The 221,943-nt window shown below is 48.0% G+C and overlaps 12 protein-coding genes, 1 long non-coding RNA gene and 3 other non-coding genes across 45 annotated transcripts in view; 9 read left to right on the top strand and 7 right to left on the bottom strand.

Moving 5' to 3' along the window:
• The first annotated feature begins 8,865 nt into the window (after positions 1–8,865).
• ARPC1B (actin related protein 2/3 complex subunit 1B) lies at positions 8,866–30,124 on the top strand. 2 transcript variants are annotated; one of them, XM_064376427.1, is made up of 10 exons: positions 8,866–8,921; positions 19,875–19,951; positions 21,428–21,532; positions 22,472–22,694; positions 24,970–25,077; positions 26,467–26,673; positions 26,751–26,826; positions 28,147–28,352; positions 29,370–29,460; positions 29,790–30,124. In XM_064376427.1, the coding sequence occupies exons 2-10, from the start codon at positions 19,888–19,890 to the stop codon at positions 29,826–29,828; spliced, it is 1,119 nt and encodes a 372-aa protein (XP_064232497.1). In that variant the 5' UTR covers positions 8,866–8,921; positions 19,875–19,887; the 3' UTR covers positions 29,829–30,124. The 2 variants fall into 2 exon arrangements, with proteins under 2 accessions (XP_064232497.1, XP_064232496.1); XM_064376426.1 differs by lacking the exon at positions 8,866–8,921 and adding an exon at positions 19,341–19,438.
• Positions 30,125–31,256: 1,132 nt separating this feature from the next.
• On the bottom strand, positions 31,257–45,012 carry PDAP1 (PDGFA associated protein 1). Its single transcript, XM_012455519.2, has 6 exons — positions 44,929–45,012; positions 40,928–41,019; positions 39,498–39,605; positions 36,031–36,152; positions 33,746–33,897; positions 31,257–31,960 (listed from the first exon to the last, which is right to left on the bottom strand). The coding sequence occupies exons 1-6, from the start codon at positions 44,939–44,941 to the stop codon at positions 31,902–31,904; spliced, it is 546 nt and encodes a 181-aa protein (XP_012310942.1). The 5' UTR covers positions 44,942–45,012; the 3' UTR covers positions 31,257–31,901.
• A 175-nt stretch (positions 45,013–45,187) lies between these two features.
• Positions 45,188–55,333, top strand: BUD31 (BUD31 homolog). 2 transcript variants are annotated; one of them, XM_012455522.2, is made up of 6 exons: positions 45,188–45,391; positions 46,413–46,546; positions 47,574–47,696; positions 52,895–53,017; positions 53,839–54,005; positions 55,108–55,333. In XM_012455522.2, the coding sequence occupies exons 3-6, from the start codon at positions 47,603–47,605 to the stop codon at positions 55,156–55,158; spliced, it is 435 nt and encodes a 144-aa protein (XP_012310945.1). In that variant the 5' UTR covers positions 45,188–45,391; positions 46,413–46,546; positions 47,574–47,602; the 3' UTR covers positions 55,159–55,333. The 2 variants fall into 2 exon arrangements, with proteins under 2 accessions (XP_012310945.1, XP_012310944.1); XM_012455521.2 differs by lacking the exon at positions 45,188–45,391 and adding an exon at positions 45,403–45,609.
• LOC135275142 (small nucleolar RNA U13) lies at positions 51,337–51,440 on the bottom strand. The gene has a single exon (XR_010342856.1). It is a non-coding gene; the product is annotated as a small nucleolar RNA U13 (small nucleolar RNA).
• Positions 54,846–73,505, bottom strand: PTCD1 (pentatricopeptide repeat domain 1). 7 transcript variants are annotated; one of them, XM_012455511.2, is made up of 9 exons: positions 73,413–73,493; positions 72,152–72,299; positions 69,138–69,656; positions 67,581–67,721; positions 63,865–64,083; positions 63,353–63,454; positions 61,332–62,156; positions 60,274–60,456; positions 54,846–55,832 (listed from the first exon to the last, which is right to left on the bottom strand). In XM_012455511.2, the coding sequence occupies exons 3-9, from the start codon at positions 69,588–69,590 to the stop codon at positions 55,698–55,700; spliced, it is 2,058 nt and encodes a 685-aa protein (XP_012310934.2). In that variant the 5' UTR covers positions 69,591–69,656; positions 72,152–72,299; positions 73,413–73,493; the 3' UTR covers positions 54,846–55,697. The 7 variants fall into 7 exon arrangements, with proteins under 7 accessions (XP_012310934.2, XP_012310933.2, XP_012310937.2 ...); XM_012455510.2 differs by lacking the exon at positions 72,152–72,299 and having other exon boundaries at positions 73,288–73,505; XM_012455514.2 differs by lacking the exon at positions 72,152–72,299 and having other exon boundaries at positions 69,138–69,616; positions 73,288–73,505.
• Positions 73,506–73,784: 279 nt separating this feature from the next.
• On the top strand, positions 73,785–88,975 carry CPSF4 (cleavage and polyadenylation specific factor 4). 3 transcript variants are annotated; one of them, XM_012455518.2, is made up of 8 exons: positions 73,785–73,935; positions 76,420–76,470; positions 79,673–79,825; positions 81,756–81,851; positions 82,206–82,299; positions 83,531–83,603; positions 85,199–85,294; positions 88,010–88,975. In XM_012455518.2, exons 1-8 carry the CDS (start codon positions 73,833–73,835, stop codon positions 88,076–88,078), a joined length of 735 nt encoding a protein of 244 aa, XP_012310941.1. In that variant the 5' UTR covers positions 73,785–73,832; the 3' UTR covers positions 88,079–88,975. The 3 variants fall into 3 exon arrangements, with proteins under 3 accessions (XP_012310941.1, XP_012310940.1, XP_064232495.1); XM_012455517.2 differs by having other exon boundaries at positions 85,124–85,294; XM_064376425.1 differs by lacking the exon at positions 88,010–88,975 and having other exon boundaries at positions 83,991–85,214.
• Positions 88,976–89,734: 759 nt separating this feature from the next.
• On the bottom strand, positions 89,735–98,869 carry ATP5MF (ATP synthase membrane subunit f). Its single transcript, XM_021671671.2, has 4 exons — positions 98,800–98,869; positions 91,933–92,040; positions 90,691–90,807; positions 89,735–89,900 (listed from the first exon to the last, which is right to left on the bottom strand). The coding sequence occupies exons 1-4, from the start codon at positions 98,810–98,812 to the stop codon at positions 89,872–89,874; spliced, it is 267 nt and encodes an 88-aa protein (XP_021527346.1). The 5' UTR covers positions 98,813–98,869; the 3' UTR covers positions 89,735–89,871.
• A 2,097-nt stretch (positions 98,870–100,966) lies between these two features.
• TRNAW-CCA (transfer RNA tryptophan (anticodon CCA)) lies at positions 100,967–101,038 on the top strand. The gene has a single exon. It is a non-coding gene; the product is annotated as a tRNA-Trp (tRNA).
• A 2,395-nt stretch (positions 101,039–103,433) lies between these two features.
• ZNF789 (zinc finger protein 789) lies at positions 103,434–118,745 on the top strand. Of its 7 annotated transcripts, none has more exons than XM_012455524.2 (5): positions 103,434–103,627; positions 108,025–108,102; positions 110,968–111,094; positions 115,340–115,453; positions 117,628–118,745. In XM_012455524.2, exons 1-5 carry the CDS (start codon positions 103,577–103,579, stop codon positions 118,638–118,640), a joined length of 1,383 nt encoding a protein of 460 aa, XP_012310947.1. In that variant the 5' UTR covers positions 103,434–103,576; the 3' UTR covers positions 118,641–118,745. The 7 variants fall into 7 exon arrangements, with proteins under 7 accessions (XP_012310947.1, XP_012310948.1, XP_012310949.1 ...); XM_064376423.1 differs by lacking the exon at positions 103,434–103,627 and adding an exon at positions 103,636–104,318; XM_064376422.1 differs by lacking the exon at positions 103,434–103,627 and adding an exon at positions 104,509–104,700 and having other exon boundaries at positions 106,355–108,102.
• On the top strand, positions 116,694–116,801 carry LOC135275126 (U6 spliceosomal RNA). The gene has a single exon (XR_010342843.1). It is a non-coding gene; the product is annotated as a U6 spliceosomal RNA (small nuclear RNA).
• Positions 118,746–124,002: 5,257 nt separating the features above from the next.
• ZNF394 (zinc finger protein 394) lies at positions 124,003–134,246 on the bottom strand. 2 transcript variants are annotated; one of them, XM_012455528.3, is made up of 3 exons: positions 133,601–134,246; positions 128,022–128,148; positions 124,003–125,392 (listed from the first exon to the last, which is right to left on the bottom strand). In XM_012455528.3, exons 1-3 carry the CDS (start codon positions 134,054–134,056, stop codon positions 124,290–124,292), a joined length of 1,686 nt encoding a protein of 561 aa, XP_012310951.2. In that variant the 5' UTR covers positions 134,057–134,246; the 3' UTR covers positions 124,003–124,289. The 2 variants fall into 2 exon arrangements, with proteins under 2 accessions (XP_012310951.2, XP_021527344.1); XM_021671669.2 differs by lacking the exon at positions 128,022–128,148.
• Positions 134,247–137,171: 2,925 nt separating this feature from the next.
• Positions 137,172–139,807, bottom strand: LOC110568432 (uncharacterized). 2 transcript variants are annotated; one of them, XR_010342795.1, is made up of 4 exons: positions 139,585–139,807; positions 139,352–139,483; positions 139,154–139,246; positions 137,172–137,295 (listed from the first exon to the last, which is right to left on the bottom strand). It is a non-coding gene; the product is annotated as an uncharacterized LOC110568432 (long non-coding RNA). The 2 variants fall into 2 exon arrangements; XR_002478715.2 differs by having other exon boundaries at positions 139,352–139,807.
• A 752-nt stretch (positions 139,808–140,559) lies between these two features.
• On the top strand, positions 140,560–167,960 carry ZKSCAN5 (zinc finger with KRAB and SCAN domains 5). Of its 5 annotated transcripts, none has more exons than XM_012455530.3 (6): positions 140,560–141,824; positions 146,959–147,097; positions 154,871–154,953; positions 155,214–155,346; positions 161,264–161,869; positions 166,185–167,960. In XM_012455530.3, exons 1-6 carry the CDS (start codon positions 141,411–141,413, stop codon positions 167,324–167,326), a joined length of 2,517 nt encoding a protein of 838 aa, XP_012310953.1. In that variant the 5' UTR covers positions 140,560–141,410; the 3' UTR covers positions 167,327–167,960. The 5 variants fall into 5 exon arrangements, with proteins under 5 accessions (XP_012310953.1, XP_012310952.1, XP_012310954.1 ...); XM_012455529.2 differs by having other exon boundaries at positions 155,211–155,346; XM_064376418.1 differs by having other exon boundaries at positions 141,746–141,824; positions 141,944–147,097; positions 155,211–155,346.
• Positions 167,961–178,126: 10,166 nt separating this feature from the next.
• On the bottom strand, positions 178,127–180,286 carry FAM200A (family with sequence similarity 200 member A). The gene is given in 2 exon segments (XM_021671668.2): positions 178,127–179,619; positions 179,621–180,286. Coding segments are annotated over 2 exon segments (1,719 nt in total). The 5' UTR covers positions 180,235–180,286; the 3' UTR covers positions 178,127–178,514.
• A 7,484-nt stretch (positions 180,287–187,770) lies between these two features.
• On the top strand, positions 187,771–206,046 carry ZNF655 (zinc finger protein 655). Of its 8 annotated transcripts, none has more exons than XM_012455533.3 (6): positions 187,823–187,916; positions 189,673–189,835; positions 191,304–191,389; positions 191,769–191,895; positions 201,882–201,986; positions 202,459–206,046. In XM_012455533.3, the coding sequence occupies exons 2-6, from the start codon at positions 189,700–189,702 to the stop codon at positions 203,796–203,798; spliced, it is 1,794 nt and encodes a 597-aa protein (XP_012310956.1). In that variant the 5' UTR covers positions 187,823–187,916; positions 189,673–189,699; the 3' UTR covers positions 203,799–206,046. The 8 variants fall into 8 exon arrangements, with proteins under 8 accessions (XP_012310962.1, XP_012310965.1, XP_012310956.1 ...); XM_012455534.2 differs by lacking the exon at positions 187,823–187,916 and adding an exon at positions 187,961–188,139; XM_012455539.3 differs by lacking the exons at positions 201,882–201,986; positions 202,459–206,046 and adding an exon at positions 193,274–194,110 and having other exon boundaries at positions 187,771–187,916.
• A 14,323-nt stretch (positions 206,047–220,369) lies between these two features.
• The window catches only part of TMEM225B (transmembrane protein 225B), an 11,175-nt gene continuing 9,601 nt past the window's right edge, over positions 220,370–221,943 (top strand). Inside the window, 1 exon segment of the mRNA XM_064376344.1 lies at positions 220,370–220,459. Coding sequence (XP_064232414.1) covers positions 220,370–220,459 — 90 coding nt within the window.

Raw genomic sequence — 221,943 nt, 5'->3', positions numbered from 1 at the left:
GTAGTGTACACAGTGCATTGGCAAGGCTCTATGAGGGTAGACAAAAGCCGACCATAAAACAGGAATTAACTAAAGATTTTTAGCCAGGCTTAGTGGCTCATGCCTGTAATCCCCACACTTTGGGAGGCTGAGGCAGGCAAACCACAAGGTCAGGAGTTCAAGACCAACCTGGCCAACACTGAAACCCCATCTAACAAAAATATAAAAATTAGCAGAGCGTATTGGCACACGTCTGTAATCCCAGCTACTCGGGAGGCTGAGGCAGGAGAATCGCTTGAACCCAGGAGATGGAGGTTGCAGTGAGCTGAGATCACACCACTGCACTCCAGCCTGGGTGACAGATCAAGACCCTGTCTCAGAAAAAAAAAAAGATTTATCTTTTAGCGTCATCACATGGTTTGGCCAGCAAGCCCAGAGATTTTTAGAGAAACAATTTACTCCATGAAAGAAACAAAAAGAAAACAAAATCGGCCAGGCGTGGTGGCTCACACCTGTAATTTCAGCACTTTGGGAGGCCAAGATGTCAGATCACTTGAGGTGAGGGGTTCAAGACCGGCTTGACCAACATGGTGAAACCCCATCTCTTAAAAATGCAAAATTAGCTGGGCATGGTGGCATGTGCCTGTAATCCCAGCTACTCAAGAGACAAAAGCATGAGAATCGCTTGAACCTGGGAGGCAGAGGTTGCAGTGAGCTGAGTTCACACCACTGCACTCCAGCCTGGGAGACAGAGCAAGACACTGTCTCCAGAAAAACACACACAAAAAAAATTGACTTCCTTTGCCTCTAAGAACTTAACCACAGAGTTATTTTGCTGGTTTTTTTCTTTTTTAAATGAAAACATTTTGAAATTATAATAGAAACAGGATCTCCCTATGTCACCCAGGCTGGTCTCGAATTTGATTCAAGCAATTCTCCCGCCTCAGCCTCCCAAAGTGCTGGGATCACAGATGTGAGCCACCATACCTGGCCTATTTTTCCTCTTTCATTGTTTTTCAGATGGATCCTCTAGGTCTATCAACCAGGCTGGAGTGTAGTGGCACAATTTCGGCTCACTGCAACCTCCGCTTTTCCAGGTTTAAGCAATTCTTGTACCTCAGCCTCTGAGTAGCTGGGATTACAGATGTACACCACCACGCCTGGATAATTTATTTTGCTATTGTTTAACACAGGTCATTTCTCATCTGGGGAGAAAGGCCTGCTCCAGTCTCCGCAGCCAGAAGCCCTCAGTGCTTTATTTCAGTACTGGGGTCTTTGAGTTTGTGATGCTTTGTCCTCCTTTCACTCTACCTTTGAGACTCAGACCAGGCCTCTGTAAACAGTGACTACAGTCTGGGGTGCTCTGAGAGGGTTCTTCAGGAAAGGTATGTGAGCCACGCCCTGAATGCCATACTTTAGCTAACTGTGCCGGCACCAAGAAAAGCACTTGGAAGCCCTTAACTACCCCTCATAACAATTCTGTAGGGTTGGAACTGTTACTAGCACATTTTTCAGATGACAAAAATCCAGAGAGGGGAATGACCAGTCTCTCCAAAGCCCTGGTAATAACCACTAAGCATGTGTTCCCCACTGGGCAAGGGAAATGCCTTAGTGACAGCCACTTTCAGCTCACCGACATTCAGGGGCAGGACCATGTCACTGGAACTGATGAGAACATATTGAAGACTGGGTGCAGTGGCTCACCCCTGTAATCCCAGCACTGTGGGAGGCCAAGGTGGGTGGATCACATTAGGTCAGGAGTTCAAGACCAGCCTGGCCAACATGGGGAAACCCCTTCTCTACTAAAAATACAAAAATCAGCCAGGCATTGGTGGCATGTGCCTGTAATCCCAGCGACTCAAGAGGCTGAAGCATCAGAATTGCTTGAACCAGAGAGGCACAGGTTGCAGTGAGCCAAGATCACGCCACTGCACTCCAGCCTGGGCAACAGAGTGAGTCTCATCTCAAAAAAAAAAAAGAGCAAGAAGGTATTTGATGACAATACCTTGTAGGTTTCACTGTAGACCTCAGTTTCTCAAACTGACACATCAGGCCACGTGGCTTGGAAGGGGGCTGTGCAGCAGGAGTGCAGCCCCATCAGAAGCCTGGGACGGGATGTGGAATGCTGAGCAAGCGTTATGGGGGCCTGAGCTGTGGGGGACATATGCCCTGAGGGCCTTTAGCTACCTTACCAGATATGTGGCCTTAGGGCTTTGGCCTCAAGGTTTTCTCCTCTTCCCTCCTGCTGTCAGGTAGGATGGACCCTTTGATCCTAGGGAAAGTGACCCAGGGTTCACATTCTGCAGTGGACCAGTGGGACAAAGGGGAGATTATACTGGATACTGGGAGCTCTTAGAAAAGGTCCCCACCCCTCTTCCATCTCCTGTCTCCCTGGTCTGCCTTGGCCCACCCACTGCTTGTCTGCAGTCAACTTGGCTGCCATTTTGTGACCAGGAGGCAGTAAAACCAGTGCTTGAACCCGGGAGGCAGAGGTTTGAGTAAGCCAAGTTTGTGCCACTGCACTTCAACCAGACTTCATCTCAAAAAAAACAAAAAAAAAAAGCTGGGCACAATGGCTCATGCCTATAATCGCAGCACTTTGGGAGGCTAAGGGTGGGCAAATTGGCTGAGTCCAGGACTTCAAGACCAGCCTGGCCAACATGGTAAAACCCGTCTCTACTAAAAATACAAAAATATTAGCCGAGTGTAGTGGTGTGTGCCTGCAATCCCAGCTACTCAGGAGGCTTGAACCAGGGAGGTGTAGGTTGCAATGAGCCAAGATGGCACCACTGCACTCCAGCCTGGGCAAGAGAGGGAGACTGACTCAAAAAAAAAAAAAAAAAAAAAAAGGCGAGGGAGCAAGGAGGAGAAAGCCAGCAAGAACCTAGGAGACTGCATCGGCTCTGGCCTGCCTCCCCGGCATCAGCCAGCCCTAGAGAGTCACGGCCTGGGTTTGTGGCTGCATTTCTTGGAAACACAATAAGGCAATAAAGGAAGGGGGAGTGTGTAACATCTTCATCCCAGGGCCCTGCACAAAGCCAATTCCAGGAAGAAACAGAAAGCTCTCCAAGTTGTTCTGGGAGCTCCAGATGAAATCCTCCCATCCCCAAGTTCCCTAACCCAAGGAGTTTCTCTACATTGGGCTTAGAAAACTTTCTCCCCCAAGGGAGCCATTTCAAAGAATGCCATCCATCACTTTCCAGTATGAAGTCTGCTTTCTCCCATGCACTGGGTCTTCCCTCCACGACTGTAGGCCTGTGGGATGAGTGTGTTAAAACATGTGCCCTGAATGAAGAGACCCACACAAACAGGCTTTGTGTGAGCAATGTGGCTGTTTATTCACCTGGGTTCTGGCAGGCTGAGTCCAAAAAGAGAGTCAGCGGAGGGCAGTGGGATAGGAATTGGTTTTATAGGTTTGGGGTAAGCAGTGGAAAGTTACAGAAGTTACAGTTTAGGGCGGTTTTTGCAAGCTGGGAGGGGGTTGTAGGGCCTGGAGTCACGAGGTTGACCAAGGTTGGTTACAAAGTCCAATTGCCTTATCAATTGAGGTGGCAATAAGGAACAATAGAAAAATGTCTCTAGTTAATTAGGCACGCAGAGGCTGGTCATTTCTTCTCCTTTTGTGGTTTTCCAGTTACTTCAGATTTTCTAGTTCCAGGAAGCCATCCAGAGGTGTAGGTGCAGGTCACAGGAGTTGCCATGGCTCAACCTAGGGTATGGCCTGTGGTGCAGCCAGTTCAAAGAACCTTGCATTGTGGGCAGGTGGGTGGGCACTGCTTGTCAGCTTCACTTTACAGATGTGGAAACTAAGGCATGGTTACACTACAGGTTAAATGGCAGCAACAGAACTGAACTCAATTTTCTTTTTTTTTTTGAGTTGGACTCTTGCTCTGTCATGCAGGCTGGAATGCAGCCCGGTCCAGTGATCTCAGCTCACTGCAACATCTACCTCCTGGTTTCAAGTGATTCTCCTGCCTCAGACGCCAGAGTAGCTGGGATTACAGGTGTGCACTACCACGCTCAGCTAATTTTTTTTTTTTTTGAGATAGAGTCTCGCTCTGTCGTCAGGCTGGAGTGCAGTGGTGCGATCTTGGCTCACTGCAACCTCCACCTCCCGGATTCAAACAATTCTCCTGCCTCAGCCTCCCAAGTAGCTGGGACTACAGGCACACACCACCGTACCCAGCTAATTTTTTTTTTTTTTTTTTTAGTAGAGATGGGATTTCACCATGTTGGCCAGGATGTTCTCTATCTCCTGACCTCATGATCCACCCGCCTTGGCCTCCCAAAGTGCTGGGATTACAGGTGTGAGCCACCGTGCCCGGCCTTTTTTTTTTTTTTTTAATTACTATTATTAAATTTTTTTTCAAGACGGGGTTTCACTATGTTGGTCAGGCTGGTCTTGAACTCCCAACCTCAGGTGATCTGCCCGCCTTGGCCTCCAAAGTGCTTGGATTACAGGTGTGAGCCACCAAGCCCGGCCACCCGGCCTTTTTTTTGTATTTTTAGTAGGGACGGTGTTTCGACAAAGTTGGCCAGGCTGGTCTCAAACTCCTGACCTCAAGTTATCCGCCTGCCTCAGCCTCTCAATGTGCTAGGATTACAAGCATGAGCCACTGCACCCAGCTTTTTTTTTTTTTTTTTTTTTTGAGACAGAGTCTTGCTCTGTAATCAGCTCACTGTAACCTTTACCTCCTGTGTTCAAGCAATTCTCCTGCCTCAGCCTCCCAAGTAGCTGGGACTACAGGCGCATGCCACCACACTTGACTAATTTTTGTGTATATTTGTTTGTTTGTTTTTTAAATTAGAGACAGGTTTTCACTATGTTGGCCAGGCTGGTCTTGAACTCCTGACCTTATGTGATCAGCCTGCTTTGGCCTCCCAAATTGCTGGGAATACAGGCGTGAGCCACTGTGCCCAGCCTGGACTCAGTTTTCTAACACCAGTTGATTATTCATGTAACAGATGTGTGTTGAGTAACTTATGCACCGGGCTCTGTCATGGGCCCAGGGGAGAGCAGAGAGAACAATACTGCTACGGCTGCTGTTCTCATGGGCTTCTAGAGCCTTTACATCAACTCAGGTGACCTTAGTTGCATTTTCAGTTAGGAAAAAGGAGTCTCAAGGTATGCATATTTGTTAGCATGCTTTGATGACTGGCAGCAGAAAAACTCAAAGCAGCCTAAAAATAGAGGCCGCGCGCTGTAGCTCACGCCTATAATCTCAGCACTTTGGGAGGCTGAGGCAGGAGGATTGCTTGAGTCCAGGAGTTCGAGACCAGCCTGGGCCACATAGAGAAAGCCCCGTCCATACAAAATTTTAAAAATTAGCTCAATGTGGTGGTGCACGTCTGTGGTCCCTCCCAGCTATGAGAGAGGCTGAGGTGGGAGAATCACTTGAGGCCAGGAGTTTGATACCAATATGGGCAATGTAACAAAAATGCTGTCCCAGTAATTTTTTTTTTTGTGAGAGGGAGTCTCGTTCTGTTGCCCAGGCTGGAGTGCAGTGGTGCGATCTTGGCTCATTGCAACCTCTGCCTCCTAGGTTTTAGTGATTCTCCTGCCTCAGCCTCTTGAGTAGCTCAGATTACAGGTGCGCACCACCATACCTGGCTAATTTTTTATTTGAGTAGAGACAGGATTTCACCATGTTGGTCAGGCTGGTCTCAAACTCCTGACCTCAAATAATCTACCTGCCTTGGCATCTCAAAGTGTTAGGATTACAGGCATGAGCCACCGAACCCAACCTATAAAAATTTAAATCAGCCAGGCATGGTGGTACACACCTGTAGTCCCAAGCACTTGAGAGGCTAAGGTGAGAGGATTGCTTCAGCCCAGGAGTTGGAGGCTGCAGTGACCTGTGATGGTGTCACTGCACTCCAGCCTGGGCAACAGAGCCAGACCCTGTCTCTAAAACATATTAATGAATTAATTAAGCGGATAACTTGGCTCACATATCTGAATCTTTGGTGGCAGGTTGGGCTCAGGCTGGCCAGTCAGAGGGGACCAGAGCCCCAGTCACTCCTCTGGCCTTCTCTCTGCTCTGCATTCTCCCTGCCTCAGCTTCCCTTGCTGCTGTTCCACTTCCCGTGTTTTACTTCTGAGTCCAGATTCCTGCAGCTCACCCAGAGGGGGCTTCAAGCGCTGGATTATCAGCTGGGCTTTGCTTTGATTGGTCATCTTAGGTCAGAAGTCCAGGACAGGGAACACTGTGAGCTGATTTAGACCACTCAGGGCCACTTGGGGTCATTCCCTGGGCATCTACAAAGCGGTGGAGTAGGACGGAAGCCAGGGAAGCAGCAACAGGGTCACCTCAGTCACCCTACACTTGTCCCTGTGGGAAGAGTGCTGCTGATACAGACCCCTTGAAGTTTTTTATCTGCTTGAACTAAATCCACCGCCTGAATTTGGTGGCTGCCAACATCCCTGAGCAAATCTGCAGGAGCAGCAAGATTGGGGGGCTCACAAAATTCAAGCACTTCCTGTGTGCACATTGTGTGACCGGCTCCACACACTTGGACACATTTAATCCTCCCAGCCACCCCAGGGGGTCGAACTCAGTGGAAAAGAGAGTGGCAACTAAAGGTACCTCCAATGGGGAGGGGGTTGGGCAAAGCCACCTGAGATCCTCAGCCACATCCCGCAGGACAAACCAATGTCAGCAGGTGAAGACAGGGCGGGAAAAGTGCTCCAGGCAGAAGGAACAGCATGTGTGAAAGCCTCTAAGCCTGATGGGGTGGCAATCTGGCCTGGGACCTCCTGAGATCCAGGAAGACCTTGCACAAATACTAAGGAGAGGGGTCTGAAGGAGGCGAGAGGAGAGAAGGTTTTGTTTGTTTTTGAGAGTCTCGCTCAGGCTGGAGTGTAGTGGCCCCATCTTGGCTCACTGCAGCCTCCGCCCCCCGGGTTCAAGCAATTCTCATATATCAGCCTCACAAGTAGCTGGCATTACAGCAGCTCACCATCATGCCTGGCTATTTTTCTTTTTTTCCTTTTTTTTTTTTTGAGATGGAGTTTTGCTTCTGTTACCCAGGCTGGAGTGCAGGGGCGAGATCTCAGCTCTGCAACCTCCGCCTCCAGGGTTCAAGTGATTCTCCTGTCTCAGCCTCCTGAGTAGCTGGGACTACAGGCTGCCGCCACCACACCCAGCTTTTTTTTTTAAAGTGATTTCTGTGCTAGCAAAAAAAAAAAAAAGAAAAGAAAAAAAGAAAGAAAAGAAAGAAAGAAAGAAAAAAAGAGACAGTCTGGCTCTGTCACCAGGCTGGAGTGCAGTAGTGTGATCTCGGCTCACTGCAACCTCTGCCTCCCTGTTTAAAGCGAGTCTCCTGCCTCAGCCTTCTAGGTAGTTGGGACTATAGGCGCACACCACTGCGCCCAGGTAATTTTTGTATTTTTAGTAGAAACAGGGTTTCAATATGTTGGCCAGGATGGTCTCGATCTCCTAACCTCGTGATATGCCCACCTCAGCCTCCCAAAGTGCAGGGATTACAGACGTGAGCCACTGTGACCAGCCTATTTTTTTTTTTTTTTTTAGTAGAGACAAGGTTTCACCATTTGGCCGGGATAGTTTTGAACTCCTGACCTCGGGATCTGCCTGCCTTGGCTTCCCAAAGTGCTGGGATTACAGGTGTGAACTACCAAGGCCTAATTTTTGTATTTTTTGGTAGAGATGGCGTTTCACCATATTGGCCAGGCTGGTCTGGAACTCCTGACCTCATGATCCACCCACCATGGCCTCCCAAAGTGCTGGGATTACAGGGGTGAGCCACTGTGCCCTGCCAAGGGAAGGTTTTCATCCTAGTCTTTTCCATCTGCCTGGCCGCCTGGCCACATCTCCACTGAAGAGGCAGAGGGTCAGGATGGGAAGACTCCAGGGACCACCTGGCCCAAGACCTGCAATCAGATGGCTGCAAGGCTAACTGGGTAACTTAAAGAAGTGAAGCCGACTGCGGTGGAACACAAGGGAAAAGGCCGGGCGCAGTGGCTCAAGCCTGTAATCACAGCACTTTGGGAAGCTGAGGTGGGTGGATCACGAGGTCAGGAGTTCCAGACTGGCCTGGCCAACATGGTGAAACCCCCGTCTCTACTAAAAAAACAAAAAAAAGCCGGGCGTGGTGGCGGATGCCTATAATCCCAGCTACTTAGGAGGCTGAGGCAGGAGAATCGCTTGAACCCAGGAGGCGGAAGTTGTAGCCAGCCGACATCGTGCCACTGCACTCCAGCCTGGTGACAGAGCGAGAATCCGTCTCAAAAGAAGAAAAGAAACAGAAGGGAAGTAAGTCAGCTGGCCGGCTAGCGTCAGCAGGGGCAGCCAGTGTCACCCATGGCCGGGGCAGCACCCGGGTTTTGTGGCGAGGACATGAAGGGCCGAGGAGGCGGGGCCCGGCTGCTCTGGCCACGCCACGCCCGCCCAGGGACTGCACAATTGGCGCCCCGCGGGCGTCAGCGCGAAGGGGGCTCCTCGCAGTCTGGGGACCGGACTGCAGGGCTCGCCAGCTGCTCGGTCACCTGCGGGCAGAGCCCGCAGTCCCCGCCGTCCGGACTCAGAGGACGCGACTCCCATATCCCGCGCCCAGCAGCCACCGGGGGCCGTGCGCCCGGCACGGGCTCGCAGATCCCGCCCAGCGGCGGCTCAGGCGGCGCACCTCGCTCCCAGCCTCAGTTTCCCCATTGATAAAGCGTTGACGGGTGGTTGTGGACGGCTTCTGCGGACAGAACCTTGGGTTCCGACGTCCGCGCGGGTCCTGGCAGCCCCCACGCCCAGAAGGGAGGGCGGGACCTGGATCTCGCGACCGCTGCCCCTGGTTCCCGCCCCCGGGCCCTACGGGGCTGAGGTCGGGAGGCCCCGCCCCCCGCCCACGAGGAAGTGGCTGCGGCTGCCGCGCGGGGCCCAGAGCCGGTTCGGCGCGTCGACTGCCCAGAGTCCGCGGCCGGGGCGCGGGAGGTGAGGGCCGCGGGGGCGCACGGAGGAGGGGGCCGGGGCTGCCGTCCGGAGGTGGGGGGACGCGTTGATGTGGGGCGCCGCCTGGGAGTGAGAGGGACGGGAGGGGCGAGAGGGGGGTGCAAGGAGAGGGCGCGGTGGGCGCCTGGAAGTGAGGGGGACGTACTGATGTGGGGCGCCGCCCAGTAGGGGTGCGGGAGTGAGTGGGGGCGCACGGAGAGAAGGGGGCGCGGGGAGGAGGGCCTCGCGGGGAGGAAAAAGAGCCCTGGGAGCAGGGGCGCGCAGGGGTGACCCCAGGGCCGGGCGGGGATAACACGGGCTCCCCGCTCACCGGGCGCCCTCGGGGCGTCTCCAGTCCCCGGCCCCAGCCAGAGCGTCCGTTCTGTGCCTTCCATTCCGGCTCCCGGCCCTCATCCCCTGCCTTGCCCCGAGGTCGGTCGGTGTCGCCCCGTTACTTCGGGACGGCGGGGGGCCCCACCCCCAGTCACTTCCCCTCCATCCCCGGAGCCTTCCGGGTTGCAGCCGCCGGGAAATGAGCTGGCGCCTTCGGGTGCCCCGCCTCTGCCCTCCTGGCCGCTCCTGTTGCCCCCACCCACCTCACCCGGGCCAGGTCCGAGGGGTCCCATACGGGGCGGGCCTAGCCGGTGGGATCCCGGAACGCACCCCTCTGAGCTGCCGGGCTCCTCGGCCGAGGTGGATCCGAGCGGCCCCTCCCTTTCCGGAGGCACAGGGAGAGCAGCCAGGCCGCCCTCGGCCGGGCTGCACCCGCAGGCAGTGAAGGGATCAGGAGCTCAAGCCCTGGGGAATCAGACCTCCCCTTTCCTCCTCTGCCAGTGCAGCCCAGGGGCTGCCACCACCCATACCGGCAGGGCGTGGTTGCTTACACCGGAAATCTCATCATTTTGGGGAGGCCCAGGCGGGAGGATCACTTGAGGCCAGGAGTTGGAGGCCAGCCTGGCCAACATGGTGAAAATCCGTCTCTACTAAAAATACAAAAGTTAGCTAGGTATGTGGCACATACCTGTGATCCCAGCTACTCTGGAGGCTGAGGTAGAAGAATCCCTTGAACCCGGGAGGTGGAGGTTGCCGTGAGCTGAGACTGCACCACTGCACTGCAGCCTGGACAAAAGAGCGAGACTCTGTCTCTAAATAAATAAAAAAATCTTACGGACCTACGTAAGAGTGCCAGCTTCTCCCTTCACTGGCCAATGATTTTGGTAAGCCACGCAACCCCTGCCAGCCTCAACTTTCCTAATCTGGAAAATGGGAACCTTAAGGATTGTGACTCTGAAAGGCAATACTACCAGACACTTGGCAGTGTGTCAGGTACTGACAGTATGAATGTGCACTTGCTGCCATTATAAGGCCTGCTCACCATGATCATAGTGTCCTCCCAGCTGAACCCAACTTCCTGGCCTCCAAGATTTGGGGCCAGAGTCCCAAGCTGTGTCATTTAGTAGGAGCCAGGTGACTTTGAGCAAATCATTGCTTTTTTCTGAGCCTGGGTTTCCTTCTGTACAAACTGAAGGTAGAAAGCAAACAAACAAAAAATGTCTCGGGCTTGCTTCAGAGGGTAAAAGAGAGAATCGTGAAAGTTCTGGGTAAAATCAAGGCACTGACAAATGCCAGCAAAGTTAATTTCTTACATATGTCTTTACACAATCCATTGAGAGGTCTTTTTCTTTTTTTCTGGAGTCAGGGTCTCACTCTGTCGTCCAGGCTGCAGTGCCGTGGCTTGATGATAGCTCACTGCAGCCTCAAACTCCTGGGCTCAAGGGATCCTCCTGAGTAGCTGGGATTACAGGCATGTGCGTCCATGCCAAGCTAATTTTTTTTTTTTTTTTTGAGACGGAGTTTCGCTCTTGTTACCCAGGCTGGAGTGCAATGGCGCGATCTCGGCTCACCGCAACCTCCGCCTCCTGGGTTCAGGCAATTCTCCTGCCTCAGCCTCCTGTGTAGCTGGGATTACAGGCATGGGCCACCATGCCCAGCTAATTTTTTTTATTTTTAGTAGAGACGGGGTTTCACCATGTTGACCAGGATGGTCTCGATCTCTTGACCTCATGATCCACTCGCCTCGGCCTCCCAAAGTGCTGGGATTACAGGCGTGAGCCACCGCGCCTGGCGCCAAGCTAATTTTTAAATGTTTAGTAGAGATGAGGTTTTGCTATGTTGTCCAGGCTGGCTCAAACTCCTAGCCTTAAGCAGTCTTCCTGCCTTGGCCTCCCAAATTGCTGGGGTTACAGGCATGAGCCTTCACGTCTGATTTGATAAGTCATTTTTTTGTTTTTGTTTTTGTTTTTTTGAGATGGTGGAGTTTCACTCTTGTTGCCCAGTCTGGAGTGCAGTGGCGTAATCTCAACTCACTGCAACCACTGCCTCTGGAGTTCAAGTGATTCTCCTGCCTCAGTCTCCCAAGTAGCTGGAATTATAGGCACCCACCACCATGCCCAGCTAATTTTTGTATTTTTAGTAGAGAGGGGGTTTTGCCATATTGATCAGGCTGGTCTTGAACTCCTGACCTCAGGTGATCCACCTGCCTCGGCCTCCCAATGTGCTGGGATTACAGGCATGAGCCACGCACCCAGCGGTGGATAGGTCTTTTCTAGTATTAATAATTACATAACATCCGAACATGTTAATGTTGCAATTTACTCTTTCCATATTGTCACCTGGGTTTTTCCACAGTGTCACCATTATACAGAAGCCTATTATGAACATGTTTGTTTTATTTTTTGAGATGAGGTTTCACTCTGTCAGTCACCCAGGCTGGGAGTGCAGGGATGAGATCTCAGCTCACTGCAACCCCCGCCTTCCCAGCTCAAGCAATCCTCCAGCCTCAAGCCCCTCAGATAGCCAGAACTACAGGCGTGCAGAACCATGCCCGGCTAATTTTTTTTTTTCTTTTTGGTAGTTTTTGTAGACATAGGGTTTTGCCATGTTTCCCAGGCTGGTTTCAGAACTCCTGGACTCAAGCGATCCACCCACCTTGGCCTCCCAAAATGCTGGGATTACAGATGTGAGCCATGGCACCCAGCCCATGTTTGCTTTTAAAAAAGAAAAATGGGCCCGGCTCAGTGGCTCATGCCTGTAATCCCAGCACTTTGAGAGGCCACGGCGGGTGGATCACGAGGTCAGGAGTTCAAGACCAGCCTGGCCAATATGGTGAAACCCTGTTTCTACTAAAAAATACAAAAGTTAACCAAAAGTTAACCGTTCGTGATGGTGTGTGCCTGTAGTTCCAAGTACTTGGGAGGCTGAGGCAGGAGAATTGCTTGAAGCTGGGAGGTGGAGCTTGCACTGAGCCAAGATTGCTCCACGACACTGCAGCCTGGGCAACAGAGTGAGACTCTGTCTCCAAAAAAAAAAAAAAAAAGTGTTGCTGTTTTCTTAGTAACAAAATGGATGTATGTGACCAAAGAATGCTAATTTTCAAGTTCCTGTTAATTCTGTTCTATTAATATTTATTTGTTCCCACTCACTTGTTGAATTGAGTGCCCTTCAGAAGAATTAATCCAATTAGCAACAAATAACAGTTTCTTAACAGCTCTACCAGCATTGAATTTTATGTGTTTTTGGTTTTTGTTTTCCTTGGATGACTCTAACTGGTGCTTTAATGGTGTCTTGGGATTGTTTGCATGTGTGTTTCTGACTTGATTTGTGTGGTTGGTAAGACTTCAGGAGCAGAGTAGGGGAGGGAAGGATAGGGTAGCAAGGGCTCCCACACAGCACAGGAAGTTCAGTAACCACTTAGCACCATGCAAATTAGCCTGCTGGCTGCTCTATCCAAGAACTGCCTGAGCTGGGTGGGGACTTCCTGGAGCACTTGTAGAGCTGAGATCTTTGCTCTAGGCCGCTCCTGCTTAGTTTAGCTTCAGATACAGCCAAACCTCTGGATTCAGAGAAAACTGCTGAAGCCAGGCAAGAAAGGTCCCGCAGCCTGTGCCTGGTCCGGCACCAGCCTGTTCTGGATAAAGATGGGGAGAAAGCATTGGCCGAGGGCACCCAGCCAGTATGAAGAGAGCTAGAATGTAAACCCAGCACAGTAAGGAAGAGACCATCAAGGCCCAGGACCCAGAGGAGCCCCCCGCCCATTCGCCCAATGCTGGGCAGCCTGAGACTTTCTTTGCCTGGCTTGTTTGGGAGGTCAGCTGTATCTTAACAACTTTGTTTTTTTTGTTTGTTTGTTTTGTTTTTTGAGTCAGAGTTTTGCTCTTATTGCCTAGGCTGAAGTGCAATGGTGTGACCTCTGCTCACTGCAGCCTCTGCCTCCCAGGTTCAAGCAATTCTCGAGTCTCAGCCTCCCGAGTAGCTGGGATTACAGGCACCCGCCACTGCGCCTGGTTAATTTTTGTATTTTTAGTAGAGATGGGGTTTCACCATGTTGGCCAGGCTGGTCTTGAACTCCTGACCTCGGGTAATCCACCCTCCTTGGCCTCCCAAAGTTCTGGGATTACAGACGTGAGCCACTGCGCCCGGCCTAGACACCTCTCAAGACAGATATTTAAAAAAAGGATGTGATTCATTCAACCACATTCAAGAAATACTTACATAGTGCCTACCATGTGCCTTTGCTGGATGGAAACCCACACCTCTCCTTGGGGACCCAAGCCCCTTTCCAGCCCCCTGCAGGGAATTCTGAAGGAGACTTACTGCTTTTAGGGAGTTGAACTGCATACTGCTCTCCCCCTCCCCAACCCTGCCTTCTTGTCAGGGAAGTGCTCCTGCTCCAGGCTGGTAGGAGGCTTGGAGCCAGCCTAGGGAGTCTGTTAGGGGATTGACCCCCACTCCCCGAGCCTCACTCTGATTCTGGGGTGTGGGGACACTGGAATTGGTTCCTGGTCCCAAAGCCATCACAGGGTCCCCTCCTCTTTTTTTTTTCTTTTTTTTTTTTAAACTGAGTCTCGCTGTGTCGCCAGCCTGGAGTGTAGTGGTGCGATCTTGGCTTACTGCAGCCTCGACCTCCCCGGTTCAAGCAATTCTGCCTCAGCCTCCCAAGTAGCTGGGATTACAGGCATGAGCCACCATGCCCAGCCTTTTTAAAAATTATTATTATTGTTGTTGTTGAGATGGAGTCTCACTCCCTTACCCAGGCTGGAGTGCAGTGGCACAATCTCGGCTCACTGCAACCTCTACCACCCGGGCTCAGGCAATTCTCATGCCTCAGCCTCCCGAGTAGCTGGAATTACAGTCACGCACACCTGCTAATTTTTTAATATTTTTTTATTAGAGATGGGTTTTTGCCACGTTGGCCAGTCTGATCTGAAACTCCTGACCTCAAGTGATCCACCCGCCTTGGCCTCGCAAAGTGCTGAGATTATAGGCGTGAGCCACTGTGCCCGGCCATCCCTCTTCTCTCTTGTTCCTCAGCATCAAACAGGCCCACGGTGCTGGCTCACAGGGCCACAGTGGCAGTAGGTGGGTGTCCCGGATTCCTCCCCCAGGAGCCATCACTGAGACCCGATGCTGGTGACACTTGTGGGCTCTCATAGTTTTCTCCTGGGATGGCCATAGCAGGGTAGTTGGCAGGCGGCGGGTGGGCATACCCTGGCCCACACAGGTTTGGTTGGTGAGAGGTTTTCCTGGGAATGATTAAGTCAGAGTTTCCCTGGCTAGGATCCCTGAGGCAGGGATTGGCTGAGAGAAGCCAATCCCTTTTTGGTCTCCCACTTCCTTATTGGTGAGATGTAGGGGTTGAGGAGTTATCACAGAGGCACTTTGGGTTTCAGCTACTTTGCAGAAGTTACGGAAAAGGGGAAATGAATCTTCCTCTCTCTCACCCTCTTCAACCCTCTTCCTTGCCCCATTTAAGGGGTTGGTTGAGCGAACTGGGAAGTATTTCTGCTAATTCATGCTAAAGTGTGATTGGCTGATAGGTGTGGTCTGAACTTCCCTCCTCTGCCAGTCACTAGTATACCACTGTGGCCATCTTTTCTAACCCCTTGAGTATGTTTGGGTCCTAGAAACAGTGGTCAGGGCTCTTCCAAGTCCTCTCGGTTGCCCTTGCCCACTGGCACACGTGGGGGCTGCTGTCTTCAGTAGAGCCAGCCACTCCGTCTTCACAGCCACGGCAGAGATGTGGTTGGGCACACAGCAAGTGTGTGACCGCTGATGCTGGGATGTCAGGGTCTGTGCATCAGCCCAGGGTTCTGAGTCTGGGCTCCCCTACCCTCATCTCTGGAGGTTCCTTCCATCAGGGCCTCCTGAGGCCGAAAGGGAGGGAGAAGTTGGCCTCAACTGGAGTCCTGGGGCCAACCACAGGCTGGCTGGGGTTTGGAAGTGGGCTTCTGGACTTAACCCTGCCCCTGCCCTGCTGGTGACCTTGGACCATGGGGGTTGTGGGGGTGCCGATGAGCACTGTGAATCAGTCACAGGCCTTGAGCTTCTCTCTGCACAGGGTTGGCATCGAATGTGGGCAGTGATGCTCCAGCCCAGGAACAGGAAGCACTCAGGGAAACCCCCATCAGTCCTGCTGATATGGCTGAGGGTGCCGAGGTGGCTTCCTGGGCCCTCACCTTACACAAAGAGGCCTTATAAGGAGAGAGAGACTGCAGAGGCAGCCCCAGGGGGTGCTGGGCGCTTGTTCTGGGTAAGGCTGCTCATGCATGCAAAGTGTGCTTGTGGGCACAGTGAGCTTGCAGTGTGCAAGGCTGAGCATGCAGGGGTGCAGTGCATGCGTGTGCAAGGCTGAGCATGCAGCATGCAGGGGTGCAGTGTGCATGTGTGTGTAAGGCTGAGTATGCATGTGTGCAGGATGCAGTGTGCATGTGTGTGTGCAAGGCTAAGCAGGCAGGGGTGCAGTTTGTGTGCAAGGCTGAGCATGCATGTGTGCAGGGATGCAGTGTGCATGTGTGTGTGCAAGGCTAAGCAGGCAGGGGTGCAGTGTGTGTGCAAGGCTGAGCATGCAGGGGTGCAGTGTGTTTGTGTGAGGCTGAACACGCATGTGGATGTGGGCAGGATGGTCACGTGTGCAAGGCTAAACATGCACTTAAAGTGTGGGGGGGTGCAGTGTGCCTGTGTGTGAGGTGATGTGCATGTGTGTGTGCACGGCTGAACATGCATGCAAAGTGTGCTTGTGTAAGGCTGAACACACATGTGTTTGTGTGTGTAGCCTGACCCTGGGCTGCATGTGTCCACTTTTAGCAAATGCTGACTGGGGACCCACTGGAGCCCTGTTCTAAATATGGGGAAACATGAGATGCATGCACACTTGTGTACATGTGTGTGTGTCCTGTGCTGCCCCGGGACTCTTCCAGGATATCCTGCTATAAATGAAAGCAAGCAGTTTGCATCTGGAGTGAGCAGGAGGTGGGCGGGGCCTTCCTGGCAGGGAGTGCAGGGGATTTGTGATGCCACCTCAGGCAGGGTGGTCACTAAGCCCTTAAGGGTTAAACTGCAGCCTCCAGGCAAAGGTCATTCTGCCCTTCCCTCCTTACTGGGCCCAAATGCAGTGCGGGGTGGGCCAGCCCCAGGGCAGGGCAGTGACGGGGCAGCCACCTGCCTCCTGGGCATTCAGGGTTCCCGGTCCTGGTTGGCCCCCAGCCCAGGCCCTGGGACCCAACACAAAATGGCTAGTCTGGTGAGGGAGGCAGCCATGTTATCTAATGGCTGTCACTGGTGATTCTGGGCAGGTGGCCTCAGCTGCCACATCTGTCATCTGGAGCTGACCTGGAGCGTCGTATCCCTCCCCAAGTGCAGCCAGGCCTCCCTGAAGGTCCGGGGCTGGAAGGCAAGAATGTATACAAAGCACCTGGCCAGGTGTGGTGGCGCGCGCCTGTAATCTCAGCTACTTGGGAGGCTGAGGCAGGAGAATTGCTTGAACCCAGGAGGCAGAGGTTGCAGTGAGCCAGGATCCAACCACTGCACTCCAGCCTGGGCAACAGAGTGAGACTCTGTCTCAAAAAAAAAAAAAAATAGGTTAGGAATGAATGTGTGTGAAAAAACAACTTAAAAATAATAAAGCTGGGTGTGGTGGCTCACGCCTATAATCCCAGCACTTTGGGAGGCTGAGGCGGGCAGATCACAAGGTCAGGAGATCGAGACCATCCTGGCTAACATGGTGAAACTCCATCTCTACTAAAAATATAACAAAATTAGCTGGGCGTGATGTTGCATGCCTGTAGTCCCAGCTACTCGGGAGGCTGAGGCAGGAGAATTGCTTGAACCTGGGAGGCAGAGATTGCAGTGAGCTAAGATCGCGCTACTGCACTACAGCCTGGGCAACAGTGTGAGACTCTGTCTCAAAATAATAATAATAATAAATAATTTCATGGGGCTCGGTGGCTCATGCGTGTAATCCCAGCACTTTGGGAGACTGAGGCAGGCAGATCACCTGAGATCAGGAATTCAAGACCCGCCTGACCAACATGGAGAAACCCCATCTCTACTAAAAATACAAAGTTAGCCAGGCATGGTGGAGCATGCCTGTAATCCCAGCTACTCCGGAGGCTGAGGCAGGAGAATTGCTTGAACCTGGGAGGCAGAGGTTGTGGTGAGCTGAGATTTTGCCATTACAGTGCAGACTGGGCAACAAGAGCGAAGTTCCATCTCAAATAAATTAATACTTTTATTAAATAGGGCTGGGTACAGTGGCTCATGCCTGTAACTCTGGCGCTTTGGGAGGCCGAGGCAGGAGGATTGCTCGAGGCCAGAAGTTCGAGACCAGCATGGGCAATGAAGTAAGACCTCTGTTGGTCACTGATGGAAATGAAAAATTTGTTCAGCTGCTATTTCTTGAGCCTCTACTATGTGCTAAGCATTTAAGCAGTGGAAATAGAAATGAAAACAAGATAGAACAAAAACATCCGTCTTCTGTTCCAGCAGGGGAGGAAGGCAATGGGCCAGATAAATGAGTTCATGTCTGATGGTGACTGTCTGCTGAGCAAATTTAATCAGGAATAGGGAATTAGGAAGTGCTAGACCATAGGAGGTGCTGCAGTTTCCAATGGAGGGGGTCAGGAAGGACTTCCCAAAAGGTGACATTTGGGCACAGACTGGAGTGGCAGCACCCGGGCGAGAGCCGTATGTGCCGGTGTCTGGGGGAAAAGTGTCACGAGCTGAGGGAACAGCCAGCACAGAAGCCCAAGGTAGGAGTGTGCCCATGTGCCCCGGGATCAGCCTGTGGTCGGCTGGGGAGGCCAGCTCCTCACAGGGTGCGTCAGGGCGGGTATATCACATCCATCACAGGATAAGAGCAGTCACCTTGTGGGTGCCTCCTCCTGGACGCCAGGTGTGGTGTGTCCTCTGATTCTAGCTCTCAGCACCTCTGCTGAGAGGCAGGATTCCTGTTCCCATTTTACAGATGAGGAAACTGAGGTTCAAAGAGGGCAGGTGATGTGTCCAGGGGCATGTGGCTGGACAAGCAGTGCCGCTGGGCTCCTCCACTCGAAGGTCCCTGTGATGCTGGGAAACTGAATCACAGAGACAGGAAGAGATGGGTTTGAGGAACTGGGCTGAGACTAGGATCTCACCCACCTCAGACCTGGTGAGGTCCTTTGACACTCAGTGGCAGATGGAGGAGGCTGGGGACAGGCTGGCGGGAGCTGAGCTGGGGTTAGTGGAAGGATGAGTCGCTGCTTTCTACCAGGGTTCCCCTTTAGTGCTGGGGCTAGTCTGGGGGGCTGCAGTCAGTCTTCCTCCTTCCGGCCAAGTGCAGTGGCTTACACCCATAATCCCAAATACTTGGCAGGTGAGGAGGGAAGATCTCTTGAGCCTAGGAGCTTGAGACCAGCCTGGACAACATCGTGAGACCTGCCCTCTACAAAAACAATTAAAAATTAGTTGGGTACAGTGGCACATGTCTGTAATCTCAGCTGCTCAGGAAGCTGAGGTGAGAGGATCGCTTGAGCCCAGGAGTTCATGGCTATAGTGAGCCATGATCACACCACTGCATTCCAGCCTGAGCGACAGAGAAAGCCTCTGTCTCAAGAAAAAAAAAAAACTCCCTCCTTCAGTTCCCCCAAGGCTGGGTCACCCTGGGAGCTCCCCAAGACCTGTCACCCAGGCCTAGCCTAGCCCTGTGCCTCCTCCTAGCCCTGGGTACAGCCAGTGGGTGTCTGCATGGAGAATGGGAGCTGTCTGTTAAATGTCTGCCTCTGCCTTACCCATGAGCACCTGCAGACCGGCCACCTCCCCTCTGCCCGTCTGAGCAGTATTGGGGAACACCAGGGCTCTGGGCACAGCAGGGCCAAACTGCTGGACACCATTCTAGGTGGTTTATGGGATTACTTCATTTCTTTTTTTTTTTTCCTGAGACGGAGTCTCGCTCTGTCACCCAGGCTGGAGTGCAGTGGTGCAATTTTGTCTCACTACAGCCTCCACCTTCTGGGTTGAAGTGATTCTCCTGCCTCAGCCTCCCGAGTAGCTGGGATTACAGGCAGACACCACCACACCTGGCTAATTTTTATTTTTTTGCATTTTTAGTGGAGACGAAGTTTCACCATGTTGGCCGGTCTAGTCTTGAACTCCTGGCCTCAGGCGATCCGCCTGCCTTGGCCTCCCAAAGTGCTGGAATTACAGGCGTGAGCCACCGCACCCGGCCTGGATGACTTCATTTTATCTTCATACCATCCTTAATGGGGCAGGGGAAGTGTGTGTGTGTGTGTGTGGGGGGGGGTCCATCCTATGAGGAAACTGAGGCACAGATGACAAGTGTCTGGCGCAGCGCTTAGCATCCCACCCCACCCCAGGGAGCATCTCCCCTGTAGCACTATCTCCCCCACCCTGTCTCTGGAGCCTCAGAAACATCCTGTGAAAGCTGCCATTTTATAAGGAGGGAAACTGAGGAGCCAGGGCTGGGCCCTGCTGCTCCTCTCTGCAAACTGCTGCCCCTCTAGACTGAGGGTCCTTCCTGGTAAGGTGCAAGGCCCATGAGGGTAATCTGGGGCCTGGTATCTGGGTGAGGTTCGGGGCAAGCTCAGGGCTGGCATGGATACTCTCTTCCTCTCTCGGGCACAGGAGCCAAACCACCATGGCCTACCACAGCTTCCTAGTGGAGCCCATCAGCTGCCACGCCTGGAACAAGGACCGTACCCGTGAGTGCTTGCAGGGGGCCGGCGGGTGGCTGCTTCCACCTCCTGGGACGGGGACCAGCCAGGAGCACACATGGGGATGGATGCTGGAGCAGCCAGGCCCCCACACCACATGCAGCTGTCCCCAGGCCTCACCCCTGGCTTCCTGGGTGTTTAAGGAGGGAATGGGCCAGGTGCAGTGGCTCACGCCTGTAATCCCAGCACTTTGGGAGGCCAAGGTGGGTGGATCACTTGACATCAGCTCAAGACCAGCCTGGCCAACATGGCAAAGCCCGGTCTCTACTAAAAATACAAAAATTAGCTGGGTGTGGTGGCAGGCGCCTGTAATTTCAGTTACTTGGGAGGCTGAGGCAGGAGAATCTCTTGAACCCGGGAGGCAGAGGTTGCAGTGAGCTGAGATCACGCCACCGCACTCCAGCCTGGGCAACAGAGTGAGACTCTGTCTCAAAAAAAAAAAAAAAAAAAAAAAGACCAGGCACAGTGGCTCATGCCTGTAATCCCAATATTTTGGGAGGCCGAGACGGACGGATCACCTGAGGTCAGGAGTTCAAGATCAGCCTGACCAACACAGAGAAACTCCGTCTCTACTAAAAATACAAAATTAGCCAGGCATGGTGGCGCATGCCTGTAATCCCAGCTACTTGGGAGGCTGAGACAGGAGAATCACTTGAACCGGGGAGGCGGGGGTTGCAGTGAGTTGAGATCAAGCCATTGCACTCCAGCCTGTTCAACCAGAGCAAAACTCCATCTCAAAAAAAGAAAAAAGGCCGGGCGCGGTGGCTCACGCCTGTAATTCCAGCACTTTGGGAGGCCGAGGCGGGTGGATCACGAGGTCAACAGATCGAGACCATCCTGGTCAACATGGTGAAACCCCGTCTCTACTAAAAATACAAAAAATTAGCTGGGCATGGTGGCACGTGCCTGTAATCCCAGCTACTCAGGAGGCTGAGGCAGGAGAATTGCCCGAACCCAGGAGGCGGAGGTTGCGGTGAGCCGAGATCGTGCCATTGCACTCCAGCCTGGGTAACAAGAGCGAAACTCCGTCTCAAAAAAAAAAAGAAAAAAGAAAAGAAAAAGTGGTCAGGAAAAGCCTTTCTGAGGAGATGACATTTGCACAGAGACCCAGAGGAGGAGAGGGAGGGAACCGTGCCCTAGCTGAGGAGGGGCCGGCATGTGCAGAGTCCCTGAGGTGTCAGCAGGAGCAGTGAGGGGACCCTGGCTGGACCCGGGAGCAGCGGCTGGCCAGAGCAATAGGGTAGGGAGAGGTCCCAGGGGTCATTGCTGGAGCTAAGAGACAGCCAGTCCCAGGAATAGAGAGGGTGGCCTGGCAAGGCCTGAGGGACTTCAGGGGGCCCTTCCAAGGCAGAGGAGGAGAGCCCAAGTCATGAAGGGTGAGGCATTGTTGCCCGGGTGGACTGCTCCTAGCAGAGGGCAGTCATGGAGAGGGTACTCCTCAATTTCCCTCCATCTCCCCTGTAGAGATCGCCATCTGCCCCAACAACCATGAGGTGCACATCTACGAGAAGAGTGGTGCCAAATGGACCAAGGTGCATGAGCTCAAGGAGCACAATGGGCAGGTGACGGGTATGTCAGGGTGGCTGGGACTACCCTCCCAAAAGGAGGAGGTGGGGTGGGGGGTGCAAGGCAGGGTGTGGCCACTCATTGAGGGATATCTACCCACTCACTAGAAAACCCTGTCAAACTGGCTTCAGTTTTAAGGGGACTATGTTGGCTCATGTTACCAAGAAACTCAGAGGGTTGCAGGCTTCAGGAGAGGCTTGATCCAGCAGCTTCATGTGACTAAGAACCAGTCTTTTCTGCCTCCTGGTTTTGTCCTCCAGCATGCTTTCTGATTGGAGGGCTCTAACACTGCCTCATAAGCTCTAGGAATGCCCCCTGGTGTCACTCTAAATAAGCACTGGATCTCAGTAAAAAGTACTTTTGGGGCCGGGTGTGGTGACTCATGCCTGTCATCTCAGCACTTTGGGAGGCTGAGGTGAGTGAATCGCTTGAAGCCAGGAGTTCAAGACCAGCCTGGCCAACATGGCAAAACCCAATCTTTACTGAAAAATGCAAAAATCAGCCTGGCGTGGGTTTAGTCCAGGATACTTGGGAAGCTAAGGCAGGAGTATCGTTTGAACCCAGGAGGTAGAGGTTGAAATGAGCCAAGATTGCACGACTGCACTCTAGCCTGGGCAACAGAGTGAGACTGTGTCTCAAAAAAGAAAGAAAGAAAGAAAGAATGCTAGGTGGTGCCGGCCTGTAGTCCCAGCTACTCAGGAGGCTGAGACATGAGGATCACTTAAACCCAGGAGGCAGAGGTTGCAGTGAGCCAAGATCATGCCACTGTACTCTAGGCTGGGTGACAGAGCAAGACTCCATTTAAAAAAAAATAAAAGTGCCTGCTGGGCAGATACAGCTTCCATCTGGATTGTGGCCTTTCAGCCTTTTCTACATGGCCACCGTAGAGCCACCTCTGCCTGAGTGCCTTCAGCCTCGTGTGTCCCCTCCGTCCCCTCACAGGCATCGACTGGGCTCCTGAGAGTAACCGAATTGTGACCTGTGGCACAGACCGCAACGCCTACGTGTGGACACTGAAGGGCCGCACGTGGAAGCCCACGCTGGTCATCCTGCGGATCAACCGGGCCGCCCGCTGCGTGCGCTGGGCCCCCAACGAGAACAAGTTCGCTGTGGGCAGCGGCTCCCGTGTCATCTCCATCTGTTATTTTGAGCAGGAGAATGACTGGTGGGTACCTGGACGGGGCCAGAGTGGACTGGAAGGGACGAGGGGGAGGACTAAAGTGTCCCCGGAAAGCACCACATGAGATGTCAGGACCCCTGTTCCTATGACCCTGGGGGAGTCCATCCTCTCCTCTCGGCCTCATTCATGAGGCAAGCGCCTCTCTGTAGTGCCCAGATGTTTTCACTGCCAACTGCTTGGGATAATGACATTGACCACCGGAAACACCTCCAGGGGTACCTCGCTAAGCCCTGCACACATAGCAGCCCTGACCTCCCTGCAGCTCCATGGACTGGGCATCTCTCACTGTTCTCACTTTACAGATTAGCAAAGTAAGGCCCTGCTGCAAAGTCACTTTCTCAAGGCACCACTCACAAGCTCGCGGCCACATCTTGGCCTTTTTTTTTTGAGTCTCTCGCTTGAGCCAGGCTCGAATACAGTGGTGCAATCTCAGCTCACTGCAACCTCCACCTGCTGGGATCAAGTGATTCTCCTGCCTCAGCCTCTCGAGTAGCTGGGATTACAGGCACCCACCACCACGCCCAGCTAATTTTTGTATTTTTAGTAAATGCGGGGTTTCACCATGTTGGCTAGGCTGGTCTGGAACTCCTGTCCTTAGGTGATCTGCCACCTCAACCTCTCAGAGTGCTGGGATTATAGTCGTGAGCCACTGCACCCAGCCATTCTTTTCTATTTTTTTGAGATGGGGTCTCATTTTGTCACCCACGCTGGAGGGTAGTGGTAGAATCACAGCTCACTGCAGCCTGAAACTATTAGGTTCAAGTGATCCTCCCACCTCAGCCTTCTGAGCAGCTGGGTCTACAGGTACACACCATCACGCCCAGCTAATTTTTGTACTTTTCGTAGAGATGGGGTTTCACCATGTTGGCCAGGATGGGTCTCAATCTTTTAACCTTGCAATCCGCTCGCCTTGGCCTCCCAAAGTGCCGAGATTACAGGCATGAGCCACAGCACCTGGATATATATATATATATATATATATATATATTTTTTTTTTTTTTTTTTTTCCTTTTTCTTTTTTGATAAGATGTTTCACTCACTGGCCAGGCTGGAGTGCAATGGTTTGATCTCAGCTCACTGCAACCTCTGCCTCCCAGGTTCAGGCAATTATCCTGCCTTCAGGATTACAGGCATGTGCCACCATGCCTAGCTAATTTTGTGTTTTTTAGTAGAGACGGGATTTCTCCATGTTGGTCAGGCTCGTCTTGAACTCCCGACCTCAGGTGATCTGCTTTCTTCCGCCTCCCCAAGTGCTGGGATTACAGGCAAGAGCCACTGTGCCGGCCATATATATATTTTTGAGACAAGGTCTTGCCCTGTCGCCCAGGCTGGAGTGCAGTGTTGCGATCATAGCTCACTGCAGTCTCAGCCTTCTGAGTTCAAGTGATCCTCCCACTTCAGCCTCCTGAGTTGCTGAGATTACAGGCCCAGCTCATTTTTTTCATTTATTTTATAGAGACATGGTCTTGTCATGTTGTCCGGGCTGGTCTTGAACTCCTGGCCTCAAGCAATCCTTCCACCTCAGCCTCCCAAAGTGCTGACTCTACAAGCCTGAGCCATGGTGGCCGGTCCACGTCTTCTTTACTTATTTTTTTGAGACAAAGTCTCTCTCTGTCACTAGGCTGGAGTGCAATGGTGCCATCTCGGCTCACTGCAACCTGCGCCTCCTGCGTTCAAGTCATTCCCCTGCCTCAACCTCCCGAGTAGCTGGGACTACAGGTGCTCGCCACCATGCCCAGTTAATTTTTGTATTTTTGGTAGAGTTGGGGTTTCACCATGTTGGGCAGGATGGTCTGGATCTCCTGACCTCGTGATCCGCCTGCCTCGGCCTCCCAGAGTGCTGGGATTACAGGTGTGAGTCACCGCGCCTGGCCATGTCTTAGTCCTTAGTCTTCTCCCCTGCATGGCTGAGGGCAGAGGCCAGGCAGGAGCGTCTAAAAGACCCAAATTTGAATCCCACCATGGCCAGTTAGCAGCTGTGTGACCTCTGGTGGTGGCATTACTTTGCTGAGCCTGCCCAGAGGGTGACTGTGTGGCTTACACGATAGAGGGCACAGAGTTCCCACTCCAGAAGCAACCCAGCACATCCCTGCTGCCCCATGGCCCTGGCAGTGTCGTGGGCTGGGAATAGCCAGTCGCCTCCCTCCTGGGTCTTCGGTGGGCTGCAGGGAACGGTGAGTGCCTGGAGTCCCTGGTGCTGAGGTCCATGAGTCCCACCTGCCTGTCCCTCTCTCCCTGTCTGCCTGACCGCCGTGCCCAGGTGGGTTTGCAAGCACATCAAGAAGCCCATCCGCTCCACCGTCCTCAGCCTGGACTGGCACCCCAACAATGTGCTGCTGGCTGCCGGCTCCTGCGACTTCAAGTGCCGGTGAGACAGGGCACCATGGGGGAGGGCGGGGCTGATATCTGCTGACTGCCGAAATCACAGCAGGGATTGGAGGGTTGGGGGACCCCCACCTGAAAGTTCTACACCTCACCTTCTAGACCTCCTCCAGAGCTGCTACCAGTGGATGACCTGGGCATCAGCTGAAGGTTCTAGTCCCTGGGGAACCCTTCATGTCTCAGCAGGACGTGCCCCCGCCCACCTGTTTTATTTTTTTGAGATAGGGACTTGCTCCATTGCCCAGACTGGAATGCAGTGGTGCAGTCATAGCTCACTGCAGCCTCCAAATCCTGGGCTCAAGTGATCCTCTTGCCTCTCATGCTCAGCTAGATGGGCTTTTTTTTTTCTTTTGAGACAGAGTCTCGCTCATTAGCCCAGGCTGGAGTGTGGTGGTGCCATTTCTACTCACTGCAGGCTTTGTCTCCTGAGTTCAAGTGGTTCTCCTGCCTCGGCCTCCTGAATAGCTGGGACTACAGGCACATATTACCACGCCTGGCTGATTTTTGTATTTTTAGTACAGATGGGGTTTCACCATGTTGGCCAGGCTGGTCTCGAACTCCTGACCTTGGGTGATCTGCCCACTTCGGCCTCACAAAGTGCTGGGATTATAGACTTGAGCCACCACCCCCGACTCACAGGATCTTGCTATGTTGGCCAGGGTGGTCTTGAACTTCGGCCCTTGCCACCACTTAATGCCAGAAAAGTTCTTCCCAGGGCCTTCTCTCCTGACTCATGAGAACTCCCTACCCCTACAGTTTCCTGACTTCAGTCTGAAGGAAAATGAGTTGGTGTGCTTATTTATACCAAGGTATAAATGACTGAAGCTGAAACAAACCCTGCTTCATTGTTTTAAGGCCTGCAACAGAGAGTCTCCAGCTGCCATTCACTGTTTTTATTTTTTTTGAGACAAGGTCTTGCTCTGTCACCCAGGCTGGAGTACAGTGGGGCAATCACAGCTCACTGCAGCCTCGACCTCCTGTCTCAAGCAATCCTCCCACCTCAACTTTCAAAGTAGCTATAGGCACAACCACTATGCCTGGGTAGGTGTTTTTATTCTTAGTAGCAGTGGGGTCTCACTATGTTGCCCAGGTTGGTTTTGAACTCTGGGCCTCAAGAAATCCTCCCACCTTAGCCTCCTAACAGTGTTGGGATTACAGGCATGAGCCACTGCGCCCAGCCACCTGTTAACCCTTTAAAAATGTTTTTTTTTAAATTTTGAGTCAGTCTCTGTGGCCCAAACTGGAATGCAGTAGTATAATCACAGCTCACTACAGCCTTGACCTCCTGGGTTCAAGCAATCCTCCCGCCTCAGCCTCCTGGGTAGCTGAGACTACAGGTGCGCACCACTTTACCCTTTTTTGCCTCTCCTGGTAGGATCTTTTCAGCCTACATCAAGGAGGTGGAAGAGCGGCCGGCACCCACCCCATGGGGCTCTAAGATGCCCTTTGGGGAGCTGATGTTTGAGTCCAGCAGTAGCTGCGGCTGGGTACATGGCGTCTGCTTCTCAGCCAGCGGGAGCCGCGTGGCCTGGGTGAGCCATGACAGCACCTTGTGCCTGGCTGATGCCGAGAAGAAGATGGCGTGAGTAGAGGCCATCCCTGGGGAGGAGGTGAGTGCAGAGGAGTGGGACAGCGTGGCTGACAGCTCTCTCCCCTCAGTGTTGCAACGCTGGCCTCTGAAACACTGCCGCTGCTGGCGCTGACCTTTATCACAGACAACAGCCTGGTGGCAGCGGTAAGGAATGGGGAGAGGAGGGAAGGGGAGAGGGTGTGGTCAGAACAGGCTTCCCAAAGAGCACAGGGACTCTCACTCATCTCTTCCCTCCTTTAACCTCCAGTAACCAAAAGTCCCTGGCTGCAGTTGCTTAACAGAGTAAAGATTTGGCCAGGTGCGATGGCTCATGCTTAAAATCCCAGCACTTTGGGAGGTTAAGGTGGAAGTGTCACTTGAGGCCAGGAGTTTGAGACCAGCCTGGACAACAGTGAGACCCTTGTCTCTACAAAAAGTTAAGAAATTAGCTGGGTGTGGTGGTGCACCTGTAATCTCATAATCCCAGTTACTTAGGAGACTGAGGCAGGTGAATCACTTGAGCCTGGGAGGTTGAGGCTTCTGAAGTGAGCTATGTTCATGCCACTGCACTTCAGCCTGGGCAACAGAGAATCTGTCTCAAAAAAAAAAAAAAAATACAGGCTTGGTGGCTCATGCCTGGAGGCTGAGGAGGGCAGATCACTTGAGGTCAGGAGTTCAAGACCAGCCTGGCCAACATAGCAAAACCCTATCTCTACTAAAAATACAAAAATTAGCCAGGCATGGTGGCGGACACCTGTAACCCCAGCCAGCTATTGGGGAGGCTAAGGCAGGAGAACTGCCTGAACCCGGAGGCAGGGGTTGTAGTGAGCCAAGATCCTGCCACTGCACTCCAGCCTGGGCCACAGAGTGAGATTCCATCCCTCTCCCCGCCAAAAAAAAAAGAGATTTACTTCTTGCTCACATTTTATGTCCAGTGTGGGTGTTGTGAGGGGCTCTGATGGAGGCTGTCCCCAGCATGCTGCCCCAGATGTCGTGAGGCAGCTGGAACCTGTGGAATCATGCCCTGGGTCCTAACATTTCTGCCCATATTTATTAGCTGGTGCAATGGCAAGGCCACGCCTAATGCAAAGGGCAGGAGTTCGGGGCATGCAGTTCCTCCAGGTGTCCGGGAAGGGCGCTGCTCTCCCTCCCCTCTGCCCACATCTATTAAGTCCCTTTTCACCCCTCGGCAAACATATGGGGGTGCCAGGGGCAGGTTAGGCCTGATTTTTGCCTTAAAGACCAACCAGCTGCAGGGGTCTCCCTTAGAGCAGGTGTAACTGGCCAGGCCGGACAGAAGGCGCCTGGGTCCCCAGGAGTCCTAACGCTGGCCTTGCTGAGGGAGGGGGGCAGCCCGCAGCATCGCCCCCGGTGTTGATACACCTGCCATTCGGGCCTCCCGAGCCGCCAGACGTCCTCTTGGCCTCCCCTCCGGCCTCGGTTTTCCCTCGGCGGCGCGCCAATGGCACCCCCGCCCCCCCGCAGGGCCACGACTGCTTCCCGGTGCTGTTCACCTACGACGCCGCTGCGGGGACGCTGAGCTTTGGCGGGCGGCTGGACGTGCCCAAGCAGAGCTCGCAGCGCGGCCTGACGGCCCGCGAGCGCTTCCAGAACCTTGACAAGAAGGCGAACTCCGAGGGCGGCACGGCCGCGGGCTCGGGCCTGGACTCGCTGCACAAGAATAGCGTCAGGTGAGGGCGGGGGTGGAGCCTTGATTCGCCCAGAAGCAGCGTGGCCCCGAGGGTGGGCGTGGCTTCTCGCTGCTGCGGGGGGGGTAGGCGTGGAGTGAGGGGCGGGGCCGAGAACCGCATAGGGTGGGAGCCGATAGATGGGGCGTGGTGGGCCTGGGGTAGGGCGTGGCCTCGCGGCAGAGGAAGTTGTCTGTTGTGGGCGGGGACCGTTTTCATCTAACCCTAGCAGCTCTGGGGCTATAGGACCCAGGAGGGACGCAGTGGGACCCGACGCAGTGGGGGTCGACCTCTTTGGGTTGAACAAAAATAGCATCCGATAGGGGCCAAGCAGCCTCGCTCTGCATTTCTGGGACATGGCTGGGTGGGATCTGTAGTAGGGCTGGCCAGCCAGTGACGGGGGTGGGGCAGTGGGCTTCCTGGACAGGGTCACAGCTGTGACGGATCTATTGCTAGAACCCAGTGAGGTGGGTGTGGAGCTGAGGGTCTCCTGCAGCCTTCCAAGGCTCTAGGGTGGGCGGGGGTGGGAAAGAGGCTCTCCAAAGCACAAAAGCTGCCAGTCACATGTGTCCACCCCGCAGCAAATCAGAGGGAGCTGTATGTCAAGACTTTGGCCAAGCCCTTCAGCCTGTAAACCCTCCTCTGGCCGCCATATCAGATGGCTTCCTCAGATGAAACACTTTTGCCTGGCTGTTAGCCCCTGGGTGCTCCCACCCCCATCTCCTTTTTTGTCCTGTCCAGCTGTGTTGCTGGCACTGTACACTCCGTAGACACACGTCCTTCCTGCCTCCCAGGACTTTTGAATGTCCTGTCCCATTTGCCTGCACCTCGCACACCACTGCTCGTCTCCAAAGCAGAGCTGACTCCTAAGCCCACTGCCCAGACTGTCCCTGGCTGGCACACCTCTTGGCACTTGTCACTGGAGCCTGCTCCCCTAGAAGTCTGGGAGCTCCTGGTGGACAGGGTGGGCCTCAGCCTGGTGCACAGGTTGGATTCATAAGCTCCTCTTCCTCTTTGCAGCCAAATCTCGGTGCTCAGCGGGGGCAAGGCCAAGTGCTCACAGTTCTGCACCACTGGCATGGATGGTGGCATGAGTATCTGGGATGTGAAGGTGAGGCTTCCCCCTCCTGGCTTCCCGCCATGCCCCAGCTCAACTCTTTCCCCCCATCCCACCTCCCTGGAGATGACCCCCAACCTTCATTCCTGCAGAGAAGGCACTGCACGGGGATGAGGGGTGGGGGTGGCCTCTTTACATCTGGGCCTTGGTGCTCACTGGGGCACCCATCTTCAGGGCCGAGATTCAAACCTATGTCTAACAGACCAAAAGTCCAGGTTCTCTGCCCTCTGCTGTGCTGGGGCTGATGGGTGATCAGGTCCCTGGGGGTGGGGCGTGCCTGTAGGACAGTTGAGAACCAGCCTGTCCCTTCTGCCGCCCTGCAGAGCTTGGAGTCAGCCTTGAAGGACCTCAAGATCAAATGACCTGTGCGGAATGTCTTCATCCCAGCTGCTGGGGAAGCGGGGCGAGGGGTCAGGGAGGCTACTGGTTGCTTTGCTGAATGTTTCTGGGGTACTGGTATGAGTTCCCACAGGGGCTGCTCCCTCAAAAAGGGAGGGGACAGATGGGGAGCTTTTCTATTCAAGGAATATGTGCCTTTTTCTTAAAGAAATGCTTTCATTTATTGGAAAAAAAAAAATTCCCCCAAAGCACTATGCTGGTCATGAACTGCTTCAAAATGTGGAGATAATAAAATGCAACTGTGTCAAAAAACAAAAAAGCAATTGTGGACCTCATTGACTAACCTGCCTCAGAGCCACAGGGGCCTCAGGGACCTTGCCACGGCCCCCACCTTCTTGCACCTTCCTCCTCCTCATTTTCACAGCTATACACTTGAACCTGGGCAGCAGCTACAAGATTTCCAGGGCAGAGGAGGTGGCTTTGGTAATACCCTTGAGGTGATTCCTGCTCCTTGGGGGTCAACATTGAAGGTTTTCTTCAGCAGGCCAAAGGCTTGGAGGTCAGGGCGAGGCAGATACTGGCAGCTGTGGCATCCCCCCAGGGCTCCTGGTGCTGTCGACTCCAACACGGTCAAGCACACAAGTGTGGTGGGGGTTGCTGGGAGAGGCTCTATACTAAATTATTTTGGCTCTGAGACAGGGTAGTCATAAGGTAGGTGTCTTGTGACATGTTCTGGAAGGAGGAGGTCCGTGGGAATGGCTGGCCTGAGGCCATGTTTAGCGAAGTTCCCTCTGTGTGCCTAAGACAGTCCTCCTCTTGCTCTACCTTAGGGTGGGGGGCTGTCCAAAATCAGAAGTAGTAGCCCTACTCCTACCTGGCACCCAGTTACATCATCAATAGAGCCCCTGGCCTCTTGGGACCATGCACAAAAAATACTGCTGTTCACAGGGTACAGGGGCAGACAGGTCCTATGGGGTCACCTTTCACTGGCCTGAATCCACAGGCAGGCCACTCCTAAACCTCAGTTTCCCCACTATCAGTCCCTGTCACAGAGGATTGAGGGAAGTGCTGCCAGTGCTGGGTACTTGAGTGTCTTCCTCTGGTACAGAACTCCTGAGGCTGTTACCCCCAGAGGACACCTGCAGGCCAGGCCGGGATCCTGGTGCTGCTTCAGCCTGCTGTGGCCTGGAAGGGTCTCTGGCTGCTGAGGCCCAAGATCCCGACTTCGCTAAAGGAGGGCAGGGGGCAGGCTGTAGCATGTAAGGTCTCTCCCAGCCCTGATCCTGGGGTCCAGTCCCCGCACCGTGCTCAGTGCTGCCTGACAGATGTCATGCCCCAGGTAGGTACATGCCTGAACCTTGCCAGGTGCATGTGCCTTAGCATGACACCGTACCCTACTGGGTAAAAATGGCTTGGGCACAGGAGCCAAAGGATGGATTACAAAACAAAGATTACGATAATGTCAAGTTTAATCTGCCAAATATACAAGTTGAATTTGTGGAGCGTGTTTTGCCTGGGTGCTGCACAGTAAACAGAGGTTTCTTGAAATGATCAATGGTTAGGGTTAAAAATGGGCACTGGCCCTGGCCAGGTGGGTAGGAACTGGGTGGGAAGGGCAGACAGGACACACAAGCCATGACCCTTAAGGACCCAGGGGCACAGGCTCCCAGATGATAGCCCCTCTTTGAAAGAGCACCCAGGCAACACAGTCCGGGGCTGGTTGTAGCAAACTCATCAGCAGCTGCCTCCTGGCATGACCACCCCCTTCCGTGCTATCTACCAGACAAAGGAAAGCTCTTCATACCCCATCTCCCAGGCACCCCCCAGCAAGGGCTCTGAATTCTAAAAACAGCGAAAACATTCAAATGGTTACATACGAAATGCTGTCCTGCATCTTTCTGTCTCAAAGATAGCAGCTTGCCCCTCCCCCAGCCCCCCCATCTCCCCAAACGATTGCTGTGCCAAGATGAAGAGGAGGCCCCAGGCCGTGGGGGACTCCTGGCCTTGAGGGGCTGTTGCAGCGGCGCCAGGGCACAGGGTAGGTGAGACACAGCAGAGGTCCTGGCAGCGTGGCCCAGGTCCCTGGCATCTCGCATTTACTTATTCAGGGAGAGAGACTGCATTCTTTTTCCTGACAATGTGGCATCATCTTTTGCTGAGGGGTGGGAGGAGAAGGGCAGGGGTTAGAACAAAGCAACACCCCACTCTCAACACATGCGCCAGAAACCCTAGACCTTTAAGGTCTGAAAGACCACAGAAAACATTCTGAGCAACAAATAAGGGACCCAGGAAGGGCCGAGGCGCAGGAGAGGATTTCTGCTGCAGCTATGGCCCTGGGCCCCAGACATTCCTGACATGTTTCAGTGGCCAGGAGCACCTTATGCAACGCTGTCCCTCCACAAAGCCCCACCAACACATACTCTAGGGGGCAAATGGAAAATTCTCACCCCACCTCCCAGAACCCTGTAATTCTTTTTTTTTTTTGAGACGGAGTCTTGCGCTGTCACTTGGGCTGGAGTGCAGTGGCGTGATCTTGGCAGCATGATCTCAGCTCACTGCAGCCTCTACCTCCCAGTTCAAATGATTCTCCTGTCTCAGCCACCCAAGTAGCTGGGATTACAGGCTACTGTAATGAGGACCACAATGAGAAACAGGCACTCACTACCACACCCAGCTAATTTTTTTATTTTTAGTAGAGACGGCGTTTCACCATGTTGGCCAGGCTGGTCTCGAATATCTAACCTTTTGATTCACCCGCCTCGGCCTCCCAAAGTGCTGGGATTACAGGTGTGAGCCACCAAGCCCGCCTAGAACCCTGTAATTCTAACCTCCATCCATGGGTTCTGAAGTCTAAGATCTAAACATTCTGGCCAGGCATGATAGCTCACACCTGTAATCCCAGCACTTTGGGAGGCTGAGACGGGCGGATCACCTGAGGTTGAGAGTTGGAGACCTGCCTGACCAACATGGGGAAACCCTGTCTCTACTAAAAATACAAAATTAGCCAGCAATGGTGGTGCACACCTGTAGTCCCAGATACTGGGGAGACTGAGGCAGGAGAATCGCTTGAACCCAGGAGGCAGAGGTTGCAGTGAACCGAGATCATGCCACTGCACTCCAGCCTGGGCATTAAGAGCGAGACTCCATCTAAAAAAAAAAAAAAAATTCTAAACATTCCAACAGTTACATGTGAAGTCCTTTCCTGCTGGGAGTTTGTGAAGCAGGGTTGAATGGGAAGTTGGGATCACTGGATTTCTGGTGCAGGTGACAATGTCCCTGAGCAATTGCTTTCCCCTTTCCAGGCCCGCTTCCTCATGGTCTGGGGAGGCAGGACAGATGGGCATGTTGGGGCTCTCACAGACCCCTGGGAGATGGAAGGTTGCAAGTCAAATGCTCCTAGAAACTGGACCAACTCCCATAGCCACGCTGGCCTAGAGGAACCTCCACCACCTCTGGCCTGCCTGGAGGGAGGGCACAGGAAGAGGGATGCCTGGGCTGGATGTCACGTCGGTCTGCACTACTGTGTATCCAGCTCGCCCTCCCAAGCCCTGCAGATGGAGAGCGGTGACCTCAGGCAGCTCTTCCGGGTTCCCAAGGCACCGGAGACTTTGGTGGGACCTGTGAGTCTCAGGCAAGGTCTGTACTAGGGGTGTGGTTTCCTGTGACCTCCCGCTGTTGGAAGTAGTAACTATCTATTTATTGTGGATGGTGCTCTGCTGAGATTTCAACCCACATCTTACTCCATGATGCTGCTGGACTCTCCCGGTCCCCCAGGAAGTGGCGGGCACACAGAGGGTAGGCCTCTCCTGAGTGACCTCCTAGGCAGCAGTCACTCCTCACCTCATCATCACCTCACGGACAGGGACACAAGTTCAGGGCTTGGTGGCTGGCCCAGGACCAGAGTTGGGGAATGTCCCTGCATGCGCAACCTGGCCCTTACCTTTCCTTTCCTCCTCCTTCTTCCTGGCAGCTTCCTCCCGCTGTTTCCGGATGATGGCCAGCCGGGCCAGGTCTGCCTTGGCTTGCTCTGTCTTCCCAGCCAAGTGCATTTTCATGTAACGCTCTTTTGCCTTCTGCTTCTCAATCTCTTCTCTGTGTGGATAAAATGGTGTCACAGGGATGTCTTTCCCACTTTTTGCCAAAATGGACGGGAGACAGAATAAAGGCCAAGAATTCGGCCTAGGGCCAAGGTGGAAGGGGTGCTCTGGTTGTGAGTCCTTCACTCCATGAACCCCCTGCTTGATAGATGTTCACCCAGAAAGTGAGCAGGAGGAAGAGGCCCTGGGAGGAAACATCTGTGACCTCCAGAAAGCCTCAGCAGGAGAGGGGATAATGTCCGGCTACAGCAGGGAGGGGAGGATGCCTGAGGGATTCATGATAAGGCTCTGGTGGCTACAGAAAAAAGGGGAGTGTGTTCCAGAGAAGATGACCAGGAGGATTAAAGCACTGGGGCCCACATACTACAAGGAATGAAGGGCCGGGCGCAGTGGCTCAGGCCTGTAATCCCAGCACTCTGGGAGGCCGAAACAGGAGGCTCACTTGAGGCTAGAAGTTTGGAGACCTGCCTGGGCAATAGAGCAAGACTCTATCTGTACAAAAGAGAAAATTTAAAAATTAGTTGGGTATGGTGGCACATATCTGTAGTCCCAGCTACTTGGGAGGCTGAGGCATGAGGACTGCTTGAGCCCTTGTTTCAAGGCTGCAGTGAGCTCTGACTGCACCACTGTACTCCAGCTTGGGTGACAGTGAAATCCTATCTCTAAAAAATACAAATAAAAAAGAAAAGGAATGAAGAAGTGGAGGAAGCAGCCACAGGGCATAGGATGAGGACCACAGTGAGAAACAGACACTCCCAGTCTCAGGTCAACACCACATGGCCCATTCTTACAGCAGCTCAGATGTGCACGGTGCTGTCTCACAAGGGGGCAGCACCTATCAGTAGGGGTGTGGGAGTAATTGCTGGGCTCCCATGGGACAGAGGTGTCAGTAATGAACCCCTAGCTAAGAGTCAGTGGTGAGGGTCAACAAGACATTCGCTACAGAGATGAGGAGATAACACCTGGTGACCTGCAGATCCCAGCCCAAAGGCTCTGCAGGGCCCTTCAGTTTAAGCGAAGTGCCAGGTTTCTGATGTGCCACACTCAGAAGCCTCTATGCCGAGCCTCAGGAATGATGACCGAGGCAGCCCAAAGGCTCTGCAGGGCCCTTCAGTTTAAGCAAAGTGCCAGGTTTCTGATGTGCCACACTCAAAAGCCTCTATGCTGAGCCTCAGGAATGATGACCGAGGCAGCCCAAAGGCTCTGCAGGGCCCTTCAGTTTAAGCAAAGTGCCAGGCAGGGCACCTCTGCAACCCCAAAGGGCAGAGGGAGCAACAGGAGCCCTTTTACTGGAAACCCAGAAAGGGCACAGCCTTATTGAAGACTGCACAGCTGCCAAGTGGCAGAATACCCAGGTTGCTGGGTTTCTGAAGTCAACGGAGAGGAAACTACTGAAGGGGAACAGAAGGGTCTTTAGCAGCTGTAGTCACACCCAAGCTCACCGCCATCCCCTTGAGGGTTTCATAGACACACCCCTCAGCCATCATCCTAAATGTCCAGTCAGGAGAGAAACCAGCAGGCTTCCACCTCTTGTAAGGCCCTTGAGGTCACCTGGTCACCGCCAAAAGTCAGGACACTAGTCAAGGACTGATCCTGTGCCAGGCACTATTTGATCTTGATCCTCATACAACTCTTGAGGAAGGTATTTGCAGCTTCATTTTCACACAGGATTTGTAGAGACCCAGGGCAGCCGGCTGAGCCAGGCATAACCTCCCTGTGCTGGGCTGGACTGCCTCTGGCCGGCACATGCTCATCGTCCCCTTCCAGTCCCCATGGCCATGACACTAAGAATGGACGCAGGTCAGGAATGGTCAGACCAGTGGGGTAAGGGAGGTCTCCTCAGGGTGTGGTGCTCTGGAGAGGGCAATGGAGGGCAACCCTCTGTATCCTGGGCCATTACCTCAAGTGCAATGCTCAGGTCTGAGCCTGTGGTCCTAAACCCTGGTATCTTGTATCAATTGGTGAAAACAAATTCTGTGTGGATTTTTTAAGGCTACTGGAGGGCCTTTGCGGAATGAGACAGAAATCAACATAGCCACAGCCCCCAGCCAACTGGGGACCTCCGCATCCCACAGGCCAACTGCTATCCTGTGTTCCCTGGGTCACCAGGCCCAGCAAGTGATGTTACCGTTCTCTCCTCGAAAGCTCCTTTGGCCCGTCCAGATCCAGTTGTGTGACCTTTTTGGTTGTCTGTGCCACTCGGTTGGGGTTCTCGATGTCAATGAGCCCTTCAACGCCTTTGCGCTTTTGCTAGAACAGGGCGAGAAGATGGTTGTTGGAATTCAGGTCCTGTGGAGCTCCTGAGGGCCACTCCCACCATCTCTCAACAGCCCATCTGGATGGGGACAAACTCCTACTCCACCCCTAGCCCACACGGTGCTCAGCCCAAGTCTCACAGTGGGGACAGCTCTCGGGAGCATCTGCACCAGCCTGGGAAGAGCCCACAGAACGGCTGCTCAGGGTCCAATAACTTGCCCAAGGTCAACCAGAAAGTAGGTGGTAGATGAGAGGTGCACCCTACACCAGCTCGCAAGCACTCACACAGCACTACTCCCCCACTTCAAGCTCAGCTTCCAAAAGCAGTTTTCCATGGAATCCCATGCCTGATTCTTCCTGCAAGAAGCGCGGGGCTGGAATCCTCACGCAGGGTGGGCCAAGTACATGTTGTCACGACCAATTCCAGTTCCCACCCACCTCAGCTGATGGACTGGACGTGTAACTCGAGAATGAGCCACTGAATCAGACTCTACAGGTTTGGGGAACTGGCCCAAGAACCTGCAACCTGCACCTTCCATCACCCCTGGGGAAGTTCCAGAAGCAAGGCGTGTGTTCTCAATGCAGCAGGTTTGTTTAAAGTTTCAGACCCTGTCAATTCCATCAATTCTCCTTCAGGGAGTAGGGAGACAGCTCCACTCCACAGAGCTCCCTCCAAACTCCTACACCCAAACTAGCTACAGTTACTCTTCCACTCGGACGCCTGGCACTGCAAACTTAACACGTCTAAGAACTCGAGATTCACCCTTACCTAACCGGACCCTCGATGCAATCCTAAGCATATCCTTGATTCCTCCTTCCTTCAGCAACCCCCAAATATGGCTTAAATCTGTCCACTCTTCTCCACTGCCATTGTCACCACCCTAGGGCAAACCACGATTTCTGACCTGAACACTACTCTTACTCTAAACACCCTATCATTCACTCTCCACAGAGAAGCTAAAATAACCTTTTAAAAGCATAGCCGGGCCGGGCGCGGTGGCTCATGCCTGTAATCCCAGCACTTTGGGAGGCCGAGGCAGGCGGATCATGAGGTCAAGAGATCGAGACCACCCTGGTCAACATGGTGAAACCTGTCTCTACTATAAATATACAAAACATAGCTGGGCATGGTGGCGTGTGCCTGTAGTCCCAGCTACTTGGGAGGCTGAGGAAGGAGAATTGCTTGAACCCGGGAGGCAAAAGTTGCAGTGAGCTGAGATTGCACCACTGCACTCCAGCCTGGAGCCTGGTGACAGCTAGACTCTGTCTCAAAAAAAAAAAAAAAAAAAAAAAAGAAAAGAAAAAAACCCACAAATAAATAAAAGCCTATCTGAGCCAGACGTAGTGGCTCAATCCTGTGGTCCCAGCACTTTGGGAGGCTGAGCACTTTTTTGATTCTTTGGATCACCTGAGGCCAGGAGTTTGGGACCAGCCTGGCCAACACAGTGAAACCCCATCACTACTAAAATATAAAAAATTAGCTGGGGGTGGTGGCAGGCTCCTGTAATCCCAGCTACTTGGGAGGCTGAGGGTAAGAATCACTTGAACAAAGGAGGAGGAGTTTGCAGTAAGCTGAGATCTCGCCATTACACTTCAGTCTGGGCCACAAGAGCGAAACTCCATCTCAAAAAAAAAAAAAAAAAAAAAAAAAAAAAGGGCCGGGCATGGTGGCTCACACCTGTAATCCCAGCATTTTGGAGGCTGAAGCGGGCAGATCACAAGGTCAGGAGATTGAGACCATCCTGGCCAACATAATAATACAAAAATTAGCGGCCGGGCGCGGTGGCTCAAGCCTGTAATCCCAGCACTTTGGGAGGCCGAGGCGGGTGGATCACGAGGTCAAGAGATCGAGACCATCCTGGTCAACATAGTGAAACCCCGTCTCTACTAATACAAAAAATTAGCTGGGCATGGTGGCGCGTGCCTGTAATCCCAGCTACTCAGGAGGCTGAGGCAGGAGAATTGCCTGAACCCAGGAGGCGGAGGTTGCGGTGAGCCGAGATCGCGCCATTGCACTCCAGCCTGGGTATCAAGAGCGAAACTCCGTCTCAAAAAAAAAAAAAAAAAAAAAAAAAATTAGCTGGGCGTGGTGGCAGGCACCTGTAATCCTAGCTACTCGGGAGGCTGAGGCAAGAGAATCACTTGAACCCAGGAGGCAGAGATTGCAGTGGGCCAAGATCATGCCACTGCACTCCGGCCTGGTGATACAGTAAGACTCTATCTCAAAAATAAAATAAAATAAAACCATATCTGGTCATGTCTCTCTCTCACTTCAAGGCCTTCCCCAGCTGCCACTACCAACCATAAAGAAACCCCACACCAGGCATGGTGGCTCATCCTGCAATCTCAACACCTCGGGAGGCTAAAGTGGGAAGATTACTTGAGCCTAGGAGTTTGAGACCAGCCTGGGCAATATAATGAAACCCTCGTCTCTCAAAAAAATTTTAAAATTAGCTGAGTGTGATGGCATGTGCCTTTGGTCTCAGCTACCTGGGAGGCTGAGGCTGCAGTGAGCCATGAGTGCTTCACTGCACTCCAGCCTGGGTGACAGAGTAAGACCCTGTCTCAAAAGAAAGGGAAAAAGATAAGAAACCTCAACCCCTTCAACAGCTACACAGGAGATGCCCTTGCCAATCTCTCCTCCTGCATCTGGTCCACTCAGTCACAGCTACACTGGCCCCTTTCTGGTCCTTGAACATGCCAAGCTTATTCCCACCCCAGGATCTTTGCACTTGCTAATCTGTTTCTCAATTGCTCTGCACGCCAATTTTCACATAGTTGGCTGTGCTTTGTTTTTCAGATCTCAGTGTATAAGTTGCCTCATCACCACAACACTTTCCCAAGTCCCCTCAATCATAGTCTGTTTTGTTAGTAACACTTCTCACTACTTGGAAGAATCACTTGAACCCAGGAGGCGGAGGTTGCAGTGAGCTGAGATTATGCCACTGCACTCCAGCCTGGCGACAGAGCGAGACTATGTCTTAAAAAAAAACACAAAAATTAGCCAGGCGTGTAATCCCAGCTACTTGGGAGGCTGAGGCAGGAGAATCGCTGAAACCCGGGAGGCAGAGGCTGCAGTGAGCTGAGCTTGAGATCACGCTACTACACTCCAGCCTGGGTGACAGAGCAAGACTCTGTCTCAAAAAGAAAAAAAAAAAAAAGAAACGATACTGTCTATTTACTTCTTTATTGTCTGTATCTCCCTGTTGGAGTGTAAACCCTCAAGAACAAGGACGTCATCTGCATCTACTGTTGGGACTGGTACTAAACGGTCACTCAATCAATATTTGTTTGTTGAATAAATGAGACCAGGTCCCAGGCCCTCAAAAGACTCAGTACCTGGTAGTCATCTTCTTCATCCTCACTATCATCTGAGTCTAGAGATTTCTTCTCCTTTTTGGGGTCACCTGCAGCCCCATCTCCACCTTCTTTTTGCTCCTCTTCTTCCTGTTTCAGAAATGGACAACCTGCAGAATCAAAAATGCAAAACAAATCCCCAAGACTGTGACCCCATCACCCCCAGGCTGTGGACCTTGAGAAATCAAGCCTCTGGAAGGCTGGAACCAAGGATGACAAGGGTCCTACTGCAACCCTGGCCCCCAGGGAGTGGGACCTGGACCAGATACAGGCAGCCTATGCACTTGGCACCACAGCTTGGAGGCCATTCCCATAGCCCAGCAAGCCCCTCACACAGCCAGAGGGCCCTGCCCCCCTTCCTAACCCAGCCACATCAGCAGCCAGGGTGAGAAGCTTGTCTCCTGGCATCAGAAGGGCTCGGCCACCATGCTGAAAATCATCATGCTGGGATTCCCAGGTGAGTCCTCCCCACTCTCCACTCCCACTCCATGGCAGGCCAGCCGCCCTGACCCACCCATGCATTTGACCTCCTGCACCAGCTTCCCAGAACACCACCTCAGAAGGCCGCTTCCCACCACCTTTTTTGCCTTCCCACCAACAAAATCCCTTACAGAAACCTCACGTCCTTCACCTCTTGGCACTTGCCCACACATTCTCCAGGTCCTGCTCAGCTGCCAGCTCCTCCAGGGACCCCTCCCAGAGACCCCAGCTAGATGTGGCCTTTCCATTCTTGAGGCTCCTGGGGCATGTCACAGCTGTGCACCCATCTGGTCCTGACTGCTCCCTTAGGCCCTTGAGCCAGTCATTGATCTAATGATGTGGTAGGGATGAAGATGCCGATAATGAGGAGAATGTATTCTATTTCCTAACAGTGGCCTGGACAATGTACTGTGAGAGCAGAGGAGGGGAAACTACTCAATCAGCTCTGGCTGGAGGTGAGGCACGAGTCACAGAGGAGGGGAGGCTAAACAACGTCTCCAGGGATGGAGAGCACGCTGCTGCTGCTGCTGCGGGTGTGGGAAGGCAGGGCACAAGCCATGTGCAGTCTGGCAAATCGTCCTGTGTGGCTGCAGCAGACAAGGAGGGGTGCTGGGAGCTCGAGCTGTGGATGGACAGGGCCTGCGGGAGGGAGAGCCTCCAGAAAGCAGGTGCACAAGACCAAGAACAGAGCCCTAGTAAGGCGGCTGCTGCAGAGTGACCACAGTTCTTTCTAACCGATCCACTCAGAGGATACACATGTTCCAACTGTCAATGGTTGTTCTGAGACTCACACCTGGGGCTCACTGCCCTCCCAATGCCCACGTGCTAGCCTATCCCTGAGAATGGGTAGTCCTTGCCTGGCCTCTCTGTGAGCCTAAGAGGCAGAGTGCCACCCCGGGCCACTGGCGTGGCCTGGACAGGCATGTACTCACCCTGGCCTTCTGCTTCTCAGCCTGGAGCTGTGCGTCGATCTCCTCAGGGCTTGTATACTGCCTCGCCCGGCCTTTGTGGCCTCCCTTTCTCCCTGCAGAGACCAGCAGTTTAGAAGATGAGGGGAAGGCAGCTGCCTTGACTGTTCTGACCCCCAGAGGGCTGTGTCCTGCTTGAAATGCTCTTATCAGAGGCCACAGAGACCTCATCTACCCCTCACCCAGCACCACCCAAACCCGACACCTCCTCCACCCTCACGTGTTCAAAGGCACACAGGAAGCAACTCATGACCATGTGACGCATCACCGAACTGTGCACTAAATGAAGGCTCCTGCACAGAAGACTGGTGGGGAGGAGGACATGGTGGACGGTGCACGGCAGTGACTGGCTACATCCCCTAGTCCCTTAGAATCCAAGCACAGCGGACTCGGATGCAACCACAAAAACATGTACCACTTACACCACTGCTGTCACTATAAGGGCTTTTCATGCAATGTTCTGTCACAGCCAGGGGCACATTTGATCCTCAGAACAAACCTATGGTACAGGAGTGATTGCTGGTCCCATTTTATAGACCAGGAGACTTAGACCAAAGCAGAGTGCTGAACTCCACGTTTAGAGTCCGATTCCCAGGTTCTATCCTTACTGGCTTGGTGACTATGGGCAGGTATTTAACCTCTCAGTCTCAGTTTCATCTCATCTGTGTCCCTACCTCACAGGGTTGTCACAAAGATAATTAGTCAATATACAGAAAGTGGCTGGAATAGTGCCTGGTATTGAATAAGCACTACAAAAATATTCACTAATGGCCGGGCGCAGTGGCTCACGCCTGTAATCCCAGCACTTTGGGAGGCTGAGATGGACAGATCACTTGAGGTCAGGAGTTCAAGGCCAGCCTGGTCAACATGGTGAAACCCTGTCTCTACTAAAAATACAAAAATTAGCTGGGCATGGTGGCACATGCCTGGAATCCTAGCTACTGGGGAGGCTGAGGCAGGAGAACTGCTTGAACCTGGGAGGCAGAGGTTGCAGTGAGCCAAGATGACGCCACTACACTCCAGCCTGGACCATAGAGTGAGATTCTGTCTCAAAAAAATACAAAAAATCCCTGATTTCCAAAGTCTGTTTCTGTAAGCAGAGAATCTAGACTTACTTTTCCTTCTAATATAGTGGTATTTGGTGGGGGACAAAAAAACCCACCACTGAGCACATAAGCAATTTACTGCAGATATCAGAAATACAATAAAATACCTCGTGTTCATCTTAGTAGTAGGGCAAAATGAATACTTAAGGGAAAAAAAATACCTACAGGCAAAAACTTTGTGCTTAGACTAAAAAATGACTGACAAAGTACAGCTGAAAACAAACCTAACTACATAGTCTAAAAATTAAAAATGTGACTAGCAATTAAAGTATCAGTTTTTTTTTTTTTGGAGACGGAGTTTTGCTCTTGTTACCCAGGCTGGAGTGCAATGGCGCGATCTCGGCTCACCGCAACCTCCGCCTCCTGGGTTCAGGCAATTCTCCTGCCTCAGCCTCCTGAGTAGCCAGGATTACAGGCACGCGCCACCATGCCCAGCTAATTTTTTTGTATTTTTAGTAGAGACGGGGTTTCACCATGTTGACTAGGATAGTCTCGATCTCTTGACCTCGTGATCCACCCGCCTTGGCCTCCCAAAGTGCTGGGATTACAGGCGTGAGCCACCGCGCCCGGCCTAAAGTATCAGTTTTATAGTCTGACCCTCTCCAGATGGGACACTAGACTGACCGTTGCTAAAGCCATCAGCCAGTTTTAGAGCAGGGTGGCACCCCCCTCTGCTGGTCCCCGAGTATCCAGGGATGGCTATGGCCCCACCTCCACATAGTATCTCTCCTGGAAAGTGAGGCCCACCTGATTTTCAGAGTCTGTTTCTGTGAGCAGAGAATCTGTAATCAGCCAGCGTTGATTCGCACTCCAGAGGCAGTAGCAGAGAGACTGGCCTTCTCTGATTTCTTACAGCAGCTGCAGAGCCATAATTGGACTGCTACAGACCACACCACCCATTTTTAATGACTACCTAGGTTCCCAGGGGTGTTTAAGTCTATGCTTATTAAAGTCCATTGTGAGAGAGCAAGCGTGCCATGAAAAAAACCAATACCCTTTCTTGCTCTCTTAATACATCAGGCAACAGTAACAACTCAAAGTTGGTTACTACAGGCTCTCCTCTCATGTACTTGGCTATGGGACCCTGACCTTAGCTTGGTCCACAGTAACTTTTATAATAGGCTCTTCAAGACTTGAAAAAATTCTTTGTAGTTAACCTAATGGAAATCAGAGTTAATCACTTTCTCTTGGGTTTGATACTTTTAACACCTTCATGTTTTTCTGTGGTTTTCAAATTAACCCAAGAACACATAAACCTTTTCTGCCCAAAAAAGCTTTTCACAAGCCCAAAGACCATTTAACTATGAATTTATATATAAGGTTTTCTTTTTTTTTTTTTTTTAGACGGAATCTCTCCCCTGTTGCCCAGGCTGGAATGCAGTGGTGCAATCTCGGCTCACTGCAACCTCTGCCTCCCGGGTCCAAGCGATTCTCCTGCCTCAGTGCCCCGAGTAGCTGGGCCTACAGGTGCCCGCCACGATGGCAGGCTAATTTTTGTATTTTTCAGTAGAGATAGGATTTCACCGTGTTAGCCAGGATGGTCTTGATCTCCTGACCTCATGATCTGCCTGCATCGGCCTCCCAAAGTGCTAGGATTACAGGCGTGAGCCACCGCGCCGGGCCCACATTTAAGCTTTTCTAATTGTAACCTCGATCTGGTTACTTTGCCCAAAGTATCCATTAAGTAAAATTTTGGAAGGAGGATGGCTCATTCAGCAACCTCCTTTTACAGATGAAGGGACCTGGGGAACAATAGCAGAGAGGCTTTTCCGGCCACAGAACAAATCAGTAGAGAGCTAGGTTTAAACACATTTTGTTCTGTAATGCCCAATTATCTCCGGAGTCAGGAAGCGATTTAGGTTTGAAAACGCTCCAGGCAGATGTTTCTATGGGCCGAGTGCATTAACCAACATAACACATGAGCTACCAATACAAATATATTTGTTCTGTGCCAGGAGGTACCCAGGCACTTTGTGAGCGCAATCATTTTACCACCCCATCTCCAATTCACCAAGCTGAGGATTAGTCCGGTGTTTCAGATGAGGAAGAGATTAACTTGTCCAGGGCCACAGAATTAGACAGTGACATAGCTAGCATTCAAATTGAGGACTATCGGTTTTAAAGGGGGAAAGAGGATAGCGGACCGGCTACAATGGACTGGGCAGTCATGGACCTTCCTAGAAGGCCAAGAGCTGGCAAAGCCTTAAAAATAGGAATAGTTAATGCTTACTGGGCACTTTTAACGACTGCCTGGCACTGTACTGCGCACTCCACTTGGATTACGTAGTTGAAGCCTCCCAACAGTACTATGAGGTAGGTACAATCCCCCATTGGCAAATGAGAAAACGGAGACGTGGGGTGACTAGCTGAAACGAACACACCAAGCCGCTACCGAACAGGAGAGTCGAAGCCAGGTCTGCAAGGCTCATGGCACTGCCTTAAGTATCCGTAGGCAGGCTTGGCTGAACGGAAGCCAAAAAGGACCCACGTTTTACGCGAGAGGCAGGCGGGCCCGGCACAAGCGAGGGACGCGGTGACTTAGTCCCCAGCCAGGCTAAAAGTGGGATAAATTGCAGAACCCCTAGGCCCGGAGAAGCGCATCCTGGATCCGGCTTTTCACGCCGGCGAGGACCCACAGCTTCCGAAACTCCTCAGATCACTGAGGGAGTGGCTCTTGGCCACCACAGTCCTCAGTTTCCCCATCGGGACAACTGGGTGTCGAGGCCCAGCCCTGACTCAGCCGGTGCGGACAACCTCCCTCTGTGCCGTTCTCAGAGACGCCCATGGGCTGAGGGGATAGCGGGAGCCGGACCTAGGCCGCCCCTCGAGGCCTGCGGGCCACGCGTGCCCGCCCCTCACCTCCTTTAGGCATCGCGGCTCCTGCGGCTGCGGCGGCGGCGGCGCCTCGAACTGACACCGGAACCGGAAATACCTTGGGCTCGACTTCTTCCGCCCGGCCCAGTCCCCGCTGCGGCCGCCGCCGCAGTCGCCGCAAGGACCCGGACCTCAGGGAGGCCACTGCACGGAGCTGGACTGTCTCGCGCGCCGCCTTAGTCCAGGCTCGCCCGCGCGCTGCCGGGCAACAGCACCGCCATTCTCTCTGTTCGGGAAGACGCGTGGCCCTGCTGGCCGCCCACCGGAAGTGAGGGTGAAGGGCACCAGCAGCTCTGGAATTCTATATAGGCATTAGTGAGGGCATCTAAGATGACGCAATCTCCGCGCGGGGTGGGCGGGGCTCCGCGAGGACCTCATGCCAAAGAAGTTGCCTGAGGAGCGGAAGCCGTCAATCGAGTAGCGGCGACGCAGGGCGGAGAAGTTTCCGGTAGGTGTTTTTCCTCGGTTCTCGATTACCTTGGCAACAGCTGAGGCGGGAGACATGTGGTGTGCACCGTCCTGGAGGGCGATCTGAGTGGCTGGACTGGGATCGTTCGGGCTTTGAACCGGAGTGAGCTACCGAGAGGAGGCGGCGCCCCGTTCCTTCTTCCGAGGGGCTGGTAGATTTGGGGGTTTTCTTCTAGGCTTCTCACGCCGTTTTCTCTGGTAGGAGCGTCTTCTGTTTTTGTTTTTCTAAGCTGGGTTTAGATGCTGTCCTTTTTATGAGCTTTCCCCACAACCCTGCTTTAACTCTTCCCTTTCCTCTTCATCGCCTCCTTCCCCGAGCGCCCCAGTCTCTGTTACACCTCTCGGTACATGTTTCTTAGCGATCTGATTACCTCCTACCTTCTCTTTCTCCTCGATCTGGTTACCGCCTACCATTCCTCCTCCGGAGGCCTCTTCTGACTCCCAGGCTGTATCAGGGCCCTTGAATTTCTCCTGGGTCATAGAAAAGCAGTTATTCTCTTGTCACAGGCTATGCGCCTTGGGGTCAAGACCAGAATTCACCTGTTTCTAGCTTCAGCATAGGGGAGACCAGTGCGAAGACCACAGATTTGGGAGTCAGGAGCTCTCCAGAGTCAGACTTTGCAAATTCTCAACTGTGTGACCCTGATTCTACCTCTTAGAGTTTGATTCCTCATCTGTATAGTTTTAGAGAGTGCATGAGAGGAGGCTGTGGCGGGGATGGTCTTTGTAAAGTGTCCGATACCTTACAGAAGGTATCTCTGTATTGAATTAAAGAGAAATGACTGAATTAAAGAGAAATGAATCTGTTATGCTGAAAAGTAAATAATTAACCCGAGTTCTCTCTGTCAGCAAGGAAACGCTATGTGGTTAGAAAAACATTTTGCTATTTGAATTTGAAGCGGTCTCTTTTATAGGCATTACCTGACTTGTCTTTATGTAGTATGTTGTTTGGTGTGAAAGAGACCTTGGCAATCAGCGAATCCACTGCTCTCATATTACAGATGAAATCAAGGACCAAAGAGGGAAAGTGACCTCAAAGTCACAGAATAATTTGTTAAAGCTAGACAAGAATCCAAGCCTGCAACTGCAGAGACCAGAGATCTTTCAGCTATACTCTTGGGAAGTACAGCTTAAGGTACTTTGATTTTACAACCGTCTTTCCCTTTGTACTTTATTTTTTGTTTTGTTTTGTTTATTATTGAGACACAGTCTCTGTCACTGAGGCTGGAGTGTAGTAGTGTGAACATGGCTCACTGCAGCCTCAACCGCCAGGGCTGAAGTGATTCTCTTGCCTCAGCTTTCCCTGTAGCTCAGACCACAGGCATCTACTGCCATGCTCAGTTTATTAATTTTTTTAGAATTTTATTTTAAAGACAGGGTTTCACCATGTTAGTCAGGCTGGTCTTGAACTCCCGACCTCAGGTGATCCGCCCATCTTGGCCTCCAAAATGCTTGGATTACAGGCGTGAGCCACTACGCCTGGTCTTTTTTATTTTTTGTATAGAGACAGGGTCTCACCACATTGCTCAGGCTGATCTCAAATTCCTGGACTCAAGCGATCCTCCCACCTTGACCTCTCAAAGTGCTGGCCAAGACCAGAATTACAGGCATGAGCCACCGTGCCTGGCCTTCCATCTTTGGCTTTATAAATACTCACCTCCTGACCCCCGAAGTCACAGCCCTCCTTATACTCTATTGTAATTACTTTTTTTTCTCTTGTCTGTCTCCTTGCTAAAATGTCACCTTCTAAGGGGCAGAGGCTGTGTTGTAACTGTTTGTGTTCCCAACATCCAATATAGGGCCAAGCTCGTAGTTGATGTTAGCTAATGACAGCAGCAAATGTCTCTTAGGCACACATTATACACCAGGCATGATAACATACAATTATAATGAAGTCTTCACAATGACCACATAAGGTGGCTTCCATTATCCTCATTTTACAGATATAGAAACAGAGACTTAGGAAGGTTAAGTACCTTCCTGAAGATCACAGGGGGTAAGTAGCAGAGCCAGGATGTGAACAAAGCCAGTACTAAGCCCTGTCCCATAGCTATGACCCTATGCTGCCTCGAGGAAGTCAACCTGGACCAAACTAATGGCTGGCAAAGGTCTTTGGGGATTCAAGACTCAGAAACTAATTCATTTAAATTTCCCCCCACCAGATCTTTTCAAATTATCCTGTAAAGGGAAAATGCCTAAAGTCAAAAGAAGCCGTAAAGCACCCCCAGATGGCTGGGAGTTGATTGAGCCAACACTAGATGAATTAGATCAAAAGATGAGAGAAGGTGAGTGGGGAAGTTCCTGTCTGGGTGGGCTGGGTCCAAGGGTCACAGGCTTAGATGCCTCCAGGGGACAGGCATAAATGAAAATAGAAGAAGAGGCTGGTCTACTAACACTGACATGTTGTGTTTGCTTTTGAACTCATGGAAATACTGTAAGTGCCTGAAAATAAGATGACATTAATGAAAAGATCCTCAAAAAGGTTTTTTTTTTTTGTTTGTTTGTTTGTTTTGCCAACTTGAATATAAGAGGTTAGGAAGTATAGATCAAATAGTCTACCTATAGTTATTTCCTATTTTGTTTAGATGTATATTTAAAATTATACAAAATATATTTACTTGGAAGTGCTATTCCTTTTCAGTTTCATCGATTAGTCTTTGCTTCATCTGTTTTCTGTCACTTCCCTGTAAATGGCATGTGAACCCTCACTTTGTGAATCTGTGTCCTATGCTGTCTTTGGAAATTTTGTCTGAAGCCACAAGCATCTGTTGGCCTTATATGATCACAGTGTGATCACTTACCAAGTTACATTTTTTTTTTTTTTTAATGAGACAGGAATCTTGCTCTGTCGTCTAGGCTGGAGTGCACTGTCGTGGTCTTGGCTCACTGCAACCTCTGCTTCCCAGGTTCAAGTGATTCTTCTTCCTCCCGAGTAGCTGGGATTACAGGCGTGCACCACCACACCCGGCTAATTTTTGTATTTTTAGTAGAGATGGGGTTTCACCATGTTGGCCAGGCTGGTCACGAACTCCTGACCTCAGGTGATCCACCTGCCTTGGACTTGAAATGCTTGCTCACAACTAATCATTGTTATTCTGAGGCCATACCTCCAGCAGCAATTACTAATTTAAATCAATGTTAATTTACTTTGTCTTTTTTTCTTTTTCTTTTTTTGTAAGACAGAGTCTCACTCTGTCACCCAGGCTGGAGTGCAATGATGTGGTCTTGGCTCACTGCAACCTCCACCTCCTGGGTTCAAGTGATTCTCCTGCCTCAGCCTCCCAAATAGCTGGAATTATAGGCATGTGCTACCACGCCCGGCTAATTTTTGTATTTTTAGTAGACATGGAGTTTCTCGATGTTGGCCAGGCTGGTCTCAAACTCCTAGATTCAAGTGATCTACCGCCTTGGACTCCCAAAGTGCTGGTATTACAGTTGTAAGCCACTATGCCTGACTGAAGTTACTTTTTTTTTTTTTTGAGATGGAATTTCGCTCTTGTTTCTCAGCTTGGAGTACAATGGCATGGTCTTGTCTCACTGCAACCTCCGCCTCCTGCGTTCAAGCAGTTCTCCTGCCTCAGCCTCTCTAGTAGCTGGGAGGACAGGCACGTGCCACCATGCCCAGCAAATTTTTGTATTTTTAGTAGAGATGAGGTTTCACCGTGTTAGCCAGGATGTTCTCGATCTCTTGACCTCATGATCCGCCCACCTCCGCCTCCCAAAGTGCTGGGCCAACTGCACCCGGCCAACTTTACCCCTTTTTAAAAGAACTTGGTGGGCTTGGTGGCTCTCGCCTGTAATCCCAGCACTTTGGGAGGCCAAGGCAGTTGGATCTCTTGTGGTCGGTAGTTCAAGACCAGTCTGACCAACATGGTGAAACCCCGTCTCTACTGAAAATACAAAATTAGCCGGGCATGGTGTCGTATGACTGTAATCCCAACAACTCGGAAGGCTGAGTCAGGAGAATTCCTTGAACCCAGGAGACAGAGGTTGTGGTGAGCCAGGATATTGCCATTGTGCTCCAGCCTGGGCAACAAGAGCGAAACTTTGTCTCAAACAAAAAAAATCAGGTAACTTCTATTAAATACTCAGAACTTGCTTCGCTATTTAGATTTGGATCACCTATTGCAATAATCATAGTCTTGGGCTAAGAGATTTCTTCCGCAGGTAGCTCTTTATCAAAATAAAGGAAATGGGAGAGTGCTGGAATAGAAGAGATTTTACGAGTCCTTGAAAGCAAATTAACTTTGTCTTCTAAAGGGTGACTTTTGAGGAGAGGAGGAACCCAGCTTTGTGTTTAGATACTCTTTACCTCTAGAAAGAGGTATTCTTTGTTCTGTTTTTGTCTTTGTTTTCGTTTTGAGACAAGGTCTCATTTTGTTATTGAGGTTGGAGTGCAGTGTTTCAATCACAGCTCAGTGAAGCCTCCACATCCCAGGCTCAGGTAATCCTCCCACCTCAGCCTCCTGAGCAGCTGGGACTACAGGCATGCACTACCAGTCTTGGCTAATTTTTTGTGGAGATGGGGTGTGTTAGTCCGTTTCCATGCATCTGATAGACATACCCGAGACTGGGAAGTTTACAGAAGAAAGAGATTTAATGGACTTACAATTCCACGTGGCTGGAGAGGCCTCACAATCATGATTGAGGGCAAGGAGGAGCAAGGCACATCTTACATGTGCACCTGCTGAGTCTTTACTACCTGCTTTTCTGCTTGGATCACAGCATTCTGTTTGTTGAGCTGAATTGTAAATCCTGGTAATAAAATGACATAAAAGCTGGAAACATGGAGGTAGTCTTCTTGACCATTCCTCACCCTTCTGTTTTTCCCTACAAAGTGAGGAGGTCATAGACAAAGATGAACTTGTGACTGCTTAGAGAGAATTGCTTGCAGAGAGTATGAGCGCCACCTGATAGGCCCGTGTTGAAACAGTTAGCTGTCTCCTGCGGCCACTTCGCTGAGAACCTGCAGACTGGTCTAGTTTATTTGACTTTTCCTCAGCCCTAAAGGACTTTGGCTGGGAGATGAAAAGAGGTGCCTTAAAGATGATTAGCATGCCCATCTGTGGGCCTAGAATTATCTTGAGAAACTATTATGCTGTAAAAATAGATCTGAAAGCATAGGGACCAAGGTTGTCTTGTGTTTTGTTTTGTTTTGTTTTGTTTTGTGACAGGATCTCACTCTGTTGTCCAGGCTAGAGTGCAGTGGCACAGTCTCAGCTCACTGTAACCTCCGCTTCCCAGGTTCAAGCGCTTCTCGTGCCTCAGCCTCCTGAGTAACTGGGATTACAGGCGTGTGCCACCACACCAAGATAATTTTCGTATTTTTAGTAGAGACAGGGTTTCGCCATGTTGGCCAGGCTGGTCTTAAACTCCTGACCTCAAGTGATCTGCCCGCCTCGGCCTACCAAAGTGCTAGGATTAGAGGCGTGAGCCACTGCACCCGGCCAGGACCAGCCTTTTAATAGAGAACAGCAGTTACCATTAATTTTTTTTTTTTTTTTTTTTAGAAAATCTCACTCTGTCACTTAGGCTGGAGTGCAGTGGCACAATCTCGGTTTACTGTAACCTCCAGCTCCCGGGTTTAACCAGTTCTGCCTCAGACTCCCAAGTAGCTGGGATTACAGGTGTGCGTCACCACGCCCGGCTAATTTTTTTTGTTTTTTAAATTTTTGTATCTTTCATAGAGACAGGACAGGGTTTCACCATATTGACTACACTGGTCTTGAACTCCTGACCTTGTGATCCACTCGCCTCAGCCTCCCAAAGTGCTGGGATTATAGGCGTGAACCACTGCACCTGGCCCACTAAATGATTTTTTTTTTTTTGGTTATTCTTTTTTTTTTCTTTGGCTTTGGCATCCTGGTAGATTTTGTTTGTTTGTTTGTTTTCTAATTCTGTAATTTAAAAGACTTTTTTTTTTTATGTCACACTGGTAACGTGCCACTGTTGTTACAATGTTCGAGACTGGCACATCTCACACATGGATGTAAACACCCAATCATCACACTCATGAATTACAAAAGGATCCAAAAATATCATTTAAAACAATTATGTTTAAATTACTTAGCTTATAACAGCTTTATTGAGATATTAATCATATACTATAAAAGTTATCCTGTTAAATTATCCAATTAAGGAGTTTTTAGTGTAGTCACAAAGTTGTAGGACCACTGCCATAGTTTTGTGTTTCAAGGTTCATCTGTGTTATAGAACATATCAGTACTTACTTCATTCCCCCCGCGTTTTGTTTGTTTGTTTGTTTGTTTTTTGAGACAGAGTCTTGCTTTGTTGCCCAGGCTGGAGTGCAGTGGCACGATCTCGGCTCACTGCAACCTCCACCTCTGGGTTCAAATGATTCTCCCACCTCAGCCTCCCAAGTAGGTGAGATTACAGGCATGCGCCACCGTGCCTTGCTAATTCTTTTGTATTTTTAGTAGAGACGGGGTTTCACCATGTTGACCAGGCTGGTCTTGAACTCCTGACCTGAAGTGAGTTGCCCATCTCAGCCTCCCAAAGTGCTGGGATTACAGGTGTGAGCCACCATGCCTGGCCCTTCATTCCTTTTTATGGCTGAACAATATTCTATTATAAGGTTAGACCACATTTTTGTTCATCTGTTCATCAATTGGTGAACATTTGGGTTCTCTACTTTAGCTTCTAGGAACCTTCATGTACCAGTTTGTGTGTGCATGTGTTTTTAGTTCTCTTTGGTATGTAGCTAGGAGTGGAATTGCTGCTGGATAATGTGATAATTATGTTTAACTTCTTTTTTGAGACAGAGCCTTTCTCTGTCACTTAGGCTAGAGTGCAGTGTCATGATCTCAATCTCAGCTCACTGCCACCTCCACCTCCTGGGTTCAGGCAATTCTCCTGCCTCAGTCTCTCGAGTCTCTGGGATTACTTACAGACCCCACCACCACATCTGGCTAATTTTTGTATTTTTAGTAGAGATGGGGTTTCACCATGTTGACCAGGCTGGTCTCGAACTCCTGACCTCAAATGATCTGCCCACCTCAGCCTTTCAAAGTGTTGAGATTACAGGCATGAGCCAGCCCTGTTTCACCTTTTTTTTTTTTTTTTTTGAGACAGAGTTTCTCTCTGTTGCCTAGGCTGGAGTTCAATGGCCTGATACTGGCTCACTGCAACCTCTGCCTCCCGGGTTCAAACAATTCTCTTGCCTCAGCCTCCCGAGTAGCTAGGATTACAGGCGTGAGCCACCACACCCAGCCTGTTTAACTTTGTGAGGAGCTACTTAACTGTTTTCTGCAGTGGTGCCACCATTTTACATTCCCACCAGGAATGTATGAGAGTTCCAATTTCTCCATATCCTTGCCAACCCTTGTTACTGTGCCATAATTTTGATTATAGCCATCCTAGTGAGTGTGAAGTGGTATTTATTCATTAGCACTAGTTATTTACAAAAGGAAAATCCTGTGCAGACCAAGCTGTTCCCCTAAACACATACTTTGTTTCTCCCCAGCTGAAACAGAACCTCATGAGGGAAAGAGGAAAGTGGAATCTCTGTGGCCCATCTTCAGGATCCACCACCAGAAAACCCGCTATATCTTTGACCTCTTTTACAAGCGGAAAGCTATCAGCAGAGGTAATTAGTCAATTCTGTCTTGGCCTTACAAATTTGAGTCCCTTTGGAGTTACTGAAGTAATCACAATCCTTATTCTCACAACCTGTGCAAGTCATGATTTTTCTTACTACTAAAAATTTGGGAGAGTCAATGTTGGCTGGATTTTTTTGGTTTTGGTTATGGGTTTTTTTTTGAGACAGAGTCTCACTCTGTCGCCCAGGCTGAAAAGCAGAGGCACGATCTCGGCTCACTGCAACTGCCTCCCGGGTTCAAGAGATTTTCCTGTCTCAGCCTCCCATGTAGCTGGTATTGCAGGTACATGCCACCACACCCAGCTAATTTTTTTTTCTTTTTTGAGAAGGAGTCTCTCTCTGTTGCCAGGCCTGAAGTGCAGTGACATGATCTCTGCTCACTGCAACCTCTGCCTCCTGGGTTCAAACGATTCTCCTGCCTCAGCCTCCCGAGTAGCTGGGATTACAGGCATGTGTCACGACGCCCAGCTAATTTTTGTATTTTTAGTAGAAACGGGGTTTCACCATGTTGGCCCAGATGGCCTCGATCTCTTTACCTCGTGGTCCGCCCGCCTCAGCCTCCCAAAGTGTTGGGATTACAGCTGTGAGCCACTGCGCCTGGCCTTGTATTTTTAGTAGAGACAGCCTTTTGCCATGTTGGCCAGGCTGGCCTGGAACTCCTGACATCAGGTGATCCACCCACCACAGCCTCTCAAAGTGCTGGGATTACAGGAGTGAGCCACCGCACCCAGTGAATGCTCTTTTTGATCCTGGGGTGGGAAGGTTTGTTAGACCGTGGCCTGAAGCTCCTTCCCCATCTTTTTTGACAGAACTCTATGAATATTGTATTAAAGAAGGCTATGCAGACAAAAACCTCATCGCAAAATGGAAAAAGCAAGGATATGAGAACTTGTGCTGCCTGCGGTGCATTCAGACACGGGACACCAACTTTGGGACAAACTGCATCTGCCGCGTACCCAAAAGCAAGCTGGAAGTGGTAATGTCTGATGCTCTCGCTTGATGTTATTTTCAGCTCAAAATTCTGCCCTAGTCAACTCCAAGGGATCTTACGTTATTTGGTTGGACTGGAATGTCATTTTGTTCCTGGATGTTCTGCTGGCTCTCCCTCCCAGGAGTGGGTCCCTCTGTTCAGCAATCTGTGAGAGGCAGCGTGTGGCCATGACTGTGTTAGGTCTGGGGCCAATCTCAACTCCACTTTTGGGCAAATTACTGAACCCCTTTCCTCACTTAGGAAAATGGTGGCAAGGAGCCCTACTCCTGAGGTGGTGGCAGGGTGACATCAGGGAGAGGTGGCCACTCAGTGGGAGTTCCTGTCCCTTTCCCTCAGTCCTTACAGTGATACTTTCATGTTGCCATCACTGGCTTTTTTTTTTAACCCGAGATGGAATCTTGCTCTGTCAACCAGGCTGGAACACAGTGGCGTGATCTCAGCTCACTACAACCTCCGCCTCCTGTGTTCAAGCAATTCTCCTGCCTCAGCCTCCCTAGTAGCTGGGATTACAGGTGTGCGTCACCACACCTAGCTAATTTTTGTATTTTTAGTAGAGACGGGGTTTTACCATGTTGGTTGGGCTGGTCTCCAACTCTTGACCTCATGATCCGCCTACCTCAGCCTCCCAAAGTGCTGGGATTACAGGCATCAGCTACTAGGGGGCAGAAGGGTGTGATTCAAGTGCATAGCCTCCTGCCCTTTCCCTCACCAGTGTGTCCCAGCCCAGAGGCCGCCCTGAAGTCCCCAAGCAGTAGCAGAGCCACCTCTGCTCATGCAGGGTCTGTCACACTCACTTAGCAAAATAACGAGACTCATTCACGCCGATTGCTTTTTCTTGACTGGCAAATGTGTATTGGATTTGCATAATGTATTACAAATACACATACAGATGTAACCTCAGTGTCAACAGTAGCTGTTTGCACCTTCATGAGGGAGCCAAATTTCCCCTGTCCAGAGCTGTCAGGAAGGGTTTCTGAGGTGTGTCCCTATATAGACTGTTGGCAGGTCCTCCATGGGAGGGTTGGTGCAAGCACGCAGGGGCGAGCGTGGCGCCCAGGCATCATCTCACTGTCCTCCTCCGTTGCAGGGCCGCATCATCGAGTGCACACACTGCGGCTGCCGTGGCTGCTCTGGCTGAGGCTGGCGCTCTCCACCCTGGACTCTGGACTTCACGGGTTCCTGCCTGTGGCGCCACCCGCTTCCTGGGAGCAGCGAGCAGTGCCCCAGGCCTGAGTTGGAGCATGGTCTCTACAGGGAAGACTTCGCTGTCCATCAGCTGTGATTTTTAAAAATAAAACCTTTAATCCTCTCGGGCCCCACGTCTGTTCTTTCAGAGCATTGGCCTGGAGGCAGCACCAGGCCCCAGGGACCAGATGCCCCAGCTCCGTGCTGGCCCCCTTGTGGTGTGCGAGGTGACACGTGAAGGCGGCTGGAACTGCCATGGACCTGCTGGCCGGGAGTGCAGGTACCTTGGGCCCAGTGTGTGTTCTCACACCGACACCTGTGACACACTACAGCTGTTCTTCAGGGCCTGACTCATCCCCTAGGCGGGAGGTGACACCAGCTCACTTGTCTTGGGGCTCCCACAGAGCACTGAGGGCCAAGCACGTTGATCCAACCATGCCCCCATCACCTGCCCCCAAGGCCTCTGTCCACATCAGCCTCACTGCTGGTGTCCTAGTCCTCCTGGGGCTTGGTCCGAAACTTCTGCCAAGGGTGTGGGGTTTCCTCTGCAGGCATCACTTTCAGCCACTGCTTGTAATAGGCTCGGAAGCCGTCAATCTTCTCCAGGTAGGTGTTCTTCCCTTTGTACTGGAATTAGAAAAGTGAGGCTAGAATCACTGCCTGTTACCTACAGCTAATCCCAAACCTCAGCAGCTGGCTCAGGCCTCAGGGAAGCTGGTCGCTGCCATTTTCCCTTCCAGGTGGCTGCAGGGAACAGAACAGAAAAGCTGTGAACATGCCCTATGGAAGCAGCTTACTGCAGAGAAACAGGTCCCAGCTGGGTACCCCAGGGCAGGCCCAGACTCCCATCTGCCTGACAGCATTCTCCCAAATATGCACCACTGTGCTCCTCCATCCGTGCTTGCCACCCCAGGCCCCCAGGTCCCACCAGCTCTGCCTCTACAGCCTGCTGAGCCCCACCCCCTCCTGTCATCTCAACACTGCCGCGATGGGCTCCACAGAGAGGTGGGAAGAAATGATGCACCAGGCAGAAACTGAGCTGGAATATACCAAAACAGCCAAAAACGACTATCTGACATAACAGCTACTACCACACAATGATAAAAGGTGTGACTCAAAAGACTGGACAATTCTAAACCTGAAGGGGCCGAATACAGCCTGAAAGCACAGAAAGCAAAACTAGACAGAATCACGAATATAAACAAGTCCACCATCATCAGGGAATATGAGTACAGATGCTCCTGAGAGCAGGGTTCTGCTCCTATAAACCCATCATAAATCAAAAATCAATCTATTGGCTGGGCATGGTGGCTCATGCCTGTAATCCTAGTGCTTTGGGAAGCCAAGGCAGGTGGATCACATGAAATCAGGAGTTCCAGACCAGCTTGGGCAATACAGTGAATCCCTATCTAAAAGATCAGCTGGGCCAGGCGCAGTGGCTCACACCTGTAATCCCAGCACTGTGGGAGGCAGAGGCAGGCAGATCACCTGATGTCGAGAGTTCAAGACTAGCCTGATCAACATGGAGAAACTACCATCTCTGCTAAAAATACAAAAAATTAGCCAGACGTGGTAGTGCATACCTGTAATCCAAACTACTTGGGAGGCTGAGGCAGGAGAATCCCTTGAACCCGGGAGGCAGAGGTTGCAGTGAGCCAAGATGGCACCATTGCACTCCAGCCTGGGCAACAGGAGCGAAACTCCATCTCAAAAAAAAAAAAAGGTTAGCTGGATATGGTGGTGCATGCCTTTAGTCTGAAGTCCTCAGGTGGCTAAGGTGAGAGGATTGCTTAAGTCTGGGAGGTCAAGGCTACAGTGAGCCATCATGGTGCCACTGCACTCTGCCCTGGTCAACAAAGTGATCCCTGGACTTTAAAAAAAAAAAAAACAAGGGACGGCCGGGCACGGTGGCTCACGCCTGTAATCCCAACATTTTGGGAGGCCGAGGTGGGTGGATCACAAGATCAAGACCAGCCTGGCCAATAGGGTGAAACCCCATCTCTACTAAAAACACAAAAATCAGCCAGGCATGGTGGCAGGCACCTATAATCCCAGCTACTTGGGAGGCTGAGGCAGAAGAATTGCTTAAAGCCAGAAGGCAAAGGTTACAGTGAGCCAAGATCGTGCCACTGCACTCCAGCCTGGGTGAAGAGTGAAACTCCATTTAAAAAAAAACAACAAGAAATGTGGCCGAGTGGTGGCTTACACCTGTAGTCCTGGTGTTCCTGCTGGAGGCAGGGAGGGTTTCGGAGGCCGAGGAGGGTGGATCACAAGGTCAAGAGTTCAAGACTAGCCTGGCCAAAATGGTTAAGCCCCGTCTCTACTTAAAAAAAAAATACAAAAATCAGCCAGGCACGGTGGCAGGCGCCTGTAATCCCAGCTATTTGGGAGGCTGTGGCAGGAGAATTGCTTGAACTCAGGTGGCAGAGGTTGCAGTTAGCCAAGATCATACCACTGCACTCCAGCCTGGGGGACAGAGTTCGACTCCATCTCAAAAAAAAAAAAAGGAAAATGCATCTATTGCTGGCAACACAGCAGAGGGTCCATTTTTTCTGAGACGGAGTCTTGCTGTGTCGCCAGGCTGGAGTGCAGTGACACAATCTCAGCTCACTGCAGTCTCCGCCTCCCAAATTAAAGCGATTGTCCCGAGTAGCTGAGACTACAAGCACGCACTACTACACCCAGCTAATTTTTGTATTTTTAGATTTTTAGTAGAGATGGGTTTCACTATTTTGGCCAGGATGGTCTCAATCTCTTGACCTTGTGATCCGCCCACCTCAGCAGGCTTTATAATTATGCAAAAGTGATATGCATTCAGTAGAAACTGTAACCTCACTGTTAGTCAATTCTTACAGGGTTACATCCTGATAAAACCATTGCAAAGTTGAAAAATCCTAAGTCAAACCATCTTTAAGTCAGGGCCGTCTGTCTGTGACTTGAATACAGTATGCTTTAGGCCCATGATAGTCTTGTGACTGCTGAGTTGAACCTACGACGACCCCTAGTGAGCCCTACACTAGAATGATGAGACAATCCTCTAAGGTACGCACATGTAATCAACAAAAACCAGTACCCAGAACATATAAAAAACCCTGGAATCAGTGAGAAAAGACTCAAAACCAATAGTTCAAAGCAAAGACGCACAGTTCAAAGACACCCAGCTATGTCTTCAGTCGCCAGGCACAATCTCCACTGCTGCCCCACCCATTTGTAGGAAGCCCTCAAAATGGCATTCAGGTGTGACACTTGCATGGTGTTCCTGACCCCGCACCCTCTGGCTGTGTGTGTCCCTGCATATTTACTTATCACCACCCCATTTGGGTTTTGCTCCAAGCCACAGTGGCTCTGGATGCTCCAGAGGTGCTCAGCACAGAGTGTGACTTGATGGACCCAAAAGCCAAACCCCCAGAGCCTGATACCCTCAGAATAGCAGGGAGAGGCTGTGGCCGTGACAAAGCCGATTCCAATACTCTGCCCTGCTCCTGCTGATACAGGAGTCAGGCAGATAGTAAGGGCAAGAGTCCCTGGTGAAATTTTCCTTTTAATAAAAAGCAACCCCCAAACCATTTCTTTCTGAACAAAGAGCAGCCTGAAAAATTAAGCTGCAGACATAGATAAGCAAGCTGGAAGTTTGCATCGGGGATGCTGGCAGCTGTACCAATAGAAAAGGACTACCTGGGAGTCATGTATGTTCAACATGGAGGCCCCATCTTCCCTTTTGTTGTCACATGTACAGTAAAGAACCAGGCAACATGGCACTGGCCAGGTAGAGAACCTATCTGCATAATAAAAGATTAGGGAGGGATGGCCAGCAGGTGGATCACAAGGTCAAGAGATCGAGACCATCCTGGTCAACATGGTGAAACCCCATCTCCACTAAAAATACAAAAAAAAAATTAGCTGGACATGGTGGCGCGTGCCTGTAATCCCAGCTACTCAGGAGGCTGAGGCAGGAGAATTGCCTGAACCCAGGAGGCAGAGGTTGCAGTGAGCCGAGATCGTGCCATTGCACTCCAGCCTGGGTAACAAGAGTGAACTCCATCTCAAAAAAAAAAAAAAAAACAAAAAAACTTCCAATCTTAACCTCTGTTTTTTTTGAGACTGAGTCTTCATCTGTCACCCAGGCTGGAGTGCAGCGGCTCAATCTCAGCTCACTGCAACTTCTGCCTCCTGGGTTCAAGCGATTCTTGTGCCTCCATAGCAGCTGGAATTACAGGCACCCACCATCACGCCCAGCTAATTTTCCTATTTTTAGTAGAGATGGGGTTTTGCCTTGTTGGCCAGGCTGGTTTCGAATTCCTGACCTCAGGTGATCCACCCACCTTGGTCTCTCAATGTGCTGCAACTACAGGTATGAGACAACGTGCCTAGCCTTAACCTCACTATGTGTCCACAGCCTTGATTTCCTTGGCATGAGGCAACGCATCTTGGATATTTACCCCAGACGATGATGCCACTTCACTGCCTGCCCAGTCCCTGAACAAGCAACAACCTATACAGAGCCCCCAGCAAGGTGCAGGTGCTGGGGATCCAGGCAGGCACGGCAGACAGCCTCTGCCTCCAGAAGCCTGTGAAACAGGGAAGGCCAGGGCCACCTGTGAGCACATGCTCCAAGACTGTGGGACACGGCATAAAGGAACAGAGCGGGAAGCGGTGGGGAGGGAAGACTTTCACCCCAGGTGGGACAGGCAGCCAGCTGGGCATCTCTGAGGGCCACTTAAGCCAAGACCTATAGGAGAAGGAGCCCGTCACATGAAAGTGGGTGGTACCTGAGGCAGCAGGAACACCAATGGCCTGAGGCAGGCAAGAGGCTGGTGGCCTCTGGGAACTGACAAAAAGCCAGTGAGACAGACAGAGGCAGCAAAGGCAAGGCTGGCCTGAGACATGAGATAAGCCATGCAGATGGGGACTCACAGGCTGTGGTCTACAGACTTAGGGACTTCTAAGGGAAGCTGCTGGACAGTTTCAGGCATGGGAACACAATCCCAAGCGCCAGAACTGGGGTGGGTGGTGGTGTGGGATGGCAATGGTGAAGGAGCTGATGCACTTCTGAGCTTGGGACACACACCCGGTCAAAGGTGGGAGGGTACTGGGCTGCAAACTCCAGCTGGCGGATGACCACTTCGTTCACCGGGACACTGTTCTGCCTCATGTCCTTCAAGATGTTGATGAGATAGGTGTAGTCCAGCTTCTGGATGGCCGCATTGATGAGGGCGCTGTAGATGTGAGTGTTGGGGGTCACCTGGCACTTCTAGAACACATGGACATCATAGCATCAGCAAGATGATGGCAGCCATTGGGATCCAGCAGCTCCCACCCTCTATCAATCAGGCTAGCTCCCAGGACCAGCGGCCAGGGCCAGCAAGGCAAACCTGGCAGCAACGATCGGCTGAACATCCCTTTCCACCAGGAAAGCCCAGCCCAGCCCCTCCCCTCTGCCCTGAAGAAGCTGTGGAAAAGGATGCCCGTGCTGCTCTCAGGCACCAACTGACTCAGGCAGAAAATGATGCAGGAGACACCACCTCCTCACTCCCCGGTGTGAGTTTCCTGGTGACACACAGTCACCGGAAGATGGGGGTCAGCCTAGAAAAGCAGCAAGCCTTGGCTGGGTGAGTCCGGTAGGGTCTGGGAAAACAGCAAGAGGATGATGGACCCCAACAACCCAGGAAGCAGCTTCTGCTACGGTCAGATGAAATGTATGCAGCACTTCCAGTAGGGGCTGGGTGGGAGGCACAGGAGATCTCAAGAGCTTTGAAAACTGCCCTCGGCCCCTTAGGAATTCTTCCCCCTAGGAATCCCTGCCATTCCTCCAGAGTGTTCGGGCCGAGACCAGTCCCCACCCCTCAGTGTCACCCCACGGCCACCTTCTTCCAGATAGGAATGCCCGTGGCTCTCTACGCCCATCCCTGAAGCACTCACCGAGATCTGCTTCCCCAAAATGGGACTGAAGACTATTCTACATTGGAAACTCATCGACCCACTCTCCTTGCCCCAATGCACAGCTCGTCATGTCCAGGCAGGGGGCCTGGGGGACTCTGGGAACCCCTACTCCCCCTGATTTTCCTCCTGAGCCACAGAGTGCTCCTTAGCACCATGGGCATCCTGCCCAGGCCCAGGTCCACTCACCTTCATGTCTGTGAGGAGCTGCAGACCGTCCCTTGGCCTGTGACACCCGATAGCCAGGTTGCAGAACGTCTGCAGGTTGGGGATGAGGCCCTTCTTTGCCAGGACCGGTAACAGCGCCTTAGCCCCATCCAGGTCTCCCAGCTTGCTCTTCTTTCTCACCAGCGTGTTGAAGAACGTCAGGTCAGCCTCCACCTGGTGCACATCCGGGAGGGCCAGCACCAAGGACTCCATGGGACTTCCAGGCTCCACCACCTCGGCCAGTAGTGTGAGGGTCCTGATGTCGGGCTGCTGCCCATGCTCTGCCATCTTGCTCAGGAAGCCCTCCAAGCCCCCCATCAAGGCTAGCCGGTCAGCTGGGCTGGTCACTGTCCCAAATGAGACCACAGTGGTGGGGACAGCCCCGGGGGTCAGGAGGTTGACTTCCAGCTCCACAGGAGGTGGCTTCAGGGCCACTGGGATGAGGGCCTCTGTGTGGCTGGGATCTGTCTCGGTTTCCACCTCTGGCTGGGCCTTGCTGGGCACTCTGGCTTCCTGAGGCTCTGGAGGCCCAAGTGCCTGAGAAGGTTCCAGAAACAGCTGCCTCTCCAGGGCCTCCACATGCAGCATGGTTGACATGCGGTTGCCTGCCTTGACCTGGGATGTCCTCCTTGGTCGCTGCCTGCCCACCGGGGGCTGAAGCAGGGTCACCTCCTCCCTGGGCTTCAGAAGCAGCTCTGAGGCCACCTGGGGGTCCCCAAGGCCACAATCCCGAGCTGCCACCAACAGCAGGTTGTAGATGTCCCGATTTGGCTGTAGCCCCAAACTCAGCATCAGCTGCCACACCTGCTAGGGGAGAGACAAACGTCAGCTCAGTGCTCCTGTTCTGCAGCCAGGCGCAGGGCTCACACCTGGAATCCCAGGGCCTTGAGAGTTTTAGATGGGAGGATCCCTTGAGGTCAGGAGTTCCAGACAAGACCCTGCAACATAGCAAGACACTGCATCAAAACAAACAGGCCTCAATTCTAAATCTTCTGGGGAAAAATTAAAAAAAAAAAAGAAAGAAAAGAAAAAACAAACAGGCCAGGCGTGGTGGTTCACACCTGTAATCCCACCACTTTGGGAAGCTAAGGTGAGCAGATTGCTTGAGGTCAAGAGTTCAAGACCAGCCCGCCCAACATGGTGAAACCGCATCTCTACTAAAAATACAAAAATTATTGGGTGTGGTAGTGCATGCACATAGTCCCAGCTACTCAGGAGGCTAAAGTGAGAGACACTTAACCCGGAGGTTGAGGTTGCAGTGAGCCGAGATCACACCACAGCACTGCAGCTTGGGTGACAGAGCAAGACTTTGACAAAACAATTTTTTAAAATTTTAAAAAATAAAAATAAATAAAAAGCTTTCTAACCAGGAGCTGTGGTTCACGTCTACAATCCCAGCACTTTGGGAGGCCCACGCAGTCGGATCACATGAGGCCAAGGGCTCAAGACAAGCCTGGTCAACATGGTAAAACCCCATCTCTACTAAAAATACAAAATTAGCTGGGCATGGTGGCACACACCTGTAATCCCAGTTACTTGGGAGGCTGAGGCAGGACAATCCTCTGAACCTGTGAGGTAGAGGTTGCAGTAAGCCGAGATTGCGCCACTGCACTCCAGCCTGGGCGACAGTGAGACTGTCTCAAAATGAATGAATGAATGAGTGACTCCTGGGTTGCACCTGCAGAGGTGCTAGCGGGGCTGTGGGGTGATTGAACAAGTCCCCAGGTGAATGTGTGGCAGTCTTTCAGGGATGATGAGTTTAGAGGGTCTGAGTCGACTGCAAATCAGAGTGTGAGAGGTGGGGGCTGCCCTCATTCCACCTCTAAAAGCCTCCTCTCCCTGCCATCTGTAGACGGAGGCTGCAGTGGCTGCTGGGTTTTCCCAAAAGAGCACAGATATAAAAATACCCAGCACAGGGGCCATCATGGGTGTTCACAGGATCACCATTTTACACCCCTGGCGCAGGGGAAGCGGGGCAGGAAGGTGGGGTAGGAGGGACATACCTGGAGGGTGTACCGGAAGCCCGTCTTCTTGTCTTGGATGCAGCCCATAAGCAGAAAACTGAAGGTCTCTTCTGTGACCACGTGCCCTTTGTGGATGATTTCCTGGGGGAGGGAACAAAGAGGTCCCATTGAGAACCTGCAGCAGGCTGGGCATCATGGCTCATGTCTGTAATCCTAGCACTTTGGGAGGCCAAGGCAGGAGTTTGAGACCAGCCAAAGCAACAAGGCAAAACCCTGTCTCTACACTCAGATCAAGGACACCTCCTCCAGGAAGCCTTTCCTCGAGTGCACAAAGCAGGACACAGCACACAGTGGCACACACACCCTCCAGTCAGCCTGAGGCCCCTAAGGGCAGGGTTTAATTGGATCCATCTGTGAACCCCAGTGCCCAACACGGGCTGTCTAACCCTCCCTGAGCCTTCCTGCATGAGGAGAGATAGACGCCACAGTCCCGCCCCTGCCACATGGGACCAGCCCCACAACAGGGAGCAGGAAAGCAGGGGAAGTCTTACCTTGAACACATCGAGGCACATCCTAAGGTCTGCACACTTGGCAGCCATCTTCAGCAGCGCATGGTACGTTTTCAAGTTGAGCTGGAAGTTTCTGGTTTGGAGCTGCTGCCGGAGCTTCAGGGCGCTCTGCAGAGCCGAGTCCTTCCAGGGAGACTCAGCACAGACGTTGAACAGGGCCGTGTAGGTGGCATCTGAGGGCTCCAGGCCCCGCTTTTTCATCTGTGGAGATGGAAGAAGCTCTCAGTGGTAGCCCGGGATCAGCTGTATACACAGGTGAGCAGCCGCCCCAGAGGGGGCTGAGGCTGGAGAGGACCCCATTACAGCATCCACCAGGCCGAGCTCTAAGGCAGAGCCATGGTTCACATCAGAGCCCAGCTCTTCAAACACAGATACACTCAAGGGACTCTGAAAACTGAGCCCACACCCATAGATGGACCAAACAGAAGCCATCCTGCCCTGGGTACATGTCAGCCCACTCCAGGCCTCAGGTGCTAGCAGCAGGGTCTTCCCGATGTCCCCACCCTGTCAAGGAGAAAGGGCCTGTAGTGCTAACTACCTGAGGGGTCCTGGGTACCACTTCCTCATGAAAATGGGGATGACACCATCACCTTGAAAATGGGGATGCTTGTGGCAAGTGGAGGGTGTGCTGCCATGCTCTAGGGGTGGCCCCGAACCAGTGGAACGATGCACATTGTCAGGGCCATCCGATCTGCTGAGTCACACACCCGGAGGTAGATGACACTCAGCTTATCAAGTCTCCAGGGGACTGAGGCAGGTGCTCAAGGTTGACAATCCCTAGTGAAGCCCAGCACTCTCTACTGCCCAGAGAAGGGCCATCTGGCAGACGGCAGGCAACAGGCAGCTCAGTGGCAGAAAGAACCATGCTAGAGCCAGGGCATTTGGGGCTCAAATCCCAGCCCCAGTGCTTTCAAGTGGGGAGGCCTTGGACATGTCCCTTCCTCACTCTGTGCCTCCCTCACTCTGTGCCTCAGTTTCCTTATCTGAAAAGCAAAGATGGCAGTCCCTACACTGAGGATGATGTAGGCTCTGCATGTATTGCTGCACTCCACAGAGGTGCACTGACCACTTGCTACCTGCCTGGCACCAGCCCTGAAGTTAGCAGAGCGGACACAGCCTGTCCTTACTGAGCTTACACTCGATAAAGGAGACACACTGCAGATGAGTCACTAAAAACAGTAACAAGACTGGGTGCAGTGGCTCGTGCCCACAATCCCAGGACTTTGGGAGGCCGAGATGGGAAAATCACCTGAGGTCAGTTCAACAACAGCCTGGCCAACATGTCTTCTACAGAAAAATTAGTCGGAGGTGGTGGTGGGTGCCTTTAATCCCAGCTACTCGGGAGGCTGAGGCAGGAGAATCGCTTGAACCTGGGAGGCGGAGGTTGCAGTGAGCAGAGATCATGCCACTGCACTCCAGCCTGGTTTCACTGCAACCTCTGCTTCCTGGGTTCAAGTGATTCTCCTATCTCAGCCTCCTCACAAGTATAGCTGGGATTGCAGGAGCATACCACCATGCCCAGCTAATTTTTGCATTTTTAGTAGAGACAGGTTTAACCATGTGGGTCAGAATGGTCTTGATCTCTCGACCTCGTGTTCTGCCTTCCTTGGTCTCTCAAAGTGCTGGGATTACAGGCATGAGCCACCACACTGGGCCAAAAATAATAATTTTTTAAAAAGGATGTAATGGTAATTTATCATCTGTCACTGCAAGTTCTTCCCCTTGCTTCCAACTAGAGACCATGGGAGTATGTCTCAAATAACAAGAAGCCTAGGGTTCCCAGGAGCCCTGTTTCTGGCTGCAGAAGAGGTGTCTCTCCTGCAGAGTCTACAGGACTAACTAAATAAAGGAAATAGCTTCCTGGCTCTGAGAATAACAAATATAACACACCTAAGAGGTGAGTGGATGTAAAGTAAAGCCACTTCCAGGAGGAGTGAGAGCCCTTTGCAAAGTGCCAGCTCTGGAAGAAGGGTGCACGTGTGTGCACACTGTGGGAGAGAAGGACTGGATGTAACTGCAAAAAAAAAAAAGGCTAGGTGCGGTGGTTCATGCCTATAATCCCAGCACTTTGGGAGGCCAAGATGGGTGGATCACTTGAGGTCAGGAGTTCAAGAACGCTATCTCTACTAAAAATACAAAAAACTGGGCCAGGCGTGGTGGCTTGCCCTGAAGGCTGAGGTATGAGAATCACTTGAGCCCAGAAGGCGGTGATTGCAGTGAGCCAAGATTGTACCGCTGCACTCCAGCCTGGGCGACAAAGTGAGAGTCTGTCTCAAAAAAAGGAAAAAAAAAAAAAAAAAAAGGAGCAGGAGCAGGTGCGGTGGCTGTGGCCTGTAATCCCAGTACTTTGGGAGGCTGAGTTGGGTGGCCAGGGGTTAGAGGCCAGCCTAGACAACACAGCACAATCCTACCTCTATAAAAATTTTTAAAATTAGCCCGATAAGGTGCTACACACCTGTAGTTACAGCTACTGGCAAGGCTGAGGCAGGAAGAACTCTTGAGCCCAGGAGTAGGAGGCTGCAGTGAGCTATGATTGCACTCTAGCCTAGGCAACAGAGTGAAACTCCGTCCTTTTTTTTTTTTTTTTTTTTTTGAGAGAAAGTCTTGCTCTGTTGCCCAGGCTGGCATGCAGTGGCTCAATGTTGGCTCACCACAACCTCTGCCTCTTAGGTTCAAGTGATTCTCCTGCCTCAGCCTCCTGAGTAGCGGGGACTACAGGTGTGTGCCACCACACATGGCTAATTTTTGTATATTTTCTTTCTTTTTTTTCCTAGAGTCTTGAAAAAATGGCTGGAGTACAATGGTGCAATCTCAGCTCACTGCAACCTCCGCCTCCCGGGTTCAAGCAATTCTCCTGTAACAGCCTCCCGAGTAGCTGGGATTACAGGTGCCTGCCACTGCATCCAGCTAATTTTTGTATTTTTAGTAGAGGTGGGGTTTCGTCATGTTGGCCAGGCTGGTCTTGAACTCCTGACCTCAGGTGATCCACTCACCTCGGCCTCCCAAAGTGCTGGGATTACAGGCGTGAGCCACCACACCCTGCCTAATTTTTGTATTTTTAGTAGATAGAGACGGGGTTTCACCATGTTGGCAAGGCTGGGTCTCAAACTCCTAACCTCAAGTGATCCGCTCATCTCAGTCTCCCAAAGTGCTGAGATTACAACCTTGAGCCACTGCCATCTCTTTTTTTTTTTTTTGAGACAGGGTCTCGCTCTTTCCCTCAGGCTGGAGTGCAGTGGTGTGATCTCGGCTCACTGCAACCTCTGCCTCCCGGGTTCAAGTGATTCTCCTGCCTCAGCCTCCTGAGTAGCTGTGATTACAGGCACACACCCCCACACCTGGCTAATTTTTGTATTTTTAGTAGAGATGGGGTTTCAGCATGTTGGTCAGCTGATCTCGAATTCCTGACCTCCTGTGATGAGTCTGCCTTGGCCTCCCAAAGTGCTGGGATTACAGACTTGAGTCACTGTGCCCAGCTGAGACCTCATCTCTTAAGAAAAAAGAAAGGAAACATAGGGACCACCGCAGTCCAGGCAGGTGCTGAAGGGCTTTCCATGTCATCTCATGTATCACCCACAATCACCACCATTTTAAGGAGATGACTCTGAGGCCAGGGAGGTGAAGTCACCTGCCTAGCGTAAAGCACTAGCGAGTGGCACACCACGAATCTGCCCCTGCTGCCCTGCAACCACAGGCACCTCGTTGTAGAGCTTGAAGGCCTTCTTCAGGTAGCCGGCCCGCCCGCAGCCCCCGATCAGCACCGTGTAGTTGCTCTCCATTGGCTGCAATCGCTCCTCCTTTAGCATCTGCCTCTCGAATAGGTCCAGGGCTGCGACCAGCTGCAGGGGAAGAGGCAACAGGACAGGGGCTCAGGACTGCCCCAGAGACCCTCGGCAGAGAGAGGGAGGCTGAAGCTGAGGGACCCTCCTGAGACAGTGCAGGACGGTGGCCCTGGGTGACTGCAAACTCCCTAGGCCCCCGGTTATCTTTGCCCTATCCTGACCCTCACATCATTCCCCTGGTAAAGCCTCATTTCATTCCTTTATTCCTTAATTATTTTCATCTGTTGATTCAGACAATAATTACTGAGTGCCTCAATGAGCCAGGCAAGGTCTATCCACTGCAGATACAGCTGGGAACAAGTGGGAGCTCCTTCTTGGAGCTCATGTTCTGGAGTGGAAAGACAGACACAAGGCCGGGCATGGTGGTTCATGCCTGTAATCCCAGCACTTTGGGAGGCCAAGGTGGGCAGATGACAAGATCAGGAGTTCAAGACCAGCCTGGCCAACATGGCGAAACACCGTCTCTATTAAAAATACAAAAATTAGTCAGGCATGTTGGCACATGCCTATAATCCCTGCTACTTGGGAGGCTGAGGCAGGAGAACTGCTTAAACCTGGGAGGCAGAGGTTACACTGAGCCGAGATTGAGCCACTGCACTCCAGCCTGGGTGACACAGCAAGACTCCATCTCAAATAAACAAAAAAAAGACAGACATGAAATAGGATAATTAAGAAAGACATACAGTATGTCAAGTGGTGACAGGTGCTACAAACAAAACTGAAGCAGGGGCCAGGCAAAGTGGCTCGTGCCTGTAATCCCAGCACTATGGGAGGCCAAGGTGGGCAGATCATCTGAGTTCAGGAGTTCAAGACCATCCTGGCCAACATGGCGAAACTCCATCTCTACTAAAAATACAAAAATCAGCCAGGCGTGGTGGCACATGCCTGTAATCGCAGCTACTCAGGAGGCTGAGGCGGGAGAACTGCTTGAATTCCCTAGGGGGCAGAGGCTGCAGTGAGCCAAGACTGCACCACTGCACTCCAGCCTGGGCGACAGAGTCAGACCCTGTCTTAAAAAAAAAAAAAACTAAAGTAGGGAGTGCCAGAAGGATGTGGAGTCCCAGAAGGATGTGGAGGATTCACTTTTCTTTTCTTTCTTTTTTTCTGAGACAGTCTTTTCTGTTACTCAGGCTGGAGTGCAGTGGTAAGATAAGCTCAGTGCAACCTCCATCTCTACAATAAAAATACAATAAAATAAAACAAAACTGCAGCAAAGGATGGAGAAGGGCAGGGATACTTACAACCATGAGGCTGGCAGTTCAGCAGGGTAGGTGAAGGCAAAGAGCGGAGGTCCACAGACCGGGCCTGTGCAGCCCAATACTTAGAGGCTGAGAAGGTCGGGTGACCCCTTGCAAAACACTGAGCTGCCAGAGGAAAGAAGCTAGGAGCCTCAGAACCCAAAGCGCCCCTCACCTTCCCTTCCTTGATCAGGCGTTTGCACTGCAAGAAGTACCAGTATGGGGTGTTTCTCCGGCCTCGCCATAGTTTGGGCTCTTGTTCCCTTTGCTCATCTTCCTCATTGCTCTGTTCCCTGAGCCGCAGGTTATGGAACTGGGCTGTCGATTTGCGGAATAGTTTCCGGGAGGAGTATTTGTCAGAAAGGGTTCCAAAACTCTCCTCCTCCTCTTCGTCTTCCTCCTGAGTGGCCGTGGGGTTGGAGTGGCTTGGGTCAGAGCCCAGACTGCCTGTGTTCTCCTGGCCAAGGGGCAGCTGACAGGAGGGGCTGCTGAAGGCCGCCCACACTGGCTGCATCAGCCCCTTCCTGCCTCCTGCCCACCTGGCCCTACAGGGGTCCAGGTGTTGCAGGATAAACAGTCCCATGGGGCGAGCCCTGGAGAACAATCGAGTGAGTCTCATGAGGTGCATTTCTGGCTTTCTTGTCCCTCCAGGGCCTGGTATATATCAGGAAAATTAAGAGAGTCAACTCAGTTCCTAATTACAAAAAGCAGAAAGAGAGAAGTGGTTAGAAGTATGGGCCCAGGCTGGGAATGGTGGCTCACACCTGTAATCCCAGCACTGTGGGAGGCCAAGGCCGGTGTATCACTTGAGGTTGGGAGTTTGAGACCAGCCTGGACAATATGGTGAAACCCCATCTCTACTACAAATACAAAAATTAGCCAGGCGTGGTGGTGAGGGCTGGTAATCCCAGCCACTAGGGAGGCTGAGGCGGGAGAATCACTTGAACCTGGGAAGACGGAGCTTGCAATGAGCTGTGACTGCACCACCACACTCCAGCCTGAGGAACAGAGTGAGACTCCATGTCAAAAAAAAAATAACAGGTTGGGTGCGGTGGCTCATACCTGTACTCCCAGCACTTTGGGAGGCCAAGGCCAGTGTTAGCACTTGAGGTCAAGAGTTTGAGACCAGCCTGGCCAACACGGTGAAACCCTGTCTCTACTAAAAATACAGAGAAATTAGCTGGGTGTGGTGCTGTGCATATGTAATCCCAGCTATTCAGGAGACTGAGGTAGGATAATCACTTGAACCCAGGAGACAGAGCTTGCAGTGAGCTGATATAGCACCACTGCACTCCAGCCTGAGTGACACATCAAGACTGTCTCAGAAAAAGAAAAATTAATAATAACAAATAAAATAAGAAGTGTGGGCCCGGAGGTTAGAAAGCCTAGGTTCAGGTCAGGCATAGCTCACTGCAGCCTCTCCCTCCTGGGCTCAAGCGATCCTCCCATTCCAGCCTGCCGAGTAGCTAGGACTACAGATGCATGCCACCATGCCTGGCTAATATTATTTTTTGGCAGAGACAGGGTCTCACTATGTGCCCAGGCTGGTCTTGAACTCCTGGACTCAAGCAATCCTCCTACCTTGACCTCCCAAAGCACTGGAATTATAGGAATAAGCCACCATGCGCAGCCTCAAATATTTTAAGGTGTGGTTATATTAGAAGGTTGCCATTGGAAAGGTCTCTAAAGTGATGGCAGATTGAGCAGATTAAAAACTAGGCTCAGCAGGCCAGGATCGGTGGCTCACACCTATATCCCAGCACTTTGGGAGGCCAAGGTGGGTGGATCATTTGAGGTCAGGAGTTCAAGACCAGCTTGACATGGTGAACTCCATCTCTATTAAAAATACAAAAATTAGCTGGGTGTGGCAGTTTGCACCTGTAATCCTAGCTACTCATGAGGCTGAGGCAGGAGAATCACTTGAATGTGGGAGCCAGAGGTTGCAGAGCCAGAGGTTGCAGTGAGCTGAGATTGGGCCACTGTACTCCAGCCTGGGTGACAGTGTGAGACTCTGTGTGAAAAAAAAAACAAAAAAAACTAGTCCTGGCAGGGAGCTGTGGGTGACATCTGTAATCCCAGCACTTTGGGAGGCCGAGGCGGGCAGATCACCTGAGGTCAGGAGTTCAAGACCAGCCTGACCAACATGGAGAAACCCCGTGTCTACTAAAAATACAAAATTAACCGGGCATGGTGGCACGGGCCTGTAATCCCAGCTACTTTCGAGGCTGAGGCAGGAGAATCACTTGAACCCGGGAGGCGGAGGTTGTGGTGCGAGATCACCATTGCACTCCAGCTTAGGCAACAAGAGCAAAACTCCATCTCAAAAAAAACAAAAAAACCTAGGCCCAGCAAGGGGAGGGACTTGCTGGGGTCCTACAGCAGTGCAGTGAATGATAACCAGCTTAAGCAGGGCTGGCTTTGAACTCAGGTCCATGTAACCTATGGAAAGACTCTCCTGACCAGCATCTTCATGAAACTAGTGCAGGGGGGGCCTTTATCATTCTGTTTCTGGCAAGCCCTGCCACTCCTTCTTACAAGCATGGTGTTTATATAATTTTTTCTTTTTATTGGAATGAGGTCTTCACGTTGCCCAGGCTGGAATGAAATGGCACAATCATAGCTCACTGCAACTTCCAACTCCTGGGCTCAAATGATCCTTCCACCTCAGTCTCCCAATTGACTGGAACTACTGGCGCACACTACAATGCCTCTTATTTTTTGTAGAGAGGGAGTTTCCTTATGTTGCCAGACTGGTCTAGTACTCCTGGCCTCAAGCAATCCTCCAGCCTGGGCCTCCCAACATGCTGGGATTGCAGGCATAAGCCTCCATGCCCTACCTTACGTGCTTTAAGTGCAATACACAGAATTACAAAACAGTAATGATATTGAAATAGATATCCAAATGCTTTAAAAACAAATTTCTGCTATACTAGTATAGATGCTTCTTTTCAATGCATTAAATAACAAGACCCTATCATAACTTCAAAGCAGTAATGAATATGACAGCTTAAGATAACACCTGGTAGATGCCGCACAAACTGGTTTTTTTGAGTCTCACTCTGATGCTCTTGCCTCAGCCTCCTGAGTAGCTGGGATTACAGGGGTGCACCACCATGCCCGGCTAATTTTTATATTTTTAGTAAAGACAGGGTTTCACCATGTTGGCCAGGCTGGTCTCAAACTCCTCACCTCAAGTGATCTGCCAGCCTGGGCCTCCCAAAGTGCTGTGGTTACAGGTGTGAGCCACCACGCCCGGTCTTGCACAAACTCTTCTCTGGAACTATCATTTACACTTCCTCTCACTTGAAATTGGACATAGTTTCAGGCACTGCGAAGGCTGCTCCAGCAATAGGAAAAACAAATGCTAAATTTCACATAGAGAAAATAACGGTGTCGTTTTGTTCCTACACAAGTTCATTACCCAACCCTGGTTAAAAATCCGTGAATTAAGCTGTACAATGGCTCATGCCTATAGTCCCAGCACTTTGGGAGGCCCAGGCAGGAGGATTGCTTGGGGCTCGGGGCCAGGGATTCGAGACCAGCCTGGGCAGCATAGCAAGACCCCCAACCCCCCCACCACAAAAATTAAAAATAAAATTCACCTAGAAGGGAATGTGGGGGCCCACTTTTGGGGTACATGTTCCACCTCCCTTTCCTCTTGTACATAAAACCCCGACTTTCCCTTCCTCAACAAAGGCTTGAAGCGCAAAAAAAATTAAAATTAAAAATTAAAATTAAATTCAAATAATTAGCCAGACGGGCTCAGTAGTTCAAGTCTGTAATCTCAGCACTTTGGGAGGCTAAAGTGGGTGGATCACCTGAAGTCGAGAGTTTGAGACCAGCCTGACCAACACGGAGAAACTCTGTCTTTACTAAAAGTACAAAATTAGTCAGGCGTGGTGGCAGGTGCCTGTAATCCCAGCTACTCGGGGAGGCTGAGGCAGGAGAATCGCTTGAAACTCGGGAGGCGGAGGTTGCGGTGAGCCGAAATTGCATCATTTCACTCCAGCCTGGGCAATAAGAGCGAAACTCCGACTCAAAAAAAAAAAAAAAAAAAAAAAAAAAAAAAATTAGCCAAGCGAGGTGGTGCAGCGTCTGTAGTCCCAGCTACTCCGGAGGCTGAGGTGGGAGAATCGCTTGAGCCTGAGAAGTTGAAGCTGCAGTGAGCTATAATCGCACCACTGTACTCCAGCCTGGGCCACAGAGCGAGAAAAGAAAAAATCCTGAATTAGAGACACGTTGCGGCCGTCCTTCCTCGGAGACCCGCTCTTCCTCAGACGCCCATCTGGACCCTCAGGCAAACGCCGAACCCTCTCCACACGGACCTTTGCAGCCTCAGTTTCCTTCCTCTGACACCCCTGGCTCCAATCCTGGCTCGGACACTTCCTGCCCCTCTGGTGTGTCTCTGCCCAGGTCCCGGGGCTCCTGCGAGGATCACACAGGAACTCACTTGAAGTGTCCAGAGCAGTGCACTCCGCCGGTGCGCCCGCGTCGCGCCCTGCCCGATCCTCGCAGCGCACCCAAGTCTCCCTCCGGTCACCAGCTCCCCGGGTGCGCAGGCGCAGTCCGCGTCGCCGACTCACGCGTGTGTTTTCGGGTTTCCGGCGGAGCGAGGCCGGCGTTCGGCTGGCGGCTAGCCGGGACTAGTGGAGCGGTGGGACTCCGCGCTCGATTGGCCGGCCCTGGACAGGCGCTTGGGCCGGCGCGGGCTCCGGGCGCTCCCGGCATCCCTCAGGTGGCGGCGGCGGCGGCGGCGAGGTGAAGGAGGAGCGTGTGCGGCGGGGCCGGCGGCTGGGCCGGCGGCGGGTAGAGGCGAGAGGGCGGCAGGAGACTTAGGGGGAACCGGGCCGGTGGGGCCGCCGCCGCCACCATGCAGGAAATCATCGCCAGCGTGGACCACATCAAGTTCGACTTGGAGATCGCGGTGGAGCAGCAGCTCGGGGCGCAGCCTCTGCCCTTCCCCGGCATGGACAGTGAGTGCGGGGCCCAGGCGGGAGGGCGAGAGCGACTCGGACCCGGGACTCCTTCGCCTCGGTCTTGAGACGTTCCCCCCCCACACCGCCTCCTCTGGATCCTGGACCCCTCCCCTTTGGTCCCGGGACTCCTCCCACTAGGTCTTGAGAGTTCCTCCCACCTCCTCCGGGTCCTGGGACCCTCCCCTTTAGTCCCTCCTCTGTGGTCCCGGGACTCTTCCCACTCTATCCTGAGACCTCCTCTTCTGGATCCCGGGACTCTCACCCTTGGTTTTAGGACTCCTGAATCCCAGGCCCCCATTTCCACCGTCTGGGGACCCCTTTCCCCCTCACTTGGACTCAGGAGTTCACTGCCTCGGATTTGTCCTCATGCGGCGGCGGTTCAAAGGTAATCTGTAGGAGGGCAGGAATTTGTTCGCTTAATTCTTGAATAAAGGTGGGTTATCCAGGATTGGAACTTTCCCTCAGCCCTCTCCCAAATACAGGAGAGTACTAGGGTATCCCACTCCCTACTTCCCGCCCCCCCCGCCCAACGCTGAGTGTCTCTTCTTGCTTTCTTTATAACTGAGGCGTTGGAGGAGGCCTGCTGAGGGAAGGACCACCTCTCTTTAGGAGACCCCAACTAGACTCTCAAACTCCCCTCTAGGACTCATTCTCCTGGGAGCGCATCCCTAATTTGGGGCCTGTCTCCACATTTTTCTGGACCTCAACTCAAGTTATTTATCACACCCAGCAGCTGTATGGACTCTTGGCCTGAATGAACTTCCTTCACTCCTTCCCTTCTTGTGGTGACCCCTGGCTCCCCACCCACTACTCAGTGGAATATCTCATACTTTAGAAGAAACTAGTCGTTTTCTTTGTGTCTTTTTTTTTTTTTTTTTCGAGACAGAGTCTCGCTTTTGTCGCCAGGCTGTAGTGCCGTGGCGCGATCTCGGCTCACTGCAACCTCCGCCTCCCGGGTTCAAGCAATTCTCCTGCCTCAGCCGCCCGAGTAGCTGGGACTACAGGCACGCGCCACCATGCCCAGCTAATTTTTGTATTTTTTTAGTAGAGACGGGGTTTCACCATCTTGGCCAGGATGGGCTCGATCTCTTGACTTCGTGATCCGCCCGCCTCGGCCTTCCAAAGTGCTAGGATTACAGGCGTGAGCCACCGCGCCCGGCCTTCTTTCCTATCTGGACATACTTGAAATCTAATGCTATAACCTTAAAGTTTGGGGGCTGGTGGAAGTCATTGAGTTCAATCCACAGATGGGGAAACTAAGACCCAGGTGGGGTAGGGGAAGGGACTTGCTGACGACCACCACTCAATGGATGGCAGACCTGGGGTCTCCTACAGAGAGGTGGTCCTCCTCGGCAAGCTCCAGTGTTCTGTGCTGTTGCCCACAACTACCAGTGGGGTCTCCCACTTCTCCCAGCAGCCTCCCTCTCCTCAGGCAGCCATGCCTTGTCATGCACATGTGACTTCTAAGTCTGTCCTTTCATGTGGTTTTTTTCTTTTTGTTTGTTTGCTTTTGAGATAGGGGCTCCCTCTCTAAATGTAAGTGCCTTGGTGGCGCAATCATGGCTCAGTGCAGCCTCGACTTCCCAGGCTCCAGCAATCCTCCCACCTCAGCCTGCCAAGTAGCTGGGACCACAGGCGTGCACCACCATGCCTGACAGATTTTTTGTGTGTGTATTTTTTGATAGAGACACTGTTTCGCCATGTTTCCCGTGGTTGGTCTTGGACTCCTGAGCTCAAGCAATCCTTTCACCTCGGCCTTCAAAAGTACCGGGATAACAGGCATGAGCCACCACACCTGGCCTAAATATATTTTTTTTTCGCTGCCTGTCCCACAGATTTACATGGTGACACTTCTGTACAAGATAATTTCACTGGGCAGGGCGTGGTGGCTCACCCCTGTAATCCCAGCACTCTGGGAGGCCGAGGCGAGCGGATCACCTGAGGTCAGGAGTTCGAGACCAGTTCGAAACATGGTGAAACCCCATCTCTACCAAAAATACAAAAATTAGCTGGACATGGTGGTGGGCGCCTATAATCCCAGCCACTTGGGAGGCTGAGGCAGGAGAATTGTTTGAACCCAGGAGGTAGAGGTTGCAGTAAGGCAAGATTGCGCTATTGCAGTCCAGCCCAGGCAACAAGAGTGAAACCCCATCTCAAAAAAAAAACAAAACTATTTCTGTGATACTGTACTCCAGGCTTCCTTTCCCCACCCACTCTTAACTCCTTGAAAGGATCTTGTATACAGGAGGCTCTCAAAGCACTGGGTAATGACTGCTCTCAATGTATGTGTCTCATTTCAGGACATGACTAATATAAGCAGCTTCCTCCTTGGTTGGACTTTGCATGTTTTTGCTACTTTATTTCCTGTACCCTGAACCCTTGGTGGGTCAGAGGTCAGAAGGGTTCCCTCCCACTGTCTTCAGACATAATAGCAATTGTACCTCTTTGTTTGATTCTTCTCCTTTTTTCTCCATTCTACAGAGTCCGGGGCTGCTGTCTGTGAATTCTTTTTAAAAGCTGCCTGCGGCAAAGGTGAGAGACTCCAGGCTCCCTGATGTGCCTCCTGAGGTGCCCTCCCACCTCCTTGTCCCCAGCGGACTTAGATGCCGCCAGGTCTCTGGCTCACATTCCTTTCTATAGACTAATGATGACTGTAGATAAAACTCCGGTTTGGACAGGCTAGGAACCTGATGGGATGTTCCACCTGAAACCTAAAACACAGGACTGATCCTGGCTCTCAGGCTGCCTTATCACTTCACATTCCCTGGGGCTACAAGCTGGCCTGTGACATGGAGAGAAGCCTCAGTGCAGCACTGAGACAGACATTCAGGAACTTTCTCCAGCTCACAGAGTTAATAGTGGCAGAGCCCAATGTCTGCACCCAGGCCTTTCTGATTCCACAGTCTCATGGTTTTCTGTGGCCTCCCATCAAAGCACCCCATGATAACCCATCTTATGGGGTCTTGTTCTCGCTAACTAGCCTCCGACACAGACTACACAAGCCGGTTTCTTCACTATTCCATCAGAAATATCACTAGGAGCCAGGCCTGGTGGCTCACACCTGTAATCCCAACACTTTTGGAGGCCAAGGTAGGTGGATCACCTGAGGTCGGGAATTCGACACCAACCTGGCCAACATGGTGAAACCCATCTCTAGTAAAAGTACAAAAACTAGTTGGGTGTGGTGACGCACGTCTGTAATCCCAGCTACTCCGGAGGCTGAGGCAGGAGAATCACTTGAACCCAGGAGGCGGAGGTGGCAGTGAGCCGAGATTGCACCACTGCACTCCAGCCTGGGCGACAGAGTGAGACTCCATCTCAAAAAAAAAAAAAAAAAAAAAAAGTATCACTAGGCACGATCTTAACATTCCACAGTCTGGGCATTTTTCTTGCTGTAGGAAAATTTATGTAGGAAACTTAAATATTAATCAGAAGCTTGAAAAGGGGGAGCAGAGAATCAGAGCAAAGGGCTGCTTTTTTGGGTTTTTTGTTTTTGAGACAGAGTTTCACTCCTGTTGCCCAGGCTGGAGTGCAATGGCATCATCTCGGCTCACCTCAACCTCTACCTCCTGGGTTCAAGCCATTCTCCTGCCCCAGCCTCCTGAGTAGCTGGGATTACAGGCATGCGCTACCACGCCCAGCTAATTTAGTAGAGACGGGGTTTCACCATGTTAATCAGGCTGGTCTCAAACTCCTGACTTCAGGTGATCCACCCGCGTAGGCCTCCCAAAGTGCTGGGATTACAGGCATGAGCCACCTCGCCCTGCCCAAAGGGCTGGTTTTAATGAATGGTTTTTGTGAGTTTTGCTTCTATAATGTAGTCATTTACCACTGAGGTAGTAGAGTTTCTGGCAGATCAACCAGGTCAACCTCACACTGTCCAGTCAGAACGTCATTACCTTTACTGGGCTCCTGGTCTTATTCCCATGTCTTTGCTCAGTAATTCTGCCTTTCTGACCAGCCACCTTCTGTTAGCACAGCCATCCCCAACACAGGGATATCTCTGTTGACTACATGTGGCAATTCAAATTTAAATTAAGTCAAATCACAGTTAAAACTTAAACTCCTCAGACATACTAGTCATGTTTCAAGTGCTCAATAGTCACATTAGGCTGGCAGCTGCTATACTGGACAGCAGAAGTGTAGAACGGCCTCACTCTGGTTGGACCTCCACGACGGTCCTGCCAGGCCACTTGTTAGAAGTCCCACACATTCCCAGAGGCTGGCTCTGTCCCATCAGGTCCTGCCACAGACACCTCCCTCAATGTGTACACATCACATTTCCTCAATTCTGATATTGATCTTTCTGTTTTTTGAGATGGAGTCTTGCTTTGTTGTCCAGGCTGGAATGCAATGATCTCAGCTTACTACAACTTCTGCCTTCTGGGTTCAAGTAATTCTCCTGCCTAAGCCTCCTAAGTAGCTGGGATTACAGGTGCACACCAGCACACCTGGCTAATTTTTGTATTTTTAGTAGAGACGGGGTTTCACCATGTTGGCCAGGCTGGTCTCGAACTCCTGACTTCCCACCTTGACCTCCCAGAGTGCTGGGATTACAGGAATGAGCCATCATGCCTGGCTCCCCAGCTAATTTTTTTAATTTTTAGTTTTTTTTCCTTTTTTGTGTGTAAAGACAAGGTTTCACTGTCATGCCCAGGCTGATCTTGAACTTCCAGCTCAAGTGATTCTCCTGTCTTGGCCTCCCAAAGTGCTGGGATTATAGGTATGAGCTACTGCACCCAGCCAAGTTCATCTTTCTTAATTCTTGGCAGCCAAATGGGTACTTTTCACTGGAGATGGAGCCCACCTAGAGTCCGTCTTCTTTATGCTTTAGGATTTCCAAGACCTGTTTTTCTTTCACTGTCTCTCTCAGGATTTCATGTCTGTGTACCACTGGAACTATTATTTAATCAAATTAAGAAATAGTGTCACCCAGACTGGAGTGCAGTGGCGTGATCTCAGCTCACTGCATCTTCTCTTTCCTGGGTTCAAGCGATTCTTCTGCCTCAGCCTCCTGAGTAGCTGGGACTACAGGTGCGAGCCACCATTCCTGGCTAATTTTTGTATTTTTAGTAGAAACAGGGTTTTATTATATTGGCCAGGCCGATCTCAAACTCCTGACCTCATGTTCCACCCTCCTCAGCCTCCCAACGTCTTCCCACTTTTTACGCCTCCATCTTACAGTAATATCTGTGAGACCAGGAATTACTATTAAAATGTGAAATGGGCCAGGCGTGGTGGCTCATGCCTGTAATCTCAGCACTTTGGGAGGCCAAGGTGGGCATATCACGAGGTCAGGCGTTCGAGACCAGCCTGGCCAACATAGTGAAACCCTGTCTCTACTAAAAATACAAAAAATTAGCTGAGCGTGGTGGCAGGCACCTGTAATCCCAGCTACTCGGGAGGCTGAGGCAGGAGAATTGCTTGAACCCAGAAGGTGGAGGTTGCAGTGAGCTGCGATTGCACCATTGCACTTCAGCCCAGGTGACGATTCAAGACTACAAATCAGAATGAATTAATGAATGAATGAATGATAAAGTAAAATGTAAAGTGTCTGTCAGCATACTACCTAAAATCATGTTGCCTTCTGTGAGGGTGACCTCTGCCCCCTTCAGGTGATGCCTTCAGGTGGCTTTGGAAGTTAGGAGGTGAAGGTGCCTCAGCTTCTCCAGGCCCTGTTCCCCGGGTTCAGGGTGGCCTCTCTCCTGACACCCTGTCCCCATCTTCCTGGCAGGAGGCATGTGTCCATTTCGCCACATCAGCGGCGAGAAGACAGTTGTGTGCAAACACTGGCTGCGAGGCCTATGCAAGAAGGGGGACCAGTGTGAGTTCCTGCATGAGTATGACATGACCAAGATGCCCGAGTGCTACTTCTACTCCAAATTTGGTAAGGCACCTGGAACCCTGGACAAGGCACAAAGAGATCTGCTGGCTGCTCAGTGCCCCTATGGTCACTGCCTGCTTTTCCCATCTTTCCAGCCTCAGAGGAGAAACTCGGACAGAGCCTGCCAGCCTCAGCCAGCTTTTAGGGGGACAGCATGGCTATTCTCTGCTCATCTTTTTTTTTTTTTTAAAGACACAGGGTCTTACTGTGTTTCCCAGACTGGTCTTGAACTCCTGGGCTCAAATGATCCACCTGCCTTGGCCTCTGAAAGTGCTGGGATTATAGGCGTGAGCCACCGTGCCCAGCCCTGTGCATCCCTTTAGAGTGCTTCAGGGTTTGGAGCACTTCCGAGCACGCTGGGACTTGAAGCTAATGAAGGTGACCAGGAAGCAGTGAGTTGTGCACCTGGCTGCATTATGTCCATGGTTGATTTCTGTCCACGTCCACTTTCTCCCTGAAACCCACTTCTCCCTCCAGCGTGGGCACTGCCTCTCAGGTCTGAGCTGGTTCCTTATCTCTGGGGCCATAATCCTGGTGACATCTCAGCCATCCTAAACAGCCCTTCAGAACAGCAGCCCCAGATGTATCTTCTGGTAGTAACGGGCTTGCCTTGAGCCCTGCTTAAAGAATCCGTGACCTCGGCTGTCCTGAGCAGCCTGTGTGGAGAAGCAGGGGACTGAGTGGAGTTGGTGGGGCTGGCACAGAGCCTGGCAGAGATGTTGTGCTCCCTGCTGGAATGCATCCCCAGATTCCCTGCTCGGGTCTGCACTTCGATGTTTCCCAGGAAGCAGCTCTGTGGGTCGGCATGAGGCTGGCCCTGGTCCTGTGCAGGGAACCAGGCAGGAGGCTGGAATCCTGCAGTGAGCCCAGGAGTGCAGGGTATGTTTTGTGCTTTCAAAGCACTGCTGTTGGAGGAGATGTTAATTATTTCAGCATCTCAACAGGCATGGCCTGCTGGCTTGTTAAAGAGAGCTGTGGCTTGTTTTGTGGAGGGGGCATAAGCTGAGAAGAAATAGGACCCACTCTGTCATTGTCCTATGTAGCACATTCCCCCCGACCCCTTGCCCATACTAGCACTGGGATGGGGCAGTAGCCTCCCATCTGGCCCCAGAGGCAGCAGCTGGCTCTCCTGGGCAGGCTCTCAAGGCACCGCTGTACAAGTGGCCTAGGGGTCGCTCCTTCCTTGCTGACAGCCCTGGTGCAGGATGCACTGTCTGTAGCTTCTGTCACCTGCACCACAGACATTAGGTTTAGGGCTCTCTTACCTAATGTAAGGGGGAGGGACAAAGGGGAAGAGGTCCTTGCCCTGTGAAGCCTTCACTCTTAGGGTCCAGGGAAAAAAGTAGCCGATGAGCCAGTGAAACAAACAGAGAAGAGAATTGCTTCTGACAAGTGCTCTGAAGGAAAGAAACCGTGATCAGAAGATGAGGGGATTCCTGAGCTGGGAGTGGAAGGTTGAGAAGGGGCTGGTTCTGGTGCAGGGGGACCCGTGTGGCTGGGGGTGGCAGAGGCTGAGCCTGCGGAGGGGCTTGGGGAAGGAGTTTGCATTTCCTCTGGATTCTGAGCACAGTTGTTAACGTGGATTGGAGGTGGTGAGCCTGGAGGTGGCGGCTACCCAGGAAGGTGCTTCTCAGTGCTGGTGGTCCCTGGGGCCCACTGCTTCAGAGAGGGGCAGGTCCACAAGTGCCTCCCCCTACCCTTGTCCCAGCTCTTAGATGTGAAGAGCAAATCAGAGTGGAAATTCCTGGTCTCAGTGGGTGCATTTCTATCACAGCCCTGGTGTACAGAAAGCTGCGGCTCTGAGACACGCTGCCCTGGCTCTCAGGGCTCATCAGGCCAAAACTGGACACCAGAACCTCTTTTCCTTGGATGAAGCCAAGGTGGGCCTGGCCCTGGCTCTCCCAGGTGGCCTCACATCCAGGTTTCCCTGCAGGGGAGTGCAGCAACAAGGAGTGCCCCTTCCTACACATCGACCCCGAGTCCAAGATCAAGGACTGCCCTTGGTACGACCGCGGCTTCTGCAAGCACGGTAGGTGCCAGGGTGGGCTGGGCCTCTGGCAAGAAGCCAGTCCTCCATTTTCTGCCCACACACTATGGAGGCTGCCAGCTAGCCTACCTGGCACATCTCCCCCTACCTGTCTCAGCAAAACCTGACATTCTGTAGCTAGTGAGGCTTTCTCACACCCCTCATCTCCCTTGAATCTCCCAAGCATGCTGGGTGGGTGGTGGTCCACCTGCATTTTTCATAAGTAGACCAGTGTTGAGAGGTGAAGTCCCTGTCCACTGTCTTCCATGAATGGGGGACAGCCAGCATTTTAAGCCATGCTCCAGCTCTCTAACTGGTAGAGGGGACATCTGAGTAACCAGACGTTTGGCTCTGTAGGTCCCCTGTGCAGGCATCGGCACACACGGAGAGTCATCTGTGTGAATTACCTCGTGGGATTCTGCCCGGAGGGCCCCTCATGTAAATTCATGCAGTGAGTAGCCAGCCACTCTGCCCTCTACCCACGCTTCTGGCCCAGGCCCCGCTGACCTCTGTATCTTCCCTGGGCCAACTGGGCTTTGGTCACTGGGTGATGTCATTACCAGGACCAAGGGTGGGGGCAGGAGATGGGGAAGGTATCCCTGCTATGGCCACCAATGCTCCCTGAGCCCAGAGGTGGCTCTGCCTGGACCAGCAGCTGGCCTTTCTTGGGTAATCTAATGGAAGCTGTGGGACAGAGACACACGTGTAGCCTTGCATATCATTTAGGGAATTGAGAGACTTCCAGTTAGGAACCTGTGCCCTAAAGGAAGGAAAGTAGAATTTCAGGGCTTTCTATGTGGAGGTTCAGGAAATCCTGAGCTTGGGGTATCACGTAGAATAAGTAGTCATGCAACAGTGAGGGTGGGAGAGAATGCACCCATTTCACACAGGAGCACACTGAGGCTCAGGGCTGGGTCCCTGGTCAGGGGCACATGGTGGCAGGTGGTGGCATGTGGTTAAAGGCAAGTCTGTGAGCCTCCGAGGACGGGTTTTAATTCTTGCTCCATGGGGTTAGCACCCCTCTTGCGGGTCCATTATCTTGTCGCTGGAGCCCAGTGCCCATCTATCACTTTGGTTGTGGACCTGGGCTTCTGCCTGGGGTGGCACTGGGGCTGCAGGAAAGCCTCCCCTCCCCCTGGCTGCCACACCCACACTGCTCAACCTGCAGCAGGATAACAGTCTCCGGGCCTGTGAGGACGCTGGTCCCTGCTTCTCACTGCAGGGAAGTGGCAGGTGCTGTCACTGGGTCTCACTCCCTGGATGAGAGTGCAGGCACCTGCAGGTGGTCCAGGGATTCCTACTTGTGGGGCGGACCGTCACCAAGTGATGGGAGGAGGGGCTGTCACCGGAGTAAGACCCAGAGGGGAAGGGGGCACGTACCAGCACAGCCTTGTCATTTCCAAGCAGCACTGGCAGTGAGTCTCCCAGCTTGGTATGGGCAGAGCTAGGTTTGAGCCCAAGCAAGCTAGTTCTGTTCTCTCTGCCACTCGGGCGGCCTCCCAGGAGCAAGCAGAGCTGAGTGCCAGCCCCACCCCATCCCTGCAGCTTCTGTCACCTTGTGCTGGGGCAACTGAGTGTGATTTTCCTGGGGCTGGAATTTAAAAGCATGGTCTGGCTTCTCTCTTCTCATCCCTCACCCCTAACTCCTCTTGTTCTCATCCCCTCCGGCTGCTGGTGACCAGCCCTCGATTTGAACTGCCCATGGGAACCACCGAGCAGCCCCCACTGCCACAGCAGACACAGCCTCCAGCAAAGGTATCGTGCCCAGCCCTCCTCGGCCCGTGTAGGAAGTGCCTTTTCTACAGCGAGAACCTCAGTGCCCACTAGGTGTGCGGTCTGCCTTAGACCTCACTGGAAAACTTGGGAGAGAAGGGGAGTCTCCCAAGTTCCTGCAGAAAAGTTAGGAGCAAGCCATGTATATCTCCCTTGAGAGACAGACGGCCTTTTCACCCTAGAACCTCAGCAAGGCCGAGCGCAGCAGCAGACATGGTTCAGGCACCGTGCAATTGGCCACCTGTTGTGAGATGGGGCTGCCTGGTTCAGCAGTGTCTGCCCCAGGGGCTGGCATGGAGGGTGGCCTGGGCACTGGGCACCGTGTCTGCTGCTATTGCTCCTGGGTCAGACCCTTTGTTTTGCAAATAGGGAAACTGAGACTCCTCCAGGAAGGACTTGTCTGAGGTGACACCACTGGGCAGGAGCAGGTATGGCAGCAGAACTAACTGACCACTCTGGCCAGCACCACCCCTGCTCCTGTGGAGTGGAGGCTGAGAGAAGGGGTGAGGACAGGACTGCAGGCCCAGCTGGCTCCAGTTTTCTAGATGAGGGGCCCCACAGCCAAGCAGCTGGTCTGTCCCTTCAAACATGAGGAGAGAGGGCAATGCCATAGACACATGGGGTCCACAGCAGCCCCTCAACGCCAAGGGCACCCTGAGTTTGGTTATGGGAGTCGGGTTGGGCTGAGAGGAAAGGCTGGCATCAAGGCAAAGCCAGCATCAGGCAGGGTCCCCAACAGGCCCACCAAGCTCACCTACCCCCTGAGCCCAAAGTCTCACCTCCTCCCCTGCTGGGCTCTGGGCTGACCAGCCCTGCTCAGTGCTAGAGGCTGAACAGCCAGGAGAGGATGTAGCTGTGTGGAGGCGCCAATCATATTGAACTCTTGATGGGGAAAGCCGGGAATTCCAGGTGTAGGTGCAGCTGTGCCAACCTGGGGGTTTCCTAGCTCGGGTTCTGCACTTATGGGCCAGAGCCAGGATCCCACCTGGTCAGGAGGAGGCCCTGCTGTGGAATCCCTACCCCAGAAGCTGCTGCCCTCCTCCTGGTGGGGCTCCCTAGAGGAGGGTCCTCTCAGCCCGAGAACGCAGCTCAGCGTGTCAGGCTCCAACTGTTTTTCTGTGACTTGCCCGCCGTGTAGGCTGCTAAACATCTGGCTGAACCAAGCGTTCATCCTGACCTGAAGCTAGAACCTCAGAAACCAAAGTAAGGCCTGATCATGCTTTTGTCCCACTGCCCCAGAGACCTCCTCTTGTCTCTTCAATGTTTTGTTTTCTATTTTATTTTTCGTTTTTGTGTGTCTGCATGGTGTTTTTCGGGCAGTGGCTCCTGCCATCATCACCAAATGTTTCTCTGCCGCCTGCTCTCCTGAGCTGGGCCATCGTGGAAGCCCTTCTTCCTGCCGTTCATGCGGGACAAGTCCCGCCCTCTATTTTCCTGTCCCCATTGGTAGTCTGCGTGCACATGTTTTCCACAGTAAAACCGTGTTGTATAACTCTTTCCAGCAAAGTAACAATCCGCCATTACAAAGGTCGTCCTCCTTGATCCAGTTAACGAGTCAGAACTCTTCTCCCAATCAGCAGAGAACCCCGCAAGTCATCGGGGTCATGCAGAGTCAAAACAGCAGTGCGGGCAACCGGGGACCCCGGCCACTGGAGCAGGTCACCTGTTACAAGGTGAGTCCTGGGGCTGGGGGACGGGGTGGGGTCTTCCCCATATGTTTGGCAAAATGAGAAAAATGAAAACATTCATTTTTGCTGATTGTAAGCATAAAGTGACAGTCTAGTTACCATCCACTATGGTGGGCTAGAGACTGTCCTACTTCCCACCACACCGCACGGAGGCCAGGTAAAGGATGGTGAGAACGCCTGCTGAATGAATGGACAGGGCCTTCAGGCAAGTGAGAGAAGCCCCCAAGAAGCTGGAAACAAAATGGAAACACTGATCCAGGGAAGGGAGAGGCCTTGGAGCCGCTGGCTGTCCTGGGGGCATCCTCAGATCCTGCAGGGCACACCAAGGGAACAGGACACTGGGTTACAGAACCCTGTCCCCGTCCCCTCCCCCAGTACATAAAATGGGACACTCGGGTAGGGTGAGCTTAAAGACACCTCCTTGAAGCCGGGCGCGGTGGCTCAAGCCTGTAATCCCAGCACTTTGGGAGGCCGAGGCGGGTGGATCACGAGGTCAAGAGATCGAGACCATCCTGGTCAACATGGTGAAACCCCGTCTCTACTAAAAATACAAAAAATTAGCTGGGCACAGTGGTGTGTGCCTGTAATCCCAGCTACTCAGGAGGCTGAGGCAGAAGAATTGCCTGAACCCAGGAGGCGGAGGTTGCGGTGAGCCGAGATCGTGCCATTGCACTCCAGCCTGGGTAATGAGCGAAACTCCGTCTCAAAAAAAAAAAAAAAAAAAAAAAAGACACCTCCTTGAAAACGGTCCTGTTCACCCCTGGCTCTGTGGGAAGGGAAATGTTTTGGTTTTTTTGTCACCCAGGCTGGAGTGCAGTGGCATGATCTCGGCTCACTACAACCTCTGCCTCCCGGGTTCAAGCGATTCTCCTGCCTCAGCCTCCTGAGTAGCTGGGTTATAGGCACCTACCATCATGCCCAGCTAAGTTTTATATTTTTGTACAGACAAGGTTTCACCATGTTGGCCAGGCTGGTCTTGAACTCCTGACCTCAGGTGATCTGCCTGCCTCAGTCTCCCAAAGTGCTGGGATTACAAGTGTGAGCCACCACACTCGGCTAGGGGAGAGAAATCTCTTGATAGTTTTGACGTTACTCATGGGCCCTTACGGGAGTCTTGGTCTGTATTCACATCCTTGGTTAAGGCTGGAAACTTACAAATGTGAGTTTTCTAATCTACAGTCGCTCCAGGATTGGTGTGCCTCTGGTACCTGGCAGGAGCAACCCCCATTACTCTGTGAGGAATATGTTCTCAACCCAAGGCACACAGAATTCCTATGGCTGGAGTTCTGAAGAATGAGTCCAGATTAAAAATCACAAAATACGCTGGGTGTGGTGGCACATGCCCATAGTCCTGGCTACTGGGGATGCTGAGGTGGGAGGATTGCTTGGACCCAGGAGGTGAAGGCTGCAGTGAGCTATGACTACACCACTGCACTCCAGCCTGGGCAATAGAGTGAGACTCTTGTTTCAACAACAAAAAAAAGCATGGAAGGGGGACTGTGTGCAGAGCAGACTTGGCTGTCATCTTGCTGCCCTCCCAGCCTGTTCAGCAGGGCCGCCTCTGTGCAGCAAGTGCCCATAGGTCCTGGAGGCTTATAAAGGTAGGACTGGGGTGTTAATGCCTCTGTCCACAGCCTTTCAACCAGTTAATGTCAGAGACACCTCATGTGGGTCCTGGATTCCCCAGGGTCAGCTGTGGGGCCCAACAGATGTGCCAGATGCTGTGAGTAGGGTATGTGGTCCCTCCTGTGGCCATCATGTTAGCCCTACAGCCTATCAGCAGCTGCTTGGCCCCTCATCCACACACAGTCACACCTGCGTATCAGACAAAGTTGAAAACACAGGGACTGCAGGGCCAGGGAACAGAGGTGGCAAGAGTGCTGGCTGATTGGGCAGAGGCCCTCAGGGCAGCAGGGACTGGGGGGAGCTGGTGTTAGCACAGAGTCAGTGCCCCCAGCTGCCTCCTGACCCTTCTGTTCAGTGCTCAAGGCTGCCATTTAAGGAGTAACAAGAGTAAAGAGAAGCTACAGTAGGGCTTGGATAATCGGGACTGGGATATGAGGCAGGGTCAGAGCTGGATTTGTCAGGTGGCTCTGCAGGCTCCCCTTACCGAAGTCTAAGCATCGTTCCCTCTCTCTGATCCTGTGATCAAAACCTGTCCCCAAGGTAGCTTAGACAGGTGTGTCACAGCCACAAGGGAAGTGTCCTAGCCTCCCCTCCCTTGGGGAGCCAGTGCCAGGGACAGCCCACCCTCTGTCCCTGGCACTGGTTCCCCAAGGGAGGGGAGGCTAGGACACTTATCACGTTGTTCCCTCCTATCTCCTGCCAGGGAACCCCAGACCTTGGCTCAGAGGTAAGTGGCTGGCCCACGGTGCAGAGGGGCTTGGTCCCCAGATGGAGTGGCGCTCAGGTGCCACGGGCTTCTCTTTGTCCTGCCACCCACTTATGAGTCCCTCCCTGGGCAGGCCGTCTTCTGGTGGCTTCAGTCTCCCTTGCACCTGCTGAGTTGCTGGCTAGTTTCTGCACCACTGCACTTTCCATGCTGAGCTTCCTCACCCTCCAATTTGAAAGAAACTGTACCACTGAGAATTTCAGAGTCCTGTCCCAACGGGACTTTGTGGGTGATATGTTAGTTGAAAACTGCATTTGAACAGTGTTATTGTCTGTCTCTCCTCTTTCCCCTCTTCCTGCTGTTCCCAGTGTGGCGAGAAAGGACACTACGCCAACAGATGCACCAAAGGGCACTTGGCCTTTCTCAGTGGACAGTGACAGCTGGAGCCAGCTCTGAGCAGCCCGGGGGCCCCGCTGTTGGGAGTGTGCATTTAACTGTTTCATGCGCTTGTTGGCGCAACTGTGGCTTGAGCTGGCCCGCAGGCACATGGGGTTCATCGCTCTGAGGGGCCACGTCTGTTAGTTCCGAATCATTTGCCATACTATTTTTGAAAAAGGGGCATGTGCCCCAGCTGGTTCCCTGCAGTCAACATCATGTTTGGCTAGACATCGATGCCTCCGTTCTGGGACTCCCTAAATACCTGCCTTCATCAGGGGGAGGAAGCTGCTGGGGGAGGGGCTTGTGCCGGGTAGTTCTGTGTGGCCATGGTCTTTCCCCTCATTAAACACCAGTTCTTGGTGACCCCAGGGACTGGCAGGTCATTGAAAGCTGTGGCCAGCCAACGCCTGCTTCCTCCCTGCCCTGCTGAATCCTAAAGCTGTGCCTATCAATGTGATTTGAACGAGGGAGCCCTTCGGGGCAAATTCAGGTGCCCCCATTGCCTCAGGCTAGCCCAGGTCCCAGGTGGCAGTGGTTGAGGGGTGCAGGGCTCTCAAGTCTGAGGTTCTCTTCTCTGGGCTTCATTTTCTCTTGGGGTATGTGCCTGACAGTGTTTAAGGTGTCCCTCGAGCTGGAGCTGCAGGCCTTTAAATAGACAACCCCTTCAGATCATCTGTGCCTATCTCCTGCCGGTCAAGTGTCTACACTGTCAGACACCTGTGGCATGTGGAGGAGACTGCCCTGTCCCTGAGCCTTGAAAATGTGAAACTGTCACCTGCAACCTGCTGGCCAAGTGGACCTGTCCATGCTCAATTGCAAGAACAATTTTTATGAAATTGATTAAAGTGGGGGAGGGTGCAGGCATAAAAAAAAATTGATTAAAGCTTGTTTTTTAAGCCATGTCTCATTACTTAAGGGTCTCATGCCAAGCCTCTCGTGCCAGCTGCAGTCACAGCCTGGTTTTCTTGTCCCTTCCGACAAATGTCAGTCCCATAGAGGAAGTGCTGCTGCCTGGAAGGCCTTTGTACAGGCAGCTAGTCAGGTCTGGGAGTCTGACCTGTGGAGCCAGCACGCACGTCCTCCACCTCAGCTCAGATGTCAGGTGGCACCTATTCCTGGGGCACAGCATCCCACCCCCAATGAGGAGGGGCCGCCATGGACCCTCACCTCTCCCTCACCCCCATCCCACTAAGCCTCCTGCTAGAGAAGCCTTGGCCGAGGACCACACTCCTTACAGCCTGTGCATCGGCACTGCCTGAGGTGTCTCCACAGTGCTGAGTCACCACCCTGTAGCCCTTGATGCCCCAGGGTGATGCAGAAACACAGGATGAGAAAACATCTGTGCCATCCAAAAATTCCCTGCCTAGAACCACAAGACAGGGTGGGGTCTGGCATTATTAGGAACACAGGACTTGTGTTATACCATAAAGGGCCGGGACAGTCAACTAAAGGCCAGAGTCTACCAATGCATCTACCCACAGGACAGACTTCAGCATTGTTGATGTAGGAAAAGTATGGATGGCACCCTGCCCTCTAGGGCACCAGGACACGATCCGAGTGGTAGTCTGGGGAGTCCAAAAAGGCTTTCACGGGTCAACACCCTGTAAAGACAACCTCCCCTGGAACATGGGACAATGGCTATGGCAGGCAGGCAGTACACATACCAGTCGTCTTTTATTTGGAGGTTAATTCCATTAGGATATGAAAGGATTCAGCAATAATCAAGACTGTGTTCCTTATGGAGGGGCTCAAGCCAAGAAGGTCGTGGAGGGGAGTGCAGAGCTTGTCTTCTTCAGTGGTACTTGCGTCGCCGCTCGTGCTCTGAAGTCAGGAAGGCAAGATGGTGAGCATCTTAAAAGGTTACAGTAAAGGCACAGGATGACAGGGACGAGAACAGCAGGCTGAGATCACACAAAGCCTGCCTTAGAATTCCCTTCAGAGATGACCCAGGACCTGTCTGCTGGTGTCTCTGCAGAATCTGCAGACCCGGGGGCAAAAAGACACCACAGGAGCCAACCTGTCACCTGGCTAGCCGCTTTCTTTCCAGAGGGAACACCCTCTCAGACAAACAGCCCCACAGAACCCGTCCTTCAGAGGCAGCACCGCCCTGGTGCAGCAGAATAGGAGTGAGGTAGGGATGGGGGAGGTAACACTGTCAAAAACAGCCTAGTCAGAGGCCACCACTGATACTTTCCACCAGTCTCCCACCAGACAAGCTCCTCTTGAGGTTCAGAGCCAGAACAGCCATGGTTTTCTGGGATGCTAGATTATACCACTCAACTCATTTCTCTTTCTGCATTGGCTACTAGAAAGACCAAGGCAAATTTTCACAGAGCCTGCTGTATTTTAAAGAATGCTTCTAAGTATTTTCTTTACCGTGGCTTCATCTTGTTTTTCCTGTGTTCTCTTTGTCACAATTTTCTCACTTCAAACACTATCCCATAAACTGTACTCTGCTATGTCCCTCCAATTCTTTTAGGTGGAAATACAAGTAAGGAACCTAGTAAAGGTCCCTCAGCCTTGGAAGAAGGTGAGCTGCTGTATCTAACGAAATGAGTCACCACTACCCTCTCATGGTAAACTGAAGGCAAGACGCCCCAGAGACACTCACTGAGCTCCTTGTAGGAAAAGGTGTAGTTGAAGACCACGTAGCATGCGAGCACCATGGTAATCCCCGCGATGCTCCCCTTCTTCACGTTGATATATTTGTTATAGTACCGGTAGTAACCTGCAAATGCAAGAGGCGCTCACTGCCCTGCTCGGCCTCACAACTGAGTGAAATAGAGTGCACAGTTGAGTCTAGCTAGCGTTCAGGGACCCTGTCATGCTCTGGCTGTTTAAGCCCCTCACCCTGCATTTTCGCTGATAAAGGCGAAAAGCACCAATGCTAGTAGGGTCTCTGATCACCACAGCCTGAATTATAAGCACATACCAGCCGGGCACGGTGGCTCACGCCTGTAATCCCAGCACTTTGGGAGGCCGAGGCGGGTGGATCACAAGGTCAAGAGATCGAGACCATCCTGGTCAACATGGTGAAACCCCGTCTCTACTAAGAATACAAAAAATTAGCCGGGCATGGTGGCACGTGCCTGTAATCCCAGCTACTCAGGAGGCTGAGGCAGGAGAATTGCCTGAACCCAGGAGGCAGAGGTTGCGGTGAGCTGAGATCATGCCATTGCACTCCAGCCTGGGTAACAAGAGCAAAACTCCGTCTCAAAAAAAAAAAAAAAAAAAATAAGCACATACCAGCTCCTGAACTAGGCCCACCTGGATCCCTCCTCTCTCCTTTGGCCTTTATCTTGTAACCTCCTGAGTAGCTGACACTACAGGCATGTACCACCACACCTGGCTAATTTTTCTTTGTGTTTTTTATAGAGATGGGGGTCTCTCCATATTGCCTAGGCTGGTCTCAAACTCAGCTCAAGCGATCCTCCCCACCTCAGTCTCCCGAAGTGTTGGGATTACGGGCATGAGTCACCGCGCCCGGCCAAGACAGGTCATTTCAAATATTTGTCCTGGAAGTTCTGGCAGGGAGGCAAGCATCATACTATAGACTAATGCTCACTATGGTTCCAACTCATTTTCCTCTTTAAGAAGTTTTAGAATTTCTTTAAGACAGAGGCAGACGTACTGATTCCAGCAACAGAAAACATTTTCTTGGCTGCAGTATCTCAGAACCAGCCTTTGAAAGGTCCAGTCAACCATGGAGGTCCAAGGCCTAGCCACCCCTCCCCTCCTCTACATAACTTCCTGCTCTCAGACAAGGCCTTCCTCGCCCAAATTAATTCATGGCAAAAAGAGACCTTAAGACTCAGAGATTTGCTTTCGTTTACACACATCACAAGACTCTAACCTCTTCGAAACGCTCCGACAATGCCACTAGGGCTGAAGTCCCGCATCAAGATCCAGCTTGGCAGCTCTCCTAGTTTGACCTCCAGAAGTTTCTTGTCCTTCAATGGTACTGAAAGGGAAGAGTGAGAAAAAATACCCACTGAATAATCTCCCAATAACATAAATGGCATCCTTTCGTGTCACTATTTCAACTAGGCAATAAAGGTGTGTAATGTAATTACACAGAGGCTGCACATAAATAATATTATGAATACATCACATCAAGCCCACTATTTTAAGTCTGAGTCTATATAATAGCAGAACTGCTGCAGGGACAGCTTTATTAAACAACAGGACATCTGAGTAACGGCTTGCTGGGAATAATTACAGAAAAGGGTCTCAAAGAAAGCAGTGAAGTGGAGGACAGGAAAGATTACTACAAAGCTATCATTTACTTGACATTATTAGATTATTTTATCTTCAAAACAAGCAGTTTATGCCTTTACCTTACAGGAGGGGTCGGGGAATAGACTCTGAAAGGTTGGGGAACATGGCCAAGGTCACACATACAGCATGGGGGCAGTACTGGCCCCCATGTCCCTGGAACCAATGTGAGGGGTGCCTGTCCAACCCTGGGGACCTGTGTTTGGAGAACATACAAGAGGGGATGTGGAAGGAGAGCGGTGTGACAGTGCCCTCAAGTCTCACTCAGACTGGATGCACTTGTTTACTGGGGAAGGGCCTCAAAGAGCACCTGGGTTCACACAGCTGCCACCCTCCCCAAAGGGGCCAGAATGAGCAAGTTCAATGAAAGAAACCCAAGGAATCTCCACCTCCAGCATCCTGGGACCACAGAGACCAACAATTTCCAGAAGTAAAAATTAGAGATAACACATTCCAGGAAGTCAAATGACTTAGGAAAAGCACTCCAAATGACTGAATGGACCCAGACCATATTCCAAAGGGAGCCTGTGAACAAGGAATCGGAAGGACTCCTGGCTAAGGTTGCACTGTCCTCACATCTGGGCCCAGGAGGAGACTATGGAGGCCCAGGGAGTGACTGGGCCTGTAGGCGTCCAGGAGATGCACCTAAGGGAGGAATGGTCTTCCCTGTTCTCCCTGCAAAGATTGATTTATTTTATTTTATTTTATTTTATTTTATTTTATTTGAGACAGAATCTCACTCTGTGGTCCAGGATGAAGTGCAGTGGTGCGATCCGGGCTCACTGCAACCTCCGCCTCCTGGGTTCAAGCAATTCTCTGCCTCAGCCTCCCGAGTAGCTGGGACTACAGGCACGCACCACCACACCCGCCTAATTTTTGTATTTTTAGTAGAGACGGGGTTTCACCATCTTGGCCAGGCTGGTCTTGAACTCCTGACCTGGTGATCCACCCACCTTGGCCTCCCAAAATGCTGCGATTACAGGTGTCAGCCACTGTGCCCAGCCTTTTTATTTTATTTTATTTTAAGAGACAGGGTCTCACCCATTACCCGGGCTGGAGTGCAGTGGTTATTCACAGTTGTGATCATAGCTCACTGCAGCCACACTAAGCCTCCTGGACTCAAGTGATCCTCCTGCCTCAACCTCCTGAACAGTGGGGACTACAGGTGTGAACCACCACATCCTGCTAAAGATGAGTTTTTTGTTGGTATTTTTTTTTTTTTTTTGAGACGGAGTCTTGCTCTGTTGCCCAGACTGGAGTGCAGTGGCGTAATCTCAGCTCACTGCAACCTCCACCTCCAGTATTCAAGCGATTCTCCTGCCTCAGCCTCCGAAGTAGCTGGAACTATAGGCGCACACCACTATGCCTGGCTAATTTTTATATTTTTAGTACAGACGGGCTTTTTTTTTTTTGAGACGGAGTTTCGCTCTTGTTGCCCAGGCTGGAGTGCAATGGCGTCATCTCGGCTCGCTGCAACCTCCACCTCCTGGGTTCAAGCAATTCTCCTGCCTCAGCCTCTGGAGTAGCTGGGATTATAATCAAGCATGTACTACCACACCCGGCTAATTTTGTATTTTTAGTAGAGATGGGGTTTCTCCATGTTGGTCAGGCTGGTCTCAAACTCCTGACCTCAGGTGATCTGCCTGCCTCGGCCTCCCAAAGTGTTGGGATTACAGGCGTGAGCCACCGCGCCCGGCCTGAGACAGGGTTTCACTATGTTGGCCAGACTGGTCTTGAACTTGACCTTGTGATCCACCCACCTCAGCATCCCAAAGTGCTGGGATTACAGGCGTGAGCCACCACACCTGGCCAAGATCAGTTTTAAAAACCTTTTAGCAGGTGTCCTATTGAGGGCAAAGAGTCAAGGACCACTGTGCCTTCTCAAAGATAACAACAAGAGGAGCCAGATGAAAACATTCCAAGTTTTTGTCTCCATTTTGGGATCAAAGGAAAGACTAAGGCTCTGTCAGGACCAGCCTTGAGAGTCCACTGGTGGAGGCCGGCTGCTGTGGCTCACACACGTAATCCCAGCACTTTGGGAGGCGAAGGTGGGCAGATCACCTGAGGTCAGGAGTTTGAGACAAGCCTGTCCAACATGATAAAACTGCACCATGAGATCACGCCACTGCACCTGCCCAGGCTGGAATGCAGTGGTGCAATCTCGGCTCACTGCAACCTCAGCTCACTGCAACCTCCACCTCCAGGATTCAAGCCATTCTCCTGCCTTAGCCTCCTGAGTAGCTGGGACTACAGGCATGCACCACCACACCCAGATAATTTTTGAATTTTTAGTAGAGATGGGATTTCACCATGTCGGCCAGGCTGGTCTCAAACTCCTGACCTCAGGCAATCTGCCCACCTTAACCTCCCAAAGTACTGGGATTACAGGCATGAGCCACTTCACCAGGCCAGAAAAGTAACTTCTTGATCCAGTGAAGCCATTTTTTTTCACATTCACACAAACTATGCAGACATATTTCTGCATCTCATGACCATGTTCAGGGGCTGGCATGGTGCCTGGCACATCAAGGAGAAAAAAGCAAACAATTTACAACTTGTTTTTCTCCCTACTTCTATCTCTGTATTATGAAGACAAGAGTGTTTCCTTAAAACTAACACACCTACAAGCACAGAAAAACACACATTATCCTTAAGGAAAGCCAAGTTCAGCAATATCACAAAACTCCAAGGGACCACCCAGTTCATCAAAGATACATGTATACTTAATCCACAAATTTCTCTCTTTTTTTTTTTTTTTTTTTTTTAAAGATGGGGTTTCACTATGATGGCCAGGCTGGTCTTGAACTCCTGACCTCAGGTGATCCACCCGCCTCGGCCTCCCAAAGTGCTGGGATTACAGGCGTGAGCCACTGCACCCGGCCCCCATTTTTTCTTTTTTTTTTTTTAAAGATGGGGTTTCACCATGATGGCCAGGCTGGTCTTGAACTCCTGATCTCAGGTGATCCACCCACCTCGGCCTCCCAAAGTGCTAGGATTACAGGCGTGAGACACCGCGCCTGGCCGAATTTCTCTCTTAAAGGAAGGCAGAGGAAGGCCTCAGTCCTTGGTTGCCCTACTGGAGCTCCCACCCTCACCCTACACACACCCACTCCTCTGCAGCACTGAAGCTTCCACCTGCAATCACTGGCTCACATAAAGAGACCCAGTAGAGTTCAGACACACAGCAGACCCTTGGGTCAAGTTTCTGGGTTTAGTGCCACTTTGTAGGTATGTGCTCTTGGGTAATGTACTACTCCTTCTCAGTTTCCTCCTTTGTAAAAATCCTTGGTACTTGGCCCTAGGTACTATGTAAGTGAGAACTATTACCACCTTTCTGCCTGATTATGAGCTACCTGAAGGTAGGAATATCCCCACCACTTCTTGGCACATGACAGACTCTCAGTAATGGTTGTGGAACAACCACAGATCCTTGAGAGGAAGCATATTCTTCATTACTATGAAGCCACGTGGAACGGGAAGTCTCTCCTGAGTGCTAAATCTAACCTAGGGTTTGTCCAGAGAATAAAGATTTCAGGCTTTGCAGGCCACATAAGGTCTCCATAGCATAGTCTATCTTTTTCTAAAACAATCTTTTTAAAAACAGAAAACCAGCCCAATGCAGTGGCTCACACCTGTAATCCCAGCACTTTGGGAGACCGAGATGGGAGGATGGCTTGAGGCCAGGAGTTTGAGAATCCATCTCTAAAATAAATCAATAAAATAAAATAAAAACAAAAAACCATTCTTGGCCTGGCACGGTGGCTCACGCCTGTAATCCCAGCACTTTGGGAGGCTGAGGCAGGTAGATCACCTGAGGTCAGGAGTTCGACACCAGCCTGGCCAACATGGTGAAATTCCTTCCCTACTAAAAATACAAAAAGCTGGGCATGGTGGCAAGTGCCTAAAATCTAAGCTACTCAGGAGGCTGAGACAGGAGAATCCCCTGAACCTGGGAGGCAGAGGCTGCAGTGAGCCAAGACTGTGTCATTGCACTCCATCCAGCCTAGGCAACGGAGCGAGAGTCTGTCTCCCAAAAAAAAAAAAAAAAAAAGGCCGGGCACAGTGGCTCAGACCTGTAATCCCAGCACTTTGGGAGACCGAGGCAGGCGGATTATGAGGCCAGGAGTTCAAGACAAGCCTGACCAATATGGTGAAACCTCATCTCTACCAAAAATACAAAAAGAAAATTAGCCAGGCGTGGTGGCACATGCCTGTAATCCCAGCTACTCAGGAGGCTGAGGCAGGAGAATCACTTGAACCCGGGAGGTGGAGGTTGCAGTGAGCTGAGATCATGCCACTGCACTGCAGCCTGGGCACAGAGCAAGATTCCACCTCAAAAAAAAAAACATAAAACCAACAACAACCAAAAAAACATTCTGAGCTCATGGCCAGACAAAAGCAGGCCACAGGAAATCCTCACTGGCCACAGTTTGCCAACTCACTGGCCTGAGTTTGCCAACCCCTGATCTTATCTACTGCTGATAATTCATATTTCCCTTACTTTATTTGCTCATGAAATACTGTCTTTGTACTGTGGTGACAGACACCACCTAAAAGATCACCAATACTTAAGAGACATGGACTCCAATTTCTTCACCTGGGGTGATGCTGAATAGGCCAGGCATGTGACATGACCCTGCATAAAGGTCACAAAGTAAAGACTGGGATGACCAGCTCATACCAAGTGAGTACTCATGGTGGGCCGAGCAGTGTTCCAAGTGTCTTTCACGTACTACTAAATTGATTAATCCTTAGTCCAGGGCTCTTCACTACAGCCCAATGCTTAGACAAAATCTCAAGCCCTAATGTTCGCTTTTCACAGGTTGTCTCCTTAACACAACTACCGTGGATTATGAATATTCTTATGCCCATTTTACTGAGGGGAAAACAGCCTCCTTCTCATCTTTTCTGACCCCCTCTTCATTTCTCCAGGCTGAGATTAAGAATACAGAGGCCAGGTGCAGTGGCTCACAACTGTAATCCCAGCATTTTGGGAGGCCGAGTCGAGTGAATCACTTGAGATCAGGAGTGTTTGAGACCAGCCTGGCCAATGTAGCAAAACTCCGTCTCTACTAAAAATACAAAGAATTAGCCAGCATGGTAATGTGTGCCTATAATCCCAGATACTCGGGAGGCTGAGGCAGGAAACTAGCTTGAACTCGGGAGGTGGAGGTTGCAGTGAGCTAAGATCATGCCACTGCACTCCAGCCTGGGTGATAGAGCTAGACTCTGTCTCAAAAAAAAAAAAAGAATACAGAAACTGGGCTGGGTGAGCACGGTGGCTCACGTCTATAATCCCAGCACTTTGGGAGGCCAAAGTGGGCAGATCACTTGAGGTCAGGAATTCGAGACCAGCCTGGCCAACATGGCGAAACCCCGTCTCCACTAAAAATACAAATATTAGCAGAGCATGGTGGCTGGCACCTGTAATCCCAGCTATTCTGGAGGCTGAGGCTGGAGAATTGCTTGAACCTAGGAGGCCAAGGATGCAGTAAGTGAGATCGCACCACTGCACTCCAGCCTGGGCGACAAGAGCAAAACTCCATCTCAAAAAAAAGAACACAGAAACTGGGGTAAGACATACATGGGTTAACCCAACTCTGCCACTATCAGGCTGTGTGACTTCAGAGAGGCCACACCACATCCCAAACCATTATTTTCCTCATCTGTGTAAAAAGGGATTGACTTTCCCAACAAGGACTCGCTAACAAGACTACTATGGAGCATCCAGGACTAAAACATGGTTTAGCCCTATTCAAAAACAACAATCAGTGTGCACAGGTGGATGATTGCAGCAATTTACACATGTGTGTCACTGAAAACCCTGCTGGTCATAAGGCCGTCCTAGAAAATAAAGCTCATTTACCACGAAGCCTCAGGTTTGAATACCAGCTCAGCTCTCTCACGAGTTGTGACCTTGAACAGGTCACCTCACCTCTCTGAGCATATTCAACAAATATGCATCGAACCTTACATGGTATCAGGCAATGTCCTAGTCCTGAGCTCTTCCTGGAGCTTCATCTGAGCGTCAGCTTTGGAAAGAAGGGCAGAAGCTGCGCGTAGCATTCAAGTGCAAAGCGCCTGGGAGGCAGCGGGAGAGGCAAATGGCTATTTCCTAGCGGAAAAAGGGATAGTGGCCCAAGGCGGCACATTCCCAGGCCCAGAATTGCGTGACCCAGCTGCCTTCACCCTCCACGCCTAACGCGGTTGGCGCGGACGCTGGGCAGCAGGAAAAAGCGAGACTGGGCGGGAGGAGCGGGGTGGGCAGCGGAGGACCCTAAGGTAAAGGTCTAGCGCGCCTTGAGGTCGTGGCGAAGTCCCTGAGCGAAGTGAAGGCAGCTCCGCAGCTTCCTCCTTTCCCAGTGCGGCAGTGAACCCTGGACCCACCCTGGCTCCTGTTTCCACCGCGGCGTCCAAACAGCCCTACCCGACGCCAGACACTCACCGACTGACGCCATCTTGGAGCACTGGTGTCCGCTGTGCCGGGCCGCGCGAGGACTGCTGGGTAGGGAACGCACGCCCCATCCGGGAGCGGAGAGCAGAGGCTCACGGGAAGCAAGTCACAACTGCGAAGACTCTTGAGCTGCTTACTAGAGGGCCAGGAAGCGAAGGGAGAGGTTTCTGCAAAGCAAAAACCTGAGGGTCCTGCAGTTAGAGGGAGAGGGCGCCTCAGCCTGGTCTCCCTACTTAAAGGGTGGGAAGAGGCCGTGCTGGGACTACAGGCGTGCAAGAGCACGCCAGGCTAATTTTTGTATTTTTAGTAGACAGAGGGCTTCACCATGTTGGCCAGGCTGGTCTCGAACTCCTGGCCTCAAGTGGTCTGCCTGCTTCGGCCTCCCAAAGTGCTGGGATTGCAGCTGTGAGCCACCGCACCCAGCCTGTTTATTATTTATTAATTAATTTATTTAGACAGAGTCTCGCTCTGTTGCCAGGTGCCAGGCTGGAGTGCAGTGGCACGATCTCAGCTCACTGTAACCTCTGCCTCCCGGGTTCAAGCAGTTCTCCTGCCTCAGCCTCCCGGGTAGCTGAGACTACAGGCGCACGCCACCACGCCCAGCTAATTTTTTTTGTATTTTTAGTAGAGACGGGGTTTCACCATGTTGGCCAGGATGGTTTCGATCTCCTGACCTCGTGATCCGCCCACCTTGGCCACCCAAAGTGCTGGGATTACAGGCTTGAGCCACCGCGCCCGGCCTTATTTATTTTTACTTTTCAGAGTCTCACTCTGTCGCCCAGACTGTAGTGCAGTGGCACCATCTGAGCTCACTGCAACGTCTGCCTCCGGGGTTCAAGAGAACCTTACACCTCAGCCTCCCTAGTAGCTGAGACTACAAACACGAGCCACCATGCCTGCCTCATTTTTGTATTTTTAGTAGAGACGGGGTTTCCTCATGTTGGCCAAGCTGGTCTCGAACTCCTGACTTCAAATGATCCACCCACCTTGGCCTCCCAAAGTACTGGCATTACAGGGTTGAGCCACTACGCCCAGCCTCATGATCTCTATTTTAACATCAATGCTAGTCAGTTGTGTCTAAACCACAAAAGGGAGGAGATATGAGCCACGTCCAACTTCCACTTTAGTCATGGCCAGGAATTCAGTTTCTTTTTTCTTTTTTGAGACGGAGTCTCGCTCTGTCGCCAGGATGGAGTGCAGTGGTGCAATCTCAGCTCACTCCAGCCTGGGTGACAAGGTGAGCCCCTTCCCCACGCCCGCACCGGACAGTCGCGGGGATGCAGGAGCCGACGGAGCCCAGGATCCTTACACTGGGAGCCTGGGCTGTGATTGTATACATATAAATGCCGAGGTTTTAGTTAATGAACTGGGGTTGTTTCGGGGAAGTTGGGGGTGGGTTGGAGGGAACAGGAGCAGATAATTCCAGATATACTTTTTTTTTTTTTTAAATTTAAGAGACGGAGTCTCGCTCTGTCTCCCAGGCTGGAGTATGGAGTGCAATAGCGAGATCTCGGCATTGCAATCTCCGCCTCGCGGGTTCAAGCGATTCTCCTGCCTCAGCCTCCCGAGTAGCTGGGATTTCAGGTGCCCGCCACGACGCCCGGCTAATTTTTCTTTTTTTAGTAGAGACGGGGCTTTACCATGTTCGACAGGCTGGTCTCCAACTCTTGACCTCAGGTGATCCTCCTGCCTCGGCCACCCAAAGTCCTGGGAGTACAGGCGTGAACCACCGCGCTGGCCTGAACATAGTACTCTTCCGTTGATCTGGCCCTGGTAAAGATTATCTTAATATTAACTATGCAGAGAGCTGGGGAAAAGAGAATCCAAATCCCTGACAACCCTGGCCCAGCCTTCCCCGCTAAGCTACGTTTTCACATTTTCGTGGCTTCCCAAACGTTTCTCCTTAGAAGACTCCATAGCCCAAGGGAGGTAATTTTTCCTGACAAAGAGGATTATTCCCGAACCGCGTGGTGACATCTGCTTCTATCTTGCTTTGTTTGCTTTTACACTTCCCTCTGAATAGCTGCATTACAAAAGGGGAAAAGAACTACTAGTTAATCCCAAACCAAAATAAAAGGAGAGAAAAGGACTGGTTGCTGCACCTGACAACTGCTGAAATAAGGTTCATCTAAAGCACAAAAATGCTTGGCTTTTCCTGGACCTCGTGGCGCAACGGTAGCGCGTCTGACTCCAGATCAGAAGGTTGCGTGTTCAAATCACGTCGGGATCAAACATGTTGGCTGTTCTTCTCTTTAGCCACTGAGAGTTATATAGACTTGCTGCTGACTCTCAGCCTTGGACAAATGTATTTTCTGTTCTTAGCCCTAAAGATTTCTTTGTGTGAGTGCCTCAGCAGTGGACGGGCACCTTAGCTAAAGTGTGAGGAAAAATTCAGAGCCAAAACTCAGGTCGTGCTATTCACATCTATAGCAGGATTCATCAGAACAGTGCTTCAGATAGCACAATTACAGGACTTCAGATAGGACCTTAAAACAGTGCTGGAGCACTTTGGAGGCTGAGGTGGGCGGATCATTTGAGCCCAGGCTCGTGTTTGTAGTCTCAGCTACTAGGGAGGCTGAGATGGAAGGTTCTCTTAAACTCTGGAGGTAGAGGTTGCAGTGAGCTCAGATGGTGCCTGTAGTCCCAGCTGCTGCTTAGGAGACTGAGGCGGGAGGATCCCTTGAGCCCGGGAGGTCGAGGCTGCAGTGAGCTATGATTATGCCACTGCACTCCAGCCTGGGTGACAAGGTGAGACACCATCTCTAAATGAATAAATAAATAAAATGGTTCAGAGCTAAGGGAATAGTGGCCTTCCCAATCCAGCGTTGGTGGTGCAGCCAATTCTCCAGCATTTGAGGTTCCAGTGCCACTAGGACACAGCTTTATTCAAAACGAACGAGGAGGAGCAAGGAGCAGTTCCCTCTGAGACCAGACTGAGAGCCTCCTACTGATCAGCAGTCACCAAAGGAAATTCCACCCACCCAGCAAATGCGGGAGGGGAGCAAAAGTTTCAAGGAAATGCTTGAAGTCAGCTGTCTTCCCCAGTGCGCCTTTGGGAGCCTCCTGCGTTCTTAGCTGGGGCCGGTCTCACTTGGAAGACACAAAAGCAATCGGCCCAAGGACTGCGCTGGCCTGACCTGTCATCCGGCTCCCTCCTCATGTTCCTATTCCTGGAACGACCTGCTGGACTGAATTCCTTGTCATCTGCCTAGGGGCAGCCAGGCCTGACCTCACTGCCTTCGCTAGGTTCAAATGTCTGGAACCTGGAGCACTGACTGTTCTCTCATTTTTTGTTAAAGCAAACAGGAGCTGGGTGTGGTGGCTCATGCCTGTAATCCCAGAACTTTGGGAGGCTGAGATGGGAGGAACACTTGAGCCCAAGAGACCAACACCAGCCTGGGCAACATAGCAAGACCCCATCTCTTTTATTTCTATTTTATTTTACTTTATTTATTTTTCAGATGGAATCTTGCTCTATTGTCCAGGCTAGAGTGCAGTGGCACGATCTTGGCTTACTGTAACCTCTGCCTCCCAGGTTCAAGCAATTCTACTGCCTCAGCTTCCCAAGTAGCTGGCATGATAGGTGCATGCCACCATGCCCAGCTAATTTTTGTATTTTTAGTAGAGGCGGGGTTTCACTATGTTGGCCAGGCTGGTCTCAAACTCCTGACCTCAGTTGATCCACCCACCTCGGCCTCCCAAAGTGCTGGGATTACAGGCATGAGCCACCCTGCCCAGCCAACATACGTATGTTTATTGCAACACTATTTACAATAGCAAAGACATGGAACCAACCCAAATGCCCATCAATGGTAGACTGGGTAAAGAAAATGTGGTACATATACACCATGGAATACTATGCAGCCATAAAAAGGAATGAGATAATGTCCTTTGCAGAGACATGGATGAAGCTGGAAGCCATCATCCTCAGCAAATTGAATACAGGAATAGAAAACCAAAGACAGCATCTTCTCACTCATAAGTGGGAGTTGAATATTGAGAACACATGGACACAGAGAGGGGAACAACACACACCTGGGCCTGTTGAGGAGTGGGGGGTGAGGGGAGAGAACGTAGAGGACGGGTCACTAGGTGCAGCAAATCACCATGGCATGGCACATCTATACCTATGTAACAAATCTGCACATTCTGCATGCATATCCTGTTTTTTTTTTTTTTTTTTTGGAATAAAGAAAAAAATAGGAAAAAAAAAAAACAACCCCTCTGGGACTTAATGCAGTGTGAAAAAAGAGACAAAGGAAAGAAAAACAATTAACTCCTTAATCATATTAAAATCATATTTTGAGGGTAATTTACATAAGACACAATTATCCCTTAAAAATGTAATATTATCTGATAACCTTTCTCCCCTCCACAAACGCACAGCCAAAGAAACAAATTGTGTCACTCTGGAATCAGAATAATTTTAAATTCTGTTACGATTAAACAGGAGGGGCGGGACCTGAGCGTCACGTGACTCTCCCGGTGCTCTCTGCTGCCGTTGATTGGTCCGGGCCGGGGGAGTTGTATGCATCACTCTAGACGGATCCCACTTTTTGTCTGACCAGAGAGTTGCGAAGCCTCCGCAGTCCTAGAGGGGCCGCGTGCAGGGACGCTCTGCTCCGCTGCTCAGCTAGAGCCAGCGAGAGGCTCTAAATCCTGCAGTGTGCCCGCGCCCGTTGCTCGGGTAAGGGGTAGTTCACTGAGGGTCGCGGACCAGACAGACCTCGGGTCGGGCCTGGGAACCCCGAGAGGAGAGCCCAGACCCATGGCCGCCCCTGGTGGAGGCGGCGAGTCGGAGATTCGGAGGCGTCAGCAGGTTTGGGGAGAAGGAAACTAGTGTTGTGGGGAGCGTGGGTGCGGCGGGGAGGCCACTGCGGAGACCCTCGGCTCTCAAGGGACGCTCCCGTGCCTGTGCGGAGGCTCTCGGGGCCCATGACACCGGCTTTTGAGTATTTTTGGCGGTGTCAGGTCTTCAGCAGCGAGAAGAGCAAAGTCTGAAGAATGAATGGCTGCAGAAAGCCAGGGCTTGGTTTTGTTAGAGTGGGAGATGAGCCGTGCTTGTCAGTGGAAGGTGTTCACGTGATTGTGAAGCGGCATTTTGGATTTTGTTAAAAGTTAACAATCCCGTTCCAGTTAAAGTTTTAAGAGTTTATTGTGCGGCTGGTGGATTGTTCCAATGGCAGCTTAGAAAGCATAATGAGGAAGTGCAGTGATCTTGACTGTAATTGGCCATTATCAACTTGCATTCCTTCTAGGGTAAGTCGAGCTGGATCAGCTTTGTATCTGTAGCTGATTGGTTCAGTTTATCATGCGGACGAGAAAAAAAGCTTCCTTCCTGGTCAGCGCTTACTTTTCAGGGAAATAAGAAATTGTTGTTGTTTTGACACTAAGTGTCACTCCGTTGCCCAAGCTGGAATGTAGTAGCACCATCTCAGCTCACTGCAACCTCCAACTGCCGTGTTCAAGCGATTCTCCTGCCTCAGCCTCCCGAGTAGCTGGGACTACAGGTATGTGCCTGACCATGCCTGGCTAATTTTTGTATTTTTAGTAGAGACGGGGTTTCACTATGTTGGCCAGGCTGGTCTTGAACTCCTGACCTCGTGATCTCTCTTTATCCCCTCACCCCCACCCCTTCTTCCCCACCTCAGCCTCCTAATGTGCTGGGATTACAGGTGTGAGCCACCATGCCCGGCCTGTTGTTGTTTAGAGACGGAGTTTCGCTCTTGTTGCCCAGGCTGGAGTGCAATGGTGCAATCTTGGCTCACTGCAACCTCTGCCTACCGGGTCCAAGGGATTCTCCTGCCTCAGCCTCCCAAGTAGCTGGGATTACAGACACATGCCACTACGTAATTTTTGTATTTTTAGTAGAGCCGGGGCTTCACCATATTGGTCAGGCTGGTCTCGAACTCCTGACCTCAGGTGATCCACCCACCTTAGCCTCCCAGAATACTGGGATTATAGGGGTGAGCCACTGCGCCTGGCCTGTTGTTGTTTTTAAGAGACAGGGTCTCGTTCTGTCACCCACAGTGGAGTACAGTGGTGCCATCATAGCTCACTGCAGCCTCCAAGTCCTGAACTGAAGGGAGAAATCAGTGTATATTAAGTTTGCCTTACGTGGCTGTGGGTGGTTGGCCCAGGACTGTACCCAAAACATGGCCTCCATTTGATTTTTCATTAGCAAGTCTGACATACAAATGCACAGCCTTCACAAACAGATATTCAGTAAGTATAGTGCAGGGGTGTCCAATCTTTTGGCTTCCCTGGGACACATTGGAAGAATTGTCTTGGGCTACACATAAGATACACCCACTCTAAGATAGCTAATGAGCAAAAAATAAAACAAAGGCAAAAAAATTTTCATAATTTTTTTCCTTTTTTTTTATATATATATATTTTTTAATAAGCAACGAGGTCTCGCTATGCTGGAGTGCAGTGGCTATTCACAGGCGCGATCCACTACTGATCAGCACTGGAGTTTTGACCTGCTCTGTTTCCGACCTGGGCCGGTTCACCCCTCCTTAGGCAACCTGGTGGTTCCCCGCTCCCGGGAGGTCACCATATTGATGCTGAACTTAGTGCGGACACCCGTACAGCCCAGAACTCCTGGGCTCAAGCAATCCTCCCACCTCAACCTCCCGAGTAGCTGGGACTACAGGCACGCGCCACCGCGCCCAGCTCATAATGTTTTTGTTTTTGTTTTGTTTCTGTTTTTGTTGAGACGGAGTTTCACTCTTGTTACCCAGGCTGGAGTGCAATGGCACGATCTCAGCTCACCGCAACTTCTGCCTCCTGGGTTCAAGCAATTCTTCTGTCTCAGCCTCCTGAGTAGCTGGGACTGCAGGCGTGCGCCACCATGCCCAGCTAATTTTTGTATTTTTAGTAGAGACAGAGTTTCACCATGTTGACCGGGATGGTCTCAATTTCTTGACCTCGTGATCCACCCGCCTCGGCCTCCCAAAGTGCTGGGATTATAGGCGTCAGCCACCGCTCCCGGCCATAATGTTTTAAGAAAGTTTATGAATTTGTGTTGGGTTGGATTCAGTCGTCCTGGGCCGCATAGGTTGGACAAGTTTGGTGTAGAGAATAAAAGGGATGAGGCTTCTGCCTCAGCCTTGGAACACTGATCAGGATCTTTTTTGGAGTATACCTCTTTGCTTAAAGAGGCAGAGGGTCCACCCTGGACAACAGCAAAACCCCATCTCCAAAAAAAAAAACTACAAACAGCTAGACATGGTGGTGTGCTCTTGCAGTCCCAGCTACTTAAGAGACTGAGGCAGGAGCATTGCTTGAGCCCAGGAGTTTGAGGCTGCAGTGTGCCATGATTACACCACTGCACTCCATCCTGGATGACAGAGGGAGACCCCTCAAGAAAAAAAAAAAGGCAAAGGGTCTTCTAAACTATGTTCAAGGGGCTTCCTTTAAAATGAAAGTGAATTTCATTAAAATTCACACTTAATTAAAAAGCAAGTCTGTAGGCCAGGAGTGGTGGCTCATGCCTATAATCCCAGCACTTTAGGAGGCTGAGGCAGGTGGATCACCTGAGGTCAGGAGTTCAATACCAGCCTGGCCAACATGGCGAAACCCTATCTCTACTGAAAATACAAAAATTAGCTGGGCTTGGTAGCACTCACCTGTAGTCCCAGCCACTTGAGAGGCTGAGACAGGAGAATCACTTGAACCCAGGAGGTGAAGGCTGCAGTGAGCTGAGATCATACTATTGCACTCCAGCCTGGCGACAAGAGCGAAACTCTGTCTCAAAAAAAGGGGGTGGGCACAGTGGCTCACACTTCTAATCCCAGCACTTTGAAGGCTGAGGCGGGGGGATCAGGAGGTCAGGAGATTGAGACCATCCTGGCTAACAGAGTGAAACCCCATCTCTACTAGAAATACAAAAAAATCTGGGCATGGTGGCACACCCCTGTAGTCCCAGATACTCAGGAGGCTAAGGCAGGAGAATTACTTGAACCTGGGAGGCAGAGGTTGCAGTGAGCCAAGGTCATGCCATTGCACTCCAGACTGGGCAACAGAGCAAGACTCCATCTCAAAAAAAAAAAAAAAAAGCAAGCTAGTCTGTAATTGTTACTTTTGCTGAATCCTGTTAGCAAATCACCAGGCAGGCTAGAGGTGGGGATTGAGGGACCACCCCCAAAACAAAAACTTTCAAAGAGGGCTTGTCAGTAAGTGGAGCTGACCTTAGGAGCAGAGTTGGAAATACATAAGTAGATTTAGAGAAAAGCCGGTTAGCTAGAATCCTTAGGTTAACTAGACTTAGGACATCCTGTATGATAGGGGAGGGGACAGCACCTGAAGTTGGGGGGTAAAAGGAGATCACGAGGTCAGGAGTTCAAGACCAGCCTGGCCAACATAGTGAAACCCCGTCTCTACTAAAAATACAAAAATTAGCCAGGCATGGTCAGGCACGTACCTGTAGTCTTGGCTTTCTCCTGTTGGTCCTAAATTAAAGGGAATGGGGAGCAAAATTTTTGATAAAGCTACTAGATATTGAACAAGTCCTGATTTGGGACCCGTGGCTGTAGAGGCTATGGTTTGGCTTTCGGAGCTGGTTGCTGCAGGGAGTGGATCAGAGTGCTATTTTTTTTTCTCTTTTTGAGACGGAGTCTCGCTCTGTTGCCAAGGCTGGAGTGCATTGGTGTGATCTTGGCTCACTGAAATCTCTGCCTCCCGGATTCAAGCGATTCTTCTGCCTCAGCCTCCTGAGTAGCTGGGATTACAGGCATGCACCACCATGCCCAGCTAAATGTTTGTATTTTTAGTAGAGAAGGGGTTTCATCATATTAGCCAGGATGGTCTTTATTTCTTGACCTCGTGATCCATGCACCTCGGCCTCCCAAAGTCCTGGGATTACAGGCGTAAGCCACCGTGCCCAGCCCCAGAGTGCTATTTTTATATGTGGTCTACCTGCTGTCCCTTTGTACATGAGGTGCTGAAGATGACATGTTCTAGGGAGAAGGGGATGGCAGGGCTGCTGGTCCCCTTGAATAGAGCTTGGGAAATTGATCTAGCCTCAGAAATTCCTATATTTATTGTAGTGGCTCATGCATTTCATCATATGTTCCAACACCAAACACAGTGACTTTGTATTAAGTTTTGTCTGTGGGCCCCATTAGGATTCCTGGTTCTAGATCTGCCTGCCAAGCAAGAGAGCTTCAAATTAGGGCTGGCCTTACTGACTCCCTTTTTTTTCTTCTCCAGCTCAGCCTGATGCCTAGGATCCCACCCCTTGTCAAAGACCAGGCCGTGGAAGCCATGTTCCCACCAGTCTGTGGGAAGGTGAGCTGTGGCTCTCCATCTGCTTCCTCAGCGTAGTCACTGCCACCAGCAGGTCCTTCCTCAGGTTGATCCCTGTTGATCAATGTGGGGAGTTTTCCTTCTTAGAAAGGGTGATGTAGAGAGCTTAGCCTCTGGAGTCACATGGGCTCCCTTCAGTAAGTTACATAAACACTCTGGCTCCAGTTTCCTTTTCTATAAAATGGGTCAATGAGAGGGCCTATCACAGTGAGTTGTGAGGACTCAGTGAAAAACGCCCTGTGAGGTCCTTTGCGCAGTATCTGGTTATAGTTTAGCAGCAGGTTAAGTTGTCACTGTTAGTCCTGTGGTAGTTGCCCATTGTATCTTCCATGAGCATTATCGTGCACCCACTGCTGTACACACTCCAGGTGCTGTCTTCTGTGCTGGGAGATCAACTCTCAATCTGATTAGCGAGATAGATGTGTAAGGAACTTCTCATAATAAATTCTGAACTATTCCTATGAAAGGGTGTAATGGAAGGTCATTTATCGAATTTGTAGCATTATGGAGGGCGATCAGAGGATACTGAGTTGTCTGTCTTTTTTTTGAGACAGAGTCTCACTCTGTCACCCAGGCTGGAATGCAGTGGCATGATCGTGGCTTATGGCAGCCGTGACCTCCCCAGGCTCAGGTGATCCTCCCACCTCAGCCTCCCAAGTAGCTGGGACCACAGGTACATGCCACCATGCCTGGCGAATTTTTGTATTTTTTGTAAAGACAACATTTCACCATGTTACCCAGGCTGTTCTTGAACTCCTGGCTCAAGCCATCTACTAGCCTCAGCCTCCCAAAATCTTAGGATTATAGGCGTGAGCCATCCCGCCTGGCCTAGTTGGGATTATAGGCATGAGCCACCACACCCAGCCTAGAAGAGACTTGAGTTTGAAAGAAAGGAGAGAGGCTCCGGACACAGTGGCTCATGCCTGTAATCCTAGCACTTTGGGAGGCCAAGGCAGGCAGATCACCTGACATCAGGAGACCAACTTGGCCAACATATAGTGAAACCCCATCTCTAGTAAAAATACCAAAATTAGCTGTGTGTAGTGGTGCACACCTGTAGTCCCAGCTACTTGGGAAACTGAGGCAGGAGAATCACTTGAACCCAGGAGGTAGAGGTTGCAATGAGCTGAGATCGGGCCATTACACTCCAGCCTGGGCAACAAGAGCGAAACTCTGTCTCAAAAACAAACAAAAAAATGGAACTTTTAAGCAACATTTGGGGCCCAACTATCAATGTACAAGTCGTAGCTGTTGATGGCTTCTTGGAAACTGCAACTTTAAGGGAAACTGTATATATCGAAACCATTTTTTTTCCATCACTGTTACAGTGAAACAAAGTTATTCAAGGACTTGCTGCTGTACATACTTTCGCTAAAAATCAGTTGCCAAGAACCTACTGCAGATGTTAAGAGAGGAGTTACCATGCATCAGTGAATCTGGAAGATGAAGCCGTTTTATTCCCATGTTGTTATGCTTGTTAACCTCGTACAGGTGCAGGAATGCAGGTGGCTGAGTAGGTCAGATTGAGGACATTGCAGCACAGCTCTGGTAAAAGAGTGACATTCTGGATGATGGTGAGAAAGGGCCTACAACCATAGCAGTTGAACTCAGGTTTGATAGGCAGGAAAGAAAGTCCATATAATTTGTGAGATTCTGGTGTCTGTCTGCAGAGGGGAGCTATATGAAGCTTCTCAGGATGGGGTGGGCATTTCCTATTACTGACCACTCATAGGACAGTGAATGCTTGCCTTGTACACGTCCCCTCTGAACCCTACAGTGTCTTGTGAGAGGAGGGAGTGTGTAGACAGCCCCTGGGTCCCTCTGCTCCGTAACCTGCAGTGGTGTGGGAGTATGTGGCATCTTCAGTGCTCAGCCAACGGGAGGGGGACAGTCACTTGCAGATGTAAAGTCCCCCTGTGCTAACTGTGCTGTGTCCTTTGTTGCCCCCTCTGGATATGCTCCTCAGGTGTCTGGGGTTTGGTCTGTACCTTTTATATTCTCCAGCAGCGGGCTCCCTCGCTTTGGCACATCTGCTTGGTCTTGTGGCAATGGGATGAAGAGGCTAGAGGGCTCCGGAGGCCTGGGGGAAATTGAAGCTGGGTTTCTCTTCCCATGGCTCCCTCCCTGCCGTTCTGTGGGATGGGTGTGGCTCCATCCTCTTCGGCCCAGCTCCAGTCTTGCTCCCTTTCCAGAGCATTCTGGGCTCCAGCAGCCCTCACCACCTTATTCCTTAGACCTAGCAGGCCCTGGTTCCCCAGGGTGGCCAGCACCTATGAGCTTCCACATTCCTTGTTCATGTTTGTTGAGCCTATTCATCCCTTTGTAAATAGTCTGCACATTAACCAACCCCCAGTGACTTCATCTCTTTCCTAAGGAACCCGGGGCAGAAGCAATATGTTATTTGTATAGAACAGGGGTGAGCAAAATGCCCTGGACAGCTTGGTGAAGTTTCCCTGAAACACAGCTGTGCTCATTGGCTTACTTGTAGTCCATGGCTGCTTTTGTGCTCCAACACAAAAGCTGTTCCTCAGATTGTTGATTTGCTGTTCCTCAAATTGACAGCAGGTTTGAGGAACTGGAACAGAGACCAGAGGGCCTGAAAAGCCTAAATTACTTACCATTTGGCCCTTTAGAGATTAAATCCGTCAACCCCATGGTATGGAAGCCAGCATGTCTGGCCTTAGGGCCAGAAGGCCTGAACGGAACCCTGAATCTATTCCTTATGAATTGGGTGGCCTTGGCCCACACACTTTACCTCCCCAAACCTCAGTTTCCTCACCTGTAGAATAATCATCATGCACAAGTTACTGTAAGAATTGCAGTTACCTTTATCAGCTACTTTTCCAGGAGCTGCTCTCGTTTGAGGATGTGGCGATGTACTTCACCAGAGAGGAGTGGGGCCACCTCGACTGGGGTCAGAAGGACCTCTACCGAGATGTGATGCTGGAGAACTACAGGAACATGGTCTTGCTGGGTAGGACACGGCTTGAAGATTGGGCTTTGTCTGTGTTCTGAGTGTCTGTGCAAGCCCTAAGGCCCTTATCTGTAATTCCAGAATCAGAAAAAGTGCTGAAAACAAAGTTTTTTCATAACTCATGTGGCTACAAGCCCTGACTGGACATCACCACAGTGAAACCTGACTTCATCCCATAGGAAACCATTTATTGTCTTTATTTTTCCAACTGGTATGCATATCTATATGCCCAACTTCAGAAATAACAGTGTAGGCTGGGCACGATGGCTCACACCTGTAATCCCAGCACTTTGGGAGGCCAAGATGGGCGGATCATCTGAGGTCAGTAGTTTGGGATTAGCCTGGCCAATATGGTGAAACCCATCTCTACTAAAGATATGAAAATTAGTCAGGTGTGGTGGCACATGCTTGTAGTCCCAGTTTTTTGGGAGGCTGAGACAGGAGAATCACTTGAACCTGGGAGGCAGAGGTTGCAGTGAGCCAAGATCACACCACCGCACTTCAACCTGGGTGACAGAGTGTGACTCTGTCTCAAAACAAAACAGCAACAACAGTGTATTTAAAGGTACCACTTCAAAGCCTACTGGGGATGATACATTATGTAAAATACTTACACCAGGTCACCTTTCTGAAATTGGAAAAATTCTGACTCCTGAAACACATCTGGTCCCAAGAGTTTCACATAAGGGATTGGGGACAATGAATAGTTGTGTTTTTTGTGTTAGGGCTCAGACAGAGACACTTAATGCATTCTTCACCCTCACCCCATGTTTCACATCTGTAAGACCTCCAGGAGTTGAGAAGATTATGGTGGATTTATAGTCCAAAGGCTCACTTCTTATGCTCCTGAAAGTTTTTTTCTTTCTTTTCTCTGGAAATAGGTAACTTCTTGGTTTGTAACATTAGTGGGTGCTCAGGACATGATTTTAAACCAACTTCATATCTGAACCTTCACGGCTTCCATCTTTTCAGGAGCCTACCCACTCCTATTCCACTGTAGTCTCCCACTGTGGGAGTTGCCTTGGTAAATAGTTTTCTTTCTGGGGCCACATGTTTGGCCCCTGCATTGACACTCTTAGCACAGGGTCTTGACTACCTCTTGTGGGATCATCTACCCACATCTGGATTTTTATAATTTTAATTTTCCCTTTTTTTAAAAAGCATTACAAGAGCATACATTAGTACATGGAAGGTATAGAAAGGGAGGAAGAGAAGAGGAATTTATATAGGAGTAGCACCGTTAGTATTTTGGAAGATTTCCTTCCAGTCTTTTTTTCCTATGCCTTTACAAAAGTAGCTGAGCATATTCTATGTGTAATCCTATAATCTGTTTTAAACTTAACATTATTGTATCAGCGTTTTCCCACAGAAACAGTAAACAAGCGTAATTCCACTGTGATCTGTAATAATATTTCATTGTTTTCTCATTTGGGACATTCAGCTTGGCTTTGTTTTTGTTTGTTGGTTTGCTTGTGTATTTATGTTTGAATAGATGTTTCTGAGTATAAATCTTCATATGAATTTTTGATCATTTCCCAAAGACTTTCCCCAAATCAGAATTTTGAAGTTAAAGGAGATGGCACTTTATTCTTTATTGATTACTGAATGATTCTTCAACAAAATTTGCACTGTTTTGCATATCCAATAGTAACATTTGAGAATGCTTCTTTGTTTTTCTTTTTTTTTAGAGATGGTGTTTCGCTCTTGTTGCCCAGGCTGGAGTGCAATGGGGCCATCTCAGCTCACCACAAACTCCGCCTCCCGGATTCAAACAATTCTCCCATGTCAGCCTCCTGAATAGCTGGGAGTACAGGCATGCGCCACCACACCCAGCTAATTTTTTTGTATTTTTAGCAGAGACGGGGTTTCTCCATGTTAGTCAGGCTGGTCTTGAACTCCCGACCTCAGGTGATCTGCCCACCTCAGCCTCCCAAAGTGCTGAGATTACAGGGGTGAGCCACTGTGCCCAGCCGAGTTTCATTCTTGATGCCCAGGCTGGAGTGCAGTGGTGCCATCTCAGCTCACCACAACCTCCACCTCCTGGGTTCAAGTGATTCTCCTGCCTCAGCCTCCCAAATAGCTGGGATTACAGGCACTAACCACCACACCCGGCTAATTTTGTATTTTTAGTTAAGACGGGATTTCTCCACGTTGGTTAGGCTGGTCTTGAATGCCTGACCTCAGGTGATCCGCCCAACTCGGCCTCCCAAAGTGCTGGGATTACAGGCATGAGCCACCGTGCCTGGCCGAGAGTGCTTCTATACTATATCATTACACTCTTTTATACATTTTACTAGTTTTTTTTTTTTTTTTTTTTTTTTTTTGAGACGGAGTCTCGCTCTTGTTACCCAGGCTGGAGTGCAATGGCGCGATCTCGGCTCACTGCAACCTCCGCCTCCTGGGTTCAGGCAATTCTCCTGCCTCAGCCTCCTGAGTAGCTGGGATTACAGGCACGCGCCACCGTGCCCAGCTAATTTTTTTGTATTAGTAGAGACGGGGTTTCACAATGTTGACCAGGATGGTCTCGATCTCTCGACCTCGTGATCCACCCGCCTCGGCCTCCCAAAGTGCTGGGATTACAGGCTTGAGCCACCGCGCCCGGCCACATTTTACTAGTTTTAAAAATAATTTTCATTATAGAAATTCTGGAAAAATACATCAGCAAATAGAGTAGATAATAAAAATCACCTGCCAGCCCACTTTCCATAAATAACTCCTGTTAACATTTTGGTTTACTTTTTCCCAGTCTGTCTGTGTGTCTATTACAGGACAAGGATCCCTTATCCAAAATGCCTAGGACCAAAAGTGTTTTGGATTTTGGATTTTTTTTCTGGATTTTAGAATACTTGTATGTGTGTAATAAGATAATTCGAGGGTCTGACCCAAATCTAAACAAGAAATTCACTTACGTTTCATATACACCTTAGACACATAGCTTGAAGGTCCTTTTATTTTTCCCTGGGGAAGGCTGAGTTAACTGTGTGTTGTGCACCTGCGTTTTGATTGCAACTGGTCACATGAGGTCAGGTGTGGAATGCTCCACTTATGTCAGGTTAGTGCTCAAAAAGTTTCAGATATTGGATTAGGGATGCTCAAACTCTATTAATTACTTACACACACATACATAATGCACACACATACATAGCTTTTTAAAACAAAATTTGGATCATTCTATACATGAGTTTTGTATTCTGCTTTAAAATATATAGGCAGTATTTTTCTATTTTAATACATAGTGGGCCGTGCACAGTGGCTCATGCCTGTGATCCCAGCACTTTGGGGGGCCACGGTGGGTGGATCACCTGAGGTCAGGAGTTTGAGACCAGCCTGGCCAGCATGGTGAAACCCTATCTCTACTAAAAATACAAAAATTAGCCAGGCGGGGTGATGAGCGCCTGTAATCCCAGCTCCTTGGGAGGCTGAGGCCAGAGAATCGCTTGAACCCCGGAGGCAGAGGCTGCGGTGAGCCAAGATTGTGCCACTGCACTCCAGCCTGGGTGACAGAGTGAGACTCTGTCTCAAAAAGAAAACCAAAACACACACACACACACAAAAAATGTTTGGCCAGGTACAGTGGCTCACACCTGTATACAGTCCCAGCACTTTGGGAGCCTGGGGCAGGTGGATCACCTGAGGTCAGAGTTCAAGACCAGCCTGGCCAACATGGTGAAACCCTACCTCTACTAAAAATACAAAAATTAGCTGGGCATGGTGGCGTGTGCCTGTAGTTCCAGCTACTTGGGAGGCTGAGGCAGGAGAATTGCATGAACCTGGGAGGTGGAGGTTGCAGTGAGCCAAGATTGTCACTCCAGCCTGGGTGACAGATCAATACTCCATCACAAAAGTAAATAAATAAATAATTGAATACAAGGATTTTTAATATCTGCCTGATACTTTTGCCTTCATCACAATAATGTGCTACTATTGATTTAACTGTTCCCTGTTGATATTCAGTTTATTTCCAGTTTGCCACTGCAGTACCACTGTGCCGAACGTCTCTGGCACATTCATCTTGGTTGCAATTGTACTTTAGGCTGTATTTCTAAGAGTGAAATGACCACAGCCAAAAGTATGAACATTGTTCAGGCTTTCAATAAAGACTGCCAGATATTTACAAAGATTGTGCCAATCTCTATTGTCACCAGCCCTTTTGATTACTGTCCTTATCTCTGTTTGCCACTGAGCCCCAGGTCATGTCTCTGTAACTCACTAACAGCCACATCCCATTTACTTCTCCGTGAGTAGGATTTCAGTTCCCCAAACCTGAGGTGATCTGTCAGCTGGAGAACTGGGACGAGCAGTGGATCCTGGATCTACCGAGAGCTGGGAATAGGAAGGCTTCCGGTAGTGCTTGCCCAGGTGGGTGAGGAAGAGACCCAGGCAAGTGGCATCAGGAAGAGGAAGAGAAGTCACGTTAGTGAAGCCCTTTCTGAGTGCCAGATGCTGAGCCAGGTGCTGGGCATATATTATCCCACTTCTTCATCCCTCCTGCCCTGTGAAGTGGGAGGAGATCAGCGTCCCCATTTCCCAGATGAAGAAACTAAAAGATTAAGAAATCTCACACAGGCCTGATATGGTGGCTCATGCCGGCAATCCCAGCTCTTTGGGAGGCAGAGGCAGGAGCATCACTTGAGCCCAGGAATTCAGGATCAGCCTGGGTGACATGGTGAAACCCCATCTCTACAAAAAATACAAATTTAAGCTGGGCGTGATGGCGCATGCCTGTAGTCCCACCTACTCTGGAGGCTGAGGTGCAAGGACTGCTTGAGCCTGGGAGGCAGAGGTTGCAGTGAGCTGAGATTACATGAGCTGAGATTACATGACTACTCCAGCCTGAGTGACAGCAAGACTGAAAAAAAGAAGAAATCTCATACAGTTGGGAGATGGACAGTGGGGTTTGATTTCAAGTATGGAATGCTTATTCTCTCATGCAGGAAAAAGTGCTGCTTTGATGTAGCTGCTTTAGTATTTTCTAAAGTGACAACTCTCAGGGCACCCTAGAGGCCCCTTGATTCTACCCTCATTACTTGTCCTTTCTCTGTGATGCCTCTTGTTCCCTTGCTTTGTTTTGTTTTCATATTTCTTGACATATCTGCATTTTTCTACTTACTGTGCCCTGATGCAGCCGCTACTGTTTTTCACATCCAAGGTTTCTCTTTGGTACTACTGACATTTTGTCCTGATGAATTCTTTGGGGGTGGGATGGGGGCATGTCCTGTGTATTCTAGGATGTTGAGTAGCACCCCTGGCCTGCATCCTCTAGACACTAGTTGAACCTCCCCAGGTGTGACAGCTAGAAATGTCTCCATTGTCCTAACCCTGCTCACCCCTACTGGAGACCCACTGCTCTAGTCAGTTGGCTTTTGTCCCTACTTCCCTCTGGTTCCTTTTCTGTTCTGTCCTATGCTTTCTCCGTTTTTTAAGTAGATGCTTCACCTAGAGTTATTAAAAACATGTATCTAGGCCGGGTATGGTGGCTCATGCCTGTAATCCCAGCACTTTTGGGAGGCTGAGACAGGTGGGTTGCTTGAGGCTGGGAGTTTAAGACCAGCCTGGCCAACATAGTGAAAACCCATCTCTACTAAAAATACAAAAACTAGTGCTCGCTTTGGCAGCACATGTACTAAAACTATGAACAATACAGAGAAGATTAGCATGGCTCCTGTGCAAGGATGACATGCAAATTCGTGAAGCATTCCGTATTAAAAAAAAAAAAATTAAAAAATGCAAAAACTAGCCGGGCATGGTGGTACACACCTGTAGTCCCAGCTACTTGGGAGGCTGAGGTACGAAAATCTCTAGAACCTAGGAGGTGGAGATTGCAGTGAGCTGAGATCATGCCACTGCACGCCAGCCTCGGCATGTCTCAAAAAATGTGTCTTGAAGCATAACATGCTACCTCTCTTGACTTTTATTTGGCACTACTACCTAGAATAAGTTGTTTTTCTAATAACGGTGATGGGCTCTGCTCTCACGTTCTCTGGCACACACATTTCTGTGCACTTTTAGTGAGTTTGTTGGTGCTGAGACCTCTTTTTGTTACGAGAGTGAAGAGTCCAATGAAATTCAGAATTTCAGGCTGGGTATGGTGGCTCACACCTGTAATCCCAGCACTTTGGGAGGCTGAAGAGGGTGGATCACCTGAGGTCAGGAGTTCAAAGACCAGCCTGGCCAACATGGTGAAACCCTGTCTCTACTAAAAATACAGTAATTAGCTGGGCGTGGTGGCAGGCGCCTGTAATCCCAGCTACTCGGGAGGCTGAGGCAGGGGAATTGCTTGAATCCAGGAGGCGGAAGTTGCAGTGACCTGAGATTCTGCCACTGCTCTCCAGCCTGGGCGACAGAGCCAGACTCCGTCTCCAAAAAAAAAAAAAAAGAAATTCAGAATTTTGGTTTCTTGAGTCTGATGATGCAAACAAGAGATCACTTCTTAGCTTCATTTGATTGTCCTAGACCCCTAACCATTGGCTTCTCTTCCTTTTTTGCTTCTGCGATGGACAGTTCATTTACATCTTTTCTTGTTATTTGGCTAGGTTCTGAAGCCAGACACAAGATGAAAAAGCTAACTCCAAGACAGAAATTTTCTGAAGATTTAGAGTCATATAAGATATCAGTGGTAATGCAGGAATCAGCCAAGAAACTTTCAGAAAAATTACATAAGTGTAAAGAATTTGTGGACAATTGCAGGCTGACTTTCCCTACTAGTGGCGATGAATACAGCAGGGGCTTCCTTCAAAACCTTAACCTTATTCAAGATCAGAATGCGCAAACAAGGTGGAAGCAGGGCAGCTTTGATGAGGATGGGAAACCCTTCAATCAAAGATCTTTGCTTTTGGGGCACAAGCAAATACTCACAAGAGCAAAGTCTTATGAATGCAGTGAATGTGGAAAAGTCATTAGGCGTAAGGCATGGTTTGATCAACATCAAAGAATTCACTTTTTAGAGAATCCCTTTGAGTGTAAGGTATGTGGGCAAGCCTTCAGACAGCGGTCAGCTCTTACAGTCCATAAACAGTGTCACCTGCAAAACAAGCCATACAGATGTCATGACTGTGGAAAGTGTTTTCGGCAGCTCGCATACCTTATTGAACATAAGAGGATTCATACCAAAGAAAAACCCTACAAATGTAACGAATGTGAAAAAACGTTTAGTCAGAATTCAACCCTTCTTCGACATCAGGTGATCCACAGTGGAGAAAAACCCCATAAATGCCTTGAGTGTGGAAAAGCCTTTGGCCGGCATTCAACCCTTCTATGTCATCAACAGATTCACAGCAAACCGAACACCCATAAATGCAGTGAATGTGGACAGTCCTTTGGTCGGAATGTGGATCTCATTCAGCATCAAAGAATCCATACAGAGGAGGAATTCTTTCAATGTGGAGAATGTGGGAAAACGTTTAGTTTTAAGAGGAATCTTTTTCGACATCAGGTCATTCACACCGGAAGCCGACCCTACCCATGTGTTATATGTGGAAAATCTTTCAAGTGGCACACGAGCTTTATTAAGCACCAGGGCACTCACAAAGGACACATATCCACGTGATATTAACTGGAAAGCAGTCATTGAAGGACTAGGACTTAACCTCTACTTCAAGTGTGTATCACTCGATTTTTTTCATGAAAAGCAATAAATGTAACTAAAAGGGTTTTTCTATGGAGGCCTTTTTGTAGCCAATCTTCTGCTGTAGTGAAGAAATGCTTAAAAGGAAATTTTAGCCTGGGCAATATATCGTCTCTACAAAAAATAAAAAAGCCAGGTGTGGTGGCTCACACCTCCAGTCCCAGCTAGTCATAAGGCTGAGGTGGGAGGATCGCTTTAGCCCAGGAGTTCAAGGTTGCAGTGAGCCATGATGTGTTGTCACTGCACTCCAGCCCTGGTAACAGAGTGAGGCTGTCTCAAAAGAGAAAAGGTTGGTAGGCTGTTGTGTCCACTCTCTTGCATTCTCTGTACCCTCCTTCCCTCCAGTCTAGTTAAGGCAGAAGGGAGCTGTAGAAGCTTTGCCCTGTGGTTGCCAGGCTGGGGACCATTGCATGAGTTGTGAATGACTGAAGGATTGAAGAATGGGCCAGGTGTGGTGGCTCACACCTGTAATCCCAGGAGGCTGGCGGATCACTTGAGGTCAGGAATTCAAGGCCAGTCTGCCCAACATGGTGAGACCTCATCTCAACTAAAAATACAAAAATTAGCCATGGTGGCGTGCCTGCAGTTCCAGCTATTTGGGAGGCTGAGACAGGAGAATCACTTGAACCTGGGAGGCAGAGGTTGCAGTGAGCCAAGAAAGCACCATTGCACTCCAGCCTGGGCAACAGAATGAGATGCTGTCTCAAAAAAAAAAAAAAAAAAAAATTGAAGAATGCCTTTCCTGTATTACATACAACTATGACCTGCTAATGTATAGACTTAAACAAAAAAACCTAAGGGCTACTCACTAGTAACTAGTGAGGTATGAAGAACAGCTCAAAGCTACCTATTGTCTAAAATGAATGTGTTAGTAGATTCTGGTAGACTTCTAAGTCAGCATTTGTAGTAGGTGCTATGGGCCCTTCTGAAGTCCCTCTGGCCTTAACACCTTCTATGGGCTTCATCTGACTCAGTCTACACCTCGTGGCCTTCAGGGTAATAAGACATCCTGGGAGCAGCCATCAACTAATCACTGATGAGAATTTGATAAACACCAAATTCTCCATCTCCCCATGTGTGGAAACTCTGAAGCATGTGTTTTACAGTTTCCAGAGGTTCCCCATGAATTGCACACAGGCACTCATCCCAGTAGGTGTCTCATTGGGTTACTTCCCTTCTCCGTCTTTTCTACCTTCCCTAACTTTTGCAATCTCTCCCAGGCAAATAAACTACTTGTATTCAAAAAGTGTCCATTATAGTCTCTGAGACCAATTATGGTCTCTTCTCTTTCCACAGTTATTCTAAGCACATTCTGACATTCAGTTTAAGTTGAGCTGAGTGTATTCTCCCTAGAACTCAGTAATATAAGAGATCCATTTCAAATTATTTTGATATCCTAAACATAATCCTATGTCTGTATTAAAGAGTGCTCTAATTTGCCAGGCATGGTGGCAGGCACCTGTAATTCCAGCTACTCGGGAGGCTGAGACAGGAGAATCGCTTGAACCTGGGAGGTGGTGGTTGCAGTAAGCTGAGATCGTGCCACTGCAGTCCAACCTGGGTGACAGAGTGAGACTCTGTGTCAAAAAAAAAAAAGAAAGAAAGAAAGAAAATTGCTCTCAGGCCAGGTGCATTAGCTCATGCCTGTAATCCCCAATGTTTTGGGATGCCGAAGTGGGTGGATCACTTCAGCTCAGGACTTTGAGACCAGCCTGGCCAACATGGTGAAACCTCATCTCTTTTACTTTTTTTTTTTTTTTTTTTGACACAGAGTCTCACTCTGTCACCCAGGCTGGAGTGCAATGGCGCGATCTCAGCTTACTGCAACCTCCACCTCCCAGATTCAAGCGATTCTCCTGCCTCAGCCTCCCAAGAAGCTGGGACTTACAGGTGCCAGCCACCACAGCGGGCTAATTTTTGTATTTTTAGTAGAGACGGGTTTTGCCATGTTGGCCATGCTGGTCTTGAATGCCTGACCTTGTGATCTGCCCACCTCGGCCTCCCAAAGTGCTGGGATTAAAGGCATGAACCACTGCACCCAGCCTCTTTTACTATTTTTTTTAAGACCCCCTCTTTTACTTTTAAAATACAAAAATTAGCTGGGTGTGGTGGTGTGTGCCTGTAGTCTCAACTGCTTGGGAGGCTGTGATGGAAGGACTGCTTAAGCCCAGGAAGCTGAGGCTGCAAGTAAGCCAAGATCACGCCATTGTACTCCAGCCTCGGCAACAAAGTGAGACCTTTAAAAAAAAAAAAGGGCCGGTGCAGTGGCTTACTCCACTGGGAGGCCGAGGCAGGTGGATCACCTGAGGTCAGGTCTGTGAGACCATCCTGATCAACATGGTGAAACCCTGTTTTTACTAAAAATACAAAAATTACCCAGGTGTAGTGGCGGGTGCCTGAAATCCCAGCTACTCAGGAGGCTGAGGCAGGAGAATCTCTTGAACCCGGGAGGCGGAGGTTGCAGTGAACTGAGATCGCACCACTGCACACCAGACTGGCCTGGGCAACAGAGTGAGACAATGTCTCCCCCCTCAAAAAAAACAAACAAACGGTAGTTTGTATTTATAATTCTCTCCAATGACCAGTTCAGGCATTCAGGCACTTGTCACTCAGATTAATCCTCATGGTTAAAGAAAGTACAAACAGGAGAGAACTGGGTTTTTTTGTTGTTTTGTTTTTTTAAAATGGAGTTTCGCTCTTGTTGCCCAGGCTTGAGTGCAAATAGCCTGATCTCAGCTCATCGCAACCTCTGCCTCTTGGGTTCAAGCAGTTCTGCCTCAGTCTCCTGAGTGGCTGGGATTACAAGCATGTGCCACCACACCTAATTTTGTATTTTTAGGAGAGATGGGGTTTTTCCATGTCAGGCTGGTCTCAAATTCTGGACCTCAGGTGATCTGCCAGCCTGAGCCTCCCAAAGTGCTGGGATTACAGAGGTGAGCCACTGCACCCAGCCGAGAACTGTTTCTAATTCACTGGGCCACAGGGACCTGCCAGATCTAGACAGCCTCAGCCACAGAAAATAAGCAGTGACATTCGAAGGGCAGCCATCCTGACATGGCTCCAAACCCTTAGAGGGAGATGAAGGTCCTGTCCAGGCCAGAGACCCTTCAGTTTCTAGACAGTTCCTAGAGCAAGAGAAGCCACCATTACCTCCACCCAGACTAGACCTGGAGCTCTGCCCTGTGTTTTTCAGGGGCCACTAGTGCTCTGACTGCTGCTTCCTGATGATATTCCTTTAAGCAGAGGCCTCTGTCTATTACACCTGCCCCAGCTCACCTGCATCAGGGAGATAGTGTTCCTGGCTGTGATGGTGGGAGCCCCTACTTGAGCTAGGCGATACCCCCTTTCCTTCATTTTCACAGGACCTGGAAAGAACAAGCACACTTGCTCTACTGGAGATGAGGTTTTTTTGAGACGGAGTTTTGCTCTTGTTTCCCAGGCTGGAGAGCAATGGGGTGATCTTAGCTAACTGCAACCTCTGCCTCCCAGGTTCAAGTGATTCTCCTGCTTCAGGCTCCCGAGTAGCTGGGATTACAGGCATGTGCCACCACACCCGGCTAATTTTGTATTTTTAGTAGAGATGGGGTTTCTCAATGTTGGTCAGGCTGGTCTCGAACTCCCGACCTCAGGTGATCCGCCTGCCTCAGCCTCCCAAAGTGCTGGGATTACAGGTGTGAGCCACCGCACCTGGCTGGAGATGAGTTTTATGTTCTATTTTATTCGTTTCTGCATGAAATACTCAGATTTTTGTATAATAAGCCTTGTGTTATCATGATAAATATATATTTGGTCTTCATCCCCAGTGACTAGCAGAGAGCTCCCCAAACCCTTAGAGAATTCCTGAGGGCTAAGGGTGCTAAGAGCATGTTTTGTTCTATTATTTGATCTTTGACACTGGTTCCTGACACAGAGCTACTAAATCCACTGGAATTTCCTGAGTGCTGAATGTCTTTGTTCTAATAAGGCAACTCTTGGATCCCCGATGGGTTCAGCTTTGGGGGCTGGTCAGTGGAAAGACCAAGCCATGATTAGAAACTTGGAACTTCAGGCTGGGCACGGTGGCTCACGCCTGTAATCCCAACACTTTGGGAGGCCAAGGCAGGCGGATCACCTGAGGTCGGGAGATCAAGACCATCCTGGCCAACATGGTGAAACCCCGTCTCTACTAAAATACAAACAATTAGCCAGGCATGGTGGCATGTGCCTGTAGTCCCAGCTACTTTGGAGGCTGAGCCAGGGGAATTGCTTGAACCCAGGAGGCAGAGGTTGCAGTGAGCCAAGATTGTGCTACTGCACTCCAGAGCCTGGTGACAGAGCAAGACTGCCCCCGCCCCAAAAAAAGAAAAGAAACTTGGTATTTCCAGTTGAAGGAGAATCGCTTGAACCCAGGAGGTGGAGGTTGCAGTGAGCCAAGATCGCACCATTGTTCTCCAGCCTGGGCAACAGAGGGAGACTCTGTCTCAAAAAAAAAAGCAAGTTATCAAACTGAACTCTTAGGCTCCTAGAATGGGAAAGAGGGACTATGCAAAATTAGGTTTTCTGAAAAGTGAAAAATACAGAGTGCTTCTTGTGCGTACTGAGCTTTCCCAGGTCTTCTGGAAATTATGAAGTAGTTGAAATCTCTCTGCCATCTAAGGACAAAGGCAAATTTTAAATGACTAAAATATATTCTTAGGGAAGTATTAATAATTGTAGTGAGCAAGATTTGGTTCAAAAGTAAATAAAGGTAGGCTGGGTGTGGTGGCTCACGCCTATAATTCCAGCAAGGCAGGAGGACTCCTTGAGCCCAGGAGTTCGAACCCAGCCTAGGCAACATAGCAAGACCCCAATCTCTAAAAAAAAAAAATAGTAGGGTGTGGTGGTGTGTGCCTGTGGTCCCAGCTACTCAGGATGTTAAGGCAAGAGGATCGCTTGAGCCCAGGAGGTTGAGGCCACGGTAAGCCATGATCACACCACTGGGCTCCAGCCTGGGGGATACAAGACTCTGTCTCAAAAATAAATACCTAAAGGTAGAAAAACTGCAGATGACAAGGACAGAAGCCTGTTACATGTCAGCCTCACTCTTACCATCAGAAGTCTCTCACCCAGCACCAGCTCACATTTCAGAAGGTCCCCTACTTCCTTATTCCTCATTCACTGAAACTATCAGTCTGTAATGAGACTCAAGTCAGACTGAGCCTATCTTGTATGAGATGTTTGAGGAAGATCCATAATTGACTGAAATACTCCAAAAGAGCAGGGAATGTGGTTCTGGACAAGAAAAGAAACAGGCCAAGTCACACAGAAACATATCAAACTGATAGCACTTTATTTTTTTGAGATGGAGTCCCACCCTGTTGCCCAGGCTCGAGTGCAGTGGTGTGATCTCAGCTCACTGCAACCTCTGCCTCCTGCGTTCAAATGATTCTCCTGCCTCAGCCTCCTGAGTAGCTGGGATTACAGGCGTGCACCACCACACCCAACTAATTTTTGTATTTTTAGTAAAGACAGGGTTTCACCATGTTGGCCAGGCTGGTTTTGAACTCTTGATCTCAAATGATCCAATTTCCTTGACCTCTCAAAGTGCTGGGATTACAGGCGTGAGCCACCACGCCCGGCCAACAGCACTTTATCTTGATGAATTCTTTGGTGTCGGATAAGGTGTGTACTTTGTCTAAATCTTTCCCCACATTCAAGACATTTGTAAGGCTTTTCTCCAGTGTGAATTCTCTGGTGTTTAATAAGGGTTGCACTCTGATTGAAGCGTTTCCCACAGACAGAACATTCATAGGGCTTCTCCCCAGTGTGGATTCTCTGGTGTTTAAAGAGGTCGGAGCGCTGTTTGAAGCTCTTCTCACAGTCTGCACACTTATAGGGTCTCTCTCCTTTATGTAGTCTCTGATGTCTAAAAAGGTTGGAAATATGGCAGGTTTCCCCACATTCCTCACATTTAAAGTGTTTGTCTCCACTGTGGGTACTTTGATGACGATTTAGGTGTGAATTCTGCCGGAAGCGCTCCCCGCATTTCAGACAGGTGTACGGCTTCTCGCCTGTGTGTGTCCTCTGGTGCTTGGTCAGGGCAGCGCTCTGGCTGAAGCTTTTCCCACATTCTTGGCAGCCATAGGGCTTCTCACCTGTGTGGATTCTCTGGTGTCTAAAGAGGTCAGAGCGTTGTTTGAAACTCTTCCCACAGTTATCACACTTATAAGGTCTTTCTTCATGGAGCTGTCTCTGGGTCTTGAAAAGGCTGGAATGATGGAAACTGTCTCCACTGTGAGACTTGTGAGGTTTCAGCACGTGCCACGTCACCACATGGAAACTCTGATTGCATGTGTTTCCGTGTTCCTCACCGTCAATGGGCCTCTCTGCTTTTGGGATGTGCTGATATAGAACAAGGTTGGAACATCTGGCACTGTTCTGCAATTCATTATTTTTAGAGTCTTCCCCTTCCATGCAACCATTCCTGTTGACATCTGAGATGCTGGTGAGTCCCTGTGCTTCATGAGAATTTTCAAGTTTCAGGGGCAAAGGGTTTCTGGACTGCTTTTCTACCCTGTTGTCATGGGTATGGCCACACTTAGAAAATAGCGGAGGCTTCCCCTGGAATGCTTCGTGTAGTTGCTCCTGTGGCTCTGCTTCTTCTAAAATTTCTTGCACTGGAATCAACTCTTTGTTCTCTGTTCTGCTTTCCAAACCTGAAGGATGAAAATACAAATTGCTGCCACTGTATCCCTGTGCAAAACTGAAATAAGCAAGTGCTGGCAGAATGTTAAACCCTCAAAACCTTTTTACTTTTCATTTTATTTACTTATATTTTCTTTCTTTTTTTTTTTTTTTGAGATGGAATCTCTGTTGCCTAGACTGGAGTGCAGTGGCACAATCTCAACTCACTGCAACCTCTGCCACCCAGGTTCAAGCGATTCTCCGGCCTCAGCCTCCTGAGTAGTTGGGATTACAGGAGCCTGCCACTGCTCCTGGCTAATTTTTATAGTTTTAGTAGAGATGGGGTTTTAACCATCTTGGCAGGCTGGTCTTGAACTCCTGACCTCCCAAGGTGTTGGGATCACAGGCATGAGCCACTGCACTCGGCCTATTTTATTTTTTTGAGATGGAGTTTCACTCTTGCTGCCCAGGCTGGAGTGTAATGGCGTGATCTTAGCTCACTACATCCTCAGCCTCTTGGGTTCAAGCAATTCTCCTGCCTCAAGCTCCCAAGTAGCTGGGATTATAGGTGCCCATCACCAGGCCTGACTAATTTTTCTATTTTTAGTAGAGACCGGATTTCACCACGTTGGCTAGGCTGGTTTTGAACTCCTGACCTCAAGTGATTCACCCACCTCAGCCTCCCAAAGTGCTGGGATTATGGGTGTGAGCCACTACACCTGGCCCAAGGGAGCAATTTGAGCAAAGTCCTGAAGCTTTGCTTCCTACAGAGCTGGAGCAGAACATGCCAGGCAGAGGGATCATATATAGCAAAAAGACCAGGAGGCAGGGGGCTTGGCATGTTTTAGAACAGTAAGGCAGTGTGGCCAGAGCAGAGGGGCAGAGGAAGGGGAGGAAGGGAAGGGTGGGCAGGGTGCCAGGGCCTCGGCACATCAGGCATCACAGGCTGATGGCTCTCGCCTTGTGTGAAAGGGGAGCCACTGCTGGCTCTGAGCAGTGACATAATCCAACACATGCAAAAGAACACTATGGCTACTGTGTCAAGATGTCATGCCATCAGCTGATAACATGAAATGTATTTTTTTATTAAACATCTTTAAGAAAGAGATGGGGTCTCTCTATGTTGCCCAGGCTGGTCTTGAGCTCCTGGCCTCAAACAATTCTCCCATCTTGGCCTCCCAAAATGCTGGGATTATAGGTGTGAACCAATGCGCCTGGCCAACAGCAAATGTTGACAAGAATGTGGAGAAAGAAAAATTCTCAATACTGCTGGTGGCATATACATTAGTTATGAGCTCTTTGGAGAGCGAGATGAACATACAGTAGTTCCCTCTTCTCTGTGAGGGACACATTCTAAGACCGCCAGTGATGTGTAAAATTGTGTATACTGTCAAATCCTATATATATAAAATGTTTTTTCTTAAACATACATCCCTGTAATCAAGTTTCATTCATAAATTAGAGACATCAAGAGATTAATAGTAACTACTAATTGTAACAGTATACTTAGCTGGATGCAGTGGCTCACACCTGTAATCCCAGCACTTCGGGAGGCCAAGGTGGGTGGATCACCTGAGGTGAGAGTTCAAGACCAGCCTGGCCAACATGGTGAAACCCCATCTCTATTAAAAACACAAAATTAGCCATGCATGGTGGCACATGCCTGTAACCCCAGATATTCAGGAGGCTGAGGTGGAAGAAATGTTTGACCCAGGAGGCAGAGGTTGCAGTAAGCCGAGACCACGCCACTGCACTCCTCCTGGGCCACAAAAGTATAACTCTGTCAAAAAAACCCCCAAAACAAAAATAAAAACAAAAAACGAAAAACAAATGCTATACTGTAACAAAAGTCATGTGAATGTGGTCTCTCCCGCTCTTAAAATATTTGATTGTACTGCGTACTATGGGTAAGTGAAACCACAGAAAGCAAAACCAGGAAGGGGGACTACTGCCTGTCTCTAGGCACATTCTCTTCTGAAACTCCAGAATATGAACAAATATACAAAAATATGCAAGAATATACAAGAATGTTTGGTGCAACACTGTAATGGTAAAAAACTGAAGACAACTAAATAACCATCAACAGAATGGATAGAACTTTGGAGTATCTGGACAGTGAAATATGGAGGTGTTAAAATAGAGCTCCATGTATCAACATGAGTAAATTTCAAAAATGTAATGTTGAGTAAGAAGAGCCATCCAGTAATGATATGTAGTATGGAGCTACGTGTATATGTAGAAAGAATATAAGACATGCATGGAAGTCATAAACGTGACAGTCAGGATACTAGCTACCTCTGGAGAAGGAAAGAGGGGAAGGGTTTCAGGGAGGGTATGTGGGGGGCCTCACCTATAGCTGTAACATATTATTTCCTTGGCAATATGGCCAAGTATTAAGAAATGCTAAACCTGGGTGGTGGACACAGGGAATGCTCATCATTTTTTTAAAAATAGTTTTCTGTATGTATAAAAATTAAAAATGAACCAAAGTGAAAAGCTGAATCTAGCACCTAACAGTACAGAGGCTCCTGCTTGGGTTACAGAAGACACTTGAAGGCTCTCAGCCCAAGTCTGGGAATGACATACCGGCTCAGGAATGGTAGTGAACCAGCCCTTCACAAACCACTTAGCGCTATAAACCAGCAGAGCAACAGCACTCACTTGGCGGGACTGTGCTCCCGGAATCCTTCTGCATGCTCTCTCTGTAGAAGTCCTTCCGTGCTGGGTCCAGGCGCTCCCACTCCTCCCAGGTTAGAGACATGGCCATGTCCTCAAAAGTCATCATCCCCTGGAACAACACAAGAGCCCTATGCACCACCTGCTGCCCCTGTACAGCACTACCCCTCTTCTGGAGTCTTGTACTGACCAGGGAGTTTGCAGAAATCAGATAGAGGCTGACATTCTGTTGCAATTCTGAAAAGCCTTTCTGTGGATTATTTACACTAATTTTGGGGGTAAGTAGGAGCAAAGTATTTCTTTAACTTGTATCACTGTGATGTATGGAAATATGACATAGATTAAAAGTAAACATGGCTGGGTGTGGTGGCTGACACCTGTAATCCCAGCACTTTGGGAGGCTGAGGCAGGTGAATCGCCTGAGGTCAGGAGTTTGAGACCAATCTGGTCAACATGGTGAAACCCTGTCTCTACTAAAAATACAAAAACTTAGCTGTGTGTGGTGGCATGCGCTTATAATCCCAGTTACTCGGGAGGCTGAGGCAGGAGAATTGCTTGAACCTGGGAGGCGGAGGTTGGTTGCAGTGACCCAAGATCATGCCACTGCACTCCAGCTTGGGCAACAGGAGTAAAACTCCATCTCAAAAAACAATAAAAAATAAAAATAAACTCGTAACCAGAAGGTCTAGAGGTCCAAGGCTGGCTCTCTGTGACACTGTTCCCTCTTGTATAAAGCAGATACAAATATTCAAAAATGAAGGTACTACACCCACTTATAGATGCTCAGTAAGATGCCTTTCCTTTCTCTTGACCACTTCATAATAACATAATTATCCAACTAGGTGATCTTCAGGGATGGTTTTTTTTTTTTTTTTTTTTGGAGACAGGGTCTTACTCTGTCATCTAGGCTAGAGTGCAGTGGTGTGATCTTGACTCCACCTCCTGGACTCCTGCAACCTCCACCTCCTGGACTCAAGAGATTCTCCTACCTCAGCCTCCCCAGTTGCTGAGACTACAGATGCACACCACCACACCCAGCTAATTTTTATATTTTTCTATAGAGACAGAGTTTCGTCATGTTTCCCAGGCTGGTCTCAAACTCCTGAACTCAAGTGATCCACCGCCTCAGCTTCCCAAAGTGCTGGGATTACAGGCATGAGCCACAAAGCTAGGCCTGAGATGGCTATTCAAATATAAGTTGATCATTCAGAGGTTAAGGCCACAAGGGAAGGTTCTAAAACTGGTAAGGTAGATGTTTGTTTGTCCAGGTTCCAGTAATGGGGGTCACAAACAGACTCCAGGACTCTCTCACTCGCTGTATTGTGTATGTATACATATATATATATTTCACTTCTTGCACCTTATTATGTTTTAACATCCTAAAAACCTTTCTGGCCTGGTGCTGTGGCTCACACCTGTAATACCAGCACTTTGGGATGCTGAGGCAGGCAGATCAGGAGGTCAGGAGTTCAAGACCAGCCTGACAAACATGGTGAAACCTTGTCTCTACTAAAAATACAAAAATAAGCTAGGCATGGTGGCATGTTATAGCCCCAGCTACCGGTGACTATAGGAGGCAGGAGAATGGCTTGAACCCAGGAGGTGGAGGTTGGAGCGAGCCAAGATCATGCCAATGCACTCCAGCCTCGGCAACAGGGGGAGACTCCAGCTCAAAAAAAAAAACCTTTCTGGCTAGGGAGAGACTGCCACTCCCAAGCTAGCCAATTCTTTTTTTTTGTTTTTGAGATGGAGTTTCGCTCGTTACCCAGGCTGGAGTGCAATGGCGCAATCTCAGCTCACCGCAACCTCTGCCTCCTGGGTTCAAGCAATTCTCCTGCCTCAGCCTCCCAAGTAGCTGAGACTACAGGCGCGCGCCACCATGCCCAGCTAATTTTTGTATTTTTAGTAGAGATGGGGTTTCACCTTGTTGACCAGTATAGTCTCGATCTCTTGACCTCGTGATCCACCTGCCTCAGCCTCCCAAAATGCTGGGATTATAGGCGTGAGCCACCGTGCCCAGCCCCCAGCCGCCAATTCTTAAAGATAGCAAAGGGTTCAGCCTTCTGTACAAACCTTTGCTGTGCAAATTAACCAATTCAGAGCCCTAGCTACCGCTTCCCTCTGTCCCTTAACACCCCAGGAGGCAATACTTCACTGCCTTCATCCCAGGGCTGGGTGCCAGGCCATTCGGTGCCTGAACCACCCCTATGGCTCAGAGCACTGAAATTATTCTAACTAGCCAATCCTGAAGTGCTACCCATGCCTGCCCTTCTTGTGGAAACGCCAATAAAAGTTGAGGCTTTGGCTCTCCGCTGGTTCTTGTCCCTTCTGCCTGGTGCTTCCCTATGTTGCCCTGTGTGCTGTGGCACATCTTGCCTCCTGTCTCTAGGACCTGTGAGTATAAAAAACTTTGTTGACTGGGTGCGGTGGCTCATGCCTATAATCCCAGAACTCTGAGAGGCTGAGGCGTGTGGATCACCTGAGGTCAGGAGTTCAAGACCAGCCTGGCCAACATGGTGAAACCCCATTTCTACTAAAAGTACAAAAATTAGCTGGGCGGGGTCGTGGGCACCTGTAATCCCAGCTACTTAGGAGGCTGAGGCAGAGGAACAGCTTGAGCCCAGGAGGCGGAGGTTGCAGTGATCTGAGATCGTGCCACTGCACTCCAGCCTGGGCAAAAAGAGTGAGATTCCATCTCAACAAAAAAAAACAAAAAACAAAAACAACTCTGTTTTTCTGAGCCTCTGCTGAGATAAAAAAAGACATCTTTTAGTGACAACCTCTCTCCCTCAAATAGCAAGGCCCATCGTCCACCATCTCTTGCATGTATCATGTTAAAATCCACAGAAAAGACTCAACACTGACTACAATGTGTGAGACATGAGACCAGGGAAGTGGGAATAGGTGCAGAAAACCTTCCTGGACTCACCCCTACATATCAGATGCACGGGAATGAGGTTCACTGGTCTTGTCCTTGGGCTTCCAGTGGCCTCAGCAACTTGCACCTCTCCTTAGAAACTGGCTTCATGGGCCAACTGCGGTGGCCCATGCCTATAATCCCAGCACTTTGGGAGGCTGAGGCAGGTGGATCACCTGATGTCAGGAGTTTAAGACCAGCCTGGCCAACATGGTGAAACCCTGTCTCCACTAAAAATATAAAAATTAGGTGGGCGTGGTGGCAGGAACTTGTAATCTCAGCTACTCGGGAGGCTGAGGCAGGAGAATCACTTGAACTCAGGAGGTGGAAGTTGCAGTGAGCTGAGATCATGCCATTGCACTCCAGCCTAAATGACAAGAGCAAGACTGTCCTAAAAAAAAAAAAACTGGCTTAATGCCACATCTCCCTTAGTTCTAGCTTAAGTTACACTGTGTTCCTGCTGCTAGTTAGATGATGACTGTGACAGCAAGGAGGAGGTTGGAAACCACGAGACAACCCTGACTGAAGATTATTGTTGCTTCCCTCATTTTTCCTAGCCAGGCAGTATGGCATTGGGGTTAAGTGCATAGACTATACAACCAGTCGCCTGGCTTTGAATTCTAATTCTCTACTTACCAAAAAAGGGACCTTAGATAGACAAGTTGAAAAAAATGTAGGTTATTCTGATACTTTATCTTTCCCTTCTGAGGCCCGCCTCCTTTTATTTTAGAAATGTTGCCGGGCTCAGTGGTTTACACCTGTAATCCCAGCACTTTGGGAGGCTGAGGCAGGCGGATCATCTGAGGTCAGGGGTTTGAGACCAGCCTGACCAACATGGTGAAACCCGGTCTCTACTAAAAATACACAAAAATTAGCTGGGCGTGGTGGTGGGTGCCTATAATCCCAGCTACTTGAGAGGCTGAGGCAGGAGAATCGCTTAAACCTGGGACGGTGGAGGTTGCAGTGAGCCAAGATTGTGCCACTGCACTCCAGCCTGGGCATTAGAGCGAGACTCTGTCTCAAAAAAAAGAAAAAAGAAATGTCAAGACTTTCAGAGGAAATGAAGGATGGACCATCTATGCTTTAGGAGATCCTCTACAAATATTCCTTCTTCTTGCAATAGGGCTTTTAATAATGCCAGGCAGCCATTAGTTTATAATTATAGCTAAAGGAAGTCTCTGGAAGGGAGATACACACTTGCAGATTAAGTGGATGAAGACTGACATGAGCAGGATGGCATTCTACTTGAAGAGTTTGACCAGGGGCCTTAACATCTCCACAAGGAAGGAGGGTGACTGACCCAGAGCCTTCAGGCAGGGACAGGATTGTGTCTACTCAAACACAGACACAAATGCATGATCAAACCTTTCAAAATTCTATTCCCTACTAGATCAGTGGTTCTAGACCCGGGGTGACTTTACACCCCATGGGACATCTGGCAATATTGAAGACATTTTCCTTATTGCAAGGGGTGATGGTGGCAGCGCGGGTGAGATGACTGGCATCTAGTGGGTAGAGGTCAGGGATGCTGCCTCACATATCCTACAATGCACAGGACAGCCCCCCTCTCCACCCCCGCAACAAAGAAGCAACTGGCACAAATATCAATGGTGCCAAGGTTGACAAACTGCCCTGCATGTGGCTGAAATATGAAATGCTCATTTTTTTTTTTTTTTTTTTTTGGTCTGGAAAATGTTTTAAGATGAACGTTTCGCCAAGCATGGTGGCTTATGCCTGTAATCTCAGCACTTTGGGAGGCTGAAGCAGGTGGATCATTTGAGGTCGGGAATTTGAGACCAGCCTGGCCAACATGGTGAAACCCCATCTCTACTAAAAATACAAAAAATTAGTCAGGCATGGTGGTGCATGCCTGTAGTCCCAGTTACTCGGGAGGCTGAGGCAGGAGAATCACCTGAGCCCGGGAGGTGGAGGCTGTGGTTAGCTGAGATCTCGCCATTGCACTCCAGCCTGGGCACGCGTGCGCGCGCACACACACACACACAGATTAACATTTCACACTGACTGTGAACTGTATCTCATAAACAGCACATCCAAATTACATTTCAAAACCACTAATGTAGAGTCTCAGAATATTATTCTATTTCTCAACATAATCTTCTGAAGGGTCTCACAAACTTCTGTTATTTTAATATCTGCAACACCCCTCCAAAAAAAAAAAAAACTAGCACTGTAAATAAGGTGTACGCAGGTATGCAGCAGTGGACCAGAAATCAAAGGCAGAGCTGCTTTCTGTCGTTATCTAAATTGTACCAGATTACAGAGGAGGAAACAGAGGCCCAAGAGGCCTAGGTCATGACTGGAAGGGGTAGATATGATTCCTAGGACCTGGATCTCCTAACTCCTGGATCGGTGCTTTATTTCTTTATTTTTTTGAGATGGAGTTACGCTCTTGTCGCCCAGGCTGGAGTCCGGTGGCGCGATCTCGGCTCACTGCAACCTCTGCCCCCCCCGGGGTTCAAGCAATGCTCTCGCCTCAGCCTCCCGAGTAGGCGCCCGCCACCACGCCCAGCTAATTTTTTGTATTTGTAGTAGAGACGGGGTTTTCCCATGTTAGCCTATGTGTATGTTCTCCATACACGCCTATGTTCCACATTCCCACCCCCAGAAAGGGCCTTTCACTTCTCACCTGGGGTGAGGTCCCATCGAGCGCTCGCTGCAGAGCCTGCACCACGGCCACCGCCTCCTCCCCGCTCTCCGGGCAGTGCTCTCGCACCCAGGCCTGGAGCTCCTCGGGCAGGATGGTGAGGAACTGCTCCAACACCAGCTGCTCCAGGATCTGCTCCTTAGAGAGCAGCTCGGGCCTCAGCCACCGACGACAGAGTTCTCGGAGCCGGCTCAGAGCCTCTTCCGGTCCCGCCACCTCCTGGTAACGCAGCTGCCTAAAGTGCTGTCGAGAAGTTTCGGGGTCCGGCCAAGACCCGAGATAGCTGGGCTCCCAACTTCCGGGTGAGTCTTCCTCCACCTTCACAGGTAAAAGTCCGTCGCGTTGGGACGGTGCGGCGTCCCTGGACCTGCCAGCCATCACCCAGGGTCCCGACTCCGCGTCACTGCAGCGCCTCTGGGTGGTCAGGCTGGAACTCATCTTTCTCCGGCATGCGCTGCCCTTCCTGGAGTCTTCCTTTCAGGTGAAGAAGGAGCAAACCCAAGGAACTCACTGGCCCTCACCACCCTCTGATCCCAAACACCTGGCTCCACCACGCCAAGCCCCTCTCCCGCACTTCCTCCTTTCTTCAGCTCGGTGCCTACGACTCCCCCAGTCACGCAACCAAAAATAACATCCCATGCCGGAAGTGCGTCATCAACTGCCTGCGGCGTCCTTCCCTGCATTTCCGGGGGGTCTCTAGGCGCTTGATGGGGTGAGGTGCATCTCATTTGTTTACCGCCCTCGCCCCGCCAGGCTCAGTGGGTCCTAGCCTTTTCCTGCTGCCCGGCGAAATACGGGAGTCCGAGCCGGTAGCCGAGCGCCGGCAAGCGTGGGAACCTTCAGTATTGGAGAAAACAAAAAATTTTTTTCCTTTCGTTTCTGTTCTTTTCATTTTTTAATAGACAGAGTCTCGCTTTATCGCCCAGGCTAGAGTGCAGTCGCGCGATCTCGGCTCACTGCAACTTCTGTCTCCCGGGTTCAAGCAGTTCTCCTGCCTCAGCCTCCCAACTATCTAGGACTACAGGTGTGTGCCACCACTCTCGGCTTTATTAATTTTTTTCTAGGGACGGGTGAGTTCCTTGGGTTTGCTCCTTCTTGACTATGTTGTCCAGGTTGGAAAAAGGTTTTTCCAACTTGGAAACAAACAAACAAAAAACCCCACAAAAAACAAAAACAAAACTAAGTGCTTCCACGTACATCAGCTGTGAACGACTTTGATCCTAACAAAGAAGAGAAAATTAAGGCCTGTAGTCACAGCTACTCGGGAGGCTGAGGCAGGAGAATCGCTTGAACCCGGGAGGCGGAGATTGCAGTGAGCCGAGATCCCGCCACTACACTCAAGCCTGGTGACAGAGCGAGAGGCTCCGTTTCAAAATAGTAATAATAATAATTTAAATTTTGTATAAAAACAGAGTGTCATTATGTTGCTCAGGCTGATCTGGAACTCACTGGCCTGGCGTAGTGGCTTCTGCCTGTAATCCCAGCATATTGGCAGGCCAAGGAGGGAAGATTGCTTGCAGCCAGGAGTTCGAGACCAGCCTGGGCAGCATAGCGAGACCCCTATCTCTACAAAATATAAAAAGCTTAGCTGGGTGTGGTGGTTCGTGCCTGTAGTCCCAGTTACTTAGGAGGCTGGGGTGGGAGGATCGCTTGAGCTCAGGACTAGAGTGGGCTATGATTGTACCACTGCACTCCAGCCTGGGTGACAGAACAAGGCTCTCTCTAAAACAAAGTGTCTTGCTTGATGTCAAGCTGCTGGTGACTTGCATAAAATGAGAGGATGGCTTGGGCCTAGGAGTTCCAGACCTGCCTGTGCAACATAGTGAGACTGTGTCTTTATAAAAAATTAAAAAAAAATTTTTTTTGAGACAGAGTCTCACTGTGTTTCCAGGCTTGAGTGCAGTGGCAGGATCTCAGCTCACTGCAACCTCTGCCTCCTGGGTTCAAGCGATTCTCCTGCCTCAGTCACCTGAGTAGCTGGGATTACAGGAATGCAACTCCACACCCGGCTAATTTTGTATTTTTTAGTAGAGATGGGGTTTCTCCATGTTGGCCAGGATGGTCTTGATCTCCTGACCTCATGATCCACCCGCCTCCATCTCCCAAAGTGCAGGGATTACAGGCATGAACCACTGCACCAGGCCTAAACATTTTTTTAAAAAGAAAAACTATTCGAGGCCGGGCGCGGTGGCTCAAGCCTGTAATCCCAGCACTTTGGGAGGCCGAGGCGGGTGGATCACGAGGTCGAGAGATCGAGACCATCCTGGTCAACATTGTGAAACCCCGTCTCTATTAATACAAAAAAAAAAAAATTAGCTGGGCATGGTGGCGCGTGCCTGTAATCCCAGCTACTCAGGAGGCTGAGGCAGGAGAATTGCCTGAACCCAGGAGGCGGAGGTTGCGGTGAGCCGAGATCGCGCCATTGCACTCCAGCCTGGGTAACAAGAGCGAGACTCCGTCTCAAAAAAAAAAAAAAAAAAAAAAAGAAAAACTATTCGAACATTGTTGACTTTTTAATAGATCACACAGAAGCTCTTTCAAAATAAGTTTTTATTGTCTGTCTTGGTTACCCCTGAATACTTGGCACATAGAAAAGGGTCTTGGAACACATTAATATTTTGCTGGTTTGGGGAGATATGTGTTAGAAGATTTGTTGAGATGTCTTGGGACAGGGTAGAAACCAGAGATGGGAATGGTTGAAGATCACGACTAGGAGGCAAAGATTCCCCCCACCCCCCAACCCCACGCTCAAACAAACCAAACACTATCAATCCAGGCACGTTTAATAACTAGACATAAAAATACCTCCTATGGAGCTGGGCACGGTGGCTCATGCCTGGAATCTCAGCACTTGGGGAGGCAGAGGTGGGGGAATCACCTGGGGTCAGAAGTTTGAGACTAGCCTGACCAATAGGGAGAAACTCCGTCTCTACTAAAAATACAAAATTAGCTGGGCATGTTGGTGCATGCCTGTAATCCCAGCTATTTGGGAGGCTTAGGCAGGAGAATCGCTTGAGCCTGGGAGGCGGAGGTTGCGGTGAGCTGAGATCACGCCATTGCACTCCAGCTTGGGCAACAAGAGCAAAACTCCGTCTCAAAAAATCAAAAATCTCCTATGGATTGAGTCTCAATGGTGCGATCTTGGCTTACCACAACCTCTTCCTCCCTAGTTCAAGCGATTCTCCTGCCTCAGCCTCCTGAGTAGCTGGGAGAACAGGCATGCATCACCATGCCAGGATAATTTTGTATTTTAGTAGAGACAGGGTTTCTCCATGTTGGTCAGGCTGGTCTCGAACTCCCGACCTCAGGTGTTCAGCCTGCTTCGGCCTCCCAAAGTGCTGGGATTACAGGTGCCAGCCACTGCGCCCGGTTACCTTCTAGCCAATTATCAGTCCTTAAGGTGGTCTTGGGGACCTCTGACTTTTGCAACATGTGTGACCTTCCTTTGAATTAGGTTGTCAGAGCATTTCTGCACACCAGCAGATTAATTCTTTGAATTCCTAAAAATGTGAAACATACAGGCAAAGTGAAGAGAGATACCCTACTGAAGTCTTCAACATATGAATCTGAGAGGATAAAAAGTGTTGTTACTCTGGGAGCAAATGTGCATGTCACCTGGGAGTAAGACATGAAAACTTGTCCACTGTTGGAAAGCAGTCTTGCATTACTGGACATACCTGGGCAGAGAAGAGAAAAATAAAGTGTCACTACACATTTATACTCACAAAAGCCTATCCGGGTGTCCTAGTGCTATATAGAGCATCTATCTAGTCAGAACAGATACATAAATACAGACATAGACATATATCTGTATGAATGCAGAATAAGAATGGGGAGGAAGACTTTAAATAGTCTTTTGAATTTTGACTCGTGAATGTATTACCTATTTAAGAAATAAGTTATAAGGCTGGGTGCAGTGGCTCATGCCTGAATCCTGGCACTTTAGGAGGCTGAGGTGGGTGGATCACCTGAGGTCAAGAGTTCAAGACCAGCCTGGCCAACGTGGTGAAACCCTGTCTCTACTAAAAATACAAAAATTAGCTGGGCATAGTGGTATGTGCCGGTAGTCCCATCTACTTGGGAGGATGAGGCAGTAGAATGGCTCAAACCTGGGAGGTAGAGGTTGCAGTGAGCCAAGATGGTGCCACTGCTCTCCAGCCTGTGCAACAGAGCAAGATTTCGTGTCAAAAAAAGAAACACCAAAAGAAAAAAAAAAGAGAGAGAGAAAGAAAGAAATTATTAAAATGCCAAAGGTACTTGTAAATAATTCTGATATTCAAATATATATTATGTTTTCCTTCTTTCTTTTTTTTTTTGGAGATGAGGTTTCTCCATGTTGGTCAGGCTGGTCTCGAACTCCCAACCTCAGGTGATCCGCCCGCCTCAGCCTCCCCAAGTGCTGGGATTACAGGTGTGAGTCACCACGCCAGGCCTATATTATGTTTTCAAATATATGTATACAATATATACACAGTGTACATCTTACATTTTGACTCATCAAATTCACTTCTAAGAATTTATCCTACAGTTATACTTGCATATGTCTAAAATGACATTATACAAGGATATTTATATAGTGGAGCATTGCTTGTTACAGGAAAAAACTAGAGATAACCTCAATGCCCACCAGTAAGGAATAAATAAAGCATAGTATATTCTAATAATGCTATACCATTCAGACATTAAGAATTAGAAAACTCTATGTATTGATAGGAAACAATCTCTAAGATTTATTGAATAAAAAATAGTAACTTGTTCAAAGGTAGGGAAGTTGAAAATAAAACAAAAAAAAAAACCACAGTAACTTGGAGAAAGGATGTAAATTGTGCTACCATTTACACACAATACATTCACTTGAATAGTCAAAGAATAAATCTTGGTAGGAACATAAATAAATAACTAGTTATCTTGGGTATCTCTAGAGAGAAAAATGAATGTAGAAAGAGAACGGGAGGAAGTCTGTAAGTAACCTTTTGAATTTTGACTCGTCCAAATGTATTATCTATTTAATAAATAAATTATTAAAATGCAAAAGGTATTCATAAATAATTCAAATGGAAGTAAATATATTAGAAAAAAAAGAATATCCACCTTAAACATTTTTTGTTTTTGAGATGGAGTGTCTCTCTGTCACTGAGGTGCTGAAGTGCAATGGCACAATCATAGCTCATTGCAGCTTCCACCTCTTGGGCTCAAGTGATCCGCCCACCTCAGCCTGCTGAGTTGGGACTACAGGCATGCACTACCATGCCTCACTAATTTTATTTTATTTTATTTTATTTGCAGAGACGGGGTCAAAAGGCTAGGCTGGTCCTGAACTCCTGGATTCAATGATCCCCTCGCCTTAGCCTCCCAGAATGTTGGGATTACAGGGGTGAGCCACCATGCCCATCTGAAGCAACTTTTATATACATTAAAAAACTTAAGAGCAACAGAATTAAGCCAGAGCTGCAAAATTCTACACCAGCTCGCTAACACACAAAATACAATGTAAACATTCCCCAGGGATTGGGTCCTAGATAGGAAGCTACTTACAGTGGAAGATTTTAGGCACCCTGAAAAGAGACCTCAGAATATCTTCTCATCTCTGCAGATGCTGCAATTTCACAGCATCTCTTTCCTTTGCACCTGTAAAACAGTGGCAACAGTGACTCGTCCTGCCTGCCCGTCAGCTTTGTAAACTGCAGGAGCTTGGAAATTATAAGGCACCATATGAAAAGGAGAGATCATTACTGAGAGATGGGGTCTTGCTGTGTTGCCCAGGCTGAAGTGCAATGGCACTATCCTGTCTCACTGCAACCTCCGCCTCCTGGGTTCAAGTGATTTTCGTGCCACAGCCTCCCGAGCAGCTTGGATTACAGGCACCTGCCACCACACCCGGTTAATTTTGTATTTTTAGTAGAGACAGGGTTTCAACGTGTTGGCCAGGTTGGTCTCGAACTCCTGACCTCAGGTGATCCACCCACCTCGGCCTCCCAAAGTGTTGGCATTACAGGCGTGAGACACCGTGCCCGGCCAGTAGAGATTATTACTAATAAACGGGGAAACTCGCTATGTTGCCCAGGCTGGTCTTGAACTCCTGGACTCAAGCTATCCTGCTGCCTCAGCCTGGCCACTCGCTAGGCTTACAAGCGTGGGCCCTCCTGCGGCTGGCTGTAAAGAGGTATCTTTACAGATAGGATGAGACACCCCCCCCCCACCCCCCACCCCCGGCCGGGGAAGCCCCGCGCAAGCAATGCCCCTCTCTCCGAAAGGACGCCTCGCCTCTGCCCAACCACAGCCTTCCAGCCACCCCGAGGATACGCCTCCCCGCCCTGCCGCCTTCTAATAGGTTCGGGAGACCGAGCCTGCAAAGAGAGCCGCGCCCCCATTGGCCAACCGGCGAGTCCCGCGCGGCTCCTCCTGGGAGTTGTAGTCCCGTGAGCCGTTGGCCCCTGCGACTCGCGGGTGTGACGTTGAAGATGTCGGCCCTCTGAGCCGACTGCGGTGGTAAAGAGGTGGGTGTGTTTGGAAAGTGGGTAGTGAGAGAGCGAGGATGCGGGTGAAAAAACCTAAGGGCCACAAATTCAACATTAACGAGGTCTGCGAGCTCTCAGCAAGGTACACACCTACTTCAAATAGAGGCGCAGAGCGTTGCGGGTAAGGGAAGGTGCAAGCTCCCCGGCCAATCAGACACGAGAAACCGTCACCCAACCCCGGAGGCCCGGCCCCTTCCCCGCCCTACCGAAAGGGGAGGAGCTCGGCCTCTTTGAATGGCTTTGGGGTGGAGCAGGGGAGAGGGTGACTCCGTTTGCCTTCCCGCTATGGTGATGCTCTACCAGCGGCTTCGGGGGTCTGGGGACGGCCGAGTCACTGGGGGTGGGCTGGGACTCGGAACCTGCGTCCCATCTCCCAGCCGATTGGTCCGCCCCCGCTGCGAGGCGTGGTCCTCCGGGATTCCTAGAGAGGACGCGGAAGTGCTGGGGGGGGTGGGGTTTAACCCCGTTGCACTGGGGAAGATTGGACTTGCTTACTTCCGGCGAAGAAGTCTTGGGAAGTGTCGGCTTCGGTTTCTCTCCGTAGGAAGAACCGCATCTTCCCAGCCTCAGCTGCGGGGAGCTTGATGTTCCAGGAGAGCTCCCCGAGAGTGGGGCCTTGAGGGGAGGTGGCAGGGGCTTTGTGTCTGGACAGGGGTTCTGTCCCTAACCTTGACGAGGCCACAGTCTCTGTATCTGGTCAGGGGCCATTCTGAGGAATCCAGGTCCAGATCTGTACCTTATAGACGCTGCTTATCTTGGGACCAATAGAGTCTCCCGTTGGCCTGTCAAGCTCTTGCAGCTTAGAGGACAGGCCCCGTTTTGACCATTATTATGATTTTCACCCCTACTGCGACTTAAGTTTGTCTTATGGTAGAGAGAAGGAGCGGTTGCGTCTGGACTAGTTAGTCTTGTCCCGTTATTTATATGAAATGTAAAGTTCTTCACTCTAAAACTGTTTTAGGTTGGGCCTGATGTTAGATTTGTATGGCTCTCTTTTACGTTTTTAAAATGTTGGGGGATATTCCCTATTACTCATCATTTTGTGGGTGAAGTGATGGCTACCTTGTAGTCCCTATTTTTAAGTAAATTACTTTGTTGAGTGGTCATCTTTAGTATAGATGACCTCTTTGCCATCTGTCTTTGCTAATAATAATTCCCAATACATCAGTAGGTTGTATGCTACTGAGAGTGTCCTTCAGAAGATCTTAAAGAGCAGAAAACCAATTGGTTCAGTGTAACACAGCCAGCCTCTAGAGACTTCTCTCTGAGTTGGAATGATAATGACCGAATCCCGGGAAGTTATAGACTTAGATCCCCCAGCTGAGACTTCCCAGGAGCAGGAAGACCTTCTCATAGTGAAGGTGGAAGAAGAAGACTGCACCTGGATGCAGGAGTACAATCCGCCAACGTTTGAGACTTTTTACCAGCGCTTCCGGCACTTCCAGTACCATGAGGCTTCAGGACCCCGGGAGGCTCTCAGCCAACTCCGGGTTCTCTGCTGTGAGTGGCTGAGGCCCGAGCTACACACTAAGGAGCAGATCCTGGAGCTGCTGGTGCTGGAGCAGTTCCTGACTATCCTGCCTGAAGAGTTCCAGCCCTGGGTGAGAGAACATCACCCTGAAAGCGGAGAAGAGGCAGTAGCCGTGGTAGAAAATATACAGCGAGAACTTGAGGAACGCAGACAGCAGGTGAGTCAAAGAGAAGCTCTATGAGCAATGAAGGAGAGGAGTGAAGGATCTGCTGAGCAGGGGTGAGATTCTTAGCCCTCTGGTGCTTCATTCATATTCTTTTGTTCTCCTGGGATTAGGTACCCTGTGACTTCCTGCCACTCCAGCAAAGAGAAGCAATATCCAGTGTGTTAACCTGTAGAAGACAATCTGCGATTTTATTTATTTTTAAAATTACTGTATTTATGTTTTGAGTGACATAATACAAAATTCAAAGAGGTACATAAGGTTGTAATGAAAAGTAAGTTTTCTTCCCATCCCCAACTTCTCAACTACCTAGTTCTCACCTGTGTATTCTTACAGAGCTATACGATATTCTGTATGTATAAGCATATATATGTCTCATACTTTGGAAAAACGCAAATGTCTTTTAAGTCACTGTGGACTTCTGCCTCTTTTTTTCTTATATCTTGGTTTCTTCCATGCCACTGCCACTACAGCTGTCTCACTCTTTGAAACTGCATTGTATGTTTACTTCTATGGAAGAGTTTGAGTTGTTCCATTTAAATTGTTCCTTGAGATTGTTTCTAAATTTGTGTTATTTTATTTTTGAGACATAGTTTTATTCTGTCACTAGGCTGGAGTGCAGTGGTATGATCTTGGTTCACTTCAGTCTCCACCTCCCAGGTTCAAGCGACTCCCCTGCCTCAGCCTCCCAAGCAGCTGGGACTATAGGCACGCACCACCACACCCACCCAGTTTTTTGTATTTTAGTAGAGACGGATTTTACTATGTTGGCCAGGATGGTCTCGATCTCCTGACCTTGTGATCTGCCCGCCTCAGCCTCCCAAAGTGTTGGGTCTACAGGTGTGAGCCACCGCGCCTGGCCAATGAATATCTCATAGGTGTGCGTATATGTATGTATGTATACAATATACATATGTATGTGTGTATATAGATATATGGGCTGCGCATGGTGGCTAACCCTTGTAAATCCCAGCACTTTGGGAAGCTGAGGTGGGAGGATCACTTAAGACCAGGAGTTCTTTCAAGATGAAATTTGGGTGGAAAACAACAACAACAACAACAACAAAACAAAATCAGGAGTTCCACAAGCTTGGGCAACATAGCGCGATCTCATCTCTACTGGAAAAAACAAACAAAAAATTAGCTGGGTATGGTGGCATGCACTTATACTTCCAGCTACTCAGAAGGCTGAGGCAGGAGGATCCCTTTACCCTGGGAGTTTGAGGCTGCAGTGAGCTGTGATTTTGCCACTGCATTCCAGCTTGTGTGACAGAGGGACCCCCTGTTTCAAAAAAAAGTAAAATTAAAAAAAAATTAAATTGAAAAAATATAAGTATATAAAATTAATTGTAGAAGGAATGCTTGAAATTCAAAATTGTTGGCTTAGAAGTACATTTGTAATTTTGATAGCTATTGACAAGTTGGTTCCCTCATAGAGATTATAATAATTTAGAGTACCACCAACAGTATATGAGAGAAATTTTTTGGCCATAGCCTGATAGCACAATGTTATCAAAATTTGTGATGATTGCCAGTACATAAGATGCAATATTTTAAGCCAGTGCAGTGGCTCACGCCTGTAATACGAGTACTTTGGGAGGCCAAGACCATCTTGGCTAACATGGTGAAACCCCATCTCTCCTAAAAATACAAAAAATTAGCAGAGCATGGTGGCACACGCCTGTATTCCCAGCTACTCAGGAGACTGAGGCAGCAGAATCATTTGAGTTTGGGAGGTGGAGGTTGCTGTTAGCCGAGATCACGCCACTACTCTGCAGCCTGGGTGACAGAGAGAGACTACGTTACAAACAAACAAAAAAAGATGCAATATTTTATTCCTGTGAAATTTCTTTCTTTTTTTTTTTGAGACAAGGTCTTACTCTGTTGCCCAGACTATAGTGCAATGGCACGATCTCAGTTCACTACACTTTCCACCTTCCAGGCTGAAATGATTCTCTGCCTCAGCCTCCCGGGTAGCTGCAATTACAGGCATGTGCCACTACAGCCCAGCTAACTTTTGTATTTTTAGTAAAGATGGGGTTTCACCATGTTGGCCAGGGTGATCTTGAACTCCTGACCTCAGGTGATCTTCTCGCCTCAGCCTCCCAAAGTGCTGGGATTACAGGCGTGAGCAACTGCGCCCGGCCATTTCTGTGAAATTTCAATTGGAATTTCTTTTGACCACAGCATATATTTTTAAGGGTTATTTGTGTACCCTATTTTGGTGAATTATCTGTTTATGTTCCTTATCTATATTTTTTTACTTAGTAGAAACAAGCATTAAATAAACAATAAACAATAAGTAAAAATTGTACAACTCATGACAGACAACTCAATGAGTTGTAAGCGTTACTTTTCCAGTTTGTTGTTTGTCTTTGCTTGTGGAGATTTTTGTTTTTCATGTTTTCTTTTCTTTTTTTTTTTTTTAAACAGGGTTTCACCATGTTGGTCAGGCTGGTCTTGAACTCCCGACCTCAGGTGATCCGCCCGCCTTGGCCTCCAAAGTGCTTGGATTACAGGTGTGAGCCACCACGCCCGGCCTCATGTTTTCTTTTTTTAGAGGTAGGGTCTTGCTCAGTTGTCCAGGCTGGCCGTTGGCAAGGCTGGAGTGCAGTGGCACACTCATAGCTCACTGAAGCCTTGAACTCCTGGCCTCAAGTGATCCTGTTGAGTAGCTAGGACTATAGGCACTTGCCACCACATACAGCTAATTAAATTTTTTTTTTTTTTGAGACTGAGTCTTGCTCTGTCACCCAGGCTAGACTGCAGTGGTGCAATCCCTGCTCACTGCAACCTCTGCCTCCTGGGTTCAAGTGATTCCCCTGCCTCAGCCTCCTGAGTAGCTGGGACTACAGGCACCTGCCACCACGCCCAGCTACTTTTTGTATTTTTAGTAGAGATGGGGTTTTGCCATATTGGCCAGGCTGGTCTCAAACTACTGACCTCATGATCCATTTGCCTCGGCCTCCCAGAGTGTTAGGATTACAAGCGTGAACCACCGCGCCCGGCCCCCAAAATTTTTTTTTGTAGATGAGGTCTTGCCAAGTTGCCTAGGCTGGTTTGGAACTCCTGGGCTCAAAGGATCCTCCTGTGTTGGCCTCCCAAAGTGCTGGGATTATAGGTGTGAACCACTATGTCCAGCCAGTGTTTAAAATTTTTATACAGTCAGTTAAGTATTTTATTTTATGGTTAATGGAGTTTGTTTATTTTTTATTTTTATGTATTTATGTATTTATTTGAGACAGAATCTTGCTCTGTCATCCAGGCTGGAGTGCAGTGGTGCAATCTCAGCTCACTGCAACTTCTGCCTCCCAGGGTCAAGTGATCCTCCCACCCCAGCCTCCTTAGTAGCTGGGACTATAGATGTACACCACCAGGCTTGGCTAATTTTTGTATTTTTAGTAGAGGTATGGTCTCACCATGTTGCCCAGGCTGGTCTTGAACTCCTCAGCTCAAGTCATCCTCCCGCTTCTGCCTCCCAAAGTGTTGGGATTACAGGCATGAGCCACCATGCCCGGCCTGCAGCCATCTCTTAATGGAACTGCTTCACCACATTTTGCCAGTAGCAGGAGGATTAAAAAAAAAAAAAGTGCTTTGAAACCTAAGGGAGGGAGAAAAGAAGATAGGAACTCACTACATTCCAATATGTTAGTAGTGAGCTAGTTCCTGCCAGAATAGGCAGGTTCTAGAGAGTGGTTGTGGCAGAGTAATTGTGTGTTCCTAGGTCTGAGCAAGAGCCAAGAACGGAAAGGTGGAGGACCGTAGCACGCAGGGCATGAGCTTGCTTCAGTCTTGGTGTTGGTCTGTCCAGTGTGACTTCCTGAGTACTGTGATGACCATTCCAATCTGCCTTCTCACCACCCATTCCTCTTCACACACTGGCCGCCTTATGGCTTCCTGACTATACCAGACATCCTCTTTCTGCCTGAGAATTTTGTTTTCTTTCTTTCTTTTCTTTTCTTCTTTTTCTTTCTTTTTTTGTTTTTTGACTGGAGTGCAGTGGCGCAATCTCGGCTCACTGCAATCTCTGCCGCCTGGGTTCAAGTGATTCTCCTGCCTCAGCCTCCCAGGTAGCTGGGATTACAGGCGCCTGCCACCACACCCAGCTAATTTTTGTATTTTTAGTAGAGATGCTGTTTTGACCATCTTGGCCAGGCTGGTCTTGAACTCCTGACCTCGTGATCCACCCGCTTCAGCCTTCCAAAATGCTGGGATTACAAGCATGAGCCACCACATTGGCCCTTTTCTTTTTTTTTTTTATTTCTTTTTTCTTTTTTTAAGATGAGGTTTCACCATGTTGGTCAGGCTGGTCTTGAACCGACCTAAGGTGATCCGCCCACCTTGGCCTCCAAAGTGCTTGAATTACAGGTGTGAGCCACCGAGACCAGCCAGCCCTTTTCTTTCTTTTCTTTCTTTCTTTGGGCAGGGTCTTGCCCTGTTGCCCAGGCTAGAGTGCAGTAGTGTGATCATAACTCACTGCAGCCTTGACCTCCTGGGCTCACTTGAGCCTTGAACCTCCTCCTGCTTCAGCCTCCTGAGTAGCAGGGACCACAGAGGCATGCCACCATGCCTGGCTAATTTTTAATTTTTTGTAGAAATGGGTCTCACTGTGTTGCTCAGGCTTGTCTTGAACTCGTGGGCTCAAGCAATCCTCTCGCTTCAGCCTCCCAAAGTGTTGAGATTATAGGTATGAGCCACCCCCACCTGGCCCTGAGAGAGTTTTTGAATGTTCTCTCTGCCTGGGTCACTTCTGTGTTTTTTCTAGCTGGCTTCTTCTCACCCTTTCAGTGTTTACTTAAGGACACTTCCTCAGGAAAGCCTTCCCTGGCCTCCCAGTCTAAAACAGGTTTCCTCTGTTCTGTCTCATGGAATCAGTTTCTTTTCCATTCCAACATATAGCCCAGTTTGTAATTATGTATTTATTTGTGTTTTGATGTGTTTGATGAACGTCTTCTCTAACTAGAAGTAAACGATGTTTATTAAATAACTGCATAATCGGTGCCTGGCTCATTGTAGATGCGCATTAAATATTTGGCAAAGGGATGAATGAAAGTCCACTGTGACTCTACTGGTTTCTTTCATGGCTGTCTCTGTAACTGTGCTGATCAGTTGTGGTTGTGGTTGTTAGATTGTTGCCTGCCCTGATGTGCTTCCTCAGAAGATGGCACCACCTGGAGCAGTGCAGGAGTCCTTTAGTCACCAGCCCTTGACTGTGGACACCCAGCCTGAGCAAGAACCACAGAAGCCTCATCTCCTGGAGGAAAATGGTGAGGCTAAGCGATTCAGTGGAACAGATATGGCTCGAGAGTGGGTGGTTGGCTATGTGGCAGGCACCATCTGCTAGAGACTCTAGGCTGAGCAGCCTCTCTACAACCTGCAGGGTCTAGAGGTAGGGAAAGGCTGGGGACCTGGAGTTGAGTTCCTGGTGTTCAATGAAAGCCATTCCTAGGATGGCTAGAAATTACATCACAGTATCATTGAAAAGCTACAATGCAAATGATGACAGCTCCGGGTACAGGGACTGTTAAAAGATCTACAGTCTTTTACAAAAGTATCACAAATTTTTGCTTCTCCCTCATGGATTTTCATTTATTTATTTAATTTTTTTTTGAGATGAAGTCTCACTGTGTTGCCCAGCCTAGAGTGCAGTGACATGATCTTGGCTTACTGCAACTTCTGTCTCCCAGGTTCAAGTGATTCTCTTGCCTCAGCCTCCTGAGTAGCTGGGATTACAGGTGTGCGCAACCATGCCTGGCTAGGTTTTTTTTGTTTGTTTGTTTGTTTGTTTGTTTGTTTTTTGAGACAGAGTCTCACTCTGTTGCCCAGGCTGGAGTACAGTGGCGTGGTCTCGGCTCACTGCGACCTCTGCTTCCCAGATTCAAGCAATTCTCTGCCTCAGCTTCCTGAGTAGCTGGGATTACAGGCGCCCACCACCATGCCTGGCTAACTACTTTGTATTTTTAGTAGAGATGGGGTTTCACCATCTTGGCCAGGCTGGTCTTGAACTCCTGACCTTGTGATCCATCCACCTTAGCCTCCTAAAGTGTTGGAATTACAGGCATGAGCCACCGAGCCTCACCTAATTTTTGTATTTCTAGTAGAGACGGGGTTTCACCATGTTGGTCAGGCTGGTCTCTAACTCCTGACCTTGTGATCCACCTGTGTTGGCCTCCCAAAGTGCTGGGATTACAAAAGTATCTCCCAAAGTGCTGGGATTTTGGCCTCCCAAAGTGCCAGGATTTTGACGGGAGCCACTGTGCCTACCTTTTCTTTTATTTTTGAGACAGAGTCTCACTCTGTTGCCCAGGATGGAGGGCAGTGGTGTAATCTTGGCTCACTGCAGCCTCTGCCTCCTGGATTCAAGCAATTCTCCTACCTCTCCCAGCTCAGCCTCCTGAGTAGCCGGAACTACAGGTGCCTGCCACCTTACCCAGCTAATTTTTGTATTTTTAGTAGAGAATGGGTTTCACCTGAGTTAAGACTTAGAGGACTGTTGGGAAAAAAAAAAAAAAAAGAGAATGGGTTTCACCATGTTAGCCAGGATGATCTTTAACTCCTGGCCTCCAGTGATCCGCCCACCTCAGCCTCCCAAAGTGCTGGCATTAGAGGTGTGAGCCACCACGCTCAGTCTCCCTCATAGATTTTCTTGTTTTAATGCTTATGTTAAAAAAAAACCAAAAAACTCCCCAGTTCCCAATTGCATTCATTTCTGGCTCCTCATTTACTCACATTGAAATCTAATTTGAAGTAGCTTTTCACAATGACCTTTAAAACATTTATTTTCTCCTTCTCCCTCCCTTCCTCAGTTTTATGAATCAGGCTTAGATACACATCAAGTTAGAAAAAAGGAACAGCTGTATATTATATTACGACGTGTTCACAAATCCACAGTCTCTAATCAGAAACCCTTGGTATCAGATATATTTTAGAATTCAGCATTTTGCAGATTTAGTAAGGTAATATGATTTATTTATTTATTTTAGTTTTTATTTTTTTGGGTAATATGATTCATATACCACATATCACACTAGCAGCAGGGTCAATATATCAGACATCACACTAGCAATCCCATAATCACACACCCTAAGATTTCTGCAGTGAAATGTGTGCATTTTACAGTAAGTTGATTACATAGACTTTAAATACCTTTACATCAGGTCAAATTTTGCTGTCAAATTACTTCAACGCCTAAGTTTAATGAAAAGAAAAAAACATCTTTGGTATTTAAGCTTTCGTATTTCAGCATTGTGGATAAGAGACTGTGGATAAGGGACTGTATTTTCTTGGTTTTAATTCCAGACTTCTAGGCTCTCCTTGTTGGTCAGGTCTTTCCCTTGACATGTGTCCCTGCCCTAATCATTTCCAGCTTTCCTTTCACTGTGATAAAAATAACAGCAGCAACAGCAGCAATATGGCTTCCATAGCTAGTACTCTGTGCTGGAACTGTTCTAAGCATTTTCCTTGAATGAACTCATTTAACCCTCTGTGTACCAGGAAAAATAGATCTCACTATTGACCCTGTGAGGGCCAGTAGATCTTTCTCATTTTTTTCTATTTTAAGAGTCATTTTATGAATAATTTATAGATGAATCAAAGGATAGTGAAAAATAGCTTTTTAGAAACTTTAATATATCAAGTACATTTTTATGTACGAACATTGTAAAAGATGAAAGAGGCCAGGTGCAGTGGCTCATGCCTGTAATACCAGCATTTTGGGAGGGCAGGGCGGGTTGATCACTTGAGATCATGAGTTTGAGACCAGCCTGGCCATAGGGTGAAATGCTGTCTCTACTAAAAATACAAAAATTAGCAGGGTGTGGTGGCACGTGCCTGTAATCCTGTTTACTTGGGAGGCTTAGGCATGAGAATCGCTTGAACCCAGGAAGTGGAGGTTGCAGTGAGCTGAGATTGTGCCACTGTACTCCAGCTTGGGTGACAGAGTGAGACCTTAACTCAAAAAAAAAAAAAGATAAATATGGTCACACAATGCTTTTAGCAAATTTAGTCTTTCTAACAAAATGCGATGGTCCAGGATCTTATTGTAAAATACTATGTGATGAAGTCCTTGTTGAATGACTCATGAGAATGCCATTTTCCTTTTTGAAATTAGAAATATACTGTTCATCATTGATTCTTAAGTTTAAGAAAATTTATCTAGGATGTTATCATTTGAAATTTATTCTAGAATCTCTATACTTTCAATTTCATTGTTCTCATTAGAGAGGACTGCTGTCTTTCTTTGTCGTCTCTTGAATTGCCTGATAATAGTCATCCTTTGCAGATTTTCCTCTCTTTGTCAATAGGGGCAGCAAATGAAAAATTTGGAATTCTCAACTGTGTTCAGTGAAAGCTAAACACAGGTGTTAGTGATCTTCTTTTTGGTAGGAAAAAAAGTAGCTTTATGCCTATAATCCTGGCACTTTGGGAGGCCAAGGCAGGTGGATCTCTGGATCCCAGGAGTTTGAGACCAGCCTGGGCAACATGGCAAAAACTTGCCTCTACAAAAAATACAAAAATTGGCCGGGTGTGGTGGCTTACGCCTGTAATCCTAGGACTTTGGGAGGCTGAGGTGGGCCGATCACCTGAGGTCAGGAGTTCGAGGCCAGCCTGAGCAACAGGGCAAAACCCATCTCTACTAAAAATAAAATTAGCCAGGCATGGTGGCGGGTGCTTGTAATCCCAGCTACTTGGGAGGCTGAGGCAGGAGAATCACTTGAACCTGGGAGGCGGAGGTTGTAGTGAGCTGAGATCACGCCACAGCACTCCAGCCTGGGCCACAACAGCGAAACTCCATCTCCAAAAACAAACAAACAAAAAAAAACAAAAATTAGCCAGGTGTGGTGGTGCACGCCTGTGGTCCCAGCTATAGCAGAGGCTGAGGTGGGAGATTGTTTGAGCCCAGGAGTTCAAGGCTGCAGTGAGCTGTGACTGTGCCACTGCAGTCCAGCCTGGGTGACAGAGCGAGATCCTGTCTCTATTAAAAAAAGAATTAAAAATGAAATTTAAAACTGCTGAGAAAAGAAACGGAAACAACTAGGATTGTGTACAACACGCCTGGGTATACCAACAGGTAATCCTTACAGTAACTCAGTGGAATAGCTGTTTCTGTTATTCTTCTGTAAGAAATTAAGCTCAGGGCCGGGTACGGTGGCTCACGCCTATAGTCCCAGCACTTTGAGAAGCCAAGGTGGGTAGATCACCTGAGGTCAAGAGTTCGAGACCAGCCTGGCCAACATGGTGAAACCCCATCTCTACTAAAAATAGAAAAAAATTAGTTGGGCTTGGTATTGGGTACCTGTAGTCCTAGCTCCTCGGGAGACTGAGGCAGGAGACGGAGGTTGCAATGACTGGAGATCATGCTACTGCACTCCAGTCTGTGTGACAGAGCAAGACTCTGTCTCAAAAAAAAGAAATTAAGCTGAGGCATCAAGAGGTTAAGTTGATTTGTCCAAAGTCACAAAGCTATGGAATAACAGAGCTGGGATTTGAACCCAAGCAGCCTGACTAAATCTATCCTCCTTCCCTCTTCTGAGCCATGTCGTCTTTGCTTCATTTTTGAGACAGGGTCTCACTCTGTTGTCCAGGCTCAGGTGCAATGGTGTGATCTTGGCTCACTGCAACCTCTGCCTCCCAGGTTCAAGCGATTCTCCTGCCTCAGCCTCCTGAGTAGCTGGGATTACAGGCATGTACCACTATTCTTGGCCACACCTCGTCTTTGCTTTAGCACCAGCTTATTTCAGGCACAGACCGCTCCCTCCTTGAGTTACTTGGGTTCCGTCCACTTTCAGGGTTTCTCTCCACCAGGCTTCATTTGTCCTCTGTTTCTAGGTGCTTCTTATCCTCTCTGCCCTGTTCACCAGACCCTAGCTGGTTTATTTTAGCAAAATTAGTCTTCATTCAGATGTAGACCTTTTTCTTGTTCTCTTTTTTATTTATTTTTATTTGTTTACACACTCGGACGTGTATTTTTCTTTTTCTTGTTCTCTTTTATTTTTTTTTCTTTTCAGACGTAGACCTTATTCACCACTTTCATCCTTGTCTGTTTTCAGTCTTTAGCCACTCCCGGTTTCAACTCCTTTCTCTGCTTTTCGCTTTCATCTCTAACCATTGTCCTGTCCTTTTTGTGTGATTGCTCCTTATTTCCTAGTCATTGGAAATCAGCAAGCCACGGATGCCCCGAGATCTCCAGGACTCCAGATCTAAATCCTAACATGATCTCAACTGTTGGGTTACAGCTTAATCCCAGGCAGGTCTGTGCAAGTCAGGGCACACACATGGACGGTGAGATCCAGACGTGCTATGGATCTTAGACAAAGAGCAAGCAGAGGTGACCTCATGGGGTCAGATGGTCCCTAGCTTCCGAGGTGAGACCGTCCAGATGTTGTGCGTGCTATTCCTGCTGTAGGGAAAGCACCCCATCTCCCTGATCTCCATTCCCACTGCCCAGAGTCACTTTCTGGGGAAAGGCTTTGCTACTACTCTGGCCTCTCCCTTCTACTCTGTAAGTGCTCCTGCCTCTGTGGTCCCGCGGGAACTTGGGTAAACTGTTTTGTTTTTTTTTTGAGACAGAGTCTCGCTCATTTGCCAGGCTGAAGTCAGTGGGGTGATCTCAGCTCACTGCAACCCCGGCCTCCGAGGTTCAAGCAATTCTCCTGCCTCAGCCTCCTGAGTAGCTGGGACTATAGGCACGCCACCACACCCAGCTAATTTTTGTATTTTTAGTAGAGACAGGGTTTTACCATGTTGGCCAGGATGGTCTCGAGCTCTTGACCTCGTGATCCACTCACCTCAGCCTCCCAAAGTGCTGGGATTACAGGCATGAGCCACTGCACCCGGCCGGGTGAACTTTGATCATGGCACTCTCCACGCTGTGCTGTAAGGCTTACCTATCTGCCCTTCCCATTAGGCCAGGGGCATCCAATCTTTTGGCTTCCCTGGGCCACGTTGGAAGAAGAATTGTCTTGGGCCACACATAAAATACACTAATGCTAACCATAGCTAATAAGCTTAAAAAAAAATTGCAAAAAAAGTCTCCTAATGTTTTAAGAAAGTTTACTGATTTGTGCCCTGTGTGTGGTGGCTCACGCGTGTAATCCTAGCACTTTGGGAAGCCGAACCAGGTGGATGACTTAAGGCTGGGAGTTCGAGACCAACCTGGCCAATGTGGCAAAAACCTATCTCTACTAAAAATCCAAAAATTAGCCAGGCATGGTGGCACGTGCCTGTAATCTCAGCTACTCTGGAGGTGGAGGCAGGCGAATCACTTAAACCTGGGAGGTGGAGGTTGTAGTGCGTCAAGATTGCACCACTGCACTACGGCCTGGGAGAAAGAGCATGACTTTATCTAAAAAAAAAAAAAAAATTAGCCAGGCGGGGTGGTGCTCCTCTGTAGTCCCAGTTTCCCAGGAGACTGAGGCCAGAGAATGGCTTGAACCAGAAGGTGGAGGTTGCAGTAAACCAGAAGGTGGAGGTTGCAGTGAGCCAAGATTGTACCACTGTACACCAGCCTAGGAGACAGAGCGAGACTCCATCTTAAAAACACAAAACAAAAGAAAATTAGCTGGGTGTCATGGTGGGCTCCTATAATCATAGCTACTTTGGAGGCTGAGGCAGGAGAATCACTTGAACCCGGGAGGCGGAGATTGTAGTGAGCTGAGATCGCACCACTGCACTCCAGCCTGGGCGACAGAGTGAGACCTTGTCTCACAAAAAAACAAAAAAAAAGTTAGTTTACAGATTTGTATTGGGCTGCATTCAAAGCTATCCTGGGCCTCAGGTTGGACAAGCTTGCATTAGACAGTAATTTCCCAAGGTAAGAATTGTTCTGTCTGTTTAGATAGCGACTAGATTTAACACACACTTCCTGACTGAATAGAAAGTAACCATGGAAATTTTGGAAGGGATTTCTGAGGCCATGGTAATCCAAGAGTGGTCCAGGGAGCAGTAGCACCAGCATCACCTGGGAGCTTATTAGAAATGCAAACTAGTGGCTGGTGCGGTGGCTCATGCCTTTAATCCCAGCACTTTGGGAGGCTGAGGCAGGCGGATCACCAAGGTTTGAGAACAGCCTGGCTAACATGGTGAAACCCCGTCTCTGCTAAAACTACGATTAGCAGGGTATGGTGGTGTAATCTCAGCTATTCAGGAGGCTTAGGTAGGAGAATTGCTTGAATCTGGAGGCAAAGGTTGCAGTGAGCTAAGATAGTGCCACTGCACTCCAGCCTGGGCAGCAGAGCAAGACTCTGTCTCAAAATAAAAATAAAATAAAAAAAGATTTGCAAACTATCAGGCCTTACCCCAGGCCTTTTGAGTCAGAATCTGCAAGTACCAAGATCCCCTGGGTGATATAGGTGATTTATTTGTACATTAAAGCTCGAGCATCCCTGTGCTGTTAGGAATGCTTCAGTTTCATGGAAGATGTGGGACTTTGGTGGTTCTTTGAGATAATAACGTTTGATCTTGGCAAAGCAGAATGCATCCCTTTTTTTTTTTTTTTTTTTTTTTTTTTGAGACAGAGTCTTACTTTGTTGCCCAGGCTGGGGTGCAGTGGTGTGATCTCGGCTCACTGCAACTTCTGCCTCCCAGGTTCAAGCAATTCTCCTCCCTCAGCACCCTGAGTAGCTGGGTCTACAGGCCCCTGCCACCATTCCCGGCTAAGTTTTGCATTTTTAGTAGAGATGGGGTTTCACCATGTTGGGCAGGCTGGTCTTGAACTCCTAGCCTCAAGTGATCTGCCTGCCTCCACCTCCCAAAGTGTTGGTATTACAATCGTGAGCCAACATGCCTGGCCATAGAATGCATCCTTTATAGGGGAATGGCAAGCAGGGATTAATCTGACCAAAGTAGAAAGTCTGGAGGAAAGGAGGAATAACAGAGTGTGAGAGGATCCAGAAATTAGAGGGTCTTGACAGCTAGGCAGAAGAATTTGGCCTTGATGCAGTAGGGGCTGTTATAGATTCCTGAGCAAAAGAGGAATGTGATGGCAATGAGAACCAGGCACAAAGACATTCTCACTTAAACCTCTTTTTCTCCTCCCTCAGCCCTTCCTGTTCTCCAAGTTCCTTCCCTTCCCCTGAAGGACAGCCAGGAGCTGACAACTTCACTTCTCTCAACTGGGTCCCAGGTGAGCTGGCACCCCTTTGCCCTCAGAGAGGACCCATCCTGAACCTTCACCAGGAGTTCTGTTTCTTTAACCAGTGACCAGGCCCATCTTGGGTTGGTGCCTTAATTCCTTTGGCCTTTTTCCTTTCTGCCCAGTCCTTTCCTGCCCTCTTTGAGGCACAGTTCCTCCCCATTTCTTTTCTTCATGAGCCCAGTTCTTCCCCTCACTCCAAATTTGGACATAGGGAATGGGAATTTAGTAGAGATCTCCTGTTTCAGAAGTTGGTGAAAATTGAAGAGGTCGCTGATGTGGCTGTATCCTTCATCCTGGAGGAATGGGGACATTTGGACCAGTCCCAGAAGTCCCTTTATAGGGATGACAGGAAGGAGAACTATGGGAGTATTACTTCCATGGGTAAGAATTATTTCATCTGTATGGATTAGGACATCTTTATTTTGTTATCTTGTAAAGAGTATTTCTAGCACATCCTATGAAAGCATTTATGTTTTATGTGCTATGACTTTGCTTTTTTTTATATAAAAGAATAAACCTTCACTTTTTTTTTCTTTATTCAGCTTATTCTCATTATTTTCATCTTAATAAGAGTATGATTAAACAGTGATAGTACTTGGGGATTGTTTTTGCAATCCAGCAAATGCTGACTTTTTACTGCTTTACAAGAAGAGTGGGCCAGGTGTGGTGGCTCATGCCTGTAATCCTAGCACTTTGGGAGGCTAAGGTAGGAGGATTGTTTGAACCCAGGAGTTTAAGACCAGCCTAGGCAACATAGCAAGATCCTGTCTCTTTTTAAAATATTTAAGAATAAAATAAAAAGAGTGAGCTTAAAACTAACAGGTTTGGACTTTAACAAATTTTTGGTAGTTACTATACTATTTAATGGATTGGATAATTTTGCCAGGTGAGGTAGCTCACACCTATAATCCTCGCACTTTGGGAGGCTGAGGTGGGAGAATCACTTAAGGCCTTTGGACTTTAACAAATTTTTGGTAGTTACTATACTGTTTAATAAATGGGGTAATTTTGCCAGGTGTGGTTGCTCATGTCTGTAATCCCAGCACTTTGGGAGGCTGAGGCGGGTGGATCACATAAGGTCTGGAGTTCACAACCAGCCTGGCCGTCTCTACTAAAAATACAGAAATCACCTGGGCGTTTTGGGGCACCTGTAATCCCAGCTATTTAGGGGGCCTTCATTACCATTCTTAAGTCACTGATACCTATTTTATGAGGTTCGCCTTGGCACCTGCATTTCACATGTCTTTTTGCTTCTTGAATTTTGTGGCCCTATTTCTAACTAAGTTATAATCCTGGAAGCTAATATTTCATTGTGCTCCCTGGAGCAGTTATACATTTCTCAGGACTCCTGTAAACATTTTGGAGATTATAGCTATTAGCCTGTTTTTAGTAAATTCTTTTAGAAGAAACACTTTATCAGTCATACTGGAAGTCTTCATATGCAAACGTACACAATGCAAAATTTCTTTTGAAAAGCATTATGTTAGTTTACATTGTTTAAGCATTTTAGTTCACTAACAGGCTTTTATTTAACAAGTATAGAGCTGACTCCTGCTCTTTTAAATTTTTCATTTCTAATTACTATTGATATTTATTTCCTTTTTAAAATTTATTTGTGCGTGCCTCTGTTCATTAATCTATTGGGATCTTAGTGGTAGTCTTTTTATTTTGATTTTTTTATTTTTGTGGAAAAAAATCAAATTTATGCTTTAAAATTATTGATGAGATCAATAATTATTGATTTTTCTTTTTTTTTTTTTGAGACGGAGTTTCGCTCTTGTTACCCAGGCTGGAGTGCAATGGCGCGATCTCGGCTCACCGCAACCTCCGCCTCCTGGGTTCAGGCAATTCTTCTGCCTCAGCCTCCTGAGTAGCTGGGATTACAGGCACGCGCCACCATGCCCAGCTAATTTTTTTGTATTAGTAGAGACGAGGTTTCACCATGTTGACCAGGATGGTCTTGATCTCTTGACCTCGTGATCCACCCGCCTCGGCCTCCCAAAGTGCTGGGATTACAGGCTTGAGCCACCGCGCCCGGCCAATTATTGATTTTTCATGGAGCCTTTTAGCTCAGTGAATTACTCATATAGTATAAATGTTACATTTAATACAAATTTTAAAAACTCTCTTCTTGCCGGGTGCAGTGGCTCACGCCTATAATCCCAGCACTTTGGGAGGCCGAGGCGGGTGGATCACGAGGTCAAGAGATCCAGACCATCCTGGTCAACAAGGTGAAACCCCGTCTCTACTAAAAATACAAAAATTAGCTGGGCATGGTGGTGCATGCCTGTAGTCCCAGCTACTTGGGAGGCTGAGGCAGGAGAATTGCTTGAATCCAGGAGGCGGAGGTTGCGGTGAGCCCAGATCGCGCCATTGCACTCCAGCCTGGGTAACAACAGCGAAACTCCGTCTCAAAAAAAAAAAAACAAAAAAAAAACAAAAAAAAAAACTCTCTTCTTTTTAAATTAATTTCCAACAGCTCGTTTGTTTAATTTGAGCCTGCTACTCTTGCTTTGTCTTTTTCAGTTTATAGGTTCCTAATGGATTTAGGAGTTTGAGATTCTTGGCATAGTTCTTTTCTATAGCAGTTTCTAAGCAGTTTGAAATGTGTACTTTCAATGTTTTTCTCATTCTCTGTCTCTTCATTACAACATCTGTATTTATCCCATCAGTACACTCTTCTACATTAAGAACGTGCCCTGTGGTTTCTGCCTCCTTCACTTCTCTTGGAAGGCCATTTAGATTATTTTCACATCTGCAGATTTCTATTAATATCAGCATCACCGAAGGTCAGAATTAAAGAAAGTACCCATCAGATCTGGAAGTGAGATTTTTACAACATAAATAAATGAGTCTTGGAGGCAGCAGTTTCTGTGGAGCGGCAGGGTGTTGGGTAACAGGAGACAGTTTTTTTGAAGATTACAAAGGAGAGGAATTTGAAACATAATTCCTCTGATGAATGTAAGGACTTTGTCTCTAAAAGGGAAGAGAGGCCTGGTCACTGAAAGAATAATGGATTGGGTAGATGGATTGTTTTTGGTTCCTTTTTTTGTGTTTTTTTTTTTTTTAGATGGAGTCTTGCTCTGTTGCCCAGGCTGGAGTGCAGTGGTGCAATCTCGGCTTACTGCAACATCTGCCTCCCAGGTTCAAGCTATTCTCATGCCTCAGCCTCCCTAGTAGCTGGGATTACAGGTGCCCCCCCAACAAGTCCGGCTAATTTTTGTATTTTTTTTTTTTTTGAGACGGAGTTTCCTTCTTGTTGCCCAGGCTGGAGTGCAATGACAAGATCTCATCTTACCTCAACCTCCTGGGTTCAAGTGATTCTCTTGCCTCAGCCTCCCTAGTAGCTGGGATAGGCATGTGCTACTGTGCCCAGCTAGTTTTGTATTTTTAGTAGAGATGGGGTTTCTCTGTGTTGGTGAGGCTGGTCTTGAACTCCTAACCTCAGGTGATCTGCCTACCTTGGCCTCCCAAAGTGCTGGGATTACAGGCATGAGCCACCATGCCTAGCCCATGTGTTTTTTTAATGGGAGAAATTTTCTGCATATTTAAATGCTACTGGAGAAGAGCTAGTAGAGTAGAATATGAAGGCAAGGAGGAACAAAAAAAAAAAAAAAAGGAGGAGCAGATAATAGACTGGGCATGATATCTCATGCCTGTAATCCTAGCCCTTTGGGAGGCTGAGGTGGGCAGATCACTTGAGGCCAGGAGTTTAAGACTATCCTGGCCAACATGGCAAAACTCTATTTCTACTAAAAATACAAGAATTATCCAGGCATGGTGGCAGGCACCTGTATTCCCAGCTACTTAGCAGCTGAGGCAGAAGAATTGCTTGAATCCAGGAGGCGGAGGTTTCAGTGAGCCAAGATCACGTCACTGCACTCCAGCCTGGGCAACAGTGTGAGATCCTAGCTAAAAAAAAAAAAAAAAAGGAAAAAGGAGGAGCAGATGGCTAATGTAGGGGGGATCCCTGGAAAGCAGGAAAGTATGGTGAGATCCAGGGTACAGGAAGGAGGAAGGACTGACCTTGGCTCGGGAGACATCTCTCCATTGAGAGACAAGGGGAGAATGAAATGAGTAGGCTGTCAGGCTGAGTGCAGGAACTCATTCCTGTATTCTCAGCACTTTGGGAGGCCAAGAAAGGAGGATCACTTGAGGCCAGGAGTTCGAGACCAGCCTGGGCAACATAGTGAGACAAACCCTGTCACTACAAAATACACAAAAATTAGCCAGGCGTGGTGGTGTGTGCCTGTAGTCCTGGCTACTTGGGAGGCTGAGGTGAGGGATCGCTTCAGCCGGGGAGTTAGAGGTAGCAGTGAGCTATGATTGTGCTGTTATTCTGCAGCCTGGGTGACAGAGTAAGATCCAGTCTCAAAAAAAAAAAGAAAAAAAGAATAAATGTGTGAGAACAGTAGATGTGACTAAAAGAGAGAGAGGAAAAAATACTGTGGTAGCTGGGATTAGCTGCATAGTTAAATGAGGGAAGAAAAAACATAACAAGTCTAGTTTTGTGATAGTTTTTTTTTTATATGCTTTTTTTTACTGTTTAAGTGCCTTTTTAGGAAGGTAAGTAAAAGGAGCTATATGGCAAATTAACATTAAAATTGTCTTCATGGTTTAGGAATTATACTTCTGGCTATAACAAAAAAGGATAATGGTAGCTCCCTTAAAGGGTCATTGTAAAGATTAAATATGCCATAAAATTGTAAAGTACTTGCATATTGCTGGACTCATAGCAGTAGGCAAATGTTTAGCTCTTAATGTTGTGTAATACTGAAAACTCTTCTCACAAAAACGTCTTAGGAAATTCTTAATAGGTCATGTTACTCCCTGTTTGTTTGTTTGTTTTTTTTTTTGAGACAGAGTCTCTCTCTGTCGCCCAGATTTGATTGCAGTGGCGCAATCTTGGCTCACTGCAACCTCTACCTCCTGGGTTCAGGTGATTCTCCTGCCTCAGCCTCCTGAGTAGCTGGGATTACAGGCATGTGCCACAACTCCCAACTAACTTTTTTTGTATTTTTATTAGAGAGAGGTTTTCACCATGTTGGCCAGGCTAGTTTCAAACTCCTGGGCTCAAGTGATCTGCCAGCCTTGGCCTCCCACAGTACTGGGATTACAGGCGTGAGCCGCCTCACTTAGCTGATAATTTTTGTATTTTTTAGCACAAAAACTAGAATACCAATTTTTGTATTTTTAGTAAGAGGGTTTCGCTGTGTTGGTGAGGCTGGTCTTGAACTCCTGGCCTCAAGTGAACTGCTCGCCTTGGCTTCCCAAACTGCTGGGATTACATGCGTGAGCCACCTCCCTGGCCAATACTCTATTTTTTGTTAACTACTGAAGATTTGTCTCTGCAAACCATATTAAACATCAGTGTTTTGAGTAAAGTATCTTGCTGATACAGTTACACAAGGGAACTAATCATAGCCACTTAAACATCCATGTTTCTCAGTGACTGCTGAATGTTAATCTAGCTCTTAGAAGTAGTAGGATCTTCTCTGGATATAGAAAGAATGTCTATATTCCTTTAGATTAATTCATACCAAATCCTTTGGCCATTGAGAAACCTAGAAAGATTACCTTTCTTCTCTAGGCTATGAATTCAGATGAAGAGGAAGGTGAAGATGGGGTTAGCTGTATAACCTGATAGCAAATTTTATTAAGAATGTCACCCGATTGCATTGGCTCATGTCTGTAATCCCAGCACTTTGGGAGGCTGAGGTGGTAGGATCACTTGAGCTCTGGAGTTTGAGACCATCATGGGCAACATAGTGAGACCCTCATCTCTATAAAAAATACAAAAATTAGCTGGGCATGGTGATGTGGACCTGTAGTCCTAGCTACTTGGGAGGCTGAGGTGGGAGGATCGCTTGAGCACAAGAGGTTGAGGATGCAGTCAGCCATGATTTTTCCACTGCACTCCAGCCTGGGTGACAGAGTGAGACCCTGTCTCACACACACAAACACACACACACACACACACACACACACACACACACACACACAGAACACTGAATGTGATACAGGTATTTATAAATGCCATACCAAAAGGAGACCCTCTTCACTCGGTGGAATGACTGCTTTCCAGTCTCCTTCCTGTGAACTTTTTTTGCCAGCTCTTCTTTCCCTAACCTCCCTTACTTTTCTGCTTGAATATTTTTCATCCTATCCCAGTACTGTAAAGGTAACTTTACAAAATCATGCGTCCCTAGCACGTGAGTTTCACTTCATTATCCTCTTATTTTATTTCTTCCAATTCAGGGAAGAGCTCATATTTTTAATTCTCCCTCTGTTATTTCAGATTATGAGTCCAGGGACAATATGGACCTCATGGTGAAGCAGGTTTCTGATGACACCGAATCACACTGGGTGGCCCTGGAACACACCGAAAGGAGCGTTCCCCAGGGTCCAGACTTGGCAGAAGTCAGTGACCTTAAGGGCATGGTACAAAGATGGCAGGTCAACCCCACCGTGGGGAAATCGAGGCAGAATCTTTCCCAAAAAAGGGATCTGAGCGCAATCACAGACGTCAGCCGTAAACAAAGCACACATGGTGAGAGAGGCCACAGATGCAGCGATTGTGGCAAATTCTTCCTCCAAGCCTCAAATTTTATTCAGCATCGGCGCATCCACACTGGAGAAAAACCATTTAAGTGTGGAGAATGTGGAAAGAGCTACAATCAGCGTGTGCACCTCACCCAGCACCAGCGTGTCCACACGGGAGAGAAACCCTACAAATGTCAGGTGTGCGGAAAGGCTTTCCGGGTGAGTTCCCACCTGGTTCAGCACCACAGTGTCCACAGCGGAGAGAGGCCCTATGGCTGCAATGAGTGCGGGAAGAACTTCGGTCGCCATTCGCATCTGATTGAACACCTGAAACGCCACTTCAGGGAGAAATCCCAGAGATGTATGTGTGAGGAGTTTATATATGGGGGACAAATGGAGGCAAAAAGCAAAAGGTGTTTTATTAGGAATGCACAACAGGACAGATGATACTGGGAGGGGTAGGAAGAGGCAAAGGTTATAGATGATTTGGTTCTTATTTTTTGAGACAGAGTCTCGCTCCGTTGTCCAGGCTGGAGGGCAGTGGCGTGATCTCAGTTCATCGCAACCTCTGCCTCCTGAGTAGCCAGGATTACAGGTGCCCACCACCACGCCTGGCTAATTTTTGTATTTTTAGTAGAGACGGGGTTTCACCATCTTAGCCACACTGGTCTATGAACTCCTGACCTTGTGTTTCGCCTACCTCGGTCTCCCAAAGTGCTGGGATTACAGGTGTGAGCCACTGTGCCTGGCCCATTTTTTTTTTGAAATGGAGTCTCTCTCTGTCTCCCAGGCTGGAGCACAGTGGCATGATCTTGGCTTACTGCAACCTCCGCCTCCTAGGTTCAAGTGATTCTCCTGCCTCAGCCTCCTGAGTAGCTGGGACTACAGGTGCACACCACCATGCCTGGCTAATTTTTTCGTATTTTTATTAGAGATGGGGTTTCACCACGTTAGCCAGGATGGTCTCGATCTTCTGACCTCGTGATCTGCCTGACCTCGTGATCTGCCTGCCTCAGCCTCCCAAAGTGCTGGGATTACAGGTGTGAGCCACCGCTACTGGTGCTTTTTTAAAAAATCTGCTTTGATTATTTACAGCCGCGCTGTATCTTCCACCATGGCATAGAAATCACTAAAGTGTCTTTAAGGTTCTGGGTTGAGCTGAGCTATCCTCGCAGCTAGTGTTTTCCCATTCTACTTGATGACTGCCTCATTTGGGAAATCCACCAGTAGTGCTTTGGATTTGAAAAGCAATTGCTTTAAAATGGTTATCTTTTCTTTTATACCTTCCTTGCAATTGTTTCTATAGCTAGTTTCCCAGTGAATACTCAACTGTCTCCCCCATTTTCTGGTTTTTTGTTTTTTGGGGTTGTTTTGAGACAGGGTCTCTCTCTGTCACAGAGACTGAGGTGAAGTAGTGGGATCTCAGCTCGCTGTAGCCTCCATTTCCTGGGCTGAACTAATCCTCCCATCTCAGCTTCCTGCATAGCTGGGCCTACAAGCGCGCACCACCGCAGCCAGCTAATTTTTGTATTTTTTGTAGAGATGGGGTCGGGCTATGTTGCCTAGGGTGGTCTTGAACGTATAGACTTAAGCGATCCTCTTGCTTGGGCCTCCCCGAGTGCTAGGGTTATAGGTGTGAGCCATCATGCCCAGCCCTTCCTCATTTTTCTGGATTAAAGGGGGAATACTTGTTTTGCACATCCAGCCATATTATTGAGAGTCTGTGTTGCTAGTTGCATAGGATCCATAGTGAACAGAACAGAGATACAGTCCATGCCCTCATGGAGCTGACAGTCTGTTGTGGGTCGCAGATAATAAAGGTGATGAGCAGTCCTGAAGGAGAAGCATAACGTGCCGGGGGGAGGAAAACTGAGGCTAGAGTCTTGGCTAAGGGTGACGAGGGCAGTGATTGCTGTATCAGCCACCCTCTTGACAGTGCTTCTTGTCGGCTCATTTTGCCTTTTCTCCTGGCTCCTAGTCAGACATCCCCTGACTCCATACCCTCTTCATCATCCTTTGCTCCCATTCTTTCAATTTTTGTCAGTTCTTACCATCCAGTTGTTGTGCTTTTTTTTTTTTTTTTTTTGAGATGGAGTCTCATTCTGTCATGTAGGCTGGAGTGCAGTGGCACCAATCTCAGCTCACTGCAGCCTCCACTTCCTGGGTTTAGGCGATTCTTCTACCTTAGCCTCCCAAGTAGCTGGGATTACAGGTGCCTGACACCATGCCCAGCTAATATTTTTGTATTTTTAGTAGAGACAGGTTTTTACTGTATTGGCCAGGCTGGTCTTGAACTCCGGACCTCAGGTGATCCACCCACCTCAGCCTCCTGAAGTGCTGTGATTACAGGGGTGAGCAACCACGCCCAGCCCTGTTGTGTATTTGTTCTGCTTCATTCTGTTGGCCTAACTCATGTTGGTGTAATCATGAGCCCCTCTACATTTCCTATCTTCCCTTCCTTTTCAGAATTCCTTTGTTTCCTTCCTATATAATAAAAATTTTAAACTTACCTCTATTATTGCCTAACCTCAATCATTCTCACCACTCATCTAGTTAAGCCTCCCCGCTGCTTTTTTTTTTTTTTTTTTTTTGAGAGAGAGTCTTGTTCTGTCACCCGCCAGGCTGGGCGTGCAGTGGCACAATCTTGGCTCACTGCAACCTCTGCCTCCCAGATGGATTCAAGCAATTCTCCTGCCTCAGCCACCCAAGTAGCTGGGACTACATGCTTATGTCACTACACGCAGCTAATTTTTTGTATTTTAGTAGAGTCGGGATTTCACCATGTTGGCCAGGATGGTCTTGATCTCCTGATCTTGTGATCTGCCCACCTTGGCCTCCCAAAGTGCTGGGATTACAGGTATCAGCCACTGTACCCAGCCCATAAGCCTCTTTTTTGCCTTGTCCTTTTTTTAAAAAATGTTATTTTTAAAATTTCAATAGCTTTTGGGGTACAAGTGCTTTTGGTTACATGGATGAATTGTATAGTGGTGAAGTCTGAGATTTTACTGCACTCATCACTCAAGTAGTGTATATTGTACTCAATGTATAGTTTTTTGTTCATCACCCCCCTCCTGCTATCTCCTTTTCTGAGTCTCCATTGTCCATTATACCACTCTATGCCTTTGTGTACCCATAGCTTAGCTCCCACTTATAAGTGAGAACATGCAGTCTTTGGTTTTCTGTTTCTGAGTTACTTCACTTAGAATAATGGCTTCCAGCTTTATCCAAGTTGCAACAGAAGACATTATTTAAATTTTTTTTTTGTGGCTGAGTAGTATTCCATGGCATATATACCACATCTTTTTTCTTTTTTTTTTTTTTGAGACAAAGTCTTGCTCTGTCGCCCAGGCTGGAGTGCAGTCATATGATCTCGGCTCACTGTAACCCCCACCTCCTGACTTCAAGTGATTCTCTTGCCTCACCTTCTCAAGTAGCTGGGACTACAGGTGCCTACCACCATGCCTGTCTAATTTTTGTATTTTTAGTAGAGATGGGGTTTCACCATGTTGGTCAGGCTGGTCTGAAACTCCTGACCTCAGGTGATCCACCTGCCTTGGCCTCCCAAAGTGCTGGGATTACAGGTATGAGTCACCACACCCAGCCTGCTACATTTTCTTTATCAAGTGATTGGTCAATGGGCACTTAGATTGATTCCATATCTTTGCAGTTGTGAATTGTGCTGCAATAGACATATGCTTGCAGTCTTTTTGGTATATTGACTTCTTTTCCTTTGTGTAGATATATTCAGTAGTGGAATTGCTGGATCAAATGGCAGATCTACTTCTGGTTTTTAAAATCTCGATACTGTTATCCATTGAAGTTGTACTAATTTACTTCCCACCAGCAGTATGTAAGCATTCCCTTTTTACCACATCCATGCCAACATCTATTGTTTTTTGATTTCTTAATAATGGCCATTCTTCCAGGAGTAAGGCAGTATCTAATAGTGGCTTTAATTTGCACCTCCCTGATGAATAGTGATTTGAACATTTTTTTTTTTCATATGTTTGTTGGTCATTTGTATATATTCTTTTGAGAAATGTCTCTTCATGTCATTTGTCTACTCTTTGATGGGGTTTGTTTTTTCTCATTGATTTGTTTGAGTTACTTGTAGATTCTGGATATTGGTCCTTTGTCTGATGCATAGTTTGCAGATATATTCTGCCATCCTGTAGATGTGTCTTGCTCTTTTCATTGGAAATTTCCAAAAGTTTGTTGTTTACATCCTGTTGGCATCAAATACACACATGCATCCACCTCTGTTACTCTTGTTACATCATAGTTTCATCTGATGATCATTTTTTCTGAATTTATTTTTCCTTTATAAAAGAACTAATGGGCCAGGCACAGTGGCTTCTACCTGTAATCCCAGCACTTTGGGAGGCCAGGGTGGCCGGATCACCCAAGGTCAGGAGTTAGAGACTAGCCTGGCCAATATGGTGAAACCCCACCTCTGCTAAACATACAAAAATTAGCTGGGTGTGGTCATGCATGCCTGTAGTCCCAGCTACTAGGGGGGCTGAGGCAGGAGAATCGCTTGAACCCAGGAGGCAGAGGTTGCAGTGAGCTGAGATCCTGCCACTGCACTCCAGCCTGGGCAACAGAGCAAGACTCAATGTGAAAAAAGAACCTAAAAAGAACTGATGACACTTGCATTTGCTCTTTATTTTTTTTAGGCAGTGACAAAAGAAGTAAGAATGCAAAATTAAGTGTTAAGAAGAAAATTTCAGAATTTTCAGAAGCAGACATGGATCTGTCGGGAAAAACCCAAAGAAACATTTCTCAAGATCAAGATTTTGGGGAATGCTGTGAGCTCCAAGGCAAGCTGGATAGAAAGCAGGGAATTCCCATGAAAGAGATACTAGGACAACCCTCTTCAAAGAGGACGAACTGCAGTGAAGTCTCATATGTCCACAAAAAATCCTCCACTGGAGAGAGACCACATAAATGTAACGAGTGTGGGAAAAGCTTCATTCAGAGCGCACATCTTATTCAACATCAAAGAATACACACTGGGGAGAAACCATTCAGGTGTGAGGAATGTGGGAAAAGCTACAACCAACGCGTGCACCTAACTCAGCATCAGCGCGTCCACACAGGTGAGAAGCCCTACACCTGTCCTTTGTGTGGGAAAGCCTTCAGAGTGAGGTCCCACCTTGTTCAGCATCAGAGCGTGCACAGTGGGGAGAGACCCTTCAAGTGTAATGAATGTGGGAAAGGTTTTGGGAGGCGTTCCCACCTGGCTGGACATCTGCGACTCCACTCCCGAGAGAAATCCCATCAGTGTCGTGAATGTGGAGAAATCTTTTTTCAGTATGTTAGTCTGATTGAACATCAGGTGCTCCACATGGGTCAGAAAAATGAAAAAAGTGGCATCTGTGAGGAAGCATATAGTTGGAACTTGACAGTGATTGAAGACAAGAAGATTGAGTTACAAGAGCAGCCTTATAAGTGTGATATCTGCGGAAAAGCCTTTGGTTACAGTTCAGACCTCATTCAGCATTATAGAACTCATACTGCAGAGAAGCCCTATAAATGTGATATATGTAGAGAAAATGTTGGCCAGTGTTCCCACACCAAACAACATCAGAAAATCTATTCCAGCACAAAGACCCATCAATGTAATGAATGTGGCAGAGGCTTCACTCTGAAGTCACATCTTAATCAACATCAGAGAATCCATACTGGTGAGAAACCTTTTCAATGTAAAGAATGTGGAATGAATTTCAGCTGGAGTTGTAGTCTCTTTAAACACCTGAGAAGCCATGAGAGGACAGATCCCTTAAATACCTTAAGTGTACAGGGGTCTCTGTTGTAGAATAGCTCTTACTCAATTTTAGAGAAGCCTTCCTGGAGGGAAACCATACTCTATAATGAACAAAGTAACAACTTCAAGCATTTTTCCAGCATAACCATCAAACCTACAGATTGAAACCCTTTAGTTAGAACTCAGCCTTTAGGAACATCAGAGAACCCACAATAATAGATATCTGTTCACATTCCCCACTGAGAAATGCTTAGTTAGCATCTTCATGCTTGGGAATCTAGACAAGAAGAGAATCCATGGACATGGTCAAGGAAGGAAAGCCTTTGGATGACATTCAGTCTTCACTTGAACTCAAAACTGACACTAGGAACAGCCTCATGAGTTCAGTAGAAATAAGATTTATTTGTAGCTTCTGCCTTGTTTGATGGCCTATCTATTCAGGGAAGCACACAGTGAAAGAATTCTTCAGCATGATGTCCGTTTTGGTACCTCATCAATGAACCTTTTCTAGAAATTATTATTCCAACCACTAGAATATCCCAGTCACTATTCCTACTTTGAGCATTAGCCCCTTGGAAAAGAAACAGATTTAAAGTATCTGTATCTTGGCAAAATTGGGGTTCAGGGGCTGGATGCTATGTGTTTCTGCTGCCTTATTCAATCTATAACTTCTCTGTGAAATGCTCTACCTTGTTTTTGGTTTGATTCTACTGACATCAACGTTTAGCCAGTAGGAGGAGGAGTTCAACTTGTCACTTCAGGAGAAACTGTGCTGGTCAGTCACATCTTAAGGTGAAGTGAGAGGGACCTTAGGGGAACAGAGAAGACAGGCAAAACTGTGGACTGTTTTATCTTGTATCACCCACAGGGCAACTACACCCATAGAAAGAATTGGACCAAAGTGAATTAAGAGTTCTGGTCCCAGCCAGGGACGGTGGCTCATGCCTGTAATCCCAGCACTTTGGAAAGCTGAGGTGGGTGGATCACGAGGTCAGGAGTTCAAGACCTGCCTGGCGAACATGGTGAATCCCCGTCTTTACTAAAAAATAAAAAAATAAAAATTAGCTGGGCATGGTGGTATGCACCTGTCATCCTAGCTACTTGGGAGGCTGAGGGAGGAGAATTGCTTGAACCTGGGTGGTGGAGGGTGCGGTGAGCTGAGATTGCACCATTGCATTCCAGCCTGAGCAATAGAGCAAGACTCTGTCTCAAAAAAAAAAAAAAAAAAAAAAAAAAGAGTCCTGGTCCCAGCAGTATGTGTGCTGACTCCTGGGTACCCCAGAAATAGGCCTCTCCTGTAGAGTGGTGATACAGTATGAGTTTCAATTTGCATTGCAGTTGGGATTGGAAGTAATCAGTCATGAGCAGGCAGGCATGAGGTCCCCATAGCCCTGCCTTGCAGGAAGGTCTGGGTGGGAGTTTTGAGTGGGAAAGAGAATGACATGCATGAGAAAGTTCCCCTGAGCCTGTTTGCTAGGGAGAGGGAGTGAGTGCTGTTGGGCACTGCTCAGGCCCTGCTTCTACTGACTTGCCTGGCTTACAATAAATGCCCAGTAAATATTTGTTGACCATATGTGTCATACACTGTGGTGCCCTGTCCAGACCCTTCTACCAAGCTGGGACCCCATCCCCAGCTGCTCTGAGTTTGGGCCGCAAGTGCTCACAGCTATGCTTCTCCAGAAACTGGAGAATCACCCTTGGGAGGTGGGAGCCATCTCACCCAAGAGTCACCTCTCCACACCCCAACACCTAGTTCATTTGACTAAAGCACGGAAAACTCCAAGGTGCTATGACTGCTCTGGCACCCATGGATCAGGCCAAGCTAGACTTTATCTGAGCCTACATCCATGCTCAGCTCTCTCCCTTCTCTATCCTGTTTCATTCCTTCCCTCAATGGCATTTCTGAATAAATATGCTGTCAATCATGTGGCTCTGAATCCCTGTCTCAGGCTCTACTTTAGAGAGCCTGATCTAAGACATTTGTTGCCACGAGTGGTCCTAGGAAGCTGCTGTGAGAGAAGATTGTAGAGTTGGTCACTCACCAGGAGGGAGTGAGGACCCCCATCACTGTTAATAGTCCCTGGCATGTAGTACCTGTCCAGTCACTAAGTCATTCACTTGTGGGAGACTGGGATGCGATACAGGTGGAAAGCAATGTATTGACTTGTAGAGGTTTGGGACAAACAGGAAAATAGGATTATGGAATTGGGTGGCTCCTGCTGAAGTCACTGACTCCTTGAAGAGAAATGACAGGGCAAATAACCAATTGCTAGGTGTGTATCAGAGGACCTTCTTGTTAGCTTTTTAAATGTTTTATAGACAGGGTCTTGTTCTGCTGCCCAGGCTGGAGTGCAGTGGTGCAATCACAGTTGACTGCAGCCTCCACCTCCCAGGCTTAAGTGATCTACCCACCTCAGCCTCCTGAGTAGCTGGGACTACACACACATGTCACCACATGTGGCTAATTTTTTTTTAAAACATATTTTTGGAGAGATGATATCTCCCTGTGCTGCCCAAAATGGCCTCAAACTCCTGGGCTCAATTGATCCTCCAGCCTTGGTCTCCCAAAGTGTTGGGATTACAGGTGTGAGCTACAGCTTCTGGCCTTGGAGTAATTCTTTTTTTTTTTTTTTTTTGAGACGGAGTTTCGCTCTTGTTACCCAGGCTGGAGTGCAATGGCGCCATCTCGGCTCACCGCAACCTCCGCCTCCTGGGTTCAGGCAATTCTCCTGCCTCAGCCTCCTGAGTAGCTGGGATTACAGGCATGCGCCACCGTGCCCAGCTAATTTTTGTATTTTTAGTAGAGACGGGGTTTCACCGTGTTGACCAGGATGGTCTTGATCTCTTGACCTCGTGATCCACCCGCCTCGGCCTCCCAAAGTGCTGGGATTACAGGCTTGAGCCACCGCGCCCGGCCCCTTGGAGTAATTCTTGAAAGCTTAGAAGAGTCAGTGGCCCACATTAAATGAAGTAGAGATGACAAAACCATGGTGGACTTAACAAAGGGATCCAAAGGTTCATACATACACAAACTAGGATGGAACTAGAAGATGAGACCAAACAACCTACCTTCAGTTATATTCCTCAGGAGGGTCTGGAGAGCATTCTGTTTACTGAGGTTACAACGAATGCCCTCACTGGGGGGGCCATGAGCATCACTGAGAAGCTTGGTAGTAGCTATCCTCATTTGCAGGGGCTGGTTATTACATTAACAATCACCCCAGATCATTCACATTGCAGCCAGATGTGCAGCCGTGGGCATGTGACCATGGGGACTGTTGGTCCTAAGATAATATATAGAGATAGAGAAGAGTTGTTTTGAGACAGGGTTTTGCTCTGTCACCCAGGCTGGAGCAGTGGCATTGTTACAGCTCACTGCAGCCTCAATTTCCTGGGTGCCAGCGATCCTCCCACCTCAGCCTCCCAAGTAGTTGGGACCAGGCATGTGCCAGCATGCCTGGTTCGTTTTTGTGTTTTTGCTAGAGACTGGGTTTCTCCATGTTTCCCAGACTGGTCTTGAACTCCTTAGCTCAAGCAGTCCACCCATCTGAGCCTCCCAAAGTGCTGGGATTATAGACATGGGCCACTGGACCAGGCTATTTATTTTCTAGTTTTGGTAGAGATGGGGTCTCACTATGTTGCCCAGGCTGGTCTTGAACTCCTGGGATCAAGGAATACTCCTGTCTCTGCCTCCTAAAAATGCTGGGATTACAAGTATGAGCCATCATGTTTGGTTCATACCCTCTTTAAACCAACAGCCATTAAAAGGTGCTGTCTTTAATAGGCAGAATAAGGCTGGCCACTGTGACTCATGCCTGTAATCCCAGCATCTTGAGAGGCCAAGGCTGGATTGTTTGAGCCCAGGAGTTCAATCTGGTCCCAGTTACTTGGGAAGCTGAGGTGGAAGGATCACTTGAGCTCAGGAATTCAAGGCTGTAGTGAGCTATGATCACACCACTGCACTCCAGCCTGGGCAACAGAGCAAGACCCTGTCTCAGAAAGTAAATAAATGAAGCAATGGGATGGTGTTTCAGAATTCTGCAGCATTGTGCCAGTTTCCTTAAAACATTGGGGTGGGCCAGGCACGGTGGCTCATGCCTGTAATCCCAGCACTTTGGGAGGCTGAGGTGGGCAAATCACGAGGTCAGGAGTTCAAGACCAGCCTGACCAACATGGTGATGCTCCATCCCAACTAAAAATACAAAAAAATAGCTGAGTGTGGTGGTGAGTGCCTGTAATCCCAGGTAATCAGGAGGGCGAGGTGGGAGGATCGCTTGAAACTGGCAGGTGGAGGTTGCAGTGAGTTGATATCTTACCACTGCACTCCAGCCTGGGCGACAAGTAAGACACCATCTTAAAAAAAAAAAAAAGGAAAAGGAAAACATTGGGGTGAAGCTGAGAGCAAAGACTTTCAACAATAATTTTTGTCTCCTTAAAAATGAAGTCCTGCTTCAACTTTGGCTTGAAGCCAAACTATGCCTCTCCTTACGTATAAATTCATGTTTTATATAAATTCATATTGGCCATCCCTTATCAGGATACTAGCCTCTTTTTGACAACTCTTTCAGATCTGTTTGGTGTGATTAGATAGATGCAAATTATAAGTGGTCATAAGCTGTGTTCTCTTCTACCCTCCAGAAGGAATTAAGTCCCAACCCCTAGTACCTCAGAATGTGCCCTTATTGGAGATAGAAGCATAGCAGATATAATTACTTAAGATGAGGTCGTTTGTTCGTTTATTTGTTTGGGACAGAGTCTCGTTCTGTTGCCAGGCTGGAGTGCAGTGGTGCAATCTCGGCTCACTGCAACCTCTGCCTTTGGAGTTCAAGCGATTCCCCCGCCTCAACCTCCTGAGTAGCTGGGACTACAGGCATGCGCCACCATGGCTGGCTAAGTTTTTTTATATTTTAGTAGAGACGGGGTTTCACCATGTTGTCCAGGATGGTATCAATCTCCTGACCTCATGATCTGCCCACCTCAGCCTCCCAAAGTGCTGGGATTATAGACATGAGCCACCGTACCTGGCCCTAAGACAAAGTCTTACTGGAATGGGATGGGCCCCTAATTCAGAGTTACTTATGTCTTTATGAGAAGCTGACTGTGTGGACACAGGCATACAGGAGAGAAGGCCACATGATGGCAAGGGCAGAGACTGGGGTTATGCAGCTACAAGCCAAGGAATGCCAAAGATTGCCAGCAAACCACCAGAAGCTTGAAGAGCCAAGGTTTCCCTTGCAAGTTTTGGAGGAGCATAGACCTGCTGACACCTTAGTTTCTGACTTCTAAACTCCAGTACCGAGAGACAATGTATTTGTATTTTTTATTTTTTGAGACAGAGTTTTGCTCTTGTTGCCCAGGCTGGAGTGCAATGGCATGATCTCGGCTCACCACAACCCCCGCCTCCCGGGTTCAAGCAATTCTCCTGCCTTAGCCTCCCAAGTAGCTGGGATTACAGGCATGTGTCACTATGCCTGGCTAATTTTGTATTTTTAGTAGAGATGGGGTTTCTCCATGTTGGTCAGGCTGGTCTCGAACTCCCAACCTCAGGTGATCTGCCCACCTCGGCCTCTCAAAGTGCTGGGATTAAAGGTGTGAGCCACCGCACCTGGCCACATTTTTATTGTTTTAAATGACCAGTTTGTGGTACTTTGTTACAGCAGACCTGGAAAATGAATGCACAAGTGTATTCTGTTTTCTGAATATTAGCATATTAAATATTTATTGCTTTTGAGATAGAGTCTCCCTTTTGTTGCCCAGGCTGGAGTGCAGTTGATGTTATCTTGGCTCACTGCAATCTCCGCCTCCCAAGTTCAAGCAATATTCTTGCCTCAGCCTGCCAAGTAGCTTGGATTACAGATGCCCATCACAGTGCTCAGCTAAATTCTGTACTTTTGGTAGAGATGGGTTTTCACCATGTTGGCCAGGCTGGTCTCAAACACACACCTTTGGAGTGGTGGTTTCTCTCCTTTGCTGGGTAGAGTTGCTTATGATCAAGGAAATCTAGTTTTTTTGTTTTTGTTTTTGTTCGTATTTTTTTTTTTTTTTTGAAACAGGGTCTTTCTCTGTTACCCAGGCTGGAGTGCAGTGACACAATTACAGGTCACTGCAGCATTGAACCTCTGGGCTCAAGCAATCCTCTTGTCTCAGCCTCCTGAGTAGCTGGGACTATGGGTGCATCACCAAGCCTGGCTAATTAAAAAAATTTTTTGTAGAGTTGACGTCTTGCCGTGTTGTCCAGGCTGGTCTTGAACTCCTGGCCTTAAGTGATCCTCCCATTTTGGCCTAAAAAAGTACTGGAATTACATGTGAGAGCCACTGCCCCCAGCAGAAATCTTTTTTTTTTTGGAATTATCTGTCACATCATTCTTGAGATGTGGGTTTTCTGGCACCTTAAAAGATGAGGACTCCACTAAAATCTCTTCTCCCATGCATGACACTCATAAGGTTTATTTCTCAGGTAGATTCTATAATGTAAAATTAAGCTAATGCTGTGGCCCAAACTTTCCCACCTCTGGGATTTACAGGTCTTCTGTTCTGTCTACCACAAATGTCATGCTGAGACTGGAAGTCTTTTCACACCCATTGCACTGTAGGGTCTCTCCTCAGGTGGATTCTCTGGTGCACAGTGAAGCATGAGCTTGACCTGAAGCTTTTCCCACACTTGCTGTAAGGGTGGAATTGCTCTTCAGTGGGGCCACCTGGTGGTGATGAGGGCTGAGCTTGGCCTGAAGCTTCTGCCACTCTCACTATATGTTACAATTTTGTTTCAGTGTGGATTCTTCCATGCACCATCCCAGTGGTGCATGTAAAGTGCTCCCACACTCAAGGCAATGATAGTACCTCTCCCTGGTGTGGTTCATGGTGATGCCTGAGCCAGAACTAAAGCTTTTCTTGTACTTGCCACATGTTTTAGGCCTCTCCTGGGTGTGCACTCCCAGCTCTGCTCTGGCTGGAACTTTTCCCACATTCTTTACACTGGTAGGGCTTCTCTCTGGCATACCATGTTAGCACATCTTCACATCGGACCTCTCTCTCCTGATCACCTCCTCCTGGCCTTGTCCACCTTGCAAACCATGGCCAGTTTCTTGTTTGATTTCTCTTCATAATTTCCTGGCAGGTATTTTTTCACTGCTTTCTGCCTTGAAGGCCTTTTTCTTCTTCACGTTAGAATCCAAAGGCAAAAGTAAAAAGTGAAGGTGCTAGTCTTGAAATAGGGTGTGGAACTGGGAAGAAAAATAACTGGAACAATTAGATTAAGTGCAAGTTTCTTTGAATGACGTAATTTGCAGAGCTCAAAGGCAAAGCTAGAAGGAAGGTAGCTTTGGGTGACTCTTTTGAAATGACCCCTAGCAAGGTCTTTTTCATAGGTTTATATGGACTTTTTTTTTTTTTTTTTTTTGAGATGGATTCTCTGTCACCCAATCTGGAGTGTAGTGGCATGATCTCAGCTCACTGCAACCTCTGCCTTCTAGGTTCAAGCGATTCTCCCACCTCAGCCTCCTGAGTAGCTGGGATTACAGGCGCCCACCACCACACTCAGCTATTTTTTTTTTTTTTTTTTTTTTGAGATGGAGTCTCCATCTGTTACCCAGGCTCGATCTTGGTTCAATGCAACCTCCACCTCCAAGGTGGGAGGATCTCTTGAGCCTAGGAGTTCAAGACCAGACTGGGCAACAGAGTGATACCCCACTTCTACAAAAAAATAACAAAATTAGTGGGCTGTGGTGGCACATGCCTATAGTTCCAGGATGCTGTGGTGGGAGGATTGCTTGAGCCCAGGAGATTGAGACTGCAGTGAGTTGTGATCATGCCAACCTGGGCACCACAGAAAGGATCTATCCACACACCCACCCACCCCCGAACCTGCACCAAAAAAAAAAAAAAAAAAAATGTATAGCCTTACATAAATCTTGGGCCACTTCAGTTAGGGAGTGACAGTCCTACGACTAACTTGGGTCTCCTGACTCCCATCCATGGGACTTTCTGCTAATGCTCACCTTCTAACTCCAGTTCCACTTGTTTCATGTCAAAAACTCCAATTTCAGCATCTCCAGGTTGGGGTCCAGGCACCTCACCACCCCTTTTGCTTATGTCCCGTGCTCCAGACTCCATGCTTGCCTGGGCAAAGCCATTGGGCAGTATGGGCATGTGGGGCACCCAGAGCAGATGATGCACATGTTCACTGCGCCAACTGCATGTGCTCAATGCTCGCCTGCAGGCCTAGCCACACAGAGTGGGTATGGGGCACTGGAGTCTTTTGCAAAACTATAGTTCTAGCTCTGGATTTTCTGCAATCATGACTGTGGCCAAGCCAGGGGCACGAGCTCCCCATGGTGTCCCGTGAAGGGTAGGCTGGGTCTGCCCTGCAACTTGCCATACTGGGCTGGTTGGGACCAAGGACCTGGAGGAGAAGCGCCCTGCATCCTTGGTGCGCCCACTCCCAAGGCCTTTCTTCCCCAATTCAGGAAGCAGCCCTGAGTAGTGGTTTGCACCTGGGTGTGGGTTCTGTTCTGTGGCCCAGACTCTGTCTGCAGTCTACGAAGGAGCCACCTAATACTGGGGGTCTGTGAGCTGGAGTGCCTGTGACAGGGGGTCCCCAGCTCTGGGTAGAGGAAAGGCTTGGGCCTCAGGCAGGCCCAACATACCCTTAGGTGGTCAGTGTGGGGACTGCAGTGTGGGGCTGCAGAAGACCAAGGAAAAGGAGAAAGGGTCAATGAGCAGCTACCCCTGGCTCTCTCTGGCACAGGAGCACCAACCCCTGAAAGTGGATAGAAGCACTTTAAGTTTGAAGTTTAGAAAACTACAGGCTTCACCTTGTACCCCAGTGAATGGCTAAACTAGCAAAGTGATGGCCATTGTCTGATGTGTCCCTCACCATGTTTTAGGTATTTTTGAGGCAACATTAAAAATTAAGATTTCAAGCCAGGTTCAGTGGCTAACGGCTATAATTCCATCACTTCGGGAGGCTGAGGCAGGAGGACCACCTCAGGCCAGGAGTTCAAGGCCAGCCTGGGCAACACAGTGAGACCCTTGTGTAAATAGGGGTAAATAAAAATGATGAGATAGGAAGATTGCTTTGAGCCTGGAAGAATAGGCTGCAGTGAGCTGTGATTGCACAGTGCATTCCAGCTGGATGATGGAATAAGACCTGTGTCAAAAAAAAAAAATTATAACACCATCATTGCTATCTTCTTTCTTGTGTCCTTTTTTTTTTTGAGATGGAGTCTTGCTCTGTTGCCAGGCTAGAGTACAGTGGTGCGATCTCGGTTCACTGCAACCTCTGCCTCCCAGGTTCAAGTAATTCTCCTGCCTCAGCCTCCAGAGTAACTGGGACCACAGGCACCCACCACCACACCTGGCTAATTTTTGTATTTTTATAGAGACAGGGTTTCACCACGTCGGCCAGGTTGGTCTTGATCTCTTGACCTCGTGATCTGCCTGCCTCGGCCTCCCAAAGTGTCGGGATTACAAGCATGAGACACCGAGCCCAGCCTTTTTTTTTTTTTTTTTCAGATGGAGTCTCATTCTGTTGCCCAGGCTGGAGTGCAGTGGCACAATCTCGGCTTACTGCAGCCTTCACCTGTGGGTTCAAGCGATTCTTCTGCTTTAGCCTCCCAAGTAGCTGAGACAACAAGCACCCACCACCACACCCGGCTAATTTTTGTATTTTTTTTAGTAGAGATGGGTTTTGACCATGTTGGCCAGGCTGGTCTTGAACTCCTGACCTCAAGTGATTCACCCACCTCAGCCTCCCAAAGTGCTGGGATAACAGGTATGTGCCACCGTGCCCGGCCACTTGTGTCCTTTTGAAAACAGGGGAAGTGACAGAAATATCCCAATAGAAGGCCTCAATGTCTCATTAGCTGAATTATAACACATGCCCATATCTAAAAAAACCCAGCATAGTGTTAAACTGAGACTGGTATTAAGACTCACTTCTGGCTGAGCATGGTGGTTCACGCCTGTAATCTCAGCACTTTGGGAGGCTGAGGTCAGGAGTTCAAGACCAGCTTGACCAAAATAGTGAAACCCCATCTCTACTAAAAATACAAAAATTTAGCGGTGCATGGTGGCAGTCACCTGAATTCCAGCTACTTGGGAGGCTAAGGCAGGAGAATCCCTTGAACCCGGGAGGTAGATGTTGCAGTAAGCCATGGTCACACCATTTCACTCCAGCCTGGGCAAAGAGAGCGAAAATACCATCTTGAAAAAAAAAAAAAAGAAGGAATAACATGTAGCTTGAAAAAGAAAGAAAAAAAAATTAAAAACAAAAAAAGACTTACTTCCTGGAATTAGAACAAAAAAGGCAAAGCACACAGTGAGTAAATGAATGTCAATAAGGCTCTGATGGAAAAGAGAAAGCAAGGTGATGGCGGTGGACAGGGAAACAGATTTGAGTATAAAAATAAGTGTTAAGAGAACTATTTAAAAAATTATTTTTGAGACAGGGTCTCTCTGTCGCTTAGGCTAGACTGCAGTGGCATGATCATAGCTCACTGTAGCCTCGACTTGCTGGGCTCAAATGATCCACCTCAGCCTCCCGAGTAGCTGGGACTACAAGTGAGCACCAACAAGCCTGTCTAAATTTTTGTATTTTTTGTAGAGAGGGGATTTCAGTGTGTTGCCCAGGCTGGTCTCAAACTCCTGGTCACAAACAATCCACCCACCTTGACCTCCCAAAGTGCTGGGATTACAAGTGTGAGCCACTGTGCTGTCCTCTTTTCAAAATTCTTGACAGTAATTCACAGAAGAATATATATTTTATATCATCTTGTACACATACACACATTTATGTAACTGAAACGAGTTTCATGAAATATACCATGTAGGAAAATAAAAACCTAGTTAATTGCAAATGTAATTTTATTAACATGTTAATACAACATACTGCAAAATCCCTTAAAAAGTACAGACACAATTTTCTTTTTTTTTGAGATGGAATCTCACTGTTGCCCAGGCTGGAATGCAGTAGCATCATCTCAGCTCACTGCAATCTCTGCCTTCCTGGTGTAAGAGATTCTCCTGCCTCAGCCACCCTAGTAACTGGGACTGCAGGCATGTGTCATCATGCCTGGCTAAGTTTTGTATTTTTAGTAGAGATGCGCTTTCACCATGTTGGCCAGGCTGGTCTTGAACTCTTGATCTCAAGTTATCTGCCCACCTCAGTCTCCCAAAGTGCTGGGATTACAGGCGTGAGACACCATGCTCTGCTAAACACAAAATTTTGTAAAGATTTTATTTAATGTGATGGGTGTGCTTGTCTGTTCATAAGTTCTTTCCAGTCAGGAACACATGAAGATAATGCTACCCGTATGTCTGGTGCACTATTGAGCCTATTTCTTTTCTTCATTTTTAATCGTGTCAAGATTGAAAATCCTAGTTCACACAAACAAGTAGTTGTGAATGGTAGTAACAGCAATATACTCTTCCTACTTAGCAGTGGAAATTCATCTTTAATCTTAATCCAAAATGCTGATAAACTTAATGTCTTATAATAATTCTTTAGTGTGAATGATGAACTGAGCTGCAATAATTCATTCTCTTCTTCAGGCTCCAAGTTTAACTCAATTATTGATTCTGGGTTTTGAAAAGCAAATGGATCTTTCATCCAAATATTTTTCTTTAATGATTCAAATTTCTCTTCTGGAAAGTAATACTTAAAAGTTTGAGACAAAGAAGTGAGATGCAACAATATCTCTAACTTTATTTCTTTTAAGCAGTCTTCATTAATAATGTTCTCTTCAATGTGTTGCAATAATGTTGGAAACATATAGTAGCTGGGGTGATTACTTTTAAGTCTTGCTTGCCACAGCAATAATGTTTTTTGGAATCCTAGAATATGTTCAAGATACTGAAATATATCATTGTTTTTCCCCTGTATTTTCAGGTTTAATTCATTAAGAATGCTAAAAATATCACTTAAATATGCCAATTTTGTTACCCAGGTATCATCTTCAAAAATACTTGCCAAATGAGATTGCTTTTCAATGAGAAAAATGTAAATCTTGTTCCTGAGTTCATATACTCGGCTCAATACTTTTCCTTGAGAAAGCCAACGAACTTCGGTATGAAACAATAAGTGGGTATGGTTAACTCCAATCTCTGAACAAAATACTTCAAGAAGTTGGCTATTCAGTGAACTTCCTTTAACAAAATTAACAATTTTCACTGCATTTCTCAATACATCCATTAGACTTGGTGAAATTTCTTTGGATACCAAAGCTTCTCGATGAATAAAACAGTGATTCCAAAGAGCATTGTTGTGGGTTGCTTCTAACAATTTTTCAATAAGTCTGCTATGTTTTCCAGTCATATTTGCTGCTCCATCACTTGAAATTCCTTTAGTGTTTCCAGTATAATTTATACTGACCAACAATGCAGTTTTCTAATTCAGTAAATAAATCCAATCCAGTTATGTGTGAATTTAAGTTTAAACAACATAAGAGGTCCTCTACAAAATCATCTTGCCACACATATCTGATATAAACCAAGAGTGTTGGACCACTTGCAATATCAGTGCTCTCATCAAGTTGGATGGCAAAGTCTACACCAGACTGCAGCCGTGTAATAAGCATTGCTTCCAAATGTTTTGCAATCGTACAGATTCGACGAGATATTGTATTATCACTAAGAAGTATAGTTCTTAGTTTATCAGCTGATTTATCATCAAAAATTGTACGTACCATATCCATACATGCTGGAAGGATAATTTTTTCAGCTGCGGTGTGAGCCATTTTCTCTTTTGCCACTCTATATGCAACTAAATATGATGATAATAAGGCTCTCTCATTCATAGTTGTAGAGCAACTGAGAATTTGTGGTGATGACTCTACTTTGTTTTTTTCCTTTTGAAAATGGTCTTCTTCCTCTTCCTCCTCCACCTTCACTATCACAATGCCTTTCATCTCCTGGGTACCCCGTGGAGACAAATATATAGTATCCCTTGATTCAGGAGTCATTATTCAGGTTCCAGGAACTAGCTCACTTGATCCAAATAGGGTCTGTTTTGTAGGGCTGTGCTTTGTGACCTAGGTTTTATAAGATCAGGTTTTACTATCCTGCAGGGTAGAAAAATGTAAAAACAGTATTAAAAAGCAACATGGTATTGCTGGGCTGCTAACAATGCATACAAAGCAATTCACTACATCTAGTGGTGTGACGTGGTAACTGATGAGTAACTGTCATTCATGTTGCCTGTGTGTCAGGGAGATTTGATGTATTATATATACCACTAATTTAATACCCAGGGAAAAGTTATGAGGTTCACATGATTACTATTCTTATATTACAGGTGAAAAAATAGAAGCTCAGAAAGATTATATGTGCCTAACAACCCACAGTTTAAGTATGGAACCAGCACTCAAATCCAAGTCTGAAACCGATGTCCTAAATATGTTGCTGCACTGCCAACTCTAAAAACTGATCTGGTCATTCTTAAAAATGATCACCAAGGGCTGGGCGCAGTGGCTCACGCCTGTAATCCCCAGCACGTTGGGAGGCCGGGGCGGGTAGATCACCTGAGGTTGGGAGTTCAAGACCAGCTTGGCCAACATGGAGAAACCCTGTCTCTACTAAAAATACAAAAAATTAGCCTGGCATGGTGGCAAATGCCTGTAATCCCAGCTGCTCAGGAGGCTAAAGCAAGAAAAGCTTGAATCTGGACAGCGGAAGTTGCAGTGAGCCGAGATCTTGCCACTGCACCCCAGCCTGGGCGACTCTGTCGCAAAGCAAAACAAACAAAAAAACAACCCTAAAGCCTTGAAACTGAAAGCAAAAGGGTGCAGTATAAATAATCTTTTCTTTCTTTTTTTTTAATTTTTAGAGACAGGGCTTCACCATGTAGGCCAGGCTGATCTCGAATTCCTGACCTCGGGTAATCCAACCGCCTTGGACTCCCAAAGTGCTGGGATTACAGGCGTGAGCCACCATGCCCGGCAATAATCTTTTCCTATTGCATCCGAATCACTTATTTATTCAGTAGGCTTCAAACACTTTTTTTTGGTTTGTTTTTGCGACAGAGTCTCGCTCTGTCGCCCAGGCTGGAGTGCAGTGACGCAATTTCGGCTCACTGCAACCTCCACCTCCCGGGTTTAAGTGATTCTCGTGCCTCAGTCTCCAAAGTAGCTAATATTACAGGCGTGTGCCACCATACCTAATTTCTGTATTTCTAGTAGAGACAGGGTTTCACTATGTTGTCCAGGCTGATCTTGGAACTCCTGACCTCAAGTGATCTGCCCGCCTAGGCTTCCCAAAGTGCTGGGATTACAGGTGTGAGCCACCGTACCCGGCCTTCACACTAATCGCTACCATAATGGTGGTGGGTTTGAGGGTGAACATTATCTGCGGACACGGGCTTAACAAGCCCATCCTAATAATAATAATAAAAAACCTGTAAGGCCAATGACACTTGGTATCGTGTAAGACTGCCCGAATTTTACAACTCGGGGTACCTAGGAAACCAGAAAAGCCCTCACCAGAAGGAAAACCAGTGGGGACAACTGGGGAGCACAGATAATCTGACAGGGATCATTCTGTCTGCGCGTCTTTGGGGTGAAAATCCAGGACTCGGAGCCCAGAAGGGACACGCAGACCGCCTCTCCCCAGTCCCAGGAGTGTCTCATTCCAGTCCGGAAACCAAAACTTTGTTCCCTTCCCACCTGTACCCAGCGACGCCTCTGCTGGGAGACAGCGCTTGCCACCGCTGAGGCTGGCGCGACCCGCTTTCACTCCGTCCGGGGCGGTTGTGGCGAGGGGATTGCAGGACACAGCAGTGCACGTCCAACTCTGTCCCCACCCGGAGAAGTCTGGGGTGCTGGGATTGAAGGGGTTGTGACTTTGGGGACCAGGCCCTCTGGACGTCAGAGCCCAGGGAAAGCGTCCCAAAAGCCGGAAGTGCGTCACACCCGCTTTCCGGGGCTGCGCTCCGCTTCGGGGTCTTCTCTAGGATCGCGGGAGGACTTTGCATCCCTGTATAGGGCTCTAATCTCGGGTTTGGGGATCTTGCTCCTCAGCTTGTCCGCTCCGAGAAGGTGCACGGGGTGGGGAAGAGGGGATGAATTTTCCTTTATACTGCCCTGCTCAGGTACTTATACGTTCCATTTTTCTTAATGATGGCAATAATTGTAATAGTTATAATTATTATCAAACAATACAAATAGTGATTGTGTGTCTGTGGCAGAGGAGATGAATGAAACAAGGGTGGAGACAAAAAGATCAAGAATAAATGGTTTCACAAAACGAAGAGGCTGTCTCTCTTGAGATGCTGATTATGTATGTATTGCCAGTTGAATGGGCACTATTTCCAAATATTGTCTGTGGGCAACAGACGTTCTTTCCAACACTAGATAGTTATAAAATTCTGAGCTTGTCTTACGTTTCTTGGGAGTTTTCAGATTAGCAATGGTGAAACCATAAGTTGAATTTGAGGCGTTTTTGCTGTCCAAGTGTTATCACAATAATTAGGGCTTCTGTGATTAGATAAAGAATAACTTCACCTTTTTTTTTTTTTTTTTTTTTTTTTTTTTTTTTTTTTTGAGACGGAGTCTTGCTCTGTCGCCCAGGCTGGGGTTCAGTGGCGCGATCTTGGGTCACTGCAACCACTGCCTCCCAGGTTCAAGCGATTCTCCTGCCTCAGCCTCCTGAGTACCTGAGATTACAGGCGCATGCCACTACGCCCGGATAATTTTTGTATTTTTAGCAGAGACGGGGTTTCACCATGTTGGCCAGGCTAGTCTTGAATGCCTGAACTTGTGATCTGCCTGCCTCAGGCTCCCAAAGTGCTGAGATTACAGGCGTCGAGCTCGGACAACTTCACCTTTTATAAAACAGTAACTGAGACCTTGAATGGCTGTGACGTGACTCTTAAGTCTGGGCAAGTCTGTGGTACAGCGCAGCAAGAGAAAAGCCCATGAAAGGAACAGCTACCTGTTACAGAGCCTATGATTGCATGGTATCCCGAATTACCTTCTAGGCCCTGACTAATGTTCCATATCTTATGTTTTTTTTTTTTTAATTTTAAATTTTCTTTTTTTTTTTTTTTACAGGGATAGAAGTTCTCAACCTATGGGGTTTGATCTTGCTATGGTTGCCTTTTTCTACTTCCCCATGAGTCTTCTCAATAATCCACTTGAGTGTGTCTTTGTTCTATATATACATATTTTCCCCCAGAGCACCTTCAAGTCCAATCTTTGCTCCTTTATCACTGTCTGGCTCTCTGATCTATAGTCCTCCTTGATGATGTCATATTCTCAGAACTTATTCCTCCAGATATATCCTCATATTTCCTTCCAGTGTTCCAAGTCATTGCTAAGAGCCATTACATTGCTATGCACTGTATTTTTCTTCTTTGTCTAAACCAGTCTCTCCTCTCCACCCCTGTCCCCATTCCTACACTTAAGTGCCTAAAGGGTCCAGGAAGGCAGATTACTGAATGCAGCTGACTGGATATATGTTTTTGTATTTGTGTTGTGTGTGTGGCAGGAATGGTGGGCATCTCTATAACGACTCCTTTCTTTGCCTACTGACCTACTGGCACAAGAAACTCCAAGTGTCGTGGTGGTATTCTGTTTCCAGTTCAGTGGAATATTTAATGTCTCCTAGAGGAAATGTTCTTCCTGGAAATGAGGATCATAACCCAGCTGGCTCTAGTTTTTGGAGCTAGGAGGCACAAACTCTACAGGTGACTGGGTATAATAGTAATAGGCTACTCCTGTATGCATAAAGTCCTACTGGAGACACAATACTATATATCTGTTTTGGCTCAATGCATATCAATGCATATACTGTATCCTGAAGTACTGCTCCAAACGTTGCAAGGCATTACATCTTAGTTGGCAATTTAGCCCAGTCTTCAACAGGCCATTCCAAAATTCTATCTGGCTAGCTGCTTCTGGATGATGAGTATGCACCATGAATTTTGTAGCTTCAAGTTCACTGTCACACCTCCTTGGCTATCAGTGGGTTCCTTAGTTTCAGGTATGTCAATGGATAAGGCACTCTGCAAGCTCTCAGATGGTGGTGCTGCTGGAGGCAAAGTAGTTGGGGAAGACAAGCTCATTTAGAGCATATATCAATTCTGGTAAGAACAAATTGAAGCCCATTCCAAGGTAAAAGGGATATGATGCTGGGCCGGGCGCGGTGGCTCACACCTGTAATCCCAGCAGTTTGGGAGGCCGAGGCGGGTGGATCACGAGGTCAAGAGATCGAGACCATCCTGGTCTCTACTAAAAATACAAAAAATTAGCTGGGCATGGTGGCGCGTGCCTGTAATCCCAGCTACTCAGGAGGCTGAGGCAGGAGAATTGCCTGAACCCAGGAGGCGGAGGTTGAGGTGAGCCGAGATCGCGCCATTGCACTCCAGTCTGGGTAACAAGAGCGAAACTCCATCTCAAAAAAAAAAAAAAAAAAAAAAAAAAAAGGGATATGATGCTGAGGTGGGTGGATCGCTTGAGGTCAGGAGTTCAAGACCAGCCTGGCCAACAAACATGGTGAAACCTCGTCTCTACTAAAATACAAAAATGCTGGGTGTGGTGGCAGGTGCCTGTAATTCTAGCTACTAGGGAGGTTGAGGCAGGAGACTTGCTTGAACCCAGGAGGCAGAAGTTGCAGTGAGCCGAGATCATGGCACCGTACTCCAGCCTGGGATACAGAGCAAAACTCCATGTCAATTAAAAAAATAAATAAATAAAAAGTGGAAGCCTTTCAGGTCACCTAATACATGTGTTGAAACAGCATTCCCAGGTGCAGAATATGCTACCTCCAAATCCAAAGAGGTCCACCAGGACCTGTCCCAATTTCTTTGGGATTAGTGGGTGCAAGGGGGAACAACTTTCTTTTACCTTTGGGTGATGTCCCCAAACCACTGGACCCCACCAAAACTTCATCCATTTGATAAGTGACCGTATCTTCAGGTTTCTGTACTGCCTTTGTAAGAAGTCTTACTAGGATATCTATGACCCTTGTCACTTGCTGCTCACTGGGTACTATTAGCATTTGTCATCAATCTGGTGGCCCATCATGATGGTTAGGTAAAGTTCCTGTGGACTACACTGTGACAGAGAATAGGCCTCAGGATCCCACCCTCTCCCTGTATGAGCCACGACTTTGACTCAGGGGACTTTTTGAGTCTGCACAATTGGTCTCCTTTGCATTACTGTCACTGTTATAAACAGATCCTTGGCCTAATTTTCAGCTTAGCTAGATGCAGAATCACCTTTGTTAATTTATTAAAAATCAGCTATTGTATGTATCTAGGTCTATTTCTGGACTTTTTTTTTCCTTAGAAATTCATCTTCATATTTCTGGAGTTTCTATTCTGCTCTATTGATCTATTTGTCTATCTTTATGCTGATATCATCTTGATTACTGTAGCTTTAGAAAAAAATTGGGGGTCTCCTTCTTCCGTTTTGGAGCCCCCCTCCCTCTGTCTATACACTTCCTTCTGCGTTCTCTTTTCTTGCTTGCCAATTAAACTCTCCACTCTTTAAAACCCATAAAAAAAGAAAAAAAGAATCTTAAAATTATACAAGATTCCAATTTTATTTTTTCAAAATTGTTTTGGCAATTCTAAATCCCTAGCATTTCTATATAAACTTTAGAATCAGTTTGTTAATTTGTACTAAAAAAACAAAATAGGCCAGGTATGGTGGCTCACCCTTGTAATCCCAGCACTTTGAGAGGCGGAGGCAGGTGGATCACCTGAGGTCAAGAGTTGGAGACCAGCCTGGCCAACATGGTGAAACTCGGTCTTTACTAAAAATACAAAAATTAGCCGGGTGTGGTGGTGTCCGCCTGTAATTTCAGCTACTCCAGAGGCTGAGGCAGGGTAATCACTTGAATCCAGGAGGTGGAGGTTGCAGTGAGCTGAGATTGTGCACTGCACTCCAGTCTGGGCGACAGAGCGAGACTCCGTCTCAACAACAACAAAAAGACAACTTTTATGAGTGGTTTCCATCTGTGTCATCTGGTAAACTGTTGAAAGAAAATTTTGCTCAAAAGCAGAACAGCAGCTGCTGCTTCTTAGCACTCTTTATTAGGGTTCAAGGAGTATTGGTGGAAAGTGGCCTCTTTAAGTGGGTGCCTTTCGTGGTCCTCTCACTGGAGCGAATTGCCTGAGGCAGCTAAAACTTAGACACAATGTGCCTCACTGCCATAGCTCACTCACCTCTGCTGCTGAAATGGTTTCCCATCACTTTGCTAATAGGTACAAACTGTGAAGGGCTTTGAGGTGGGGAAATGGCAACTCGGGAAAGAACTCCAAATCTTTAGCTCTCCTGGTATATTAAAATAACCGTTATGAAGAGGAGAAAGTACTTTGTCATCTGTTGTTCCGGGGAACCTTCAATAGGAACAACAGACAGACAGCACCACGGGGTGTATTTCTATTCAACACAAGAAAAACTTTCTAATTGGAGCTGTCCGGCACGAAAATGGACTAAGCAGGGCATTTTCTTTCTCTGATCCTGACTCCACTGTGACGGGTACTGTAGACTAGACAGATTGTGTTGTAGTATGAATTTAGGTTAGATCAATGATATCCAGGGGAAAAGGCAGGGAAGGAATATCAGAATCTCCAAGAAGCTGATATAATTTGAAAAAAATATATAAATGTCACACTTCAGGTTTTCTTGTGTTTAATTTGAAATGTCAAATAACATTAAATGATAGCCTTTGATTTGCTTAAACAAAGTAGTAACAGTTGACGTTCCTTCCAAATCACTTTTTTGATCCTCTAAGAGGTTTGCCTATGCCTTGCAGATCTAGCTCCACCCACATGACATTATATTCTCAAAGGATCCAGGATCAGCAAGGGGTCACAATGTCCCAAGGGTTTCGGTCCCGGTGCTCTGCCTGTCCCGCCCGTGCATCATGCTTCTGCCTATCCCTGTTTCTGCACAGTTTTTAGTCTTCCCACCAGGGACGCAACTGTCAATCTCTTCAGTCTCTCTCGGTTCCATTCCAATCTGCTCATGCCCCCTCCCATCTCCGCTTGCCCCAAGGACCTACTTGGCAGATTTCAATCCCATGACTTAGTGAGTCCCATCTCACCGGGGCGCCCGCAATCCTTGCCTTCTACAAGTCAGAGCTGTACTACACTCTGCGCAGGCACCCCTGTGCTACTCACGGAAGTGAGACCATTAGCTTGCCCATTCCTCCTCGCCCCCGACACGCACCCACTGGGTCGGGCCGCCTCCTTGCGGGGACTCAAGGGTCGGCGCGGGTCAGGGAGGGGCCCCGGGGGCGCGTTCCCAACATTGGTCGCAGTCATTGCTGTTATAACGACTAAAGACGCCCAGTGAATTAGCACGGAGGGCCGTAGGAACGGAAAAAGACGTGGAAAGCTGCGAAAACGAGCCTTCGAAGCCTGAACCCGTGGGTCCAGTTCCTCATCTGTGGCCCTAACCCACATCCGGGACCCTCATCCGGGGCCCTCACCAACATCCGGGACCCTTATCCGGGGCCCTCACCAACATCCGGGACCCTTATCCGGGGCCCTCATGCGGGGCCCTGCACTCCGTCGCCGGAAGTGCCAGCGAGAAGCGCCGGCCTCCTGGCTGTCTAGAGCGACCCGGGAAAGGCTGTGGTGTCCCCGAGCGCGAGTGTGTCGGTGACAAGACGGCGGCCAGGCCCGCCCCTCCCCTCGGTGAGTACCCGGAAGCCGTTCTGGGGTCGCAGCTGGGCGGCCGCTTGTTTCGCCTTCCCGGGAGAAGGAGGCGGCGTCCGGCCGGGGCAGACAGCGGTTTCCTTCCCCGAGAGTGCTGGGAGGCCCGAATGCGAGGAGGGCCTGTTTCTTTTCAGCTCCGGTTCACCTCGCGGGCCAAGGGCCTCGCAGTCAGGAGCCGGCGACCGTGCCTTCGTGCGAGCTGGTCTGTATGGCCCCCTGGCCCTTTTGGGACTGTGCTTTGGTCTAAAAGGGGAGTGGGAGGAGGGCAGCGCCGGGCGAGGCCTAATGAGAACTGAGCTGGGAGCTAGGCGAGGGTGGTGGGAGGGGGACGGCACCCTGATGCGTCCTTGGGCCTGAAGGACGCCGCTCAAACCTGTTCGAACTGCAGCTCTTCCCTGCGTTGCTCTCAGGATTACGGGAAAAGGCCGGCCCAGCCAGTCCTAGTTAGCGAAGGACCTGACCCCAAAAATGGAATTTTATCATTCGCCAAGCCCGTTTTATAAGTCAGAGTGGGCTGATGGTATTAACAAGACATCCCTAAGGGGCCTGCCGTTTTATTTACTTATTTAAATGAGTTTATTTATTTATTTAAACAGGTAATCGAGGGCCTGGCTCGGTAATTCACGCCTGTTATCCTCGCACTTGGGGAGGCCAAGGCAGGAGGATCCCTGGAGGCCAGGAGTTCGAGTCCAGCCTGGGCAACATCTCTACTAAAACAAAATTAAAATGAGTAATCATAACTTGCATTTTTCTCTGGGGACAAACTTGAGTCTCCAAAGAAGTCTGTAAATTTTAAATATTTTGTGTATTTGAGACAGGGTGTTATTGTCATACAGGCTGGAGTGCAGAGGTGCAGTCATAGCCCACTGCAGCCTCTACCTTCCAGGCTCAAGCGGTTCTTCCGCCTTGGCCTCTGGAGTAGCTGGAACTACAGGCATGGACTACCATGCTTGGCTAATTTTATTTATTTATTTATTTTTGATAGAAACAGGGTTTCACCATGTTGTCCAGGGTGGTCTGGAACTCCTGAGCCTAAGGGATCTGCCCGTCTCAGCCTCCCAAAGTGTTGGGATTACATGTTTGAGCCACCGCACCCAGCCAGTTTTATAAATATTTTAAACTTTCTACAGAAAGCTTTACACTATTAAAGTGTACTATGTTGATTTTTTTAATGCCACAAATTCCAAATTAGAGTAGTTCCAATAACCTGCACACTTGGATCATAAGATTTGGTTCTTAAGTATTTAGAGCTGAAGCATAACCATTTTTTTCTTTTTTCTTTTTTTTTTTTTTTTGAGACAGAGTCTTGCTTTGTTGTCCAGGCCAGAGTGCAGTGGTGCGATCTCGGCTCACTGCAACATATACTTTCTGTGTTCAAGCAATTCTCCTGCCTCAGCCTCCCGAATAGCTGGGATTACAGACCTGTACCACCACACCCAGCTAATTTTTGTATTTTAGTAGAGACGGGATTTCACCATGTTGGCCAGGCTGGTCTTGAACTCCTGACCTCAAGTGATCTGCCCATCTCCGCCTCCCTAAGTGCTGGGATTACAGGTGTGAGCCACTGTGCCTGGCCCCATTTTTCTCTCTGTTACTTATTTAGGGTGGTTAATCATTATCAACTAATTTTTATTGAATATCTACAGTGTGTAAAATACTTTGCAAAGTCCTGAGGATATAAAATGATGAGATGTTTTAACTTATTACAGTGATTTCTCTTAATCTCACCTTGCAGTGATGGTCATTGTCCTCCAGAGCAGTGATGGAGGAAATACCAGCCCAGGAAGCAGCAGGATCACCAAGGGTCCAGTTTCAGTCTTTGGAGACCCAGTCTGAGGGTCTGTCCCCAGAGCCTCAGTTTGTGCAGGACACCGACATGGAACAGGGACTCACTGGGGGTAAGGCAGAGACAGCCCTTCTATCTAGGCAATGACTGTGTGTGGAGGGGCTCCCGAGGGGGCTCCTGGGCCTGGTGTGAGAGAGGCCAGGAACTGGAATGAGAACATGGCCCCTAGAGGGAGGGATGAAAGTGGGGGCAGCTGTGACTCAGTTCAGTCCTAGTCTGAGCCCCTCTATTAAAGACAGCTCATCTTTCTTTCTTTCTTTTTTTTTTTTTTTTTTTGAGACGGAGTTTCGCTCTTGTTACCCAGGCTGGAGTGCAATGGCACAATCTCGGCTCACCTCAACCTCCGCCTCCTGGGTTCAGGCAATTCTCCTGCCTCAGCCTCCTGAGTAGCTGGGATTACAGGCACACGCCACCATGCCCAGCTAATTTTTTGTATTTTTAGTAGAGACGGGGTTTCACCATGTTGACCAGGATGGTCTCGATCTGTTGACCTCGTGATCCACCCGCCTTGGCGTCCCAAAGTCCTGGGATTACAGGCATGAGCCACCACGCCTGGCCTCATCTTTCTTAAATAAGCAGAATGATGGCTACTTACTTGTGTGGTGGTTTTTCCTTCAGGCAACCTTCACTTCATCCGAGTTCTCACATCTCGAATAGTTTCTTTTGCCACATCTCCCAGTCCTTTCCTGGCTCTCACTTCCTCTCAGATTCAGGACCTTTCCTTCCCCCTGTTCCCTTCACTTAGTTTCTCTTTGCTTTGTCACCTGCCATTCTGTTGCAACTGCAGTGTTTCCTGACTAGTCTAAATTTGGTCAAGGAAGCAACCATTTAATTCCTTGGTTGAGCACAGTGCCTGTGTGGATGTATACATACTGTGTTTTGACTACACAGTCACACTTTTCTATATCATATAGGTAGGTTGGTCTTTTTTTTGTTTTGTAAGAGCTGTGTCCTAGATTGCCTGTGGCCAAATAACTTGTGTGTCACTTACACAGATCGAGTGCCACAGTATGTAGAGGGCTGTGATGCATTGTGGAACTGTGGAAAAGATTGCCAGGAAACAGATGACCCTTTCTTGTTCTTGGGGGTCTTACACACTGGTTAAGACAGTGCCCATTCACAAGAGAAAGGCTTATCAAGTGTATAGGACAGTGCCTGGAAACGGTCAGAAGTCTGCTAAATAACCCTAGCCCAGGACAAGTCCTCACAAGTCTTTATGCTTTGCCCATCTGCAAAACAGGTATAGTCTTACTCTTCTATAAGAGGACTGTCATGTGGTAAAGATAAAGTGAAATAGAAGCTTTCATAAGAAACTCCTGTATCACAGGTCTAAACATGCGTAAGGCACGCAAGTACTAACAGAGCAGAGTAGACACACCCAATACCTGATAAATGTTCATTGGTTTTACTAGAGTATTGAGGAGGGTTCTGCTGACACCCCTTGGGCTGGAGAGGCCGCTTCTGAAAGGGAGCCCTGGGAAAGGGCTGCTCTCACTCTTCACTCCTTTCTCCTCCCTCAGCTCCACCTGTTCCCCAGGTGCCTGCTCTTCCCCATGAGGGAAGCCCAGGAGACCAGGCAGCTGCGCTCTTGACAGCCAGGTACCAGGTGAGCTGAGGAACCCTCTGCTTTTCCTTGAGGAAATCAGGGACCATTGCTACAGATGGAATGTAGACCTTGCCTGGAATTTTTTTCAATAGCAGACTCCAGTTTGGGAACTGATCCTCTTCAGAGACCTGGACTTCACATAAACCACCTTCCATCTCCACAGTGTCAGGAGCAAACTCTGTTTTCTCTTTGTCCATGGTTGTGTGCCGGATGCTTATTAGATGTTTAAGAGTTATGAGTTTTGTTCCATAGGTTCTAATCTGTTCTCCCTCCTCCTCAACGTAAGTACACACTGGATACTCTCTCTATCATCTTCACTTTCTGGCCATAGTGCTACAGTGGTCTCATTCCCCAGAGCAGCCAGGATGTGTTATTTCAGGAGTTTGTGACATTCGAGGATGTGGCTGTGCACCTTACTCGAGAGGAATGGGGATACCTGGACCCTGTTCAGAGGGACCTCTACAGAGAAGTGATGTTAGAGAATTATGGGAACGTGGTCTCACTGGGTAAGGACTTCCTTATTATTCAGTTTATCTATTTGGATTTCTTTACTTTCTTGTGTCTGCATAAGTATAAGGTCTCTGAGAAGGTCTGTAGAGTGTGGCTTAGATTCTAGGTCTTACAACTTCTGAATCCTTATCTTTCATGTCATCTTCTCTGGGAGGGGTAATTAAGGTTCGTTTGGGGGTGCCAAGAGGAGGCATTCTCCTCCTTATTCCTAGTTCATGTTTCTGGCTGTTGTGGGGTATCTGTTCCCTTTTAACCAAGGGAAACTTTCTTGTGCTTTGCTTGAGTTCTCATCCTTCTTATTTTTTCCATTTTTTGGAGGAGAGACCCTAGGGCGGCCTCCCAACCACCAACTGGACACTTTCCTTTTTAGTATCACTGTGTCCCTGTATTGGAGAATTTCCCATTTTGCCAGGAAAAAGAAATTCTGTTTAAAAAGATAGGCTAAATTCCTTCTTGTTGAGTGGTCCCTCACCCCTTAAGATCCCCAGATGTATCTCCAGGCAGGCAGAACTTGAGACGTCATTTGAAGGCATGACTCACTGTGAGTACATTTCAGTGAGTCACCCAGATGGTAATCCCATTTAACCACACCCAGGGCAGCAGAAGTCTCAGACCTTTACCCCACACTGAGGTGGGTTCAATGCTTTAACTCATGTCTCTCCCTTGGCATTTTGAAAGGTACAGTAGGAAGCTGGGATTAGGCAAGCTGTAGTGCTGCCGGAAGCATCAGTGGTGTTTGTTGGCAGCTCCCTTGGTGTGAGCATTGTTCTTTCTCTCTAGTATTTTTTTTTCTTTTATTTAATTTAGTTTTCGCTTAGTTTAGTTTAGTTCAGTTTAGTTTATAGTTTTATTTTTAGAAGGATTTTCGGTTTTGTTGCTCAGGCTGGAGTGCAATGGCGTGATCTCAGCTCACTGCAACCTCTGCCTCCCGGATTCAAGTAATTCTCCTGCCTCAGTCTCCCGAGTAGCTGGGATTACAGGTGCGTGCCACCACACCTGACTGATTTTGTATTTTTAGTAAAGACAGGGTTTACCATGTTGGTCAGGCTAGTCTCAAACTCCTGACCTCAAGTGATCCACCCTCCTCAGCCTCCCAAAGTGCTGGGATTACAGGCGTGAGCCACCACGCCCATCCTCCTTTTTCTTTAGTTTCTTGCTTGCTTCTACACTCTTCTTTTTGTGTGTGTAAATACTGAATCACACATTTTCCTTTTTTTCCCCCTTTGGCTTTGTCTATGCTGGTGGCATCCAGGGCATTGCTTTGTCTCCCTGATTATGCTCAGGATTCAAGGTCTTCTTATCTGTGGGGAGGTAGCCTGCCCACTGGGATGGTTTTTAGTGTGTTTTCCATTCCCGGCTCTTTGATCTTTGTAGGCATACTTCTCCGCCTTCCCACCACCCGGATTCATAGTGTGAATTCCTGTCCGGCCCTGAGTCATACCCAGGCAAGTGCTTTCTCTGGAGAAACACTTGCGGTCCTTACAGCAGGAATCTCCAAGAGATGGCCCAAGTATCGGCTTCCCATCGATATTGCTCGTCCTTGCTCGGAAACTCCTTTTCCACGATTGTGAGATACTAAACTTGACTGATGGAATAGAAGCTCCCCAGGATACCGCCACTACGTAAAATCACAGCTCCTCAAATTACTTCTGCTGAATTTCTAATATTAGGGTCCAAGGAAGCTTTCTTTGTTGCAACCAGATGCATTTTGAATCCAGTTCATTCAGAAACCGTGGTTGGTGGTCATTATCTGCTTGTGTTCTGAGAAACCAGAAAGTCCAACTTCAGCTCTTCAGTTATGGTTTTTTCATAGGATTTTAGAATGTGAAACTTATGCTGTGTGCCCCATCTTCTGTGTAGCAGATACAACCTGCCCTGTATGGTGCCTAACTCTCCCGTGAACCCTGGGCTTTCCTCATGTTTGACATTCTGGTTTCCTCCTTCCTTGAAGTCTCTGTGGAACTCTTCAAGGTCGTACCTTCCTCCCCTTTATTCTTTGTGGTTCTGTACAGATTGATGCACTTATGTTGCCTTTCCTGATTAAGTGTTCCTTACTCTGTCCTTGGTGGAGGGGAGAAGGGAGGACAAAGAAGTTAAATTTATTTCAGGGCATCCAAATAAATGTCTAACTTTGTAAACTGTAAAGTGACATATATATAATTGTAAGTACTGTTAATTTTATCTAACAATTACAGAGTTTCCAACAGTTAACCTGTCTACTTTTTGGAGTAAAGAAACTTTGTAGCAGTTTAATGCAGTCTAATAGCATTTTATGCTATAGACTGAACGTTATCCCATTTCCTCTCATATCTGCATGTACACTCAACACACATGCACACTTACACATACAAGAGACACGCATGCATGCATGAAACTCTCCTCTCCTACTCATCTTGCTTTTTTTTTTTTTTTTTTGAGACAGAGTCTTGCTCTGTTGGCCAGGCTCTAGTTGTAGTGCAGTGGCATGATTTCAGCTCACTGCAACCTCCATCTCCCGGGTTCAAGCAATTCTTCTGCCTCAGCCTCCTGAGTAGCTAGGACTACAGGTGAGCGCCACCGTGCCTGGCTAATTTTTTTATTTTTAGTAGAGACGGGTTTCACCATATTGGCCAGGCTGGTCTCGAACTCCTGACCTTGTGATCCACTTGCCTCAGCCTCCCAAAGTGCTGGAATTACAGGTGTGAACCACCACACCCAGCCCTCATCTTGCTTTTGTGATCAAGTTAGCAGCATCTCCTTAGCAGTTACTTTTACAATTCTTAGAAAGTCATTTTCATATTTGTGGGTTCAGCAAACTCCACCTGAAATTTAACCCATTTATGCCTAGTGTTCCATTATTGGAACACTAAGCTTGAAGGAGTTATTTATATCCTACTGCTCAAGGTCATCACCAAGGTCTGATTTTTCACAAAAAAATATGCAGCCTCCTGCATAACTGGGTTAAGTTTATACATTTATTAATTTAACTTACTGTTTGGGGTTGTAAGATTTTATAATTCAGTCCTACTTTCCACTTCACATAATTTTCCCATGGCAGGAGCTCCAGATTGTATTTCTCACAGATGTCAGAACATTGGTGCTTTGCTTAAGTACTTCCACTATGTAGCAGTAAATATACAGAGTACAAATAACTGAGTAAAGAAGTTGGTAATAAGTAATTTTCGTTACCACATTTAAAAAGGAACATATTTCATTGATGATGAATGAACAATTTGCTTCTGGGTCCCTATCCATAGGGAAGTTACCTACTAAGTGTGGGAGATTAAGACCCAGAAAGGGGACTGGGTTGCTTTTCACATGGGTGAGTGTGGCTGGTGCCCTATTAGATGATGGCATCAGAAACATCCTTGTTAAAATTCTAGTTGATATTAAGTAGGTCAATAGATTGGCAGTGTTTGGCACATACTCTGCCTTTTTAACTTGATGTCGTGGAGGACTACAGTGATTTTGCACAGAATGTTTTCCATTGTCACAGCTATTTAATATTTGTTGAGCAGCCACTTTGTATTGGGTACTCGCTATATAAATAAGATATATATATCTCATTTAATCCTTACCATAATTCTGTGAGCAGATGATATTGCTTCTATTTTATATCTGAGGAAACTGAGGCTCAGAAAAGTTAAGTGATCTTCACGGGATCAGTGAGAGGCTTGGGACCCAGATGTTCCTCCGAAGCCCATGCTCTTTTTCACTACTTTGTGCCTTTAGGGCAGTAAGTCTACTACACATGGAGTTTTTAATATTTTTAGTGAGTTATATGTACTCTGATGACAAGAAAAATTCAAAATGCCATGACAAATTGGACAGGCAGGCCAGTTTATAGCATGGGACCAGAACGAACATGCATTCAAAAAGGAAAACTCTGGGGACACGTTCCAGTCCAACAAGTACTGATAAAAGAATGATATTGAACTCTCTAGGGATCCACTCTAGTCCAACAGTTATCGACAAAAGAATGATATTACTAAGGAGTGTTATTATTTGTGTATTAAGGACCAGGAAGAAAAGTACGAAGCTTTCGGATGGCTAAAAGCATAGCTCTAATAAAAGCAACAAACCATATAATAAGGCAGATTTTTTTTTTTTTTTTGAGATGGAGTTTCACTCTTGTTACCCAGGCTGGAGTGCAATGGCGTGATCTCGGCTCACTGCAACCTCCACCTCCTGGGTTCAGGCAATTCTCCTGCCTCAGCCTCCTGAGTAGCTGGGATTATAGGCACGCACCACCATGCCCAGCCAATTTTTTGTATTTTTAGTAGAGATGGGGTTTCACCATGTTGACCAGGATGGTCTCGATCTCTTGACCTCATGATCCACCTGCCTCGACCTCCCAAAGTGCTGGGATTACAGGCTTGAGCCACCGCGCCCGGCCCGATAAGGCAGATTTTAAATATTATTATCATTATTTTTGAGACGATCTGTGTCATCCAGGCTGGAAAGCAGTGGCATGGTAACAGTTGACTGTAGCGTGGACCTCCCCCCAGGCTTAGGTGATCCTCCTACCTCAGCCTTTTGGGTAGCTGGGACTATAGGCCTGCACCACCATGCTAATTTTTTCTATTTTTGATAAGAGACAGAGTTTCGGTATGTCACCCAGGCTGTTCTTGAACTCCTGGGCTCAAGTGATCTGCCTGCCTTGGCTTCCCAGAGTCCTGGGATTACACGCGTGAGCCACCACCATGCTCAGCTTTAACTATTATTTTTGAAAACCAGATTAAAATAACTCTTACTAGAAAACTCTCAGGATTTAAATAATTTTTTTTTTAAGACGGAGTCTTGCACTGTCACCCAGGCTGTAGTGCAGTGGCGCGATTTCGGCTCACTGCAGTCTCGGCCTCCTGGGTTCAAGCAGTCTCCTGCCTCAGCCTCCCAAGTAGCTGGGACTCCAGGTGTGTGCCACCATGCCCAGCTGATTTTTTTGTATTTTTAGTAAAGATGGGGTTTCACCGTGTTTGCCAGGATGGTCTCAATCTCCTAACCTCGTGATCTGCCCACCTCAGCCTCCCAAAGTGCTGGGATTACAGGCATGTGCCTGGCCTTTTTTTTTTTCTTTTTTTTGTGAGACAGAATCTTGCTCTGTCACTCAGGCTCGAGTGCAGTGGTACAATCTTGGCTTACTGCAACCTCTGCCTCCCAGGTTCAAGCCATTCTTGTGCTTCAGTAGCTGGGACTACAGGCATGCACCATCACACCCAGCTAATTGTATTTTTGGTAGAGACGGGGTTTCACCATGTTGGCCAGGCTGTTTTTGAACTCCTGGTGTCAAGTGATCACTCCCATGGGCCTCGCAGTGTCTGGATTACAGATGTGAGCCACCACATCTAGCCTTAAAATCAAAAGGTTTCAGTAAGTTAATTTTAAACCTGGTCACGCGGGAGACCAGGGTTCGATTCCCCAACGGAGAGCCAAAAAAAAAAAAAACCCAAATTTTAAACAGGAAAAATGTAAAGCAAGTGCATATTTTGAAAGCATAGATTCGGCAGGGCACAGTGGCTCACGCCTGTAATCCTAGCACTTTGGGAGACTGAGGCAGGCGGATCACCTGAGGTCAGGAGTTCAAAACCAGCCTGACCAACATGGAGAAACCCCGTCTCTACTAAAAATACAAAATTAGCCAGGCATGGTAGCAAATGCTTATAATCCCAGCTACTCGGGAGGCTGAGGCAGGAGAATCACTTGAACCAGGAGGCAGAGGTTGGGGTGAGCTGAGATCGCACTATTGCACTCTAGCCTGGGCAACAAGAGCGAACCTCCATCTTAAAAAAAGAAAAAAGCATAGAGTCTTGTGTTAAATTTAGGAAAAAGGCATTCACATCAGTGTCAAGAGAACCTGCTACTAATGCTTTTTTTGATAGGCAGTATGGTAAGTTGGAAAGAATATAAACTGTGAAATCAAACGTGGGTTCCACTTACCAGCTGTAGTATGTTGAGCAAATTATTTAATCTGACATTTTCTTCATCTATAAAACAGGAAAATAATGTCTACCTTCTAGGTTGTACAGGATTGAATTAGATTATGGATATAAGTACCTGGCTTGTGCTAGTTACTTTAATATTTTGGAAAGAACAGCAAGTGATGTGAGCTATAGACCAGATTTTTTAATACAAATAAAAATTTCAGGTGTACATTCAAATTATTTATAGTGGATTTTCCTCAAATTGATTATTGTTTGGACTATTGCCTAGGGGTTTGGGATTTTTATTGTAAAGGGATTTGCATTTCCTTGATAATAAATCATCTTTTAGATCTCTGATTTTTAATTTTTTGTAGAGATGGAGTCTCACTATGTTCCCCGGGCTGGTCTCAAACTCCTGAGCTCAAGAGATTATCCTGCCTTGGCCTCTCAAAGTGCTGGGATTACAGGTGTGAGCCACCATGCCTAACTTGTAGATCCCAGTGATTGGTTTTTTTGGTTGATTGGCTGACTGACAGGACCTCACTCTGTCACCCAGGCTGGAGTACAGTGGTGTGATCTTGGCTCACTGCAGCCTTGACATTCTGAGGTCAAGTGATCCTTCTGTGCCTGCTTCCCAAGTAGCTGGGACTACAGGCATATTCCACCATGCCTGGCTAATTCTTGTATTTTTTGTAGAGATGGGGTCTCACTATGTTGCCCAGGCTGGTCTTGGGCTCTTGGGCTGAAGCAGTCTGCCTACCTTGGCCTCTCGAAGTACTGGGATTACAGGTGTGAGCTACTGTGCCCTGCCATAGATCCCCTTTTTTAAAAACATTTTTTTTATTTTATTTGAGATGGACTTTCACTCTTACTGTCCAAGCTGAAGTGCAATGGCGCAATCCCAGCTCACAGCAACCTCCGCCTCCCGGGTTCAGGTGATTCTCCTGCCTAAGCCTCCTGAGTAGCTGGCATTACCGGCATGTGCCACCACGCCCCCCTAATTTTGTATTTTTAGTAGAGATGGGGTTTCTCCATGTTGATCAGGCTGGTCTAGAACTCCCAACCTCAAGTGATCCACCTTCCTCGGCCTCCCAAATTGTGGGGATTACAGGCGTGAGCCACTGTGCCTGGCCATAGATTCCTTTTAATTACTTCTGTGACTCCAAATCCTTAGGATCCTGGCTCACTGTATATTATTCTAATTACTTTTTATTTGTTGTTCGTATTTTTACCTTTTACTTCACTGTCAATATTTTATGAATCATATTAGAAAACTTTCACGATTTAAATAAAATCAAAAGATTTTAACACACTAATTTTAAACAGGAAAAATGTGAAGCAAGTGCATATTTTGAAAGCAAAGTTTTAAGTTAAATTTAGGAAAATAGCATTTAGGCTAGTGACAAGAAAACTTACATGTTCTTCTCTTTCTGTGTGTAATTTGGAGGAAGGGATGGGTTTTGTTCACAGTCATTTATTATCTTTTTTTCAGGGATTGTTAGGAGGCAAAATCATAATTTTTTTACTAGCAGATTGTTTAAAGGCCAGGTTCTGAAATAAGGTTTGAAAACTAGGCATTATCCGTTATTGTAACCTTGGGCAAGCTACTTAATCTCTCTGAATCTTAGTATTCTCATTTATAAAATGACTACAATAATAGTTCCTACATGTAAATTTATGGTGTTAAAAGAGTGAAAACCTGGAGAGCTCTTTGCATGGTACTTTGCACCTACCAAGTACATAGTAAAACTTAATATATGTTTTGATGATACCCTGTTCTCTCTTCTAAACTGTGATATTGTATCTTTAACTACCTGCTAGGCATTTTCTCTTTCTCTCTCTTTTTTTTTTTTTTTGATGGAGTCTCTCTGTCACCCAGGCTGGAGTGCAGTGGCCGGATCTTGATTCACTGCAACCTCCACTTCCTGGGTTCAAGTGATTCTTCCTCCTCAGCCTCCCAAGTAGTTGGGACTATAGGTATGTGCCACCACGCATGGCTAAGTTTTGTATTTTTAGTAGAGATGGGGTTTCACCATGTTGGCCAGGCTGGTCTTGAACTCCAAATCTTGTGATCCACCTGCCTTGGCTTCCCAAAGTGGTGGGATTACAGGCTTGAGTCACTGTACCTGGCTTTTCTCTCTTTTTTTAAAAAAATTTTATTTTAGTAGTTTTTGGGGTAAAAGTGTTTTGTTGTTGTTGTTGTTATATGGATGAATTACAATACATAGTGGTGAATTCTGAGATTTTAGTGCACCTGTCCTGGAATAGTGTACATTGTACCTAATATGTCGTTTTTTTAATCCCTCGTCCCGTCTCCCGCCCTCTCCCTTCTTAGTCTCTAAAGTCTATTATATCAGTCTGTATGCATTTTCTCTTATACCTTCCTATATTACCTTATTAAACACATGTCTAAAATCAAATCCCTCATCCCACATGAAGACCACGTTTTTTTTTTGTGCTTTTAAGTGTAGATATGGCGTAAATTGCCAAAATTTTGTTTCAGTTATCAAATATCGACAGACATCTTAAATATCTCAAAGTTAAAAGTTGCAAATCATGCTGTTGGAATTCTGAGAACAATATTGTTGCTTCATGTTACACTAACTTTTTAAATTTTTTAATTTTTTTTTTTTTTTGTGGGGATTGGGGAAGGGATGGGTGGAGCACTAACTTTATTTTTTAAACTTCTTTTATGGTTTGACATGGCAGACCTTAATTAAATAAATGTCCACAAGAAGGATTGACTCCAAATGCCCAGCAGGAATTCAGAAACACAGTACATACCTTTCTTCTGTCTGTTCTGATCTCCTTGCTCATAGGCTCTCACATGGAATCTTTGGGGCAGCTGTCAGTTCTTCATATTTTCCAGCCCCAATGCCCTTTTTATAAAATTGTATAGCTGTTAATACATTGATACTTGGGCACAGAGTTGGCGCTCAATAAGTAGCTGTTAAATAAATGAATCAAAAGAAGTGCAAGATACAGGATACATGGTCCCTTCTATCAAAGAGTTTATAAATCAAGTATGAATGATAATACCTGAAACTACTTACCTAAACAAAATCTATTTAAACACCATTATATGTGGCATGTCAGAATAAGAGGAAGAACTAATACATTTTTTAGACATTCAGTAAATCGAGAGAAAGGTTTTTCAAGATGAGGGGCTTGAGCTAGACCTTGTATGTGTGCCATTAGAAGCTTTCTGGGCTGGACACATATAAAGATTGCCCTTTGATACTAATAGTATTAAAATTCTATCTCCTTGGAAGCAGACTGCCTATTGCTTTAGCTTTAAAAGAGATTTAGATCCAAGCATTCTGTTATGCAAGCCATAGAAAGACCATTTTATGTGAAGATGCACTTTGTACTTTCCTCTCTACATTTTATTGTAGTTAGTTGCTTAGATCTGTCTCTGTGTAGAGTGTGAGGTTCTTGAGGTCCTCGAAGGAAGGGACCTTGCTTGGCCTCTTTATCCTCTGCATACTTTGCATAGAGGAGGCGCTCTATAAATGTTTGTTGAATAAATGCTACACTCCTAATGGGTAAGAATGTGTCATATTGTTCTTTGTTTTCTTGTGTGCACTGAAACAAATTGTTTCTTGATATTGGTCCTTAGAATATTTATTCAGTTTTCATTGATTCTCTTGCTACAGGTTAGCTTACCATGCAGCAGGTCCTTGAGTTTCACCTTTCTCCAGTGGAGCAGAATTATATTTTGATGACCTCCATTTTGATAATTGTAGACCAGATCTAATTCAAAGATTGACCTTTAGGTAACAGATGGAGTGTGATAATGATAATTTCTGTGAAGACAAACCCATGCACATACTTTGTTGTCTGAATAATGTTTAAATGAATCCTCTGCTCCCAAGTCATCAGCTTGCCCCTAACTCACATCTTTCTAGAGCACAAATCTGACCTTGTAGAAGATCTTTTCCCTCTTCACTCTCCAGGCCTTCCTAATTAATGTCTTCTCAGAATTTACCTTCTCTCTCTCTTAATCATTAGTTAAAAGAAAATATGGCTTGTGTAGCATCTGAGGATACATTGCCACATACCATTTCCTTCTCTATGAGCAGGATTTCCAATTTCCAAGCCTGATGGGATCTCCCAGCTGGAACAGGATCTACAGGTCTTTGATCTGGAAACTAAGACTAGAGAAGTCTTAAGAGATGACTGCTCAGGTGAGTAAGGCAGAATCAATCAGATGGAATTAGTAGGGAAGTAAAGTTCAATTGTTGAGTCAAGTTGTAGCCGCTCTGGCACTCAGAATGAAGAGCTCTGTGTATATCCTAGCGTGGAGAGTTCCTTCCTTTTCCCTTCAGTTAGGTTGACCCTTTCCATTTGTTTAGTACCTGTGCACATGTTGTACCAGACCCCTAATCAAGTTGCTTATCTAAAATTATTTCAAACTGTTTCCCTATTATCTCCTTAACTGTTGTCTTCTTACTCTGCTGGACATGTTGGCTGTTTTACCTCACTGCTCCTGTTCATGCCGTTACTTCTGCTGTTGAGATTTTGTGCCTGTTTTTCAGAGTAAATAAACTTGTCTTGTCCTTGTAGATACTACATTGTTTAGTTTTCTCATCTGAGTTTTCTTTTCCTAAGCACAGGGTACAGATTACATTTGCATTTTCTATTTATATATTGTATCAGATGGAGAGACCAGAGAAGAGAACAAGCTGTTGATTCCTATGCAGAAAATGTCGGAAGAAGTACATTCATACAAAGTGAGAGTAGGAAGACTCAAACACGATATTACCCAAGTTCCTGAGACTAGAGAAGTGTATAAGTCTGAGGACAGATTAGAAAGGCTTCAGGAAATTCTAAGGAAATTTCTGTACCTGGAGAGGGAGTTTAGGCAAATAACAATCAGCAAGGAAACCTTCACCAATGAGAAGAACAGTGAATGTAATGAACCTGAAAAAAGCTTCAGTCTGGATTCTACTATTGATGCAGATCAGAGAGTTCTTAGAATACAGAATACTGATGATAATGATAAGTACGACATGAGCTTCAACCAGAATTCAGCCTCTGGTAAACATGAACACATACATCTAACACAGGATTTTCAGAGTAGTGAATGTAAAGAAAGCTTAATGGAGCTCTCCCATATTAACAAATGGGAGAGCATTCCTAACACTGAGAAATCCTATAAATGTGATGTATGTGGGAAAATTTTCCATCAGAGCTCAGCTCTTACTAGACATCAGAGAATCCATACTAGAGAGAAGCCCTACAAATGTAAAGAATGTGAAAAGTCTTTCAGTCAGAGCTCAAGTCTTAGTCGACATAAAAGAATACACACTAGAGAAAAACCTTACAAATGTGAAGCATCTGATAAATCCTGTGAAGCGTCTGATAAATCCTGTAGTCCAAGCTCAGGCATAATTCAGCACAAGAAAATTCACACCAGAGCCAGATCTTACAAATGTAGCAGTTGTGAAAGAGTCTTCAGTCGTAGCATCCACCTTACTCAACATCAGAAAATTCACAAAGAGATGTCCTGTAAGTGTACTATATGTGGCAGTGACTTCTGCCATCCTTCATACCTACTTGAACATCAGAGGGTCCACCATGAAGAGAAATCCTATGAGTATGATGAATATGGGTTGGCCTATATTAAACAACAAGGAATTCATTTCAGAGAAAAGCCCTATACGTGTAATGAATGTGGAAAAGACTTCAGATTGAATTCACATCTTATTCAGCATCAAAGAATTCACACAGGAGAGAAACCGCATGAATGTAATGAATGTGGAAAAGCTTTCAGTCAAACCTCATGCCTTATTCAGCATCACAAAATGCATAGGAAAGAGAAATCATATGAATGTAATGAGTATGAGGGCAGTTTCAGTCATAGCTCAGATCTTATCCTGCAACAAGACGTCCTCACCAGACAGAAAGCCTTTGATTGTGATGTATGGGAAAATAACTCCAGTCAGAGGGCACACCTGGTTCAACATCAGAGCATTCATACCAAAGAGAACTCATGAATGTAATGAAGGTGGGAAGACATTTAGTCAAATTCAGGCTTCATTCAACATCTGAGAATACACACCAGGGAGAAATCATGTGTGTACTGCATGTGGTAAAGCCTTCAGTCATAGCTCAACCGTTACTCAGCATCAGAGAATTCACACCAGAGAGAAACCCTCTAAATGTGATGAATGTAGAAAAGGTATTAAACTCTTAATCAACTCCTGCAAATCCATACCAGTGAGAAATCTATAAATATTAAATGTGGTAAATTTTTCATGCTATTAATATTTTCATAACTTAGTCACATTTGGAAAAATCATACGGGAATAAAATTCCATTACCGCAATGAGTGTGAAAGAGCCATCAGTCAAAGAAACTACCTTGTTTTGTATCATTCATGCCATGCAAAAATATTATAAATGTAATAAACGTGTATGTGTGTGAGGACATTCGGTCATCACCCAACATCAAAAAATCTATACCTAAGAGAAGTTATGTGAGTGTAGTAAATGGCAAATGTTTCAATAGGAATTTAGTCTTTGTCATATCAGAATATCCATAGTAGACAAGAATTTGATGTAATGCAAATGGAAAAACTTGACACCACATTTCAGGCTTTACCCAACATCAAAATAATGGAGTGAAATTGTTGATTATTTGTTTTTTTTTTTTTTTTTTGAGACGGAGTTTCGCTCTTGTTACCCAGGCTGGAGTGCAATGGCGCGATCTCGGCTCACCGCAACCTCCGCCTCCTGGGTTCAGGCAATTCTCCTGCCTCAGCCTCCTGAGTAGCTGGGATTACAGGCACGCGCCACCATGCCCAGCTAATTTTTTGTATTAGTAGAGACGGGGTTTCACCATGTTGACCAGAATGGTCTCGATCTCTTGACCTCGTGATCCACCCGCCTCGGCCTCCCAAAGTGCTGGGATTACAGGCGTGAGCCACCGCGCCCGGCCTGATTATTTGTTTATGAAATTGTTAATACATAGTCTCAATCTTTTTCTTTGCACAAGAATCTAGGGATGACTTGGTAAATGCAGTGCCATTTTCTCATGGCATTCCTTTATTTAATGTGTTCTAAGTAGGTACGTTTATTTTTACTTTTCTTATAATAATTTTGATACTAAAAAGAACAGAGATGGAGTCTCGCTTTGTTGCCCAGGCTGATCTTGAACTCCTGGCCTCAAGCGATCCTCCCACGTTGTCCTCCCAAAGTGCTGGGGTTACAGGCATGAGTCACTGTGCCCATCATATTTATAGAACTCATTTAAACTTTTTATTTTAATATGTCCTATAAACATTTTTATTTTTCTTGAAATTGGTTCTTAATGTTCACAACTTCGGTAAGATATTGCTAATGCACCAGTATTAAAACACATCCATGTAAATAGCTCATTTAGCTTTTTCTGCTGTTCTTGGCCCAAGTTCTCTCCAAAACCGATTCTTACGCCTGCTCTTTACTAGGGACTCTATGTCATATTGCTTTACAGCCACAACACTTGGATTTCTATTGATTGATTTCTACATTCTCTTAAGCACCTCTAGAAGATTTAGAAGTTTCCTAGTTTTAAGTGTTTCACCAGCAAGTATTCCATACCTGCTTGATGTTGCTGGTCTGGTGTCTTGTTTCCTAAAGTGAAGCATCTTTTCAAAAAAAAGAATTAGATTTAAAATATATCCAGTCCAATATAAGTATGAAAGATTCTCTCTCCCGAGATTGTAGCAGGCAGCCAAACATTTTCAAATGATGCCCAAGATTTTAGCTGCCTTGTGTGCATCCACAGCCTGCAAAGAGAGATGATGACATTAGGGAGTCAACAAGACTCCTGGTAGCCTCACTACATTCATTCAGTGCCTATTCTGCATGCCTAAGCCTAGAGTTCTTTTATATACCTCTAAGGCCAGCAAAATGCTCAGGTCTGCTTTTGGTAGAGTAAACATAAAGAACATAGACAGGCTGGGTGTGGTGGCTCATGCCTGTAATCCCAGCACTTTGGGAGGCTGAGGCAGGTGGATCACGAGGTCAGGAGAACGAGGCCATCCTGGCCAACATGGTGAAACCCTGTCTCTACTAAAAATACAAAAATTAGCCGGGTGTGGTGGCACACGCCTGTAGTCCCAGCTACTCAGGAGGCTGAGGCAGGAGAATCGCTTGAATCCAGGAGGTGGAGGTTGCAGTGAGCCGAGATTGTGCAACTGCACTTCAGACTGGGTGACAGAGCAAGACTGTCTCAAAAAAAAGAAAAAAAAAAAAAAGAAAACACACACAAAGTCAGCATCATAAGGGGATGTAGCCTTCCTACAGATGATGCTGTTCTTATGTTAATCTCAGAGACAATATTTTAAGAGAGTGGCAGGTCTGTTCCTGGTAAAATTTTAACTGTTTGGATTGCAGATAAATGTTTGAATTTTGTGCCTCCCCCTCCCGCCCCAGTAGTCTTTTCTCATCAGGACAGTATTTGAAGTGTGGGGGCTTTGTGTATAGTTGTTTATTCATTATCACATTTTTGTATTTCGTCTATAGGCTATATAAAAGAACATGGCTTTTTTGATTGATAAAAGTGATTACAGATGTTGGTTCAAGTTCAGGGCCACCATCATATACCTAACAAGAGTTCATGATTCTTTAGGTAATGTCAGAGCATTTAATATTTTTCCATCTTAAGCTTTATAACATTTTGTGAATAAGACAAGTGTTATTTAAAATTCTAGTTGTCAACTTGCAATTGAGCCTTTCATAGTTCAGATGTTATAATATTCACTAGGGACCCTCAACAAATATATAAAAATATATTGCTCTCTAATCCTCCTATGGCTAACCTCTAGGATAGTTCTGCCACTATATTTTACTTCTTTGCCATCAGCAAGAATAGGATCTCATCAAGGCAAGGTAGGAATCTAAATGAAATTGATATATAAATGAATTGATCTAAATGTAAAAGCAAATGAAAAATGCATGTGTTTTTTCCCATCAAACATGGATACCCTTATGTATAGAGACCAGTAGTCACCTGTGGTGACTGAAACAGGATTATGTAATCCCTAAAAAGCAGAATATGTAAAAATCACATGTATGCATTTGGTTTAGAAATGTGCTTTTGTACTTCCACTTGAATAAAGGTGTGTTTGTTATTCCAAGAATTTGTTTCAAACAAAATCTGAAGGTCTCAGCCAGAAGCATTTGGGAATGTTGGAATCACCTTTCTGGATGCAACTCCTTTCCTCCCTGAAACTTGCTTCACAGCAAGAGTGAATCACTTTCCTTTGCATTGATACAAAGCTAGCTTTTCCACAGACCTCTGGAACAAAAGCTGAATATTTGGGACTTAAAGGGCTATTTGATTGGGAAGTTTTTGGTATATAAAATAAAAATAAATAGTTTGAGGTTTCAGTAGAACTAGGAATAACTTTTTCTTTTTTTTGAGACAGAGTTTTGCTCTGTCACCCAGGCTGGAGTGCAGTGGCACAATCTTGACTTGCTGCACCCTCCGCCTCCTGGGTTCAAGCGATTTTCCTGCACCAACCTCCCAAGTAGCTAAGACTACAGGCACCTACCACCTCACCTGGCTAATTTTTGTGTTATTAGTAGAGACAGGGTTTTACTGTGTTGGCCAACCTGGTCTCGAACTCCTGACCTCAGGTGATCCGCTTGCCTTGGCCTCCCAAAGTGCTGGGATTATGGGCGTGAGCTGCCGCACCTGGCCATATTTTTAAAGTAAGTAAAACACACTTTAAAAAATGTGAAATCAAAATCATCCTTCAGGGCAATTTTTTAAAGCAGGTATTTAATTGGCCTGATATATAAGTTTGTGTTCTGAGCCATTTTGGTCATGAAGTGGGAGAGAAGAGAAATACAATAGTAGAGGGCCCCTTTATCTTCTTTTTACTTACACACATGTATGTTTGTACATATCCAGACTTTATTCTGCAAAGCAGGTAACTTCATTTTACAGAGGAATATTTTAATAAGCATACCCCAGGCCGGGTGCAGTGGCTCACGCCTGTAATCCCAACACTTTGGGACGGTGAGGCGGGCAGATCACTTGAGGTCAGGAGTTTGAGACCAGCCTGGTCAACATGATGAAACCCTGTCTCTACTAAAAATAAAAAATTAGCTGGGCGTTGTGGTGCATGCCTATAATTCCAGCAACCTGGGAGGCAGGCACAAGAATGGCTTGAGTCCGGGAGGCAGATGTTTCAGTGAGCTGAGATTGCGCCACTGGACTCCAGCCTGAGTGACATAGTGAGACTAAAACAAAAACAAAAACATACCCCAAAGCAATGCTGGTGTTACACAGATCACAAAACCCAGAGAAGTTTGATAGCTCTTCATTCCCTAGTACATCGCTGATGACTCATTGTTACTTGTTGCAGCTGATCTCAAATGCTCACAGAGCTCTCTGGGATACTAGGAAAGAATATACTAAGTATTTTTTTTTTTTTTTTTTTAAAGACAGAGTCTCACTCTGTCACCCAGCCTGGAGTGCAGTGGCACCACGATATTGGCTCACTGCAACCTCCGCCTCCCGGGTTCAAGTGATTCTCTTGTCTCAGCCTCCCAAGTAGCTGGGACTACAGGCATGCACCACCACGGCCAGCTAATTTTTGTATTTTTTGATAGAAACGGAGTTTCACCATATTGGACAGGCTGGTCTTGAACTCCTGACCTTGTGATCTGCCCACCTCGCTAATTCAAAGTGCTGGAATTACAAGTGTGAACCACTGTGCCCGGCCTATCCTTAGATTTTTTTTAAGGGAGCTAGTCAAACTCCAGCTCTGAAACAGTGTTGGATAGTTTTGACAATGGCAGATCACAGGTCAGAGCTCCCAAATTGATATCTCCTGTCAAGATACTCCTGCTGCCATTACTAGATTTGCATTTCCATTACATGGTGACCAAGTTTACTCTCGTTTTTCTGTTAACCAGAACTTGGTGGTGGACATGTATCCTTGCTACAAGTCACAATCACCTCTGGTTATAGCAATGGAGCGAAGTGGTAATGTGAAAATTCCTAGGTTTTTGGCCTGAGCAAAAGGATGGATAAAGGTAGATGACAGGTGGGGAGAGGAGCAGGGAGAGTTTTAGGCAAAAGAGCTAGCATGTCAAGGTCTAAATTTGGGAGTATGGCACTTTTAAGGTAATAAGTGAGCTCTGGAGAAATGCGTCACCTTAGGACATAGTATGTGGGCAACTGAGGAGGTTTAGGAACCAAGGGCTACCACAGGAGGCCCCCAGAGATTCATCTAGAGAACCAAGCACTATGGGATTCCCACATCTCAAAATGTTGCCTTCATTCATCCATTTCAGTAAACATTCAGCAGTGTAGGACTAGCATTGTTTGAAGGGGGATGACCTGGATTTGGAGATCTTAATGTAACTAGAGAAAACATTGGCATCCTGGGCTATGTGGTGGGAACTACTCCCAACAGGTAACTCCCTGCCAGAGTCTGCAAACTGACATCTTTTTTTGTAACATTCATATCATATGGAATAACTTTTCTTATTTTTTTTTAAGATGGGGTTTCACCATGATGGCCAGGCTGGTTTTGAACTCCTGACCTCAGATGATCCATCTACCTCAGCCTCCCAAAGTGCTAGGATTACAGGTGTGAGCCACTTAACCCGGCCATTTTTTTTTTTTTTTAAGACAGATTCTTGCTCTGTCACCCAGGGTGGAGTGCAGTGATGCGATCTTGGCCCCATGCAACCTCTGCCTCCCAGGTTCAAGTGATTCTCCTGCCTCAGCCTCTTGAGTAGCTGGGACTACAGGCCCCTGCCATCACACCTGACTAATTTGTGTATTTTTTTGTAGAGACAGAGTTTTACCATGTTGGCCAGGCTGGTCTCAAACTCCTGACCTCAGGTGATCCACCCATCTTGGCCTCCCAAAGTGTGAGGGAATCACATTTTATACTCCCTTCAAAGTACAAGTATGTGAAGGAACCATTGTTTTAATCCAAGAGTGTAAGGATGATTTCAAACAAATGGCACCCTTTACAAATCAACAAACTACATAAATTAAAAAATTTATTTTGTGGACACTTCCCATTTACTCTCTTTGATTTTAGAAAATGGTTAGCCATGGCCGGGCGTGGTGGCTCATGCCTGTAATCCCAGCGCTTTGGGAGGCCAAGGCGGGTGGATCACCTGAGGTCAGCTCAAGACCAGCCTGGCCGATGTGGTGAAACCCTGTCTCTACTAAAAATACAAAATTAGCCGGGTGTGCTGGTGTGCAACTGCAGTCCCAGCTATTCCAGAGGCTGAGGCAGGAGAATCGCCTAGAACCCAAGAGGCAGAGGTTGCAGGAAGTTGCAGTGAGTTGAGATTGCACCACTGCACTCCAGCCTGGGGTACAGAGCGAGATTGTCTCAAAAAAAAAAAAAAAAGTAAAACGACTAGCCTCCTTGTATGTGTATTTCATTCATGTTTATAAATTTACAACTTGGGCATAATACAAGCATTTGTTTTGTCTTTTCATCATTTGCTCATATTACAAATGACACAGTCTTCTTCCATTGTCCTTTGGGGGTGCAGTTAGATGTCCCCACTCTGGTATGAGCAGGCCAGGGTGCAGATGCTGCCTTTGTTGCATACCAACTGCAGCTCTGGCATGTAAGATGGTAAAAAGAAACAAAAAACCACCACTTGCACAGGACTGTTGTGAGGATTAATGAGATAGTGTCAGGTTAAGTGCTCCATAATTGGAAGTTGCTGTTTCTGAGTTTATCAGGAAACCTCTTATCACGAACAATTTGTCTCCTTAATCTTTTTTTTTCCTTTCCTGCTTCAATATGCCTCTGACAAACGCATACTCCTGGTGGGCTAGACGGTTGGATCTTGGCCCCTTCTCTAAAGCTTTTCTTGCAGGTTCCATGTGCTTATTTATGGGCGGTGCAAAAATAATTTCTGTTTTTGCCATTAAAAAAAAATTGCAAAACTGCAATTACTTTTGCGCCAACCTAATAGATGCTCAAGGCCGAGCTGGGAGGCGTTGGAGTGCACACAGGGAGAGTAGGACAGGCTGGCCGCTGGCCCCGCAGGGTCAACCCGGCCAACGATCATGAAGGGAGGTGGAGTAGGGGGAGGCCACACGGCAGGAAGAGGGGAGGACAAATGAGGTGTACATGGGGACGGTGGCGATGACATAGAATGGACAACCAGTTAGAGTCTAGGCCCACTTAGGCGATGAAGGGCAGGCGAAGAAATCCCGTTCCATCTTCCTGCAGTCCTCCCTTGGGGCGCCCCCATCCTATCCTGCTCTGTACCGGGTCGGCTCCTGGTGGGCCCGCGATCAAGATGAGGCCTCCGAGCCTCCCAGAAGTGAATCCGAAGTACGCGCAGCGGACCCCGCGGTTCCCACGTATCCCCTAGGGTGGGTGGAGGAGCTGGGCGCCCCCTTGCGGAGAACGGAGGAGGGGTCCGCGCGGTAGCCGTTGGAAACGAGGTTGGCGGCCGGGCCCAGCTAGTGGGGCTCCTGGATCCATGTCCAGGTCGCAGGGACGGGGCCCGCTGCCGATTTCTAAGGGCCGGGCTGCGTTCCTGCGGTCACAATCAGGGTTCTTTGCTTTCGCCCATCCCCTCCTGGAGAAAGAACGCAGCTTCTAACGCCTTCTCCTCGGTTGGGCACCTTTCTTGGAAAGCTCTGCCTACCATTGCCCTTGTACCTGCCCTCTCTTCTCTCCCTTTCCTGAAGTGACTGCCCGTCTCTTGCATGGTGCTGCGAATGTGTGGAGATGTTGGCGCTGCAGCAGCGTCGGAGATTGGATTCAGCCCATGGAGAATTCCCCAGAGTCCATTTGTCTGTCCCCAGGGCAGGGGCTTCGGAGAGCAAGCGGGGAGGAGCTGACCTAGCCGGCTGATCTTCGTGGCTTAGTCAAAATTTAGAGTTCATTTGTCCTTCCGACTGTGCTCTCATATCAGAGGGTCAAGATTAATCTCACACTTAAAAGCGTTCTGGTGCAAGACTAGAGACTTTTTTCCTTCCCTCCTTTTCTTCCTTCCTTTCTCTCTCATTTTTTTTTTTTTTTTTTTTTGAGACAGTGGCTCTGTTGCTCAGGTTGGAGTGCAATGGCACAGTCATAATTCACTGCAGCCTCGACCTCGTGGGTTCAGGTGATCTTTTCACCTCAGCCTCCTAAGTAGCTGGGACTACAGGCCCACACAACCATCCCCGGCTAATATTTTTTTTTTTTAGAGACAGGGTCTCACTATGTTGCCCAGAATGGTCTCAAACTCCTGATACCGAGCTATCCTCTCTCCTTGGCCTCCCAAAATGCTAGGATTACAGGTGTGAGTCACTGTGCCCGGCCACGACTTTTTTTTTTCTTCTTGTTTAACCTGAAGCTCTATCTCATGTCAGTAAAGCCTACAGCTAATGTTTCCTCTCTCACAGTGTGGAGCAAAGCTGCAGGAGTGCTGTCATAGCTCTATTGTGAGGATCTGTTCTACCAGCACCTGTTAACTTGCCTGGCATTTGGAGAAGCTAGGTAAATGTTGTGTGAATGAATAAATGAATGAACCCAGCCAAGTATGTTTCATGAGCCAAGTACAAGGAGAAAAGTGGACTCTTGTCTTACTCAGACTCTTCATTGTTAGGAAAGGCGCATTTTTCTACCTAAGGCATAAAATCCAAGAGTGGATACAATGAACAGGTCACCCATCTGTTAAGAGAAATGGAAGTTAAATGACTCATAACATTGGGATTTCAATCTGCTGTCTCACCATTATCAGGTGTATGGCCATTTAAAGAAAATGAAGTTGGGGCCAGGCATGGTGGCTCATGCCTGTGATTCCAGCACTTTGGGAGGTTGAAGCGTGCAGATCACTTGAGGTCAGGAGTTTGAGACCAGCCTGGCCAATATGGTGAAACCCTGTCTCTACTACAAATAAAAAAATTAGCTGGGTCTGATGGCGCACTCCAGTGGTCCCAGCTACTTGGAGAGGCTGAGGTGGGACGATTGCTTGAACCTGTTAGGTGGAGATTGCGGTGAGCTGAGATTGCGCCACAGAATTCCAGCCTGGGCGACACAGTGCAACTTCATCCCCCCTTCAAAACAAAAAAAAAAAAAGAAAAAAGAAAGAAAATGAAGTTGGATTCTTTATTTGGGGGGCAAAGGTTTAGATAATCCACAGCATGGACTTTGAGATGGCTTATGTTTAGGGGATTTTCTTTCATTTAGTCTCTGAATTATGTGATCAGGCTAATTTTTAATATAAGTACTTATTGAGTAATATTTAGGAGATGCTGAGACTTGAAAGAAAACCTAGGCCCTACACACCACGAACCTAGAGTTTAGAGTTGTGTTGGAATAGTGAACTATGAAGGCTGTTGGGACAGTAGCAATGTTGAAATTCATAAGAAGAGATCATTGTGAACTTGATATTGACCCAGGATGCCTTAGAAGGTCTGGGTTAGGCTTTGAAATTATGTACAAGGATAAGGGAATCAGGTGTTATTTTATTTTTCAAATTTTATTTCCTTTTGAGAGAGGGTCTTACTCTATTGCCTAGGCTGCAGTACAGTGGCCTGATCACAACACACTGCAGCCTTGATCTCCTGGGCTTAAGTGATCCTCCTGCCTCAGCCTCCTATGTAGTTGGGATGACAGGTACGAACCACTATGATTAGCTAATTTTTAATATGTTAATATTAAAATTTTTTTAAAAAAAGAGCATTGGAAATGATTTATTTCCAAGATTCATGATTGCAGACAATGTGTGGTCAGCAAGTGATTGTGAAGCAAATCTGTTTTCTCCATCTGACTTGGAAGGCAGAAACACTGATGGGAGTGTAAGTTCATTGGCTTCATCCATTTACACTGGATATTACTAGTGATATCAATGTTATTGTGAATAACATCACAGTGTGTAAATGCTAGTTATTATAAATATCACAGTGCTATTTCATTAAATATCATAGTGTGTAAATGTTGGATATTAGTGATATCAATGATATGAATAATATCACAGTGTGTAAATGCTGGATATTATAAATATAACAGCAATATTTCATTAATATCACAGTGTGAAATACCAGCTGTTAGCAGTATATTGATGATGTAACAAACAATATCACAGTGTGTTAACACTATGTGTTAATGCTGGATATTAGGAGTCATATCGATGATGTTATGAACGATATGACAGTGTGACAACACTGTGTGTTAACACTGGATATCCATAGTAATATTGCTACTATCAATATTATTACAGTGTATTAGCACACTGTGTTAACATTGGACATCACTAGTAATGACATTATGAATACTGTCACAGTGTGTTAACACTGTATATCAATAGTTATATTGATGATATTATGAATACTAAAACAGTGCATTAACACTATATCGGTAGTTATATCGATGATATGAATACTATCACAGGGTGTTAACAGAGTATGTTAACAGTGAGTATCAGTAGTATTATCGATGATACTGTGAATACTATCACAGTGTGATAATGATGATATGAATACTGTCACGGTGTGTTAACACTGGATATATCAGTAGTTATATTGATGATATTACAAATACTAAAACAGTGTGCTAACACTGGATATCAGTAGTAATATCAATGATATTAATACTATCACAGTGTGTTAACACTGGATATCAGTAAAATATCGATGTTATGAATACTGTCACAAAGTGTTATCACTAGAATCAGTAGTAACATCGATATTATGAATACTATCACAGTGTGTTAACACTGGATATCAGTAGTAATAGCGATAATGTTATGAATACCATCAGTGTGTTAGCACTGGATATCAGTAGTAATATCGATGATATTGTGATTAGTATCACAGTGTGTTAACACTGGATATCAGTAGTAATACTGATGATATGAATACTGTCACTGTGTTAACACAATTAACACTGGATATCAGTAGAAATATCGATTATATAATAAATACTATCACAGAGTATTAATGCTAGATATCAGTTCTAATATTGATGATATTATGAATACTGTCCCAGTATATTAACACTGGATATCAGCAGTAATATCGATGATATTATGAATACTATCCTAGTATGTTAACACTGGATATCAGCAGTAATATTGATGATATTATGAATACTACCCCAGTGTGTTAACACAGTTGGTTAACACTGAATACCAGCAGTAATATCGATGATATTATGAATACAATCCCAGTGTCTTAACACAGTGGATTAACACTGGATATCAGCAGTAATATCGATGATATTATGAATACTATCACAGGGTGTTAATACAGTGGGCTAATGCTGGATATCAGCAGTAATATTGATGATATTGTGAATACTATCACAGGGTGTTAATACAGTGGGTTAATGCAATGTTAACACAGTGTATTAACACCCTGTATATCAATAGTAATATATTGGATATTATGAATAATATCAGAGGGTGTTAACCCAGTGTGCTAACACCCTGGATATCAGTAGTAATACACTGGATATTATGAAAATATCACAGTGTGTTAACAACAGTGGATATCAGTGGTAATATCATGGATATTAGGAATAATATCACAGTGTGTTAACACAGTATGTCAACACTGGGTATTAGTAGTGGTATCATGGATATAAGGAATAATATCACAGTATGCTTACACTGGACATCAGTAGTAATATCATGAATATTATGAATAATATCATGGTGTGTTAACACAGTGTGCTAACAAACACTGGATATTATGAATATCATAGATAATGTTAATATAACACTGTTCTAACTCTGGATATTATTAATATCATAGATATTAATGTCACAGTGTGCTACCATTGGACATTACGAATATCATATGTATTAATATCACAGTGTGCTAACACTGGACATTATGAATATCATAGATATTAATATCATAGTGTGCTAACATTGGATCTTATGAATATCGTAGATATTATTATTATTATTATTTATTTATTTATTTTTGAGATGGAGTTTCACTCTTGTTACCCAGGCTGGAGTGCAATGGCACGATCTCGGCTCACCACAACCTCCGCCTCCTGGGTTCAAGCAGTTCTCCTGCCTCAGCCTCCTGAGTAGCTGGGACTACAGGTGCGCGCCACCATGCCCAGTTAATTTTTGTATTTTTAGTACAGACGGGGTTTCACCTTGTTGACCAGGACGGTCTCGATCTCTTGACCTCATGATCCACCTGCCTCAGCCTCCCAAAGTGCTGGGATTATAGGCATGAGCCACCGCGCCTGGCCATCATAGATATTATTAATATCACAGTGCATTACACAGTGTGCTAACACTGGATATTATTATATAAATTATTAATATCACAATGTGCTAACAGTGTGCTAACATTGAATATTATTATTATAGATATTAATATCATGGTGTGCTAACTGAATATTATAGATATTATCACAGTGTGCAAACACTGGACATTATTAGTATTGTAGATATTATCAAGTCACAGGGTGCTAACACTGGATTTTATTAATATCATAGATATTAACACATCACAGGCTGCTAACACTGTTATTTTTAGTATCATAGATATTAACATCTCAGTGTGCTAACACTAGATATTATTGTCACAGATGTTAGTAATATCACAGTGTGCTAACACTGGATATTATTGTCACAGATATTAGTAATATCACAGCGTGCTAACACTGGATATTATTGTCAAAGCTATTAGTAATATCACAGCGGGCTAACACTGGATATTATTAATGTCAAAGCTATTAGTAATATCACAGCGTGCTAACACTGGATATTATTAATATCAAAGCTATTAGTAATATCACAGCGTGCTAACACTGGATATTATTAATGTCAAAGCTATTAGTAATATCACAGCGTGCTAACACTGGATATTATTAATATCAAAGCTATTAGTAATATCACAGCGTGCTAACACTGGATATTATTAATGTCAAAGCTATTAGTAATATCACAGTGTGTTAACACAGTGTGCTAGCACTGGATATCATCCATATGACAGATATTAGTAATATCACAGTGTGCTAACACTGGATATTCTTAGTATCATAGATGTTAGTAATACCACAATGTATTAAGACAGTGTGCTAACACTATAAGTCATTAATATTACAGATAGTAATACCACAGTGTGCTAACACTGTTTATTACTAATATAGATATTAGTAATGTCACAGTTTGTTAACACAGTGTGTTAACTCTGGATATTCTTGTCACAGATATAAGTAATATCACAGTGTGTTAACACAATACGCTAACACTGGATATTATTAATGTCAAAGCTATTAGTAATATCACAGCGTGCTAACACTGGATATTATTAATATCAAAGCTATTAGTAATATCACAGCGTGCTAACACTGGATATTATTAATGTCAAAGCTATTAGTAATATCACAGCGTGCTAACACTGGATATTATTAATATCAAAGCTATTAGTAATATCACAGCGTGCTAACACTGGATATTATTAATGTCAAAGCTATTAGTAATATCACAGTGTGTTAACACAGTGTGCTAGCACTGGATATCATCCATATGACAGATATTAGTAATATCACAGTGTGCTAACACTGGATATTCTTAGTATCATAGATGTTAGTAATACCACAATGTATTAAGACAGTGTGCTAACACTATAAGTCATTAATATTACAGATAGTAATACCACAGTGTGCTAACACTGTTTATTACTAATATAGATATTAGTAATGTCACAGTTTGTTAACACAGTGTGTTAACTCTGGATATTCTTGTCACAGATATAAGTAATATCACAGTGTGTTAACACAATACGCTAACACTGGATATTATTGATATCATAGCTATTAGTAATATCACAGTGTGCTACTATTAATAGTGTTAATACTATTATATTACTATAATGGGAGTGTTAGGTTAATAATATAGTGTTATATATGTTATATATAATAGTGTATATATTGTTAATAGTGTTGACACTAGATTATGAATATAATAGTGTTAATACTACTAACACTATATTTTTAATATGATAGTGTTAACACTGCATTACTAATATAATAGTGTTAATACTTTATTATGAAACACTATATTATTATAGTATCGATACTATCAACACTACATTATTAATAGTGTTAACACCGTATGATTAATATAATAGTGTTAATACTGTTAACACTTTATTAACATAATAGTGTTACTACTACATTATTAATAGAATAGTGTTAATACTATATTAATAGGATTGTGTTAATCCTAGTAACATTATATTATTATTATTATTATTATTTTTTGAGACGAAGTCTTGCTCTGTCACCAGGCTGGAGTGCAGTGGCGCAGTCTCGGCTCACTGCAACCTCTGCCTCCCGGGTTCAAGCGATTCTTCCGCCTCAGCCTCCCAAGTAGCTGGGACCACAGGCGCATGCCACCACGCCCGGCTAATTTTTTCGTATTTTTAGTAGAGACGGGGTTTCACCGTGTTGGCCAGGATGGTCTCGATCTCTTGACCTCGTGATCCGCCCGCCTCGGCCTCACAAAGTGCTAGGATTACAGACGTGAGCCACCGCGCCCGGACATAACGCTATATTATTAATAGAATCATATTAATCATGTATTATTAATATAATGTTAATACTAATGCACTATATTATTAATATAATAGTGTTAATGCTATTAACACTATATTATGAATGTAAGTGTTAATACTATTAACACTATATTACTAATATAATAATGTTAGTAGTATATTATTAATATACTTGTGTTAATTCTATTAGCACTATATTATTAATATTATTATTGTTCCCATTTTACGGATGAGAAGCCCAGGACCCAGGAGATACAGGAAATTTGCCCAAAGTCCCCACGCTGGTAAAGGTAGAGCTAGAGTTTGAATTCCGATCCCTCCCGCTCTCTATTCCTCCGCCCCCACCCGCCCGTAGGCGAGGCCGGTACTGTGGGCAGACGCCAGGGCCAGGTTTACCCACCCTCCACCCGCCAGGGGGCAGCAGGTAGAGAGGGCTGAGCCCGTGTCTCCGCAGAGCTGGAGCTCGGCCCAGAGGCCCAGACTCAGCGGGCTCTGCGCTGGGGACTCTGGGGCCAACGGAAGCTCCAGGAGCGCGGTAGAGCCTGGAGGGGCGGGCGAGGGTCCCACCGTGACCTGCCTGGAAGGCAGCCCAGCCCCGGGACGCGAGACCCCTACGACAGTGCCGCAGGTGGTGGCGGGGGTAGAGGGGAGACCAGTAGCGGGGCAAGCAAGGTGGCCCCACAGGTTGGGAGGGGAGAGGATGTGCGGAAGTCCCCCTACCCACCCAAGGCCGAGCATCACCTAACTGGCTGTGGGCCCCCGTGGGCAGGGGCTGGGGGCGGATGGCCAGGTTAGGGCTCAGTTTGGGGTCTTGAAAATGTCCCTATGGCTTTGGGGCCACGGAAGGGCGGAGTCCTGGCATTCAGGAGAAAGGGTCTAGGAGGATCGTCAGCAGGAAGGAGCCTCTGACCCCACCCTGGGTCAATGTGCAGCCCAAGTTGCCACAAATTACTGGAGGAAACAGTGGGAATGGAAGGTCTCTTTCCCGTTCCAACCCAGGATGCGCTTTAGGTCACCCGCTTCCTTTATCCCCAGGGCAGCTACTAGCTTTCCTGGGAGGTGCCAGGGCCTGGAAGGTGCGGGGCTGCAGCTCAGGTGCTGGAGGGGGCTCGGGGTCCAGGAACCTCTTGCCAAGCCAGTGGTCCTCAGATGCTGGTCCAGGCACCACCACCGGGTACACAGCTCTTCTTCTTACCTCCTGGTGTTATGGGTCCTTTAAAAAATAATAATTTGGTCAGGTGTGGGGGCTCACACCTGTAATTTCAGCACTTTGGGAGGCCAAGGCAGGAGGATCACTTGAGCCCAGGAGTTGCCTGGGCAACAAGCAAGACCCCATCTCTAAAAAAAAAAAAAATCATGGCTCAAGAGTTCTGATTAAAAAAAAAAAATCAGCCAGGTGTAATGGTATACACCTGTAGTTCTAGCTACTCGGGAGGCTGAGGTAGGAGGATCGCTTGTGCCCAGGAGGCATGAATGCACCACTGCACTCCAGCCTGGGTGACACAAGACCCTGTCTCAAAAAAAAAAAAAATTGCCGAGCGTGGTGGTTTACACCTGTAATTCCAGCACTTTGGGAGGCCGAGGCGGATGGATCACGAGGTCAGGAGTTTGAGACCAACCTGGCCAACATAGTGAAACCCCGTCTTTACTAAAAATACCAAAATTAGCTGAGCACAGTGGTGCACGCCTGTAATCCCAGCTACTCAGGAGGCTGAGGCAGGAGAATTGCTTGAACCCAGGAGGCGGAGGTTGTAGTAAACCAAAATCACGCCATTGCACTCCAGCCTGGGCTAAATAGAGTGAGACTCTGTCTCAAAAACAAACAAACAAACAAACAAACAAATTGAATAAAAACCAAACCAGTGATAGTAGATAAGTTGTATTGTTTTGAATGCTTTTGGCAAAATGAAAAGTTGGCAGTCCTGTTTTCCCCCATTCTCTCTCCCTTTCTCACACATCTACATGCATATGAAAAAGCATTCTCTGGATCCACAGAATTTCAGATTGGGGAATCACTGAATTGAACTGCTGGCCATTGGTGGCTAGTGAGGCTGGCCTGACAGTGATGCGGTATTCCAGTGCCTCTGCCAGCACTGATGGGCTGTGGAATCCTCCACCAGTCATTCCCTCTCTCCAGCTCTCCAGCGCTGCTTCTGTACAAAAGGATTTACAAAACCCCTCTTAAATTCAAGTATCTATGATCTTTTAGTCTGGCCTATATCAGTGCGGGTCTTAAGTTGCGTATCTGAAGATGTACCATTGTCCAGCACTACCACTAAGGACTGCTGCAGGGAGGGCCCTGGCCTAGGGCCCAGGGACAGGAGGACAAGGTCCTCATCACTGGGGAGTAGAAGGGGCAGTGGGAATGGGACAGATAAAGGGTACGGCCCTGGAGTATGCCTGGCCCCAGAGTAACCCTGGGCTGTGCAGATGAAAGCACTGCATCACATGATGTGTTTCTGTGTCTCTCTCCAGTAGTTCCAAGAGCCTCTGAGTTCCTGTCTTCTTCCAGCTCTGAAACCCCACCATTGGCCTAAGTTGGGAACAGGTCAATCTGTAAGTGCACAGTACATTTTTGCTGAGGGAGTGGATACTGGCTAGTGGCTGGGAGGGCTGAGTGGAGTGGACCGGACCAAGCTACGCTTTTCAAGGAAGTGGAATTTGGAAAATTTTAGGGGAGCAGAACGAGCACCCCCCATGAAAGAACTTAGCTGTATTAGTCTGTTCTCACACTGCTAATAAAGACATACCTGAAACTGGGTAACTTATAAAGGAAAGATGTTTAATTGACTTGCACCATGTGTCTGGGGAGGCCTCACAATCAAGGCTGAAGGCAAATGAGGAGCAAAGTCACATCTTACATGGTGGTTGGCAAGAGAGAGCCTGAGCAGGGGAACTTCCATTTATAAAACCATCAGATCTTGTGAGACTTATTCACTACCATGAGAACAGGATGGAGGAAACTGCCCCTATGATTCAATTATCTCCACCTGACCCTGCTCGTAACTCATGGAGATTATTACAATTCAAGATGAGATTTGGGTGGGGACACAGCCAAACCATATCACCAGATACAGAGGCTGGAGGAGCCTGGGGCTGACAGTGATGTTCCAGGTGTGGAGGGAGACATGGCAGGCTGGAGACAAGAAGGATGGAAGGTTGGGGAACTTTATGAAGGGAAAACTGAGAAGATGAGGAAGGCTGATGAGATGGAAGTGGAGTGGGGGAGAGGGAAGAACCAGCATGAGCTCAAGGCTAGGGTTTGGGTGAAGGAGAGAAGAAAAAGAAATAAAGGAGACACAGAGACCACTTCTAGACAAGTAGAGGTGGAGATGGGGTAGACAGGAAGAGGTGCCCCCTATCAAATGAGAATGCCCAGTGTGCTCCCATCTATATAGAGGACAGTGTCAAGATGCAGCCATGACTCTTTCCCATTGAGTTCTAATGCTAGAAGGACACCTCAATGCCCTCTGGTCCAACAGACATCATCATTTTAGAGAGAAGGAAACTGAGGCCCTGAGATCGAGGTGATTTGTATGACTTGGAGAGTGGATGGGAGATGGATAGGGGAGATTTAAAGAGAGGGAAGGGTCAGGTGTTCATGCCTGTAATCTCAACTCTTTGGGACGCCAAGGCAGG

This window comes from Aotus nancymaae, unplaced genomic scaffold (assembly GCF_030222135.1).
Source record: "Aotus nancymaae isolate 86718 unplaced genomic scaffold, 86718_ANA_hifiasm-v0.15.2.pri h1tg000015l_0, whole genome shotgun sequence".
Classification (NCBI taxonomy): Eukaryota; Metazoa; Chordata; class Mammalia; order Primates; family Aotidae; genus Aotus; species Aotus nancymaae.
The sequence above is the reverse complement of the archived record's forward strand: the minus strand, read 5'-3'. Positions and strand labels throughout refer to the sequence as shown.

Excerpts from the sequence above, each read along its gene's own strand:
- PDAP1 (XM_012455519.2), bottom strand. Across the intron at positions 36,153-39,497 it reads ATGAAGAAGATGACTACCAG|CAAAAGCGCAAAGGCGTTGA; the intron begins GTACTGAGTCTT and ends GCCCTGTTCTAG. Across the intron at positions 33,898-36,030 it reads GAGCTTTCGAGGAGAGAACG|AGAAGAGATTGAGAAGCAGA; the intron begins GTAACATCACTT and ends TTATCCACACAG.
- ATP5MF (XM_021671671.2), bottom strand. Across the intron at positions 90,808-91,932 it reads TGTCGGAGCGTTTCGAAGAG|GTTACTACCGGTACTATAAC; the intron begins GTTAGAGTCTTG and ends TTGCATTTGCAG. Across the intron at positions 89,901-90,690 it reads CTTTTCCTACAAGGAGCTCA|AGCACGAGCGGCGACGCAAG; the intron begins GTGAGTGTCTCT and ends TCCTGACTTCAG.
- CPSF4 (XM_012455517.2), top strand. The coding sequence starts at position 73,833 with ATGCAGGAAATCATCGCCAGCGTGGACCACATCAAGTTCGACTTGGAG. Across the intron at positions 73,936-76,419 it reads GCCCTTCCCCGGCATGGACA|AGTCCGGGGCTGCTGTCTGT; the intron begins GTGAGTGCGGGG and ends TCCATTCTACAG. Across the intron at positions 83,604-85,123 it reads AGACACAGCCTCCAGCAAAG|CAAAGTAACAATCCGCCATT; the intron begins GTATCGTGCCCA and ends AACTCTTTCCAG.
- BUD31 (XM_012455522.2), top strand. The coding sequence starts at position 47,603 with ATGCCTAAAGTCAAAAGAAGCCGTAAAGCACCCCCAGATGGCTGGGAG. Across the intron at positions 47,697-52,894 it reads AGATCAAAAGATGAGAGAAG|CTGAAACAGAACCTCATGAG; the intron begins GTGAGTGGGGAA and ends GTTTCTCCCCAG. Across the intron at positions 54,006-55,107 it reads CCAAAAGCAAGCTGGAAGTG|GGCCGCATCATCGAGTGCAC; the intron begins GTAATGTCTGAT and ends CCTCCGTTGCAG.
- ZNF789 (XM_012455524.2), top strand. The coding sequence starts at position 103,577 with ATGGCCGCCCCTGGTGGAGGCGGCGAGTCGGAGATTCGGAGGCGTCAG. Across the intron at positions 103,628-108,024 it reads AGATTCGGAGGCGTCAGCAG|CTCAGCCTGATGCCTAGGAT; the intron begins GTTTGGGGAGAA and ends TTTCTTCTCCAG. Across the intron at positions 111,095-115,339 it reads CAGGAACATGGTCTTGCTGG|GATTTCAGTTCCCCAAACCT; the intron begins GTAGGACACGGC and ends CTCCGTGAGTAG.
- ZNF655 (XM_012455533.3), top strand. The coding sequence starts at position 189,700 with ATGGAGGAAATACCAGCCCAGGAAGCAGCAGGATCACCAAGGGTCCAG. Across the intron at positions 191,896-201,881 it reads TGGGAACGTGGTCTCACTGG|GATTTCCAATTTCCAAGCCT; the intron begins GTAAGGACTTCC and ends CTCTATGAGCAG. Across the intron at positions 201,987-202,458 it reads CTTAAGAGATGACTGCTCAG|ATGGAGAGACCAGAGAAGAG; the intron begins GTGAGTAAGGCA and ends ATATTGTATCAG.
- PTCD1 (XM_012455510.2), bottom strand. The coding sequence starts at position 69,590 with ATGCACCTCATGAGACTCACTCGATTGTTCTCCAGGGCTCGCCCCATG. Across the intron at positions 67,722-69,137 it reads GCCTGATCAAGGAAGGGAAG|CTGGTCGCAGCCCTGGACCT; the intron begins GTGAGGGGCGCT and ends CTTCCCCTGCAG. Across the intron at positions 62,157-63,352 it reads GCTTCCGGTACACCCTCCAG|CAGGTGTGGCAGCTGATGCT; the intron begins GTATGTCCCTCC and ends TCTCTCCCCTAG.
- ZKSCAN5 (XM_012455529.2), top strand. The coding sequence starts at position 141,411 with ATGATAATGACCGAATCCCGGGAAGTTATAGACTTAGATCCCCCAGCT. Across the intron at positions 141,825-146,958 it reads TTGAGGAACGCAGACAGCAG|ATTGTTGCCTGCCCTGATGT; the intron begins GTGAGTCAAAGA and ends TGTGGTTGTTAG. Across the intron at positions 161,870-166,184 it reads CAGGGAGAAATCCCAGAGAT|GCAGTGACAAAAGAAGTAAG; the intron begins GTATGTGTGAGG and ends TATTTTTTTTAG.
- ZNF394 (XM_012455528.3), bottom strand. The coding sequence starts at position 134,056 with ATGAGTTCCAGCCTGACCACCCAGAGGCGCTGCAGTGACGCGGAGTCG. Across the intron at positions 128,149-133,600 it reads TCGATGGGACCTCACCCCAG|GGGATGATGACTTTTGAGGA; the intron begins GTGAGAAGTGAA and ends GTGTTGTTCCAG. Across the intron at positions 125,393-128,021 it reads CGGGAGCACAGTCCCGCCAA|GTTTGGAAAGCAGAACAGAG; the intron begins GTGAGTGCTGTT and ends TTCATCCTTCAG.
- ARPC1B (XM_064376426.1), top strand. The coding sequence starts at position 19,359 with ATGTTGGCCGGTCTAGTCTTGAACTCCTGGCCTCAGGCGATCCGCCTG. Across the intron at positions 19,439-19,874 it reads AAAGTGCTGGAATTACAGGC|GAGCCAAACCACCATGGCCT; the intron begins GTGAGCCACCGC and ends TCTCGGGCACAG. Across the intron at positions 26,674-26,750 it reads GATGCCGAGAAGAAGATGGC|TGTTGCAACGCTGGCCTCTG; the intron begins GTGAGTAGAGGC and ends CTCTCCCCTCAG.